The sequence below is a fragment of the Papio anubis genome, chromosome 10 (genome assembly GCF_008728515.1).
Source record: "Papio anubis isolate 15944 chromosome 10, Panubis1.0, whole genome shotgun sequence".
Taxonomy (NCBI): Eukaryota; Metazoa; Chordata; class Mammalia; order Primates; family Cercopithecidae; genus Papio; species Papio anubis.
Genome location: NC_044985.1, coordinates 122,084,095 through 122,340,719, shown reverse-complemented (window position 1 = coordinate 122,340,719; position 256,625 = coordinate 122,084,095). Strand labels below are relative to the sequence as shown.

Below are 256,625 nucleotides of genomic sequence, written 5' to 3'. Positions count from 1 at the left end.
GTGTAGTGCACAGTGTGTGTGGTGTGTTCTGTGTGTGGTACGTGGTGTGCAGTGTGTGTGTGGTGTGTAGTGTGTGTGGTGTATTCTGTGTGTGGTGTGTGATGTGCAATGTGTGTGTGGTGTGTTTGTGTAGTGTGCAGTGTGTGTGGTGTGCAGTGTGTGGTGTGTGCTATGTGTGGTATGGGGTGTGCAGTGTGTGTGGTGTGTGGTGTGCAGTGTGTGTCGGTTATGTTGTGTGTGGAGTGTGTGCAGGCATGAAAGCTGAAGTTCTGCTGTATTCTGCTTACTAGGGGAGAAGTTTGCAGTCAGTGGACTCGTTGGGTTTTAAAAGACGAACCAGAAAATAGCAGGTAGTTTCCCGAGCACAAGCAGGGGAAGGAAGAGCTCTATTTTTCGGGATTCAGGGGGTCCTGAAGGAGAGGTGGATTAGTTAGCTCGGCCTACCATGACCTAGTGCCCCAGCCTGGGAGGCTGACACACAGAAATGTATTTTCTCACAGTTCTGGGAGCGGGAAGTCTGAGCCCCAGGTGCCATCAGGCTGGTTCCAATGACAACCTCTTCCGGGCTTACAGGTGGCTGCCTTGCTGCTGGGTCCTCCCACGGCCTCTCCTTTGTGAGCACATGGAGAGGCACACACAGAGACAAAGACCTCCCTCGTCTCCTCCTCTTAGAAGGGCACCAATCCTGTCGGATCAGGGCCCCGCCTGTATGAACTTATTTAACTTTATGACCTCCTTACAGGCCCCATCTCCAATACAGTCACATGAAGGGTTTAGAAACTCAGCATATGAATTTGGGGGACACAATTCAGTCCATAACAATGTTACCCAGCAAAAGGGGCTCGCTGCCTATGTCAGTCCATTCTTGCGTTGCTATTTTAAAGCAGGGGTGTCCAATCTTTCGGCTTCCCTGGGCCACACTGGAAGAAGAATTGTCTTGGACGACACATAAAATACACAAAATCTAACAATAGCTGATAAGCTTTAAAAAAAAAAAAAGGTCCCTGCATAATTTTCGTGATATCTGCCACCACAGATGAGCAAAACAGTCCTCACACCTGGCAGTCCTAACAATGTGCTGCCCCTTTCAGAGGGTCTTTTAAAATCGTCAAGCAGATCCCAACTTTGCAATCACTGATATAGAAAATGCATGTACCTAAGTAATAAAAGGTCATTAATTTTTTGATAATTTTTATTATAAAAGTAAAAGAAAAGAGGACAACATGAAACTAGTGGGATATTTGACATTGTTTTAAGAAATGAACGCATCAATATCTGGTTCAATGGAAGTAGTTGCAATTCTCAGCGAGTTCTCAAGGTGCTCCTCAGATATTTTGGTTCTAATTTGATTCTTCATGTGCTTTATCCTTGAAAACAGCTGCTCACACACACACCACACACACACACCACACACACCACACACACACACCACACACACACATCACACACACACACACCACACACAGCATACACCATAAACACATTATGGTGCTGCCAAAAAGCGACCACATGAGTAAGGCGTGATTGTGAAGTGAGGGATATTTGTCTCTGGGAAGACAGGTCTATAAAAGTCCAGTAAAGAAGCAGGATGAGATTTTTGTTTAAGTTGAATGTCACATTGCAGCTCTATGCATTCCATTTGAAAATTGGCAGGTAACATATTTATGTCGGCTGAAAATGGAGTTGCAACTATACCAAAATATTATTTTTCCAGAAATCTTAAAACCTGTTTTCAAATTCCTTTATCAAATCAAAAAGCAAGGCAGAATATTTTTTGCTGTTGACAAGACCGTGTTTAGGAAACGTGTTGGAATCTGTAAAATTGTTTGCCTTAATTTGAGCTTGCCATAATTTCAGTTTTATCTGGAACACTGTTATGGTTTGAAACATTGTATTGATGAGTTGGTTTTCACCTTGAAGAGTCATGTTTAACTCATTTAAATGAGTGGTCAGATCCACTAAAAATGCTAAATCTGTAAGTCAGTTCTCGTCATCAAGTTCTGGCACAAACTTTGTTTTTGATGCCATAAATAACTTGATTTCATGTGGCAATCATAAAATCTTTTCAACATTTGTCTCGACTTTACTTCCGAAAAGGAAATGATGTTGCCGTAGTCAGCATCCATACTTTTAAGGAATTCCTGGAACTGGCGATGATTCAATCTCTTGGCCCCTATGAAATTCACAGCCTTGATGACAATTTGCATGACGTTATCCATTTTTAAAGCTTTTGTGCCTAAATTTTCTTGATGTACTACACAATGACACTTCATCTAATGTGAGTTTCGGGCGGCAACGGCATCATTTTCTACTAATTGTGCAAGTCCCTCTCTTTCACGTACCATCACTGGGGCACCATCAGTAACTATACCAGGTATGCTCACAACGGACAAAGAAAATTGCTTTAATGCGTCTTTTACTGCTTCGCATAAATCTCTTGATTTAGTTGTGTTTTTTAATGGCACTAAAAAAGTCATTTCTTCATTATATGGCTTTATTATTTCTTCATTATATGGCTTTATAATGATGACATTATATTCGTCATCAATGCCTCTAATAAAAATGGCAAGTTGTGCCACATGTGTAGCATCAGTGCTTTCATCCAGTGCCAAAGCACAAAATTTAAAATTAGCAGTTTTACGCTCTCTTTTGATACACTTTCCAATTTCTCCAATTCGCCTGGCTACATTCTGGCAAGACAAACTGATTTTATAAATATCTTCTTTTTTATCAGGGCAAATTATATATGCCATGCCTCCCATACATTGCTTAATAAACTCACCATAAGTAAATAGTTTTGATTTTTTGCTATTAAATTTGCTATCGTATAACTACCTTTTACAACAGACTCCTTTTGAGTTGCAACTTTAAAAATATTTTTTTTGAGCAGACAGACATTTTTTCAGTTCTGTTATTTTTGTCCTTACGACACATTCCTCGATACGCACCAAATTTGGCAGCATGTCTTTGCATATAATGCCTTTTCAAATTATAGACTTTGAAAACTGGCACAAATTCCCTACAAATTGAGCAGAGTGCTTTACTATTTGCCTTGACAAAAAAGTCGTCATCTGTCCACTTTTCGTTGAACAATCTTCCCTCATCTGTATTTTTTTATTTTGGGGGGGTGGGTTGTTTTATTTTGAGACATTGTAGAAGCCATGCTGGAATTTTAAAAAATAATAATAGATAAGCAATTCTATTTACTTTTATTATAAAAATTAATAGACAGGAAAATAGAAAGCAAGGTTTAATAACCAAATAAAATACTAATACTTACAGGTCTTCTAACTAATATGAAACACCTATCATTTACAAAGGCAGGTTGAAATATTATCAAAAATCATTGCTCAAGTCGCCAGAAGCACATACAACGCCTGATGGTGTCAATTCAACTGTCCGTGCTTGGAAGATAACACACTGGAAGCCACACATCGCCGTAAAACTGAAGCCACACTTGCGTACAGACAGTGAGAGCATATGGTGCACACGGCCCATGCCTAGTACAGAATACACACTTGAGTTCTTAGGCACAATTCATTTTACACGACATTGCAACAGAGTCCTCTTGTTCTTTATTAATTTTAACGTTGTTTTTTGTTTGTTTCTTCTGACCAAAGTGTCTGCAATTATAATATGCATTAGGGATAACACTCCAGGACTTGTGGACGTGATATACTCTGATGATTCCATTCTGTTCCGTTGTCATCTACAAAGTTCATGCTTGAGAACTGTGCAATAGGGTTAAAAAAAAATCGCAAAAAATCTCATCATGTTTTAAGAAAGTTTACAAATTTGTGTTGGGACACATTCAAAGCCATCCTGAGCCACGTGCGGCCCATGTGCAGCAGGTTGGCCATGCTTGCTATAAAGGAATACCTGAGGCTGGGTAACTTATAAAGAAAAGAGGTTTAACTGACTCACAGTTCTGCAGGCTGCACAGGCATGGCCCCAGCATCTGCTTGGCTTCTGGCGAGGCCTCAGGAAGCTTTCACTCACAGTGGAAGATGAAGTGGGAGCAGGCAGGTGGCATGGTGAGAGCAGGAGCAAGAGAAAGAGAGAGACATGCCACACCTTTTAAACAGCCAGATCTCACAAGAACTCGCTCACTATCTCAAGAACACACCAAGGGGATGGTGCGAAACCATTCATGGAAAATCCACCCCATGATGCAATCACCTCCCGCCACGTGCCACTTCCGACATTGAAGATTACAATTCAGCATGAGATTAGAGGGTACAACATCCACACTGTATCACTGCCCGATGCGCTAGAAGCCAATACTATGACATGGGATTTTGAGAAAAGAAAAGCTTTTGATTGCAAGTCAACTAACAAGGAGATAGGAGTCGAGCTCAAATCTGTCCCTCTGTGCTAGCTTTAAGACAGTACTTTTCTTAGAAAAAAATTTCTAATAAACCTTTTCTGGTTTATTGAATTCTAGGATTATCAGAGATTGGTAGAGGAAAGGGGAGTGCTGGACAGTCCCCGGGCATGCACAGTCATCTCTTCATGCCTCCTCATGGGTCTCATGTGCAAACTCTGCGGCGGATGCCAGCAAGCTGCTTCTGTTCAACCCTAGCTGCCATATTGCTTCCGGGTGATTTCAGCCAGTTTTGTTATCTTACAAGCAGAGAGAGTTTCGGCGTTTCAGCAAGTTGTCTCTTTTCTTATCTGCCATTCTGCAAACTCAAGAATTTCTGTTAGTCATTAGTTTAACTCTTTGGGGCACGGTCTCAACAAGAGGTAATTTAGGGAAATATATATTAAGGCAGACATTACTTTTTTTTCTTTTTTGAGACAGAGTCTTGCTCTATGGCCCAGGCTGGAGTGCAGTGGCATGATCTTGGCTCACTGCAACCTCTGCCTCCTGGGTTCAAATGATTCTTGTGCCTCAGCCTCCCACGCAGCTGGTATTACAGGTGCCCGCCACCATGCCCAGCTAATTTTTGTATTTTTAGTAGAGACGGGGTTTCATCATGTTGGCCAGGCTGGTCTCAAACTCCTGACCTCAGGTGATCCACCCGCTTTGGCCTACCAAAGTGCTGGAATTACAGGCATGAGCCACCGCGCCCGGCCAGACATTACTATTTAAAAGGACATAAAGCACTGAGGAGAAAGAGACCTGAGGAGCTTGGAAAGAATTCAGAACATGGCACACCCTAACTCCAGGATGCTGAGGTGGGAGGTGTGACCAGCTTCTCAGTAGCGCTGGGAACGGCCTGGAAGTGTGGCTTCTGGGTGTGCACCTGCAAGAAACACCAAGGAGCTTCCTGGCTCCCTGTCAGGGCCCCGAGTTCTCACATGAGGGCTGTGAAGAGAGAGTGTCTGAGAAACAACACTGGCCTGGTCCCTCTCACAGTTTCCCTCCCAGGGCATCCCTCATGGCCTCAGCACCACATGCTGAGGGGCTGAAGGAGGTCTCCCAGGAGTGCACAGGCAGACTCTAGGAAGCCCAGAGCCGAGGGGACCCCAGGCAAGGAATGGCAACCAGGGGACCCAGTGCCGCCTGTCCTGAGTGTCCCACACTCCACGAATGCACTAATGCAGCAAATGCGAAAGACGGGGGAGGGAGACTGGGCTCCATCAGGCGGTCACCCGGGTGCCAGCCATCCACCTACACTGGGAGCCAGCTGTCCACCCATTCAACTTCCTTCCCTGTCAGTTAGCATTTCTCCCAGGAAAAGTGGAGCAAATGGTATTCTGCTGGTGAAATTGGTTTGCAAATTGTCAACGCCAGCCAAGGAAAGTCCACAATTCACCCCTATGTTGCCCCTGGCATTTGAAGAGCGTTCCTGACGCAACGAACCAGGACAGGGCACCTCCATGGCCCCTGAACCTCTGGTCAATGCAGGTGGGCTGGCGTCTGCAGCTCGGCTTCTCAGCACCGCTGCTTGAAGGAGGTGGTGACGGTTCAGCTTGCTGAACATAGAGCAGGTTTATTTGCTGCTGGAATTTCCCAGGCACTTAGAGCTAAAATAATTGCATTTACATGGTATTTGTTTACAGAGAATTCCACTCATGTTTCATTGAGTGCCTTCCTTTTAACCCAGTGGCTGAACCACCACACGCCAGGCTCCTCTTCTTCAGTTAGTGCTGTTTCCTCTTCCCTAAGTACAGTTTGGGTCCCATAAGATGGCATCAGGTACAGTGCAAGGGAATTTCAGTGTAGGGTAAGGGTCAAGAAGGTAGTCTACCATGTATTAGCTATGCAAACTCCACCGACCACTTAACCCATCTGAACCTCAGTGTCCCCATCTGTAAAGTGGGGATAATAACTCTGCTAACTACCTCACAGGCTATTATGATAGTCATATTTTAAAATCATTGACAATACTCTAAGGCAAACCACTACTAAAACAAGTGGTCTGGAATTATTTCATCAATCTGCTTCTGGTATGACAGAGTCACTTTTATCAGACCAAACTCCCTGCCCAAAATAAGAAGAAACACTGGATAAAAGGCAAAGGTCCCCGGAAGAAGGACACTGCACTGAAGTGAACCTGACATTATGTGCTGCTTTCACCCTCCAGGTACTTAAAAATTCCTAAACAGCATGGAGTTGAGAGGATGAGAACCCAAGCAGAAACTGGCTACTATAAGTGAGAGAAGTTAAGCAGTTGCATTAGTCTCACAGGACTGAGGAATAAGAATGGAGTTCAAGGTTATCAAGTCAGCTAAGAGCTGAGAAACTTAAGCAACAAGGGAGGGAAATGCAGGAAAGTGAGCCCAACCCTCTGTATCACTTATCTCCTCAAAATCATTGCTGATTTGCAAACAGTAGCCCAAAGGCTGAGAGAAAGCAAAAGTCAAGTGCCTGAAAAGCCAAGCAGAGCTTTGAGCACTCTCACTATGCTGTGGCAAAATTGGAGTTGGAGCATCACATGTGAATAACAATGATCCAGAAATAGACTTGGCCTTACAAAGACTGAAAATCACCTCAAGGTAGCCCAGTAGTACCTGCCCCTAATCTAACTGCCTGTCATAAGCAAAAGTAAACCTTCTCTAGAGGAACACAACATCATTTAGGACTGCATAATTTATGATCACAGTGTCCAGCATTCAGTTGAAAGTTACCAGACACACTGGACACAGCACCAAGATAAAAAATCCACAAGAGAATACTATTGTAGAAACAATTCAAATGTCCATCAACAACAGAATGAATAAATAAAATGTGGTATATTCATATAATGGGTTGACAGATAGCAATAAAAAACTGCTACAGAGAACAGCATGGATAAATCTCAGGCATGATGCTGAGTTAACAAAGTCAGACACAAAAGAGTTAATAGTATAGGATATATTTATAGAAAATCCAAATACAGACAAAATCCATGGTGACAGAGGTAAAAAAATTCCTTATCTTTGAAGGAAATATCAGATACAAGGGATATGATGGAGACTTTGGGGTGCTAGAAACTTAAAACATCTTCATCTGTGTGATAATTATTTGGATATGGAGATACCATAGATATGGATACAGATATGCATGTGTGTGTGTGTGTGTGTGTGTGTGTGTGTGTGTGTGTAACAATTCATCAGGCTAAATACTTAGGATTACTGTATATGTTATACCTCATTAAAAAAAGTGAGAACTAATCATTCTAAATAAATAAATAGGTCCAATACATGACTTTCAAAGCAAATTAGACATAGTTGAAGAGAGAATGAGAGAACTAGAAGATAAGTCCATAGAAAATTAAATACAGAAAGAGAAATACAAATAAAAATACAGAAAGTCATGTTAAATTTGGAGCAAGAAATATTTAACATGTGAGGAAAGAAAAAGTAACTACAATAAATTTATTAAATATATCAATTAAAAGACAGATGGATAAAAATACAAATTCCAACTCTATTTATAAGAGACAGATCTTAAATATAAGGATACAGAGAATGTGAAAGTAAAAGGATTAAAAAAAGAAAAGATGTACCATGCAATCACTAACCAATGGAAACCCAGCAGAGCTACAATAATATCAAATTAGACTTAAGAGAAAGAAACATCATGACCAGCCTGGCCAACATAGTAAACCATGTCTCTACTAAAAGTACAAAAAAAATCAGCTGGGCATGGTGGTGGGTGCCTGTAATCCCCGCTACTCAGGAGGCTGAGGCACAAGAATCACTTGAACCCAGGAGGCAGAGGTTGCAGTAAGCCAGGATCACGCCACTGCACTCCAGTCTGGGAAACAGAGCAAGACTCTGTCAAAAAAAACAAAAGAAAAGAAAAGAAAGAAAGAAACATGAATAGAGATAAAGAGGGATATTTCATAATAATAGAAGAGTCAACCCATCAGAAAGCTATGGCAATTCCTAATTTATATGCACCTAATAATATAGGCCTAAAATATGTAAATCAAATATTCACACAAAAAGAAAAATAGATGAATACACAACTAAAATGCGACACTTTAACAAATATCTCCCAAAAATGGGCAGAATAAGTGGACAAAAATATCAGTAAACACATAGAAGATTTGAGCAACATGTTGAAATCTCAACAATTTCAAAGAATTTTCAATTTCAAAGAATAGAGATCATGTTCTCTATTTTCTGACTACAGTGGAATTAAGCTACAATTGTGGGGAAATTAAAATTCCCAAATACTCTTTTAAACAACCTGTGATTCAAAAACGAAACAATAATGGAAATTAGAAATATTTTGAAATGAATGGACATGAAAATATAACATATCAAAACATTTAAACATATGAAATTAAAGCTGAAGCCATGCTTAGAAGGAAATTTTTATCAATTTAAATACACATAAGAGAAAAGAAGAAAGGCTTAAAACCAATTATCAAAGTCTCCATTTTAAGAAAATAGACAAAAACAGCAAACTAAACACAAAGAAGAAAAAACAAAGCTGAAGGGCTTATCCAGAAGACATTTGTGAATGTAACTTCTATTTTTTTATATTACTTTTCCTATGGTGCTGAAGCTTCTGTCTAATGGAAATTCACTGTAACCCACAATGTTTTGGAGAGATTTATTTCAGTAAAAACACTGCCAGGTTAAACTGAAAAGGATAGAGATAGAACTAAATGAAAGGAGGCAGTTTGACCCCAAAACATATACTGACAAGAAGGCTGTGAAAACTACTCCACTCCAAACACACACTACCTTTCACCACAAAAAGAAAAGAAAAGTTGACTCGGGGTAGAACCAAGAGCTCAGAGAGCAGAATGAAGTGCTAGGAAGAGTCATTTCTGGGCCTCCAGACCTAATCAAGGAACTTCTAACATTTCCCCAGCTAGATTTCAGAATTGTTATGGACCAATGACTACTTTTTATCTCTCATGTTTCCCTTTTACAAAAGGAACATCTATAATGGCAATATTATGCCTGTCCCACTGTGGTATATTACGCAGTGGGCAGACAATTTGTCTCTTTAGTTTCACAGGCCTGAAGATGGAGAAGCACTGTACAGCAGGAACTGTACTCAAAGAGCTTCATCCCAAAGACAGCAAACTTGGAGGCGTTTAAACCATGCATGGGAGGAGACAGAAGGTGAATATAGCTACAGGGGTGTTTTAGGCTGTTTGGGCTTCTATAACAAAATGCCATAAACTGGATAGCTTAAAAACAACAGAAATTTACTTCTTGCAGTTCTGGAGACTAGGAAGTCTCAGATCAAGGTACCAGCAGATTTGGTGTCTGATGAGCGCCCATTTTCTGGTTCATAGACAGTACCTTCTTTCTGTGTCCTCACATGATGGAAGGGGTGGGCTAGCTATCTGGGGCCTCTTTTATAAGGGCGCTAGTCTTCATGACCTAATCTCCTCCCAAAAGCCTACCTTCTAATACCATCGCCTTGTGGGTTATGATTTCAACATATGAATTTTGGAGTGACACAAACATTCAGACCATAGCAAAAGGGAATTCGGGTCAGGAAGACTTGGGGTTCTTTTTATGGAAGATAGTTGAACCTACAGTCAAAGAAGAAAGTTCACTCTGCCTCTCAAGGGAGGAACTGAAAAGCTATTATGGCTGGGCACAGTGGCTCGAGCCTGTAATCCCAGCAGTTTGGGAGGCTAAAGCAGGCAGATTACTTGAGGCCAGGAGTTTGAGACCTGCCTGACCAACATGGTGAAACCCCATCTCTACTAAAAATACAAAAATTAGCCAGGCGTGGTGGTGCATGCCTGTAATCCCAGCTACTTGGGAGGCTGAGACAGGAGAATTGCTTGAACCCAGGAGGCAGAGGTTGCAGTGCGCCGAGATCACACCACTGCACTCAAGACTGGGCAACAGAGTGAGACTCTGCCTCAAAAAGAAAAAAGAAAAGTTATTCTGGCAGCTGGTATGGATACAGGAAAGATGAAAAAATGAGGCCAGACCTCATCTCTGAACTCCAAAATGGTACATCCTACTAACCTAGTCCATATTTTTCACTGAGTGTCTCAAAGGTACCTCAAATTCAGCATGTCCAAGACCAGGCCTCCAATGGTAACTTGCATCTCAGTGAACAACGAAACCTATCCAGTGCATGAGGCAGAAATCTAGACCTCATCCTGATAGCTTCCTTTTCCCCACTACACATTATCTATCCAGTCAGTCACCAAGTTAAGGGGTTCTTTTTTTTTTTTTTTTTTTTTTTTTTGAGACAGAGTCTTGCTCTGTCGCCCAAGCTGGAGTGCAGTGGCGCCATCTCTGCTTACTTCAAGCTCCGCCTCCCGGGTTCACACCATTCTCCTGCCTCAGCCTCCTGAGTAGCTGGGACTACAGGCACCCGCCACCATGCCCAGCTAATTTTTTTGTATTTTTAGTAGACATGGGGTTTCACTGTGTTAGCCAGGATGGTCTCGATCTCGTGACCTCGTGATCCGCCTGCCTAGGCCTCCCAAAGTGCTGGGATTACAGGCGTGAGCCACTGAGCCCAGCCCAGAGGCTCTTAATTCTAACATCAGCCTCCTTCTACTCCTTCCCCTCCACCATTCGCCACCACCACAGTCCAAGCTGCCAGTATCAAGGCTGAACTCCAGCAATGGCCAGATTTTCAGCCTCCCTCAGACATCAAGGCCAGTTCCTGCAGTCAGAAGGCTCTTTCCAAAATGCAAGTCCCATGTAACTTTCCCTGCTTCAACCTGACCCAGCAATGCTCCATGGTCTCTATCTTCTGGCCTCTCCAGCCTCATTTTGCTCCTCTCTCCAGCCCTCTGCCCTCTAGCCTCACTGGCCTGTCTCCTCTCAGCCCCTGGAGTGGGTTGGGTGACTTCCCACCACAGGCCTCTGTACAAGCTACTCCTCTTCCTCCACTCTCCAACTTGCCCCTCTCCTATAGCAAACTCTCCCTGACATCAGATTTTGGCTAAATGCAGCTTCCCACAAGGAGCCCTCCCACTATCACTTTGATGCTTGCCTCATTAAACAGCATCCTTTGCTTGGGATGCCCCTTGATAAGCCCCAGGAAAGCAGGAGCCAGCTCCTAGCACAGGGGAAGGTGCATGGAGACAACAAATGCTTGTTGAATAACAATGAATCTCACTTAACCCTTGAAATAAACTTAAGCAGTGGACATTCTTGATCTCCCTCTGTAGATAAAGACACAGGCCCAAAAAAGTAAAGAGAAATGGCCAAGATCACAGAGCTGGGGACAGGTCCCTCTCACTGAAAAGGAACAGAAAGTCTAATTCACTTGTGATTAACAAAGAGGAAAAAAAACTATTGGGAAAGTACATCTTACTTCAAAACTTATGATACAAAGAACAAATGGAGAAATAAAATGCTGTGACTGGGTTCCTTCTTGTTTAATACCTTTCCCCTTGTATTTTCTCTTTCTCTCTTCTGCCTAATTTTTCCCCTCTCCCTGCATTCAGTAGCTGACTTGTATCCCTTTAAATACTTCCCAAGGAAGCAGCCTGAACAGCCTTTCCCACAGATTTGGAAATGCTCTGCAATAAAAACGTCAAGGGTGAAATAAGACAATGCATTTTCTCAGCCCTACATCAGGCCAAATTACATAATAAAGGACAACATCTGAACAATAAAACTCAGGATGAGAGTCACCTCTAACTTGCTGGAACCCTGGTTAAGGTCTGGATTAAATGGAGTGGGGGCTGGAGCTAAAGTTGTGATTCTCCAAGGACTTTCACACACGGGGCAAAAATCTGCTGGGCCCCTTCCCAATCTCCTCGCTTACCTAGTCCCCACTCCGGCCAGAATGATACAAACCTTGCAGAGGCTCTGATGAACTTCCATCAGTTCTCAGTTGATTATTGAGAAATTGGCCTCTTGTGCTAGAATTAAAAGCCTGCATTGTTCCTGCTCGGAGTTCCTCCATCAGAAGACATGCCCTTAGGCCCCAATATCCCTAGGGGCTGTAGAAGCAATCCCCTTCCTGGCTTTCCTGTAGGTACCATGTACCTGCTAGACTAATCAGAGGTTTGTAACCACACACACCCCAAACAGGCCAGCTCAGGCCAGCAGCACAGCCAAATCCTGGGAGGCCAGGCAGCACTGGGCCAGTCCCCACTTGACAGTGTCAGGCCAGGCAGAGCCTGCACATCTAGATATCTCACACCCAGGCACAAGGTTGGTGTCCAGGGCTTTTCTCATCACTGTGTCTTTCATCAGAGCAGGACCGACTTACGCTTCTGCTTGGTAGCTTTTTAAAGAATTTTCTTACTTAGGTGGAAGGACTGAAAGACTCCTCTCCCAAAGTACCGGAAAATCTCCCTTCTCTTCAAACACCAATTTGCACTTTGTTGCTCCCTCAATGACCAGCACACTTTTTCCCCAGCACTTTTATGATGTTAGAAGACAGTGCAAGTATCAGACATCAGCAGGATGGCCAGCTAGTGTTTCCTGGCACTTCCCCACACACCCCTAGCAAGGGAACAAAAAAACAGATACCTGTATTTCCATTCCAGTGACTGAGAAGGTACACTGGAGAGCACCAGGGGAGTGGTGAAATCCCTGTGGGGCACAGAACCCCGGGATAGCACCATAGAGAGGTGAGTGAGGTATCCTGCCTCTGCCACACTGTCTCCCCCACCAGGATCTGCTCAGAGTGGGGGAACTTCTTAGAACCAAAGCCAATGTGCCATTCCCAACCAACACCCTAGAGCCCATTTACAAGGATGGGTTCCTACAAAAGCTGCCTTATAAAATTCAAAAAAGCAACTGTTCCATTAGATGTGCAGGTATGAATGTAGGGATATGAGAAACATGACACACGAAAAAGCAAGGAAACATGATATCCCCAAAGAAACACAGTAAGTATACAGTAACAGACCACAAAGAAAAGGATATTTATAAAGTACCTAAAAATAAATTCAAAATAATGACCTTAAGGAAACTCAGTAACATACAAGAGAGTACAGACAAACAATTCAATAAGATCAGGAAAACAATTCACAATCTGAAAAAAAATTCAACTAACAAATAGATATCATAAAAAATGACCAAAAAAAATTCTTGGAACTCAAAAATTCAATTAATGTAATAAAAAATACAGTTGAGAGCTTCAACAACAGACTAGATGAAGCAGAAAAGAATTTCTGAACTTAAAGACAGGTCTTTTGAAATAATCCAACCAGAGGGAAAAAACGAAACAATATTAAAAAATGAAGAAACTTACAAGACTTATGAGACACCATTAAATAAACAAATATTCACATGATAGGAATGCTACGGGGAGAAGAAATGGAGGAAAAAAGCACAGAAAACCTATTTAACAAAATTATAGCTGAAAACCTCCCAAGACTTGGGAGAGACATAGATATCCAGATCTGAGAAGCTCAAAGATGCCCAATAAAACTCAACCAAAAATTATCCTCTTTGAGGCATATTATAGTCAAAGTCAAAGAGGGAATTCTAAAAGCTGCAAGAGAGAAGCATCAATTCACAAATAAGGAAATTTCCATTAGACTGTCAGCAGATTTCTCAGCAGAAACCTTTCAAGCTAGGAGAGAATGGGATAATATATTCAAAGTGTTTAAAGAAAAAAAAAACTGTCAGCCAAGAATACTATATCTATAAAAGCTGTCTTTCAGTAATGAAGGAGAAATAAAAAACTTCCCAGACAAGCAAAAACTGAGGGAATTCTTCCCCACCCAACTGGCCTTACAAAGAATGCTTAAGGGAATGCTATACCTAAAAACAAAGAGACAATAATTACTATTGTTAAAACACATGAAATCATAAAACTCACCAGTATAGGTAAATCTATCATACTTAGAATACCCCAGTGCTGTAATGATGCTATGTAAATCTTTCAATCCTCTAGTTTGATATTTAAAAATAAAAAAGGTCAAAAACATCAACTACAAAAGATAAAGATGTAGATTAAGGCAACTAAAATACAAATTGTAGGAGGATGGGGGAAAGTCTAGAGTACTTTTATATCACCAAACTTAAGTTGCTAGCAGCTTAAAATAGTGTATTATATCACGAGGCACAGTGGCTCATGCCTGTAATTGCCGCACTTTGGGAGGCTGAGGCAGGAGGATCACTTGGGCCCAGGAGTTCAAGAACAGCCTGGGCAACAAAGTGAGACTATGTCTTTACAAAAAATGATCCAGGCATGGTGGCATGGGCCCATAGTCCCAGCTACTCAGGAGGCTGATGCAGGAGGATCTCTTGAGTCCTGGGAGATCAACCTGGGCAAGAGAGCAAGACCTTGTCTCAAAAAAAAAAAAAAGTGTACTGTAACTACAAGACTGTTTATGTTAGACCCATGATAACTACAAAGAAAAAAATTACAGCAGATACCCAGATGAGAAAGAGAAAGAAAACAAACCTTAACACCAAAAAACCCACCAAACTACAGCTGTAAACAAAAACAGAAGAACAAAGGTCTACAAAACAACCAGGAAACAATTAATAAAATGGTAGGAGTAAGTCTTTTTCTACCAGTAATAACTTTGAATATAAACAGATTAATTCTACAGCTAAAAGATATAAAGTGGTTGAACTGATTTTTTAAAAACAGACCCATCTATATGCTGCCTACAAGAGACTCCCCTCACCACTAAAGACGAACAGACTAAAAGTGAAGACATGGAAAAAGATATTCCATGCAAACATAAACCAAAAACAAACAGGAACGGCCATATTGATATCAGACAAAATAGACTTTAAGTCAAAAACTGTAAAAAGAGCAAAAGAAGGTCACTATAAAATAATAAAGGAAGCAATTCATTAAAAGGATATAACAACTATAAATATATATGCACCAAATATCACAGCATCCAAATATATAAGCAATGATTATTAGATCTAAAGGGAGAGAGAGTCTACCACAAAAAATAGTAGGGAACTTCAGGGTTCCACTTTCAGCAGTGAATGCAGATCATCCAGACAGAAAATCAACAACAACAAAAAGTTGAACTTATACCACAGACCAAATAAACCTAACAGACATTTACAGAACATTCCATCCAACATCTGACAAAATACACCTTCTTTTCAACTGTACGTGGAATGTTCTTCAGGATAGATCATATGTTAGGCTACAAAACAAATCTTAAAGTTAACAAAATAGAGATCATATCAAGTAGTTCTTCAGAACATAACAGAAGTCAATGATAAGGAAAACTAGAAGTCAACAAGAAGAAAAATTTCAGAAGTCTTACAAGTACATGGAAATTTAACAACATGCTCCTAAATAACCAATGGGTTAATAAATAAATGAAGAAGGAAATTTTTAAACTCCCTGAGATCCAAGGTGGGAGGATCACTTAAGGCCAGGAGTTTGAGACCAGCCTAGGCAAAATAGTGAGACATTGTCTCTATAAGCAATTTTTTAAAAATAGCTAGGCATGGTAGCACATGGGAGGCTGAGGCAGGATGATCACTTGAGCTCAGGAGTTCAAGGTTACAGAGGGCTATGATTGTGCCACTGTACTCCAGCCTGGGCAACAGAGCAAAACCCTGTCTGTAAAAAAACAAATTATAATAATTAAAAAACAAATTATAATAATTAAAATTCCTTAAGACAAATGAGAATAGAAACACATCATTCCAAAACCTATGGCACACAGCAAAAGCAGTTCTAAGAGGGAAGTTCATAGTGATAAACTTGTGTATCAAAAAAGAAGAAATATTTCTAATAAATGACCTGCCATGAACATCTAGGAACTAGAGAAGAACAAAGTAAACCCAAGATTGGTAGAAGGAAGGAAATAATAAAGCTTAGAACAGAAATAAAATAGAGTATAAAAAAAGGACCAATTCAAAAGATCAATGAAATAAAAAGTTAGTTTCTTTGAAAAGATAAACCATATCAACAAACCTTTAGCTAGGCTAAGAATAAAAAAGGATAGACACAAATATATAAAATCAGAAATAAAAAAAGAGACATTACAATTAATATCACAGAAATATAAAGGATCATAAGAGACTATTATGAACACATATACAATGAAAAATGTGTAAACAAAAAAGAAATGAATACATTCCTGGATATAACCTATCAAGATTAAATTATGAAGAATAGGAAATTTTAACAGACCAATTAACAGGTAAGAAAATTGAATCAGTAATAAAAAGTCTTCCATGAAAAAAATAAGCAAGTTTTTTAAAAAGCCCAGGACCTGATGGCTTCACTGCTGAATTCTACCAAATATTAAGGAAGAACTAATACCAATTCTGCTCAAAATATTCCACAAAATTGAATAGGGGGGGAAACTTGCAAACTAATTATATGAGGCCAGCATTACTCTGATTCCAAAACCAGATAAGAATACAACAAAAAAGAAAACCACAGGCCAATATCTCTGAGGAACATAGATGCAAAAATTCTCAAAAAGATACTAGCAAACTAAACTGAAAGGCACATTTAAAAGATCATTATGATCATGTGGGATTCATCCCAGGAACTTGAGGATGGTTCAACATATGCAAATCAATACATGTGATACACTACATTAACCAAAAAAGGCAACAAAATGATCATTTCAATAAACACAGAGCATTTGAAAATCCAACATTCCTTTATGATAAACACTCTTAGCAAATTAGGTATAGAAGATATATATACCTTGAAACAATAAATGCCATGTATGACAAATCTACAGTTAACATCATACCGAATGGGGAAAAGATAAAATCTTTGCCTCTAAGATCAGGAAAAATAAGGATGCCCATTTTCACCACTCCTATTCCACACAGAACTGTAAGTCCTAGGCAAAGCAATTAGGCAAGAGAAAGAAATATAAGACAATCTCTATGGAGTCTAAAAGATACTGCTTGAAATCTAAGGTCCTTTTTAGTATCAGTGACAAGGCAACATTGGACGTAGGGCTTCCCCTGAGATGACCATCTCCCAAACTAAGATCAAGAAAAGCAATGCCTCCAACTCCCCAGAGCGTCAGAGAAGACCACGTGAGTAGGTCAAATCTTCATCCCCACCTGGCAGTAAAAGGTGGCCCTTCCCCTCCCCACTGGGTTTGTGTCAAAGGAAGCACAGTAAGGCCTAAATGTCTACCACTCTCCATACCCAGGAGTAGTAAAACATCTTTCTTCATCCTTCTGGGTGTCAACAGAGGCCGAGAGGGGAATTTGGACTTCCACTCCTCCTGACACCTTCTTAAGTGACAAAGTGTCAGAGGAAGCTTGTAAAGACAGGAGATTTAAATAAGATCCTGAATACCCAAAATGTCCAGGATACAACTGAAATTCACTTGTCATACCAAGAACCAGGAAAATAATCACTTGAATGAAAAAAAAACCAGTAAATAGACACCAATATCAAGATGACACACACACATGGGAACCACATGATGAAGGTTTTTTAATTTGTTAATTAATTTTATTTATGTATTTATTTATTTTTTGAGACAGAGTCTCGCTCTGTCGCCAGGCTGAAGTGCAGTGGCACGACCTCGGCTCACTGCAACCTCTGCCTCCTGGGTTTAAGCGATTCTCCTGCTTCCAACTCCTGAGTAGCTAGGACTACAGGCATCTGCCACCATCACATCCAGCTACTTTTTTTTTTGTATTTTTAGAAGAGACAGGGTTTCACCGTGTTAGCCAGGATGCTATCGATCTCCTGACCTCATCAGCTGCCTGCCTCAGCCTCCCTAAGTGTTGAGATTACAGGCGTGAGCCACTGCACCCAGCCAATTAATTTCATTTTTAATTGACAAATAATAATTGCACATATTCATGGGGTACATGGTGATGTTTCAATACATATAATGTGATCAGAGTAAATAACATACCCATCAAATGTTTATCATTTTTTTGTGTTAATAATATTCAATATCTTGATGAATATTTTAAAGCAGCCATCATAAAAATGCTTCAACAAGGAACTGGAAACACACTGGACATAAATTTAAAAAAAAAATAGAAAGCCTTGGCAAAGAAATAGAAATATGAAAAAGAAACAAATGGAAATATTAGAACTAAAGAATACAATAACCAAAACAAAGACAAAAACTCACTGAATAGGTTCCACAACAGAACAGGGAAGACAGAGGAAGGAAACCGTGAACTGAAAGAGAGAACAATACAATCAATCTAAACAATAGAGAAAAAAAAAAACTGACTGAAAAACAAATGAACAGAGCCTCAGGGACCTGTGGGATTATAACAAAAGATGTAACATTTATGTCATGAGAGTCCTGGGAAAAGAAGAGAAAAAGGGAGAGACTGAAAAAGTACTCAAAGAAATAATGGCTGAAATTTCTCAAATGTGGCAAAAAACACAAACTCATAGACACAAGAAGCTGAGCAAATGCTAAATAGGGTAACTTCAAATACATTCACATCAAAGATAATCATAATGAAACTCCTGAGAACTATGAACAAAGAAAAATCTTGAAAGCATTAAGAGATAATTGGCTGGGCGCAGTGGCTCATGCCTGTCATCCCAGCACTTTGGGAGGCCAAGGCAGGTGGATCACCTGAGGTTGGGAGTTCGAGACCAGCCTGACCAACATGGAACAACCCTATCTCTACTAAAAATACAAAATTACCCGGGCATGGTGGCACATGCCTGTAATCCCAGTTACTTGGGAGGCTAAGGCAGGAGAATCGCTTAAGGTGGAGGTTGCGGTGAGCCGAGATCATGCCATTGTACTCCACCCCGGGCAAGAAGAGCAAAACTCCCTCTCAAGAAAAAAAAAAAAAAAAAAAAAAGGATAATCAACATCTTACCTGTGTGAAAGAAGCAATTCAAATGACAGTAGATTGTTCATGAGAAACCATGGAAGCCAGAAGGAAATGGCACAAAACTTTTCAAATTCTGAAAGAAAAGAACTGTCAGTGAAGATATCCCTCAGAAATGAAGGGGGTGATCAAGACCTTCTTGGACTCAAAAAAACTAAGAAAATTTGGCACCAGAAGACCTGGCCTAAAAGAACGCTTAAGGAAGCTCTTGAAATGGAAAGGAAATGATAAAAGAAGGAATCTTGAAACATCAGGAATGAAAACAGAACAATAAGAAGAGTAAAAACAAAATGGGTAAATACAAGAAATCAGACTTTAGGAAAACATTTTACAAAACATGTATGTTTTTTCAGGCCATTGCAATGGTTACTATCAACAGATGCATGGATAATGAGTACTTGGGAAATCACTAATTCTTTTTAGGTTGTTTGAAAAAGCTAATTTAGAAGGGGTTTATTTAGGTTTTGTAAAGAAAAAAATGTCTTCCTGATTACTTTGTTTGCTTTTCAAAATATCATCATCCTTATTTATGAGTCAAATTTCCCACAGAGAGCATTACATACTCAAAAACTCGAATTTTATTCCTGAGCTTATTCCAAATACAGTTTCCAGATTTAGTGAATAAAAAATACAGGAGGCCCAGTTAAATTTAAATATTGTATGGGGCATAATTATAATAAAACATATGGTTTATCTGAAAGTCAAATTTAAGTGGGCATCATTTAATCCTACAGGATTTCCTGTAGGATTTAAATCATCAGCATCTATAGAACAGAAGCTCTTCCTGATTAGACAGAACAACTCTTCTGGAACCTCCTCCTCTCTCAACAAGCCCTGCCAAGGGACCGTCCATCCTACTATCATCAGTGTTGGACAATAAATAAAAGTCCATCTTCAGAAATGCCTCATTGACATGATCCAGTGGTTTGAATGTATGTGCCTCCCCACCAAAAATTCATATATTGGAACCTAAGACCCAAAGTGATGATATTAAGAGGTGGGGTCTTTAGAAGGTGATTCAGTCATGAGGTCTCCCTCCTTCCCTTATAAAAGGGCTCCAGGGCTGAGCACAGTGGCTCATGCCTGTAATCTCAGCCAAGAGGCTGGGAGGCTGAGGCAGGCGGATTGCTTGAGCCCAGGAGTTTGAGACCAGCCTTGGCAACATAGTGAGACCCCATATCCACACACACAAAAAATTATTTTTAATTATCCTGGTGTGGAGGCACATGCCAGTAGTCCTAGCTCCTCAGCAGGGCGGAGGTGGCGGGGATCACTTCAGCCTGGGAAGTCAAGGCTGCAGTGAGCTGTGACTGCACCACTGCACTCCAGCCTGGGTGACAGAGTGAGATTCCGTCTCCAAAAGAAAAAATAGGGGGGTGGCTCCAGCAAACTAGTTAAGCCCTTTGCCCTTCCTCCCCCTCTGCCACGTGAGGACACAGAAACGAGGTGCCATCGTAGAAGCAGAGGACAGGCCCTCACCAGCCACGGAACCTGCCAGTGCCTTGATCTTGAACTCCCCAGCCTCCAGGACTATGAAAAATAGCTTTCTATGATTTTTAATTACCCAGTCTCAGGGACTGTGTTACAGCAGCAGGAATGGACTAAGACACATAGATGAGGATATCGTGGGGACTTTTTTAAAGTTTTAACTCAGAAAGGTAAAACTTACCTGCTCCTAGTGGCCTTAAGTAGGAGGCTTCAGAGCTACTCAGGCAGAGATCAGCTACGGGTCTCTGCACAAGAAGGACCCCCCCCCCCCCCCAGCACAACTCCCTACCCTGGCTGTTGACCTACACTTGTTCACTGATCACCTCTGCCGGCCCCTCCAGGCATGAAGATGACAAACCTGTACTCAGACCCTTCCCACAAATGTTTGTTGCTAGGCATGTCTAAGATTACAGGCCTCTGGCGAGAGACTGGGGTGGGGTCACCACTCAGCTGGGAGGGGAGGGAAAGGCTTCCTGACAGAAGCAGCATCTTAAGTGGAGCATCCAAGAGAGAGGACGGGCCCGGCACAGCTGTGCAACGAGCAGGCCGTATGGTCAGGGGAAGTGCACAGCTCCCTATGGCTGGGGCCAGAAGAGAGGGCACAGGGCTGGGTGGCCACATCAATGGGTTGGGAAGGTGAGGGCCGGTGGATTGGCAACCCTTCTCAGGAAGCTTCCCCAGTCTCTCCCCAAGTCCTCCATCCTGTTGTTATCTGGTTACTGGGACATCAAATGTGGTTTGCACACCTGGAATTCCGATTGGGTTTTACAAGCCGTGAAATGTGAGCTCTCAGTGCAGCACCACCTCTCCCGCCCAGGCCCCTTGGTCCTCTAGAGCCGCCCTGGAGCCCAGAGCTCACCACAGCTTGGCTCAGAGCCCAACTGCGCCTTCTGACACAGTGTGGATATCCCATTTGGGATTTCAAATCCATAAATGCACATTTTCTAAAAACCCCTTCCCAGGGATGCTGGATGGCCAGACTCCCAGATACAAGACCTAAAGAGAAAGCAGCCTGGGAGAGCCACAGGCAGCCCAGGGCACACAGATGGCAGGGTCTCTGCAATGGGCTCCTCTCAGCCCGGGACAGGTGGATGGCTGGGTCTGTGCAATGGGCTCCTCTCAGCCCAGGGCACGCGGATGGCTGGGTCTCTGCAATGGGCTCCCCAGAGGCTATGTTAGTCTACAAAATAAATTCATTTTTGTTGAAAAACATCATTTACTCATTCCTTCACTGACTGGCATTGATAAAACACCTACAATGGGAAGGTTCTGAGAGGGACAAGGACACACAGCAAACCAACAGGCTGCCTCATTCCAAACCCAGGCCGCCTGCTTCTGTAGAAAGCATCCGTTACTCTTCTAATCCACTCTATCTTAGTTCCTCAACGAACAGGCTCCTCTTCCGCTCAGAAGGCACAGGGCACAGCATGAGAAAGGCCCTGGGCTTGGTCCTGGCACTGCCAGGGCAGGGGGGCCACCACAGCCAGCTGTGTCTCCTCACCTCCCCGAGCCTCAGTGTCTACAGCGAAAGCCGAGGCTGAGCTAGACTCCACTGGCCGCTCAAGGTCTGAAGGTCAAAGCCGGAATACATTGGAACTCAGGTTTCCAACTGATAATCTAATTTTCAGGGGACCCACCTTGTGTATAAAGTTCTCTTTCCTGTAGGAAACAGTCAAAGAATAGCTTAAATACCCAAGGCCTTGATTCCGTTAGGCCTGAAACATCTCCCAACCTCCACCAACAGAAGTTGGAGTACCTCAAGCTCACAGAGTGCTTCTCTCCTAATTTTTTAAATGTACATAAAAGTGAGTCACATGAGAAAAGCCTGCTGGGACTGTCCAAGCCATGCACTGTGTGGAAAAGGCAACTGCGTGACAGAAATCCTGCATTTCTGCAATGCCAAGAGACACACGGGTCCGCGTTTTACCACCTCTGATGCCAGGGCGCGTCACACCAGCAATGGCGGTGTCAGCTGTGATTGGCATAGTCAGTGATGTCATTTATCAACACTGGTATCCTGGATGCAGTGAAGCGTGGGCCAGACATGATGCTCCGCATCTGAGCTGCATTGTGTCATTCATCCCTCACAACATCCCACAAAGGACATTGCATTGGCAGCCCCATTTTGCAGATGAGGAAACAAGCTCAGTCAGCTACACTCAGCCTCATGACGCTCCTAAAGCCCCTCCACTAGGGCATATTAGTGCCATAATCTTAGCCCCACTGGCTCCAAAGCCTCAAGCTCTAACTAGGATGCCATAGCACCACCCTCATTCAGGGTCCTCGGTGTGGCGGGGAGCGGGGAGAGAGGAGGAGGAAGAGCCACGACGACCAGTGCTCACTGAGCGTCTCTTAAGACACAGGCATCGTAAGGCGCCTGCCTGCTGGCCCATCCAGCTGTCCTAACAACCCTACCAGGCGGGCACTGTTATGCTCCCCATATTGAAATGAAATTAAGAAAACAACCCCATTTACAATAGCATTAAAAGGAATAAAATACTTAGAAATAAATTTAACAAAAAAGAGCAAGACATGCATCCCCAAAACTACAAAACATTACTGAAAGAAATTAAAGAAGACCAAAATAAACTGGAAGACATCTTGGGATAATGAATTATTAGACTTAATATTGTTAAGATGGAAATATTCCCCCTAACAATCAATGGATTCAACACAATTACTATAAAAACCCAAGAAACTGACAAGCTGATTCTATAATTCATATGGTAATGTAAGAAACCCAAAATAGCCAAAATGATCTTGAAAAACAATAAACTTGTAGTACTCATACTTCATGGTTTCAAAACTTATTACAAAACAACAGTAATCAAGACAGTGTTGTATTGCCATAAGGTTAGAAATATATCAATAGAATTGAGAGTCCAAAATAAACTCTTACATTAATGGTCAATTGATGTTTTTTGTTTTGTTTTGTTTTGCTTTTAAACGGAGTGTCCCTCTGTCGCCCAGGTTGGAGTGCAGTAGTGCACTCTTGGCTCACTACAACCTCCACCTCCCAGGTTCAAGCAATTCTCCTGCCTCAGTCTCCCAAGTAGCTGGGATTACAGGCACCCATCACCACCCTCGGCTAATTTTTGTATTTTCAGTAGAGACGGGGTTTCACCATGTTGGCCAGGCTGGTCTCAAACTCCTGACCTCAGGTGATCCACCTGGCTCGGCCTCCCAAAGTGCTGGGATTACAGGCTTGAGCCACCACACCCAGCCATGGTCAACTGATTTTTGAAAAGGGTGCCAAGACAACTCAGTGGGGGAAAGAATAGACTATTCAACAAAAATAGTTGCTGGGACAACTGGATATCTGCATACAAAAGAATGAAGTTAGGCCCTCTGCCTTATACCATATATACACATTAACGCAGAGTGGATCAAAGACATAAAATGTAACAACGAAGATACTAAAAGGCTTGGAAGAAAGCATGGGAGTAAACCTTCATGATCTTGGATCAAGCAATGGATTCTCAGATCTGACACCAAAAGCACAAGTAAAAGAGAAAAATAGACAAATTGGACTTCTTCAAAATTAAATGCTTTTGTGCTTCAAAGAACATCATGAAGAAAGTTAAAAAGAAAACCTACAGAATGGGAGAAAATATTTGCAAATCAAGTATCTGATAAGAGAATCGTATCCAAAATATATAAAGACCTCTTCTAAGTCAAGAATAAAAAGACAACTCGATTTTAAAATGGGCAAAGGATCTAAACATACATTTCTCAAAAAACATATGTAAACAGCCAAAGAGCACATGAAAAGATGTGTGGTAGTATCACTCACTAGGGAAATGCAAATGAAAACCACAGTGAGATACCAATTCATCCCCACTAGGGTGACTAAAATAGAAAAGACAGACAATAACAAGTGTTAGCAAGAATGTAGGGCAATCAAAACCCTTGTGCATTGACAGTGGGAATACAAAACAGTTCAGCCACTAAGAAAACCAGCTCAGCAGTTCCTCAAAAATTAAACATTGAAGCCGGACGCAGTGGCTCACGCCTGTAATCCCAGCACTCTGGGAGGCCGAGGCGGGCAGATCACAAGGTCAGGAGATCGAGACCATCCTGGCTAACACGGTGAAACCCCGTCTCTATAAAAAAAAAAGTACAGAAAATTAGCCGGGCGTGGTGGCGGGCGCCTGTAGTCCCAGCTACTCGGGAGGCTGAGGCAGGAGAATGGTGTGAACCCAGGAGGTGGAGCTTGCAGTGAGCCGAGATCACGCCACTGCACTCCAGCCTGGGTGACGAGCAAGACTCTGTCTCAAAAAAAAAAAAAAATTAAACATTGAGTTAAACTCAGCAATTCCATTCCCAGGTACATACTGAAGAAAACTGAAAACATGTATCTACAGAAAACTGTACTCATCATAGCAGCCTTATTCACAATAACCAAAAAATAGAAACAACCCAAATGTCCATGGATGGATAAATGGATAAACAAAATATAGTGCATGCACACAGTAGAATATTATTTGGCCATGAAAAAGAAGGAAATTCTGGCACATGCTACAACATAGGCGGACCTTAAAAACATCATGTTAAGTGAAAGAAGCCACTCACAAAAGGCCACATATTATATGATTCCATTTACATGAGTATAAATGGGATAGGTAAATCCATAAACACTGAAAGCAAATTAGTTGTTCCCCGGGCCTGGCAGGGACAGAACTGGGGAGTGAGCGCAAATAGGTATGAAGTTTTTTGTCAGAGGTGATGGAAATGTTCTGGAATTAAGACAGTGGTGATCAACGCACAGCTTTGTGAATATGCTAAAAATTGTTACACTTTTAAATAGCACACTTTAAAATGGTGAACTTTATGGTGTGTGATTAGATCTCCACAAAGGCACGTAATTCTCTGCCACTGATGGCATGGCCTTGCTCAAGAACTCTGGAGGAGATCCAGGCATGGTGGCTCACACCTGTAATCCCGGCGCTTTGGGAGGCCACGGCAGGAAGATCACTTGAGGCCAGGAGTTTGAGATGAACCTGAGCAACATAGTAAGATCCTGTCTCTGCTAAAAACAAAAAATTTAAAAATTAGCCAGATGTGGTGGTGAGCAACTATAGTCCTAGCTTTCTGGGAAGCTGAAGCAGGAGGATCACTTGAGCCCAGAAGTTCAAGGCTGCAGTGAGCTATGATCGTGCCACTGCATTCTAGCCTGGGTGGTAGAGTAAGACCCTGACTCAAAAAAAAAAAAAAAAAACCCTGGCGGTGGGAGGTGCTGTACTGTGTGTCTCATACTGTGGCTCCATCTTGTCCAAGACTCCTCAAAATATTTGTGTATGTCCTTTACCCCAGTGCAGTACTCACTTAGTGGACACTGATCCTTTTGAGGAATGGCTGGCAAAACCAAGACTGCCTTGATCCCCAACAGCTGTCACTTGTCCACTGACTCAAGTCCCATCACAGTCCTCCCTCCCCCACCAGCCCACCCCTGACAGTGTAACTGGAGCAGTATTTCTGAAATACAGATTGGGCCGCATTACTCCCTTTCTTGAAGCCCTCCAGTTGTTCCCCATAACCAGTCCTAGTTAAATGGCCTCATATTAGAATCCACTAGGAAGGTTTCTAAAACTATTGAGGCTCAAGTTCAACTCCCAGAAATTCTGATTTTACGGCTGTGGTCAGCAGATAAGAGGCTCCGGGGGATGTCCACATCCTAATTCACAGAAGCTGTGATTATGTTGTGCTAACTAGGGTTGCCAATGGAATTAGTGTGGCTATTCAGCTGCCCTTAAGAGAGGGAGATCATCCTGGATGATCTGGTTGGCCTAGTGTCATCACAGGGTCCTGAAAAGTATAGGAGGGCGGCAGAGTGGAGGTCAGAGTGATGTGCTGTGGGGAGGACCCCCAGCCAGGACTTTGTTGCTGGCTGTGAAGATGGAGGAGGGGGCTACAAGGCAAAAAATGTGGGCAAACTCCAGAAGCTGGAGAAGGCAAAGAAATGGAGTCTCCCCTGGCGTTTCCAGAAAACACACAGCTCTGCCCACATCTCGATTTTGGCCCAGTGAGGCTCATGTGGGGCTTCTGACCTACAGAACTATAAAATAACAAACCTGTGTTGTTTTAAGCCACAAAGCTTGTGTCATCTGTTAGTAACAATAGGAACCTAACACACAGTTGATCCAGACAATGCCCGGACATCAGGAGTTTTTTAACACACCTCAGTCACTGTGCAGCCAGAATTAAGAACCACTGACCAAGGGCAATATTCCTCAGCTTTCAGCATCCACAAACACAGACTTCTCATTTTAAATAGACATTTTTAATGATCACTCATTTTTATAAATAAAGCATTTTTTCATTATTGTCAACCACCTCACTTTCATGTCTGAGAGGGATGAAGGGATGACCTTTCTGCACCCTTCACCAAAGCATCTGTGTCTGGTTCAATGATGGCTAAGTCCAGCTAAAGCACAAGTCTCACTGCCAGGCAGTTTCTTTCCTTATCCTTTTTTATTCCTTTGTTTAAACTAAATCAGAAAATTTTAGCCTACCATTACAGGTTTTCAGAAATGACACCCATCTGTGAGACGTTCTGAACATTTGGATCAAACGTGAATGCTAAACCTTTGGAGCTATCCCTGAGGAAGACTTACAGCGCCATCAGACACCACACCGGCCCCCTCGCAGCCTGACCGGGACAGAGCGGATCAGGAGAATGGCAGCAGATGGATTCCTTGTTCACTCTCTGTAGCATTTCACTCTAGAAAATATTTTCTTCATGTTCTGCAGCCGCATTTGGACATGATTTTGAAAATATGCCAATAACATCAATTTCTCCAACAAAAGGCAGTGAGTTGGAAAGAACCCTTGTACGAAATCCTGGTACTAGCCAGGCATGGTGGCTCACACCTGTAATCCCAGGACTTTGGGAGGCTGAGGCAGGTGGATTACTTGAGGCCAGGAGTTTGACACCAGCCTGGTCAACATGGTGAAACCCCATCTCTACTAAAAACACAAAAATTGGCCGGGCCTAGTGGCTCACATCTGTAATCCCAGTTACTCAGGAGGCTGAGTATCACTTGAATCCGGGAGGCAGACGCTGCAGTGAACTGAGATTGCGCCACTGCACTCCAACCTGGGTGACAGAGTGAGACCTGTCTCAAAAAAAAAAAAAAATCCCGTTACCTGACATCACCACCAACTGTAGTCTCTCGCCTTGAAACAGAAGGTTCACGCCACTCCAGGTACTGGATCCATCAATGAGGCACACCCCAGGAACAATCCACATGGCTCTTACTGCTTATTTGATTGTGTGACTGAAACTTGAACTCAGAAATGATCTACACTTAACAAGGTTGAGACGCTGGAGTTTTCCTAGTGTGGAGGAGGGATTCCAGAGGCGTAGGGAGATGGGAATGTTGGACTGGGTTTAACACGTGTGACCCGCACACCTATCTCTCAACTACACGCTGCAAGAAGGCCCCAAAGCACTCCTGCTTTCACTTGGGCACTGAGAAATGCCTGGGAGCACCTGCATCCCTGAGAAGCTTTGCAACTGCTCTCCTTGGCAGGCAGGTGCGACGGTGGGGACGCTGCCACTGAGCTGGGCTCTCTGATTTCAATGGGAATGATAGGGTTCCAGAGGAGCAGAGACCAAATGCCAGTACTTGACCAGCAAAGACCAGGGGGCTACGTCTGCCAAGGGAGGGAGCAGACACACGCCGGGGATCAAAACACCTTGGTCCGCAGGGCTCTTTGCCAGTGGCTAACTGAACATGGTGTCCCTAGGAATACAAGAGGACTGATGGAAAAAAAGAACAAAACTTTAGGTCTGGGAGCCAAAAACCTGACTGGAGTCACAACTGTGGATAGCAACAGCCTCTGTCCCAGTTCCCAGACCTAGCTCTATTCACAGGCCAAGATTCTTGAAAGGAAGGCTGGGTCCCCTGAGGAAGAAGCCTGTAACACTGCTTCAAGCACATGACACGCCTCCCCCTCCAGCCTGCAGATCCGTTCCCCAGTGCTCTGCTGGGACCCGGGAGCACACCTTCCTTGCCAGCTGGCACAGGGCTGATGAGCCTGTCGGTGGGCGGCTCTGGAGGGACACTGGTAAGAGGAAGGGGTTTCTCTTCCTAGTTCCACTGTGCTTTCCTTCCTTCCAACTCCCTTCGCACTCGCAGGTATGCGGGACGCCAGTGGGGCTTACCTCCAGCAGGTTTCAGCAGCACCCAACAGGGAGCATCCTGGCTGAGTTCTGCGGCTGTCCCAGCTGGCTTCCCAAAAAGTTTGGCTGCCCCACAGGCAGCCGCCCAGCATGTCCCCAGGAGCCCAGCCTTCTCCAGCTTCCCAGCAAGTCCAAAAGCATCCCCTGCAAGCAGCTATCCTGCAAATGTCTTTGGCATCCCAGCAAGTAACTTCCTGCCCACAGCTTTACCCTACGAAACATGAAGCCCTGGCCCAGGGCAACCCAGTGAACTTCTCCACCCTGGACTAGGCTGCTTTCGATTATTCACTCTGCCCTTGAGAGTGGCTGAGGGACACAGGTCTAGAGGTCCTGAGCATTTCTGTGCACTGTCATCCTACAGAGCAGCTACTGAACATGCGTGAATGCCTGGTTAGAAGGGGCACCCCCCTAGGTTTGCTGCAGTCTCCCCAACTCCCCAACGATTCAGGCCTAGTATTTCTGCACTGTAACTCTTACATGGCCCCAGCAGGTCTTACCATTAATGGCACCGCCCACCAGCTTCCGTGCTTCAGGGCACGTGGCTCCTGGCAGTCCCAGGGAAAAGCTTCCCCACACGGAACTGGAACGTGTGAGACATCCCTGGATACAAGGGACCAAGCTCAGGATGCCCCAAGACGTGCTGGGACTGTCCTACCAACCACTCTCTCCTCAGGGTGGCGTGGGCCCAGAAACAATCCTGACATCCAACCAGGTCACAGCACTGAGCTGCACACAGAGCCCTTCAGTCATTCCAAGGTCTTGCACAGCAAAACTTCAGCCAAATGGACTGAGAGCTCTTCCCTGTATCCTATTGCCTCCACACCCCATCCCTACCTCCAATGATGGCCGACCCCATTTCTGTTCTCAGCCACTCCACATAATAAACAAAAACCCCCAAGTTAAAGGTGGCCTAATGAGGCAGGCATTTCCCTTGGAAGTTTGAGTTGGAAGCCAGACAAATCCACCCAGAGTCACATGAGGCCAGCAACATCCATGAAAAAAGGTAAACTGTCCCTGTGAGCCACAAAAAGACCCTGGCTAAGTTCCCCTAATCGAAGCTAGGTCATGTCCATGCCCTATCCATCCAATCAGGGAGAAGGGAATGACGGCTTAGGCTATGTGGGTTTCCCTCAAGGGACTGGAAAGAACATCGTGGGGTGGCTCAGGAGTCCCTGGCAGCTGGTAGAGGAGGTGGCTTCTGCCACAGGCACTGACAGTGACATGACTCTGGCAAGGGCTCTGGGCAGGCTGGAATATGCCACGTAGCTCCTGCAAGCTTCCCACGGACCCAGCACCATGCATGAGCAGCACCCAACGTGGACGTCTGAACAGAAGTTCAACTTCTGACTAAGGCCATCCCCACAAAGGCTGCTCTCAGATCTCCTCTCTGGCACGCGCTGTTAAGTCAAACAAGGACAGTGCACATTCCCTGCACAGCTAAGGTCCTCCTCCAGCCAGAACTTTCTAGTGCAGAGTGAGGTGGAGCCCTCAGCTGAAGGTTTCCTCACACTGGCTGCACTTGTAAGGACTGGATCTCTGGTGCACATTCCGGTGCTGAATGAGGAGGTCTCTGTGGCAGAAGGCCTTCCCCTATATCTGCATTCATGAGGTCTTCCTTGGGTGGGAGTTTGCCGAGGGTAAGAGGCCGGACCTGCAACTTAAAGCTCTTCCAAACAGGCTGTACTGAGTGGCTTTTATGCAGCGCAAGCCTGGGATTTGGCAGGAGGTTCCTTCTGTTCATTGAACTCTGAGCAACATGCTGGGTGATGCACATTCCAGGGCTAAATCACCAAGCATTTTGAAAATTCCATTCCATTCCCTCCTGCCAAAAGTTAAAGGTGGTTAGGGTTAGGGTATGGTTCTCCGTTGAGAATTCTGCTGTGAGATGAAACAGAACTCCATTAATTTATGTTATTTATGTTATTTGCTGCTTTTAGGATCCTCTTTTTGTCCTTGACCTTTGAGAGTTTGAGTAAGTGTATGCCTTGGGGTAGTCTTATTTGGGTGGAATCTGTTTGGTGTTCTAGACCTTCTCATGCCTGGATATTTAATTCCTTCTCAAGCTTTGGGAAGTTCTCTGTTATTATTTCTTTGAATCTACTTTCTACCCCTTGCCCTTGCTCAGCTCCCTCCTGAACACCCGTGATTCTCAGATTTGGTCTTTTGAGGTAATTTTCTATCTCTTGTAGGCGATGTCCATTCCTTCTCATTCTTTTTTCTCCTCTGTGTATTTTCAAAGAGACAGTCTTCAAGCTTACTGATTCTTTCCTCTGCTTGTTCCATTCTGCTGTTGAGAGCCTCTAATGAGTTCTTCAGTTCAGCAAATGTATTTCTCAGTTCCAAGATTTGTTTGATTATTTCCATCTTTTGTTAAATTTCTCTGATAAATTTCAGAAGTGATTTTCTGTGTTCTTGGTGATCCCTGAGTCTCCATAAAACTGCTATTTTGAATTCTTGGTCAGAGCACTCACAAACTGTCTTCTCGTTAGGATCACTAGATTTTTGCTTTGTCCTTTTTGAAGAGGTCACAGTTCCCTGTTTGCTGTTGTTTCTTGTGGGTATACATCTGTCTTTGCATTGAAGGATTATTTATTCCCGTTTTCTCTGTCTGGCCTGTTTTGGTTTTTATTGGATATTTTTGCTTAGCAAGTCTTTACTACTAGATCACTGCCTCCTTTTCAGCTCCACATGGCACATTAAGCCCAAGCTCACCTCAACTCCAGTACATGATGGAAGCTTTGCCTGTCCTGAACTGGGAAGGTCCCAAAGGGATTATCCCAGCAGTGTGAGAAGGCTGGTGAGGGGTTTGTGCCCAAGGGACCTGGAAAACATACCTCCTCCAGCGTGCTGCTGCTGAACAGCTGCTCTGATTTGGCATCTCCTATGGCTGTTACAGAGCAGTCTCTCCCGGGCTGGGGATGGTAGTTCCCCCTCCTCCATTTGTCACTACCTGTCCTCAGAGATTTCTCTCTTCAGGCAGTCATGCTGCTGCCTGTGGGTTAATGCAAGGACAGGTCTCCCGCCAGGGATTCTAGCATGGTGGGAAAGCTGACTGACCACCTCAGTCTCTCTTTTCCCAGTGTAAAAACCGGTGAGTCGGTGATATGGTTTGGCTCTGTGTCCCCAGCCAAATCTCGTCTTGAACTATAATTCCCATAATCCCCGGGAGTCAAGGGAGGGACTAGGTGGGAGGTGATTGGATCATGGGGGTGGTTTCCCCATGCTGTCCTCGCGCTAGTGAGTTCTCACGAGATCTGATGGTTTTGTAAGTGTGTGACAGTTCCTCCTTCACACACACACTCTCTCTCCTGCCACCTTGTGAAGAAGGCACCTGCTTCCCCTTCCATCATGATTGTAAGTTTCCTGAGGCCTCCCCAACCATGCAGAACTGTGAGTCAATTAAAGCTCTTTTCTTTATAAATTACCCAGTCTCAAGCAGTTCTTCATAGCAGTGTACTAATACAGTCAGGGAAAGATTCTCCACTCAACTGTTGCTAGGCAGAATCCGGGGAAGGGGCATCATGGATGCAGAAGTCTGGTTCTCCTACCATCTGCCTGGAGTTTTTTCACTTCTCTGTGGCCCCAGAATCTGTCTCATTCTCTTACTTGAGTCCTGGGTTGTTGCTGGTGAAAATCTCACACTGTATATTTATTTTGGTTTTCTGTTGGGGGTGTGAAGCCAGCTTGATTCTATACCGCCATTTTAAAGTTGAAAATCCTCCAGGGCTAAATCAGAGTAGACCTTTGGTGGAACACTTTCTGTGCATTTGTAAGGACTTTCTATAGTGTGAACTCTCTGATGCTGAATGAACTTAGCGATATGGCTACAGGTTTTCCAACCTTTACTGCATTAATGAGGCCTTTCTGTTGTGAACCTTCTGGCAACAAAGAAAGGTGAGTCCTTTGCTGAATGCTTTCCCACGTCAGCTGCACTCACAAGGCTCAGCACCACAGTGGACTCCCGTGTTCAATGCAGCTGGAGTTGCAGCTAAGAAACTTCCCATACTCACTGCACTCATGAGACCTTTCTCCAGCACTGGGTTCCCCGTCCTCGGGTTCTCTGGTGCTGAACTGTGCATTTGCAGCTCACGGCCCCCTCACATGCCATACTTTCCAGGTGAAAGGTTCCCCCAGCTTCGGTGCTCCCGCGTGGCTCCCCTCACCGTGATGGCCTCTGCTGCTGCTGAAGAGGCCAGTGCTGGGTCCCATCCTTGCCTCACACTAAGGGCTTCCAGGATGTGTCGACTCCACAGCTTTCCACGAGGCCCTGCCCTCGGCCCTACTGCAGTGTTTCTCTCCGCTGTGCTGCTTCTGGGCTGGTTTAAACTGAAGCCAAAGCCTCTCCCACAGGCCTCTCAGGGGTATGCTTTCTGCCCGGGCTGTGCTCTCCGGCACTCAATCAGGGGCAAAATGCTTTTCAAGACTGAGCATTTTCTCTTCACTTCTCCCCATGGAAATGACGATTATTCAGCTTTTGCTCGCACACACTTCCCATCAGCCCTTCTCCTGCCCTCCATTCTCCTAATAGGGTACTATCATAATACGGTTACTGTTTAGTGCTTATATTTTAGGACTATATAAATACTATTCATAACTAAATTATATAGTAGTATTACTGTGGTAACTTTTTCTTTCCTACCCAATTTGTTTTCCTTGGAGTTATGTCCCTTGGTTTCCTAGGTACTTGTCAATAATTCAATCTCAGCTCCTATGTAAACCCTCAATATGTTCAGAGGCAACAGGTATTCTAACAGTTAAGTCATCTTCTCTGGAGCCGACACCAAACCCAACCTGGCTGACTTCTATGCTGAGTGCACGGCTGCCATCCTGGAATCTCCTTTTGCTGTGCTCCTGGGGAGTCACCTTGCTCTTTGCGTTGGATCTCCCATTGCCTTTATGCCATGCTTTCTCCTTTTGGAGTACATTCTCTAGTCCTTTTATTTAAAAAGCTGTGTAAAGGCCGGGCGTGGTGGCTCACACCTGCAATCCCAGCAATTTTGGAGGCCAAGGCGGGCAGATGGCTTGAGTTCAGGAGTTCAACACCAGCCTGGCCAACATGGCAAAACCCTGTCTCGACAAAAAAATCAGCCAGGCATGGTGGCACATGCCTGTGGTCCCAGCTACTTGGGAGGCTCAGGCAGGAGAATCACTTGAGCCTGGGAGGTCAAGGCTGCAGTGAGCAGTGTTTGTGCCACTGCACTCTAGCCTAGGTGACAGAGAGACCCTGTCTCAAAAAAAAAATAAAAATAAATAAAAGGGTGTGTGGAATATACATTTTTCAAGAGCCTACAAGTCTTTTGGCATGACTTTTAATCTATTTGGAAATAATCTTCCTTCAGAATTCAAGAAGGCCCACATTCCCGGTTTCCTATGTGGCATCCGAGGACTGCAAAGCTATTGATTCCTAATACTCTACATGTGTACTGTTCATTCCCTCCAGCAGTTCCCCGGTGTTCTGAAATCTCACACTCACGTGCCTGGATGTGCACACTGATACGGAATGGAAGAAGGCAAGGTGCTTTCCCCTTCCATTGTGTTGGCACTAGGTTTGCTGAGCCCTTGTAATCTGCAAACTTACAGCCTTCATTCTCAGAATTCTTTTATTCGCTGGGATGCATTGAAAGACGTGTGAGGGCATGTTCTCGGCCACATTATGTATGGGTAACTTTAGGTCTTTCCTTTTAGGCTACTGAGATTCCTCAAAGAAGTATCTTTCTGCTTTATTTCTTGCTAGAGGATACGACTGAGCTATGGATTTGAGATACTGAAGGCTGAAAGCGGCATACCTCCTCCGGTCTTTCACTGGTTTGAAGTAGGCACAGTTGCCCAACTGTGTGGAATGGGGAGTCTAATGGCTTCTTAAACAGGCCTCAGCTTCTAGTTTCACCTTATCTCACAACTACTTCCAGAGGTACCTAGAAGTGCCAATTCCAGAGCCTCTGGGAGCTCTGCAAGACAACTCGGACATTCAGATGTTCTCATTTATTTCTTACAATGTAGATTTCTCAGGTGTTTCTAAGGCAACTACCATTCACCTATTTTCTGGAGAGCTTCCCAATTTCGTTGCTATTTTTAATCATCCTAGTGGATTTATGCTCTAAAAAAAATTCCCTGTCATATCAATGGGATTTCAGGAAGGAGCAATGGTAAACAGTTACATCTAGCTGTACAGGAGGCTGGGAAATGAAGCCTTTATTCTGGGAATCCGAGTGTCCAGCTAAAAACTGTGAGTTGTATTATCACAGATGGAGAGAGTGGATGGTGAATGGAAACTAGCAATCTCTGCCACATAAATCCAGCTAGTTTCAAGGCAAAGAGAGACTGAGACTGTTCGTGATAAAAAGCCTTCTTTGCAGGAGAGTAGGAGAGATGGCAGAGGTTCCGGGACAAGGAATGAAGAGGCAGAACACACAAGGAACCGCTGACAGATGGATGCATGTCTTTATTTAGTTCGTTCATTCCAGGTTCATCCCGAATCTTCACATCTCACCCTCCCACTGTCAAAACAGGTCCCATGTAACAACAGGGGGCCAAAAGCAACAGGCTTGCCCACAGTCTCCATCACCCCCCACCCCACGGAACACTGTGGGGACAATGGCACCTTACTTGAAAGCCACGGGTTTCAAACATTTTTAGGGGCACAACTCTCTTCAAACTGGAAACCACGAGCCACTAAATAAAACAGGCTGTCAGGGAGTTTCAAACTGGGCAACATTTGGGGTACGTCCCTGGAGCCCCAAGCTCCCTCAGAGCAGGTGAAAATTCCTGCTTCAGAGTCCTTCTTTCTATCCAATCACTTGAAACGTTCCATAGAAAGAAGAAAGAAAAAAGAACTCCCTTCTTCTTGAAATGTGCACACCAAGATTTCACACGACCAACACTTCCACCTGTTGAAATAAACAGTCCACAAAATTAAGGCATTTGAGGGCAATTAGAGGGAAATAAAGCATTTATTAAAGTTACAATGGCATATCAAAAATGTCCATTATGCTTTTGAAGGCTCTTAACTAGGCACAAGGGCAGAAACAGTCATGATCCCGGCCACTGCAGGCAAACACATGTTGATTACCAAAGCAGAAAGGGAGACAGAGGGCTGGTGGTGAGCATTCTCTTCAGCAGGTCCCCAGGCACCAGGCCCCTCCAAGTCATGCCTCACATGCCCAACAGCAAAGAGAAGCAGTGGGAGCTGTGCAGACACCGCAGGGCAGGGCAGGGCACTGCCGGCTAAATTACAGCAGCAACTGTATGCACGAAACAGCTTCTTCATAAACACCATTCTCAAACTGGATTTATGCACATTCATACACTACCTAGTATATCTAAGAGATCTTGAAATCAAAGCAACATAAAAAAGAGAGACCCGCCTGCATTCCAGGCACTGAGCAATGACATGTCAAGGCAACAGAAGTCCCCCTCCTGCCCCCATTCACTTCTCCATCCCACTGTCTGCTGAGAATTTATAGTATTTATTCCACACATCACTGTGTACTTCAAAATCTGCACATTCCTCTCCGTGGGATTCTCCTGGGATGTGAATCCCACCACCGTGCATCATGTACGCATCTAAACTATTTCATTCCACACTGAGAGACTCGGGTTTGGAGCGGGAGGAGGGAAGTGAGGCGTAAGTGAGAAAGGAGGTCATATGGCCCAAACAGATACTTCCAGGAGTCCAATCCCAGCTGGCAGGGATCCAGGCCCCTGGAGGCCAGGCCTGCTTGCTGAGTACAGACGGCCAGTGAGGAGGCAGAAGCTGTAGCCCCAGAGCCAGAAGACCCACACTAGTGTCATCGCCACAGGCTCCCAGAGTCCAGGTCAAGGGGCAGTCCTCACCGAGAAGGCACACCAGCTTCCTGTGAGCGTGTCCCATGGATCCAGGGGTGGCTAGAGGCCCATCACCATGGGTGTTTGCACTTCCTAAAACTGCACACGGCGACCTCCAAACTCGTTGTTGGTCGGCAGCAGTGGAAATGCTGCAGTGCTGTCCGCCAGTGTACAGGCTGTTCAAGGACCCAAGAGGAATTTCTCACCAATACGTAAACATGCACCACAGCTAGACTGCGGTTCCCTGACTTCGGGATTTCAGAGACAGGCGAACTGAAGAAGAAATTCTGGGGCTGACAAACAGCAACCAACATTTTGTTTTGCAACCAAGAGCATTTCAAAAAGCAAAAATATTGCCCTCTACTTTTACCTTCATTACATAAAAGGACATTTTATCATCCAAATAAGGAAGAAAATAACCTCAAAACAAAAAACAATCCTTTAAGTTGAACAAATGTGACTTCATCAATTATTTACCATGTTGTTCTTATACACCTTACCTGCACAGAGCGCTCTGTCCCCTGTGCTATGCTATGGGCCACAAGGACTCTGGCCCATTGGGGCCCACAGCCCAGCCTGGATCTCCCAGGTCACAGGCTCATCCAGCCCTGTCATCACCTCAAATGTGTTTCCACTAAGAAGAGGGATAAATCACCAGGACAGCAGTTTACACGCACATGGGGACTGCTTGCGTCACACACTGCTTCCCATGTGACCCCATAAAACCCTGCCGGAAAGGCACAGCAGGAAGCCTTGTCCCTGTCTAAAGCGGAGCCGCCTCTGTTAACAGGGACTTGGCCAAGGCCACATGGATGGCAGCGAAGCACAGGCCACGCATCTCTCAGACAGACTCTCCCTCAGCTCAGTTCTATGTCTGCTGTATCTTCCTCTCTTTCTCTCAAGAGCTTTTCATTTGAAAAATCAATTCATGGAAAAAGGAAAAAGAAAACTTACTTAAAACAATTGTTCCTTCTCTTTAAAATTACCTGTTTAACAAGTACATTTTAACTAAGTTTTCAAATGCCAAAAGAAAACACAAAAAAACAAGCATTGTTGCCTTAAACACTTTTCTGGAACAAGGCAGAATACAAATAAATAAATATATATATATATAAATAACGTGAGTGATACAAAGAGTCACAGAATGTGGGTGATATTGATGGGTTTCTCTAAAACTCTCACCCGGGACTCCAAAGCTGAATCCTCAGAGGTGTCAGCGTTGTCCCCACTCCACCATGGCCCAGCCCAGCCCATCTGTTGACAGCAGCCAAGGCCTAGGTCCCAGGACTCTGTTCCACGGCCAGCAGCTGCCCTGGCAGTGGTGACAGTCAGATGCTCCTGGGATGCAACCAGGGGCAACCTTCAGGCTCCTTTCCCCTGGCCACCGAGCCCCTCTCCTGGGGAGCACTCCGGGCCAGCCAGGCAGCAGCCTCACTGAGACGGGACTTGGGTGCCCCAGGGCCTAGGAAGGTGATTTCCTAACGTGCTGAGGTGGAAAGTGCTACTCTTTCCTATTCTGTATCTTGTCCTTGCCAACAGAAGAAAAAGGGAGCTTTAGTGAAGGGAGTGTCACTAAAACCAGGAGGAATGACCTTAGCTACCCACTCTGTTTTCAGATTCATATTTGGCAGCTTTGAAACAAGACACTGAACCTCCAAATTGTTTGGATTCTGAAAAACTTGGCAAAGGCCGGCTTGAACAAAGAGGAAGTTGAACATGTCCTCTGCAAATGAAAAGCTGAGACCCTAGACACCTGCAGGCCAGCCAGGCCAGGCCACAGGCCAGGGAAGGGCTGCGAGAGGCCCCCTCCTCCAGCTCATTCTCTCCCCAGACACATCATTCCCTGGCCAGGTCTGAGTGAGGTTCCTCTGCAAGGATTCAGTCCATTCCTCCTAGAGACCAGGGGCAGTGACCTCGTCCCTCCAAAACAGACACTGGCTGTGCAAAGGAGCGTGACGCCCACGCTACCACACCTGGGTCCTTGCCTCTGTGCAGCCTGAAGGTCAGACCAGCACACTCATGCATGGGACTCCCACAAGGCAGCATTCCCAGGTGCCGCTTCCCAAAAGTTCCAAGAACTGAGCCACCTCCTGCACCGGGCAGGGCTGGGGAGGCCTCATCCTTAACAGGCCCCTGCAGGAAGCACTCAGTAGAGCAGACAGAGCATGTCATGTGTCTATAACACGGCTCACCTCGAGAAAAGTCACCCTCCTCTCCTACACTGAGCCCAAAGGGTGGCAGGAAGAAGAGACTCGAGGTGAGAGGAGCTAAATACTAAGCCAGTAAAGAGCCAGAGTGTAGGGAGCTAACAAGCCTCCCTGAAAGCCCCTATCAGCCTACCAGGGTGATGAGCCACTGCCTACGCCCTCCAGTGACAAGGCCCAGCCCACTGTGGTGGCTCCAACTTCCATATCATCATCCTTAACTCCCTATAGCGCCTGCCCCAGCCACAGCCCAATTTCTGTCCCAGTCCCACTTTGGGTGCCACAGAGAACATGCCCACTCCCTCCCCCAGGCTGAAGCCCCCACAGCACCTGGCCGCGGCTGTCCTGGCCCTCCCCCGCCACTCACCTGCGGATCCTCTCCTATCTGGGGAAGACCCTCCTGGCTTCAGCAGGACCCAATCCCAAGCTCCCCTCGGGAACAGCACACAGCCCACATTTACACAACCATCGCAGCTTCTAACAGTGTCACCTCAGCTGAGGAAACACCTCCATTTACCCCTCTGAATCCCCTGAGGACTGTTCTTCCCTTCGGAACTGCATCTGCACACGCACGGGTCAGCGGGGGCGACCCACAGTGCCCATTTGTGACACAGGGGGCTGGGGTCTAGAATTCTATCCTCAGGCTGTAGAACGCAGTAATGGCCAGACACTGCCTGCCGGCGAAGAGACGCAGCGATGCTACTAAGTAAATAAAATGATATCGTCGTTCAATTTTTACAAATTGGAATTCTCTTATTACAGAAAATCTAAACACAGATTTGAAATCTGCTCCTTCCTAAATCTATCTGAAGTCGAGAATCACCATGGATCCACACAATGGTCCTCACGGGCTTCAAATGATGAAATGTGATTCACTGGAAACAGCAGCAACCTGGGAGGGCTCTGAGGCTGCAGCCACCAGCCCACCTGCCAGTGACCCTCAAGCTGGCTGTGCAGCCCTGGGTGAGGGGAAGCCCCACCCACGCAGCCAAAGGTATCAGCAGTGATCACCCAGGCCATGTCTCTCCGGGGAAAGACTTCTGGCCTCACTGCCATCCCCTTGCAGAGATTCTAGAAGCAGCTACCAAGACAAAAGAGCAATCAACCAACCGCCAGATGTTTTGTCCACTGGACAGCATGCACCTGGAGGCTCAGAACCACCCAGAGGACTTGCTGCATTTTTCACTTTCTGGTATGTGTGGGGGATAGAAGACAGCGCCTCGGGCACTTCCTCGCCTGTTAGAACTGGCAGTGAATGCTGTTGGAACGGTCCTTGGTCCCAAGGAAGGCAGTCATTTCCTGGGGAGTTTGGTGTGGGCCTCCTAAAATCAATCACTGGACGCTCCCTAAGGTGAAGTGGCAGAAAAATCATGACACCTGATGAGAGGCACAGAAGGTGTTGGAACAGGTGCTGTGCAGCCAGGAAACCACCCTTGAATGGAGACAATCGCTAGGAGACCTCCACCACAAAGACAGAATACTGAAGTGGCAAGGAAGGGGCATGTATGACAAGCATGTGTTACCCCAGGAGCGCGGAAAAACCAGCAAGCTCATGTCTACATTTCTGTCCTCTACTTTGCTTACAAAACTCCCTTTTCATTGAGATACTAGAAGGCTTTAATCGAACAATCAAATTGAGAAGTAGAAAAATAAAGAGAAGCACAGTTCCGGAAGTGCTAGGAGTCCTCCCTACAGGGAAATTCATAGGCCTCCAACCTCAGTCCCTACATGTACACATTCCATGGCCCGTTACATTAATATGCAACTGAAAATCCAGAAAAGAGAATTTGGGAAAAACAATAATAACTTTTGTATGAGCCTCTCAGCTGACAATGACCCAAGGACTGTTCGGCGGCCCAGGCACCTGAGGAGCAATGACAGTCCACGACGACATCTTCAGTAGCAACAGCCATCAGGATACCACCAGCAGCACAGCACTCAGGGTTTGCTGTCCACCTTCTCTGCAGATCACCTTCTCCCTTGCTGGAATCAACCGCAGCACTCGAAGTCTACTCATGAAGTAGAAACTTCTTTATGGGGTCTGGCAGAGGCAGCGAAGGAATCAGATGAAGCCGGTATTTGCCAAGAGCTCTTCTCACAGCCACACGGCACAGACACAGCAAGGTTCTGGGAACACCTGGAGGCCGTGGGAAGAAAGAGAGGGATAGAGGAAGGTTCATTCTATCCCAGCTCTAGAGAGCAAAGGCAGCCAGGACTGGCAGCCAGAAGTGCACAAATGCTCACAACCAACTTCAAAATGCTCAGCGAAACACAAAGCGATGGCTTTTCCTGATGGATGAGGAGAGCAGGCCCAAGGGCGGAAGGTCTCATTATCTGCTCCTTCTGTCGGTGGAAGGAGCCAAACCTTTCCAGCCTCGTTAACCCAGGGCATCTGCTCCCTGGGTCACAACTTGACCATGTTTAATGCACTAGAGAAAGAAATCAGAGTGGACCACTGAAGGCCCCAGCAGGTGCAGGCCGCTGATGCCCAGCCTCTATCAGCCTCTTCCCTTAGTCAATCCCTGAAGCACCACCAGAGCCTGGGGAACACAGGCCAAGCAGTGCTTGAGGGGCACAGGCTGACAACTTTGCCCCCAATGAAAAGAGCGCAGCCAAGTTCTGTCTCAATTAGCGAGGAAGCTGAGGAGTGGAATGGTCATAAATGCAAGCTGCTTTTTCTATCAGTATAGTTCCCAGCTGACCACTCATTAACTATTTGCGGGAAGGCTACACAGGAGCATGCTTTAATCAACTGGTTTAGGGAAATCCAGTAACAAAAACACAATGAATTTCAAGTCCTTTGAGAGGCACGGAGAAGGAAGAGGTTATCAACTTGGATGTCTCAAGACCCAGACTGGGAGCGGTGGGAAGGGCTGACACGCGGGCAGGAAGTCAAAGACGACACATGAGGTCAATGTCTGAATCCCACAGAGAGCCTCAGACAACAAGACCTAGCTACGGATCGATTCCAATCTCTCGTGTGATTAATGCATTAATCGCGAACAAAATCTTTGTTCATAAATAAGCAGACTAGGAACTTCATTGTAACAAAACTTAGGCTTATCACACAGTCCTAAATAGCGAAACTTCAGTGGAATTGAAAGGAGAGTGAGGAACCCTAGAAAGCCTCGCTTGCAATTTGTTTTAAGGGCTCACTTAAAAACCAGCATAAAAGAAGTCACTGTCTATAAGAATCTGGGGCCACAAATTAGAGCAAAAGGATAAAGAGAATATAACTTTAGACTAGGGCAGTGGCTCATGCCTGTAATCCCAGCACTTTGGGAGGCTGAGGCAGGCAGATTACTTGAGTCCAGGAGTTCAACACAAGCCTGGGCAACACAGCAAAACATCATCTCTACGAAAAATACAAAAATTAGCTGGGCATGGTGTGCACCTACAGTCCCAGCTACTTGGGAGGCTGAGGTGGGAGGATCGCGAGAGCCCAGGAGGTCATGGTTACATGGTTGTGATTGCGCCACTGTACTCCAGCCTGGGTGACAGAGCAAGACCCTGTCTCAAAAAAAAAAAAAAAAAAAAGAGAGAGAGAGAGAGAGCAGCATAATTCAAGGAGTTCTGACAATACACATGTACTTTTAGAGATTCCCTGATACCAGTTCTTGGTATTCAGGAATTTAAAAAGAGAAGATCAATCTGAACAACCATCTGGAAAACTGCGAGTGCTAACTGAAGATTCTGGCCAAGTGCTTAGCTGGAGGTTTTTGTTTTTTGTTTATTGCTACATCTTGATTCATTCAATCAACCCAGCCCACAAGTCAGAGCTGAACTCAAGCCACTTACTTCTGGCCTCTTTAAAGACCTGCAAGGCCTCAGGGTCCACCTTTCTTCTTCCTCTCGACTCTGGGCCCAACGATTCCCACTTCACTAGATTCAGGTTGGCTCCAAACTCCACCAGCAGGCTCACGAAGGCTGCCTCACAGCCATGACGCAGAACAGCATCCATGACGCACCCAGGGGAGCCCCTGTAGAATCCCTGTGTGTTGACAGGACCATTGCAGTTGAAGTCGGGGTTCGCTCCTGCCAGGAGGAGCAGCCGGAAGCACTGGAGGTTGTGGTAGGCTGCGCTGATGTACAAGGGGCAGACCACCAAGGAAGTGAGCCGCCGGGAGAATCGGGGCTGGATGTCAGGAGTCAGGTGGTGGTTGACGTCAACATCAGCCCCATACCTGGAGGGAAGAAAGGGAAAGTCAGACTGTGCAGGGGACTGACCACAGCCCATAGATCCCACAGATCCCACAGCCACCCTTAGCAGAAGGCCTTGATTCAGTGACACCAGCTGCTACAGGAGACTCCACAGATCAGATAGCTTCATTACGTCCTGCAAGATAAGGTAGCAGGAAAGAACTTGGAATCCCCGCACATACAAAAATTCCTAAGGGAAGTCCTTCAAACCTTTAAAGGTCCAATAATCCCAAGGCTATTTAAACTATTTCAGAGCAAAGACAAAGAAGAGAAACTTACAAATTCATGTGATAAAATTGGCACAATAACCCCAAAACCGGACAACGGCCAAAGCATAAGAAAAACTCCCAGCTAATTTCATTTATGAGTATCAACTTTTAAATCTTCAATAAAATTTTAGCCGAAGAGAATCCTTAAGTATATTAAGAAAGCAACATACCATGACCTCATGGGAGTTATCCCAAGAATGCACAGGTAGCTCCAATATTAGAAACTGTATTAATATAATCCATTGTAAAATGAGGCTGAGGGGAAAATCCTCTGATTATCTCTGCAGATGCAGGGAAAAAAAAAAAGGTGGGCATATGACAAAACTCAAGAGCTATGCATGTTTAAAAATGCTCAATAAAACAGAAAGTGATGGCTTTTCTTTAACATGGTAAAACATACTCCCTCAGGCCAGAAGTCAGCATCTCATTTAACAGGGAAAGGCTTGAAGCACTCTGGCTAAAGCTGGAGCAAGACAGCCTCCTGCTTTCTAGCCTCCTATCGACCACTGGTGTTAAAAGTACCCCGTGAAATCAGGCAAGAGAACGAAATTAAACGCATAAAACTGGAAAATAAGAGGTAAAAATTTCCTATTTTCAGAGGATACAATGTGTCTGAAAAGCCCTAAATAATATGGAAAAACAATTAACAAGCAATGAGAGAAATGATTGAAGTAGCAGGTTGTCAAACCAATAGCGTTCATATAAAAAGCGGAAGGGAAAATTCCATTTATGATAGCAAAATAAATTTTACAATGACATATCTAAGCATAAACTTAACAATAAATGTCCAAAATTTGCATAAGGAAAATGATAAACTACTACTTAAAGTCAACAAAAGTAGACCTAAGAGAATGGAAAGTCATAGCACAGTACTGATTGAGACTCGACATTAAGAATCCTCCCTAAATTTATTTTATAAATGAAAATGTCATTACTAGAACTAAGTAAGTTGATTACAAACATAAATAAATAAAAGTAGCATCCCTGAAGCTACATTAGTTGATTTATAAAGTTCATCTGTAAGATCAAAGAAGATGAAAAAGTCAAGCAGTAAGGGGGGCAGGGGTGAGAGGTAGCCACACCATAAGTGAAGTTTATTATAAAGGCTAAAAATAAAACTGTGGTATTGGTAAGTGTTGCGGGAAGTCAGGGACCCTGAACGGAGAGACTGGCTGAAGCCGCAGCAGAAGAACATAAATTGTGAGGATTTCATGGACATTTATTAGTTCCCCAATTTAATATGTTATAATTTCTTACGCCTGTCTTTACTGCAATCTCTGAACATAAACTGTGAAGATTTCATGGACACTTAGCACTTCCCCAATCAATACCCTTGTGATTTCCCATGCCTGTCTTTCCTTTAATCTCTTAATCCCGTCATCTTCCCAGGAGGATGTATGCTGCCTCAGGACCATGTGATGATTGCGTTAACGGTACAAATTGTTTATAGAACATGTGTGCTTGAACAATATGAAATCTGGGCACCTTGAAAAAAGGAACAGGATAACAGCAATGTTCAGGGAATGAGGGAGATGGCCTTGGACCCTGACTGCCTATGAGCCGGAGGGAACAGAGCCATATTTCTCTTCTTTCAGAAGCAAATAGGAGAAATATCACTGAATTCTTTTTCTCAGCAAGAAACATCCCTGAGAAAGAGAATGTGCCCTGAGGGTAGGTCTATGAACAGCCCCCTTAGAGGCATCCATGTTTTACAGTCGAAGCCGAAGGGATGAAATAAGCCCCGGTCTCCTGTAGTGCTCCCAGGCTTATTAGGAGGGGGAAATTCCCGCCTAATAAATTTTGGTCAGACAGGTTGTCTGCTCTCAAACCCTGTCTCATGATAAGATGTTATCAATGACAATGCTTGCCGAAACTTCATTAGCAATTTTAATTTCGCCCCATCCTGTGGTCTTGTGATCTCATCCTGCCTCCATTTGCTTTGTGATATTTTATTACCTTGTGAAGTATGTGATCTCTGTGACCCACACCCCATTCATGCACTCCCTCCCCTTTTGAAAATCGCTAATAAAAACTTGCTGGTTTTACAGCTCAGGGAGCATCACGGAACCTACTGACATGTGATGTCTCCCCCAGACACCCAGCTTTAAAATTTCTCTCTCTTTCTCTTTCCCTTTACTTCTCAAACCAGTCGAGATGCTTAGGGAATAGAAAAGAACCTACGTTAACCATCGGGGGCGGGCTCCCCTGATAGGTATGTGAACAAAATGGCAGAATGATGGAACTTTAAGAAAATCTCAAAATGGGCCAAATTGCATATAGAAATTTCTTTTTTTTTTTTTTTTGAGACGGAGTCTCGCTCTGTTGCCCAGGCTGGAGTGCAGTGGCCGGATCTCAGCTCACTGCAAGCTCCGCCTCCCGGGTTTACGCCATTCTCCTGCCTCAGCCTCCCAAGTAACTGGGACTACAGGCGCCCGCCACGTCGCCCGGCTAGTGTTGTGTATTTTTTAGTAGAGACGGGGTTTCACCGGGTTAGCCAGATGGTCTCGACTTCCTGGATTCCTCAAGGATCCGCCGGGTCTCGGCCTCCAAAGTGCTGGGATTACAGGCTTGAGCCACTGCGCTCGGCCTAGAAATTTCATATATGATAAAGAATCTCAAATAAGGGAGAGTGTAGACGTCTGACTGTTTTTTGGGGTAACTGGACATCCATATGGAAAAAGGTAAAAGTATATCCATTCACCATAGCATATACCGGAATAAATTCCAAACTGACCATAACTTAAAATGTAAAATATGAAACCATGCAAAAACTAGGAAAAAAACTCCAAGTAAAATTTGCCTAATTCTGACACAAAATCCACAAAGAAAATGCTTTTAACATGAAAATTTTTAAAACAAAAATTCTTGCATAGCATAAGAATGACAAAACAACATAAGCAAAAGTAAACCAAGCAATGAAAAACTGGGGAAAAATGTTACAAAGGGGTTAATACCCTTAACATATAAAGAGCTTCCAAAAGAAAAAGATCAATAGCCCTACAGAAAAATTAAGAGAGATGGGGTCGGGCGCGGTGGCTCACACCTGTAATCCCAGCACTTTGGGAGGCCAAGGTGGGCGGATCATCTGAGGTCAAGAGTTCAAGACCAGCCTGGCCAACATGATGAAACCCCATCTCTACTAAAAATACAAAAATTAGCCGGGCGTGGGTGTGCCTGTAATCCCAGCCACTCAGGAGGCTGAGGGAGGGGAATTGCTTCAACTCAGGAGGCAGAGATTGCAGTGAGTTGAGATGGTGCCATTGCACTCCAGCCTGGGCAACAGAGCAAGACTTCGTCTCAAAAATAAATAAATAAAAATAAAAATAAAAAAAATTAGAGAGATAGACAGCTACAAATGGCTCTTAGCCACATGAAAAGACACTCAGCCTCACTCGGAACAGAAATGCAAACTAAAACTATTCTGAGATATCACTTCTCACCTATCAGATTGGGAAAAATCCAAAAATTTATTGACCAGGCTTTTAGGAAACAGGAAATCTCATTCATTGTTTGAGCAATGGAAAGTGAACTTTCCTCCCGTGGAGGGGGAAATCTGTCAATCGCTAGTAAAATTACATATGCATTTACCCTTCGACCCATCAATCACACTTCTCGGAATCTATTTCCAAAATACATCTACAAAACTATGAAAAGATATATGCACAAGGCAATTCATTAAAGCACTATCCATAACAGCTGGAGACAGTACACCATCCATGTGTCCACTAACGGGACTGGCTGAATGAACCTGCAGCTCATCTGCACTATGCAGCCCTGTGCAGCTCTGAAAAGGAGGAGGGTCGCTGTACACTGCTCCGGAACGGCCTCCGAGTACAGGAAGAGGGAAAGGAAGCAGCACAGTGAAAGTGTACAGTCCACTACTGTTTCTATGGGGGAAGAAGTTGCAGTGTGCTTATAGTAAACCATGGAACTTTTTAAACGGCTATCTACTAGGGAGGGAGAGAACAGGATCAAGGAGACAAGGACACAAGCTAGATTTCCAAAAATTTATGCCATGGCCAAGCGTGGTAGCTCATGCCTGTAATCCCAATGCTTTGGGAGGCCAAGGCAGGCAGATCACTTGAGGCCAGGAGTTCGAGACCAGCTTGGTCAACATGGCAAAACCCAGTCTCTACTAAAAATACAAAAAAGAAAAAAGAAAAAGAGCTGAGCGTCATGCATACACCTGTAGTCCCAGCTACTTGGGAGGCTAAGGCATGAGAATCACCTGAACCCAGGAGGCAGAGGCTGCAGGGAGCCAAGATTGTGCCACTGCACTACAGCCTGGGAAACAGAGCGAGACTGTCTCAAAAAAAAAAAAAAAAAAATTATACCTTGTTTTACAATTTGACTTTGGAACCACATAAATTTTTTATGTTGTAAAACAAAATTAAGTAAAAAGTAATCCTTAAAAACTGAAAGCAGCAGGATGTGGTGGCTCATGTCTGTAATCCCAGCACTTTGGGAGGCTGAAGCAGGCACATCACTGGAGATCTGGAGTTCGAGACCAGCCTGACCAACATGGCAAAACCCCGTCTCTACTAAAAATACAAAAATTAGCTGAGCGTGGTGGCAGGCACCTGAAATCTCAGCTACTCAGGAGGCTGAGGCAGGAGAATCGCTGGAACCTGGGGGGCAGAGGTTGCAGTAAGCCGAGATCATGCCACTTCTCTAGCCTGGGTGACAGAGCAAGACCCCGTCCCAAAAAAAAAAAAAAAAAAAAAACTGAAAGCAAAAAGAAACACATGAACTCAATCAGGTATCCAGCTGGCGCCATGATGTGCTGCCCACTAGGACATCTTTCTTTTCAGGCACACTAAACATCCAGACTCCCATGATTAGCACAGACCACTCCCAGCATCAGGTTCACCTGGAAGGCCCCAGGCCAGGATGCACAGCTTGCCGGCAGGGCAGCGTCACACAGCTCTTCACATGGGCATGCACACAGCCATGAGTGAGGTAACCCCTAGGCTGCCCCTCCTGATCCCCACTGACAGCCCGATGGAGGAAACAAAACTCACATAGGGCAGGTGCAGGAGCCACCTGACGTAGAAGCCTCACTCTCCACCAAAGCCAATCTCTAAATGACTCCATTTACTTTACTTGCCCTTGTCACTGTACTCAGAGATGACCAAATATATGGCTCTCTATCAGACATTTAGGGTTCTTCCAGGCCAAGTGCAAACTCCCATTTTTACTCTAAAGAGGGATCAGTCAATGAGGGGGCCCTGGCTCAGAGTCAGAGTCCTGACAAGGTAAGAAGGTCACCTGGCATGAGAGGTGAGCGTCCAAACAGGTCAGGAGCCATGTATGGGAAGGGGCAGTAAAACGAGGCTGGCTGGTGCCACACAGCGGACAACACGGACAACACAGGCAATATGTGGAGGGCAGGGGAACCGGGTTTCTCACTGGTGAAAGGAGAATAACAAATGCAGAAAGGAAGAAAACTAGGATGAATCTTGTGGTGTGAGCCTGGATTTAAGGTAGCCAGGTGAACTCCTATCAATGTATAATAAAGATATATAAACAGAAATGTGGAATGTACATACAACCTTAGCTTGGTCCAATAGGAGGGTGTGAAAACAGTGATACCCCAAAAGCAATAGGCACTTCTAGTGTCCAAAGGCAGGTTTCCGCACACCATTCTTCACTAAAAGAAACCAGGACTCCTTGGAGAAATGACTTATTCCAGGACTGAGGCAGTCAAAGCACGAGATGAGCCAAGAACATCTTGCTACAGGAGAAAGCAAGGCGCTGCTCACAGAACGATTAAAGACATGTCAAAAGGACAGAGATGGCTTGAAGCAGCTATCAGTAGCCAAACTGAGACAATATGAATATCAAAATAAGTAACAATAATAACGAATTATAACTCATTGAATAAATCAGAAACCATGAGTCTACACTAACAAATAAATAAATGAACAAATTAAAAATCTGAGACGAACAGGACATATACACGGTTGTAAAGCGCCCCTCCACAAAATACTACTTACAGAGAGAACAGGAATAGCTTTACGGTAGCGAAACACGGCAGGCGCCACCTTCATCAAATAACGGAAGTGAGTATCAGCAGTAATGGGCACATGGAGATCATATGCAGCCTGATAGGATGGAAATGTGAATCTCACTTCGAGATTCCTGACCAAAACGCACAACGTGACTCTAATCTGAATCAACGTTAGAGTCAGCACCTGTGTTCTTGAGCTTTCATCAGCCCACACGGTCCCGCAATGTCTCACAAGATTTGTCACCACCGAAGTATTTCATTTGTAACAGGAAAGGGCAATATGTGGGGAGCAGCGATGACGGGGCCAGAACACACAGGGTGCAGGGAGGACAGAACAGCGTCACCTTCCGTGCTGCACTCACACCGCTCGCCAACAGGTAAGGCCAGCAACCACTTTCTAACCCTCTCGGCACCATCCTAAGTGTCCAGAGAAACGTTCCCGTGGAACCAAACCGCTGCTTTCAGGCAGCACAGGCCTGAGGACGAGCACGTGGACCAACACACTCACAGGACAATGAACTTCCTCTACAAACACAAACACCACCCACTCGCCAAGATTCTAGGAGTGACAGGGGAAGCATTCTGAAGCACACAGAGCCAATGAGAAATTGATACTTTACTTCAACACCCAACCAATTAAGCAAAGGAAAACTAGATCTCAAGCAGTGATGGTTTTTTTCTCCTTATTCTTAGGGAAAATCTTCCAAAACGTTTGTAATTTTGGGCAATATGACAATCTGGTATTAGCTGAGCTATGGGAAAGATAGCCCTTCATCCACTCATAAAAATATACTGGATGAGATCCAGTTAATTTTAATCCTGAATATTTTCCAAATTCCTCTATTGCTTTTAATATCACTGGCAAGGAACCACTGGAAGAACTCAATAAATCAATACAACTTTTGCACATACAGAAATACCACTCTGTACCTTTTTTCTAAAATATGAGCAATACATATCAAGGGAATTTACAAGTAACAAAATGGAGGTGACTTACAGAGGGACAGAAAATTACAAGAGTGAAAGACGAGAGCCCTAAGGGGGAACTGGCACAGGGAAGGCAGAAGCTAAGTTATTTCCAGATAACATCACTGTGCAGTAACTTAACCACATCACTCTACTTTCCAAAAGTCAACTGTCTTGGAATCTAGAACATAGAAAACTTTTTAATAGAATAATACGTGTTCTTGGTACCACCTTGTAAAAGTAACGTCCTGGGCTCCAGTGGGGGAGTAAGATGTCTCAGTAACGTTTTCGCAAGAAGGGCACCTGTGGCCGGGCGCGGTGGCTCACGCCTGTAATCCCAGCACTTTGAAGAGGCCGAGGTGGGAGGATCACAAGGTCAGGAGATCGAGACCATCCTGGCTAACATGGTGAAACCCAGTTTCTACTAAAAATACAAAAAAGTAACCGGGCGTGGTGGCAGGTGCCTGTAGTCCCAGCTACCGGGGAGACAGAGGCAGGAGAATGGCGTAAACCCAGGAGGTGGAGCTTGCAGTGAGTCAAGATCGTGCCACTGCACTCCAGCCTGGGCAACAGAGTGAAACTCCATCTCAAACAAAAAAAAAAAAAAAAAGAAGGGCATCTGTATATGTACTTCTCGGGTAGCCTGCAGGTAACTCAAAGCAGTTGTGCATCATGAATTGACTGAAATACCCAAAGGGACTTCTGGAACCAACATGGAATTTCACTGATTGATCCTACTCAAAAACATTTCCAAATTAACAGCTTGCATTCTCCAAGGTGCAAAGACATGGGACTGAGGTAACTTAGATAATCAGGTTAGAAATCCTTAAAAAGAGGGAAAAGCCTCACAGCTTCATCACCCTCTAACATAACAACCTTACCACTCTCATTCCTTTATCCTCCCAAAAGCCCATTGTGTAGCTATTTAATTTATAAAACCCTTCAACAGGAAAAACACATTCTCAGTACCTAATTTAAAGACCATGTTCTGTGCTGGGTAAAGGGAATCCCAGGTCCCTGCTCATCGGAGCCACCCTGGCTGCAGCGTGTAACAACAGAACCCTTACCTAATCCTTTTCAATATGGAAAAATTTCCCTGAGAACCAGCTACCTAAACTGCATCCTGTCCAAACACAAAGCAATTTGGTCTCCAGAGTAAGACAGGGAAAAAAGCATCTTTGCTGGAAAGAAGTCACTAGAAACATGAAAAATAAAAACAATCTGGTTCAAACAGAAAAAAAAAAAAGGTAACCATTAGTATGATTAAAATAAGACCGCAGGCCAGGTGCGGTGGCTCACGCCTGTAATCCCAGCATTTTGGGAGGCCGAGGCGGGTGGATCACGAGGTCAGAAGATCGAGACCATCCTGGCTAACACGGTGAAACCCCATCTCTACCAAAAATACAAAAATTAGCCGGCCATGGTGGCGGGCACCTGTAGTCCCAGCTACTCAGGAGGCTGAGGCAGGAGAACTGCTTGAACCCGGGAGGCAGAGGTATGCAGTGAGCCAAGATCGGGCCACTGCACTCCAGACTGGGCAAAAGAGCAAGACTGTCTCAAAAAAAAAAATAAAATAAAATAAGACTGTAAACCTAATACAATGGAAGGGGAAAGCAAAAAAAGATATATATATATGAAGAAAAGATATCAAATGAAAATAGTTACAAAACAGAAAGATAACAGAAACAAACCCTAACATCAGCTATAGCAATAATGTGAACTGTATTAAAAAACAAAACTTGGCCAGGCGCAGTGGCTCACGCCTGTAATCCCACCACTTTGGGAGGCCGAGGCGGGCTGATCACGAGCTCAGGAGATAGAGACCATGCTGGCTAACACAATGAAACCCCATCTCTACTAGAAATACAAAAAAAGAAATTAGCTGGGCGTGGTGGCGGGCGCCTGTAGTCCCAGCTACTGGGGAGGCTGAGGAAGGAGAATGGCGTGAACCCAGGATGCAGAGCTTGCCGTGAGCTGAGATCGCGCCACTGCACTCCAGCCTGGGCGACAGAGCGAGACTCTGTCCCAACAACAACAACAACAACAACAACAACAACAAAAAACACCTAGACAAATAGTTCCACACAAGCACAAATAGAACTTCCGAAACTCCCTAGGATTAAAACTAAATATTAGATAACGCCATGTAAATGGGCCTTAAATAAAATTAAAAGTACTCTTGTTTTGATAGAGCATAATACCTAAGCAGGAACTTTTATGAGCTCAATTAGCATCAAAATTTTCAAAGCAAAACCTATTCAAAGTACAAGGGGGAAAAAATGGCAAAATCACAAATGTGATCAGAGACTAACAGGCTTCTTTAAATTTCTGGCAGATCCAATGACAAAAATGTTAAAAAAAAAAAAAAAAAAGAGAGAGCGCGAGCTAACCTAACAAAGTGTAATGTGTAAATAAAAGACCCATGCTCATGTACCTGTTTCAAGCATTCACAACAATGTAGTCTGACATTAAAAAATAATAATAAGTCAGCACTGCGGTGCATAGCTGTAGTGTCAGCTACTAAGGAGGCTAAGGCAGGAGGATCACTTGAGCCCAGGAGTTTGAGGCTGCAGTGAGCTATGATCACCCCACAGCACTCAAGCCTGGGCAACAAAGTAAGACCCCATCTCAAAAACTAAACAATAATAATAATAATAATAATTTTTTTAATTCAAAGAATCCCCAAAATGAAAACTATCTGAGCATAATACAATAAAAAGTGTTATTAAAACCTTATCTTCCATAACTCTAAGAACAAAGAGGAAATCAACTTCAATTAGAGCTATTTAAACAATAAGGAAAAAGCTCAGACAGGATGGTCAAAACGACAGTAAAAGGTAAAACGTTGCAAGTTTGCATTCTTAATCAAGAAAAAATGAATAAGCAATCAACTCAAAAGGGAAAAAAACAAAAAATTAGAAAAAGATAAAAGTAGATATAAAGGAACAGGTAAGCAGAAAGACAAAGAGAACTGATAAAGTCAAGAGGCAGCTCTTCAGAAGACCAGCAAACCAGGCGAGTCATCTAAAGAGCCAAATTCTAAAGACAGAAAAACTGCAAATACAGAGAAGAAAAATGAAGTGGCTGCAGGAGCCAGGCGAGCTCCGCAGGACTGACCTGATAAGGGCCTTCAGGATGTCGGCCCGGCCCACGCGAGAGGCGTGGTAGACGGGGGTGCTGCGATGGTGCCGGCTTCCGTTGGGGTCCGCGCCAGCTTCAAGAAGGATCTGGGTACTCTCTAGGTGCCCATTCACCACAGCCACATACAGGGCCGTCTGTCCTTTTACGTCCACCAGATCCACCTCGGCCCCCTTCCGGATGAGGAAGTCCACACAGTTCCCATGGCCTGCAGTGGCCGCGATTCGCAGCGGTGTGCAGGGGAGCCAGCCACAGCACCAGACAGACTTCTCATTGATGCGGCTGCAGGAGGAACACGAGGGGCTCATGAGAGGCAGCCGCAGGACAGGGACGGGCTGCACTGCCCCCCTCACCCTGGCAGCATGGACACGGTCCCCCTATGGTTCATAACACCTCCACCTGGGCTCTGCCTTCTGAAACGCTCTCACACATTTCCCCTATGGGACCTGGGCATGGCAGGGCAGGCATTACGAGCCCCATTCCAGGGACAGGAAACTCAAGGCACCAGCGGAATGATCAGCACCAAAACTAAGATCTCTAGTTCTTTATTTCCCGACTGCCGTCCGAAGTGCCTTCTTCTACAAAGTTGGGAAGGGTCTGCCTGGGAGGCAGTGCCGAATGAACAGGAGTCTGGGTGAGAGCCCTAGTCTGCTCTTCCCCAGTTACCATCTGTGAAGGCTTGAGGCTGGGCCTCTCTCTGGGCCTCAGCATCCTCACCAGGACTAGCTGACTATGTAGGCCCCCAAACTCTAACACTGCACAAATCAAGGCCTGAAGGAATCACTAAGGTGGCACGGGAGCTACACCCCTGGCCAAGAGCAGCAGAGGAACCTCTCCAGACTCAGCTCTCGGCAGATGTCACAATCAGACTGCAAATGCCTGCCCCACCCACCGACCCAGCAAGGCAGCGACCGTGAGGGGTTCACAGCGAGCTCCCAGTGTCACTGAGAACAAAGCTCAGGGGCCCAGAGCACCAAACCAGGGCCCAGGAACATGCAGCGGAAGCAGCTCCCAAGCCAGCCCTCGGGGCTCCTCCGCCAGCTGTGTGTAGGCTCTGACTGCCCCGGAAAGTAGAGGAACACTCCAGTAACTCATCACCGAAGAAAATAGCAATGGGAAAATGTAAAGAACCAGAGATGCCCTGAGCCTGAGTAAAAGGAGGAGAAACAGTGCTGGGAAATGCAATGTGGAAAGACTTGGGCTGAGACCTCACCGAACTCTATTTCATTCTGTTACATCTGCAAGTTGAATTAAGGTTTTCTTTGGGCTTGAGTCGCCCACTTTACATATCTGTGCGTAATCCATTCGTCTTCCTATGACAGTCCTTTCTGGAATTTTTCTTTTACATACTGATATCTGTTCTGATTAAATACTGCTAAGACACTAGAAGGAAATGAAGAAATACATTCCTGTACTGTTAGAAATCCTTTTCTTGGGAACTATGCAAAGAAAAGTTGTGGCATTAGTCTCGGCACAAACATGCAGGCACTGCTTCTATCACTGCACTGGCATGTGGGTCCTGAAGGGAAAGCGGAAACACAACAGCAGCATGGACAGTTCCTGGCTGCCGCTGAGTTTAAGCTGTAGCTGGGACTCCCGACCTTAGACCCGCAGAACAATCAGAGAACACTCCGGAAAGCAGGCACCGGAAAGCAGGCGGACTCTGCTCTCCCAGCAGCCTGAGCGGGGAGTGGGGGCAGGCGTCACCTGCCGCGAAGGAAGGGCTGGAGACGTTTTGTGGGGACAGGCAGAGTTTGGCAAAGCCAGGGCAGGGGACCACGGATGAGGGGAACAGTAAGGAGAAGGCTGATGAGGTAAAGGGCCTAAGGCTGAGGCCCAGGTCCCGCGGGCAAATGACTGAGGGCCTGAGAAGCTAGAGGAAAGGGCACCAGGGAAGCTGGTGAAGCAGGGTGAACGCATAGAAGCGCCTGCAATCGAGAGCCTCGAGAGACCCAAGATGGGGCAGGGCCACCACTGAAGAGGGAAACAGTGGTACCTTCAGGAGTGACATCAGGAGGCTGAGGCCCACAGAAGGCCAGAAGTTGCCAGAAGACACTAAGGTCAATGACAGAGCAGGACCTGAACTCAGGGCTCCCTGCCCACACTGTCTGGCTGTCTCCTACAACTCTGCCCATGCTGCCTGATTCTCCTTTATCCCCGTCCCCTAAAACTGGAACCCATCCCTCCCAACATCAGGGTCTGCATCTGCACAGGGACTGTGGGGCTCAGCTTTGTGCAGACCTGAAGGGCCCGAGCACCCGGACCAGCCCCGGGGCAGGCCACTCACCTCCGGTAGCTCTCCTCTTGCAACAGGCTCCTGAGGGTCTGGAGGTCCCCGACGTAGGCTGCATCGTGGAGCCTTGTGTCCTCACAGTGCTCCAGCGGGTGATCACAAAATTGCTCCCTCAGCCACTCCTTCAGATTACGACCTGCACTGAAGAGAGGGGCTCCTGTTAGCTCGGGGAGGCCCTGCCAAGATTAACCAAAAGCAGGTGCCATCTGCAGCAAGCCTTCCCTCTCCCAGCTACAGGGCACCTTCAAATGCTCAAGAAATAAATCACAAGCTGGGCATGGTGGCACGTCTATAATCCCAGCTACTCAGGAGGCTAAGGCAGGAGGATCACTTGAGGTCAGGAGTTCAAGACCAGACTGGGCAACACGGCAAGACCCTGTCTGTAAAAACAAAATAAACCACAGAAAATAGTAGAAACTTCCCCTTATTAAACTAGCACACTCCTGACACCAACCCTGACAAAAATATTTTTAAAAGTTGATGGGGCCCAGGAACTATAACCCAAACCTACTGAAGAATAAAGAAGCAAGATCCTAAAGAAAATATCAGCAGATTGAATCAATATTGTGTCAAAGAATCTACTGATAAGCCAAACCTGAAGAATACAGATGCAAGATCCTAAAGAAAGTATCAGCAGATTGAGCCAGACAAGGTGGCTCATGACTGTAATCCCAGAACTTTGAGAGGCCAAGGCAGGCAGATTACGAGGTCAAAAGATCAAGACCATCCTGGCCAATGTGGTGAAACCCCGTCTCTACTAAAAATACAAAAAATTAGCTGGGCGTGGTGCCGCATGCCTGTAATCCCAGCTACTCGGAAGGCTGAGGCAGGAGAATTGCTTGAACCCGGAGGCAGACGTTGCAATGAGCCAAGATCGCGCCACTGCACTCCAGAGCCTGGTGACAGAGCAAGACTCCGTCTCAAAAAAAAAAAAAAAAAGAGAATATTAGCAGATTGAATCAATATTGTATCAAAGAATCTACTGAATAAGCCAAATCTACTGAAAAATACAGAAGCAAGATCCTAAATATCAGCAGACTGAATCAATATTGTATCAAAGAATCTAGCAAATATCTTAATACTGGGAAACTATGAAGGAGAACCACACTACACTACAAAAAAGACATACGGCAAAATCCAAGGGCTGAGCAAATGCTGCTATCTGCTACACGGGTGACTCCCTACCATGCTGCCCTGGGCAACGGCCACAGGGAGGCCTGCCTAAGAAACTCCTCAGACAGGTGCACTTGACCATAGAGAAATCCCACCTCAATAAAAACAAAGGTTAAAAAATACATGTACGTAAATACAAATCCAGCCCATTTAATGAAGACTATAAAACTCAAAGACAACACAAAAGAACAGAATAAGCCAAAAAAAACACCAAGTACTTGGATTAAAAGATTCAGTATTTAAGGATTTTTAAATAAAGTGCAACCCATTTCTTTGGTGTTTTGTTAACAGATGTCACAAAAAATATTCCAAAGTTTATATGAAAATATAAGGGAGAAGAACTTTTTCGGTTTAGTAAGTGTACAGAGAAAAGACCTACCCTACCAGGTAACAGAACGCTCACCAGAATAAAAAAGATAAATCAAACCATCAGCTGCCCAGAAAGACCTCAGTATAAACAGCTTAATACAGGCAGCCTTCATTTCACTGCATTTCACTTTATCAAGCTTCACAGGCAATTGTGTTTTTTTACAAACTGAAGGTTTGTGGCAACCCTGTGCTGAGCAAGTCTTTTGGTGCCATTTGTTCAACAGGATGTGGCCATTTTGTGTCTTCTGGGTCACAATCTGGTAATTCCTGCAATATGTCAAACTTTTTCATTATTATTGTATCTGTTTATGGTGATGAGTGATTTGTGATGTTACTATTGTGATTGTTTTGGGGTGCCACAAACTGTGCCATATGAGACAATTAATCCATCAACGTGGTCTGTGTTCTGACTGCTCCACCAACCAGCTGCTCCCTCTCTCCCCTCAGGCCTCCCTGTTCCCCAGACGCCATATTGAAATTAGGCTAATTAATAACCCTACAACGGCTTCTGAGTGTTCAAGTTAAAGAAACAGTCACACATCTCTCACTTTAAAATTAAAAGATGGAAATGACGAATCTTAATGAGAAAGGCATGTGGAAAGCTGAGAAAGGTTCAAAGACAGGCTTCTTGTGCCAAACGACCAAGTTGTGAATGCAAAGGAAAAAGAGCTTGAGGGAAATTAAAAGTGCTACCCCCGTGAAGACACAATTGATAAGAAAGCAAAACAGCCTTATTGCTGATACAGAGGAAGTCTCAGTGGTCTGGAGATACGATCAAACCAGCCACAACATTCCCTTAGACCAAAGCCTAATCCAGAGCAAGGCCCTAACTCTCTCCAATTCTATGAAGCCTGAGAGAACTGAGGAAGGTGCAGAAGCAAAGTCTGAAGGTAGCAGAGGTTGGTTCACAAGGTTTAAAGAAGCCATCTCCATCACACAAAAGTTCAAAGTCAAGCAGCAAGTGCTGATGTGGACACTGCAGCAAGTTATCCAGAAGACATGGCTAAGATAACTGATGAAGGTGGCTACTTGGTGTTTTTTCTGCCTATTCTGTTCTTTTGTGTTGTCTTTGAGTTTTACAGTCTTCATTAAACAACAGATTTTCAATGTAGAAGATGCCATCTAGGACTTTCATAGCTAGAGAGGAGAAGACAATGCCTAGCATCAAACCTTTAAAGGACAAGTTGACTCTCGTTAGGGGCTAACGCAGCTGGTGACTTTAAGTGGAAGTCAGTGCTCATTCACCATTCCAAAACTCCTTCTGCCTGTGCACTATAAATGGATCAACAAAGCCCAGGTGGCAGCACATCTGTCCACAGCATGGTTTAGTGAATATTTTCAGCCCACTGTTGAGACCTACTGCTCAGAAGATTCCTTTCAAAATAGTACTGCTTGCTGACAATACGCCTAGTCACCCAAGAGCTCTCATGGAGATGTACAAGACTCATGCTGTTTTCATGCCTGCGAACACAGCCATTCCGCAGCCAAAGGATCAAGGAGTCATTCTGACCTTCATGTGTTAGCATCATTTAATACATTTTGTCGGGCTATTGCTGCCATAGGTAGTGGTTCCTCAGATGGATCTGGGCAAAAATGAACTGAAAGCCTTCTGGAAAGGATTCACCAATCCAGATGTCATTTAGAACATTTGTGATTCATGGGAGGTCAAAATATCAACAGGAGTTTGAAAGAAGCTGATTCCAACCCGCATGGATGACTTTGAAAGGCTCAAGACTTCAGTGGAGGAAGTAACTGCAGATGCGGTGGAAATCACAAGAGAACTAGAATTACAGCCTGAAGATGTGACTAAACTGCTGCAATCTCATGATCAAACTTGAACGGATGAGCAAAGAATGCAGTTTCTTGAGATGAAATCCACCCCTGGTAAAGATGCTGTGAACACTCTCATAATGACAACAAAGGATTTAGAAGGCCACATACACTTCATTGATAAAGCAGCAGCGGGGTTAGAGAAGACTGACTCCAATTTTGAAAGAAGCACTACTGTGGGTAAAATGCCATCAAACAACATCTCATGCTACAAAGAAATTTCATGAAAGGAAGAGTCAGTTGATACGGCAAACTTCATTGTCATCTAAGAACTACCATAGCCCCCAGTAAGTCAGGAGCCATCAATACTGGAGCAAAACCCTCCACCAGCAAAAAGACTATGTCTCACTGAGAGCTCAGATGATGGTTAGCATTTTTCAGCAATATTTTTAAATTAAAGTGTGTACATTTTTAGACATAATGTTATTATTGCACTGTTCTTGTTTTGTTTTTTTGAGATAGAGTCTCATTCTGTGGCCCAGGCTGGAGTGCAGCAGCAGATCTCCGGTCACTGCAAGCTCCGCCTCCCGGGTTCACACCATTCTCCTGCCTCAGCCTCCTCAGTAGCTGGGACTACAGGCGCCCGCCACCACACCCGGGCAATTTTTTGTGTGTGTATTTTTAGTAGAGACGCAGTTTCACCGTGTTAGCCAGGATGGTCTCCATCTGCTGACCTTGTGATCCGCCCGCCTCAACCTCGCAAAGTGCTGGGATTACAGCGTGAGCCACCGTGCCCTGCCTATTACACTCTTAATAGACCATAGTATCATCATGTAAACGTAACTTATATATGCACTGGGAAACCAAAAATTTCATGTGACTTAGTTTATTGCAGTGTTCACTTTATTACAGTGTTCTGGAACTGAACACGCACTATCTCCAAGGTATGCCTGAATGTGATAAACTGGCATCACAATCAGCGAGAATGGAAGAGTATTCAACAAATGGCATCTGTACAATTAGATACTTATTAGGAAATAATTGAGTTATTCAACTCACGTCATAACCCAAAATAAACTCCTGAAGATTTAAGAGTTTTGTAAAAATAGTTACACAGATTCGTGTGTAAGTAAAGAGCAAAAACTCAGACTGCTTGGATTCAAGTCCCTGCTCTGCCATGCTGTCCTAGTGTGAGACCCGACAGGCAGGTATAAAGCACCCCCTCCATAAGGGGGCTCTTTCCAGATGCTGACATTGTTTTTTATATTAAAATTAAATCTCTTTTGAGTACTACTGTACATGAGACTCAACCACAGGTACAATGGGGGTGATGAGTAAGTGTCCATGGTCTCTGGGGTTTGACAGTCCATTGAGTTGCTCATGCTGATCCCGCAACCAGACCAGCCGCAGATCAACAAGCAGGCATGAACAGCTCTTTAGGCCACCATCCCAACCTTCCTTCAGTAATTATCCTCCCCTGTAATTACTCCACAGTTGCAGTTACTATAGGGTGAAAAAGTCCAAAGTCGGAGTGGGAAAGATTCAGGTGTAGGGCAACAACCAACAGGTAAATGGCGGCCACAGGACTTTTGTTGAGCCCTCTTCTGGGCCCCCTCTCCTGGCCTCTGTGCTATCCATTCCTGGCCCTGCTCAAAGCAGACTCAATCTTTCCCCAGCTCCAGATTCAAAAGCAACTTCAAGTTTGTGTTTTGCTGATCAGCTACTCCAAGGACAACTTAACTGCCCCAGAGAGCACTTAAGCTTCAACTGAAAATCTGTTGCCCCTCTACTCCAGCCCTGAAACACACTGAATAACAAAACAGCAGTACATGAGGACATAAAAAGGAGCCCTCAGCCGAGTGTGGTGGCTGCCGCCTATAATCCCAGCACTTTGGGAGGCAGAGGCGGGAGGATCACCTGAGGTCTAGAGTTCGAGATCAGCCTGGCCAACACGGTGAAACCCTGTCTCTACTAAAATACAAAAATTAGCCAGGCATGATGGCCAGCATCTGTAATCCCAGCTACTAGGGAGGCTGAGGCAGTTCAAGTTCAATCGCTTGAACCCGGGAGGCGGAGGCTGCAGTGAGCCGAGATCACGCCACTGCACTCCAGCCTGGGCAACAAGAGCGAAACTCCGACTCAAAAAAAAAGGAGCCCTGTGCAGCTGACAAAGCCCGTGTTTCTTCCCCAGGACCCCTCTTTATACTGGGAAGCAGCTGTTAGTCCTCTTTTTCCCACAAACACCTATCATTCCGTCTTTCACTCTCACAAGAGATGACATCCTAGACCCTAAGGTCCTGGCTGTCTCTGAAGTCAAAGTCAATGCCAACCAAAGCCCAGGATGGTAGATGCTTTGTCTGGCTTGTTCTGGTCACTGCAGTATTCTCTGCTGGGTCTAGCCAACAGCAGGTCTTCAATACAAGTCTGTTAAATGATTGGAAGGAGGTGGGGAGGGAAGGATGGATGGAAAAGCCTGTCTGCACCAGTCTCCAAGTCAATCTTTTGAGATTTTTAAGAAATTTATTGGTTTATTACTAAGAAGGAGAGGGACCCCTCCAAAGACAAATATAGGCATGTAAAGAAAGCCCAGAGCACATGAAACTATTGGCGCTAATGGCAAGCTCAGAAATCCGGCAAGAAGGAACTCCCACCACACCACTGGGAAAGGGGAACCTGTCCTGACCGCTTCCTTCACATCTGCACGGTAGGGACACTTCAAGGTGGAGACTCTAAGTAGGACAGTTATTTCGGAAGGTGGGTGTGAGCCTTTCCAGCTGCCTTCTTTGCTGGGGGGCCAAAGGCCCCTGGACATGCTGTGTCACTGACGAGCTCGCTGGAGACGGCGTCCCCGTCGTCCCTGGTCTGTGCCTGTAGGAGGTGGGAAGGCTGCCCCGCTGTGCCACCAGACACGCCATGGGCGGCAGAATGGTGAAAAGGTGCCTGCCCTCCCCACGGCTACCCTCTGGCTGGCTTTCCTGATCCGTGCGCTCAGAGCTGGAAGGTGGCCCACGTCCTACTTTTGCGGTTGGGTCATGTCAAATCCATATCGGCTAACCGGAGGGAAGTTACGAGCAAGTTCCACCGGAACGAAAATCTAGCGCGGGGACGGCACTCGAGGCCGAGGAGCGGGCAGCGCGTCCGTGGTGGGGTCGCCCAGCACTGCGAGCCGCGCGGACCCCCACCCCCGGCCTGCGGGGCGCGGCTCCCTGGCTCCCCCGTGGACCCGGCCAGGACGGGACCAGGACGCAGGGCCTCGGCAGGGACACCGGAGCCAGCCCTCCGCCATCCCCACAAGCCCCGCGGCCCAGCGGCCGCGCGCACGTTACCTGCGGAGCCCGGCCCTGCCCGCCCGTCTGGGCTGCCGCCCTCCGCCATGGGTGCTTCGGCCTCCGCGGCCGCCCCGGGCCCGCGCGCGCCCCTCGGGCAGGAAGGAGAGCCGCCCGCGACCACTTCCGGCGCCGAGAGCCAGGGGGCCACGTCGGGGTCGCGGCTTCCGGCGGGCGCGCGCCGGCCTCACTGGTTTCCGGGGCCGCGCAGGGGCCGCACCTCCGCTTCCGGCCTCGCTGCGGAGCCGGGTGCTGGCTGGTCTTGATGTCCGGCTAGGACTTCGCCAGTAATCGACTCTCAGGATGCCGGCCGCGCTGTGGTTTCCCCGCATAAGAAGCCAAGGAGTCAGAAAGCGCGTTGCCTGGGGCAGCAGCCTGGGAATTTCGGTCGGGCGGGCAGTCCCCACCCCACGGACGGGGCGTGGCTTCTCCAGATGTGGGCGGGGCCCCGAGGGCCGTGGCTGGCGGGACCCGGGCCTCGGCCGGGCTGGCTGGGTCCCCGCAGGTGGGCCCTAGCCGCGAGCAGCCCCCGGGAGGGTGGATTGGGAGGCGCGGGGACTGGTGAGGGACCACTGCAGGGCTGAGCGTCATGGCGTGCTGTGGTTTTAGATGAATGCTCCCCCAAATCCCTTCCATGAAGCCCCACAATCAGGTCCGTAGCTGATGACAGCCGGTGGCCGACACGAAGTGCATTGAATAAATGAATGCATTCGTGAACAAGTAATATTTCTTGCACACTCCCAACTTCAAATATCGCAGCGTCGTCCCACCATGAGTATTGGTGTTGGTCCTTCAGCGTGGATTCCCTTGGCTCCTCCCATTCTCCCCTGCTGTGTTAGCGGGGCCTCATGCAGGAGGAGGATTTGTACACAGCACAGCAGGAGGCTGATGAGGGAGTCCGGAGACCCCAGCAGTCGTGGGCGTGAGCTGCTGGCCCATCCATGTGTACAACATTCCAGACGGGAGTAAGGGAAGCCGCAGGGGCAGCCCTGCAAGTGCCCCCGCTGAAGCTGGCCCTGGGTGGCCCAGACCGGGTGGGCCCACTGGGGGCAGACCTGGCAGGCCCTGTGGGGGGTGGAGGCAAGAGTAGGGGTACTTACTACAGTGGTGTTTGGACTTGTTAACAGCAGAAAGCACCACTGGCATGAGGGACAGGTGACTCCGATGATGACGCTGCTAGGCCAGGAGCCAGGAGTGTGCCCAGCCCCTGGCTCCAGCACAGCCGCACATCTCGAACTCTTGGAGCTTCAGCAACGCTGAAGCCTGAAACCGACTCACGTGTTGTTGGATGGATGAATGGATAAACGAAATGCCGTCCATCTATACAGTGGACTGGTACTAAGCCTTAGAAAGGAAGGGAATCCTGACACACACCACAACACGGATAACCTTGAGGACGTTATGCTGAGTGAGATAAGCCAGTCACAAAAAGACAAACACAATACTGTGTGATTCCAGTTATTTGAGGTCCCTGTAGTAGTGAAATCGTAGAGCCGAAGGGGGGTTGCCAAGGACTGGGGGAGTGGGGAATGAGGAGTTAGTGTTTAATGGGGACAGTTTCAGTTGAGGAAGATGAAAAAGTTTTGGAGCCTGGTCGCACAACAATGTGAACTGTGAATTAACAGTACTGAACTGTGCATTTAAAGAAGGTTAAGTTTTATGTTCTGTATATTTTACCACAATCGTTTTAAATACGTTTTTAAAAGAGGTTCCGGTGCAGTCAGTCAGGGGTGCGGGTTGGGTGTTGGGTGGTTCAGAGCACCCAGGTGATTCTGATGTGCAGCCTGGGCAGAGCCAGGTCTCCGTGGGCCTCCGCTGCTCCACCTGCCTGGTCCCGGTGGGCCCACAGTGGGTGTCCCGCGTGTCATCAGCCTTTGCATCAAGGTATTGAGTGCCCTGAGCAGAGCGGCCCTCCTGCACCTGCACCTCCGTCTCCTCTGCCACATGTTGCCCTTGGGATCCTGCCTCTTAGAAGAACCTGAGGCAGCACGTGGTCCGTAGTGGGAAGGTGGCCTCACATCCCCGCTTCTGTGCCTCCTAAATGCCCACATGGTGCAGGGCAGTGTCCACAGAGCCAGTAGTGCTGGATGGGGAAGGACACTCAATCACTGTCCACACTTTGCCAATGCCATCACCCCCATTTCTCAGGACCCTGAGATCTGCGGGCCTGGTGCTATGCCCAAAACCACACAGCCCACAGGTGGCTGAGTTGGGGTCACATCCAGACTGTCCAGCCCCACAGCCTGTCTCCCCCTCAGACCTCACCTCTCCAGGGTCCCTCTTCTTCAGGTCCTCTGAGTCCAAAAGACCCACCAACACAGGGACACTCAGTGACTGCTGGAGATGAATCAACTTGGGTCCCATCACCTACAAGCAACAGGGATTTGCCAGTGCCATCCCAGCCTGGCACAGCAGGGACAGGACCAGTGCACTGGGCTGTCTTGCCCCTCCAGGTCCCAGTGGCTCCCTCCTGTTTTCCCACCCCTAAAATCACCTGGTGGTTCCTGTTGCCCCCTGGAGGCTCAGGCCTCCCCCAAAGAGAATGAATAATCCCTGATCAGAAATGCATCTTCCAGGCATTCATTCTAGGGAAATAATCAGATGTGTAAGAGATTCAGCTACAGTAGTGCTTGTTACCATCATTTTATAACAAAAATGTCCGACAATGGGCTTTCTGGTTCAGGAGGTCTGAGAAGGGGCCCTCATCCCTCATCCTTCCTGTTGCAGGGAACCGGAGTTCCCTCTGGAAGCACGGCAGGTATATGAGAGGCTGGAAACCTGAGCTCCGCAGCTGCAGGCTGGTAAGGACCCTGACGGGCCTGGGTGTGCTGATGCTGCTGCCACTCAACCCCTACAGCTGTCTCCGGGAATTGGGCAGCAGATGTCACCCAGGCAGGGACCAGAAATGGGAATCTCTCCTGATCCTAGGCCCTGTGGGCCTGTGTTTGGGGTGTCTCCTCCCAGGAGGCCCAGCCCTCTTTTCCCCTTTTAAGGATCTCCTGCTTTGAAGGAAACAGGGCAGGTGAAGGTTTACCAGGTGAGGCCACGAGATGAGGGCAGCTCACTGACCCTCCATGCTTTGCCCTGGAAACATCTTTACCAGCCCCTGCCCCGCAGACCCTGTCTCAGGCCTTGGAGCCCACTGCAGAGAGTCAGGGTGTTTGCTCCAAGCTAGGGAGCCAGATCCACATCCTTCCAGCTGAGTCATCGGGGCAGGGTGACTCCTCCGAGCACCAGCTGCCTCCCTGTCAAATGAGGCTGATAATACCCACCTGGCAGGCTTTGTAAAGACACAAAATCCCATAGAACGTGCCACAGGCTTCCTGGGGCAGAGAGAGCCTCAGTACACAGTGGGCATCAGTGTCATGGCTGCTAATGCTCACTATGGCATGGCTTTGCTGAGTGGGGCCAGGCCCGCTTCCAACCTCCCACCCCACCCTACCCTGTCCGAAATTGAGCCCACCTTCTCTGCCCAGCTAGGAACAGAGCAAGGCTCAGGGGCAGAGGCAGTGTCCCAGCAGGCCCTCAGCTTGGGGCTGGCGGGGCTGGGCAGGGCCCAGGCAGTGAAGTTCCTTGCAGCCCTCGAAGCCTCCCTCTTCCAGCCAGGCTGGCCTCTGGACGTGGTTTAGCCTGGCAGTGGAGGCCCCAGGGGAGGACCGGGGAGCCCAGCCATGGGGACTGCAGAGGACGGTGTGGGCCCTGGGAGCCCTGCCAAGGGGGTGCCCTCTCTCAGTCCCCCTCACAGGTGCCATGCTGCCTCCCTTGGTGTGACCGAGAACTCCACTAGTGTCAGGAGGCCACGGCGCTCAGTGAGACCATGCATTCTCTGCCAGGGCCTGCATCTCTCCAGGCAGCACCCATGGAAGGACCTACTATGTGCTGGTCACTGCCACAGTGGGAGGAGTCAGAGGTGAGGAAATCTCGGTCCCAGAGCAGGGACTGGCAGCAGAGACAGGAGATTCTTAGAGACTCTTCGGCCACGGGGACCAACAGCCCAGCTTGCCCAGCACTGAGTGGGCCCCAGAACACAGGGCTGCCAGTTTTCAAAGCAGGGTGAGTGGAGACCCTATCCCAGCCCGCTCCCTGCCTGTCCTGCTGCAGTGCTGGAGTCTTTGAGCTGGCCCCACCATGCCCTCCTTACCACCAGGTGAACTTTTCCTGCCATACCAGTTGGTCTCTGTCACTCGGGCTCACAGACTCCTTCATGGTCCCCTGAATGCCCATCTATAGGCTCTTCGAGAAGCCTGGCATCTGAGGCCCTTCCCGAGAGGAGCCCCAACCTCCCTCCCCTCCTCCAGCTCCCAGGCTCCCTGCCTAGAACCTGACCCTCTAGGACCAGCACGCTGTCCCCGGGGTCTGCACACAAGGCTCCCTCCCTCCCACACCCCTGTCCTGGGGACCTCTCCCTCCTCGCCAGATGCCCCCCACTCCCCCCACCCCGCTTCCCACCCCGCAGCTGGGGCCTTGGCTCCAGGCCCTCCCGGCAACATTTATCTCTCCTCACCTAACAGCAGCTGCCAGAGGTGCTGGCCTATCTCTCCTGGCAGACGCTTAGGTTCCACGAAAGTGGCTTCTGGTGGGACGGGTATTTTGATTCTCTCACAGGAGCTGGCCCAGGCCTTGCTCCTGAACCAATGGATAAAGTCATTCGTGCTCTGAAATTGACAAACTGCCACACCAGGGTACCGGGGTCCTAGGGTTCAGGTTAAGCAAAGCTGGACACCATCCCAAGGAACCTATAGACCAGCATGGGGGCGTTGAACGGCAGCCCCAAAACAGAGACATCCATGGCCTAAGCTCTGGAAACTGTGAATGGGACCTTAGTTGGAAAAAGGGTCTTTGCAAATGCAATTAAGGATCTTGAGATGAGATCATTCTGGACTTAGGGCAGGCCCTAATCCAATGGCGGCTGCCTTTACAAGAGAAAGGCAAAGGCGGATTGGAGAGAGAGAAGACAGTGTGGAGACAGGGGTGGAGAGTGCAGTGACGCGGCCACAAGCCAAGGAACACCTGGGGCCCCCAGAAGCTGGCAGAGGCAGAAAGGACCCTCCCCTAGAACATGGGGGTTGGGGGAGCACAGCCCCGCCCACACCTGCGCTAAAGACGGGTCTATGGTGAATTGTTTCCGCAACTTCAGGGCTCATACATCCAGTAAAGAAACGAATTACAGTTGCTCCTTGAGGTGAAGACCCAGCAGGAGAGCCCGGGGCCGGGAGCCCCGCCGAGGGTAGGAAGACCTAACTGCCCTTAGCCCTGTTACTCAGAAGCACGGCTTTGCTAACAGTTTCTTTTTCAGGAACTTTTCTCGTGTTTAGAATGTTTTTTTCCCTAGGTTATCAGCAGAAAACACAGGCCCAAATGGGCACGTCGGTGGAGCTGAGCCTGTCGCCTCATCCAGTGCCACTGAGGAGTCCTCGTGGTGTCTCCCTGCAGAGGTCACACTGGGGTCAGAACCGAGGCTGCCTTGGGCAAGGGCCAACCGCAAGGCTGTTTCTGAAACCATAAAGTACCAAGAGAATGCCCTGTGTTACAATTAATAAATAGCATTGTTAATTGACGTGAACAAAGCCGGCCTTCATTGCTTTACTTGGTGGCCCATTTGGTGAAGCACTTAAGAAGAGCCCTGGCCAACACACACACATCATGGTTTTAATTACATCCTGTGAATTTATTTTTCCAGAGAGAAATATTTCTCAGGGAAATGTCCATAAAAGCAACTTTAGCAGAGTGTGATGGTGTGTGTGTGTTTCCTCTAGGAAATCTGTTTAGTTTAAGTCCCAGCTTTGAGCAGCACTTTTTACAAAGACGGGACCTGAAGAAGGCTGCCGACAGCCGGAGCAGGCGGTGTCCCGGTGGAGAGGAAGTCTCCAGGCTGCTCTGCCCTTCGTCTCTCTGGGAACTTGCCCCTCTCCCCTTTTCCACACAGGGATTCTGAATTGCTCTTGAAAGCCCAAAGGGGGCTGGGCTTTTGTCTAAACCCTACACACTTCTGCCCCCTCGCCTAGCTGAGACCCCCTCTGTGGCTGGCATTTCTTAGTGGTGTGAAAAGGACATTTTTGAAAATGGAATCCCGTTTTCACCGCTCTGAGGAAAGTCACAACTTCAAACTCTTTTCCAGTGGTTCCTGTTGTCCCTCGAAAACATCTGTTTGAGGACTAGGCATTCTCCCCCAAACTGCTGGGATTTTTTCTTAGGTTGCCCTTCCAATGTTAAGGCATTTAGCCCCCGTACCACTACTGCATCACCTAACTTCGTTCGCAGGCCACTGCTCACTGTGTACATAACCAGCATCACAAGCACAAGGACTCAGGACTGGGCGCTTTCTAATCTCTTCAGTCTCTGGGTCTCCTGCTTCCAGGACAGGGCTGGAGCCAAGGACTCACTCGCGACTGACTGACTGACTGCACGGCTGACGAAGGGAGGAGTGCATTTTTAAAAGGAAAGTAAGTTGTCCCCATTACACCAATCTAAGAAATGACCACTTTTCCTTTCTCTACGTGAACTTCATGTCCTTATTCACAGGCACATAAAATTACAAAATCATGATCATGGTGTAGACACACATTTACTCTCCGCTTTCCTTTGTGTCGTGAACCTAACGATGCACTTACCTATATGGAATTCCTCAGGCTGTCTCAGACACAAGCAAATACTTCTGACGGCAGAGAGAAAAGTCAAGACGTGGTCAGAAAATCAATGTCCAGGAGCTACGGTTTCTATAGTGTGGGCGATTAGATGGCTGACGGCCCTCCTGATGGAAACAGCTAAAATGCTGAAGAAAATGTAAAACTCATCTTGCTAGAGGCATCCTCAGGCTGCCATAGAGGCCAGAAGCAAAGAGAAGGCAGAAACCTTGACAGCTTAGTGGAGCCTGAGCCAGCACTCATCTCAAACTCTGTGCTGAGAGCTTGAACTTCTACCTGGATGACTGCATAGGGTGCAGAAACCAACGTAGAGCAGGAGTCTAAGACGAAATGCTTGCATAGCACCGGCACCCCACAGAGCCCCACCCCCAGTGAAAAAAGTAATGAGAATAAGAACAACAACAAAAAACACGAATAACCTCCTTTAAAAAACAGGCAAAATGACTGGAAACAGTGGCTCATGCCTGTAATCCCAGTGTTTGGGGAGGCCAAGGTGAGAGAATTGCTTGAGCTCAGGAGTTTGCAACCAGCCTGGGCATCCCAGCAAGACCCTAACCCTATCAAAAGAGAAAACAACAGGCCAAAGACTTGAATAGACATTTGTCCAAAGATACATCAATACCAATAAGCATTTGAAAAGCTACTCAACGTCTTTAATCTTTACGGACATATAAATCAAAACCATAATGTAATAGCATTGTGCACCCATTAGGATGGCTACTATTTAAGAAAAAAAGAGAAAATACAAGTGTTGGCAAAGATATGGAGAAATTGGAACCCTTGTGCACTACTGGTGGGAACTGAAAATGGTACAGGCACTATGGAAAATGGTGTGGTGTGGCCGGGCGCGGTGGCTCAAGCCTGTAATCCCACCACTTTGGGAGGCCGAGACGGGCGGATCACGAGGTCAGGAGATCGAGACCATCCTGGCTAACACGGTGAAACCCTGTCTCTACTAAAAATACAAAAAATTAGCCGGGCGTGGTGGCGGCGCCTGTAGTCCCAGCTACTCGGGAGGCTGAGGCAGGAGAATGGCGTGAACCCGGGAGGCGGAGCTTGCAGTGAGCCGAGATCGCGCCACTGCACTCCAGCCTGGGCAACAGAGCAAGACTCCGTCTCAAAAAAAAAAAAAAAAAGAAAGAAAGAAAGAAAATGGTGCAGTGGTTCCTCAAAAAATTACACAGAATTACCACGTGATCCAGCAATTCCACTTCTGAGTCTATCCAAAAGAACTGAAAGCAGGGACTTCGACATTTGTACACCCGTATCTATCTACAGCAGCGTTATTCCCAACAGCCAAAATGTGGAAGCAACCCAGGCGTCCGTGAGTGGACGGACGGAACAACAAAATGGGGTGTGTCCATATAACGGAATATTCTTCCGCCTTCAAAAGGAAGGAAATCCTGTTACATGCTACAGTGTGGATGATTCCTGAAGATATTTATGCTATGCAAAATAATCCAGACACAAAAGGGCAGACACTGTATGATTTCACTCATGAGGTATCCAGAGTAGCCCAATTCATAAAGAGAAAGAATGGCAGTTCAGCCAGGGGCTGGGGGAGGGGAAATGGGGAGCTGGTGTTTAATGGGTACAGAGTTTCCATTTTTAAGGTGAAAACTTTCTAGAGATCAGTTGCCCAACAATGTGAACACACGTGACACTACTGAAATGTACACTTCAACGTGGTTAAGACGGTAAATTATATATTACGTGTATTTTATCACAATTAAAAAAAATTTTTAGGCCGGGCACGGTGGCTCAAGCCTGTAATCCCAGCACTTTGGGAGGCCGAGACGGGCGGATCATGAGGTCAGGAGATCGAGACCATCCTGGCTAACACGGTGAAACCCCGTCTCTACTGAAAAATACAAAAAACTAGCCAGGTGAGTTGGCGGGCGCCTGTAGTCCCAGCTACTCAGGAGGCTGAGGCAGGAGAATGGTGTAAACCTGGGAGGCGGAGCTTGCAGTGAGCTGAGATCCAGCCACTGCACTCCAGCCTGGGTGACAGAGCGAGACTCCATCTCAAAAAAAAAAAAAAAAATTTAAGATAACATTGAGGAGGAGCGGTGGAGGTAGAAGTAATAAGAACTAAAATATTGGCTCAGCAAAAAAGCCTGTTCATCTCAACCTTAGCCCAAGCTGGGCCTCACATGAAGTTGAGGTCAAAAATCCCACCCAAATTCACACTTTGGTGTTCTGAAAACTCTCAAGCATAGAACCTAAGTGGCAGCAGTTCTAGGTTGATGGGGCCCAAAGCAACTGGCAGAAGCAAATATAGTTCCTTTCTAGAGATGACTTCAACCTGGGCCTCAAAGAATTCCCACAGATAAAGTTCCAAGAAAAATGACCTCTCACTGGGGCCAAAACAGCAAAGCACACACGAAGGGAGAGTCAGCGAAAGGGTTCATCACAGGCTTCAGACACTGACGAGACACCGCATATGAAGCCATCGTCTGTCCAACCAGTGCTGGCTTACTGAGCCCTGTTCAAGGAAGTAGACACAAAAGTGAGATAAACAGACAAAAGTCCCGGCTGCCATGGAGTTGAGACACCTGTGCCCTGGAAACACACACAGGAGAAAGGCACAGGAAGTGCCAGGCTGGGGAGACACACGCAGAAGAAGGGCGCAGGAAGTGCCAGGCTGGGGACACACACAGGAGAAACGCACAGGAAGTGCCAGGCTGGGGAGACACACAGGAGAAAGGCGCAGGAAGTGCCAGGCTGGGGAGACACACAGGAGAAGGGCGCAGGAAGTGCCAGGCTGGAGACACACACAGGAGAAAGGCACAGGAAGTGCCAGGCTGGGGAGACACACGCAGGAGCAGGGCACAGGGAGTGCCAGGCTGGGGAGACACACGCAAGAGAAGGGCACAGGGAGTGCCAGGCTGGGGAAGGTGTCAATTTCAACTTTAATGTTTAAGTAGTAAAGAGAAGCCTGAAAATGTGAACAAAGTTGGTATGCAACGAGATCATAAAAAAAAAAAAAAAAGAAAATGTGACCAAGGGCCAAGAGACTTCACAGAAAGAACCAGTATATTTGAAAAAAAATTAAACAGAACTTCTAAAATGAAATTAAAAACACAGTGGTCGGAAAAAAAAAAATTAGTATAATGGTTGCAGTGAAAAGTATATTAGATATGTCTAAAGAAGCAATTGGTTGTGGACTTAAAGACAGTGCTCAAGAAATCATCCTAGCCGGGCAAGGTGGCTTACACCTGTGATCCCAGAGACTCAAGAGGCTGAGGTGGGAGGATTGCTTGAGGCCAGGAGTTTAAGACCAGCCTGGAAAGCAGAATGAGACCCCATCTCTACAGAAAAAAAAAAAAAAATCCAGACATGGTGGCATGTGCCTATAGTCCTAGCTACTCAGGAGATTGAAGTGGGAGGATCACTTGAGCCCAGGAGGTTGAGGCTGCAGTGAGCTATGGTCCCACTATTGTACTGTCTGGCCTGGGTGGCAGAATAAGACCCCATTTCTAAAAAATAAATGAAATTTAAAAAATTTTTTTAAATCATCCCAACTATAGGACCAAGAGACAGAGACAGAAGAATATAAACAAGAAGTGAAGGACGTGGTGGCTGGGCTAGGAGGGTCTAAGGAGCATCTACTCTGGAGTTCAAGAAGGGAGTCAAGAGAGAAGAAAGGAAGCAATATTAAAGGAGATACGAATGAAATTTTTCCAGAGTTAGAAATCCAGGTATCTCTGTAAATCCTTACCAAGATTTAAATAAAAGCACACTTCAATGCATGTTGAAGTCCTGAGGCTACAGGACACCAAGGAAAAATTTTAAAAAGCAGCCAGAGAAAGAAGAGAGATCACATAGGAAACAAATGTAACTGAAAGCCGACTTCTCAACAGCATCAGTGGATGCCAGAATGCACTAGAATGACATCTTCAATGTGCTCTAAGAGATCAATTGTCATCCTAGAATTCTACACCCAGTGAAACTACCTTTCTGGTATGATGACAAAATAGACAAAGTTTGTCACTAAAAGGCACTGTCAAAAAGATGGGTCTCTTGGTGGTCACCACTTGCCACGAAGCAGATCTTAGATGATTTCCCAACAAAACACAGGATAGATTAAGGAATAAGCCTTATCAGGGAAGTGATAGCAGAAGGAGGTAGACAAATTATTAGGCAGACTGGGGGCAGGTCCCTAGTGAAACCCCAACTTCAAACCAAAGACAGTTTAAAGCCCGAAAGCCAAGCTACCAGTCTTGGATAAGTCCACAGACCAGACTAACCTGTCTTCCCATTTGGCACACTTTCCTCTGATTGATCCCCACCCTTCACCTATTTTACATATACCTACCCTTCCCTAATTGGTTTTTTTACACTGTCATGCCCTTCTCTGAATGGTGCCTTTGTTTTAGCCTTTTTTGCATACTCACAAACCAATCAGCACACACACCCCAATTCTGAGCCCATAAAAGCCCCAAACCCAGCCACACTGAGAGAGAGACCACATGACTTGTGGTGGGAGACCATTCTCGAATCCCATCTATGCTGAGAGCTATTCCATCACTCAATAAAACTCTTCTCCAGGCCGGGCGCAGTGGTGCAAGCCTGTAATCCCAGCACTTTGGGAGGCCGAGACGGGCGGATCATGAGGTCAGGAGATCGAGACCATCCTGGCGAACACGGCGAAACCCCATCTCTACTAAAAAATACAAAAAACTAGCCGGGCGAGGTGGCGGGCGCCTGTAGTCCCAGCTACTCAGGAGGCTGAGGCAGGAGAATGGCGTAAACCCAGGAGGCGGAGCTTGCAGTGAGCTGAGATCCAGCCACTGCGCTCCAGCCTGGGCAACAGAGCAAGACTCCGTCTCAAAAAAAAAAAAAAACAAAACAAAAAAAAAAACTCTTCTCCACCCTTCTCACACTTCAATTGTCAGTGTAATCTCATTCTTCTTGGATGTGGGACAAGCACTCAGGACCTCGCTGAACTCAGGTACAAAAAACTCAGGTAACACTGTAGCCCTCTACCCTCCCCACCCATGATCGGTGCCTAGCGGCCACACCATACCAACAGGGAGCAGCAGCAGGGCCAGGCCAGCCCCAGAGCCATGGGCCGGAGTAGGGCAACAGGACTGACAGAGATTTTAATACACCCCTGTTTGTCGGGCTGTAGCAGGCCTAAAAGACCTGTTAGCACATGTAGCACGACCTCTGGGGCTCCAAGGTTGCAGCCCTCCCTGTTTCGATGCCACCATATTCTCCTCATCTGGATGCTAGAATTCACTACAGGAGCTTGCAACATGCCTGGTCCAGCCACAGGCCCCACACAGGGCCTACTCCTCTGCCAGTGCTTGGAGCAGCTGGCCGGACCCCAGACTCACTCGCCCACACACACCCTCCAGCCGGGGGCTGAGCCCTCAGTCATGGCGGCCATGGGGTCTGCACCAGTGTGCAAGCCACATGCGGGCCAGCAGACTGAATGGGTAGGGCGCCTCCTATGGCAAACCTGGGGCTGAGCAAGGCCTGGGCAGAGGTGTAGCTGACCAGAGGTCTCTAGCTGGCAAAGCAGCCAAGAAAAATCCTGCATCAGAAGCTTACATGAGCAAGTAGCAGCAAGAGACACAAAAGCAGGGAGCCTGCAACCCCAACCTCACCTCAATCTGCTCACACACAGACAGCTCACCTTTCAGGGAGAAGCACCGGCCCCTGTTGCTACCCTTCTAAGGCAAACAGGAAGTGATCTATTAGGAGGGGGATGACTTACTGAGGCAGCAGCAGTTGGGACTTGGGTACCAGCTGTTTTCATTGCTGTCTGAGAAGCCAGCTGCCCCACACCTGGGCCCCATGGGATGTCGAGCTTGCATCACTCCCCTCTACTGAAAGAAGGCAGGCTGAGTGGGGGCAGCAGTGGTTTTAACTGACTCTTTATCCAGGCCACCCTGAGTGAGCTTCTAGGGCTAGTTCCAGACAATTCTGCTTGTCATATCCTGTATCCCTTAAAGGAAATTCTAAAGGATCAACTTTAGAAAGATGGAAAGGGATCCCAGATGGAGGGTATTTGATGCAATATGTACCCATAAAAATTAAAAGAAATGATAAGCAAATATTGGTAAGTAGGTAAATTCTGACAAACCTTGGCTGCCTAAACAATAGAATGTTTAATTTGTGAGTTTAAAAACAGGATAAAATGGAAACACTGGACAATATAGCATATAAATTGGGATTGTCCTTGTATTATTTGAAGAAAGCTAAAGAAATTAAGCTTAGACTTTGTAAACGACCAGTGTTAAAGTAGCTGCTGTAACTATTAAAATAACAGTTATGTAATGTACAAACTCCAAACTAGACAGATCTAGGAAAAATAAGAGGATAAAACCTTTCTGTCTCCCAAAGAAGTTCAGAAAAAATGAGGTTGAGGAAAAACAAAAATTGGGAAAAATAGCACTTAATAAGATAGTGTAATAAATCCAAATGTGATAAACTCTCCAGGTAAAAACAAAGACTACTGACTCAATGTTTCTTTTTCTTTTCTTTCTTTTTTGAGACAAGGTCTCTGTCACCCATGCTGGAGTGCAGTGGCATGATCTCAGCTCATTGCAACTTCTGCACCCTGGCCCCCTCCCATACCCACTCCCGGCTTGGGCTCAAGCAATCCTCCCACCTCAGCCTCCAGAGTAGCTGGGACTGCACAGGCATGTACCACCACCCCCAGCTATTGTATTTATGTGTGTGTGTGTAGTGTGTATATATTTTTAGTAGCAATGGGGTGTTGCCATGTTGCCCAGGCTCGTCTCAAACTCCTGAGATCAAGCAATCTGCCTGCCTCAGCCTCCCAAAGTGCTGAGATTACAGGCGTGAGCCACCACACCTGGCCCTGACTCAATGTTTATAAAAGACACAGTTAAGGCCAGGCGTGGTGGCTCACGCCTGTAATCCCACCACTTTGGGAGGCTGAGATAGGCAGATCACGATGTCAGGAGATCAAGACCATCCTGGCTAATATGGTGAAACCCCGTCTCTACTAAAAATACAAAAAACTAGCCGGGCATGTTGGCGGGTGCCTGTAGTCCCAGCTACTCAGGAGGCTGAGGCGGGAGAATGGCATGAACCCAGGAGGCGCACCTTGCAGTGAGCTGAGATTGCACCACTGCACTCCAGCCTGGGCAACAGAGCGAGACTCCGTCTCAGAAAAAAAAAAAAGTTAGTTAAAATATAAGAATTCAGAAAGATTTAAAGCAAAGGACGGAAAAATATATGAGCCAGAAAAAACTACAAGAAGAAATAAATTGTTCATCGTAGTACTCGGGAGACTTTAAAACACCTCTCTCATTAAATGAGGAATCAATAGAAAAAACATCTGTTAGCATATCGATTTGAACGAAACAGTTACAAGCTCGACAGAATGGGCGTATATAGATGTAACACTGTGCCCAACAATGTGAAGGTACACATCCTTTCCAAAGTTATAGGGAACACGAAAACAGCACATGTTGGTGAGGATATGGAGAAACTGGAACTTTCGCACATTGCTAGTGGGAATGCAAAGTAGTGGAGCCACTATGGACAATAGTATGCCAGTTCCTGAAAAGATTAAATGTAAAATTACCATGCAATCCAGCAATTCTGCTTCTGCGCATACACCCAAAAGAATTGAAAACAGGATCTCAGAGGTATTTCTATATCCATATTCATAGCAGCATTATTCAAATAGCCAAAAGGTGGAAACAGAAGCTTTTACTGATGGATGAATGGATACATAAAATGTGGCATATACATACAATGGAATATTAGTCTCTGCCTTAAAACGGAAGGAAATGCTGACCCATGCTACAATGTGATGTATCTTGAGGACATGATGCCTGGTGAAACAAGTCAGTCACACAAAAGATAAATACTGTATGATTCTATTCATAAGAGGTTCCTAGAGGAGTTAGATTCATAAACACAGAAAGTAAATGGTGGGTGCCAGGGGCTGGGGGTAGGGGAAATGGGAAGTTACTGTTTAATGGATATAGAGCTTTAGTTTTGCAAGGGGAAAAAGTTCTAGGGATCAGCTGCACAACAGTGTGAATGTACTTAATGCCATTGACCTATACACTTAAAAATGGTTAAGATGATAGGCCGGGCAGGGTGGCTCACACCTGTAATCTCAGCACTTTGGAAGGCTGAGGCGGGCGGATCACCTGAGGTCAGGAGTTCGAGACCAGCCTGGCCAACATGACAAAACCCCATCACTACTAAAAATACAAAAAAATTAACTGGGTGTGGTGGTGCACACCTGTAGTCCCAGTTACTCAGGAGCTGAGGCATGAGAATCACTTGAACCTGGGGGGTGGAGGTTGCAGTGAGCCAAGATCATGCCACTGCACTCCAGCCTGGGCAACAGAGTGAGACTCTGTCTCAAAAAAAAAAAGGTTATTTTTGTTATGTGTATTTTATAGTAAAAAAATATAACGATATGTCAAAATATTATTATTTTTTAATTATATGGAATGCTTCAAAAACTTTGTGCTATCCTTGCCCAGGGGCCATGCTAATCTTCACTGCATCATTCCAATTTTAGTACAGCGAGCAGGAAATGCTATTTGTTAAGCCCAATAAAGTAATTAAGTTGTGAAAAAAATATATGGAGCTTTTATGAAAGTCACCATGTGCTGGGCCATCAGGGCAGCCTCCACACCGTTCACAGCATCAGCATTGGGCAGGCCACATTCTCTCACCAAGATGCAATCAAATCAGAAATCAATAATAAAAAGATAACCCAGGAGAAAAAAACAGAAGCATGTATTTCATAATGCACTAAAGAATAAATCATTATAGAAATGACAAAATATACAAAACTGAACTAAAATAAGGTGCCCATTCAATGAAACTTAAAACCATGGTTACGAGAACATCAGTTAGTGACAGGGAAGAAATGTAGTAAAATTGTTTACGGAAAATAGAAAGAAGTCAACATTACCTAACACTGTAAGCAGCATAGTCCCAATGGCGTAAACGGGTGCTTCTGTGTATGTTATACAGACAACAGATTGTAATAGACAAGACTGTAAACACACACACACACACACACACACACACACACACACACACACACACACACACACGATGAGAAAATGCATACATACCAGCAACTAGCATTATAAATTGTGGCCAATTTTGGAAGGTGGGATTTACAAGTGATGTTTGTTTACTTCTTCGTGCTGTTTTCTAGATGAATTAATATGAATTCGGTTATCAGAAAGGAAAACAATAAAGGGAACAGAGATAACAGCAGCAGAGGCTTGGGAAACACAAGCCCCCAGGGCCCACCTCTTGTTCTCTCAGTGCTGCTGCAGGACTGACGCCCCTCACATGAACACAATAAACCACAGGACACTGGGTGCCCAGGAAAAGACACCAGACACACCCCCAATCCTGCCTTCTCGGGTGAGGGATGCCACCCGACAGGACCCTGGATAGGGGCAGCCTGGGTTCTGTCCCTAGATTCACCGAGGCCAGTTCTGATCTGCCTGCAATGCCTCTCACCCTCCTTCCCCTATCCTCCCGCCCCCGTTCTCAGGCTCTTCGCTGGTTCTGCAGCCCCCAGCTGAAGCTGCTGGACCCCTGAGAACATCTCAGTACCCAGTTCCCTGGAGCCCGCTGAACCGAGGGGAAGAAGGCCATATCCAAAGCCCCTAAATGTGCCTGTTCACAAAAACAGAGCCTGAAGGAGCTGTAAACTCAGAAGCTGTGTGATGGCGAAGCAGGACAGGTGTAGTCATTTGGAAAGCAACCAACATACCTTCCATCCACACCCCCAGCCCAGCCCTCCCAGATCCAGGGAAACGGCTCTTTACACGGGCTTGGGGACTCGGGGAGAAATGTAACTTGAAGAACCTGTTATGTTAGGAGATGATCTTGGAAAAGAGGGCAAATCCCCAGCGACCCAGAGGATTTTCAGGGGCTGCTCTGGAGCGGAAGGAGGTTTCACTTCTCCAGGGGCCTGAATTCCATGACCCCCCGCAGGGGTGAGGGCTACAGCTTTCAATGGCGCCCTGTCCCAGCTCTCCAGTTGGAGAGGACCAAAACCAGAGACAGTGTCTCCCCTCCTGGGAGAAGGAGAAATGTATATACACACACACACACACACGCACACGCACATACATATATATATAATTTTTTTTTTAAGACAGAGTCTGGTTCTCTCGCCCAGGCTAGAGTGCAGAGACGTGACTTCGGCTCACTGCAACCTCTGCCTCCCAGCTTCCAGCGATTCTCCTGCCTCAGCATCCCAAGTAGCTGGGACTACAGGCGTGCACCACCACACTCTGCTCATTTTTGCATTTTTTAGTAGAGATGGGGCTTCATCATATTGGCTAGGCTGGTCTCAAACTCCTGACCTTGTGATCCGCCCACCTTGGCCTCCCAAAGTGCTAGGATTACAGGCATGAACCACTGTGCCCAGCCTAGAAATATTAATAATAAATATGAAATTTCACCAGTGCGTACTCACAAAAACCTAGATGGTACACATATTCCTATTTGTGTATATATTTTTTCATATGGAAAACCAAATGTCCCAGCACCCTTACTGAATGTCAACCCTACTTGATCTGCAATGCCAGTATCAACTGCAATATATCAGGTTTCTAGATTTGCTCCTTTATGGCCTTAAGGGGACCACCATCCTATATGCTATTCCTTGTTCACTGAATTGTGTGCCACATGATTGTGACAAAATATACAATATTCTTTATTACAAATTCCATATAGCTGATTCTCACAGAATGCTTTCGATTTTTGCTGAACTCTTGTATTCACAGCCAACCTGTTCCAACTGACAAGTTTAGTTCGGACACGAATGCTGGTTATTTGCTTTTAACAAGTAAAAGTGAAACAACAAAGACTTACATAGAACTGCACTTGTTTGGCAATGACCCGAGGGACTTCTTTGTTGAACTGGGTAAGTTTCTGAACATTGGAAGAATTTTCCTCCATTTGCTTTGTGCTCATCACAACGGAATGGCTGTGGACACGGTTGTGACTTTTTTTTTTTTGGAGACGGAGTCTCGCTCTGTCACCAGGGTGGACTGCAGTGGCATGATCTTGGCTCACTGCACCCTCTGCCTTCCAGGTTCAAGCAATTCTCCTGCCTCAGCCTCCTGAGTAGCTAGGATTGCAGGTGCCCGCCACTATGCTCGGCTAATTTTTTGGTATTTTTAGTAGAGACAGGCTTTCACCATGATGGCCAGGCTGGACTCAAACTCGTGACCTCAGGTGATCTGCCTGCCTCGGCCTCCCAAAGTGCTGGGATTACAGGTGTGAGCCACTGCGCCCGGCCGGATGTGACATTTACTTCATGTTTACCAAGCAGTCCTTCCATTCACTTTCACGCTATCACCTTCTTAAAATTAGATAAACAACAAAACAACAAGTCAAGCCCTGACTTGTAGCATCTGTCGATTTCCATGGTGTAAATACTCTCACCTTGGGCAATGTGATTTCACCCGACTTGGAGTTATAAGAGATGCACAATCGCACACACACCCCAGCATTTCCCCCTGAGGTCCAAGATATAAATCACCTCAGGGCACAGACACGAGGAAAATGTAAAATAATTAGTTTTCGGTATTCCTTACCTTTGTATTTTAATGTAATGGCTTGTAACATTTCTGAACGTCTAACTTTCACTGTACAGCCAGTCCCAGCCTACAAGTGCCCCTTGCGTCCTGTTCCTGGTGCCTAGGCCCTCGCCATGCCAGCCAGTAGCAGAAGGCTTTGGGGGTTGGAGAGGAGAGTAGGTAACCATGGCCTGGAGGCCACCATGCAGCCGTGGATGTGCCCCATTGGTTGCATCCTGCCAGGCTTATCTTGGAGGTTACAGGGACCTTAACTCAGCCCAACTCACCCCAGAGGCCACTCTGCTCTTTATATAAATCACAGCCTTTTTCATTTCACTGCTAGGGAGTCCAAGTATTTTACCACCACAAATGGATGTTTTGGCAGGTGTAAAAATAGGGAAAATATAGAAATAAATGGGTGTGCAGTTTTACAGGCAATGGGAGAGAGCCCTTGTGGAGGAATAAAGGCCTGGCTCACAAGTTCACAAGCCTCGCCCATGTGACTATGCTCTGAACTGGGGCTAAGAAGCAACCGCAGCTCAAGAGGCGTCTGAGAGGAGAGCTTCCCTGCACAGCATCGCGGGCTGCAAGATCCAGGTCGACGTGCTGACGGAAGGTTTTGATTTTGCAACTATTGAACGAGTTTAATGCTTAAAATCCATGGTTTAAGAGATTTTATTTGAAAGTTCTATTTTTAAAAGCATCCTGGTGTTTGTATTGAAACTGTCCCAAAGACGCTTTTCTTTAGAGCCATAATCCCTGGAAATGGAAACGCCACCAGAAGAATGAGAGCTTGCTCCTCTCCCTGGGCGCACGCTGGGCTGCAGAGTAGAATGAGGTCAGCTTTGCGGTGGGTCCAAGCCACACGGGGGATGGCTGCGAGTCCAAGCAACCGGCCAAGGCTCGGGGCTGCATTATGACTTTCAGGAGCCCTTCCTCCATAAAAAATATTAAAAATTCTATTTTACGATGGCATTGATATAAAGATGAATATATTAATATTGTATATTAAAATATTTATTTTGACCTAAAAGTTCATTTTTTTCTTCTGATTATGAAAGAAATGAAAACACTTCCGAGGGCTGTGAAAGCGCCGTGGGGGCTGGCGCCACGCCTGCTGGGCTTAATGGGTCTGGCCACGCGATGTGGCGGACACTCCCACACTGAGCGGCTGCAGCCTCGGGGCAGGATGGGCCAAGTAGCAAGGTCTTGGTTCAGGTGCATGGTTTGGGGCGAGCGGAGGCCATGCAGCCCAGTGGAATTGTTTAGGGCAGGAACGCCTGTCTGATTCTGCCCTCTCAAGTGTCCTCTCTCACCCACAGCCCTTGCTGTGACACCAGTCAAAAAAGTGGTCATGCTGATCTCAAGTCACCAACCTGCCCTTTCTCAGCTGTGTGCTCATGCAGACGACAGAACACTCAAGCAGAAAGACCTCAGGGACAGGCAGCTGTTGCCCAGGCTGGGGTGCAGTGGCCGGATCTCAGCTCACTGCAAGCTCCGCCTCCCGGGTTCACGCCATTCTCCTGCCTCAGCCTCCGGAGTAGCTGGGACTACAGGCGCCCGCCACCTCGCCCGGCTAGTTTTTGTATTTTTCAGTAGAGACGGGGTTTCACCGTGTTAGCCAGGATGGTCTTGATCTCCTGACCTTGTGATCCGCCCGTCTCGGCCTCCCAAAGTGCTGGGATTACAGGCTTGAGCCACCGCACCCGGCCCTCCAGGAGGCTTTTCTTTCTTCCCTGCGGCTCCAACAAAACAGCAGAGGGACTTCCCCGGCAGAGCGAATTTCAAGTCCTGACCAGGTGCCAAGCCCTGGAACACTGCAGGGCAGCTGCGGCCAACACAGGCCGCCAGTGTCAGGCACACGGTCACAGAGGGCAACTTTGCCCAGGGTTTGAAAACAATTTTTGGAAGACCCCCAATTCTGAAGGGGTCTTAAATAGGTTCCTTGAAAGTGAAGTAGGAAAACTGGCAAATGCAATCTGTTCTCAAAGGGGCGCAGGCCGCTGAAGGCTGCCTGCAAGGTGGCCCCGTGTCCTTGCACCATGGGGAACTTCCCCAAAAGGTGGTTTCTATTCAAAAGGGAATGATGATATTCATTCCCCAGCTTGAAGAAGGACAAGTTAGGGGCCGGACAGGACTCCCCGGGCTAACGCTGAGCAGTGAGGCGGGGGACTGGAGACTTCAGAGGCCTTCCAGGGGTTGGGGGATAGGGGCAGGCAGGAACTGCAGCCCAGGCTCCATCTGCCTGGGGGCTCCTAAAGGTCATGTCTGCCAAGGCCTGAAGCCTACCTGGGGGCTGACATGTTGATGCAGTTGGTAGAAAGTGCAATGGGGGCGTGGAGATCCGGCCAGCTTGCATGCCTCCCGTGACGAGGAGCTCACCATCTACCAGATGAGGGGCTGTCCTGTCATCTTTGAACCCTGTTGGAAAGGAGACTCCCTCCTTACACAGAGCCAAAGTCAGTCTCCCTTTGTCTCCCACCCATGGGTTCCAGCGCCACAGAGAACAGCCTCAACCCTCCCTCTACCCCAGATCTGTAATTTCAAGACAGGGGGCCATGTCCCTGCTCCAGCTTTTTCTTGTGCCAGCAAAATATTTCTAAATTTGAGAAGTACTTCCAAAACGCCCTCCAGAAGTCTCGCACAATTTACACCCCCACATCTTCAACCACTCCAAATACTATCAATTTTTAAATTTTTGGCAATCGAAAGATGTGTGCCACTGTGATAGTAACCCACACTACACAGATCACAAACCAGAGCCAGGCTCCGCCTGGAGTGCGCCGTGTGCTGCGTGCTGAGGGCTGCCCTTCACGCTTTCCACCTGGTGCTGCGCATGTGCTCTGATGACAAGGTGAGGCCAGCACTCTTGGATCCAACCAAGCAGGTGGGAGAGGGAGGCCAGAGTCAGGCTACCTGCCTAAGCCAACAGCCAAGGCCAAGGGCGTGGCAGTGCCTGTCCTGCTGGGAAGCCCAGGTAACTCCTCTTCCAGTCTGGATTCCCACATCTCTGCCACCTTCTCTCTTGACAGCAAAGTTACACATTGGTTTCTCATGCTTTGTGATTATTTGATTGCCTATTTATTCCTTTCCTCTATCGTTCAATTGGACTGTTTTTCTTATTAAAAAGTCCGTCTTTAAACAGAGTTTAAAATATATTGCAAGTTTATCCCAATGTGTTGTTTGTTTTTTACTTTTGCTTGGAATACAGAAAGTTTCAGTTTTTAATGGAGCAAAGTGTCCATTTTTGTTTTTTTTTGCATTTGTGGATTCTGGAAATTGTCTTTTTAAGGAAGTTCTTCAGCCCAAAAAGTATTTAGCACTAGCATCCTAGGCTGGGCTGCAGGAGGGCAGGGTCCCTCTCACCCCAGGTCCCCTGGACAGGGAGACAGAAGGGTCTGGGAGTTTCACAACTGTGCGTCCACACCACTGGGTCCCCACATCAGAATCGGACACAGACACCGCCCAGTCCTCTCGGGAGTCTAGTCCTGTTGAGGGTCCCTCACTGCCTCACCTGAAGCCTCTCCCTCCTCCTCCTCCTTGGGCTATCCCTCTGCCCAACGTGCAGGGGAAGCTGGCCCTACGCACCCTCTGCCCACAGCCATCGGCCCCGCCTGTCCTCACCGGTTGGTCTGGCAGACGGTGGGCGGCCTGGGGAAGCATCTGCAGCAGCACCGCCAATTTCTTGCTGCTCAAGTCAGAAGGATTTTATGCACTTTATGAAAATAAAACAAATGCTTCCCAGAACTGTCAGGGCCCATTAGCTCTAAAGAGTCACATGCCCAGCTTTGAAACCACAAATTTCTAGCAGGCGCCTCTCTCATCCCAATGCCACTACCTAGGAGGCCCAACCCCCTCCCAAGAGGCCAAGCCCCCGACCCACAGGCCTGAGCCCCCCACCCCACCAGAGGCTGAGGCCGAGACAAACTTGCCCATCCCTGAGGTTCGTCAGTCCTCAGGGGTGGGGCCTGGGCTCTGCTTTCCTCATGTGACCCCAGCTTAGACTGCTGTTTCCGTCCCTCACAGGAACATGCTAATAGCAAGCTACCCAAACGTGGCAGAGGCGTTTCTGAACATCACTGTGTCTTTATGGCCCATTTCAGCCATTGGCTTCTCTGCCTAGGAGATGAGATGTGAGACCATCCACCAAGACAGGGCCACAGGCAACTGGTCCTGAAGGGTCGGAGCCGAGCAGGAGACCCCAGGCCCTGCCAGCCAACCACTGAGACGAGGGACAGTACACGCCGCCAGCGCACCACACACCAACACTCACCAGGCACCCATGAGCCACATGTGCTCCCCGTGGCTAAGATGACCCATCAGTGGACGACCGAGGCTCAAAGGAGACATAAAAAGGAGCACCCCAAATCACACATCCACACCTGACAGGAAGGGAGTCCTGAGCCCACACTCCGTGTTCTTCCACACCACCTCAAGAAGGGGCAAAATTTACCCTGCAGAGGTGCGGTTTGGCAGGGGAGAGGAATGAAGTCCAAAAGGTGAAAGAAGGCCTGAAGCTACGCCCACCACCCACAAAACTGGGCAGGGGAGGAGGAGTCTAGCCATAACCAGTGGTGGGACAGGAGGCCTGGCGGTCAGGGCCTGTGCTGTGGGCTCTGCAGGGCACTCACTGTGGTTCTTGCCTCAGTTACTTCCTGTTCAAGCTTGAACCCCACGCAGATCTGCCACTTACCGTTGATAATAAACCTCTTTTGTGCTTCAGAAACAATGCACATGACCCATGAACGAGACACAGAGGCCGGGGTGAAGAGTGAGACGCCGCTTTGGGCCAGGCTTTCCAAGTCAATCTGTGTGAAGGGCCTCTCAACCCAGTTTGGGTTAAGACCTAGGAAACACCTTCAGAAGTAGTAAGCAGAGGCTTCAGAATTTCCACTCTGGATTTTCTTTTATCTTTTTTTTTTTTTTTTTTTTTTTTTTGAGACAGAGTCTCACTCTGTCACACAGGCTGGAGTGTAGTGTCATGATCTCGGCTCACTGCAACCTCTGCCTCCTGGGTTCAAGCGATTCTCCTTCCTCAGCCTCCCAAGTAGCTGGGATTACAGGCATGTGCCAACATACCTGGCTAATTTTTATATTTTTAGTAGAGACGGGGTTACACCATGTTGGTCGGGCTGGTCTTGAACTCCTGATCGCAGGTGATCCGCCCACCTCAGCCTCCCAAAGTGCTGGGATTACAGGCGTGAGCCACCGTGCCTGGCTAGAATTTCTTCAGATGAAAAACAGCTGGACAAACCTAAGGACAGATAGCCAGGGGCCAGAGGAGGGTGGGGAGTGCAGGCCAGCCTGGGGAGCAGAGCTCAGTGGGGTGGCGGCAGGACAAGTATGTTCCAGGAGAGAGAACGCAAAGCCCCCGGCGCCTCAACAGGGGTCAGCTGCCTCCCCAAGGCTGTTTCCACAAAATCTCTCAGGAAAGACTGGAGAAAGTCTGAAGTGTCCCTTGCCATGCGTGCGCACCTGAGAAAGACCCTTCTTCCCTATGGGCCCTGTCTCCTACTCCCTTCCCAGCTCCAGCAGATTTCCCCATGCCCTAAGGCTGACAGGCTTCTCACTTGCTCCTGAATGGTATCTTTTGTCCCATAGGGGAGAAGGTTCCAACAGTAGTCATTGCTGGAGGGCACAGAACTCCTGCTGGAATCTTCTCCCCTATGGGACAGTGCAGGGGCAGGTGAGAAGCCTGTCAGCCTTAGGGCACTGGGGGAATCCCTGTAGCTGGGAAGGAATAGGAGACCCTGACCCCTGGGGGAGGAGCAGGAATGCAAGCTGGTTCCAGAGCTACAGCGAAGACCCAGGGACATGGTGTCCACCTAAGACTGGGGTTAATCAAGCAACAGAGTATGCCCCCAACCCCCCTGCCGGCTGACAAGCACTGGGCAGCAAGAAACACTGGACTCATGCATGTGCGGCAGAACCACTCAGCACGACGGAGGAACAGCCTGCCTGAGCACACAGGACTTCATCTATGAACACAGGATATTTTCATGTTGGGTAATCAAGGATAGCACATTACTAAGCCAAAGGAGAGAAAATGCCATCACCTTAACAGACAAGAACAATTCAACATCTATTCCTGCTAGAGGTTCTCTGTAACCAGGATCAGAAGAGTCTGTTTCCAACATGAGAAAAGAGCCGTCGCCATCATTCCTGGCAGCATCGGGCCAATTGTAAAATCACAAGGACTGTCCGTATTTGTCCAGCATCGCACTGGGGGAAGGAAGCTATAGCACAGTCAAAAGGCAAACTGGGAATAATATGAACTCAAAACACGAAGTGCTTCTAGAAATCCAGGAGGGAAAACCAAGAGTCCAACAGAATAAAGGGCAAATGAGCTGCTGCACAGTCAGCTCACAGAACAGAAAAGCAAACAAGCAAATGGTCCTTAAACACATCAAGAGAGGCTACAACTCAGTCAAAATGCGAAAGCGCAAATGAAAACCACGCTGAGATCCTTTCTCGCCTGAGTAGCGGAAATCTCTACGTGTGGCCGTCTGCTGCTGGAAGGCTGCAGGGAAAAGGCACTTCCACATATTCTCTGGTGCAGGAACATGGAACCATCCCACAAACAGCATCTGGCAACACCCACCAGTATGGTGACACACTGTGCTTTCACCCTGCAGTCTCACTTCTGGGTCTCTCCACACATAAGAAATGATGGGAGGACAAAGCCATTCGCGGCGGCATTGCTTTTAATGGTGGAAGATTAGAAACCATGCAACTGAGCACCAGGGAGCCAGCAGGAGAAGCCAGGCAGTTGCAGGGGGAGATCCACGCAGCCTGGAGAGAAGTGAGGACGGTGTCTAGGGTGGACACTCTGAGGTCCCCACAGACTGCATAAACCCGAAAAGCCAAGGTTCAGAACAGGGTATAGACTATGACCTTTTGTGAAACTGTATGTTGGGGGGTTATAAAAGTAAATATTCATATCTGCTTGTACAAGAGTCTAATGCAAACGGCTGCCTACAGGGTCAAGGAGAAGCAAGGCAGACAGGGACCGCAGGAGGGGACTTCTAAGTGAGGACCCTTTCAGCTAACCGTGATTGTGGATCCATGCTAATATATTACCTTTTCCATTAAAAGCCCTTTAAATAAGAAGAAATGAATACTTTAGGAATATGAATTAGTTATGCCAACATGAATACCAGGCACAACTAAGGGTGATATTGATACATGATTGACAGTAAGGATAATTTTCTTTAAAAACTTACGCACAGCACTATCCACAGGGTGTCATGCCTGGCTGCTGGAGAACACAAATCAGACCCTACCATCTGTGTGCACAGTGGGGCAGGGCCAGCCCACCCTCGTGTCACAAGCATCTCCTAGAATCACATGGCTCTGGGTGCCCGGCTTCATCAGAAGACACCCAGAGGTTTCCACGGTGCTTTGGCCAACACCACATGCCCACCAATCTGGACACACACATTTGACTGCAGTCATTGACATGGATGTGATCCTGCCCTGGCTGACCAGAACACAACCTTCTTGTAATATGTGTACTTTAACTTTCTTTTGAACTCCATTTTCTTACCAGAAAGATCAATTTGCTTGGTTTAAGAAACTGATAACCAATTTGGAACTCAGCTCTATGTATGGATATAAAAACAAGTTTTATGTATTATTATTAATATTTTAGAGTGGATTTTGCTCTGTCACCCAGCCTGGCATGCAGTGGCATGACTGTGACTCACCGCAGCCTCAACCTGCTGGGCTCAAGTGATCCTACCACCTCAGCCTCCTGAGTAACCAGGACTACAGGCGCGGATCACCACACCCAGCTTTTTTGTTTTGATGGGGCCTCACTCACTATGTTGCCAGGGCTGGTCACGAACTCCTGGGCTCAAGTGAGTCTCACGTCTCGGCCTCTGAAAATACTGGGATTGCACGCATGAGCCACCACGGCTGGCCAAAAGAAGTTTTGTGTGTTTTTTTTTTTAGACAGGGTCTCACTCTTTCACACAGGCTGGAGTACAGTGGCACAATCTCGGCTCACTGCAACCTCCGCCTCCCTGGTTCAAGCAATTCTTCTGCCTCAGCCTCCCAAGTAGCTGGGATTACAGGCGCCCACCACCATGCCTGGCTAATTTTTTTTTTTTTAATTTTTAGTAGAGACAGGGTTTCACCATGTTGGCCAGGCTGATCTCGAACTCCTGACCTCAGGTGATCTGCCTGCCTTGGCCTCCCAAAGTGCTGGGATTACAGGTGTGAGCCACCATGCCTGGCCAAGTTCTATAGCTTTAAAAGTCATTTAAATTTCTCTTGCTGAATTTAAAAGAAACCAAAGTCCCTCCCAATCTCCCTTTATGAAAATACACGTAATAATCAAAAAGGGGTTCTGACTAGGGGGCTTTACTAATGCCCCAATGTAAAGCTTGCATAAACCATACTTATTGAAACACTTTTTAGAAAAATATAAAATGTTTTTATTAATAAAGTGTATCCTAGGATAGAGTTAAACTCAGAGCCCAAATGCAGCAAGTAGTTACATTTGAGAATGGCTGAGAACAGCTATTCCTTCCCCTCCGACTTAGGCTGGCTCATGCTTAAGTTAGAATTTTTCTTACTTCTACTTTGCTACGTTAGTCTTTGCTGGAGAGCCCCTCAGAGGAGCCCACAGTGGTAGAGGTGCCATGAACAAGGTTATTTACTCTCTGCGTTTTGGGTGTGGAAAGAAGAGTCCAGAAGGGGGAGCCAAGTCCAGGTCTGGATGTTTAGTGTCTTCCCTGATGGTGACATGCTGAGCCTTGATCCTGCTTGGGCGTGGCCTCCTTCTGAAGCAGGTTCCTGCAGAAGCTCAAACAGGCTGCTCATCCTGCTTGCTGCTGCCTCACACTGGCTACTGATCCAAAAGCTGCTCAAAGGCCCTGGCCATCTTTTCTCTTATTCCTGTGCCATGACACTGTACACATCGACCAATAGAAGATAAACCCCCTGAGTCCAGGGCAGCTCGGAAGAGCAGCACCGGCATAGTTCAGGCGCACTCGCCAGTACACTGACTAGAATTCCGCATCACCCAAATCCTAAGCAGCACTTCATCTCACCAAATGACATCATTTTTCTTGATTGATTTCCGTTTTTAAAAGTTGATTATTAAAAAGATAAGGATGAATATCAAAGTAGAAAGCTGATTTTAGTCTTGAACTATTTCTTCCAAAGGTTTCTTATGCATTTCCTTTGAATATAAATTATCATCAGCTCAACTTTTAAATTCAAATTCTGGAAGTTTGACTCCAGTACTCCCTGAAAACTTATACACCAAAGGATAGAAAAATACTTAATAATCCCATTTGTGTATTTTCTCAAATTAAGAGAAAACTTAAATTTCTCAAATAAGATCAGGATCTGGTGTCTAGGATAAGATACAGTAACAATCACGTGTAGAGACCTTCTAAAACTTCACAACTGATCTTACGATTTCCAGTAAATGCTTACCTATCTTATAAAACTTCATTTTATACTGAAAAGAGGTACGTGTCATAACATGAATGAAAAGATAAATTTCCCTGAACTTTCCTCATGAGAAAAACAAAATGCACACATTTGAAAATAAAAAATCTAAATGCTTATGATTTTTCCATGTGTGAATTGAACTGCACAATCCATACACTTATGGAAAAAAAAATATGTGATTATTTTTAATGATTTATGTATAAAAGAAAAATAAACTTTATGATACAATTTGACAGACTACTTCATAAAAAATTTTACTTACATACAATGTATGCAATTTTTTGCAATCCCCAAATTCTATTCATATATACAAATTCATAAAAGGCAGACATCTTAACTTGAAGTGAAACAAGGTCCATTCAGGGTCATGGCTAAGTCATTTGATTCAGTAGAAAAGAGATTATGAATACACGAAGGACTACTTAACTAATGTCCCTCCACTCCCCCAAAATGTATTCAGTATAATCTGATCAAACAGAATTTTATGGTGCACTATAGGAAGGAGAAAAAGACCAACGTTTCAGAATGGCAGATCTTAATAATCTGCTCCTGAACTTACTCAGCTCAGAAAGTCATATAACAACCTTAGTACAGAATTTATTTTGGAAATTGTATGAAGAAAAACCCAACGGTGCCATTTGTGCTAATCCTTAAAGAAACAAAACCTGGCAGGGCGCTGTGGCTCACGCCTGTAATCCCAGCACTTTGGGAGGCTGAGGCGGGTGGATCACGAGGTCAGGAGATCAAGACCATCCTGGCCAACATGGTGAAACCCCATCTCTACTAAAAATACAAAAATTAGCCGGGCGTGGTGGCGTGCGCCTGTAGTCCTGGTTACTCAGGAGGTTGAGGCAAGAGAATCACTCGAACTTGGGAGGCTGAGATTGCAGTGAGCCGAGATCACGCCACTGCACTCCAGCCTGGGTGACAGAGTAAGATTCCGTCTCAAAAAAAAAAAAAAAAGAAACAAAACCTTTTCAGGCAATCCTCACATTTTAAATGGCACTCCTTAGTTTACATAATAAACACACTATTTAAAAATAAAAGTATTAGGACCCAGACCTTAAGACCCATAAGTATGTCTTCAAACACAATGAAATGTTTTATACAATAACTTAAGACTCTGCTATGTATTTACAATAGTATACGTAAGTGAAAAACTATAAACCATGTTTTTTAAAAAACTTTTGCATTAAAAAACAATTTCCAAAAAAATGGCTAACATCAAAAAACATCATAAATCAGTGCAGCCTTGTAAGTCTTCCTTATGTCATTTTTCCTAAGCTACCTGTCTCTCAGGTGTACACACCCATGCAAAGGAAAAGGCATGATGCCAGTGCCTCGCAGAGCAAGACCCTCTTAAGGAGAACAAGGACTCAAGGGTAGCTGTGCTAGCCCCTGCCTGAGGAAAACCAGGGTAAAATGCTGAAGAAAGTGAGGATGTAGCCCAAGACGATTTCATATCCAGACAATGTCCATAAAGGCCATCCTGAAATCTCCTTTTTAAATTTATGAACTTCAAGGACTGGAAACACAAGCAAAAGATAGTAGAGATCAAGAAGAAAATTACATAGAGAAGTACATGCAATTACAAAGAGGTCAAAAAACAAAAACGAAAACAATCCAGTAGATAGGTACCTTATATGGAGACAGGCTGAGATTAGCCCTTTCAAATGGAAATTAACTAAAAATATAATTTATTCATTTTCAGGCCTCATTCTACTTATCAAGTGCCTATCAGAAAGTAAACAGTCATCCTTCATTCTGCATGGACCTCTGAGAGTCTTTCCACTAAACCAAAATAACGGACTACTGTTCCCTCGGTACGGCCACACCACTTACCTGCTGGAGAGTTCTGGTACAGAACTAAACAGGCTACAGCAGAAACACAAAGAACAGGCTTTCAAAAAACCTTTCACAGAGGTGTTTGGAAGCGCTATTTATAACTAGCCAGTATTCCATCTGGAAGGAGGTAAGAAAACATGGTTTTTTTAATACACTTAACATGCTTACAGTTTTAAAGCTCTGAAAATTAGCTGGATAATAACATTGTAAACTGTTCATTTTCTTAGCAAACTGGAACTTAAAAGAGTAACGATTTTCTATCTTCCTTTTTGCTTTTAAACTGAGGTGACTTTTCATCTCTGAAACTTTTCAGTGTTCACCTTCTCGAAGTCAAATTGATACTATATACCATTTTCTGGATTTTTTCTTCATTCTTGAGGATGTTGGCCTTCACAGCGCAGATCTTGTCTTGCTGGTCTTTGATCAGCTGCTCCAGCTCCGCGAGCTCAGCCTTTAAGGGCTCCACGGCACAGTCTGTGATACTGAGGGAGAAGAAAACCAGCAGCTCGTCACTCTCTCATCTCATTGTGTGTTGGCTTCTTAATTAAGACATTGAAAGACAACAGAAGTAAATTATTCATCTCATCCAAAGAAAAGGATAAAATTTATTTCTTATTTTCACAATCCCTGCCACAACCAAAAGTGAAGTCAAACATGAGATTTATAAAAGCAGCAGTTAATATTTCTTCAATGATAAGCTTGAAGCCCTTAAATTATATACAGAACAGCCTCTGGGACAAGGAGGTATGCTGCAAAGTCCCCATCGACTTTGGGGACCTCCCCTCTACTACCCCCTACCTGTGCTCCTGCTGCAAGGCCCCTTCCCCATTACCCTCCTCCTACCCTTCAACCTGTTCCTGCTGCAGGGCCCCCTCCCCATTACTCCCTGCCTCTGCTACCCCCCATCCCTGCTCCTGCTGCAGGGCCTCCTCCCCATTACCCTCCTGCTCCCCGCCAACTTGTTCCTGCTGCAGGGCCCTCTCCCCATTACTCCCTGCCTCCGCTACCCCCCACCCCTGCTCCTGCTGCAGGGCCCCCTCCCCATACCCTCCTGCTACCCCCCCAACCTCTGCTCCTACTGCAGGGCCCCTCCCCATTATTCACCCAACTCTGCTACCCCCTACCTGTGCTCCTGCTGCAGTGCCCCCTCCCCACTACTCCCTGCCTCTGCTAACCCCACCCCTGCTCCTGTTGCAAGGCCTCCTCCCCATTACCCTCTCGCTACCCCCAACCCATGCTCCTGCTGCAGGGCACTCCCTCATTACTATCCCCCACCTCTGCTCCTGCTGCAAGGCCTCCTCCCCATTACCCTCCTGCTACCCCCCACCCCTGCTCCTGCTGCAAGGCCCCCTCCCCATTACCCTCCTGCTACCCCCCACCTCTGCTCCTGTTGCAGGGCACCCTCCCCATTACTACCCCCCACCTCTCCTCCTGCTGCAGGGCACCCCCCATTACTACCCCCCACCTCTCCTCCTGCTGCAGGGCACCCCCTCATTACTATCCCCCACCTCTCCTCCTGCTGCAGGGCACTCCCCCCATTACTACCCCCCTGCTACCCCCAACCTCTGCTCCTGCTGCAGGGCCTCAGCGTGCTGCCTGTTCTCGCTGTGCCACAGCTGCAGCTCATTCTGCATGGCATCCACGTCTTCCTGGATGTAGTCCATGATCTTCCCCAGGGGAAGTGCACTCTTGCACAGGGTCTGGATGGACGTGCGGAGCTTCTCTATCTCCTTGGAAACGATGTCCTTCTCCTTCTTCCACGCCGACTCAAAGAGAGATCGCTCCTACAGACAGGGAGACATGGAAGAGGAACACGCCTCCTCAGTCCGAAGGCAGAACAGGGCTGGTTCACTCAGCACATGGCCATGGGGCTGGGAGGAAAGGTGCAGGCAGGGACAGTGCTGGCTGTGGGACACTCACTCCCGTGCAAAGGGAGAGCCATGCCACCTGACAGAGTAACCCTAAAGTGCTGCGTGCCATCAGAGGACACAGCACTGCCAGGGAGGGACCGCTCCTTCCCTGCTCAATGGGGACGGGGATCTGTCTTTACCTGGAAATCCATCTGAGGGCAAATCTCTATACAGGCAGATTTCAGTTCCCAACTAACGAGCAACTTTTGTAGCTATTGTTACAAGAGCTTAGTGACATGGAGGATTTTTCCCAAATGGACTGGCAGAGAGGGGGCCTGACCCTACAGCTACTCACATGGCCCACCTTCCATCCCAAATGACTCCAAAACCCAGCTTGCCAGGAGGAAGGGGGAAAGAAACCCAAAGGAGAGGCAGAAACTGGTGCCATGGAAAGGAAGGCATGGAGAATGTGCAGGGGGGCCAGCGCCAGCAGCACCCAGCAGGCACCCAGCAGCACCCAGTGGCACCCAGCAGGCACCCAGCAGGCACCCAGCGGCACCCAGCAGGCACCCAGCGGCACCCAGCAGGCAGACGGTCAGGTCGACTTAGACGTGACTGTGCTGGCCGCTTGGGGAGGCCACAGAGTCCGGGGCTCAGGGGCCAGATGGAAGGGGCCAGGTTGAGACAGCAGCAGGTAAAGGAGGTGAGGAGGACACAGAGACGAGGGGAGAGCTGCATTCAATTTGGGCCAGGAGTTCTTGGGTTCTTTGGCAAACAACATTTAGAATTCTCTTCATATAAGCTTTGATCACAGACATCCCTGAATGTCAAAAATTGAAGTGAGTTAAGAATCAATAAGCTTGGGAAAATTAACATGGGTTCTTTCTCCTTCTTTCCTTTCTTTCTTCTATCTGTCTTTCTTTCTTTACAGCCAGGGTCTCACTATGTTGCCCAGGCTGCTCTCAAACTCCTGGGATCAAGTGATCCTCCTGCTTTTGCCTCCCAAAGTGCTGGGATTACAGGTGTGAGCCATCACGCCCTGCAACATTGTTTCTTTAGGAAGCCCTCTCTGGGCACCCCCACCCCACTCCAGACCAGCTAAGGTGCCCTTCCTTGCCTCACCCACTTACAGAATGAGCTGGTAAATGCATTCAGTTGTAATAAATCTACTTATTTAGTTTGAACATATCATAGCTACGTAATCACTTGTATTACTTCTGCCAGTTTCAGACTGTGGGCTCAGGAGGGCAGGATCTTGGTCTAGATTCATTGTGGTTCAAATAAGCTCTGCTTAAGAATTTGTGAAATGAACTAATGAAGTAGATAAATGATTTATGTATCAAGATCCTAGTTCAACCACTTACTGGCTTGGACAAGTACAAGAAAGCTTTAGCATAATGCCTGGCACACAGAAAGTGCTAAATAATTGGAACTTTAAATAAAACGTAAAACTCATACAACTAATAAGTGAGTTCAGCAAGGTTGTAGTACACAAGATGACCATATGAAAATCAACTATATTTCTATATACGAGCAATGAACACATGGACACTGAAATTAAAAATACAATGCCATTGGCAATTGTTCAATAGAAGACAATGTTTAGTTGTAAATCTAACAAAACATGTATAGGGCTTGGAAACGGAAAACGAAATGCAGATGAAATAAATCAAAGGAAATTTAAATAAATGAGAAGACACACTGTGTCTGTCCACAGATTGGAAGACTCAACACAGTAAAGACATCAATTTTCCCCAAATCGATAGGCATATTTAATACAAATCCTACCAAACTTCCAGTCAATTTTTTGTATAGACAAGATTATCCTAAAATTTATGTGGAAAGGCAAAGGAACTACAACAGCTAAAACATTTTCAGAAAAAAGAATAAATACAGAATTAACCAGTCTACCCAATTTCAAGGCTTTTTTTTTTAAATTAAGTCTCATTCTTTCGCCCAGGCTGGAGTGCAGTTGCGTGATCTTGGCTCACTGCAACCTCTGCCTCCCAAATTAAAGCAATTCTCCTGCCTCAGCCTTCCAAGTAGCTGGGATCACAGGCGCACACCAGTATGCCCAGCTAATTTTTGTATTTTTAGTAGAGACGGGATTTCACCATGTTGGCCAAGCTAGTGTCGAAGTCCTGACCTCAGGCGATCCTCCCATCTCGGCCTCCCAAAGTGGTAGGATTACAGGCATGAGCCACCGCGCAGGTTTCAAGTCTTTTTAAACAATTACAGTAATCAAGACAGTGCAGTGTTGACAGAGGGACATAGATCAAATGAACAGAACAGAGAATCCAAAAGTAGATCTATACAAATATGTCCATATGCCCAAGCAATCTTTGACAAAGGTACAAAAACAAGTTAGTGGCAGAGAGAGTTTTGCACCGTTTGGCACTGGGGTAAGTGGACCTCCATAAGCCAAACAAACAAATAAGACCTTGACCTAAGCTCATATCTTAAACAAAAATTAACTCAAAATGAACTATGGATTTAAATATAATCTATGAAACTTTAAGATAAAAAAACACAGGAGGAAAAAGTCTTTGGGATCTAGGACTAGGCAAAGAGTTCGAAGACTTGACACCAAAAGCATGATTTCAAATGTTTGCTCCGCAAAAGACCCTGTGAAGAAGCTGCAAAGTTAAGTCACAGAATGAGCGAAACAACTGCAAATGACACATCCAATAAAGACAGATAGCTAGAATAGGCAAAAAACTCCTAAAACACAACAGCAAGAAAGCAAATAATTCAATTAGAAAACGGGCAAAAGACACAGATATTTCACTGAAGAGGATATAAGGATGGCCAACAAACAGATGAAAATACGTTTGAAATCATTAAGTATTAGGGAAATGCGAATTCAAACCACAATGAGCCATCACCACACAACAGTCAGAATGGCTAAAATAAAAAACAGTGACAACACCAAATGCTGCTTAGGGGAAACTGGATCACACATTGCTGATGGGAACGTAAAAAGATATGGCCACTCTGGAAAACAGTTTGGCAGTTTCCTATAAAACTAAACATGCGGCTGGGCACGGTGGCTCACACCTGTAATCCCAGCACTTTGGGAGGCTGAGGTGGATGGATCACGAGGTCAGAAGATCGAGACCATCCTGGCTAACACAGTGAAACCCCGTCTCTACTAAAAATACAAAAAATTAGCTGGGCGTGCTGGCGAGTGCCTGTAGTCCCAGCTACTAGGGAGGCTGAGGCAGGAGAATGGTGTGAACCCGGGAGGCGGAGCTTGCAGTGAGCTGAGATGGCACAATTGCACTCCAGCCTGGGCAACAGTGCAAGACTCCATCTCAAAAAAAAAAAAAAAAAAAAAAAGCTCATCATGACTGGCCATCAGAGAAATGCAAATCAAAACCACAATGAGGGGCCGGGCGCGGTGGCTCAAGCCTGTAATCCCAGCACTTTGGGAGGCCGAGGCGGGTGGATCACGAGGTCAGGAGATCGAGACCATCCGGGCTAACATGGTGAAACCCCGTCTCTACTAAAAATACAAAAAACTAGCCGGGCGTGGTGGCGGGCGCCTGTAGTCCCAGCTACTCGGAGGCTGAGGCAGGAGAATGGCGTGAACCTGGGAGGCGGAGCTGGCAGTGAGCCGAGATCGCGCCACTGCACTCCAGCCTGGGTGACACAGCGCGAGACTCCGTCTCAAAAAAAAAAAAAAAAAACAAAACCACAATGAGATACCATCTCACACCAGTTAGAATGGTGATCATTAAAAAGCCAGGAAACAACAGGTGCTGGAGAGGATGTAGAGAAATAAGAACGCTTTTACACTGTTGGTGAGACTGTGAACTAGTTCAACAATTGTGGAAGACAGTGTGGCGACTCCTCAAGGATCTAGAACTAGAAATACCATTTGACCCAGCCATCCCATTACTGGGTATATACCCAAAGGATTATAAATCATGCTGCTATAAAGACACACGCACACGTATGTTTATTGCGGTACTATTCAAAGACTTGGAACCAACCCAAATGTCAATGATAAACTGGATTAAGAAAATGTGGCACATATATACCATGGAATACTATGCAGCCATAAAAAACGATGAGCTCGTGTCCTTTGCAGGGACATGGATGAAGCTGGAAACCATCATTCTCAGCAAACTATTGCAAGGACAAAAAAACCAAACACTACATGTTCTCACTCATAGGTGGGAATTGAACAATGAGAACACCTGGACACAGGGCGGGGAACATCACACACCGGGGCCTGTTGTGGGGTGGGGGAAGTGGGGAGGGATAGCATTAGGAGATATACCTAATGTAAATGATGAGTTAATGGGTGCAGCACACCAACATGGCACATGTATACATATGTAACAAACCTGCATGTTGTGCACATGTACCCTAAAACTTAAAAGTATAACAATAATAAAAAAAATACTAAACATGCAACTACAGCATCACCCAGCAACTGTACTCCTGGGCACTTATCCAAACAAATGAAAATTCATGTTCATAGAAAAACCTGTATATAATATATATAGAAAAGTAACCACAAACTGGAAACAACTCCCGTGTCCTTCAACAGGTAATTGGTTAACTAAACTGTGGTGCATCCATACCAGGGAAAACTATCTACCCATAAAAAGGAACAGACTGGCCAGGCACGGTGGCTTATGCCTGTAACCCCAGCACTTTGGGAGGCTGAGGCAGGCAGATCACCTGAGGTCAGGAGTTCAAGACCAGCCTGACCAACGTGGAGAAACCCCATCTCTACTAAAAATACAAAATTAGCCGGGCATGGTAGCACATGACTATAATCCCAGCTATTTGGGAGGCTGAGGCAGGAGAATCCCTTGAACTCGGGGTTGGGGGCGGAGGGGTTGCAGTGAGCTGAGATCATGCCACTGTACTCCAGCCTGGGCAACAAGAGCAAAACTCCGTCTCAAAAAAAAAAAAAAAAAGGAACAGACTGCTAATCCATGGGACAACCTGGATGGCCCTCAGAGGATTATGAATGAGAAAAGTGAATCCCAAGACGTTACATGCTGTAGGATTCCTTTTACACAAGATTCTTGAAAGACAAAGTTATAGAAATGGAGTACTGATGGTGGTAGCCGGGGGTGAAGGAAGAGTTCGAGGTGGGGAAAGAGGGCGTGGCTATAAAAAGGCAATAAGAGGGATCTTTGAGGTGATAAAAATGTTCTGGATCCTGTTTCATTGTCAATATCCTGGTTGACAATGTACTATAGTTCTGCAAGATGTTATCACTGGGGGAAAATGGGCAAAAGGCATACAGTATATCTCTACTATTTCTTTTTCTACTATTTTTTCTTTACAGGGTTTCGTTGTGTTGCTCAGGCTGAACGCAAACTCCTGGGCTCAAGCGATTCTCCTGCCTCAGCCTCCCAAAGTAGCTGGGGCTACAGGTATGTGCCACCACACCTGGGCGTCTATTATTTCTAATAACTGCATATAAATCTATGGTTATATCAAAAGGTTTAATTTTTAAAAGGCTATATAAAAATGCCTTTGAATTAAGATGCTAAATGACTGAAATGAATTCAATAAAATAATAAACTACTTCCCAAGAGAAAAATATATTTATTTATTATACACAAATAAGCAAATGTCTCATTGACTTAGTTAACAATTTAAACTTCTATTAAAACTCACTCATAATGACTATTAAGTAATTCCTGTGCATTTGGCATCGTGTTAACTCTAATACAAAAATGTTTAGGGTATAGAACTTAGGGTAGGAGACTAATACAAACAAATATCTTACAAAATTGGAGAGTTACAATGTAGAAAAAGACACTAAGAAGTAATCTGGCCAAACTCCTCATATTTCTATTGCACAGGATCAAGCAGAATTTGGAACACTCATCTTAAAGCTTATAATTTTATTTTTAAGAGATTAAGACTTTAAAATAAATACACTTGGACTGGAATTGTGATAGTCAGGACAAACTTTTACTATTATCATAAAGGCACTGGAATACATTGCTGCAAAACACCAAACTTCTGGCAATTTTCAAGCTTTCATTTAACACAGCAGGGGCAAGGTGAATGCATCAAGCAGTGATTATTTGCTTTAAAAACTCACCTCTCTGATGACAGACCTCGAGTTATATGTTGCTCATGTAGATATATCAACAATTTTCCAGATAAAAACAACTTTGTTTTTAAAGACTTTTAATCCAGTAGTAGTTTGAGGATCTACTACCCCCACACAGGAATTAGTCATACACAATATGCTTAATTTTTGGAAACAGAAAGAAAAAAATATTGAAAATCTGTCATGGCTGGGTGTGTTGGCTCATGACAGTAATCCCAGCACTTTGGGAGGCTGAGGTGGGCAGATCACCTGAGGCCAGAAATTTGAGACCAGCCTGGCCAACATGGTGAAACCGTGCCTCTACAAAAAATGCAAAAATTACCCAGGTGTGGTGGCGCATACCTGTAGTCCCAGCTACTGAGGAGGCTAAGCAGGGAGGATTGCCTGAGCCCAGGAGGAGGAGGTTGCAGTAAGCCAAGACTGTGCCACTGTACTCCAGCCTGGGCAACAAAGCGAAACCCTTTTTTCTCAAAAAAGAAAAGAAAAAAAAAGAAAATCTGTCATTACACAAAATATGACCTAAAACCACCTAGACCATAGGAGGACTCAAGGGCAACAGGACCCGCAGTCAGTGCCTTGTGATTCCAGGGCCTGGTGCCAACCCAGCCTCACCACCTCCTAACTTTATGACCTTGGAATGACCTCTCTGTACCTCAGCTTCCTCACAATAAAATGGAAATAATAATATTTATCCTTCAGGTAAGATTAAATGGGATAATATAAAGTAAGCAGTTCAGTGCCTCACACATAGTAAACCCTCAAATAGATGTTAACCATTATCGTAAATTTATTCCGCAGAAAGAAGCAAGTTGCAAGTCCCCCCAGGACGAAGCATGGGTGCTTTTTCCTGTGCACTGATATAGTTATTTTACCTCCTGTCAACTTGTTGGTTATGAAAGATTCTTAGCCAGGCATGTTTGGAATACTTTAGTGCACAATGAAACAAGGATTTATAGATATTATCAGCACCACCTAACAAGCTGTCATGTCCAGGCAAGTTCTTTCATTAAAACGTAATTTACCTTCCTCATCGACACACTTCCTTCTCCATCTCCATTTTAAGGATATAAATAACCCACAGCTATGAAATTCATCTCTAAGTTCTTTTCTCTGCCGAAAGACTGGTGATCCTGAGCGCAGAGGAAGTCTGCCGTGAACACTGCAGAACCACCCACGGCACCTTTTTGTGGCACCCTTGCCGTGGATCCAGTGTCTAAAGGTAGTTTCTCCAGGTTAGGCAAACAGAGAGGTGGCAGCCCATGTGTGTTTCAAGGGGACACGAAGTCACCCCTCTTGTCCCCTCCTGCCTCCTACCTGGCTGGCCTCCCTTTTCCTGCAGGCTGGAGACTGTTTGCTCAGCTGCTTTCTGGCAGGAAGGCCTCTGGCAAAGGCATCTCAGCCTTGGGCCACTTCAGGTGCTCACATACGCACACACTTTTCAGAAAATGCTTCCAAGATTTCTCAGGGGAACAGTTACTTCTGGGACTTACTATTTTATTTACATTTTACCACACACACACTTGTCCCCAGAAACACGGGCATTTGCACTTCTGGTGATTTTTAAATTTATAGTTATTGATTATAAGTCATATAAATACAAATTATTGACCTTAGAGATTTATTTGAATTTCAACTGCAATCCTCCAATTATTATTATTATTATTATTATTATTATTATTTAAGACAGAGTCTCACTCTGTCGCACAGGCTGGAGTGGAGTGTAGTGGCACAATCTCAGTTCACTGTAACCTCCACCTCCCAGGTTCAAGAGATTCTTCTGCCTCAGCCTCCCAAGTAGCTGAGATTACAGGTGTGCGCCACCACATCCGGCTAATTTCTGTATTTTTAGTAGAGATGGGGTTTCACCATGTTGCTCAGGCTGGTCTCAAACTCCTGACCTCAAGTGACCCACCCACCTTGGCCTCCCAGAGTGCTGGGATTCCAGGCGTGAGTCATCGCGCCCAGCCAAAAGTATTATTTTTAAAATACCTTAAAAATTTTTAAAAATGAAGATGGAAATAATAGACACTGAGTACTCCAAAATGGGGGAGGGTTGGGAGGGGGAGGGCTGAAAAATTACCCGCTGGGTGCAGTATTCACCACTGGGTGATGGGTACACCACAAGCCAAATCCCTACCCATTAACAAGCATGCCCATGTACCCCCAAATCTAAAATAAAATAAAAAGTAAAAAAAAAGAATGTCTTAAAAGTCTGGTCTTTAGATGTTGCCAGAAGTCCCTCTCGGAAGCAGGATCCAGGGCACATGGGGGTGGAGGCCTCCGACCCCTGCCCTGCCCCGCTGCTGGATGTGACTGGTCAGCCACACTCCTGAGCAGAGCTCTACCTGACATTAAGCAAACCCAATAAACAAAAGCCTGATTAATTGTAGGGTGGGGGGTGGGCAATAAATCAAAAAAGTATGTATTTGCTTCAAATAACATAGTCTCTCATGGCCCCAGGAATTGATTTATATGCAACCTGTCAAAAGTTTGTTTTCTAGCCTGGGCGCAGTGGCTCACGCTGTAATGCCAGCACTTTGGGAGGCCAAGGCAGGCAGATGGCTTGAGCCCAGGAGTTTGAAACCAGCCTGGGCAACATGGTGAAACTCCGTCTCTACAAAAAATTAGCAAGGCATAGTGGTGCATGTTCGTGATCCCAGCTGCCTAGGAGGCTGAGGTGGGAAGATTGCTTGAGCCCGGGACGCCGAGGTTACAGTGAGCCAAGATCCCTTGAGCCCAGGAGGTCGAGGATGTAGTGAGCTGAGATCATGCCACTGCACTTAAGCCTGGGCAACAGAGCAGGACTCTGTCTCAAAAAAAAAAAAAAAAAAAAAAGGTTGTGTTCTTCATAAACGGAGGAATACCTGCATTCAATTTACAAAAGAAAAGCACAGAATGACAGAATAATTATTCTAAGCGTCCTGTTCTTCCAGAAATATTCCATCACCAAACTTCTTCATAAACCATACGTTCATCTCGAATGCAGGTCAAGTTGGATCCCTTGAACACACAAGCAAAACAATCTGCAAACACATACTTTTTTTTTTTTTACAGATGGAGTCTCCCTCTGTCCCTCAGGCTGGAGTGCCAAGGATGGAGTGCAGTGGTGCAATCTCAGCTCACTGCAACCTCCACCTCCCCAGTTCAAGTGATTCTCCTGCCTCAGCCTCTCGAGTAGCTGGGATTACAGGCACGTGTCATTACGCCAGCCTAATTTTTGTATTTTTTGTAGAGATGTGGTTTCACCATGTTGGCCAGGCTAGTCTTGAACTCCTGACCTCAAGTGATCCACCCACCTCAGCCCCCCCAAAGTGCTGGGATTACAAGCATGAGCCACCGGACCCGACCAATTTTTTGAGACAGAGTCTTGTTCTGTCACCCAGGCTGGAGTGCAGTGGTACAATCACAGCTCACTGCAGGCTTGAACTTCTAAGCTTAATAATCCTTCTATCTCAGCCTCCCAAGTAGCTGGGATACAGGTGGGTGTGCACCACCATGCCTGGCTAATTTTTTTTAATTTTTTACTTTCGCAGAGACAAGGTTTTGCTATGTTGCCCAGGCTGGTCTTGAACTCCCAGCCTCAAGTGATCCTCCTCCTTAGATCTCAAAGCATTGGGATTGCAGGCATGAGCCATCATGCCCAGCCTCAAAATTATGTTTAAGAATCAACCATGTTACATGTATTTTGTTCATTTGTGTTTCTGAATAGTGTTTTATTATATGAATGAAATAGCACTACTCATCCATTTTGCCGCTGATGGACAACATTTGGGTTATTATTTATTTATTTATTTTGTCTAGGGCTATTACAAAAAAATACAACTCTGAATAATCTTATATATGTCCCAATAGAGATGAGCACATGACTGTCTCTGGTATGCAACAAGAAGCGGCATTACTGGGTCAAAGGGAGTGTGTGTTCTCAACTTTATGATATAATGCCAAACCATTTTCATATAGTTTTAGAAATTTACATCAACTATTTTTCATTAATCAATATCTTATTTCTAGGCATATAAAGGAAGCTTTAGCTCTACTCCTATGCCATTTCTACAATCTGACAACTGAAGGTAATAACTACTGAACTGTTATCTGGCAGCAGCTAGAAGACTGCTACTCCACGTCAGGAACAGGCTGTTAAAAGGAGCCTTCCAAATGACAGACAGTTGCTCATTAGATGAACTGCTTACAACTACTTACACATGGGTGGTAAGCTTTTAGCATGGATGTATGAGAAGCTGGACAGCATGAGGGCTAACTGGCCAGACTAGGCCCAACGGATCTGGGGTACCTCCTACCTCTAGGACTTACTGTCTATATCATCTTGGACAAGGTAACTTTTATGCCTCATTTTCCTAACCTAGGAAATGAGTATAACACCTATCTCATCTGTAGATGACCGTATTAAATACAATATGCAATTCCTTAGTCATGGTAAGTGCTCTATAAATGTTAGCTGTTAGAATCATTACATTGTCTACAATGAATAATGATTAATGGTAAATGTCTATAGGAGAAAAAATGTATACAGAGCAAAATATCATTAAATATTAGCTACTTTTACAGATAAACATGAATGTCCTTGGAAGATGAATGAGAAACCCTCTTAGAATTATGTGATAAGCCAGGGTGAGTGAGCTTGGCAAGAGCCCCAGTGGGTCACTGTGGTCAAGCCAAAAGATCAGAGCACAAAACAGAGAAATCTTCAGACTGGCCTTTCTGATGGACCTTAAAATGGTCTGAAAGTTGATTTTATCAGTTGGGTTATTCTTGTAATACCCAACTAAACCAGAGATAGGGTTGAGGGGAAAAAGCACACAGGGCACCTGCTTCACGAGTTAAATTTTGGCTGGGCTCAGTGGCTCATGTCTGTAATCCCAGCACTTTAGGAGGCCAAGGTGGGCAGATCACCTGAGGTCAGGAGTTCGAGACCAGCCTGGCCAACATAGTGAAACCCCATCTCTACTAAAAATACAAAAATTAGCCAGGCGTGGTGGCACACACCTGTAGTCCCAGCTACTTGGGAGGCTGAGGCAGGAGAATCTCTTGAACCTGGGAGGTGGAGGTTGCAGTGAGCCAAGATCGCACCACTGCACACTAGCCGGGGCGACAGAGTGAGACTCTGTCTCACAAAAAAAAAAAAAAATTAAAAAGAGTTAAAATTTTCAGAAGCCGAGTTGCTGAAACAACCTGCTGTAACCCTAAAACAAGTTTTACCTAGGAGCCACTGAAACAACCCTCTTGACTCTAAGACCAGTTTTACCTACCACTGTCACTCACCAATCCCAGCTTGCCAGCTCCCCAAAACTTCTCTAGTGCCAATGAGCTTTCTTCCAAGACAATATGAAACCTTCCTCTTTCTGGTAAAACTCCCAACCTGCTCTGTTCTTCAGACATACTGAAGACCACCTGGTCTGTGTGTATACCCCAAATTGCAATTCTTGCTTCCTGAATAAAACGCTTTAAATTTCAAGATTTGTCAGTATATTTGACTTCGACAATGGAAATATTTATTAAAATCACCTGTTCACTGACGGGTGACAGACTATCCCACTCAAAAATATGCTACTTTGGCAGGAGGATTATTTTGAGCTAAAGGCACTTAAAAAACAATGGTGCAAGAAGGCCAGTCTGACTTCCCCCTTTCTTCTCAAAAGCAGGCGATGAAACTCCCATGTAGCAGATGCTCTCCTTACACCAAAAGGAAAAACATTCTCACCACCAGAGGTGGGTTTGCGGCCAAAAGAATTCTGTACAAACAGACCTAGCAGTCCATGGAAAAACTGGCTTTCACGAAACCAGTCTCCGATAGCAAAAAGGTTGGGGACCACTGTTGCAGAATATCTAAACAGGGTCATGGTACTCCCCCTTGTTCCTGACTGTAGTGGAAGTATCTCCAGCCACTCACTATTACATACAATGTTGACTGTTTGACACAGGTGTTTTCTCTCATGAAAAAGAAGCATTTTTCTATTCCTAGTTCACTACAGGTTTTCAGTCATAATGGACATTATATTTTATATGAGTCATTTATTTTTAAGAGAAAGTACACTGACTAGTGATTTTATCTGGTTCAGGAATGATTTCTTGGTTAAATGTAAGGTAAGTAGTCCACACTTAAAAGATGCTACAGGCCAGGCGCAGTGGCTCACGCCTGTAATCCCAGCACTTTGGGAGGCCGAGGCGGGCGGATCACGAGGTCAGGAGCTCAAGACCATCCTGGCTAACACAGTGAAACCCCATCTCTACTAAAAATACAAAAAATTAGCCAGGCATGGTGATAGGCACCTGTAGTCCCAGCTACTTGGGAGGCTGAGGCAGGAGAATGGCGTAAACCCGGGAGGCGGAGCTTGCAGCGAGCCAAGATCACGCCACTGCACTCCAGCCTGGGCGACAGAGCAAGACTCCATCTCAAAAAAAAAAAAAAAGGCTACAACAACTGACTTGAATTTCTCAAACTGAAATGACCGACTCTTCCCTGGACATGGCTGCATGAAGAAGGAAAAAATACTGAAGAAACTACTAAAGGGACTAGACACAAATATACTTACCTAATAGGAAACAGAGTTGCAATCCTAGAATATATTCTATCTCACTTTTGATTATATAATAAAATACATGCTTTAGGAAAAAATTACTAGTAATTCTTAACTTTAACTTTTGTTCAAATTTCTTCACTTTTGCTGACATGAAATCTCTAAAGTCCATTCTAGCCATGGAGTTTTAGGATTCTGTAATCCTTTTTAAAGGATATCAGGCCAAGCATCGTGGCTCACGCCTGTAATCCCAGCACTTTGGGAGGCTAAGGCGGGCAGATCACAAGGTCAGGAGTTCGAGATCAGCCTGGCCAACAAGGTAAAATGTATTTTTTTTAAATACAAAAAAAAAAAAAAATTAGCCAGGTAGGGTGGCATGCGTCTGTAATCCCAGCTACTCCAGAGGCTGAGGCAGGAGAATTGCTTAAAACCAGGAGGCGGAGGTTGCAGTAAGCCAAGATCACGCCATTGCACCCCAGCCTGGGAAACAGAGCAAGAATACATAAACACACACACACACACACACATATACATGTATCAGGTTGATTCTGGACAGATTAGAAAAGGGGAAACCAGACTAGCAAACAAGTGTAAAACAGAACGAAGGATCAGAGGCAACTGTTGTCAGCAGTGGGTGGAGGCAGCATACAAGTGAGAGCCCTGAAACAAGGGACACTCGGGAGGCCAGCCCACCAGTGCCCCAGCTCTTGTGTGGGGATGACAGCCTGATCAGGGCACAGAGCTAGTCTACATGGAGCATGAGGGTGCCACTGAGCCAAGGAGGATGCATCCAGATAGGGGGCCCTGCAAGACCACAGCTGAATCAGAGAACAAGCCAGTGGACAAAATGCAGTAGAAAACTAACAAATAGTCAACGCCAAAGATGGCAGGAAATGAGCAAAAGAGGAACAAAAACCATAAGGGGAGATAAACAAAGAGCAAGATGACAGACTTAAGCCTACCTATATCAACAACTGCACTAAATGTAAACGGACTAAATTAGAACACCATGCAAAGAATAACAACAGGAATTCACAAAAAGAGAGATGCAACTAGCACAAACAAAAAGTTATTCACCTTAATTTGCAACATGAAAAGTAATAAAACGGGTTTAGCTCCTAGCAAGGAATCCAAAAACAATTAAGCTGTCCAGTGTTTGCTAGAATATGAGGAAATGAACACATTCAGGTATGGGACAGAAAGATGTTGACAATCTAGACGACCCAAGATTCTACTTCTGAGATTTACCCTTAGGAGACGTTAGAGAGGTGCCCAAAAATACATGGGCAAGATTTTTCATCTCAGCATTTCTAATTACAGCAAAAGCCTGTACCCACACCAGCAGCAAAGTCAGCAGGGACCTAGGGAAACGCCACGGTGTATCCGTGCAGTGGGACAGTGAGCATTCACCTGTTGGATGGTGACTGACAGACTCAATGCAGATTGTTCATTCATAGGTAGTTTCCAAAGGCCTATGCTGGACAGCACCATTATGTGCAGCCACACACTCACAGGCACCTATTGAGCACCACTGCCCTTGGGACCCTCACAATCTAGTCAGGAGAGAGAACAGCAAGTTTGATTCAAGTTGCCAACGAGACACCAAGGAGATGGGGGAATGGAAGAAGAGCCCCACACAGCCTGGGTGGTAGGAGACTGCCTGGAGGGCAGGTGGGCCTATAGTGGGTGAGTATTCCAGACAAAGGGCAGAGCTGGCTGCAGACTTCCTCGAGGTGAAAACCACCAGGAGGTTCCAGAAGCCAAGAGGCTGGAGGCAGTGTGCAGAGACAGGCAGGGAGGAGGCTGGAGCCTGAGAGTGGTGAGGATTTCGGACTTGATCCCATGGGCAATAAAAAGTCAGCAAAGGGATTTCAGCAGCACAGAAACCTAATGAGATCAAAGTTTTAATAAAAACACTTGCTTCCACCTTGGGGGAGAGAGAGAGAAGGCAAGGAGGCTCTTGTAACCAACTGTCCAGGGAACCGATGGAGGCAGGAGAAGGAGGCAGCAGGACTGGAGAGAAGCATGCAGGCTTCTTGCTTTATGAGATGTAGATGGGCAGGGAAAGAGGGCTGGGACTCTCTTAAGCAACTTGGGGGACAGTGATGCCCTATGCTGAGCCAGCAAAGGAGGTCTGTCTGGGAGGAAGCTGGTGACACTCGACTGTAAGCTGCTGAGCCTCAGACATCTATGGGGTGCCAAGGGAAGACGTGCAGCTCCCAGGAGAAGGCCTGCCTGGAGGCAGACATGCACATGTCCTCCACCCCTGCTCATCCTCCCCGACCTGCTGATCTGAACGCACCGTTTCACCACCTCCAGATGCAAATGACAACTTGAGCAGGTATATAAAGTTCCTGTATTGCAATGTTTCCTTTACAATCATGAATTTTTTCTGGATTCTTTCAACATTTAATGTTGCAAAAGTTTGTGGTCAATCTGATTTTTGTCCTTTTATCAGCTTTTTTGGCTGGGTCCTTTGTAGCACTCTTTTCTTATCCTTGACAGCCAACGATTCCACCAGAATGTGTCTCAGTATCATACTGGTACTTTTTAGCTGACACTCAGGGAGTGCCTTCCTGTCTGCATACTTAGGTCTTCCGTGCAGGAGAACCGCCATGGCATCTGTTTCGCCTGTTCTCATATCCTCCTTATGAATGCCAACCGTCACACCTGGGCTCTCTGTCCCCTTTCTGTCATCTCCTCTCTCACATGTCCCCATGGCTTTGGTGCTTCCTCCTTCATATCCTGGGAAGGCTTCTCAAGTTTGCCCCAAACATCACTGGTTGCTTATTCTGTTGTGTTGATTCTGCTTCTTTATGGCTTCAGGTAAATACTTTGTTCCTATGATCACATCCATGTGCCTCCGTGACAATCCCTCCTTGACTCAGCGTGCTCCTCTTGCCCATCTGTGGCTTCCTACCTGTCAGCCCCTTTCCTTCTCAGCCTGTCTTCATGTCATTTTTTTGTTTTTTGCTAATCATTGGCATTTTTAAATTTGTAGAGCATGATGCACATGTTTACAGAAGTATAACACCCCATGCCCACAAGGAGTTTTCCTCAAAGGTCCCCGTCAGTTCTGCTTATAGACGGCAGGAGGGCCACCCACACATGGGGTGTGTCATGAACCCTCTCTCTGCTCACAACCTGGAACGGTGGTGCAAATGAATGCTTATACCCATATTTGAGGATCCCATCAGGGACAAGTGCCGGGCGGTGGCCCATCAGGGTGGTGTCTACGAGGGAACTTCCGTCCATCTCTCTTCAGTGACTGGAGGAGCCCCTGGCCAGCATTCTTCCACACAGTGCTGCTCGCAGGCACAGGAATGGCCCCCACCTTCCCGGCTTCCACTGTGGTACCTGCCTGAACCTGGGAGCTCCTCAGGGCCCACTTCCAAATGCCACTGAGCCACAGCAGGGAAAAAGAATTAAAGAGCACCCCACCCCCTACCCATGCCTGTGGCCTTCCAAGGGTGTCAGTGGGGTTCAGTGGGCCCTACAAGCCTTCTCCATCCAGCCCCATCTGCAAGTCCCAAAGAAACTTTTTAAAGTTTCCAGAATGTGGGTGCAACCCTTGCTGGTTTTGCCCCATTTTTATGTCCCATTCATTTCACTGGGATTCTGAGAGGGGGAAGATAAACTTGGGTTCAAGCTACCCTAGCTGACCCAGGAGTTCCATGGAAACAGAATTCTGAAAAAAAATACAAAAAAAAACAAAAAACAACAACAAAAAACCCCAAGCATCCTACCCAAGTCCCGTCATTGTGGCAAGAAAAATAGTTGCTATTCTGTAAACAGGACAGATGAAGCCTTTTGAGAGTATCCTCAGGAAACCAAAACAAATGAGTCAGACTCAACAGAGATCTGGAAAAATGGTTTCAAGCACTCAAAGGAACTTAAGTCTCTATGGAAGACATTCCCAGGAAGGATCCTTGCTCTCCATCCTTGTTTTGTGGCTACAGCACTCACATTTAAACATCGACGCACACACCTTCATGGAAATGAAGGTTATTGACATGCTTTTACCTCATTTTCTTGCATTCTTCTAATCTCTTTACAACAGTGTTTCTGTTATTTTGATTTTTCAGGAGTTCAAAGACTAAAAGGTGTGATGCAGGCATTTCCTTTAAAATATTATTGGGATCATCTCACCTTGGGGCTGGGGGTGAATCACGGGTAACTGAGGCTGCTCAGGGTGAGGCTGGGCTCAGGAAGAACAGGATCTGCCTCTTTCACAACAGCCTGGAAACAAGCCCCCATGAAACAAGACTCATCCACATGCTCGAGAAGAAGATGCTGTGAGTGGCCAGGCCAGGCCACTGGGCCAGGCAGCAGTGCGTGTTTCTTATCGGTTAGGGGGATACGGCAAGATTTGCTTCAATTGCAGAGCTTCCTGTTCAAATTAGCCAAATCCAAGAAGACACTCCCAGCATTCCCTTCTTGTGCATGAAGACACCATATTTTCTGGATCAGCCGTTGTGCATAGGAACCAAAGGGCCCACCCAGGTAAGCAGCTTCTCCACCTGGTTCCTGCAGGGCTCGGTGAGGCCCTCTGAGAAGCTGGAAGGCACCACAGGGATCCAGCTGCACACAAAGCAACCTGGGGAGCAATTTTACCCAGTGCCAGCACCTGCCCAGAGACAGACCCTAATTGAGAGGGGAGGGGCCTGGGCACCAGCATTTCAGAAACACTCTGGATGGTTCTAATACGTAGACGTCTCTGAGCAGATGAACCTCTAAGCAAATTTCAAAGGACATAAGGTTCTAAAGTTCACTTTCTCTACATTTTAGAATCTCCTTCCATGTCACAGGCAGCAGCAGCAAAAGAATCTAAGTTCAAAAATGGACTTTAAAATTGTCTTTCTCCATCAATGCTGGAAATGGCCAGTGAGGGGATTATTCAATTACTTTGTTTTTTATTTCCATCTCTGTACTAACTAATTGGATTTGCTATTTTAAATGTCTTACTAAAATATTAATCATTTTCTACTGAGCCTATTGCTACAGTATTTCCTTATCATTCTGGCTCCAGTGTTATTATATATTTTGCCTTCTAAATTATTAACATATTTAATCACTCCAAAAATACCAACTATAAAAGGCAGTTACTGGGCAACATGAGACCCACTGAACTGAATGGCTGGCATGTGAGTTGGGGAGGAAACCATCGTCTAAACCTGCAGCAGGAAGTGGCCACGAAGTCAGAGGTCCTCAGCAGAAAACAAGTATCACAGAATTAATTATGAATAGAGGAAGTGAGTCTAAGGACTGGATGAGCAAAGGAAAATTCACATACAGGAAGGTCAGGTTCCAAATACCCAAGCAATGGCACCACGCTGCCACCTTCACTCGAGCAGGTGTCTGTGGCTGCCAAGGCAGACACAATGAGGAGTTCTGCTGAAGCTGGCACTCCTCACTCTTCCCTCCACCAGCATCCTGAGAGCCAGCCGCACAGTCTCAGTCAGTCGCACGGTCTCAGTCAGTGATCGATGCCGTGAGGATAGCAGAGCGGGGGTCAGAGATGGTGAGTGTGCAGCTGAGGCCCCACGCAGCTGGGTGGACAGGAAAGGCCTCTCTGAAGAGGAGACTCATGGGCAGGGACTTGAATGTGGTGGGGGTTGCCGGGCCCAAGAGACCGGCAACCTCCAGGTAACTCTGGACTGCAAGAAAACGGGCCCCCAGGGATGCACGGACGACCAAAGAGTACGTGGACAGGAAACAAGGAGAACAAGTCTGGGGTTTCGCTGAGCACCTGCCACAGGGTAGCTGCGTCCGCATCGGTGCCAGGCTGCCTGAGGTGGGGACCGAAGGCTGAGTCACACGGAGAACACCAAAGGACCAGACCCTCCAGGGCCTTTCTACTCCTGACCCACCTCCCCCGAAGGCAAGAGCAGAAGCCACCTGGTACTAGTCAACAATGACCAACCACAAAATTGCTTGAGTGCCTCACGGTACTGGGTTTGCAAGTGTCTGGTGAGTAAGGAGCTTCCGACCCAGCAGCCTGGGGCCTGTGCGGGTCCCGGCTTCGGACCAAACTGGGGAGAAAGTGCCCATCCTCAAGGTTTCCTTAACCCAGATCGCCCATCAGACTTAAACTGTTCTAGGGCCCAGGAAAAAACACAGGGTCCCAAATTAATTTTATAAAATGGACATAACCTTGATTCTAAAACCTAAACACACACACACACATGCTCTCTCTCTCTCTCTCTCTCTCTGTCTCTCTCTCTCTCAAACTCTAGGCCAATTCCACTTTAATATAGAGATGAAGTTCTATTTTTAATGTCAGCAAATTAGATATAGTTTTATATTGGGTAAATAATAGATGATGGCCAGGCAAAGGTTACTTGAGGAGTGTAAGAACTGTTCAACATTAGGAATTCTATTAATATAGGAACATCTCAACAACTGCCAAAAAGACAGTGGTTAACCTTGTCATTCGTTTCTGACTGAATGCCGAGAACAGTGCCTAGCACATGGCAGGTGCCAGATGGCTGGTGAATGAATGAATGCTAACTTTTAAAACACAGTAATTTAGAGTCATAAAACAAGTTTCTATTAGATTCTTAAAAGGCTAAATAAAAACTAGCAACTTAGGTGTCCAACTTAAAAAATTTAAAAAGAAAAATAGTAGAGAAGGAAGAAAATTAAATAAAACTGGAGATATCAGTGAAAAGAAAAACAAAGATTAAAAAAAGAACAACAAAGCCAAAAGCCAGTGGTTTAGAGAGACAGACAAACTTCTGGAAAAATATATATTTTTAAAAAACGCGTAAGTAGGCTGGGCGCGGTGGCTCAAGCCTATAATCCCAGCACTTTGGGAGGCCGAGATGGGTGGATCACAAGGTCAGGAGATCAAGACCATCCTGGCTAACACGGTGAAACCCCGTCTCTACTAAAAAATACAAAAAAACTAGCCGGGCGTGGTGGCAGGCACCTGTAGTCCCAGCTACTCAGGAGGCTGAGGCAGGAGAATGGCGTGAACCTGGGAGGCGGAGCTTGCAGTGAGCTGAGATCCGGCCACTGCACTCCAGCCTGGGCGACAGAGCGAGACTCCGTCTCAAAAAAAAAAAAAAAAAAAAACACGTTAAGTAATATTGGTTAAAAAAAAAAAGCCACTAAACCATATCCAGAGCAAATATTAACAAGTTCTAGCAAGAGTTTTTTCCAATAAGCTTGAAAATTTTCAAAAAACTGATAGTCAAAATGGACTCAAAAACACATTTTAAAAATCCTGAATACTCTCATAATTAATACAAAAATGAAAACAATGGTTTACGTATTTCCCACAAAGAAACACCAAGCTCAGGTGGTTTTACATGTGAAACTGTCAAACTGTCAAGAAATATATTCCAATCATATACAATCTCTTCCAGAACAGATAAAAACAAAAAATATTCTCAATTCATTCTTGACCATGGTACTAAAAAAATATAAGGATCATACAAGAAAAACAAAATTATGGGTCCATTTCATTCATGAATATAAATGGAAAAATACTAATTAGCAACTAGACTCTTAAGAGTGGATTAAAAATAATAATCACATGCCATAACAATGCTGAATTTATCCCAGGAATGGAAGGACTGCTTCATATTAGAAAAGCTACAAATGTCGTATAGTGAATTAAGGAATATGATAGAATCATCTCAATCGACCCAGAAAAAGCATTTAGTAAAATTTAACACTCATTAATAACCAAGCCCCACAGTGGAGGGAAAATCTACAAAAACTTAGCCACGCACAGTGGCACTCGCCTGCAGTCCCAGCTACTTGGGAGGTAGAAGGATCACCTGAGCCTAGGAAGGCAAGGCAGCAGTGAGCCGTGATTGCACCACTGCACTCTAGCCTGGGTGACAGGGAGACCCTGTCTCAAAAAAAAAAATCAGGAAGGAAGGAAACAAAGTTACCCACAATGACCATTACTATTCCTATTCTAGCAGAGGGCCTAGCCACAGAAATGCAACAGTAAGAGGGAATAAATGCCTAAGACTGGAAAGAAGGAAATGAAGCCATCAGGACTTTCAGATGACACAGACAATGGTGTGGAGCTCGGGCTAAAGGCATGGACTCTGGGTGCGATTGCCTGGGCTAGAATCCCGCCTCTGCCACTCACCACTCAAATGGCCCCAGACACGTTCCTTAACCTCCGGATGTTCCAATTTCAAAATGGGTAACAACAGTGCCCTAATCTCACTATGACCTATCTTATTAGCTATCTTAGAACAGAGCCCGCACACCAGGCGCTATTAGGTGTTTGCTGCTATTACAGCAAAGAAAACACAAAAGACTCAACAGACATATGTTTAAAGCAAACAGTTTTAAATGAAGCTGGTTATAAGTCAACAGCACTACTATCTACCAGCAACCAACAACTAGAAAACAATTTTAAATAAATATTCAGTACTTACAATAGCAGATAAACTATAAATACCCACATATAAATCTAACAAAAGATATGAACAACCTTAACAAATAAAATTATAAACATTCACTAAAAGACTTTAAAGCAAGTCTAACTAAATGGAGAGAGTTTTGTTCATAAATACTCCAACTGAAATCCCAAGAGGGTTTTTCACAGCACTCAGTAAGCAGGTTATAATATGTAGATGGCAGTGGACAGGATCAATAATTGCCAAAACATAGCTGAAGAGGAATAAGAAGGCAGGGGCTTTGTTACCAGACACGAGGCCTTGTTATGGAGCTACAGTCGTTACAGCAGGGTGGTATCAGTGTAGGCCAGCGGAACAGTATAAACTAGAGCCTGTGGGCCGACCCACCACCTGGATTTCCGTACAGCCCATGAGCTAAGAATGATTTTTATATTTATAAATAGTTGAAAAACCCTGTTAAAGGATAATATTTTGTGGCACATGAAAGTTAAACAAAATTCACGTTTCAGTGTCCATAAATAAATAAAGCCCCACTGGAAACCAGCCACATTCATTCATTTCTATATTGTCTGTGGTTGCTTTTACACTACAATAACAACGTTGAGTAGTGGCAACAGAGATTACATGGTTCTCACGGCTGAAAATATTTACTACCTGACCTTTTACAGAAAAAGTTTGCTAACCTCTGAGGCAGAGAACACAGAAAGAGTCCCACACTCGTGGAACTTTCATATTCAGTAGAGACAGCATGGCAGATCAATGTGGAAAGGAGGACAAAATGGTTATGCATCTGAGGAGAGAAAAAAGAAACTACATTTCTGTTCCACAGAATACAGGAAAATCAACTCCAGGTGGATTAAGCATGTACATGTCAAAACAAAGCTTTACTCTTTCAAAAAGAATAAATATCTTTCTGACCTTGGAATAGAGAAGGATTTCTTAATCGACTCGTAAAAAGCATTAACCATAAGAGAAAAGATTGAGAAATTTGATTAAAATTAAAAATGCCTTAAAAATGTCATTGAAAGACACCATAAAGAAAGTGAAGATGCACTCAGCTCTGGACCAAGCAGACCTAATAGACATCTACAGAATTCTACACCCCATATCAACAGAATATACATTCTTCTCAGCACCACATCATATTTATTCTAAAATTGACCACATAGTTGGTAGTAAAACACTCCTCAGCAAATGTAAAAGAACAGAAATCACAACAAGCTGTCTCTCGAACCACAGTGCAATCAAATTAGAACTCAGGATTAAGAAACTCACTCAAAACCGCACAACTACATGGAAACCGAAAAACCTGCTCCTGAATGACTGGTGGGTAAATAACGAAATGAAAGCAGAAATAAAGATGTTCTTTGAAACCAATGAGAACAAAGACACAACGTACCAGAATCTCTGGGACACATTTAAAGCAGTGTGTAGAGGGAAATTTATAGCACTAAGTGCCCACAAAAGAAAGCAGGAAAGGCCGGGCGCGGTGGCTCAAGCCTGTAATCCCAGCACTTTGGGAGGCCGAGACGGGCGGATCACGAGGTCAGGAGATCGAGACCATCCTGGCTAACACGGTGAAACCCCGTCTCTACTAAAAAATAAAAAAAAAAATTAGCCGGGTGAGGTGGCGGGCGCCTGTAGTCCCAGCTACTCGGGAGGCTGAGGCAGGAGAATGGCGGGAACCCGGGAGGCGGAGCTTGCAGTGAGCTGAGATCCGGCCACTGCACTCCAGCCCGGGCGACAGAGCGAGACTCCGTCTCAAAAAAAAAAAAAAGAAAGCAGGAAAGATCTAAAATCAACACCCTAACATCAGAATTAAAAGAACGAGAGAAGCAAGAGCAAACAAATTCAAAAGCTAGAAGGCGGCAAGAAATAATTAAGACCAGAGCAGAACTGAAGGAGATAGAGACACAAAAAAACTTTCAAAAAAATCAATGAATCCAGGAGCTGGTTTTTTGAAAAGATCAACAAAATTGATAGATGGCTAGCAAGACTAATAAAGAAAAAAAGAGAGAAGAATCAAATAGATGCAATAAAAAATGATAAAGGAGGTATCACCACCAATCCCACCGAAATACAAACTACTATCAGAGAATACCATAAACACCTCTGTGCAAATAAACTAGAAAATCTAGAAGAAATAGATAAATTCCTGGACACATACACCCTCCCAAGACTAAACCAGGAAGAAGCTGAATCCCTGAATAGACCAATAACAGGCTCTGAAATTGAGGCAATAATTAATAGCCTACCAATCAAAAGAAGTCCAGGACCAGACAGATTCACAGCCAAATTCTACCAGAGGTACAAAGAGGAGCTGGTACCATTCCTTCTGAAACTATTCCAATCAACAGAAAAAGACAGAATCCTCCCTAACTCATTTTATGCGGCCAACATCACCTGATACCAAAGCCTGGTAGAGACACAACAAAAAAAGAGAACCACATGATTATCTCAATAGATGCAGAAAAGACCTTCGACGAAATTCAACAGCCATTCATGCTAAAAACTCTCAATAAACTAGGTATTGATGAAACGTATTTCAAAATAGTAAGAGCTATTTATGACAAACCCACAGCCAATATCATACTGAATGGGCAAAAACTGGAAGCATTCCCTTTGAAAACCGGCACAAGACAAGGATGCCCTCTCTCACCACTCCTATTCAACATAGTGTTGGAAGTTCTGGCCAGGACAATCAGGCAAGAGAAAGAAATAAAGGGTATTCAATTAGGAAATAAGGAAGTCAAATTGTCCCTGTTTGCAGATGACATGATGGTATATTTAGAAAACCCCATCGTCTCAGCCCCAAATCTCCTTAAGCTGATAAGCAAGTTCAGCAAAGTGTCAGGATACAAAATCAACGTGAAAAAATCAGAAGAATTCCTATACACCATTAACAGACAAACAGCCAAATCATGAGTGAACTTCCACTCACAATTGCTACAAAGAGAATAAAATACCTAGGAATCCAACTTACAAGGGACATGAAGGACCTCTTCAAGGAGAACTACAAACCACTGCTCAACTAAATAAAAGACACAAACAAATGGAAGAATATTCCATGCTCATGGATAGGAATAATCAACTTCATGAAATGGCCATACTGCCAAAAGTAATTTATAGATTCAATGCCATCCCCATCAAGCTACCAATGACTTTCTTCACAGAATTGGAAAAAACTACTCTAAAGTTCATATGCAATCAATATAAAAATTTCTAAAGAGATAGTTTGTATTCTTCTTTTCCAACATCATATTTGAAATCTGGTGTGTGTTTTATACTTAGAATACATTTCAGTTGGGATTTATCAGTTTTCCAGTACCCCCACCACATGGGCGAGTGGTCACTGTGCTGGTCACCCCAGGCCCACACTCGGCCTTTCCTTAGGCTTGGGTTTGGGGCTTCATTTTGATGTTTGCTTGTCGATTTCTTAGTTATCTAGATATCTCTATTTTCTAAGCAATTTTTCCCCAAGAAGAATACAAGAACAATCTTTTTTTGAGCTCTTGCATTATCTGGATGTGTCTTCCACTGTTTTTCCGTATGAAATGACAGTCTAGCTAAATAGTAAGAATCTTGGGTCAGTTTCTTTCTCTCCAAATGTTGAAGCAACTGTTCCTTTTTCTTCTGGCATTTAGGGCCACAGAGAAGTCTACAGCAAATCTGACTATGGTTCTTTTCAAAAGAACCTATGTTTTCTTGATGTACAATATCCTTGTAGGATTGTTTTTTGTTGTTGCCAAAGAAAAAAAAAAACACCTGATCTCAACAATACGGCTAATATTGTGAGTTCCCTTTTTACTTGGCACATGAAAGCCCTTTTCCAGTGCAGACTCATAGAAGGTCAAGCTTCATGCTCTTTACGAAAAGTACCAAAGCATCTCTAAAAAACATACTTTCAAAGTCGCATTAACTGAGATCAGAAAGCTGGTAAACTTCATTCTTATCACACTTTACTTAGAAATCTATATTACTGTCCAAATGACAAATGTCCCAATTGCGGCAGAAAACCACATTACAAGGGAATCATGCCCGCTCCCCAGCTCAGAGCCTCATGACAGGCTTAAAGCACCCCCTGGTGTTAGCATGGGGCTTACCGGAGGCTACAGCATGAAAAATGTCCATAATTCCCCTACATGCACATAGCTTCGTTTTTCACCTCTGGCAAGTGCTTCCCCACATTTTATCATGCATTCCCTTCCACTTCCCCCTTTCTCTTCTAACTTCTGTTCAACAGGCGATGAAATTCATCTCCTCAACAGTTGATGACATGCACTTACGTCCACTACTATGCTAGCCACGAGAGGGAGGTGACAGGCACTGATCTTCACCTTATGAGATGCCCATTCCAGGGGGAAGTCAGTAACTGATCTTCCCTCCTGAGCCATTTGGTCCTGAAGCCACGAAATGGGCAATGCCAGGGAAGCACGTGCACTAGGCTGGGGGTGGGAGGGCCTGGGGTAGGGAGAATGGAGGCAGCAGCCCAGTGCAGGAGGAAGAGGGCACCCACAGGGCCAAGGAGACCATGTCGGGAGAGCATAGACATGTGCACATACACATGTGTACACACATACATAGACATGCACAGACACACATATCACACATAGGCATGCACATGCACACACGCATGCACACATACATGTATACACTCAGACACGCGCACATACGCACACACACATTCACAATACAGACATATACATACACACATGCACACACATAGACATTCACATAGACATGCATGCATACACATGTATACACATGCACACTTACATAGACACACATACGCATTCACATATATACACACATACATACAGACATGCACACACACGTATATACACAAACACAGACATGTACATTCTTCCCCTCTAGCTCTGCTGAGACGACCTGAGAGCTGAACCTCCAAAAGCGCAAACACTCCATTCTCCTGGGGAAATGGCTGATTCTGGGGCTGGAGCAGGGAAACAATAGGATGAGCCCGAAAGCAAGAAACAGCTCAAGGAATGCTGGGCACAGGCTGAAAGGACACAAAGCCAGCTTGAAGGAGCTCTCCAGAGCCAAATCTGAGGCCATCTGCGCATGAAAATCATGACAGTAAGAGATTACCGCCCACAGAGTCCAAATGGAAGGCACGAGCCCATAATGATACAAACGAATGATTAAATTTAGTGAAGCACAGGGTACTTAGATTGTACAAAGTACTTCCTCCAAGATGCCAGTAATTACAAAGAGATAAGGAGCGGCTTGACAGCAGAGAAGCTGGCAGACAGCATCCTTATCGAGAAGCCAGAGAGTGTCTGCAGTCAGGAACAATCTGAAACCCCGAACCACTCAGCAGGACAGAGGAAGGGCAGCACAGCCTCGTTTCTGGAAGGTTTCGGCCCAGAATGCAAAGTCTGACTCTGATCACAAGGAAACACCACACAAATCCAAACTGAGGGCCAGTCAGGAAAATAGCTGTATGTTCAAAACTATCAAGGCCAAATCAAGGGAAGAGCACAGACTGTTTGAGACTGAGAGAAACTTACAAAACACCTAACTCATTCTGGACTGGATGCTTGTGCAACAAAAAGCAGCAGAGCCAAAAAGCTCCCGCATGGAAGACAGTGGAACACACTCTACTTTTAATATCACTCTAATTAATCTCTGAAGGATCTGAAGTTCCCAAAAGTGTCTTTCACAACTGAATGTTTTGCCTGCTTCTAAACCTGGTTTTCTCAGAAAGTTGATTTTAAAATTGTTAAAAAAATATATTTAATTGCTTGGTTTGGTTATTACTATTAAATAACACCATTATTTTCTTTCATTTTTTACTGTAAATGAACTTTACTTGTAGTACAATAAAAGCTTTGTTAAGCTACCTAGAAACCTAGTCAGAACCAAAATTACTAATAAACAGAAATTACTCCCAAGTTTTAAAAACTAACATGGTGTGTCATATAAGAGTATAGATAGAGTGTATTTTATTTACATAGTATTTATTAATGGCCAGGCACAGTGGCTCACACTTATAATTCCAGCACTCTGAGAGGCCGAGGCAGGTGGATCACCTGAGGTCAGGAGCTTGAGATCAGCCTGGCCAACATAGTGAAACTCTGTCTCTACTAAAAATACAAAAAAAAAAATTAGTTGGACATGGTGGCAGGCGCCTGTAATCTCAGCTACTGGGGAGGTTGAGGCAGGAGAATCACTTGAACCTGGGAGGCAGAGGTTGCAGTGAGCCGAGATCACGCCATTGCACTCCAGCCTGGGTAACAAGAGTGAAACTCTGTCTCCAAAAAATAAATAAATAAATTAATTAATATATATATATAAATGTCTAAAATAAATGTATTTCTACTTTATTTTCATTTTTTTAAGGGATTTAAGAATATTCCTGAAAATATAAAACTTACATAGAGCAAAGCCTGATATAATACAAGTCCTTCACTAAGTGAATGTCAGTCCTGCTCTGTGACAAGTATTATAAGTATTATCAAGAGGCTTTATTAGTCTATAAAGGGGTCACATCTGGGGATGGAGGAAGTCTACTGGCCAGAAGAAACCGTATGGAGATTTCAATCAGAAAAACCTTAATAATACTCCAATATGAAAAATTATATATGCATCACTGCTATAAATAGGAAATCGAAGCATTTTAATGCCAAGAATTTTAGTTTTTCTTTATTCTAAAATATCCCCTATAATCCACGCCCTGGAGAAAAGTAATAAAGTTGTGCCATTGTTTCGTCCATTTCAACCCTGCTGAGCCTGCTTTACCCACATTAAATTAAAAACTCAATAAAACCTAATTCATTCAGCCAAGTCCTGTTCCTCTAGTGATAGCTCTTCACTAGAAGCTGCTTTTCAGGTCAGAAACAGAGAGCAAGGAATAATAGATGCGAACTAGAAAAATACACGTGTTTCTCACAACAGCTAGCACAAGTGAATACGTTTTGGAAAGGACAAAAATAGTAACTGAGACTTTTTAAAAACATAAATTTCTTTTTTTTTTCAAAGGGAAGCTGAAGAAATACGGAATTTAAGGATTAAAATAATCCTAGAAATAAGTCGCTCCAAATAAAGCCAAAAGAAGCTCAACGCACCCACCCGCACTGAGACAGGGAGGCACACGCTCCAGTCCTGGGGCGTGCTGGAGCCACGCGTGCTGCTCCCTCCTGTGGTCAGAACCTGTGCTTTGGGGCTGGATAAGAGTTTGGATCCAGGCTCTGGAGTGCAAGGCCTTGGGCAAGGGACTCAGAGTCTCCTAAGCCTCAATTTCCTCAGCAGTGAGTTGTGGTGTGGGTGCAGGAGGCCATGCGTGGGAAGCCCTGCACAGAGAGGGCTCGGTAGTACAGGCTCTCCGTCCCACTGCGGTCTCTCCCGTGTCCCACGGTCTGAGAAAGCTCAGTCCCACGAGGAGCAAGAGCTGTCACAGCCACCGCCACATGCTAAGGGGACCCCAGCCCATGCCAAGCGCACACCAAAGGCCCAGGCCCACTCGCTCAGCTAGGTCTTTTCTAAACCATTCCTTTCAAGGCCTAATGGCTAACAGATTTTAATAATTTCATGATGTCTCACTGGGTACCTTCTAAAGTCTTCACACCTCTTCAAACTAGTAAGATCCGCATCCTTAGTTTTCTGTTGCAGGGCGCTGAGGCTTCTCGAACTTGTGCCGCACCCCTTTGATTTCTCTACTTACTGCTCTTCAGATACCGCCTACACTTCTCTCCGCTGAGCTGGGGCATTGTTGAGTAGTCAATTTGACTAAATTCTATTTAATTCTAATCCTCATTCACTAATTTTCTTTTCTTTTTTTTTTTTTTTTTTTTTTTTTTTTTGAGACAGAGTCTTGCTTTGTCGCCCAGGCTGGAGTGCAGTGGTGAGATCTTGGCTCACTGCAACCTCTGCCTCCCAGGTTCAAGCGATTCTCCTGCCTCAGCCTCCTGAGTAGCTGGAACTACAGACACGTGCCACCACGCCCGGCTAATTTTTTTGTATATTTAGTAGAGACGGGGTTTCACCTTGTTAGCCAGGATGATGGTCTCGATCTCCTAACGTCATGATCTGCCCACCTCGGCCTCCCAAAGTGCTGGGATTACAGGTGTGAGCCACCGCTCCCGGCCTCCACTAATTTTCATCCTGGGGCTAACATAACATCATTCCCTCATATATCCATCAACGTGTCACAGTGAATGTATTTAAACACCAGGGTCTACACTACTTAGAAACTGAATTGACATCCAAAGCAGACTGTCAAAACCAATCAAACTAAAGATTTTTTTAATGCAAAGCACAGAAAAGGGTACTGGTGAAATTAAGACCAGAAAAAACCTATCAAGCCACAACTGACGAAAATCTAAAAAACCGAGGACATAATATGAATTTCGGTGACATTTTGAGTAAAAATAAAATCTTTATTGATTATATTATTTGCTGAATAATCATGAACCAGAAGATAATGGGCATATCAATTTGGAAATGTTTGTGACAATACAGCTAAACACTTTTTTTTTATAATATAGTTTTCTTAGGTCATTTATATGTATATCTTTTTTTGTTGTTTTTTCAGGAAAAGAACTCATATTGTATCCTTCTCACGAACTTTATTTGTCTATAAAGGCCTATCTCCTCCTAATCATCTTTACAAAGTTCACATACATGTAATATTTTAACGGCTCCCAAACCATTTTTGTGGTCTATAATACATCCATGGCATATGTTTATAAATATTTTAAGTGAGATAGTTGGTGTCTATGACTTTTTTTTTTTTTTTTTGAGATGGAGTCTTGCTCTGTTGCCCAGGCTGGAGTGCAGTGGCTCAATCTCTGCTCACTGCAAGTTTCGCCTCCCAGCTTCACGCCATTCTCCTGCCTCAGCCTCCCGACTAGCTGGGACTACAGGCGCCCACCACCACTTTGTATTTTCAGTAGAGACGGGATTTCACCATATTAGCCAGGATGGTCTCGATCTCCTGACCTCGTGATCCACCCACCTCGGCCTCCCAAAGTGCTAGAATTACAGGCATGAGCCACCGCGCCCAGCCAGTGCCTGATTTTTTTATAAGATAATGGGGTGGTAACAAATTTTATATCCAAAACTTAAAATCCCCAGCCTGCATACTGGAAGATATTGCATTCAGAAATTTCATTTGGGATCATAAAACTATCACCTTATTTCTTTAAAAACAAAAACAAAACCCCTAAGACACGAACAAAAACACCCACCATAACCCTTCATGATTAGAATCAATTTCAGTAGTTCCCAATTTAACTATTAAAGTCTTACCAACAGAGTATGTCCCTTTTTATTTTTATTTATTTATTTATTTTTTATTTTATTTTATTTTTTTGAGACAGGTCTCACACTATCACCCAGGCGGGAGGGCTGTGGCGTGAGCTTGGCTTACTGCAGCCTCAAACTTGTGGGCTCAAGCCATCCTTCTGCCTCAGCCTCCCAAGAGGCTGGAAACACAGGTATGCACCACCATGTCTGATTGTTTTTAATTTTTGTAGAGATGGTGTCTCACTATGTTGCCCAGGCTGGTCTCTAACTCTTAAACTCAAGTGATCTGCTTGACTTGGCCTCCCAAGTGCTAAGATTACAGACGTGAACCACTGCGCCTGGCCCATTTTTATTTCTTTAACAACAATTTCAATGGAAACAATATTCCTAGCAAAGGAAAAATCCAATAATACTAGGACTACAGATATCCAAACTAAAAATACTGTTGTCAGGTGTAGAATTTCAGGTAAGAAGAGATTCTGAATAGCATTTTTCTGAAAGAGTTATAGTACTTGTGATGAAATTGCACCATCTACCTACCAAAAAAAGAAATATGAAGATCTATTCCCATCACGAAAGTAAAATAATTTAAGACTCAAATCCCTGACTTTCATCAACAATTTAGCTAAATACGATTTGTTATATCCTACTGATTTTAATTAAAACATAACTTGTTCATGATAAGGTCACTGGAAGTATCAAGAGGCATTTCAAGATACAAGAAGTTCTTATATGCCCAAATAAATGCCTCTTTAAGACATTCATCCATAATTTCCAGCAATATTTGCTTGCTTATTACAACTTTCTTTCAGAATGGCAACAAAAAACATATATGCGGGTCAAATTCAATACATGCCCACATGCTCACCAGGACAAGATAATGGGCATGACCTCTAGCAGTCCCAGAACAAGACTCAGTTTACACGATCAAGAAAGTAGAGGAGAGAGCAGTCACAAAACCTTAAAATGAAGAGAGAAGGAAATCTACAAAAAGAAGTACTCCAATAGCTATTTCAAAATTAAAATTTAAATGAAAAGAAAAAGCATCTAAAAATCATATTTATTAATAATTAGATATAAAATGAAAAAGAGAAACAAAGGGAAGATCATGTAAAAGAAGACTGAAAAATTAGGAGTGAGAAATATTTAAATACTTTAAAGTGAGTGAACAGTCTTTGAAACTGTTGGCCATTAGCCTAAAGCATCTTCATATATAAACCTTTAGAAAGCATAAGAAACACTGTAATAAAATGGTTCTTTTGATGCTTTTTCAAAAACTTCTTCATAAACCTGAAGAAAGAAAAAAAAATGCTGGCAGGAGCTAATATCTTACTATTAACAAAGTTTATATTTCCTCTTGAAAAGACAGCAAAAAAGTCAGGATAATAAAGAAAACGCTTAAAGCAATCTGATTCACATATTTATTCTATAATGTATTATTCAAGTCCATTAGTACAATAAGAAATGGCTTTTCTTCCAACGCAACTTCAAAGACAGGCTGGAGAGACGCCCAGATTACAAATATGCATTTCTTTACCATTGAAAAAATCCTCCAAAAAAATAAAAAATATCAAAACTAAGGAAGGGCACACCACAACCTATGTGAAAAGCAGAGAAAACACCTGCTTTGTATGTTTTAATGAGACAGAGAGAAAATAAGCAATTACTATGATAATATGTATAAATCAATGAAGATAGATTCAGCATACATGCTTTGAGGATATATTTTTATTTTTTATTTTTTTATTTTTTTGAGACAGAGTCTCGCTCTGTTGCCCAGACTGGAATGCAGTGGTGTGGTCTCGGCTCACTGCAACTTCCGCCTCCTGGGTTCAAGCAACTCCCTTGCCTCAGCCTCCTGAGTAGCTGAAACTACAGGCACATGCCACCAAGTTTGGCTAATTTCTGTATTTTTAGTACAGACGGGGTTTTACTATGTTGGCCAGGCTGGTCTTGAACTCCTGACCTCATGATCTGCCCACCTCGGCCTCCAAAAGTGCTGGGATTACAGGTGTGAGCCACCACACCTGGCCTGAGGATATATTCTTACATTTGCCACTCTGTGAAATCAACAAGGGTATGCGGAAGCCTGGACCTGAAGTATGTCTAGAAGTAAGCAGCTTTGCAAGCACTTTGAAACACTTACAAAACTGACCACCAAATAGGCCACAATAAAAGTCTCATCAATTCCAAATAATCAATTTCATTACATTACATATTATCATTGAAAAGACTTTTAAAAATCTTTATGTGTAAAAAACTAAAAAAAGAATCCCAACTGCCCATGTTAAAATCATAACAAAGTACTTCACATTAAAATTCAAGGAATTTTTAAGATTCAATATCAAATTTAATATTCAAGGAATTTAGAAGTCAAGGATAAACCATGCTTAAAAGGAGATGTACAATCTTAAATACATGTAGGTTTAAAATGACAAAGATAAAGGATAAAGAAGCTGTGTGTTTTATTCAAGAGACTAGGAAAAGTCAATGTCCAAAGAAATTAAAAGGAAAAACAAAGAGTAGAAATTAATCAAATAAAACAAAAGTGAGTATCTATAAAACTGAAAGTTGATTCTTTGCTAGAGAGTGTCTATTTTAATAGTTTTTTCAAAGTCTTACCAAGAAGTAAAAAGACACAAAATTTTGGGAAGAAAAGAAAAACTAAGTACAGATAAGATATTTTAAAATCATAAAGGCTACTTCAAACATCTTTATGCCATGATTGTAAGACATGAATGAAATAAACAATTTCCTAGAGAAACATTGTGGAAGAGACAGCTGGTCGACCCTGTTTCTGATCTCCGCTTTGGCAAAGCTTCCCGCCACTGTGTGCGGCCCACATGTGAGACGTGTGCTGGGTCCAGGAACCCTCGGCCTCTAGCCAGGGAGGCAGCCTCTTCCACTTACCCATGTGCCTTGCAAGCATTACCACTTTCTGAGCATGGCAGGCACTGAGAAAATTTGACACGTTCTAGTTTGTGATAATGGAATTCCTGATTTCTGGCTATGCAAATGGATGCCTAAAATAGAGATTTCACTTCATAGTTTCCTTTGTGACTAAGTTCCAGCCAACATAATCTAAGTGGAAGTGGTGCACAGCTTTCAGTAAATATCCTGGAGGAGGAGGGCAGGCCTTCTCCTTCCTCCTTTTCTCCCTCTTGCTGGCTGGAAGCTGAAGCTATGCTGGCCCATGAGGCACCCTGAGGAAGGAAGGTCACATCATGCTATGGAGGAATGAAGGCGTCGGGGTCACTGCCACCTGGACGGCCACCTCCAGACTGACCCATGAGCTAAAACACTTTATACCTCATTAAAGACACTAATGTTTTAGCTTTCTTTTGCTTGCAGGTAAATCTAAACCTAACGGATTCAAACAGTAATTACCAAAATAAGCTAGAAAAAGCAGAAAAGTGGAATACAACCACTAAGGAAGCTGACTTAGTAAAAAAAAAAAAAAGTTTCAAAGGACAGCTAATAACATTAAGACGGTGATACTAAGAAAAGAGTGAAAAGAGGAGGAACTAGTGAAGGACAGAGAGAAGGGGGACTGGCCTGGCAGGAGGGGTGCCAGAGGAGAGTGCTGTCCTGGAGGCCACGCCAAGGAGGGAGGGAGTGGCCAACAGCATCAAATGCTGCTGCAGGACACAGACATAACCAGCAGCTATAACAACTGAGAGGTGAGGTGACCCTGCCGAGGGCAACTCGGACAACTCAGACGAAGGTGTAGAGCCAGCGGCCTCCCTGGAATGGGGTTAGGAGACAGTGGGAAGAGGTAGATTGTAGACAGCAAAAGATAAGCGATTATTTTAAAGTGTTTTGCTACAAAGACAGGCAAGGCAATGGAGTGGAAGTTACTGGTAAAAGTCAAGTCAAGAGAAGATCAATAAAATTCCAGTCAAAATCACAACAGGGTTTTTCATGGAACCACACAAACTGATCCCACAATGACATAAAGCCGTAAAGACTCACAATCAAGACAACCTAGAGAGTCGGGGAGGAGTGGAGGAACATTTAGAAAGGCCTTCCCAGAGATAAAACCATCGTGCTGAAACAAGGAGAGCCCAGAAACACGGGACACCCGGGCTCCCTAGAGAGGCGGGGGTACAAAGGCAGGGGTGAGGAAGCCTAGGCTGGCAACCACACAGCAGAAAATCACACTTCCAGACCACGCAGAGATCTAGACATGAAAAAGAAAACTAAACGAAAGACTACCTTTACAGCCAGGAGAGGACAGCTTTTTCAGACAAAATCCAAAATAAAGCATAACCTCACCTTAAACTCTTGGCCAAAACAAAAAGAACAAATAAATAAATAACGTATAAAGAAAAGGCTGTTTAAATTTTACATCAAAATAGAAACGTTTGGCCAGGTGCAGTGGCTCACTTTGGGAGGCCAAGGCAGAAGGATCGCTTGAGCCTGGGAGATCAAGACCAGCCTGGGTAACATGGCAAAACCCCCCTACAAAAAATACAAAAATTAGCCAGGTGTGGTAGCGTATGCCTGTAGTCCCGGCTACTCGGGAGAGTGAGGTGGGAGGATCACTTGAGTCTGGGAGGCAGAGGTTGCAGTGAGCTGAGATTCGGACCACTGCACTCCAGCCTGGGCAACAGAGCCAGACTCTGTCTCAAAAAAAAAAAAGTTTTTTAAATAAAAAGGCAAAGTCAGACAAGTGATAGACTGGAAAAATATTTACAACATATGAGACACAAGGGCTTATATATTATATACATACAACCATAGGATAGATATTCAACATCATTAGCCATTAAGGAAATGCAAATTACAACTATGAAAAAAAATTTTTGTTTGAGACAGAATCTCACTCTGTCGCCCAGGCTGGAGTACAGTGATGTGATCTTAGCTCACTGTAACCTCTGCCTCCCAGGTTCAAGCAATTCTCCTGCCTCAGTCTCCTGAGTATCTGGGACGACAGCCATGTGCCACCATGCCCAGCTAATTTTTTGTATTTTTAGTAGAGACAAAGTTTCACCATGCTAGCCAGGATGGGGTCAATCTCCTGACCTCGTGATCTGCCCAACTCAGCCTCCCAAAGTGCTGGGATTACAGGTGTGAGCCACCGTGCCCGGCTGAAAAATTTTACAGTTTGACCATACCTAGTGCTGACGAGGATGTGAAGGAACTGAAACTCTTACACACTGCTGGTAGGAATGCGAAATGATACAACCACTTTGCAACACAGTTTGGCAATCTTTGTTTTTGTTTTTTTGTAGAGATAGGGTCTCCCTACGTTGCACAAGCTGGTCTTAAAATCCTGGCTTCAAGTGATCCTCACACTCCGGCCTCCCAGAGGGCTGGGATTACAGGTGTGAGCCACAGCACCCAGCCCTATAGTCTGGCAGTTTCTTAAAAAGTTAAGCACACATTTACCATATGCCTCAGCAGTACCACTCCTAGGTATAACAATCCTATCCCCATCCATAGTTTCACTTTCTGCAGTTTCAGTTACCTGCAGTCTGAAAATATTAAATGGAAAATTCCAGAAATAAACAATTCATTCATAAGTTTTCAATTGCATGCCATTCTGAGTAGTGTGATCAAATCTTGCACAGTTCCGCCGAGGACAGAAGTCATCCCTCTGTCCAATATATATACACACCGTATACACCATCCACCTGTTAGTCACTTGGTAGCCCTCTCAGTTATCAGACAGTCTAGACACTGGCAGTATCCCAGTGCTTGTGTGAAAGTAACCCTTATTTTATTTAAGAATGGCCCCGAAGTACAATGGAGTGATGCTGACATACTGTTAAAATTGTTCTGTTTAATATCAGTTATTGTCCATCTCTTACTGAACCTAATTCATAAAGTAAACTTTATCATCAGAACGTATCATGAAAAAACATGGTATATACAGGGTTCGGTACTATCCACAGTCTCAGGCATCTGCTAGGGGTCATGGAACATATCCCCTGCAAATAAGAGGGGTTTTACTGTATTGACACAACATAATGAAAGCATCTGTCAACACAAAGACGTGAACATGAATGTTCACAGCAGCTTTATTTATAATAGTCCAAACTAGAAGCCACTCAAATGTTCATCAACTGACACATGGATGAAACACACTGTGGCATATCCACACAATGGAATACTACTCAGCAATAAAAACAGATAAACTATGGATACATGCTGCAGCAACATGGATAAATCTCAGAATAATTATGCTGAGTAAAAATGGCCAGACCAAAAAAAAACCTCAAAAGAGTGCACATCACATGATTCCATTTAAACACAATTCTAGGAAATGCAAACTAAAGCACAGTGAACCAGAGCAGAGTGGCTGCTGGGGGTGGGGTGTGGGGAAAGGCGAACATGGAGAGGGGCTGGAGGATGGGCTCACCAAGGGCACATGACACTGTGGAGGGTGATGAGTGTGTTCACTATCTTGACTGCTGTTGGCACGGATGTTTGGAAACAGACGTCCATTCTACTGGGAGGATAAATTGGTACAGCCGCTTTGAGGAGGAAAGTGGCCTATCTGGTGAAACTAAAGATCTGTGTACTTCCTGGCACAGCACTTCTAAGCCTGGGCATAGCCCCCAAAGCTGAAATCAGTAAACTATAGCCCACAGCCTGGACCTTGTTTTTGTAAAGTACGTTTTATTGAATACAGCCACACATGTTCATTTACATGGTCTAATGCTGTGGCTGCATTCCTGTGACAGTGGCAGAATTCAATAGTTGCAAGAGACCATCTGGCTCAAAAAGCCTGAAGTATTTTTATCCAGCCCTTCACAGAAAGTGACCTGATTCTTGCTGGAAGAGACACTGGCTCTTGAAAGCTAGGAGGCATGGAAAAGAGCCATGGAAGCATTGTTTATGAAAGGAAATGGCTGAAAAACCTAAATGTCCATCAATAGAGTAATTAATAAGCAAATAATGGACTATAAGGCTTCAATTAAAATGAATAAACTACATCTACAAGTATCAAAACATGAGAGAGAGAAAAATGCTGCATGAAGAAAGCGACCTGCATAATGGATCAACACTAAGGTGACATTAGAAACTCACTAAACAACACGAGGCACATGCAAAATAGAGATACACACCAAGTTCATCCTGGGGACTGCCCTCAGGGAAGGGACTGGAGCAGGGGGAAAAAGGACTTTGGCTCTTCCTACATGATTTTTTTTTGAGACAGTCTTGCTCTGTTATCCAGGCTGGAGTGCAGCAGTGCAATCACAGCTCACTGCAACCTCTGCTTCCTGGGCTCAGGTGATTCTCGTGCTTCAGCCTCCTGAGTAGCTGGGACTGCAAGTGTGCACCACCATACCCAGCTACTTTTTGTATTCTTAGTAGCAAGGGGATTGGCCATGTTGGTCAGGCTGATCTCAAACCCATGGCCTCAAGCAATCCACCCACCTTGGCTTCCTAAAGTGCTGAGATTACAGGTGTAAGCCACCGCGCCTGACCACATTTTTGTTTATTAAAAAAAAAAAAAAATGTAGCAGGAGAATGGTGTGAACCTGGAAGGCAGAGCTTGCAGTGAGCCGAGATTGAGCCACTGCACTCCAGTCTGGGCGACAGAGCGAAATTCCATCTCAAAAAAAAAAAAGTAACAAAAATGTTTTAAGAAGACCAACAAGTTAAATTTAAGTCTGATGTTTATCAATATCCTAAAGAAAATCATACAGACACTTGCTGATTTTCCCCTAACTGTAACATACATCACCCCTGACTTTGAAGTTCTCACTACCTACTTTTTTTCAAAACAGTAGATGTTCACCAAAAAAGGACATTTTTCCTTTTATCCTCTGAATCCAAAAGATTTACCAATCTGAAATAATTTACTCTCCCGGGGATCCTTTGAAACACAATCCTAATATGCCTGCGTAAAAATCATAGCTACAAAATTTAAACAAATGGATGCTTCAAAGGTGACCTCCACTAGGAGCCTGGAGGGACACATTCAGGGTTTTCGACTGGGTCTCAGAAATACCACCAGTGACACCAGGACACCCCCTCATGCATACAGAAAGAACTATAATGTACTAACATTCCATCGATGAGAAGCAAACTGCAGAAGGCATTTCTCCTTTCAGCAAGGCAAACAGTGGTGCTGTCAGCAAAGCCTCTAGCGACATTCTCCAGTTATTATTGCTAAAAGGGCTCCCTCTACTGTTAGTCTCAATTGTACAGTTCTCATTGGCTATTTCAGGCCCTAGCTTCATGACAAACTAGGACATGTTAAGCAGAATTATCTAAAACAACCATTAATTCAGCTGGGGAAAGATATGTATATGTGTGCATGTGTGTGTACATGTGTGTGCACACACACCTATATATAAAACTTTTTTAAATTGTTGCGTTATTAGGCTAACTATCCAAGAAACTTCTGTTTAAAAGAAAAAAAAATTCTTCTTCCTCTTTAAAGTGACTATAAGAGAAACCTGGCTGTGGCATTTGAGACACACCCTGCTGGCCCACAGGTGCCCGCCCCAGTGGTCATGTGCCCAAGGAAAGGGTAGTGGCTGGCAAGAAGCCACAGGTCCCAACAAAAGCACATCACACATGTGTGAGGGGGACTGCAGGGAGCCAGGTACAATAGAACACATATTTCAAAAAAAGACTTAAAAACATTCCCAGTCTCTTTGTAATCAGCCAGGGCCAGGCAGCCAGCCTCCCAGTCTGCAAACGGGACCTGGGAGAAGGGATGGACAAGGCCAGAAGGGGAGGGTCAGGGAGTTAGAGCCCAACAGGCCTTTGGCTCTTGGCTCCTGAGCTCCCCAAGCAAGCCACTACCCCCTCCCAAGACGGGGCTGGATACCAGGCCAGGGAAGCAGCCCCACACAGAGAGTCCCACACTTTATATCCTCCCAACTGGGAGGAGGGAGGAATGGCATTTTTTGTTTCTTTCTGAGGCAGGGTCTCACTCTGTCACCCAGGTTGCAGTGCCGTGGCACAATCGATCCACTACAACCTCCACCTCCTGGGTTCAAGCGATTCTCCTGCCTCAGCCCCCCAAGTAGCTGGGACTACAGACATGTGCCACCACACCCGGCTAATTTTTGTATTTTTTGTAAAGACAGGGTTTCGCCATGTTGCCCAGGCTGGTCTCGAACTCCTGGGCTCAGGTAATCTGTCTGTGCTGGCTTCCCAAAGTGCTGGGATTGCAGGTGTGAGCCACCATGCCTGGCCAGGAATGGCATTTAAATATGCAAACAGACATCATTGATAATGGTAATATTTGAAAGATGTTCTAATTTGTAAGTTTGTAAATGTATGAAACAGACTGCTAAAATGCCAGTGTTTACGGAAATCATTCCATTACCTTCTCCCCAGGTTTGGGTGACTGCTGCAATTTCTCATAATCTTTCTTCGTCTCCAAAATTTTTTTCACAAGTCCACCTGTTGAAAAATCAGTGATTTTATGTTAAAAGTTTATTCTCTACCCCAAAAACCTATTCCAAATGGGCGGGATGGTGAGAAAAACACTAAGTTTTTATCCTATCTCTTTTTATGCTGAAACAGTTTCAAATAATCTTTATTTGTTAAGGAGATAGTATACAAGAGTGACACGACAGCTGGTAGTGGAAATTATCAAATTTCAAAGTGTTTCAGGGAAATCAGCTCCTTGAAAAGTAAAAAGCTTTAGAAATAAAACAGATTTTCTATTTTCAAAGATTAAGAAGGAATGTAGCTTGACATCCAAAAATACAGCCATCTATTACAAACAGAAATAACAATTAAGAAATGCTTCTAAGTACTGATACTTCTTTTATATTGGGGCAAGAATTTTTCCATTTCTTTCAGAATTTACTCATGGGATAAATATCATATGAAGTTTTTTGGAGTAGTGTTTTACCCAAGCATGCATCAGCTCGAGGCTGACTGAATCAATGAGGGTGCGTCCACACAGTGGAGGACCATGTGGCTGTGAAGACAAATAAGGATGATTTCTCTGCATTGCTGCAGAATGAATGCCTGCATCTACTGTCAAATTAAAAAGAAGAGCAAGATGGAAATAAGTGTAGATATCAATAAATACACATGCACGTGCATATGTATCTATTTGTTTTTCAACCGTAAGCATAAACCCTATTTTTTACTGTTACCTACAGGGAGAGGGAGAGTAGAAGGTAAAGGAGACAGGGAGAGTAGAGGGTAGAGGAGACAGGGGTCAAAGCCCCACATTTCTGATTATACCTGGTTTTGCACATCTGACCTTAAAATCATGTGAATTATATTACATTAAAAAGGTAAACACTAATGCCTAAAGGTTGAATGCAAAATGAAATAAACTTAGTGATATCCAATTGGCAAGCATGTGCCACTAGAGAAGAATTGTTTCACAACTTTAAAACGGAAACTGACTATATATCCCTAATAGGATATACCCAACAAAGAGGAAGACCCACCTACCAAAAAAAAAAAAAAAAAATCCTTGGGCTGGCGAGGTCAGGAGTTTGAGACCAACCTGGCCAACATGGTGAAACCCCGTCTCCACCAAAAATACAAAAAAAAAAAAGAAAACTGGGTGTGGTGGTAGCCACCTGTAATCCCAGTTACTTGGAAGGCTGAAGCAGGAGAATTGTTTGAACCCTGGAGGTGGAGGTTGCAGTGAGCCAAGATCACACCACTGCACTCCAGCCTGGATGACAGGGTGAGATTCCATCTCAAAAATAAATAAATAAATAAAAATAAAAAATAAAAATTAAATAAAATCCTTCAGCATTTCCAGTAATCCTACTGTTGTTAAAAACCGGTGGTGGTGTTCCAAAATTGCTGTGTGTGCATATGAAGGATCATAAAGCATGGGGACAGCCGCTGTTGCTGGGAGCCAGGCTTTTTGGCATGAGATGGAAGAGATGCACATATAAAACCAAAGAATGCAGGCAAAACCCTACAATTCTAAATCGGAACTGAAAATATCATCATGAAGTCAGAATAAACTTTCTTATTTTAAAAAAGTATATCCCTGGCCGGGCGTGGTGGATCAAGCCTATAATCCCAGCACTTTGGGAGGCCGAGACGGCGGATCACAAGGTCAGGAGATCGAGACCATCTGGCTAACACGATGAAATACTGTCTCTACTAAAAAAAATACAAAAAACTAGCCGGGCAAGGTGGCCGGCGCCTGTAGTCCCAGCTACTCGGGAGGCTGAGACAGGAGAATAGCGTGAACCCGGGAGGCGGAGCTTGCAGTGAGCCCAGATCGCGCCACTGCACTCCAGCCTGGGCAAGAGAGCAAGACTTCATCTCAAAAAAAAAAAAAAAAAAATAGTATATCCCTGCTTTTGCAGTGAAAATGCCTGGAAACAAGAAGCAACCCAGAGCAGTAAGCGGCCGGGTGCCTTGGAGAAATGAGGCAGTTACAGGGCACGAAGTACACAAAACAAGCCGGAAACGCCTTGTTGTATCAGAAAACAAGGAAGCTAAAGAGTGTACTGGGCTGTGTCTAAAGGCCCCCAGAAAATAACTCCAATAGGCTCCCCTGGTCAAATACTGGGCAATCTGAACATTAATAAGAAAAATTGAGATGGGCTGAAATGAAACACATCCACTATGTTAAAAATCCGTGACTAGGCCGGGCACGGTGGCCCATGCCTGTAATACCAGCACTTTGGGAGGCCAAGGCGGGTGGATAACTTGAGGTTAGGAGTTGGACACCAGCCTGGCCAACGAAGCGAAATCCTGTCTTTACTCAAAATACAAAAATTGGTCAGGCATAGTGGTGCACGCTTATAGTCCCAGCTACTTGTGAGGCTGAGGCACGAGAATCGCTTGAACCCAGGAGGCAGAGGTTGCAGTGAGCTGGGATCGCACCACTGAACTCCAGCCTGGGTGACGAGCGAGACTCCGCCCCCAAAAAAAAAAAAAAAAATTGTGGCTTCATATAGATACCAAAAAAAAAACCCCAAAACCAACAAGCCCTCATATGTCACCTGTGATGGGTGCCAGGAAACAAAGTCATATTATGAGAACACATCTATAAAGGAAAGTACTCAGCCTGCCTCTTCTGCAGAAACTGTGCTCCAGGACACTCAAACCCTGGTGTGGGGAGCAGGGTTTGCACTTCTGAGTTGTCCAGCTAGAAAACCAACAATAATATTCCAGAACTAGACTTGCGAAGGGCCTCAGAGATCATCTACTTCCACAATCTAATCGAACGGATGAGACAAGACATCATCTGTAGCACAGTTGCCAGTGAGTTTCCAGCTTCCAACAGTGCCCGCCCTCTCCTCTAAGGATTGGGAGCAGCAGCCATCGCCTTAGAGGAATCCATGCCCGCAGCGTCCTATGTACCGCCAGTGTGACCCCGCCAGTGTGACCCAGACCAGAACCTGGCACACAACAGTCCCTTGCACTGGATCCTTTCCAGGAACACGTGGAGAAGGTGCGTAAGCGCACACACATGGACACGCATGCACACTCGTGCCCAGGACTCACCATGCTTCTCCTCTTCTTCTAGTTCCACTGCTGTTACCTGAGCAGGAAAGGAAGGGGAAAAAAGAAGATTCAGGCTTGCTGAATTCTAAAAATCATGCTTCTGTGGATCTCAAAAAAGGAAGAACAAAATTAACAAAGGTAAAAAACTAACTGAAAAATTATAGGACATTTTTGTCTACATAAATCTAAAAGCTAGAATATTAATCTCAATGTAGGTAAAACATTGTTATTAAAAAAACACCACATTTCGGTTAACTAACCATTTCAATTTCTGACATTTCAGAGAGCTGAGGGGCAGCTTCCACCACAAATTGTTCATCCTCTTCATTGTCAGAATTGTGCGACTCTACAATCACATTTGAGACGGTTTTACCACTCCCTGATCTAAATAAAAAGAAATTAGATTAAATTAGAAATGCTCTATCAGTCACACGTTTTCATCAATCCCAGGCATCTGAAACTGTGTCACAGGTCAGCAGAGAGGAATCTAATCACCAACCATCTCTAGAACAGCATCTCAAGCTACCCACTGAAGCTAAGACGGACTGTCTGCAGTGTCCTCTGCAAGCCCTCCAGGCCTGAGTCCCTGTGAGCCTTGCCCTCCCTCCCCACCAAGTTTCCCCACATCCCTGTGCTGCCCCTCCAGGCCTGAGTCCCTGTGAGCCTCGTCCTCCACCCCCACCCAGCTTCCCTACATCCCTGTACTGCCCAGGCCTCCTGGTCCACACCTGGCCTCCCACCCCCCACAGCCTCACCATGCCCTCTACTGGACAAAGACCCTCAGGGCCTCCGCCTCCCCACTGAACACGCTCTCAGTGACACCAGCCCTTCACCTGCTGCTTTCTACCTGGAGGCACTTACTGCCCTGGGTCACAAACCTCAGGGCAGGGGCCACACTGGGGTCCCACTGACCAGGGGTGACCCCAGACCTCTCTTCACACACCCAGCTGGAGGCCCCTCATTCAACTCCTAGTCACGGTGGCTGCCCTATGTCCCACCCAGCACCACGTACACACTGCTCTCTCCACCCAGGTCCCATCATCATTCTGGGCAAGTCCAACAGCCTGGCCCTCCAGCCCCACACCTTGTCCTCCTTGGTGACATCCTTCACCCAAGGGCTCTCTCGTGCTCTCCAGGGCCACCCACTAGAACTGCCCCACCTAGAGCTGCCTCACTCCTCACTCAGGCCAGTGTCAGCTCACTCTGTACAAATGTGAGCCGCAGACCCAAACACTCTACAGGCTCCTCGATGGCCCCTCCTGCCTTTGTTTCTTCCCTATACACTCGCGCTTTAAGCAATCACCTAACTCCCCTGCTGCGTTATCATAGTGCTGCATGTGTGCACATGCATACACACACACACGCATACACACACACGCATACACACACACGCGCACACACACGCATACACACACATGCGCATACACACACGCATACACACACGCATACACACGCGCACACACACACATGCACACACGCACGCACACACGCACACACATACACACACGCATACACACACACACACACGCACACGCATACACATACACACACGCATACACACACACACGCATACACACATGCATACACACACACGCATACACACACACACACCCCAAAACCCTCCCTTGCTTCAGCGCCACGCACAAGGTCCAGAGGGAATCTAGACACTTGGGAACGAGTTCTTAAAATAACACCCATTGCCTCAAGTATGCTCGACTTCCTCAGCTGGGTCCTCGAGACACTCAACAACCATCTGTGTGGCTCCGCCAGGACCAACCTCACTTCGCACCCGCTGCTCTGTCAGTACCGCAAGAAGCCTGGGCTCCCGTCCCTCATCTACTGCGCTCCCAGCACACCCTCACTGTGGCCCACGTGGCACCCCCCCCCCGACACCTGCGCCCGTGTGCCTGCCCTGATTGGCAGCTGCTGTCTGTCCCGCCTTGCTCTCCAGGACACGGCTTCCCCACAGCCCTCAGCTGCAGCTGCCGCTCCTCCCACAGGCCTCCTGTCACAGGCCCAGAGGGAAGGTCAGTAATTTCCTTTTGCTTGCTGTGGCTTCCAGATTATTCTCCCTAGAAACTGCCAACTTTAAATCCTGTCGCCCTCGACCCCATCATTGCTGCCATCAGCTGCCAACCCCTGGTCCCACCCGGTCCTCCTGGACCTGCCACTCTCGCCAACGCTGCTCCTGTCTTAACTTGTGATTTCAAGTACTGAGAAATGATCCTTCCCAGATCCTGGCCTTGGGTCCCTGAACCCTCCTGGGATGATCCCACCTCCCACACTCGACATCCACTCCCAAGGTCACCCTGTCACGACCACTAACAGCAAGCCCCAATCTCCAATCCAGTGCCCCACGCCTTTACCACCACCCATCTTCCTAGCTCATGGCCCTAGGACCTGACTCCAACAATCCTTCCACCTGTCCAGCACCTTCAGCCTCTCAATCCTACTGCCTCCTCCTGACCTTCACCCCGAGGGCTCTTCCCTCATTCACTGGCATAAATCCCACATTGGTCATGACCATGGCGCTTCCACATACTCCAACTCCTTCCCTCCTCTCTCTGGTGCACTTGCTTGGCACAGTTGAGCCCTGTTTAATCCAGCCTGTGCACCCATGCCTGCAGGTGTAGCCAACTGCGGCTGCAGAACAGGCTCCACCACACCATCTCCTGTCTCTTTATGTCCAAGTCTGCCAGATGCTGCCCTGAAGTCAGTTGTCAGCCACGGCCTCTGCCCAGGCACCATGGACAGGCAGCCCATCCTCCTTTGTGGTGGAGACCGTCCTGTGCATTGCAGGAGGTTCAGCAACAGCCCTGCCCTAATCCCTCCCCCTCGTCAGAACACCAGAAAATGTCTCCAAATCATGGCCCAATGTCCCCAAAGGGGACAACCTAGAGGAAAACCTCTGCTCTAGTCTCTTCACTAGCCCACTCTCGTGCACAGCGACTTCACCCAGCCCCTCTTTCCTCTGACATTGTTCTTCCCCCAGACCCTCTTACGGCTCATGAGAAAAATAAGTACCAGAAAATCACCTTAAGAATCTGCACCACACCATGTGCCGACTCCACCTCCACACCAGTTCCTACACCCACACCGGGACTCTGCTCCACCAAATCCCTGTCTCACGTCGCCTACGTCATCAATTTCCCCTCTCCACTGGATCATTCCCATCATCAGAAAAATCGTAATTCCCCTTGACACCACCTTTCCCACTTTCTAGTCTTATTCCTTCACTTCCCTTTGTGGCAAAACTCCTAGAAAAATACATCTACTCCTCCTGCCTCCAATTCCTGCCTCTTATTTGATCTGAAACCCACTCTGGTCCATCCTGTCTGTTCTTTGTCTTTATATTGCTTATGACTTCTTTTTTTGAGATAGTCTCACTCTGTCGCCCAGGCTGGAGTACAGCAGTGCAATCTCAGCTCATTGTAACCTCCACCTCCCGGGTTCAAGCGATTCTCCTGCCTCAGCCTCCTGAGTAGCTGGGACTACAGGCACACCCCACAACGCCCGGCTAACTTTTGTATTTTTAGTAGAGACGGGGGTTTCACCACATTGGCCAGGCTGGTCTCAAACTCCTGACCTCAAGCGATCCGCCTGCCTTGGATTCCCAAAATGTTGGGATTATAGGTGTGAGTCACCAGGCCCAGCCTGCTTATAACATTTTGATCACCTTCTATTTTTAATTTTTGTGCAATTAAGCCCCTAACTTTTCCCCTATTTTTTCCTAATTCCTCTACTGTTTTCATGCTTAGAAAGTCTTCAATCTAGGGGTCAGAGAAACGCAGCCCAACATTTCCCCGCAGATGTGAAAATTTAATTGTGCATGTATGCATGGTTTTTCTCTTTCATCCATCTCACATGTCTGTTGGCCTATGGTGTGAGGCGAGGGCCTACCCTCATCTTTTGCTCCTCAATAGCATGTTTCCAGCACCATGTGCTGCATCCCTCCCCTATCTCTCATCGGAGGCACTGTGCCCGCTGGAGAACCGCCCTGCAGAGCCAGTCTTACCTATCTGTTGGTAACGCCTCTGCACTGTCTTGCCGTTTGACCCGGGGAGGGGCTGGTCTTGCACTCCCAGGCCGAGGAATTCTTCTAAACCCAAATATTGGAAAACCAAAAAAGGAGTATGAAAGGCTTATACATTTCCAAGTGGAAAAAGAAAGCCCAGGTGAATGTTAACACTCATCTCCAGGCCATAATCAATGTGCTAGTTAGGACGCACTACTCTGCAGAAGAGCAGGAACGTCCCGGGAACCCAACCAACCAGAAAGTGTCCGTCTTTCAACTTGTATTTTCAGTAATTTCAAAATATCAACAACTATCATTAATCAAAACATCACATAATTCAGCTATAATTTTGAATTCCCCTAAATCTCCAAAATATTCTGCATATAGTGATATGACTCCGGTACAGAAAACTGATATTCTTGTATTTTTTGTACAAGTAATTCCTCATAAGTTAGCTCAAGCACTAAATGAACAGCAACAGGCAGAAAGAGAAGCACAGCAGCGTCCTAGGTGTGATCACTCTGCTGAGGGAAAGGGATTCAAAGCACACAGACCTGATGTGGGATGAAAGCTCATTAGGAATTTCTGGAGTCTCTGGCACATCAGACTTATCTTGGCCAGCAGGTCCAACGTCTCCTTCTAAACAAATGACAATCAATTAGCAATTCACAAAGGAAAAAACACACCAATAACTATTTGAAAATACTATTTGCATTTGTATTTGCAGTTATTTGCAATCAAATACATTTGTAATTGCAAATACAAATGAGCAATTTTTCCATCAATCATGTTGATGAAGAGAAAACCAATGTCTGATACCTAAACTTGGTGAAGATTTGGGAAAACGGGCACACTCCAACCCAGGGAATACAAACTGGTTCAACTACTTCAGAAATAAAATTCAAAAGGCAGGCCGATCAACTCAGCGCTTACAGGAAATACAGCCCAAGAGGAGAAATGGACACATGTCAAGATGCTCACCCATCACCACTGATGATACTGACAGTCAGTCACAAAGTAAATTATGGTACAGTCACATGCTAGCCCCCTTTTGTGTAACAATCCAGGACAGTAATATATCTAACAATTATATGCATATGCATATATATACAGGGTTCTAGAAGAATATTCGTTTATGTTATAAGCAGTAGAATTACCAGTGCTTTTAATTTTTGTTCTTTTTTTGGCATTTTTAAATTTTTCTACATTGGTATGTACCATATTATGTTTATAATCTGAACAAAGTTTTCTTCATTTTGATGAAAAGAATTAATCAGTAAATAACAAGGCCCAAACTATTAAGACAAGTTTACTCCAGTATTTAAAGTAAAAAGAATTAACACTTCAGAAAATAGTCATAATTTGAATATTAGAAATATACTTTATATTCTGGGAAAAAAAAATCTGAAATGTATTCTTTTCAAATTTAAAAGATATAAATTAAATCTCAAATTAAATTAGGGTAGTTCGCCGGGCATGGTGGCTCACGCCTATAATCCCAGCACTTTGGGAGGCCGAGGTGGGCGGATCACCTGAGGTCTGGAGTTCCAGACCAATCTGACCAAGATGGAGAAACCCCGTCTCTACTAAAAATACACAATTAGCCAGGCATGGTGGTGCATGCCTGTAATCCCAGCTACTTGGGAGGCTGAGGCAGGAGAATCGCTTGAACCCGGGAGGTGGAGGTTGCAGTGAGCCAAGATTGCACCATTGCACCCCAGCCTGAGCAACAAGAGTGAAACTCCATCTCAATAAATAAATAAATAAATAAGGGTAGTTAAGATCTTTTTCCATAAAATAAGTTACTTTCACTAATGCACTTTATAAAGCAAGAATCTGAGAGTCCACATTTACATTCACACACATGCATACAATTGATATGACACATAGGTATCTAAGGCCATTCCTCACCTGCATCACTGGCGGAGTCACCTAAAAAAAAAGCACATCAGAAAATTAGTTTTTGTGTAAGTCAACCTCAATATAGTAAATGATGAGAACAGAATTAGAGAAAAAATACATTGCACATAATTTTGGATGTCTGTTAAGAAAAAAAGATCATTTCCTCATAGCTGCTTTTCTAATGTCCCTATTGCCATTTTGTTTTATTTTCAAAAATAGAAAAACAAAGAGCAAACAAACTGTGCATCATAAAATGGTACTATATAGAAACAGGACACAGAGATGTGGAGAAAGCACACCGGAGAGAGGAAGTAAACAAGTTCATGAGACAAGAATCAACAAAGCCAGAGCCACAGAAAAAGCACATCCAAATGTGAGGGAACCACGCAACAGCCTGAACCTGGCCAACCAAATCCCAGGCCGTTCCACAGACTGGGAGACAGCCAACAACAGCCCATCTTATAGACATGATTGGAAAGTATTTTTCCATCGGCTCCTGAAAGCAGAAGAAACTCTTCCAGCTCAACACAGGGCCACCTCTGCACCTTCACCCAGGATCCTTTTTCTTCAAGTGCTGTGTCTTGGGGACAAATGTGACCTAAACAGTCAAAGTAAATGAGCAGTGACACCACAGGGGTGGGGTGGATTCAAAACCACAGGTGGGAAATCTCTGTTTCACACTCTTAAGATGCACAAACGCATTTGCAGAGGAGCGGAAAGCACATGGCTTCACATGACAACTCAGGACACTCTACGGGCAGAAGGGAGGCAGCAGGGCCTGATGCAGCCACTTGTTTAGCATGGCCCCACCCCAGACAGGAACAGTTCATGCAGCCTCGAGACATCAGCCTGGGTTATTCTGAGGGTCCACACGGCGCAGAGTGAGGAGCGCTGCATAGACACCTCCAGCTCGTTTATTCACAGGAGGACTTTCTGTGAGCGTAACAGTCACGAGCTCATAAATGCTGCCCTAAGAGGGTGGCTCGGGCAGGGAGAGAGGGGGCCAAGCTTGTGGATCAAGGGGAACCAGGAGGCACTAGAGGACCCTATTAATATGGGCCTGGGAGCCTCCAGAAGTCACACCCCACAAAGTGCCACAGCACAGGGGGCAGCCTGGCACCCGCCAGGGCCTAGGGGACTGCAGGGCACAGTGGTTAGCAGGGTCCTGGAGAATGTGGTTCAGATAGTGCCACTAGAAGCAGTTTCAGAGACCCCAGCACTTTGGGTGCTGCACCCAATGCGGGTGGAGGACTCAGCTCAACCCTGGGATGGGACTGCTAGGGACCAAGAGCAGGTGACAGAAGATCTTCTCCTCATGGCTGTGCGGCCTGGAGCGTGTGCTTAGCAGAAACCAGCACTGAGAGTCCTCGTACAACTTGGGGGCAGGCAGCAGACACAGTTTCAAACCCCCGGCTCTTTCTTCAAAACACCAGGGTGTTCAGGACAGGCCCTGGGTTCACACAGCACTCAGACAGGTTCCTGAGAGGTGTGGTTATTCAGCCACAAGGCCGATACCCCGAAGGAAAGTCAGCACAGTCAACTCTCTACCTTTCAATGGATACTTCCAGTCCCCGTCACCCAGAACCCAAGGCACCTGCCACATGGCCCACACCATCCTCCCCGAGGCCTGTGCTTCTACAGCGCCAGCACTCTGCCAGCTCCTGCCCTCACAATCTCGTCCCAGGTGACCGAGTCCCCACCCAGGCTCCCGCCATCACCCGGCGCCAGCAACTCTCACAGCTCCTCTCTAACCTGGGCCCTCCCCCTATACTCCAGGCCGGCTCCCCCATCACATGCCAGCAGCCCTGGAATCCCACCACTTCTCCCTTCCCAGGGCTCCTCCACAGTCCAGGTCTCTCTCTCTTCTCTGGACAATCTTTAACCCTCCCTAATTAACATGGCCAGTCTTTAAAATCTAAATATCATTATACTGTTCCTCCTAAAGATATAATTAGCCTCCCGCTGCTCTTCCAATAAAGGTTAAACTCCATAAGCTGGCACAGGGACGTGGCTCTGGCACTTCCTCTGGGCTGAGCCAGCCCTGCTGCAGTCGCATCCCAGCTGGGATCTTGGTTTATGCAGTCCCTTCTGCCCTGCAGGCTCTCTGGGCCACCCTCACGAACCAAGGCCCCCCCGTCCCAGAATGCTACTTCATCAAATGGTTTTGGTGGATCTTCGAGCCTCATCTGCACCAGGAAGGCAGAAGGCCAGCCTGACTTCACTGGCTCATGCACTCCCAGGCTCAGGGCTGACATGTAGTAGGCCTTCAACAGATAATTTTCTGTTTGACGAATCAACAAATATCAGCCCTCGTCTGGCCACACCCCACCCTGCTGCTGCCACCTGCACAAGCCTTGGTTACCTGGGCACTGACACTCTTGCAGGCCTGTTAGGAACTCCAACGCCTCAAAACACAAATATTGAATGGCTAGTTTACCAAAGTTTTTTTTAAGGCTGAGAAAATTTATGCTGAAAGTAAAGTCTCACTGAGGTATAATTCAACACTCAAAGAAAGTGATGGAAAAATCACGGTGGCCACAGCACTGTGACCATGAAGTCTGGGGGGTACACCTCTTGGCCGGTGGGGCTCTCCAAGTAGTGACCCCGAAACTTTCCAGGGACCACTCATGACACCCCCCAAGTGATGAACCATGCCACCTCCTCTCGCCAGGAAAGGGCGAAACGGAACCGTTCTTACCTTTCTGCTTCTCTGCGGGGTCGGGCTCAGTATTCTCACACCGCAGACAAGCTGAATTATCATCTGAAATACTAGTTGACTTAATATTAGCTTCTTTTGTTCCTGACATAAAACAGTTTAAAATTAGTCATTAAGACTGTACACCAAAGGGCCGGTGATCAGCAGCTTCGTTAACATAGAGCACACTCACTTATCTATGTTTTCCCACACTGCAAGTTTACAAAGGACTGACTAAAGGCAGCTTTCAGAAAACATGCATCCAGAATGTTCCTCCCCCATGGGCGGCTCTGGGGTGAAAGGGAAAGGACACCCCAGACTGTGAGTGGATCCTGGGTCTATTCAGGCCAGGAGGAGCAGACTGCCCTCGCCCCCCATTTCTGGAACTACCTGACACTGCCAGTTTCCACTCACCTCCCTACTACAGCCAGACCCAGTAGGTGAGAGGCTGCAAGTAGGCGGCTGTTTCAGAAACACAGGAAGAAAAGAAAAATATTTTGGACACAGTGCACAGTCCTGGCCATACTGAAAACTTTCACATACTTGTCGACTAATTACTGACTGATGTTCCAAAGTTTATGAAGATAGAAAAAATACCAAATACCTGAGAAAATATTTTTGCTGTGAAAAACAAAAACAGGCTGGGCACAGTGGCTTACACCTATAATCCCCGCAATCTGGGAGGCCTAGGTGGGAGGATCACTTGAGCCCAGGAGTAAAGACAACCTAGGTAACATAGGGAGACCTCGTCTCCACAAAAAATATAAAATTTAAAAAACTACCCAGGCGTGGTTACACACACCTGTAGTTAGCTACGCAGGAGGCTGAGATGGGAGGATCACTTGAGTCCAGGAATTCGAGGCTGCAGTAAGCTATGATCACACCACTGTACTCCAGTCCAGGGAAAAGAGTAAGACCCTATCTTGAAAAAAAAAAAAAAAAAAAAGAGGCCAAGTGCAGTGGCTCATGCCTGTAGTCCCAACACTTTGGGAGGCCAAGGCAGGCACGAGCCTGGGCAACCTGACGAAACCTCATCTCTACAAAAATTAGCTAGGCGTGGTGGCAGGTGCCTATAGTCCCAGCTACCCAGGAGACTGAGGCAGGAGAATCGCGTGAGCCCAGGAGGTCGAGGCTGCAGTGAGCCATGATTGTGCCACTGCTCTCCAGCCTGCGTTTAAGAGTGAGATCCCATCTGGGAAAAAAAAAAAAAAAAAGAAAAAGAAAAAGAAAAAGGGTAGGAGGCCGGTATGGTGGCTCATACCTGTAATCCCAGCACTTTGGGAGGCTGAGGCGGGCGGATCACGAGGTCAAGAGAGCAAAACCATCCTGGCCAGCATGGTGAAACCCCATCTCTACTAAAAATACAAAAATTAGCCGGGTGTGGTGGCACGCCCCTGTAGTTCCAGCTACTTGGGAGGCTGAGGCAGGAGAATCTCTTGGACCCGGGAAGCAGGGGTTGCAGTGAGCCGAGATGGCACCACTGCCCTCCAACCCGATGACAGAGCTGGACTCTGTCTCAAAAAAAAAAAAAAAAAAGAAAGAAAGATAGGGGGCCCAGATGAGGGGCCAGAAGAATAGGTTCTACATTACAGCAGGGCCCAGAGCTGGAAAAGCAGCCCACAGTCAGAGGACCTACCACTCCAAAAAGAAACTGGGAGACAAAAATAAAATTGGAAAAATGTTCCCTTTCCTGAAACCCAATCTAATAATTCTTAAAACTATTCAAAACAGCTTACATCAGAATCAACCTGACATTAACTACCATATAACTGTTTTATTTATAATGTAATAGAACTACATAAAATAGATGACATATAATTTTGCAAAGACATTTTTATGAATCTGTGAAAATGATGCTGACTTAGGCCGGTTCAAATAGTTATTTATATTTTATACAGGCTAACCAGAGAATAAACATGAAATATTAAGTTCTTAACAAAAAAAAAATCTAAAAATAAACATAAGCTTGGCAGTTGTAGATGATCAACTTCAGAAGAAAACACTCTAATAATTTTAAGTTGTGTACTTGATTTCAAAGTGTCAAATATTTTCCATATTCTACCATACCCACCATCACAATAAGCAAATTATAAATGCATTATCTTCATTCTGTAATTCAGAGACCAATGACACTTTCACAATTTTACCTTTTCAAAGTCCTAGTGGTATTCTTATGTAAGCTTTACTAAACCTCAAGTTCACACCGAGAGAAAGAACATGAAAACAGACTATACGCTCACTAATGATACCACACTGTAGAATCAATTCTTAATCACGGAGAAGAGACTAGCCAATTTGTCAAATAATAGTTTTAAACAAATAAATAATGCACTTATAAAATGAAAATGATGGCCAGGAGCGGTGGCTCACACCTGTAATCCCAGCACTTTGGGAGGCCCAGACAGGTGGATCACCTGAGGTCAGGAGTTCGAGACCAGCCTGGTCAACATGGTGAAATCCCATCTCTACTGAAAACACAAAAATTAGCTGGACCTAGTGGCACACACCTGCAATCCCAGCTACTCAGGAGACTGAGACATGAGAATCCCTTGAACCCGGGAGGCGGAGGTTGCAGTGAGCCAAGATTGCGCCACTGCATTTCAACCTTGCAACAGAGTGAGCCTCCATCTCAAAAAAGAAATAAAATAAAAATGACTATGAATTGGCAAAATAAAAATTTAAAAAAGAGTCACCGCATAAACACAATCTGTTGTCTGGAGCTACCTGGTAACCAATGAATCTTGTAGGTGAGAATGTGAGCCCTGGCTCAAGATGCCCTAGGGTGGAACACTGGCGCTTCCTCTCTCCACGGGCTATGCTTTGGTCAGGTCCCTCAGCCTTCCTGAGTCACAGTTTGCCCCACCTCACGCAGCCATCCTGAGTCAAATGAGATCTTGTGCATAAAGCCAGGAGCACTGTGCCCGGCTGGGAGGGGCCGGTCCCTATCAGTCACTATTAACTGAAACTAAGCAGATATACGGCCCACAAATACAACTGAAGGAGGTCCATCATTCTGCCAGTGTTCTGTGCAAAATTTAGCTACACTAAGTTAAATGTGATCAAATGGTCAGTGTTTAAAAAAAAAAAAAAAAGAAAAAGAATAGAAAAACATTTCTGGGACAATCAGAATATGGCTTGGGTTTTAGGTGCTATTAGGAAGCAATAACTGAGTTCAGTTAGACAATACTTTTCTGGCTATATAGGAAAATGTACTTTTTATAAAGCTGCATGTCGAAGTATGTAGCGATAAAGTGCTAGGATGTTTTTTAACATACTTTGAAACAGTTCATTAAAATATGTAACTAGATGCTGGGTATGGTGGCTTATGCCTGTAATCCCAGCACTTTGGGAGTTTGAGGTGAAAGTGATCCTTTGAGGATCACTTGAGCCCAGGAGTTCAAACCAGCCTAGGCAACAAAGTGAGATGCCCTCTCTACAAAAAAAAAAAAAAAAAAAAAAAAAATTAGCTTGGCATGGTCACACATGCCTGTAGTCCCAGCCAGTCAAGAGGCTGAGACGGGAGGATCACTTGAGCCCAGGAGTTCAAGACTGCAGTGAGCTATAATCATACCACTGCACTCCAGGCTGAGTGACAGAGCAAAGCCCTGTCTCAAAAATACACATAAGAAGCCAGGTATGGTGGCACACACCTGTAGTCCCAGCTACTCAGGAGGCTGAAGCAGAAGAATCACTTGAACTTGGGAAATGGAGCTTGCAGTGAGCTGAGATCACTCCACTGTACCCCAGCCTGGGCAACAGAGTGAGACTCTGTCCCTAAAAAATACATATATATACACACACATGCATAACTGTACACTAAGCAAAATGGCAAAAATGTTAGAACTAGTGAATCTGGGTGAAAGGTATATGGGCATTAGTTGTACTATTCTTTCTACTTTTCCATATTTTTCACAATAAAAACAGACAAGTAAGCAAAAATGAAATGAGGGAAACTAAGCAAAATAAAGACATGGCTTAATGTTCCAGAAAAACTTGGAACCGTCACACAATTGTAAAGTGAACAAAGCATGCCTTACAGCTTGCCTAACGACTGGAGTACAGGAAGAAATTTGTTCATGTTTTGAAAAAGAAATGGATAAATTCCTTGTTGAACTCTTTAATCCACCCAAAAAACCAAAATAACAATAAAACACACAAATTCTCTGATGATGACCCAGGCTACGGGCACAGGGCTCACAAGGGCCAGGTCAGTCAGTGCAGCAAAGGCCAGCTTTGACAACATGAACTTTTCCTTGAAACACTAAGAAGGAAAGGTAGTGTGAGGACCGGCTTGTTAATCAGACCCAATGGCAGTGCACCAGGGTTCACCTCCAATGAAGAAATTAAGGAACTGTAACAACTGCCAACAAACTCTGAATTCCAAATGTTAAACCATGGCCAGTGCAAGATAACACCTGCAACTGTGAGGACAGAGACCCCCAGGCCCCTGTTGTGGCAGGACCCCAGGGGAGCAGGGCAAGGGTTGGGGGAGGAGAAAGAGGAGGGAGCGGGAGTCTCTCCAGAGCCCAGGCTCTGCTCCTGGCCGCTGTTCCCAATCCCCTGCACCACCACCCACCCCCACACCACCACCCCAGGACAGCGGGAGACTCTGCTCCCCGGCAGGTGGCATCAGGTTCCATCCCAATCTCTGCAAAAAGCTCAACCCAGAAATCACGTTTGCAGTTTGTGCTTCTTACTGCCTAGGCTTGTGTTATCTTCACACTTGTCGATATTACCTATAAAGTCATCACTACCTGTCTGGAGAATGCTTTCAATTTGTTCTAAATTCATTGCCCGTCTCAGGATGAGCGCTGTCTCGCCCTGATTTGGGGCTGGCAGTTCAGCTGAGGTGATCCGTGATAAAGTGGGTTAGACCGTGGCATGCCTGGGACGAGCCACCACTTTATGCACACCTCATTCACCTTCAAGGCAGGTATCTTTATGCCCATTTATGACGAGGAAACTGTGGCTCAGAGAACCCACTCATGTGGCTGGCTCAAGGCCATGAGGTGGGTAAGCAGGAGGTGGGGAGTCGCCCCTGTGGCCTCAGAGATGGGGTCCTAGCTAGCCGAGTGGGGGCTACCAGGAGTCCACCCCTCAGCCTTTTGCCACTGCCTGCTGCCCTCTCCTGCAGTGCAGGATTGCAGTGTGCCTGGGTGTTTCCCCACAGACTCCTAGGGATAAGGAAAGCTGCCACAAAAAGGAAACATACATCACAAAGATGTGGCTGAACGGTAACACGCACGCCCGCGTGGCAGGGGCTCTCTTCAGTGGAAACACCCTGCTCCAGCTCGGTCACCATTTACTCCACCATCCCATGCTACTGAAGACCCAGGCAACTCCCATATAGTCACCCCACTTGGAATAAAATAACCACAGGTCATCTTTCACACTGCAGCTGTACCAAGCACGCCCACTCCTGGAAACGCCAGCTCGGAGGGGAACGCACACGGAGAAAGAAGGATGTGCTCATCGGTATTCCAGCTACACTTCAGAATTTGTAAAAGTCAGACAGATATAAGGCAAGTTCGGCCAGCAAAAATTTCCTCTTCCCCTAAAGTCTAATTTTACACTATTTTTTCCTAAAGTGCCACTGGAGAATTCTAATATTTCTGAAGAATTCCGTCTGAAGTCACAGATGACGGTAATTACTGATACTGAACCAAGGACCATCCCCTCTGAGGCAGCAGGGTGAGGGCTGGGCACGCCCATCACACGCTGGCCTGAATGTGATTGGCTGTGACAGGCCAGCTTCCCAATGTGCCTAACAAGCACTTTAAACACCTCTACTACCAGCATTTTCTGAGTAGAATAAAGCAGAGCAGCATGAAGACATAAAAACCGTTTCTCTGTGTCATCACCCACACCACTGTGAGATCCCAACAGCAAGATTAAGAAAGCATTTTGACTGAAGTGTAAAAATAATCTATGTATAGAAAGCCATATAATTAACTTAAAGCTGAGTTAATAAAGTTATCATATAACTTAGCATATTAAAGCAAATAAAACCTCAAGTTATGTCCAATCTTCAGTATATCAGAAAAAGTCTCATGAACATGAAAGTAGTTAGAATAATTTTTTAACAATGTATAACTACATTGAGATAAAACCATTCACAATAAAGTGATGAGGAATTTAAACTAAAGAATATATTTTTCTTACCTATTTCTGAAGTTGTCGTTTCCTGATTTGGCTCATTATTTATTCCAGACACTATGGAGTCTAAAATTTTAGCTGAAATATTATCCTCCTTCCTTCCTGACATAAAATAGTTAGCAACAGATTAAAATATTATAAAAGATTTTGTGTTTGGTTGTTTTAGTTGGGATTTATAAGGGTTACACCAAGGTCACCAGCAAACTGTCTTGTCAACTAAATGGTCAATTCTCAGCCTCCACATGACTCCCCTCATTAGAGCTTGACAAGAAACCCCCTCTCCTTCCCTAACACTTTCTTCCTCTCCAAGTTTTCCTCCAACTTGTTGGCCTTCTGTTTCCTTTGCAAGGATGATCCTCCCTCCTCCTCCTCCTCCTCCTCCTCCTCTTCCTCCTCCTCCTCCTCTTCCTGCTTCTCGTCCTCCTCCTCCTCCTCCTCTTCTGACCTGGGGGACCACAGCAGGCTCCAGAGCTTACCACGCCCTTTCCTACCTACACACGCCCCTGGACCCATTACTGCACAAAGGTCCATGTCTGTAAACACCACTTGTATGCTAGAACTCTCCATTTTTTGTTTTTCCCTTCAGTTTCTCCAGCTCTCTCCTGATCTCCAAGTCAATACATCCAGCTGTCTACTAGATGTTTCTACTTGGTTGGTCCACAGCCATCTCAAATTTGTTGTCCAACACAGAATTCCTAACACTGCCACCCATTCCACCAACCAGCGTCTCCCAGAACCTTCCATGTCAATAAAGGCCAGGCCACCCCCTAGGAGCCCAGACCCCCCCAGAATGAATCTCATCTTTGATTCCTTTCCATTGAAACAAGTGGCACCCCACCCATCAGCACAGTAAACCCAACCCGCTCTCAGTGCTGGCACTCTGGTCCCAACCCTCACCTCCTCTCATCCAGATGCCACGGCCCCTCCTCACTGCTCTGCAGCCTCTACTCCTGCCATGCCACAGTTTTAAAAGAAGGAGTTCTAAAACCTAAGTCAAATCTTGCCTCTGTGCTGCTTAAAACTCTTCAAGAACTTCTGTGTGCACTCACTGTAAACCACACAGCTGCTATGGACCAGGACCAGCAGCTCTGGGACCGGCAGCTCCAGGCCCTGCTTCCTGGCCCAGTCCTTTACCCTATCGCTGTTCCTCTCTCCACCCGCCTCACCACTTACACACCTGCATGTCCTCCTTCACCCAAGTCAGCTCTCTGTCCAGATGTCCTCCCTCGGAGAGGCCTTCCCTGCTCCCGCCCCTCATCCCTGCTCCTCTTGGCTTCATTTTCCCTGAAGATTCATCACAAACTAACATGCACATATGTACCCCTGTGTTCTCTTTATTATCATAAATGTCTGCAGAATCATTGAAAGAAAACTCAAATGGACAATTGAAGCCTGTGATTGACTCAGGGTAGGAAATCCTCACCTGGCCAGGGGTAGCGCTGCATGGGGCCAACATGTCCCTCTGCCCCCTCTCCACTCTGGCCAGAAGGCAGTGTTCTAGAGCTCAGGCCCCAGGTCAAGGAGGGCCACACCTATGTCAACCACCCCCGCAGACTTCCACATGTTCAATGACCAAGTAGAAGCAAAGGACCAGGCAGTAAAGGTTTCAACTGTCATCATTCACTCACAGCCTCCACTGCGGTTCACTGAGCTTACCGAGCTGTTTCATGCTATGTTCCTTCTTAGCTTTACAGTAGGAAGAGTTATGTTCTTTTTCAGGGGAAAGACTATTTTCACTGGTTTTAGGGTCCCTTCTTCCTGACATAAAATAGCACAATGAAAATATATATTAAACTTAATCTGTAATGTAATGTAAAACAGTTCACAAACAAATGAAATTAAAATGTACTCATTAAGGCAAAGTGATCAGCTCTGTATGCACTACTTAGAAATAAGCAAAAATTATAATATTCTTGGGCAGAATGCTTTCTGGATTCTGCAGGGATTCCAGAATGACTTTAAGAGTCTAAGTATGTTTACCAATGTGATACCCTCACACCCTGGAGTAAAGGCTCATTCATCCCCTTGAGCAGAACACAGGGCTCCAGTGTCTCACACGCCTCTGGGTACTCCAGTGTCTCCTACACCTCTGGGTACTCCAGTGTCTCACACGCCTCTGGGTACTCCAGTGTCTCACACGCCTCTGGGTACTCCAGTGTCTCACACACCTCTGGGTACTGGGCGTTTGCCCAAACGTGAACCTACTTAAGCAAGGCAGAATGTTCAGGCAGAGTGCCAGCTTTGCTGGGGGACCCACAGGGAGGTCAGTGCCCAGCTAGCAGGAGAGGAAGACAAGAGTCCACTGAGCTGTTGACAGCTCAGGGAATCTCAGTGTCAAAAAGCCCATCAATGTCTGGTAATAAAATCTCTTAAGATCATACAAAAGACCCCTAGAGCACAAGCTCACCTGTAAACACAGATGCACATATCGCAAGCGATTAGAAAAGAAGGGCAGATGATACAACTGTCTGCTTAGGAAAGCCAAAAGAATCAACAAAAGAACTACTGGATTAAGAGGCAACAACAGGCCAGGCACGGTGGCTTAGGGCTGTAATCCCAGCACTTTGGGAGGCTGAGGTGGGCGGATCACTTCAGGTCAGGAGTTCAAGACCAGCCTGGCCAACATGGTGAAACCCTGTCTCTATGAAAAATACAAAAAATTAGCTGGGCGTGGTGGCATACACCTGTAATCCCAGCTACTCGGGAGGCTGAGGCAGGAGAATCGATTGAACCCGGGAAGCAGAGGCTGCAGTGAGCCAAGATTGTGCCATTGCACTCCAGCCTGGTGACAGAGTGAGACTCCGTCTCAAAATAAATAAATAAAATAAAATAAATAAAATATAATAAACCAGTGAGCAACCACTGTGACCAACAGACATATCTAAGCACATGCAACGTGTTCTCGGAAGAGGGGAACACCTTCGCGAAGCTGAAGTTAGAGGTGTCTAATCTTCCTAAACTAATGAACGCATATATTTAACACAAATCCAATTAAATTCTGAGACGTTTGTTTATTTTGCAAGAGTGGAATTCTTGAGTCATGAAGTGCTTTTAAAATTCATCTGGAAGAATAAGCAAATAAGATGGCTTAAAACTTTTCTGAAAAGAACAGTGATAGGAAACTAATAGTAAAAATAAAACAGTGGAAGTAAAAAACACCACACACAAAAAAGCCCATAACCCAGACTACAAAAGGCATCACAGAGCAGGAGAGAAGCGTTCAATTAAGAAGTGATCCTGGAATTACTGATGAATTATTCTGACAAAATAGATTCAGAGCCTCACCTATACCATGAAGTAAAGTAAGACAGAATATAAGAAATTAAGTAAAAACAAGTGTGATAAAACACAAATCTTCACCTCTCAAATCTCTGGACAGATTACCAAAAAAAAAGATTAGAGGCCTCAAGCACATAACAATTTAACACCCAGGCAAATCAGAAACCAAACCAAACATAATTAGTAGAAACAAACTGAAAAAGAAACACTTATGCAAAAATTGGCAAACTGGCAGATGTCCTTAACATACAGTATGCGCATGCAAATCAGTAAGAACGCAGACTTCAGAAGTAAGAAGAACCCAGGGAAACCAAAGAACAGGCAGGTCAGAGAAGCCCAAAACATTCACACACGACAACAATTACCATTTCATTAATAATCAACTTTTTTGTTTTTCGTTCATCAAAATCAGCATGCCTTTACGACACTGGAGAAGGTGTGGGGTGAAGGGCCATTAAGGGCGCGCAGTAGCCATAATGCCATACCCTTTGTGCCAGCCACTGCGCTTCTGGAAACCCACCCCACAGCGTTCAACCAAAAGACAACAAAGGCTTCTAGCACAAAGCTGGTCACAAACGCATTACTAATTAGTGTGCACAAGTGGAACCTACCATTTAAGCCTCCTTTCTAAGGGAAAAATTCCCACTACTACGTCTTGCCACCCTTCTTTAACTTATACAATTTAGGAAAAGGATGATTTTTCAGAAACAAGCACTGCTCATTCAAAGTAACTTCATACTTCAATGAAAAATAAGCCTCCAACGCCAGTGGCCTCCAACAGGGCTTCCCTGCATTTGCCTGACGCTCTTGTGTTAGACAGGATTGTGAGGTACTATCCTTCAGCAAACCATAGGCCACGCCTGCATGTTCGACTTTTAGCATGACTTCCAATCATAATTTCTGTGGTTTTTAAACACATAAACATTATCTGCCTACATGCTCTACGTCCAACCTGCACGAGGATTAAATGTAGGCTGCCAATACAAAGGACACAACTACTGAAATGAAGATGGCTAAGTATTTCTGGAAAATGAAAATTTGATCACAACTTTTACATTTCAACACAGATCTCCAGCAAAGAAGGGCTACTCTGCCCTGATGTCATCAGCTCACACACTTGTGCACACAGGCATGTGTATGTAACAACCACAAATCTTCATTATTTCCACACGCTATTCATTCCCAGATACAGCAAGTCTGTTTTCCAGCCACAGGAGTTCTTTCCTACTAGACACTGGGATTAAGACAAAAAAAAAAAAAAAAAACTAATATCCATATTTTCAGCTACATATATAAGTTTTGCAGTACCTTCCACTGAATTTTTGGATCGCCGTTTTGATGTTTTTGTTGTCAATGACTTGGATGCTCTAGTGGAAATCTCAGTCTTAAAGAAAAAAGAATGAAAAGAAATTAATTGATGCATTACACAGCAATATCATAAGCAGGTTTACTTTTCAAGCTCTGCTTGAGGAAGAACAAGTATGAAATCCAGCAATAGTGCCCATATGCTTTTTAAAACTCAGTATCACTAAGGACTTAAGACCTGAGAGTGCGAATTACACGTAGGCCAAAAGCCTTTTCACACTGTATTTAGAATTCCATCATTTTGTGCAGCCCTAAAAAGGTCAACAATCTGCTCACCACACTTTGAGAAGCACCGTCTTATCAGTTGTGCTTATGAGGACTCCACTTCTGTTGCTATATACTTAATTACTTAAATGCACTTGTAAGCAACTCCGAAGGTAAAAATTTATACGTATTTAAACAGAACACTAACCAAAGGAAACAGCACATCCTATTCCTCCCTCCACTGGCACAGTTCCAGTCTTACCACCTCTCTCCTCTAACTAGCCCCCCAGCCTCTACTCGATGCCTAACCCAGCTCCCCTGCAGCCTCATGAACACTTCCTGAAATGTGAATTGGACTACAAAAGTTGGCTTCAACCTCTCAGTGGCCCCTGCTGCTTGGGATGAGTGTAACCTCCACAAGATGGCCCATGTGGAGACTGTGGCGAGCCCCAGGAAACGCATCGTGGAGTCCTGAACAGGCCAACCAGAGGCTGGCGGGGTCTCTCCCACTGGCCCCATCTGCCTGGTGACTTATGCCTCTTCCAGACTCATCCTGAGTGCCACCTCCCCCTTCTCCCCAAAATGACAACCCTATCACACCACACATCACACTAGTCATATAAAGGCATGAGTAAACCAGGAGTGCCCCACAGAAAATCTGAGAATACATACCCCCATCTATTTTACCAGGAGGTAAAGCATTTAACTCATTACTTTTACAACGAAATAAAATGGACCTATTACAGATAGGCCATGACCATGTGCTCCTTCCATGCCTCAGTGGACCAGGGGAGCACACAGCATTTACTGTTTCAACACAGCTACAAGTTGACATCTCTTAAAGTTATTTTTTAAAGTTTACCTCTGTTTCAGCCTTGGAGTCTTTAAAAGTTCCATCTGACAACTTTTTAGACATCTCCCCTGAGCTTGCTGACTATTAAAAAAAAAAAAAAGTTCAAACTTTAGAATTATTCCAATCCGTAATATCTAAAAATATGCCAAGATATTTTCTATAACACTGACCAACAGTGAAATCATTCTTCCCACGAGAACACCACATCGCCAATCCAGCTCTGATTGCCACGATTGTTACTGCTGCCTGCACTCCCCAAGAGTCTTCCAAGCCAATGGCAGGGAGATCTCTTCCCATAAGGGCAAAGTAGGTGGGCAAGGACTTCAAATATTCCTGCCTCTCAGGAAGCTATACGAACACGAATCCCTGTGCCACACCGAATTTCCTGGAAACATATTGCAGGGAAACCTAGGGATCTGGAAGCGAGGGAGGGAATGAACAATATAAACCTCCAACACCCACAGAGAAACTGCTCCTAGCCGCCTCTGCTGATCACAGGCTAACTTCATTAACAGAATGGGGCAATTCTTTTTAAGCAAAGGCTTCAGACTGTAAGTGAGGAAAGCACTCTCATAACATAAACTACATGAAAACCGTAAACACCATCTCATCTCACGCCTTAAATCACTTCTCTAGAAGACATATCTCAGAGTAGAAGGAGTAGAACACATTATCTTCATTGAGATTTTCCTCCAGGAAGACTGAAAAGCAAAGAAAGCCTGTTCAATATTTCAACAATTCAATGTCCTCATAAGTTAATTATGAAGGTATCAGATTTTATCAGCAGTAATTACCCATGACTGTAGGTTGGGCACTGCGCACGTGCTACCCATAAAAGAGGCAGTTAAGAGAGGGGCCTGGGACCCCTACGTGGCCAGTCTAACCTAGCACCTGTCCTCTCCACTGCACTCTTAATTTTCCGAGTGTTTTCATATCTACTATTTCACTTCTTCTTCGCAAAAGCCCATGAGGTAGCCTAGGATCTCGTCAGCCTCTCAACTAGACAGAAATAAAATGGGGAAGAGGATAAAGAATGACTGCGGCAGAACCGGGGTTAGAACTTGAGTCTCCTGCCTCCCCAGCATAGATGTGACTAAGGTCCCTGGGAACTGGGGTTCCTTGGGAGGCGCCTCACAGCAGCTCACACCTGCCTGGCGCTTTTTACCAGAGGAAAGGACGCAGCTGCCTCCCAGACCCATGCGGCTCAATGAAGCCCCCAGATTGTCCACAGAAGAGCCTGGCAAACAAAACCACCATGTGAGATCCACGCAAATCTCACGGCAACCAAGTAAGCACCAGCTTTGCGTAGGAAAAAATCACTTCGCCACGGTCTCAGACGCTTTTAAACAAAACCATCATTACACTTGGCTCTGATATGTTCCCAAATATCAGCCTCTAAGAATTTCTTTTTGTTGTTGTTGTTGTTTGAGACAGAGTCTCGCTCTGTCACCCAGGCTGGAGTGCAGTGGCGTGATGTCGGCTCACTGCAACCTCCGCCTCCTAAGTTCAAACAATTCTCCTGCCTCAGCCTCCTGAGTAGCTGGGACTACAGGCGCACACCACTACACCCAGCTAATTTTTGTAATTTTTTTTTTTTTTTTAGTAGAGACAGGATTTCATCACCATGTTTGCCAGGAAGGTCTCGATCTCTTGACCTCGTGATCCACCCGCCTCGGCCTCCCAAAGTGCTGGGATTACAGGCGTGAGTCATCATGCCCGGCTGAGCCTCTAAGAATTTCTTTGGAATGGTTTCTCTCTACTTAAAAAGCCAGTCATCTCATTAGCAGTTTTAGGGAACATAACGTGAGGACCCCCAATCCGAAGGCCTTGAGAGCTGAGGAAGGTTGGCCTCTTCCTAGGCTGCCTCATACACAGCAAAATACACCAGAATATACTGGTGCCTCAGAAAAATCAGGTTCATGAAAAATACTTTTTCTTACACCTCTAAAAAGGAGCAAAAGATGGGGAATGTCTCTGTAATTTCTAAGACTCATAAGGAAAGCCAGGTTATGACACATATCATACAGTACATTACTCCAGGATGTGCAATGGAGGGGGAATGAGTGACATTTTAAATAGTAAAACTCCAAAATGCCCCGTAGAACACTACGTTCAATTACGAACAAAACCACAATCTTGCCCGATAGGCACCCCCTATCCCATTGTGACCCACAGATCTCAAAACGGGCTTGTACTGACCCCCACAGGAAAGCCTGGTTTACAGGATTCCCCTCAGGGTCAGTCCTGTGGCACCCACCCCCATCCCCTGGGCAGGCACACCCTGAGACGCAGTGCCACAAGACAAGATGGCTGTCCCAGGAGGAAGAGGCCATGGCACCAACTCAGGCCCTGCCCCTCACTGCCCGGCCAGATCAACTGGGCAGATCTGGATCCCTTCCCGACCTCAGTGTCCTCCTTCCTAGCAGCTGGAGACAAGATGATTTCCAACATCTTCGCAGGATGCTTTACAATTTTACATTCCCCAAAGAATGGGTGTCTGGGAAAACATCCCCAACACATATGGTGGGTCCAGAAGGAATTCACACATTTAGAAAACAGTTTGAAACCAATAGGATTTTCTAGCAAACCCTAAATTTACCTGAAAATTTAATTAAACAAGAATTACAATAAACTCCAGTCTTATTGTGCTTATCTGCTAATGCCTAAAAGCCCCTGAAAGCAGCCCTAATCTTTAATAACTGAGCAATGTCCATGCTCCTAAAGACATCACATGCACAACTCAGACTGCACATAAACACTGCTTGCAGTGCTAAGGTGGAAGCTGCTCCAAAGCCTTCAGAGCAATACTGAGAGTGACACAAACGACACAAACGACACACACGGGAGAAGCCACACATCTTAAAACACCTGCGAGACAAGGACAAGAGCAACGCGGCAAATCAGCTCAAACTCTGAAAAACGTTGATTTCTCTACAGGCCTGGTGGGGAATCATTAAACTCTAAAAAGAGCAAGCATTTAATAATATTTTCCTGACTTCCCCCTTCAAATTATCTTCTACCACTCCCAGATCAAAATTCCATAAAGGGAGACCTCAGAAACCACTATCAATTGATCGATTTCATCCAATGTTTCCTGATCTGAAAAGCCCATCACCCCTTGCCTGGATGCTCAATCCATTCCACCACCAGGTATTTACTGCAAAGCTGCTGTGTGTCAGACACTCTACCAGACTGGGTATCCAACAGTGAACATGAGTGAAATCTCTGGCTTATGCTCTTAGGGAGCTTATAATCCAGCAGACGTCTCCCTAGACATGAAGTAGGAAATGGTTAAAAACTCACTGAATAATGCCTTAATAAACGATTGGCTGAACAATAAACTTCTATTAAGGGATGAACCAAAAAAACCCAAAACACAACTGACAAGAAATAAGTATCTCTTTGGGTTTCTATTGAGAATCCAAGATTGTCATAATTTTAAATAGGCATAAAAGAAAACCAGTTTCCTAGTCACATTGTAAGAAAGATAAAAATCATGTTTGAGACCACCACAAACTCTTACTAAGCAAAAGGCGAGGTTTTCAGGAAGACTTTACCTTTTTCTCGGGTTTGTCATGCTCTCTGTTCTTCTCCCTGTCCAGGTCCCGGGAGTGCTCCCCGTTTTTCACTCTCCGTCTGTCCCTGTCCTTCCCTTTGTCTCGGTCGCGCTCTCGGTCCCTGTCTCTCAGTCTCTCCTTCTCTTTTCCCCCCTCACTCTTTCTGTCTGTCTCCTTCTCACGCTCGGAGTCTCTGTCCCGCTCCCTGTTGCCTCTGTCTTTCTGTCGCTCGCTGTCTGGCCTGGCCCGGGCTTTGGGTCTCTCTCTCTCCCCTTCTCTGTGTCTGTTTCCGCCATTCTCCTTGGCCTTCCCCTTGTCCTTGTCCTTTTCTCTTGGCTTGCTGTCTTCTTTCAATTCTTCTTTCTGTTTTTGATCTCTGCTTGTACTTCTCTCTTTTATTTCAGAGTCTCCTCTATCCTACGAAATAAAAATAAAATCATTTATGAACGTTTTTACCTAAACTACAAAAAGACTCACTATTTCATTTTCAAAGATGTGCGACTTGCAATTCACCTCTGTATTTTTGTGAACTCTGGACTCCTCTTCTCGCACATTCTTATTATCCAATTCCTGAGATCTTGAGGTCAGTGAGGCCTGGCCTTTCACTTCTCCCTTCTCTCCAGCTAAAACCCTCCGTACCGCATCGTCACTGGAGAGCTCGTCGTCCAAATGGAAGGAAATGAGGTGTTAGGTGAAATGAGATCCGCACACGTAACAAATAGAACATCGCCATTGAAAGATAGCTCATGAGACAGATTCTCTGTCCACAATGAAATTCAAAGGATAAAATATTTTTTGAACATGTTATTATCACATACAAAGTACAGCATATCTTGATAACTATTACTTTCAGCACTTTGGTCATTAACAGTAGCATCCACCCAAGCTAAATGAATCCTGGTTCAAGTCTACCCAAGCTGTCAAATGTGAATGTGTGTGTTCAAGGTCAATAAAGCTGACCCATGCCTTAAACTTCTAATGGGATCGTAGAATCCCAGCCATAAGTGCCTTAAGATTTTATCTAACCACCTCACACCCATTAGGATGCTGCTCCTAAAAAAAACACAAAACAACAAGCATTGGCAAGGATAAGGAGAAATTAAAACTCTCATGCACTGTTGATGGAAATGTAAAATGATACAGCCTTTATGGAAAACAGTATAACAGTTCCTCAAAAAATTAAGCACAGATTTACCATATGACCCAATAATTCCCCTTGTGGGTATTTATCCAAAAAAATGGAAAACAGGGTCTTGAAGAGATATTTGTATATCCATGTTCATAGCAGCATTATTCATAATAGCTAAAACGTGGGAGCAAACTGTACCATTGACAGTTGGGTGGATAAACAAAATATGGTATATCCATCACAATGGAATATTATTCAGCCCTAAAAAGGGATGAAATTCTGATACATGCCACAACATGGATAAATCTTGAGAATGTTATATTAAGTGAAATAAGTCAGTCAAAAAAAGGACACTCTATGACTCCACTTATCCAAGGTCCCTAGAGTAGTCAGATTCATAGAGACAGAAAGTACATGAAGGATGCCAGGGGCGGGGGACAGGAGAAGAGGACGTTAGTGTTTCATGGGGACAGAGTCTGTTTTGCAAGAAGAGTCCTGGAGATGGAAGGTGGTGATGGCTGCACATGACTGAATTTACCAGCACTGAAATGTACACTTCAACATGGTTAAGATGGCAAATTTTATGTTATAGGGATTTTAACACAATAATAAAATTATGGGGGGAAAAAACTGATCTAATTCAAGCCCCGTCAAATGCAAAAATTCCTTCTCCAGCATCCCTGACAGCCACCCAGAGTGTAGGACACCTCCAGTCAGGAGTCCCACTCACTCAACGCACTCATTCCACAAGCACACGATGAGTGACTGCCACATGCCAGGCTCCATTTAGGCCGAAGACACACCATGTACTGGGGACACAGACAAACACAACAATTAAACAACAGGCTATAGGAAGCCTACAGGGGCACCTAAGTCGGCCTGGGAGGGAGGAGAGGCCCAGGCTCAAGGAAGAGCTCACAGACGCCACATTGCTGCTGGGTGAGGCTGGAGGAGGAAGGCAGTTCAGGCACCAAGAAGCCAACAGGCCCCAGGGCAAGAGGCTGACAGGAGACAGCGGGTCAGGGCTGAATGCAAGGGTGCATGGTGACTGGAGTGGAGGGCTCAGGTGTGGGAAATGAGAGAAGGATCTGAAGGGAAAGAAGTAGCAGCAGGTCTCTAGGGGGCTCACAAGCTGTGCCATGGAGCTGGCTCGGCCCCAAGGCTACTGGAAGCCGGGGAAGATTCAGCAGAGGAGATAGGAGCCAGATGTGCTTTTTAAAAAGACGAGCAACATAAAGGACCCGGGAAGGGGAGCTGGGGAGTCTAGGCACAGAGGCCAGTGTACTGGCAAAATCTGCTTCCAAGTCTCTAAGTTTATATGCTGGACCTGCACCGGGGGGGCCTCCTAGGAGTCAGTCTGACACCACTATGCACCTCCACGACCCACTGCTGTTGAGGGGGCTGAAACCTACCTGTTCCCATTTGGGTCACATTTAAGGTTAGCCCCCAGCCAACCACCCACTAGGTATGTGAAAAACTGTATTAATCATACTCTCAATACAAGGCCAACCTGCTCCTCCATGGGGGACCACTCGGCCTTCAAAAGAAGGAAGACCCTGGGGAAAGACCTTCTCCAACGTTTGGGCAAACATGGCCCAGGCTGGACCTAACCAGAGAAGCCTGAGGCCTGACACCCAAGTTTCTAGCCCACAGTGAAAAGCTCAGGAAGAAAAAAATCTACTCCCTGTACAACTGAAACAGCAACCGAGAGAGAGAGAAAGGGTTGAAGAGAGAGAGAGGAAGGGCAACAGACAAGCAGATATCAGAGGCTGGAGATGCAGGAAGAGAACAGAGACTCCTGTAAGACCCAGGGAAGAAGAAAAGTGCTCCTGCAGCCACTGCAGCCCCGGCTGGAAGCAGCCACCTGTCCTCAAAGGAGCCCCAGAAAGGAGAAAGCCAGAGGGCATGGAAGCCTGGGCCTCCAGCCTCCAGCCACCAGCCGGGCACAGAGTACCTGCGGGGTTCCCGATTTTATATTGAAAGCTTGCAGAACTTGCATATAAGATACCCTTATTTGTCTCATCATTCAGTTTTAAATTACTCCTCCTGTATCTCTGGGGCTCCAGAAGGGGTGGGATCAGATTCAAAGCACAGTGTTTGACAGACGCCACTGAAACGCCTTCCCTAAACCGCCCGCACATGTGAGTCCCTCACCCCCGACTACCTTTTACTCAAGTACTAAGTAAGTTCAAAATGCCAGGACAGCAGTAGTACCTTGTTGAGACAGCATTTTCCAATTATCTGGAGCAGCTCATTTGTTCTTTCAGGCTCATGCCCGGCCACGATTCGGGCTGGTTTGGCTGACAGTGGCTCTCCCGACACCATTACAACCACGTCTATGGCCTTTTGTAGGAAGCTAATTTTTGCATCTTTATCCTGAAACATTTCCATTGAAAATATAAATATTACAATACTTTGAAGAGTATGCATTATCTTCAGTATGTTCTACAGGCATAGGATAGTTTCTGTTTACATACGAAGCTATTTTTAGATCTATAACAAATCTAGAAATACTGATCTTTTACTGACAAAACAAAAACAATTCATTAAAGCCTTTAATTTAGTTGATAGGCTAGCATTAATCTTTGAAATACTAATCCCATTTTTCAGTGAATAAAACGAGCATGAGATCCAGTTACCACAATGAGAAAATGAAATGAGGAAGGGTATATATCAATTCATGAATTCACTGACCTTGTATTCCAACCACATGCAGCACAGAAATGACACACGCCACACGACCCGGCCTACAAAAAATCCCATCCGTTAAGGCGAGGGGTCAACAGGAGAAGCCCGACTCAAACCCACCTTCACATTATCAGACTTCATCTCGGCATCTGTGTAGAGGCCCTTCATGAAACCAGTCATTCTAATCACCTTCAAGAGAGAAAGAAAGGCCACCACGTCACTGCACAGACAGCCACCTCATCAGCCTCATCCACTCAACTCCACACTTGGGAGATGTCAGAATTGACTAGCAGCCCAGACTTGAATCATCCACTTACTCAAGAAATGTTTGATGTCTACTACACGTGTTGTGCAGGGCAGAAGCCAACCAGATCCTCTCAGAACTTAGTCTGGCTGTGTGGACAGATGGGTGAAGATGACACCATGCAGGTACTAAGGAAGCACTCAGGCTTGGTACCTAATCCACAATCTGGGAGGGGCAAGGGTGGCAGGGAACCCTTCCTGGAGGAATCATACCTAGATGGGGACCAGGCTTACAGAAGAGTTGGGCAAGGGGGCATTTCAGATGCACATGCCAGACATAAGGAAGTCCACACACTGGGCGTGGTGGCTCATGCCTGTAATCCCAGCACTTTGGGAGGCCGAGGTGGACAGATTACTAGGTCAGGATATTGAGACCATCCTGGCCAACATGGTGAAACACCGTCTCCACTAAAAATACAAAAATTAGTTGGGTATGGTGGCACATGCCTATAGTCCCAACTACATGGGAGGCTGAGGCAGGAGAATCACTTGAAGCCGGCAAGCGGAGATTGCATTGAGCCGCTGCACTCCAGCCTGGCAACAGAGCCAGACTCTGTCTCAAAAAAAAGAAGAAAAAAAAAGAAAGAAAGTCCACACAAGGTCCAGGACCCACAGAGTTCTGTGCAAGGGAAATGTACGACGGCAGGAGCCTGAGGCCAGAGAGACACTCGAGGCCTGGTACAGAGGCCCTGTGAAGCCACTCAGGGACGTGAACTGAGCCGAAGGACCACGGGGAGGACCTGGAACAGCCTTTTACAAGAGTCCTTCAGGTGCAATGGAGGGAACAGATTCCAAAAAGAAAAGGAACTTTGGTTGGGCACAGTGGCTTATACCTGTAATCCCAGCACTTTGGAAGGCCGAGGCGGGCGGATCACTTGAGGTCAGGAGTTCGAGACCAGCCTGGCCAACATGCTGAAACCCCTGTCTCTACTAAAAATACAAAAATTAGGCAGACATGGTGGCGGATGCCTGTAATCCCAGCTACTCAGAAGACTGAGGCAACAGAATTGCTGGAACCCGGGAGGCGGAGGTTGGAGTGAGCCGGAATCGCGCCACAGGACTCCAGCCTGGGCGAGAGTGAGACTCTTTCTCAAAAAAAAAAAAAAAAAAAGGAATTTCTCAGCCTAGTTTTCTAAGACTAGAAGTTCTGCAAGGGTCTTTCTCCTCACCACGTGTCACTACTCACTTCTTAGGATGGTGGCAGGCTCCACACCCCATAGCTTTGGTTCTCTCCCCAGTCACCACTTCCCTCAGGTAACCTGTACCTCTTAATTAGCCCTAAAACCAGCTTTTAGGACAATGATTTTTTCTGTTCCTCTCAACCCCCACACCCAGCCAGGGTCCTGGGTTCTCTCAAACTGAAATTTTTTGAAATGTAGTAGGTTACTGTAAAATCAGTAAAATTTGTAGCAACAAGCATTTTGAACAGCCGGGACCCTTACCAGCAGGCTGCATGGTATGTGGTAAGGACAGGTATGCCCACAGCCGTGTGTCCTAGGTCAGCTAATAAAGCATATTTATTACGGGGAGTTGTGTTTTACAAACAAGACAGTCCCATCCTAACGTCAGCCTCCTCTGGATTCAAGCCACAAATCCTTAATTTGCATCAAGTTAGGTATTAATCAATGTAGGTGTATTTTCATTCCACACCACGCTATGTAAGAGCTGTACTACTATTTTTCTTGAGATGACAGGTAGAATATTAAGAGTATCCTGCATTTAACATTCCTGGAACATTTTCATTTTGTCCCTGTTGAGGTTTTCCCAGGATGCTGGCAGTTAAAATTGTGAGCAATAGGCTGGGTGTGGTAGCTCATACCTGTAATCCCAGCACTTTGGGAGGCTGAGACAGGCAGATCACCTGAGGTCAGGAGTTTGAGAGCAGCCTGGCCAATGTGGCGAAACCCCATCTCTACTAAAAATATAAAAATTAACTGGGCACGGTGGCATGTGCCTGTAGTCCCATCTACTCAGGAGGCTGAAACAAGAGAATTGCTTGAACCCGGGAGGCGTAAGTTGCAGTGAGTGGAGATTGTGCCACTGCACTCCAGTCTGGGTGACAGAGCAAGACTCCCTCTAAAACAAAAAAAAAAAAAATTGTGAGCAATAACTGTAAGTGACAAGAGACATTAACGTCACAGGATCCACACTTAGCTTAATGAAACGGGGTGGTTAGTTTAGCTATAGCTAAAATACTAATATAGTAATTTGTGTATAATATTCAGGACAGCAAGGCATTTTCATGAGAGGCTCCCCATCTATTATCTGAAAATCCTTTCCAACGTGTCAGTCATTCTAACATCTTTATCAAGTAGGTGACAATTTATTTATCTTTACACAGGGAGAGAAATCAACTTTGGCATTAGATGAGGAAGTCTATGGGAGAAGAGCAGACTAGTCATTCCTAATTGGGAACACGCAGCTCGTTCCAAGCACCCTATCTACCTGGCCAGGAAAGCAATCCCTTTTTTTTTTTTTTTTTTTTTTTTTGAGACAGGGTCTTACTCTGTCACCCAGGCTGGAGTGCAGTGGTACAATCACGGCTCACTGCAGCCTCAACCTTCCAGGCTCAAGCAATCTTCCCTACTCAGCCTCCTGAGTAGCTGGGATTACAGGTGCACCACCACATTCAGCTAATTTTTGTATTCTCAGTAGAGATGGAGTTTTGCCATGTTGGCCAGGCTGGTCTTGAACACCTGGGCTCAAGTGATCAGCCCGCCTTGGCCTCCCAGAGTGCTGGGATTACAGGCATGAGCCACAGCACCCAGCTCATATTCTTCCTCCTCTCCCATTAGGATGCCTCTGACCAACCATGTGGCAGTGACTGGACAGCCACCGTGAGCTGAGCGCCACCACTGCCCCACAAGCATAAGGCACACTCCCTGCGCCTCCCTCTGCATTTCAGGGCTCTGCATTTCAGTGGGGCAGACAGGGCTGGGAGAATAAAGGTTTTGGCAGCCACAGCTATAGCTGGCTGGGCTCACATTGGCTCTTGTTCCCTCTCGGTCAGAGGACAGGTACCTGCCTATTTCATGGGACGGTGGTGATGCGGCACACTGTCCCGCTCCCACCAGGCTATCCACACAGCAGGTCCCCTCCCCACACACTGTCCAGGACAGGCTGTAGGTGCTGCACCAGCTGGGAGGACGTGACCAGGGCTGGCAGTGCCTCGGGATGTGGGTGGATTCGAGAGCATTTTTAGGCACTGTTTTAACACAGAGGCACACGCTCCAGCCCACAAGTTATAAGCTAAGGTAGGAGGGCAGACCCAGTAAAGCAAAGTCTGTGCAAGAATAAGGCACCCAATCTGTTGAAAAGAGTGAGAAACAGAGCTTGAGGACCATCACCAGGTGAGGTCATGAGGCCCTGGAAGTCTGCAAGTCCAACCTGAATCCTAAATCCCAAAACACACCTCTGAGTTTCCACGTGCCCTTGGGTCCACCATGGAAATGGGTGCTGCAACCCCCGCAGTGACGTTCCTAAGAGTTACCAGGGAGTTACCACAAGCCTTGACAGGTCCCACTCAACAGGGGATGTTTGTTGTGCAATTTCTATGTACCTTACCCACTGCAGATCACCAGAGCCATACTAATAAGCAAGCCAGGGTCTCCGTCACTGAGGAGCACACCATCTGCAAATGGGGAAAAGCTACAGAGACCACCAATCGCAATTTAGGGCAGGGTGTGCCGCTCTGTTAAGTTTTTCCTGCCAAGTCTCCCTACCACCACCTCCACTAAATTCACCCACAGGCATTTATTAAGCACCCAAAATGTGGTATGGAGGGAAACTTCGGGGCAGAAGGCTGTATAAAAAATATTATTTCCATTCTCCCAGGATTTAGCCTTTCACGTGCTAAATGCTTCAGGGCAAGTGAGAAGGGTTCTGCAGGGTTAGATGAGGTGGGAGTCACAGAAGCAGCTCTGCCAGGCAGAATGGAAGATGCACTAAGGAGACACACGGTAGGCAGGGAAGAAGTAATGGTCCCCGAGGGCCCGGAGCCTCCCTGTAAGCGGCGGCCCGGAGCCGGGGGAGGGGCAGGACCTCCGCGCGGAGGGCGCCGCGGAATTGGGCCTACAGGTCGGGCTCCCGGGCAGGGGCCGCACAGAGAGAGCTCTCGCCCCGACCCCGGAACTCACCCCGGTCCCCGACCCGCACCCTGCGCCCGGCCCACACCCGGTCCACATCTGGCCCTGAACCAGTCCCCGACCTGCACCCCGAGCCCGGCCCACACCCGGTCCACACTCGGCCCTAACCCGGCCCCTGACCTGCACCCTGAGCCGGGCCCACACTCGGTTCACACTCGGCGCTGACCGGGTCCCCGACCTGCACCTCGAGCTCGGCCCACACTCGGTTCACACCCGGCCCGGGCCCCGACTCCGGCCCAGCCCCGGCCCCCGACCCGCACCTGAGCCCGAGCCCGGCTCGCACCCGGCGCCACCCGGCCCGGGCCCTGACCTCGGCGCCCACCGGAACCCCGACCCGCACCTGGCCAGGCCCGGAACCCGGCGCCCACCTCCGTGATGATGTCGTGCAGGTAGCGGAACGGGGGCTTGCTCAGCAGCTTCTCTGTCAGCGGCGGCCTCCGTATCACCTTCCCCAGCGCCTCCTGCGTCCGCCTCACCACCGCCGCGTTCATGACGGCGCCCGCCGCCCGCTGGCCGCCTGCGTCCTCAGCCGGCCCGGCCCAGCCTAAGCCCGGGTCCCTGGCCGCCGCCGGCCCCGCCGCCGCCGCCCGGTCCCGCCAGGACGCGCCGCTCCGGTTTCCATCCCACAGTGCACCGGAGCCCACCACAGCGCCTGCGCGGCCGCCGCAGGGCGTTCGGTCGCTAGGGCTGCGCGGCCTTAGCAACGGACGCGCCGCGGTGCTCCTCCCCCTGCCCGCAGTCCCGCGCCCGCGCAGGCAGGATTGCGGGTTCCGCGGGAGGGGTTTGGGGGCTGGCGGCCGTGCCCGCGCAGGCGTGGCGCGGCGGGGCGGGGAAAGGGGATCTGGGATCCGGCGCTTGGCCCCTCCTCTGCCCATTGACGGCCTCGGGAAGCGGGTATTAGCTCGCGTTAGAGGCGACTGCCTGAGGACTGATTAAGAACAAGGTAAACTCCAAGATCTGTGCCTCCTGTTTCCCAGATCTCAAGGGCTTTTGCAGGCACTGGTTCATCGGAGGGGACGGTACTAAGTTATCCCAAAACACACGGAATAGAAAATACACTGTCCTGGCTGGTACTTAATAAGGCTTCTTGGGCAAGCCACTTGTTTTCTCTGAGACTCTACTTCTGTTCCTACAAAGCAGGGCTAGTGTGCCCCCTGCCTAACCTACCTCCCAGGAAAGTAAATGGTGACTAAATGCTGTGTCGGTGCTCTGAAACCGGGACAAAGCCATGCCCCGTTGTCCTACTAGGTGTCTGTGATTCTTTCCCACCTGTCCTCTGTCCATCATGCACAGGCCCACCGCAGAAGTCCTTCCAGCGATTTGAGAGCTCTGGGGTCTGTAGTTCTTCTAATGAACACCGTTATAACTCTTTTTTTTTTTTTTTTTTTTTTTTTTTGAGACGGAGTCTCGCTCTGTCGCCCAGGCTTGAGTGCAGTGGCACGATCTCGGCTCACTGCAAGCTCCGCCTCCTGGGTTCACGCCATTCTCCTGCCTCAGCCTCTGGAGTAGCTGGGACTACAGGCGCCTGCCACCTCGCCCGGCTAATTCTTTTTTTTTTTTTTGTATTTTTAGTAGAGACGGGTTTCGCCGTTGTTAGTCAGGATGGTCTCGATCTCCTGACCTCGTGATCCGCCCGCCTCGGCCTCCCAAAGTGCTAGGATTACAGGCTTGAGCCATCGCGCCCAGCCTTTTTTGTTTGTACGTTTGTTTGTTTTGAGATGGAGTCTGACTGTCGTCCAGGCTGGAGTGCAGTGGCGCGATCTTGGCTCACTGCAACCTCCACCTCCCAGGTTCAAGTGATTCTCCTGCCTCAGCCTCCTGAGTAGCTGGGTCTTCAGGCCCCAGACACCACACCAGCCTCGCTTTTGTATTATTAGTAGAGACAGGGTTTCACCATGTTGGCCAGGCTGGTCTGGAACTCCTGACCTCAGGCAATCTGCCCGCATCGGCGTCCCAAAGTGCTGGTATTACAGGCGTGCGCGACCGCCCCCACTATAACTTTTTAATTGACCTTCATTTTTACCATTTTCAGGGCTCCTCATTTTTTGTGGAGATCTAAATCTCCATCTGGTGTCATACCCCTCCTGTCTGAAGAACTTCCTTTAATATTTCTTCTAGCACAGTTCAGCTGGTAATGGAAAAGTTATACAGACAACCAATTTCAATGCCAGCCAGGCAGTGTGGTTTATCAACAAATACTAAATTGCATTTTTATAGTTTTCCTTCCATGTCCCCCTATAACCACCTCCAATAAATTCAGCCACAAATATTTATTAAGCATAGAAGTACAGAATTCTAGGGTTGGGAGGCCGAGGCAGGTGGATCACCTGAGGTCAGGAGTTCGAGACCAGCCTAACCAACATGGTGAAACCCCATCTCTCCTAAAAATACAAAATATTACCTGGGTGTGGAGGCAGGCAACTGTAATCCCAGCTACTAGGGAGGCTGAGGCAGGAGAATCGCTTGAACCCAGGAGACAGAGGTTGCAGTGAGCCGAGATCACGCCACTGCACTCCAGTCTGGGTGACAGAGTGAGACTCCATCTCCAAAAAAAGAATTCTAGGGGTGCAGTGGCTCATGCCTGTAACCCCAGCACTTTGGGAGGCTGAGGCAGGCAGATCACTTAAGGTCAGGAGTTTGAGACCAGCCTGGCCAACATGGTGAAACCCTGTCTCTACTAAAAGTATAAAAATTAGCTAGGCATGGTGGTGTGTGCCTGTAACCCCAGCTACTTGGAAGGCAGAAGCACAAGAATTGCTTGAACCCAGGGGGTGGAGGTTGCAGTGAGCCAAGATCGCATCACTGCACTCCAGCCTGGGCAACAGAGCAAGACTCTGTCTTTAAAAAACAAAACAAACAAAAACAAAAAGTATAGAATTTTAGATTGACTGTTTTTGTTTTTGTTTTTCAGTACTTTAAGGATGTTACTCCATTGACTTCTGGCTTGCATAGTTTCTGAATAAAAGTCCTCTGTAATTCTTTGTTCTTTTGTCTATTGTTTCTGGCTGCCTTCAAGATTTTATTTTTATTATTGGTTTGCCAGAAGTTTGCACATGGTATATCTAGATGTGGGGGTCTCTTTTACCTAAAATTTATATTTTATTATTTACATACAATAAAATTCATAGCTGTTAAGTGTGCAGGTTGATACATTTTGGTAATTATATACAATTATGTTACCACCACCACAATCAAAATATAGAACAGTCCCTGCACCCTACATTTCTTCCTGCTTATTTGCAGCCCATCTCCTTCCCCACCCCGGCCCCAGGCAGCCACTAATCTGGTTTCTGTCATTATAATTTTGCCTCTTCTAGAATTTCTTTTTTTTTTTTTTTTTTTTGAGACGGAGTCTCGCTCTGTCACCCAGGCTAGAGTGCAGTGGCGCGATCTCAGCTCACTGCAAGCTCCGCCTCCTGGGTTCATGCCATTCTCCTGCCTCAGCCTCCCGAGTAGCTGGGACTACAGGCACCCACCACCATGCCCAGCTAATTTTTTGTATTTTTAGTAGAGACAGGGTTTCACCGTGTTAGCCAGGATGGTCTCAATCTCCTGACATCGTGATCCACCCGCCTCGGCCTCCCAAAGTGCTGGAATTGCAGGCATGAGCCACCGCGCCTGGCTAGAATTTCATATAAAGGGAATCATACAGTACATAGTCTTTTGTATTTCATTATTTCTCTTATAATATTTTTGAGATTCATTCATATTGTTACATGTATATTAATATCCCGTTCTTTTTGTGGGCTGAATGGTATTCCACAGTATAATTTGTTTATTCATCAGTTAATGGACATTTGGGTTGCTTTCAGTTTTTTATTTTTTATGAATAATGCTGCTGGCCAGGCACGGTGGTTCACACCTGTAATCCCAGCACTTCCGGAGGCCGAAGTGGGCAGATCACTTGAGGTCAGGGATTCAGGACCAGCCTGGCCAACGTGGTGAAACCCCGTCTCTACTAAAAATACAAAAATTAGCCAGTCGTGGTGGTGTGCACCTGTAATTCTAGCTACTCAGGAGACTGAGGCACGAGAAATGTTTGAATCCAGGAGGCAGAGTTTGCAGTGAGCTGAGATCATGTCACCGAACTCCAGCTTGGGTGACAAAGTGAGACTCTGTCTCAAAAAAAAAAAAAAAAAAAAAAAAAATGCTGCTATGACCATTCACTTACAGGTCTTTGTGAAAGTTTTCATTTCTCTTGTATTGGAATTGTTGGGTTGTATGGTAAGAATATGTTTAACTTTACAAATACTACCATACTGCTTTTAAAGGGGCTGCATCATCATTCATTCCCACCAGCAATATATTGAATCCCAAATGGCTCCATATCCCTGCCAACATTTGGTATTGTCAGTCTTTTTGTTTTTCTTCTTCTTCTTCTTCTTCTTTTTTTTTTTTTTTTTTTTTTTTTTCTGAGATGGAGTGTTGCTCTGTTGCCTAGGCTGGAGTGCAGTGGCATGATCTCGGCTTACTGCAACCTCCATCTCCCAGGTTCAAGTGATTCTCCTGCTTCAGCCTCCTGAGTAACTGGGATTACAGACACCTGCCATTATGCCCATTTTTTGTATTTTCAGTAGAAACGGGGTTTCACCATGTTGGCCAGGCTGGTCTCGAACTCCTGACCTCAGGTGATCTGCCTGCCTTGGCCTCCTAAAGTGCTGGGATTACAGGCATGAGCCACTGCGCCCAGGCTGTCAGTCTTTCCCCGTACCCTCGCACCCCGAGATGGAGTCTTGCTCTGTCGCCCAGGCTGGAGTGCAGTGGCGCCATCTCAGCTCACTGCAAGCTCCGCCTCCCAGGTTCATGCCATTCTCCTGCCTCAGCCTCCCAAGTAGCTGGGACTACAGGGTCCCGCCACCACGCCCAAATAATTTTTTGTATTTTTTAGTAGAGACAGTGTTTCACCATGTTGGCGAGGATGGTCTCAATCTCCTGACCTCGTGATCCGCCCCCCTCGGCTTCCCAAAGTGCTGGGATTATAGGCGTGAGCCACAGCGCCTGGCCCCTGTCAGTCTTTTTTAACGTTCGTCTTTCTATGGGTGTGGAATGGTGTCTTGTTATGGTTCCTATTTAGATTTCTGTAGTGATTCGTGATTTTGAGCATATTTCCCTGCCCTTGCTAAATATTCATATATCTCTAGTGAAGATACCCCATCAAGTATCATTCAAGCATTTACCGAATCACTGCTATGTATGGATTACTGTCTGGGTGCTGGGGATTTAATGGGGAATTAAGACCTTCTAGGAGGCAACGTCCATGCTGTCCACTGGTCCTAGGAACATCACTCCTCATGCTGCTAACTATATCCAGGACCAAGTGAGCTTTGGTCACCTAGACAGAGGCCAGATGAAAGGCGCCAGGGCTCATCCCCTTCTAACTGTCGGCCTCCCTTCCTCCCGTACTGCACCTTGCAGGTGGGCTGGCTGTGTGAGACTCCGCCGAGAGGCTGGGAGACACCTAAGAGAGAGACAGCCCATGATGGAGGGAATTTAACGACACTCATCATGTAGACCCATCCCATGTTCCGTGGGGAAAACAAGCCCCCAAGGAGTTTCACCCTCAGAGGGATTCCATCTTGGCTCCTCTCTGTTTATAACCCTGCTCCTTGGCCAGAGCACCACCAGCCTCTGACCCCTGCCTCATGAAACCTTCCTGACTCTGGAAACTCCACTCCCAACCCACAGAAGCTTTTGTGGTTTTCCATGCACCCCCTTTTTCTCAGCACTACACTTCCCAGAGTATGTGGTCTCCAGTCCAGACTCACACCATCCCAAGGACCTCAGCAGGACAGTCCACTGTGACATTTGGCACTACAGTCCCTTGGAATAGTCCAGGATGACAGTGGACACTGAATCACTGAATCACGCTCCTTCTAGGGCTCCCAAATTCCCGTCCTTCTCCTGATTGTCCACATGCGTCCTTATCACACACATACCTCCTTCCCAAGAACAAGCATTAATTAAACAGCTCATCAAACCCCATAAAGAAAAACAAAACGGTTTCCATACTGCCCTGTCATTTGCAAACATCCCCCACCCAGTGAAACTAACACTTCCCATGAACATGGAGAATGGTGTTAGCTCCCTTCATTCCTTCATTCCACCTTTCCTGCCCACCATCCAACCCCTCCTTAGGCCTCCCTGAAAGTTTTTATAGGGAAGGAGCATGATGAGACTGTACTTCTTCATGACTGGGCCCTCATTTCACAGAGGCTGGCCTAAAGCTCTGAAACGATGAAGCCCCTAGACAAGGCTGCAGCAGCCTCCTGCTCCCAGGTGTTACAGAGAGGGTGATCATCTTCACAGGATAACAGGGAGGCCCTCAGGGGTGCTGCACCAAATGCAGGTGATGCTGTGGTGGCTGAAAGCAGGAGTGTCCTCCCAAACTGGAGGAAGCCTGGCTGGGCCGCCTTCCCTGATCTGCCCACCATGGCCAAGCTGGGAGCCAAGAGGCTCCTGCAAGGGCCCATCCCTCTCTGAGCTTTGAGCTGGCTGGGGTCAGCCTGAGGAGTGGTGGAAGGAGCACCCAGACCCCAAGCGCCCTGCCTTCCGAACACTGTTCCCAAGAGCAGAGCTCCCCAGCCCCCACCCCAGAAAGTCCCATGGGGGCAGTATCCTGTGGGCCTGATGGCCAGAAACCTGCTTGTCTGACAGTGGCCTGCCTGTGTGGTGGGAGAGGTAGGTGTGGCCTGGAGAACCCTTGGGCCCCTGAGGTTCTGCCAAGGACCCTGAGCCAATGCTGCCCAAAGGGGAAGCTGGTTCCTATCTCTCCCCCAGCCTATGGAGAGCAGGAACCGTGTGGGCCAAGGCTTTGTGGGGGCCTTGAGGGCACAAGGCCTGGCTGTTTGGAACTGTGAGCCATCGGAGACCCTCCTGCCCACCTGGGCATCAGGAGCTCTGAGAAGACCTGGGACAAGGGAGCAGAGTCACCCGGTCCCACCGAGATCCTTATGGAGGGGGGAGGTGGCCAGGGAGTGGACAGGCATGGAGAGGGGCGGTGGCCAGGGAGTGGACACACACGGGGTGGGGGCGGTGGCCAGGGAGTGGACACACACGGGGTGGGGAGGTGGCCAGGGAGTGGACACACGTGGGGGGGGGAGGTGGCCAGGGAGAGGACGCGCGCGGGGGGGGGGGGGAAGGTGGCCAGGGAGAGGACACGCGCAGGGTGGAGGTGGCCAGCTAGTGGACATGCACGGGGGCTGGCCAGGGAGTGGACACGCACGGAAAGGGGAGGTGGCCAGGGAGTGGACACGGGTCCCTGGACAGTGCAGTGTTTGGGGACCATGGGCTCTCTTCCATGCCACACACTGTATCTCCCGAGGCCCCAACACTGCCTCGAGGTGAGTCCTCAATCTCCGCACAGAGGGAGGATGGATGGGTATCCGGGGTGCTTGGAAAGCAGGCCTAAGAAGAGGTAGCTAAGGATTCCTGACTCCAAAAAAAAGACCTGCAACCAGGGCCTCCCAGGGCAGGAGGGTGCAGAGGGCAGTCTGAAGCCTCCAGTTCTGAAGGCTCCAGACCAGGTACCAGCTGGAGGGACAATGTACCTTAAATTACCCCTAAGCTTCTCAGAGTCCTAAAAGCATCAGAGGGAAAGGCAGAGAACATAAAAGAGTCATTCATTAAAAAAAAAAATAGATAATTGATTAAACAACTATAGAAAATCACAACAAAGAAAGTGTTGGAAACATAAAAGGCTGGCAGGAGATGCTTTTGAAATAAACAGTTTCTGAATGAATGATAACCATGGCCCTGACTCTCCCCGGGAGAGAGAAGCCACAAAGCTTCCAATGTGTCTTCCAGGCCCTGCCTCACCTCGCCGGGAGGCAGACATTCCCAGAGACAAAGGCCTGGGGAGGCTGACTTAGCCCCACCCTGAACTCCATTTCTACCAAGAGCCCAAGATGTGGGTCAGGCTTTGGGAAGGGCTGGGGAGCAGATACCAGGTCAGAGGAGAAGTGCAGAGCTGCGTATGGGCTCACCAGCCCTGGATCCACAAGGAGTGGGGTGGGGGGGTTGCTATGGAGCAAATGCATGTCCACTGGGCGGAGAGAGGGGAACTAGGCCCAAGAGGCCCAGGAGAAACAGAGTTCCATCGCAAGCAGGAAGCCTTTCCTGTAACTGCCGCATCTGCTTCCCCAGCTTGGGGTACAAAAGAAAGTCCCCCACCTTTCTGAAATCCAGCTCAGATATTCTCACCCCCACCCCGGTACTGAATCTTTTTTTTTTTTTTTTTTTTTTGAGACGGAGTCTCACTCTGTTGCCAGGCTGGAGTGCAGTGGCTGGATCTCAGCTCACTGCAAGCTCCCGCCTCGAGTTCGCCATTCTCCTGCCTCAGCCTCCCGGAGTAGCTGGGACCACAGGCGCCCGCCACCTCGCCAAAGCTAGTTTTTTTTGTATTTTTTAGTAGAGACGGGGTTTCACCGTGTTAGCCAGGATGGTCTCGATCTCCTGACCTCGTGATCTGTCCGTCTCGGCCTCCCAAAGTGCTGGGATTACAGGCTGGAGCCACCGCGCCCGGCCTGGTACTGAATCTTTATGTCTGCCTTGTGCAAGCTGGACGGCCCTCTGGGTCCCACAAAGAGTATGGGGGTGCAATACATAGCAAGCAGACCATAATAGTTGGAACTCTCCACCATGGACAGTGCAAGGGAAAGCTTCACTACCCTCCCTCTCGCAGGCCCTCAGGCCCTTCCAGGAGGGTCCCATGACTTTGAAGGGGCAGGGGCCTGGATCCCATCATCCACCAAAGGCCCGTGAGCTACCCATGCTGATTTCCCAACAATCTTCAGCTCTGCTGGTAAGTAGCCACTCGGGTGAGGGGTGGAAGATTCTGCCTCCCCAGGCAGCCCAGGACACCCTTCCTTTGCCCCAGGCAATGCAAAGATGACACCAGGAGGGTGGAGCTGCGGGATCCTGCACACCACAGGCCCCAAGCACATCTGAGAAGAGAGGCCACCATGGGTAGGAGGTTTTCGGGTGTCTCAAGGGAGCCCCTAGCTATATTCCTGGTAGATATTCTCCACACTGATTAAGTTACACAGAGCACATTTTTACTTTTGTACTTTAGTTTTATATTTTTGCCATGTTATTTATTTTTTCTTCCCCTTCCCTGCAGCTTTACAAAGGTATAACTGGCAAATAAAAAAATAAAAATTGTATATATTTACAGTGTACAAAATGATGTTTTCATTTACATATAGATTGTGAAATAATTAAAAGAAGCAAATTAATATATCCATTTCCTCTCCTACTTATTTTTTTTGCAGTGAGACCATGTAAGATCTCTCTCAGCAATTTTCAAGTATATAATTAATACATTATTGCTAACTACAGTTACCATGCTATACATTAATCTCCAGGATTTACTCAGCCTGCCCAACTAAAACGTTGTACCCTTTAACCAACATATCCATATCTCATACACACAAGCACTCCCCAGTCCCTGGCAACCACCATTCTACTCTCTGCTTCTGTGAGTTCAACTTTGGATTCCACATATGAATTGAGATCATGCAATATTTGTCTTTTGTGCCTGGCTTATTTCCTTCTTTCTTATCTTTTTTTTGTTTTTTGACACAGAGTCTTGCTCTGTCACCCAGGCTGGAGTGCAGTGGTGTGATCTCAGCTCACTGCAACTTCTGCCTCCTGGGTTTAAGCGATTCTCCTGCCTCAGCCTCCCAAGTAGCTTGGATTACAGGTGCCGCCACCACGGCTGGCTAATTTTTGTATTTTTAGTAGAGATGGGGTTTCACCATGTTGGCCAGGCTGGTCTTGAACTCCTGACCTCAAGTCATCCACCCGCCTCAGCCTCCCAAAGTGTTGGGATTACAGGCGTGAGCCACTGCGCCTGGCCGGCTTATTTCATTTAACATAATGTCCTCTATGTTCATCCATCCAAGAAAATGACAGAATTTTCCTCTTTAAGGCTGACTCATATTCCATGGTGCGTAAATCCCACATTTTCTGTATTCCATTTATGTGCTAATGGACACTTAGGTTCATACCATATCTTGGCCATTGTGAATAATGCTGGGATGACCATGGGAGTTCAATTACCTCTTTGACATACTGATTTCATATCCTTCAGGCATCTACCCAGAAGTGGGACTGCTGGATCATAAGGTAGTTCTATTTTTTGGCCAGGCGCAGTGGCTCATGCCTATAATCCCAGCACTTTGGGAGGCCGAGGCGGGTAGATCGCTTGAGGTCCGGAGTTTGAGACCAGCCTGGCCAATGTAGTGAAACCCCGTCTCTACTAAAAATACAAAAATTAGCCAGCCATGGTGGCATGCGCCTGTAGTCCCAGCTACTCGGGAGGCTGAGGCAGGAGAATCACTCAAAATCAGGAGGTGGAGGTTGCAGTGAGCTGAGATCATGCCACTGCATTCCAGCCTGGGCAAAAAAGACTTGGTCTCAAAAATAAATAAATACATAAATAAAATAAGGTAGTTCTGTTTGTAGTTCTTTGAGGAATCTTTATATTGTTTTCAGTAATGGCTGCACTAATTCCCATCCCCATCAACGGTGTTTGGGGTTCCCTTTCCCCATATCCTCACCAACATTGTAATCCTTTGTCTCTCTGATCATAACTTTCTGTGAGATGACAATGCCTTGTGGTTTTTATTTGCCTTTTCCTGATGATTGGTAATACTGAACATTCTTTCATATGCCTATTGGCCATTGATTTGTGTACCTTCTTTTGAGAAATGCCTATTCGGGTCCTTTGCCTATTTTTGAATTGGGTTATTTGCTCTCCTTGCCATGGACTTGTTTGAGTTCTTTATATACTTTGGATTTAACCATTTATCAGATGTATGGTTTGCAAATATTTTCTCCCATTCTGCTCATTGTCTTTTCACTCTGCTGATTGTTTCCTTTGCTGTGCAGATATTATCTTTTTAGTTTGATATTATCCCATTTGTTTCTGCTTTCACTGCCTGTACTTTTGGGGTCATAGTCAAAAATCATTGCCCAGACTACTGTCACGAAGGTTTTTCCCTATGTTTTCTTCTAGGGTTTTATAGTTTGGGGTCTGACATTTAAGTATTTAATCATTTTGTATTGGTTTTTGTATGTGGTGCAAGATGAGGGTCTGGTTTCATTCTTTTGCATATGGATCTAGTTCTCCCAACACCATTTATTGAAGAAATCATCATTTCCCCATTGTGTGCTCTTGGCATTTTTCTTTTTTCTTTTTTTTTCCTGAGGCAGAGTGTCACTTGCCCTGTGTCCAAGGCTGGAGTGCAATGACATGATCATAGCTCACTGTAACCCCAAGTTCCTGGGCTCAAGCAATCCTCATACCACAGCCTCTGGAGTAGCTGGAATTACAGGCGTGTGCCACCATGCTCAGATAATTTTTTGTCTGTTTGTTTTTGGGACGAAGTCTCGCTCTGTTGCTCAGGCTGGAGTGCAGTAGTGCGATCTCGGCTCAGTGCAACCTCCATTTCCCAGGTTTAAGCGATTGTCCTGCCTCAGTCTCTCGAGTAGCTGGGACTACGGGCATGCTCCACCACGCCCGGCTAATTTTTTTGTATTTTTCGTAGAGACGGGGTTTTGCCAAGTTGGCCAGGCTGGTCTCAAACTCCTGATCTCAAATGATTCATCTGCCTCAGCCTCCCAAAATGCTGGGATCACAAGCGTGAGCCGCTGCGCCTGGCCATCAGCTAATTTTTAAATTTTTTTGTAGAGATAGGATATTGCTATATTGTCCAAGCTACTCTCAAACTCCTGGGGTCAAGCTATCCTCTCACCTCAGCCTCCTAAAGTACCAAAATTACAGGTGTGAGCCACCACGTCTGGCGTCTTTGCACTTTTGTTGAAGGTTAATTGACTGAACCCTGCAACCTGAAATATCACAGCTGCCACTCCCTGAAAGCCTGCAGTTGACTCCTACTGACCCCAGGGGTCCTCCTCCAACCTCCAGCAGTGCTGTTCAGCTCCCCCTGGCCCATGCTTAAACAAGGGCATGACTCTCCCCAGCTACTGCTCAAGGTCCTGGAAGGCTGGGACACGGTCCATATGTCTCCTCGGGGCATCCCATGAATACTGGCTGCATGAACGTTTGGGTGCCTGAAGGAGGAAGTCTTTAAAAAGGAGTGGCGCGGCCGGGCGCCAGAAACAAAACCTGGCTGGGCGCGGTGGCTTATGCCTGTAATCCCAGCACTCGGGGCGGGGGGGGGCGAGGCGGACGGATCACGAGGTCAGGAGATCAAGACCATCCTGGCTAACATGGTGAAACCACGTCTCTACTAGAAATACAAAAAATTAGCCAAGCGTGGTGGCGGGCACCTGTAGTCCCAGGTACTCAGAGGCTGAGGCAGAAGAATGGCGTGAACCTGGGAAGCAGAGCTTGCAGTGAGCCCAGATCATGCCACTGCACTCCAGCCTAGAAGACACAGCAAGACTCCATCTCAAAAAAAAAAAAAAAAAAAAGGAGTGATCCTCTCAGCTATGGCGGCCTTGGCCCCTGTGGTGGGTGCTGTGCCACTCAGGGCTGAGGCCCACGCTGCCCCAGCTGCCAGGAGCAGTGCTCCCTGTGGGCTCACAGCCAGGTTCCCTTCTGGGGAGACTTAGCCAAAGGGGCCTGCTGTGCCCTCCGCTCCCTACAGGCACCCCCATTCAAGGACTGATGGAGTTGGGGGTGCAAACCCAGTTTCCCAGAGATCTCTACCCAAGAGAGTTGCTCTCAGAAGTGGTCTGAGGAAATGGACCCTAAATTGAGATTTCAGAGCTGAATCACCACCGACCAGCTGAACTGAAGCCCCCAGGGTGGGCGTGAGAAACCACTGTCTCAAAAACAAAAACAAACAAAAGAACTAGAATCCCCAGATTCTCCCGAACCATCTGCGCCTACAGAGGTGGCCCACTGCTCCTGCTAAAGGCTAGCACCCCCTTTCTTGAAGTGTTTTATATAGAGAGAATGTGTGTGTTATAATTGGGGGGCAGTGGGGAGAGAGAGAAAGAGATGTCTGCCTTGCAAGACAACACATGCATTTTTCAGGATCTACGCCAATATCCTCCTTCTGACACCAGACCAATCATGGGGGTCACATAACAACATAACCTAGCTAGGACATGCTGGCCTGCTAAGGGAGGAAGGGACTCTGTTCTGAAGGAGCTACAGGATCTGCCTAGCATGGACCAGCAAAATCCAGGAGAGCACATCCAGGACTGCATCCCAAGAGTGCTGGACCCAGCAGGGGATAGAATATAAAGACGGATAAGAGAAGAGTTGACGAATGTGGGAGGACTTTCCGTGATAGAAGCTTGTGACCCCGGGTGGGCCCCAGGGAGACAGTGCTAATGTGTTGTTAGAATGGCTCTTGGACGCCTGCAAAGAGCTATGGCCTTAAGTGAAGGAAAACTGCCAGCCCCACCGTGGAAGATGGTGGGGAAATGAGCCTACTAGAGTGCATACATGATGTTGGGCCAGCAAACCTACCAGCCCACTGTGTCCCGTGAGAGGGCTCACAGGTCACTTCATTTACCAAAGCAACAATATTTGGCAGGCAATATTGGTTTTTATGGCCAAGAGTGGCAAGGTCAGAGTGGTAACCAGGAAGACCTGACATGCAGAGAGCTATGAAGCTGGATAATAGAACAAAATGTTCCTAGGGACCAGGTGGATGGGCAGTCAGCAAGGGCGTGACTGAGCTTACGAAACTAAAAGAAATCAAACACGGATGAGCAGGAGGCTGAGAGTGGCTACCCCAATCCGCCGCTACAATCCCTTGCCTGGTTTCAGACCTAGAACTCATTGAAAGGCCAGGTTCCCAACATCACTGCCGGTGCAGGGAGCCAAAATCTCCCCCCACAGTCCTTCCCCAAAGAAACTTAAGGCCACTCATTCAATAACTGTACACAGGGAGGGGGAATACAGAAACATTTCAAGGACTATTGCATGCAGAATCCTGGGGACATGGAGCATCATCTTGACTCCTGTTAAAGGAGGGCATATGGGTCAGGTGATAGAGTCCTGGCCCAGCTTTGGGTTCTGGTAGATCCGCAGGGTCCACGGAGCCACCTGGGGTCATTTCCCAAGCCCTCAAATGCGTGATTGAAGTGGACACACTTGGCATACGGGGTAACCCCCATGTTGGCCAGATACTTGGAATTGTGGAATAAGAGCTATAGACGTGGGAAGCTGAGTGGGAATCCCTGACACTGCCCCTCCCCCAGCCAAGACAGTAAATAAAAACCAGTATTGCGTGCCGAAGAGAGTTACAGCAACTATAAGGGACAAATCTATTCCACTGTTAAAACCGGAAGGATGCAGGTATACTTTCTCCCCGTTATAGAGTCATTTCGTTAGTCAAACCCCTGCAAAAACCAGATGGATCCTGGAGACTGACAGTGGAATACTGCAAACCCAAAGAAATAGGAGCCCCAATCATGGTGTCTTTGCTAGAGCAGGTCAACACAGTCTCAAGTCCATGGTAGGAAGCCAATACATTCATTTCCATCCCTACTTAAGAGGAGAAGCAGAAGCCTCTTACATTCATTTGGGATGGATAAGGGTACACGCTGGCCGGGCGCAGTGGCTCACACCTATAATCCTAGCACTTTGGGTCTGAGGTGGGCAGATCACCAGATCACCTGAGGTCATGAGTTTCAGACCAACCTGGCCAACATGGTAAAACCCCGTCTCTACTAAAAATACAAAAAATTAGCCAGGCATGGTGGTGGGCACTTGTAATCCCAGCTACTCAGGAGGCTGAGGCAGGAGAATCGCTTGAACCTGGGAGGCAGAGGTTGCAGTGAGCCGAGATCGCACCACTGCACTCCAACCTGGGCAACAGATTGAGACTCTGTCTGAAAAAAAAAAAAAAAAGAGAAGAATACACACTGATTGTCTCACCCCAGGGCCATATTAACTCTTTTCCCTCTTTCCTAATATAGTCTGGATGGACCAGACACTGCACACTGCTGCATTGGTTCAGTATACTGATATCATATTAATTAAACTGGATGACCAGATTGACGAGGAGAAACCTCAGAGGCCTTAGTAAGGTGCGTGTGCTGCCGAGAGCGGGAGAGAAACCCTGTGGAGATCCAGGGGTCTGTGCATCGGTGAAGTTTGTAGGGGCCCAGCGATTGGAGCGTAACAGGCATCTCCACAGTGAAGGGAGGACTACATGGTGTACTTCCCACCACTAAGAAGGACCACGATGACTGGTTGCCTCTGTGTGTTCTGGAGGCAGCACGTGCCACACTTGGGAATACTGTGTGGTCACATTTACCAGGTGGTGTGAAAGGCTGCCAGATCTGAGTGAGGCCCAGCGCAGGGAAGAACTCTGCAGCAGGCTGTGGTGTTAGCAGCCCAGCAAATTAGGCCAAATGATCTGGAAGATTCTATGGTTCTAGAGGTACCTATGGTGGAAAAGATGCCATGTTGCTTTAAACCTCTGAGTTTGTGATAACTTCATAGCAAAGCCCCAGTGGGAGAATCACAACCTGGATCCCGGGGGTTCTGGAGCAAGGCCACGCTATCTGCAGCAAAGGAAGAGAAATGCTGGTATGCTTCTGCACTCTAGCAGAGCGGGAGACACCAAGCGGTGATCACACCACTAGACCTGCCCGCCTTGAGCCAGGCTCTGCCAGAGCCTCCAGGGCGTAGGTCAGGCATACTCAACAGAAATCTGTGATAAGATGAAAAGGCACATTCAGCACTGGGCCTGTGCAGGGCCAGAGCCACAGATAAACTGCACAACACCCTCCTATCATCTGCCTCTGTTGCACCACTGGAGGTCCCTCACCTTCATCACTGCTGTGTTGGGTGGTGGTGTCACTTATGACCACCTAATGGAGGAAGAAATAGGCCGAGCTTGGTTCATGCATGGGGTGGCTCAGTGTGGGATGCAAAAAAATGCCTAAAAATAGATAGCTGCTGCACTGCAGCCTCACTCAGGGGCCTCCCTGAAAGCCAGTGCTGAGAGACTGCCTCTCCCAATCTCCCCATGGACAGAAACTTGGTGTATTAGTTCACCGTTGCTGCTGTAACCAATTTCCAAAACCGCAGGAGTTTAAAACAACACAAATGGAATCTCTTACAATTCTGGAGGTCAGAGCTGAAACTTGGTCTTACTGGGCTGAAGTCAAGGTGTTGTCAGGGGTATATTCCTTCTGGAGGCTCTAGGGAAGAATCCATTTCATTTCCTTTTTCGGCTTCTAGAAGCTACCTGCATTCCCGGGCTCATGCACCCTTTCCAGAAACGACATCATTCTAACGTCTGTTTCTATGGCCACACCTCCTTCTCGGACTTTGGCCCTCCTGGCTCCCTCTTTCACTTTTTTTTTTTTTTTTTTTTGAGATGGACTCTCACTCTGTTGCCCAGGCTGGAGCCCAGTGGCGCAATCTCGGCTCACTGCAACCTCTGCCTCCTGGGTTCAAGTGATTCTCCTGCCTCAGCCTCCCAAGCAGCTGGGATTACAGGTGCCTGCCACCACGCCCGGCTAATTTTCTTTTTGTATTTTTCGTAGAGACGGGGTTTCACCGTGTTGGTCAGGCTGGTCTCGAACTCCTGACCTCAGGTGATCCACCCACCTCGGCCTCCAAAAGTGCTGGGATTACAGGTGTGAGCCACCACACCTGGCCTCCATCTTTCACTTATAAGGACATTTATGATTACACTGGGCCACCCAGATAATCCAGGATAATCTTCCCATCTCAAGATCCTCGATGTAATGACATCTGCAAAGTCCCTTTTGCCCTGTACCAAAACAGATGTACAGGTTCCAGACATGGGCACGTTTGGGGACCCACTGTTCTGCCCGCCATGCTTAGGCTGTACACGCAGCTCTCCATTTTGTGTAGAAAGATAAGTGGCTTGGCTTAAGAATATGTTCAGACCCATGGACAGTGGCAAAAGACTCAGCTGTTGCTGCTCTGGGCCTGGAAAATTCAAAGGTTGGGGACCAGGAGTTTAGTGGAAGGGTCATGCATACAGCTAGGACCATGGGAGTGGACATGTGTGTGAAGGTCTCTGTGTCCCATGCTAACACCCACCCGAGAGCACCACCACAGAAAAGGCACGCAGCAGCCATGTAGGAAGATGCTTTGATCATTTGGAGTCAGCCTGCCTGTGTCATTGGCCATTCAGTGAGTAGCAGTGGTGGCCGGGAGGCGGGATGTTGTGGGCCCAAAAGTGTGGCCTCCAACTCACCAAGGCTGATTTAGTTCCAGCAACTGCTGAACATCCAGCTTAACAGCAAGACACCAAAGCTGAGCTCCCAGCAGAGTGCCACCAGGAGGAGCTCAACCGGCCACTAGGTGGAAGGTTGATTATACTGGACTTAAACTCAATTATATTGCCCTAAAGGTGAGGCAGTGATTCATTTTGAGTGACCCAAGACATATCCCAAGTGTGGATTTGTCTTTCCTGCCCTTATGAACACTATCTGGAGGTTTATAGAACGTTAGATCAATGGATGTAGAATACCACATAACATTGCTTTGGACCAAAAAGACTCACTTTACAGCAAAGGAGCTATGGTGTTGGATACATGACCATGGGCTCCACTGGGCCCATTCCTTACCATGCCATTCAGATGCCGCCAACCTGTGTGAGTGATGGAGTGGTCCTCTTCTTGGCTCTGCTGAGGAGAGAATACCCTTTGAGGATGGGATTCCATCTTTTAAGACACAAAATATACCCTAAATCAGTGACCATCATAAATTGCTGTCTCCACCTGATAAAATGCATGGGTCTGGGAACCCAGGAGCAGAAGCAGGAACAGCCCCCTAACCATGACCTCCAGGGATCCAGTTGGCGAATTTGAACTTCTCATCCCCTCCATGTTGTGCTTTGCAGTTCTAGAGACCTGTTCCCCAGAGGGGGAACACTGCCACCAGGGGACCCAGTGGACAATAAGCTATGACTGTCACTGGTCACGTCAGGCTCTGTGCCAAAAGAGCAGCAAGCAAGGAAAGGAGTTGGTGTCCCAGCAGGGGTGACTGGCTCTGATCCTCAAGAGCAGGAGGGGCTGCTGCAACTGGGGTGGAGGAGGATAACCTTAGCACACAGTTGGCTTCTGGGGCATCACTTGGTACGCTCCTGCCTGGTTTTGATGGGAAATAGACAAGCACGGCAGTTGCAGCCTGAAGAGGGTGTAGCAGCTGGGATGAGGGTCTGTGTCCTCCTGCCAGGTGGGTGACCAAGCCCAGCAGAGGTGCTAGCAGAGGGAGTGGGGAATCCAGACTGAGCAGTAGATGACAAAAATCAGTAATGGGCATCCCGCTAGCCTTCCTCCTACCTAACCCAGCAAAGAGACAGACCAGAGTCAGTCCTGGGAGGGGACGCTTGAGATGGGGTCCTGGAAATTTTCCAGGAAGAAAGGAGGAGGGAGTTCACTGGAGAGCCATGGCCGAGCTTCCTTCCCACCTGCTAAGACTTCACCACTTCTCTAAAACACAAACCCGGCTCAACTGGTCGCCTATACAAACCCAACAAAGCCTTCGTCGGCTGCAAAAAGATTGTTGCTGAAAATGGGTCAGTCCTTTGATGCCAGTGAAAGATGCTGGTCCCTGCTGATAGCACACACACACACACACACACACACCCCTACACTGGGTCATGCAGCTGTTGGCACAGAGCTGCCAGGGCTAGACACGGCTTTTCTGGGTGTCACAGGCCTTGGCCTCCTCTCCAATGCCCTGGAGGGGCAATTCCCAGTAGGAGAAGCTCTGCCCACAGATCGACAGGGAGCCCTTCCGAGAAGAGGCAGCAGATGCCACAGCACTCTGTTGGCCAACATAGGATGTCCTAAAGGAAAGTCATCTCTGGAGTTAGATAAATAAGGCCTGAAATCTTTATATCCTGAATATTGAGGAGAGGGAGGAGAAGTGGGGAGAAAAGAGTAAAAACAACCATAACAAACCTCGGACAGGATCAGGTGAAGTGCATCCTTGGGAGAAGGGGGAAATTGTTCTTACTTTAAGTAAGTTCCGAACTGCCTTGGGGAGAAGCCCTAAACCTGTAGCCCAAGATGACAAGAACTTAATTCCTAGAAATAAAAAAGCCTCCACTATCCCTGTCATGGGATGCCATCAAAAGTTGCCTGGGAGGGACACTCGTGTGATGAGTTTTGAGTTTTCAAGAACTCAGGAGTCCTGAGCAGGCACATGGAGAGGACGAGGAAGAACGGGAGTTGGAAAACCGGAGTGGGAGGCACCATGAGACCCAAGTCACTGGTCTCAGGCGCTAGCAGGAAGTGAAAGCAGGGGACACAGGAAGTGAACGCTGGGGACAGGGAAAGTCGTTTCTCATCCCATGAGGGCCAGGACTCTAGTGAGTCCAGCACAGACGGACGTCCTGGTGGCAGGACTCAGTGTCTGCACCAGATGACACACAGGGCCCGACCTCATCTTCATGGATGGGGAACCATGAGCTCTGGTAGGGCAGCCCCACGTTCAAACCTGGGCGCCTCTAGGCATCAGAGCAGGAAGGGCCCAAATCACCTGAACAAGCGCTTGCCCCAGAGGGCACAATGACCTGGCTGGGGGCGACATCCAGAGTCCTGAGCAGGAGGAGGGCCCCCTCCACACTGCCCCGACGGTTCCGGGAAGAGCCTCACCGGCACGTCTCCACCTCAGAGATACATGGTCTTTAAGCAGACACTCCTAGAAAGTTGTTGTGGCTGGGTGCAGTGGCTCACGCCTGTAATCCCAGCACACTGGGAGGCTGAGGTGGGCGGATCACGAGGTCAAGAGATCGAGACCATCCTGGCCAACACAGTGAAACCCAGTCTCTACTAAAACTGCAAAAATCAGCTGGATGTGGTGGCGCGTGCCTGTAGTCCCAGCTATTCTAGAGACTGAGGCAGGAGAATCGCTTGAACCCGGGAGGCGGAGGTTGCAGTGAGCCGAGATCATGCCACTGCACTCCAACCAGGCAGCAGAGTGAGAGTCCGTCTCAAAAAAAAAAAAAGAAAGTTGTTGTTATTGTTTTTAATCCAAGTGAGAAGGAGCACTGGTGTCCACCCGAGCAAAGCAGGAAGACCATGTGGAGAGCTGAGAAAACAAGCAAGGGAGACACACTCCTCCTTCCACCCCAACGGAAATGGACACTTTTACATTTCCCCTTCTGGGGCTTTCCATTGGCACATTCTCTTCTATGGCTGTCAGAATAGGATATTGGCCGAGAAAAGCACACATTTTGCTTTGTCTTTTAGCAACATTGCCACCTCTGCCTTCTTTTGCTTCACAGATATACCAATGTCCATTATTTTATGTTTTACCTTTTCTATAGCATTTTTGTGCTGATTTGACTGAAAAGCCCTCAAGTATCGAAAGTCTTCAATCCTATCTGAGTGTTCACGCTCCTATGTTAGCTAATTGTTGCCCTTACAGTCATGCCTGGTCTGTATCTGTTGAGTTGCTTTCTGTAGTTTATTTGTTTTCATCATCTGAATTTTCCTCTATAGACTACTTTATTTGTTTACAATCTCTACAAAGGTTTGGATGATAAACATAAGCTTGGTAAACCTCCAGCAACAGTTGTTCAAAATAGCATGAAACTCATATCTAATTGCTGAAGACAAAGACTGGAAATGAACAGAAGTCAAATAAAAATAACTTCACAGTACAAAAAATTTAATGCTTTTGCTTTTTACTGCGCAGGTTCTCCATCTCTATTAACAAAGCAAGCCATTTTAAGCAGATACGAAATATCCTGCTCAAAATAAGTTTCTTATTTTATATGTAATAGTCTACAGCATTTCCGTATTTATGTTTTCTAATTATAAAATGCATTTAATATATAAAAGTATATTACATATAATTTATACTTTATGTAAATTATTATAAATGCTTATTATAGAACATATGAAAGATACTGAAAAATATAAAGAGGATAACTGATGTCACCCATATTCTACCACCCAGAGGAAAGCACTGTAGAAGTTTGAGCATTCCTTCAGGTTTTTCTTGCAAGTATACGCTGACATGAAGGCACACCCCTAAAAACCTATCTGTTAACTCATACACCTCCTCTATAAGGTAAGTTCATTTTTTTTTTTGAGACAGAGTTTTGTTGTTATTGCCCAAGCTGCAGTGCAATAGCACAACCTTGGCTCACTGCAACCTCCGCCTCCCAAGTTCAAGTGATTCTACTGCCTCAGCCTCCCAAGTAGCTGCGATTACAGGTGCATGCCACCACGCCTGGCTAATTTTTTGTATTTTTAGTAGACATGGAGTATCACCATGTTAGCCAGGCTGGTCTTGAACTCCTGACCCCAGGTGATCCGCCCACCTCAGCCTCTCAAAGTGTTGGATTACAGGCGCGAGCCACTGTGCCCGGCCGGTACGTTCATATTTTTCAAACCAAATAGCAAATCTTGGTTTCTCAGGCCAATATGAGGCACAAAGATCAGCAGGGTCTCATGCCTAGCAAGTCCACGGCTGACAACGCTCACCCTTCCTGCATCTGGGAAACAATCGGGAGCAGTGCAAACCCTTCCCAGATTTCCTGGGACCTCCTCTTGGCCTTTGACCCCAAGAGTTGGGGACTGAAATGCTGAGGTCAGCCTGGACTTCTGGCTCTCCTCACTCAGACAGAACCTGCATCTTTCACTGGAACCCTAATGATTTACATCAATATGTGGGAGAGCTACGCTGGCCTAGCCAGGCCCTCACTCAGCAGACAACCGCCTCCTTTGTATTGATGGTAGATTTTAAGGCCACAAAGAGGAGGAGTGGCTTAACACAGAAAGGCCCGTCCCTACCACACACAATGTCTCAATAGCAATGATTACAAATCCAAAATTATCATTTTTGTGGCTGGTTTCCAACATGAACTGACTTACAGCAAAAGGAGTTTATAAGAAGCCACAGGTCTTAATAACCTTGAGAAATATCTTACAATGGACACTTTATTGAGATTTGGTAAGAACAGCCCCTTTTAAAATCTTTTAACAAAGAGTTTAGAAAAATAGTCTTCTAGATGTTGAACGTTGGGAGGTCCATTTCTCCTTGTAACTGGGCAGATCCAAACTCTGTTTTCTAAGGAATCACTTAGGTTGGCCATGTTGGCCTGAACCCAGGGCAAGCAGGGTGGGCTTCTCTCCATGCATGTGGCCTTAGATGGCATCACCACTTTCACAGGAGGTCACGATGGTAGCTTGAAATTGGTCATGCAGGAGTATCTGCATCATAGAAATGGATAAATGCTACATATTTCCTCTTTCTTTTTTTTATTTTTTATTTTTCCAGAGAGCCAATTATTAAACATTAACTAGCACACCACTGGAGTCAGCCCAACAAATTATTGGAATCAGTTCCTGGTGTCCTTGCCAAAGCATCGAGTTCCAAATCACAGATGACTGCCCCTGTGCCAACGAATTATTCTCCAGCCACCGATCTAGTGTTATGCTCCCCCCCCACCACACCGGGAAGAACCAGCGTCACCTGTGTTCCTTAAGATCCTGCTGGCACAAGTTAGCTCTGCAATTCCTTTGAATAATAGGACAGTTCTGACCAAAGCTGAGCATATGCCTCTCTGCTCTAGCTATGGTGAAGCCTGACCCTGGACGTCGGCCTGGCATCAAGGAGCAGTGGTGAGGGCAGGTCTTGAGAACAAACACCTTGCAGGACCCCTGCCACAGGTAAGATATTCCATAAGAACAACCTGTTCTCGGCTGGGTGCGGTGGCTCACGCCTGTAATCCCAGCACTTTGGGAAGCTGAGGTGGGCGGATCACGAGGTCAGGAGATCGAGACCATCCTAGCTAACAAGGTGAAACTCCATCTCTACTAAAAATACAAAAAATTAGCCTAGCGTGGTGGCGGGCACCTGTAATCCCAGCTACTCGGGAGGCTGAGGCAGGAGAATGGCATGAACCCGGGAGGTGGACCTTGCAGTGAGCCAAGACTGTGCCACTGCACTCCAGCCTGGGCAACAGAGCAACACTCTGTCTCAAAAAAAAAAAAAAGAACAACCTGTTCTCTGGCAAGGAGGAAGTAATTGCTTCTGTTGGCTTGGAGGCTTCTGAGAATTTGGGGGTTTGAGATTCTCAGCTTATCTACTCAATTGTCCATAGCCATGGTCTCAGGACCATTCGCTATCTGGCTCCTGACTGATGTAGCAGGCCTGTCAAGGCTATGACTTTAGTCTCCTTTGTAGCTTTCAATCCTTATCAAATTTGAGATCTTTCTTTTTTTTTTTTTTTTTTGAGACAGAGTCTTGCTTTGTTGCCCAGGCTGGAGTGCAGTGGTGTGATCTCAACTCACTGCAACCTCCGCCTCATGGATTCAAGTAATTCTCCTGCCTCAGCGTCCCAAGTAGCTGGGATTGCAAGCAAGCACCGCCATGCCTGGCTCGCTTTTGTATTTTTGGTAGAGATGGGGATTTTGCCGTGTTGGCCAGGCTGGTCTTGAACTCCTGACCTCAAGTGATCTGCCCCCATCGGCCTCCCAAAGTGCTGGGATTACAGATATGAGCCACTGCACCCAGCCTCAGGATCTGATTTTCATTTTTCTTTTTGGCTCACTGCAAACTCTGCCTCCCACGTTCAAGCAATTCTCCTGCCTCAGTCTCCTGAGTAGCTGGGATTACAGGCGCATGCCGCCATGCCTGCTAATTTTTGTATTTTTAGTAGAGATGGTTAATTTTTATTTTTCACTATGTTGGCCAGGCTGGTCTCGAACTTCTGATCTTAGGTAATCCCCCTGCCATGGCCTCCCAAAGTGCTGGGATTACAGGCGTGAGTCATGTGCCTGGCCGATTTTCAACAGTGATTTCTCCTACCCAGTGGCTGTAGGAGATGTAAATCTCCTGAGCTGCCAGTGAGGCCCTTGGGCTTTCAAAATTTGTCTTAGATTGGCAATGAACTCTCCCAAGCCCACCGTTTCCTTTCTTCCGGGTGTTCAGCTCCAACATAAGAAGGTACCACCCTTCTGCATAATTATTATCATTGTCATTGTCTCCCACTCAGGAAGCACCACCCAGTGCCTTGCTCTCTGGCTGCTCCCATCATAACTGACCACAGGTGAAAACTCCAGTAATCATAATGCCACTGTGTGATGACCGGTCACCAGCGGTCAGCAAACTTTTTCTGTAAAAGGACAGATAGTAAGTAATACAGGCTTTGTGGACCTTGTGTGATACCTGCAGCATATTCTCTGACTTTTCTGCCTCCCTTTCCCTTTAGTCCACAAGCCATGGAAGAACAGGCCATAGTTTGCTGACCCCTGGTCATTACAATCCCACTTACCAGAGGTATGGAGACCCTGTGACTCTGAGACAGGTGGGAAGATCGATTCCAACATGAAGCCTTGAGTGAGGGTCTGCTTTGTCAAACCATTTTCAGTATCCAGTGTCTTAGTTTAGGTTCCCTAGAAAACAGAGCCAGGGAACAGGCTTAAGAACAAAAGCTTTGGCTGGGCATGGTGGCTCATGCCTGTAATCCTAGCACTTTGGGAGGACAAGACAGGCGGATCACGAGGTCAGGAGATCAAGGCTATCCTGGCTAACATGGTGAAACCCCGTCTCTACTAAAAATACAAAAAATTAGCTGGGCGTGGTGGCGGGCGCCTGTAGTCCCAGCTACTCAGGAGGCTGAGGCAGGAGAATGGCGTGAACCCGGGAGGCAGAGCTTACAGTGAGCTGAGATCGCGCCACTGCACTCCAGAGCCTGGGCGACAGAGCGAGGAGACACTGTATCAAAAGAAAAAAAAAAAAAAAAGAAAGCTTTATCGGGAGGTGCGATCCCAGGACAGGACAGGGAGAGTAGAGAAAAAAGGAAGAAAAGGCAAGGTGAGGCATCCCCATGCTGGCCACTGCTTCCTGATGAGCCGCACGAGGCAAGCCAGACACTCAGCATGTCCACATGCTGCTTATGAATGCCAATGCCCTGGCCCAGTGGAAAATCATGCCTTGGATTTTGGCCCAACAGACAGCAAAGGGTAAGGGTATTATCCACTGGCTCTCTCCTGTCTACCACTGAAAAATTTTGGGAAGATCCCTGGCAGCACTTATAGCAGTGGCCTTTCTTGGGCCAGCAGTGACAGTCACCCAGGCTACCCTGTCTAGCAAGCCCGAGACTATCTGGGCCCCCTTCTGTTTCCAGCATGTGTGGTCCAGAGCACACAGTCTGCCACCGCCTTGCAGGGAACTCGGGGAACAGGGTCCCATTCCTCATCTTCCTGTGGTTTGAAAGACTCAAACAGTGTGTAGGGAAGCCCAGATCAAGGCGAACCTAGCGTTACAAGAGTGCTCTTTAGGAATCCCATTTGAATCGTGTCTTCATCTCACCCCCCGAGTCCCTTCTCAGAGGATTCAGAGGCCCTGCAAGGTGGACCAGGAGGTGACAATGCAAGGCTGTGGTCTCAAAGCTCCCTGCCTGGGGGACTCCTGGCTCCGTGATCCTGCCTGTGCTCCTCCTCTTGATAGCTTCTCCAGTTTTCACACTATTCTTCTAGCACCTTCTCCACGCAATGCCTTTTCTCCCGAGAGCCCCTTTCCTTTGTCATTTCTCCTGGTCCTCTCGCCTTCCTTGGTTTAGGGTTTGGCCAGCTTCAGAGCGAGTGGGGTGGATGTGCAGGGTGGATGTGCTGGGAGGTCTGCATGGGCCATGCAGCCTCAGGTCCTCCCTGTTCTTTGCTCCGCGTTCCTGTCTCAAGTAGAGATCTGAACCACTTTTGGGAGTTCTTTATTTCTGACTCTTCCTTAGAGACCAGGCACGCACCAGCCTGGAAAAACTGCTGCAGCCCGGCAGTGCCTGGGGAACCAAGCTGCAGATGCCGCCCATGAGGAGGGCCCTGCCTGCCATGAACCGTTCAGCACTTTCTGAGTCCAGAGTGTGGCAGGGATTCTCTGCATTCTCATCAACCACATGAGCCCAGAAAGCTCTTCCAGAGTGGCTGCAGCCTCGGTGGGGATGCCTGGGTTTATGCTCAAGGTCTCAGGGAACGCCCCCTGGGGCTGCCACACCGTGGTCATCAAGCACCCACTGCGAGAAGTGCCCGGGAATGTCTGCCCATGGCCATGGTCACAGGGCACACGACTGACTCTGCAGCAGGAGGGCACACGACTGACTCTGAAGCAGGGGTGCTGTGTGGATCCCCCGACTCATCATTTGCTTCATTCAGCAGCACATGTCACCCCTCATCGTGCAAATCAACCATCCACGCTTTCAAAGAGTTCCCCGGGTGTGGGTGGCAGCAGGGCCAGAAGGAGCCCAGTTTTCCTTTGTGCATCCCAACAGTCCACCTACACATGGCTTCCTCCCTGTAACAAAGCTCCCCAGCTTCAGTGGTGGCCTGGGCAGTGGGTAGGGTGTCTCCCAATTTCCCTTCCTCCTCCTCGCAGGACTCCATCTGTTGAGGAGGATTGAGAAGATGGGTACACAGGCAGCCTTCGCTCCCAGCTGCTCTTCACAATGGAACCACCACAGGTCAGGCCTCACGATCACTGCCGTCACAGCTCTAAGTCACCTGGGCTCCTGCCTCTGCCCTCAGCCAGGAAATCCATCACCCAGCCTTTGAGAGGATGCCTCTACCCTCAGGGTAACCCAGTCAGACCCCTTTGCCTGCCTCACGCCTGTAATCCCAGGGCTTTGGGAGACTGAGGCAGGGGGACCATTTGAGGCCAGGGATTTGAGGCTTCACTGAGCCATGATCACACCAATGCACTCCAGCAAGACCTTATCTCTAAAAGAAAAAGAAAGAGGAGGAGAAGGAGAAGAAGGAGAAGGAGAGAAAGGAGGAGGAGGAGGAGGAGAGAAGAAAGAAGAAGGAAAAAGAGGAGAAGAAAGAAGAAGAAGAAAAAGAAGAAGGACAAGAAGAGAGAAACAACAACAGCAACAGCAACAACAACTTTGTTGCTTCCTACCAACAAGATTCGGTTTAGGGACAAGAGATGTTTTTTCCATGTTGGGCACCAGGGAGAAGACAGCAGGAGAGAACAAACACCCAGACACCAAAGGAAACACTCTGTGAGCCACAGAAGCAGGCAGAGGGTGAGGCAGGTGCACAGGCCTGAGCCTTCACCCTCCCAAGGAGGGCACTGTGAACTGGCATCACTGGTGGGCTGGTGATCCCCAAGACGGACCTGCACCCCAGCCATCCCCACCTATGAGCCCTTATGGACTGAGGGGAATTACATTAATAGAATGCAGGGAGCACCTGCATTCGCCAAGTCACAGAGGAGCTTTTGAGTGGGGAGAATGTTTGATATTTGGAGAATGGGAGGCACGTTGGAGCTTGGACTTTGGTCGCTCCTGACTTTGTGGCCTTCCCTGCTGAGTCAGCTGGTTCTCAGGCTCCATAAGGACAAGGTGGTGAGGGTGGTCATGAGATCTTTCTGCAGACAAAGGTAGTTTCTCCTTGATGACATAAAACACAGACGCACAGGATTCCTTTGGTGTCGTGGTGTCGAGAATGTCTTTTGCAGAGGATCAATGGAACGCAGGCGCATGTCCTATAGAGTGGTGAGGATTAAAGAAGAGAATGTGTGCCAAGTGCCAAGCGTGATGCCTCAACACAGCAAGCACGTGCTCCCTCACAGCTTGTTCACAGGCCACGGCGGGGCCCGAAGGCCATACTCATGTATGAATGCAAAGCCCCAAACTCAGGCTTCTGCATTCTTCTTCGTGTCACCCAGGATCAGGAGCCCTAATGACACCAGGCCTTGTTGGTCCCCAGAGCATGCAAGGCCCCCATTCCTGACTCCAAGATGTCCATGGTTGGAGGCGCCAAGTGGGCTACCCCTCAGTGACACCCCAGGAATGCTGGCAGAACCACACTGAGGCAACAGCCCTGCAGGACACACACTAGACAGAGAGCGAGAGACCCAGGGAGCCTGATGCGGGGGCCTGCCTGGGCAAGGTCCATGGCCCAGAAGGCCAGCAGGATGACACCCTGACCGATAAGAGACCCTCCACCTGGGAAGGAAGAGGCGCCTCGGACGTGGGGGATCACCTTGAACACGGGTATCGCCTCAGACAGGGGGCATCACCTTGGGTGTGGGGGATCAGCTCAGACAGGGCAGGCGTTTGGCAAGTTGCCTCTCCTTGGGCTCCTTCAGGACAGTGAGGGGTATTGGCTGCCCTGAAGCCCTGGAAAGAAACTCAAGCTGCCTGAGACCAGAAAACCTGATCCACAAATTAGTCCACAAGTTCCTGAGGCAGAGACTTGACCTGCAACTCAAACCAGGAGTGCCATACAGCATCACCTACCCACTGCTACCCTCTCCCCACCAAACGGCACAGCTTTCGTCTCAGTTAAATCCTTGGTTTCACTTTTTTTTTTTCTTTGTCTTTTCTTTTTTCTTTTTCTTTTTCTTTCTTTCTTTCTTTTTTTTTTTTTTGAGACAGAGTCTTGCCGTGTCACCCAGGCAGAAGTGCAGTGGCGCGATCTCGGCTCATGCAGCCTCTGCCTCCTGGGTTCCAGCAATTCTCCTGCCTCAGCCTCCCGAGTAGCTGGGATTACAGATGTGCGCCACCACACCTGGCTAATTTTTGTATTTTTAGTAGAGATGGAGTTTCACCATGTTGGCCAGACTGGTCTCGAACTCCTGACCTCAGGTGATCTGCCTGCCTCAGCCTCCCAAATCCTTGGTTTTTCTTAATGGCCTTAATGAGCAGAAAGTTTGAAGTTTTAATCCTTTTTCAAGTGACATGATAGCAAATTGTTTCTTGGCTTTGGTTAAAAGCATGCCTTTTATTTGCAAAACTGATAATAAGAGAAGTCAGTTGGGTACACATTTAATCACTGAATTCTGTAGCAATAAAGAGGACATGTATAGCATTAAAAAGACAGAATCTTCAGGTACAAATTATTTTATTCATTTATATTTTTTGTCTTAGGATACAATAATAAAGTAAACACATCTATACAGAGTATTGTATAGCAGAGACAAAGCTATGGCAATTTAAATTATTTGCAGATCTGCAAAAAAAAAAAAAAGAGATTAGATGTATTTGGGAGAGGTATTTTTGAAGTAATAACTATTGTCATGGATTAAAAGCCCACTGCACCTATGTATGATTGGGGGAAAGAAAAAAAAAAGCAAAACAAGGCTGGAAGTGGTGTCTCATGCCTGTAATCCCAGCACTTTGGGAGGCTGAGGCGGGTGGATCATGAGGTCAGGAGTTCGAGACCAGCCTGACCAACATGGTGAAAGCCTGTCTCTGCTAAAAACACACACAAAAAAGCTAGGCGTGGTGACGCGCGCCTGTAATCCAAGCTACTCAGGAGGCTGAGGCAGGAGAATAGCTTGAACCCGGGAAGCAGAGGTTGCAGTCAGCTGAGATCATGCCACTGCACTCCAGTCTGGGTGAAAGAGTGAGACTCCATCTTAAAAAAGGAAAAAAAAAAAAAAGGAAAAAGAAAAACAAATAAAAATCTTAGCAAATTAGAATATATGACAATGGACATCTATAAAAAAGAAAAAGAAAGAAAAACAAATAAAAGTCTTAGCAAATTAGAACATATGGCAATGGACATCCATAAAAAAACAAACATCTAAGGCTCATCATACCTGGTGGTGAAATACTGAACACTTCCTCCCCCAGGGTGGAACGGGGCAAGGATGCCCACTCTCACCATTCTATCCCACATCAAATGCAGGTCTTAGCTTGTGCCACCAGCCCTGTGATCTCTAGGGCATCCTTTGCAAAGGAGTCATTGGGACAAGGATGCTAACGTTCCAGGCTCCAAGCAAGCTCCTTTCCCCAGGCTCTTCTCCAGGGCAAGGTGAAGAAAGATGGGGACTACACATCCATCGTGGATGGCTCAATCTTGTGACTTCCTTGGGGAAGACATATGAGCACACCACACCCACATGTCTCCACCAAACAAAGAACAGCCTCCCTGGATCTATATTTAGTTTAAAAATCAAAAAGCCTTCTCAGTAGGTAGCTAGCATAATAAGGACGCCTCTTCTTTTTTTTAAAAGACAGGGTCTCACTCTTGCTCTGTTGCCCAGGCTGGAGTGCAGTGACACAATCACAGTTCACTGCAACCTCAAACTCCTGGGCTCAAGGGATCCTCCTGCCTCAGCCTCCCAAGTGGCTGGGACCACAGGAGCATGCCATCATGCCTGGCTTTCTTATTTTTTGTAGAGACAGGGTCTCACTATGTTGCCCAGGCTGTTCTCAAACTCCTGGGTTCAAGAAATCCTCCCACCTTGGCCTCCCAAAGAGCTGGAAGATACTTCTTTATATTGGTCCACAAACCACCTCATGTCCAGGGACAGGCACCTGCTCTCGGGTCACTAGAGGCAAGTAGTCCTTGTCTCACCCTGAGACCCTAGACACAGGTGCCCACGCCCTTGAGGTCACCTCTGTGAGCCGGGTCTCCCTGCCAGGAGCTGCCACCATGCTAAGCTGGGGTCAGCTGTAGGTCAGCGCTGGGTTCAAGGGAGGCTGGAGAGTAAGGGTTGGGCATTACCATCTCCAATGTCCCTAAACCCAAGAAAGGGGATCCAGCACTAGAGGGCCAGAAAGCTTGACAGTGTCCCCTCCATCTCTTTAGAGAGGACTTTGGGGGCCACCACCTCCTCCATTTACAGAGGGAATTCTCTTCCTAGCCGCCTGTTCTTTGCCCCTCCAGCTAGCCAACCCACAAACCATGCCACCCACAGTGAGAGGAAGCAGTGACCAGCACAGTGCCTGGTACACAGTAGTTGCTCAGTAAACAATTGGCTGGGTGCTTGAGCGAATGAGAGGGCCAGTGAGTGGACTGGCAAGGGCATGGAGGACTGGGTGCAGAGAAGCCCTACAGGCAGGCCCAGACATAGATGGGCAGGGCTAACTTGGGCCAGGCTTACTGGTGGAAACAGGCTGGTGGGAGTGGGTGGGGCAGGGGCCAGGCAGCCTTTAGCTGGGAGGCCAGCTCCTCCCACTGGCAGCATTCCCAAGGTAGCTGGGGACCCTGGCTTACCACCTCACCTCCACCCCCAAATAAAGGACTAGTTTTCTCCTAGCCAGCCTGCCTCCCACAGTGCCAACAGCAATTCTCCTATACAAGAGTTCTGAGCTCTGTGCTGGAGGTGACAGCTGGCCAGTGTGGGCTGGCTAGGAAAGGGTTCATCCCCCTTCCTTCTCCAATCTGACTGCCCAAATTTGCGCTCGCACTCTGTCGCTCTCTCCCTCTCTCTCTCTCTCTCTCTCCCCCTCTCTGTCACCATCTTGGTTCAGCAAGAATGGTATCCATGCACTTGGCCTGATTGTAGGAGCTCATCCCCTGAGCGCTGTCCTCTGTTGGAGCTGGGATGGAGGCATCTGTCCATCGCTGTCCTATTCCCTCAGGACCTACACCACATCTCAGACAAAATTGCCTCTGAATCTGCCTCCTCCCCCCTTCTGCATCACAAACTCCTTACAAGCAGGGATACAGTGAGACGTATTTTTGCATGCCCCTCAATTCTCAGGTGTCAACGAGTATTTGTGGAGTGTACAAAAATTTCCAATAATAGGAAAGAAGAAACTGGCTGTGAATAACTGAAAATAGATGAGATTCTGAAGAGTCCTAGAGCCCAAAGCACTTGATAATTTCTAAAAGAATAGATTTCAGTGTCTTTCTACCAGATTTATTCGTGGAAATAAAAAAAGGCTACATTTAGGGAGGAAATGTGACATCAGGTAGCAGGCTGAATATGGAGCAAGACCCAGCAAAAGCCTGAAGAAGAATCTCAGTAAGGTGTGGATGAGCTGTTTACTCTTGTTTCCAGAACAATGGAGCTCCCCATTGACGTCAATGGGAGGGAAGAAACAAAAGAGCCTTTGGGTGTGTGCAGGGCGCAACCGGGCCTGGATTTGCTTGACATTTCTGTGTGTCTGTGTTAGGGAGAGGGGGCGGGGAGTGTGTTGAGATGTCAATGTCAGAGGAACAGGAGGAGGGGCCACCTGACAGTGTGTGAACAGCCTGCAGGCCTCCCTGGGCTTCTGTGGGAAGGGCTGCCCTGATGAACTTGGTATTTGCCCTGGTTTGCATCTGAGAAGTTGCACACACACCTTGTCAAGTAGAAGGGAAAGAGTTATCACACTCAGGAATTCCTGATGTGGGTTAATAACTTCTCCTTCTGTCCCATCCCTGGTCCCCAGGCGAGTCCAGGTAAAGAAGAACAAGAAGAGTAAAGAGAGATGCTGCGGGTTCCAGCTTCCTGGACAATCTCGCCTTCCCCATGAGAGCCTGCACTTTCAGAGTCTGCTGCATGGGAGCCTGCAAGCTCCTGCCTGTCCTGTAAGTCTCAGGCTTCTACCCAGACCAGGGGAAATTGTACTCTCTCTCCGGACACTTTAAATGGAAGTTTAGAGGCTCATCATGCCCCAAACAATGCTTACTGAAACAGCAAACCCTCAGACAAGGTGATGCACGCTGCCGCACTGGCTCCCAGGACAACCTCCCACCACGGGCTTCTCCGTCTCTACCGCTTGCACCTTCCTAAGGTGTCCCTTTCTCAGGGCCCATCCTACCCGCCCTGGAAGTGCTGCCTTTCTCACGGAGCCTGTGGGGATAGCTCTGGTTAATTTATAGCCCACATCGCCCAATTTAGCATTTGATTAAGTTTCCTTTTTATGAGACAGTCCTTTCTCCCTAGTGATGCGCTTGGGGGCAGAGACAACATCATTTCTTTCTTTTGTACCTCCCCAGAGTAACAGTGACTCTATTTCCTGAACCAAAAATTGTAACACGTGGTAACTGCCGGGACAAGTGTGGACCACGGGCACCTCTGAGGCCCGGGTGGGCGTGCCCCAGCAGCTGCTGCAGGGCGGTGCAGCCACCTTCTCCTAGGCTGCTCTGGGGCCCGGCGATGAATGAGTGAATGAGTAAATGAATGAATGTGTGAATGAAGCATGCCGCGCAGACTTTCCCGCGGCCCTGGCCGCTGGGGGCGCGCCTCTGGCCGGTAGCCGGAGGTGGAGGTTTCCCTGGTCCGGCTTCGGGGCGCCGGGTCGGCCAGGCCGGCCGGAGGTGCACAGGAGCCCCGCGCCCAGCTCCCCCGCCCGCAATGGTACGCGCCACTCCGCGCTCCCGGAGCTGGCGGACTCGAGGGCGTCGTGAATGGAAGGCGCCGACGCCGGAAGTGGATGAGACCACTAGGGAGGACGACGGGGGGCACGAACGCGCCGCGTCTCCATTGAAGAACCGACGAGGTGAACATGGAGTTCCATGTGCGTCTTATGTAAAAAGAGCGACGGGCACCGCCACCAATGGGCGCGCGGCGCTAGTGGGCCCCGCCCCTCGTGTATGCAGATGAGACGGTGTCGCGGCCAATGGCGGACGCCGGGGGCGGGCGCGGCGCGCGCGGTCACGTTTTCCACTATGTGACAGCGGCGACTCGGCCGCGGCGGAGGCGGCGGCGCTGAGGGGCTACGTGCAGCTGTGGGCGGTGGTGGCGGCGGCGGCAGCGGGCGCGGGGCCGGGCGGACAGAGCCACGAGTCGGCGGAGGGACCGGCGGACGGGCCGACGCGAACGCGGCCGGGCGGTAAGTGGCGCGGCGCGGCCCCGCTGCGGCTTACGTAACCGCCGCCCGCGCGTTGGCCTCGGGCAGGTCGGGGTCCCGGCGCCGCCGGGAGTTCCCTGGGCCGCTGGACTCCTCTGCTTGAAACGGCGCCGGCGTGGGGGCGTGTGCCGTTGGCCCTGTCTCAGGTGGAGGGTGGCCGAGCTGCGCGCAGGGTGCGCTCGTTTGAATTGCGCTGACACCGCGGGTTGGGGACTCGAACCCCCGTTTCGCAGCTCAGGAGCCTGAGGTCCGAAAGGTGAGGCGGCAGCGTGTGTAGGGCACCGAGTTGCTGAGTGACTGCGCGTGGGCTGCGGTTCCGTGGGCGATTCTCTTTTGGGAACCCTCCCTCCCCTCCCGTGGGGAAGGCCAAGGAAATCAGGGGTCAGCGCAGCCGGCCCTGGGATCTGGAGGCCCCTCGGGGAGCTGACTGCCTCCTCTGAGGCCACAGGGCCAAGTCCTGGGCTGGGGAAGGGCCGTGGAAGGGCGCTGATCTAGGAGCTTTTCCTGGACACCCACGGGTCTCCTGGAATGGGTGATCAGAGGGACAAGGAAGTCCCTGTGCCAAGCCAGGCCTGGGAACCTGAGGGCAGGGAAACCGCCTGATGTTCGTTCGCCCCTTTGCCTCCCCTGGACCACCCTGTATTAATTCCCTCTCCCCGGACTGGATAGAAAGGAATGGGGGTGTCCACTCTTTGGTGCAGCAGTCGCACCTACCTCCTGGGATGTACTTTGGCTGCTAAGTCCCAGACATAGACCAGGAGGTGGGAGGTGGCCTGCTTCCCCCTTCAGGAAGGCCAGGGTAAGGGATGACGAGTTGGTTGCCAGGGTTTCTGTAACCTACACAGAAGGAACCCGTTTGGAAAGCTGATTCATACAGAACAACAGAGCCAGAAGGCACCCTGAAAATCACCCAGAGTAACCCCTCAGCCTGACAGATGAGCAAACTGAGGCCCAGGCCCAGGCTGTCTGCAGGATCTTCCCATCGCCCTGGGGCAGGATGAGCTTCAGAGGTTCAGTGAAGGCCGCAACTTGGGTGCTGAATCCTGGGTGGGCTGTAATTTGGGAGGAGGGGCCTTAAGTCCGGGAAGTGTGTTAAGAACCCCACACCACGGCCAGAGCCCCCCTGGACCCCTCTCACTTTTATATGGCATAGCAGGATCACTAGACTTCTTGGCTTCCAAGGGGAGATGCCAACTTCTACCCCAACCTGGGGCTTCTGGTCCCAGACTGGGTGTGCCTGAGAAGAAAATAGGACTCTACCTGAAGGCTTTATTTGGAAATTGAGTTTTAAAATACAAGGTGAATTGAGTTTTGTGTGCTATATGACTATAATGAAGAAAGGGACTCCGTTGTTTTTTTTTAAGTGGAAGCTGTGTGGTGTGCCAGCGCGGGGATGGTACCGTGGGTGTTTGCAGTTATCTGTCACTGTCGCCTTGGTGTGATTCATTGGTATAGAACTAACGCAGCCCTGGCTTTCTGTGGAGACTGGAGTGCCAGGTGGGAAGGGGGAGCCCTGCGTCAGCCAGCTGGCTGCTGCTGGGAGCCTTGGCTCCCAGTCTGGGCCTCAGTTTCATTTGTTCGGAGGGACTCAGATTGGGCAGTCTCAGAGGTCTAATTTAATTCCCAGGTTTTTGGTTTTCTGTTACCCTACAGTTGATTTTTCCCAGGTTTCTCGCAGGAGACAGAGGCTTCTGATATGCTCTTGCCTTTGGGCCAGGTAATGTTCCCCTGTGAGCCACATCTGCAGTGCTTACAAGGAAAAAGGAAAGATTCCTCTCCTGTGCACTATTTCTCATACACACTGAACTTTCTCAAAAATACTGGTCGTCACACTGCTGTTTTTAAGCCATGATGTAACTTCACCAGGACTCAGCAAACCACGGCTCTGTCAGGTCATTGAACAGCTGGCAGGGCCACTTGGCGTTTAGTCTGAAGAAAGGCTCTGGGTGTGCTTTTACCTTTTGAAAACTACTCTGGCAGAGTGAGCCAGAAACACACAATTCCATAAGCTTGGCAGAGACTGTCCCCACACTTCTGGAAAGCTGACCAACCTTCAGAACCAAGGGAGAATCAGACAGTCTAGAGGGGGCCTCTGATGGGCCCCTCCCCAAGCCCGCGCACTCTCCCCTAGGGACCAGGCCCTCCTTTCAACTCATTATGCTTATCGTGTACACATTTGTAACAAGTTTGTTACCATATTTCCAAGTCTAGAGCAAATTAGAAGCAGTAAATGAACAGCAGTGACGGGTGACAGGAGTCAAGGCCACTTGGTTTTCAGAGGCTGGTAGTTCCCAAGACAGAGTGGGCTGCTGTGCTGATCCCTCACCGGCCTCGAAGGGTTCCTTGTGCTCTTCCTGGGGTGACATAGAGGAATCAGAATCTGCTCTTTAAGAAACCAGGTGCAGGAGGAGCAGATGTCTCAGCTTCCCGCAATTCAGAGTAGCTCAGCCCCTGACCACGGGAGCTAGGAGGCTGACACTTTTGCCTTTCTTATTGCTGTAAAGTCTTGTAGTTCTAAAAATGTAAGGATTTAAAAGTCTGAATTGAGAGCATTAAAGGTGTCCTGGTGAGGCCAAGACAATGCCTCCCTGGTGCACCTCCTTCCCTCCATATTTGGACGGCTGCGGTCACATTTTCCTCAGTTACCCAACCGTTGCCATGGAGAGCGCGGCTGTTTATTTAGCAGGACAAACATTTTCTCAGGATTACAGCAGGCTGGCCTCAGGGAGTTGGCTCCTACCAGGAAGTAGAAAACATGTTATAATATTTGGGGTTGTAAAATCCTGCAGCACTTGCAGAGACAGTACATGCTGTATGATCCTTATTATGTAAAGTTCAAAAGCAGGCAGAATTCACTAGGCTGCGAGAAGCCAAGCTAGTGGGTCCCCGTGGGGTAGACGGTGGCTGGGAGGGCCACAAGGAGCCTCTGGGGGGCTAGCAGTGTCCTGCGTCTGGTGACATGTGACATGGGTATGTTGTTTGTGGATATACATCAAGCTGTGACCTCATGAGGTGGGACTCCTCTGGTAACTGAACACTGATTTCTGATTTCCACAAAAAAATGCTTTTCCGCCTTAGGGTGTGAGGGTATGGAGTACAGTAAGACTTCACCAGTCCTGGCAGTGGCAGTGGAAGCTGGAACTGGGTCCCAGGCTGTGCTTTCATTCCTAATTTTTAAACACTATTATGGAAAGTATGAATATCTATGAAAGTAGGGAGGATAGGGTAACGAACCCCTGTGACCCCACCAGCCAGTAGTTTCTGCTCCTGGCCCCTCTCCTTCCCCACCCCCACCGGCTGCTTTTCTTCCTGATCCCAGGCTCTCCATTCTTGTTGTGGACTGTACTTTCTGAATGGTGCTCTGTCAGGTTGAGGCAACCCAGCTACCACAAATATGGCCAAGTGACCTGGTCAGGGGTCCGAGCTTAACCTGTTTCCTTGAGTCTGACTGTTCTCGTGGGCAGAGCCAGTGCGCAGACACGTGAAGGGGGCCTCAAGGGCAGGTTCACGCCCAGAGGCTCATGTTGGCTTCTGGCAGCCCCTTTTCCACCAGGCTGTCATTTTCCGTCCTGGGCTTTGGCACCCAGAGCAAATAAGTGCTTGCCCGCCCTTCCTCCCCCTATCTGCCACAAGGTAGAAACAGGTTTCCTAGGAGCTCACCAGGGACAGCTGGTCCAGCCAGCTCTGGGTACACATCTGTGGAAGGCAGGAGGCAAAGTCCACTTTGACAGGGGTGTTGGTTTTGCCACCTTCTCAAAATGAGGCTGGTCTATTAGAGCCGCCAGGGCTGAGAGACGCATTTTCTGGAATGACGAAGTTTCTGATGATTTGGCTTTCACATTTCTGCCAAGCTTACTCTGTCCTCTTTGCAAAAATACTTATTTTCCACTTAAGGTAATGTCGGGGCACTAGTGGGTCGTATTCAGACAGGCTCACAGGGGCTGGACTTGGGTGAAAACCAGGAGCTAAGTGCAAAATAGTGAAAACCAGGAGAGCTACGTGCAAAGCGCCCAGGGCCCAGACAGCACGGTGGCTTCAGATACCTGATGCTCTTCCAAGGACTGCCTGGGCTGGGGGTGGCACTGAGTTCTTAGTCCTTTAAATACAAGAATACAAGCCAGAGACAGCTACTGTGACAATTCACTCTCTGTCTTTTAAAATTACTTTCGTTACCCTTCTGTTTTTCTTTTCTTTTCTTTCTTTTTTCTTTTTTTTTTTTTGAGATGGAGTCTTGCTATGTCGTCCAGGCTGGAGTGCAGTGGTGCAATCTTGGCTTACTGCAGCCTCCATCTCCCAGGTTCAAGCAGTTCTCCTGTCGCAGCCTCCCAAGTAGCTGGGACTACAGGCGCACACCATGATGCCCGGCTAATTTTTGTATTTTTAGTAGAGATGGGGTTTCACCATTTTGGTCTGGCTGGTCATAAACTCCTTACCTCAGGTAATCCACTGCCTCAGCCTCCCAAAGTGCTGCGATTACAGGCATGAGCCACCGCGCCCAGCCCCCTGTCTGTTTTTCTGTAGTGATTAGCAGTGATAATACAAGCTAATATTACAGTCCAGATACCTTGCATGGATTGTGTCATTTAACCCTTCTAACAACCAGTAGGAGGCAGAAACTACTGTTGTCCCCATCTCACGAATGAGGACACAAGGCACAGAGAGGTTAAGGAACTTGTCCGAGATCACACACTTAGGAAGTGGTGAAACCCAGCTGAAACCCAGGCCATCCAAGACCTGTCCCCTTAGCCACTCTGCTGCTACCTCTGATCACCTTAATGACTCACTCAGAGCATAAAGGACCAGCTGCTTTTCTGGGGGAGGGCTGTGGGGATGAGATGGGTGGTGTCCAGGATGTTGGGGGGGGTCAGGAGTGACAGAATGCCCTTAGTACCCTGGACAGCCTCTTGGCAGCTCCACTGAACCATGGCAAGAGCGCCCTGAGAGGTCCCGTTGTTTCCACCTTGCCTCAACCCTGCAACTCCATTGAAGTGTAAGTCACATCTTGTTGCACAGAACTCTGCACGGTTTCCTATGGGAGTCCTGACTCTGCCCCCGCAGGGCACTCCGTGATCTGGCCTTGCTGCCGCCCTCCTACCCCTGCCCGCTCTGCTCCAGCCTCGTGCACCATCCTCAGACAGGTCAGGTGCTCGCCTGCTGTAGGGCCTTTGTGTGTGCTGTCCCCCTGCCTAGAATGTTCTTCCTTGTTCTTCCTCTGGTAGCCCACTCTCCACGCTCTCCAGCTCTGCCTTCAGGCTCTCTTGAGAACGGAGTCTGAGGTGAGCCCTTTACTGGGAATTGCAGTCCCAGGGTAGCAGTAGAAAAGGAAAAGGGAGGTGAGGAAGAAAAGTCTAGAAAGCACACAGAAGATGACACCCTGCTGAGATGAGGCTCTGCCTTACAGACACACACAGCTGGCTGCTCACCCTGTTGGGACCTCTTCAGAAAGCCTGTCCCAAAAAAGGAAGGAAGGAAAGAAAGACAACTTCAGAACAGTCCGTTTGAGGGAGAGACGGAGGCGGCATTTTCTGCCAGCGCCACCTTGCCTCCTGCCCAGCACGTGAGCTCTCCCTCCTGTCCAGCTGCCTCATCAGACCCTTTGGCGGCAGCCGGGACAGTGAGGGGCAGCAAGGACCCCCACAGTGGAGTGGCACGTTGTCTGAGTCCACACAGGGCAGGCAGAGACAGAGACACCCAGTCCCAGCCTCAGGTGTGAAGCCAGAAGGAGCTGCTGGAGCACGCGACTGCCAGCCTGAGAGAGCGAAGCCCAGGGACTCTGAGTCAGTTCACACATGAGGGCTCAAGTGCAAGGTCCTTGCCAAATGCCACCTACACCTGAGGCCACCCTCACTGAAATGTCACTCCCAGCCCCTCTATTCCCCCTTGCTAGTTGCCTGCTGTACTGTATATTCTACTTTCTTATTTATTGTCTGTTTCCCCCTAATGTAAGCTCCCTGAGGGCAGGAAAGATGTCTGCTCTGTTGTCTGCCCCAGTGCCAGGCCTCAGTGCTAAGCGAGTAAGGGCAAGTCAGTGGGAAACTGCTGGCACCAGGCGGGCCCTGCCTGAGTGCCATCTGTCCTTTTTATTGTTGTCATTATTTATTGTTCTTGGACTTGTTCATCTATGTCTGAGACTCTCCCCACATCAGTGTTTCTGGCCTCCGTCCTTTTAGTGGGTGTATAGTATTCGGAGCATGGATGTCCCAGGTTTGTGTCTTCAACAGTACGTGCCAGGGCCTGGGGATCCAGTAGTGACCAACTCAAACCCCTACCCGCATGGAGCTTAGGTCCCAGAGGGGAGGCAGGCAGTAAACAGCCCGCCCCTCAGTGCTGGCAAGGAAAGCCCACAGAGCAGGAGTGCAGGGCACAGAGAAGGAGCTGGTGGGGAGGCAGTGCTGTTCATGCAGGCTGCCCAGGGCATCTACAGGAAGAGGGCTGTGGGCACGAGGGAGCAGCAAGTGCAGAGTCCCTGTGGTCAGAGCACACAGGGCTGGGGCCAAGGGGTGGGCAGTTAACAGGACATGCCCAGGAGATTGCAGGAGCTGGACTTGCAGAGCCTCTGGCCCTCATGCCCACTAGAGCTGTGCTCTGAGCAAGGGTCTGAGTACAGGCCAGGTGTAAGCTAAGCCCCTTCACCAGGATTGCTCTAGATGCTGTGTTGACCATAGCAGGGCCAGGTGGAGGCACGGGACCAGTTTGGAATTTGAGGCTGGCTCCTGGCCAGGATGATCGTGGACAGGATGCGTAGCCTCCTTGTTGATGGTTCTTTCCAGATTCTTATATTCCGTGCTCACACATCTCTGGGCACATAAATAAGCACTTATCTGCAATGGATTCCTGGAGGTGGGAAGACTATGCAGATTATAAACGTTGCTGTGAACTCAAATTTTTCTCCAGAAATACCCTATTACTATACCACCATACTCAAGAGCCACTCCTCCACCTGACCAACGCTAGGGTGAGCAGTCCTGTCAATTTTTGGCAACCTGATAGGCGTGATAACCTCATCCTTTGCATTTTCCTGATGCTAATGAGGTTGAGCCTGTCTCTACAAATTCACAAATCTTTGGTGTTTCTCTTTGTGGGAATGGCCTAGGCAGTCTTCGTGCTTAGTCTCTCTCTTCCCAAAAGGTATTACTATTCATCTTTCATTGAATTTGCTAGAACTGCCATAAAATGTAAACAAACAAAGACAGGAGTAATAGACTTGCTTATTTTGTTCCTGACTTTAAGTGGAATGACGCTGGCATTTTGGGTTTTATATGACTCAGGATATTGATAAAACCAGCTATATAACCCACAATCAAGTATCCTGTAATTGAGATTTCCTCCCTTTGACCATAAGCTTTTCCTCTCAGAGCTATTAATATATATAGACAGCTGGGCACGGTGGCTCACGCCTATAATCCCAGCACTTTGGGAGGCTGAGGTGGGCAGATCATGAAATCAAGAGAGCGAGACCATCCTGGCCAGCATGGTGAAACCCCATCTCTACTAAAAATACAAAAATTAGCTGGGTGTGGTGGTGTGCGCCTGTAGTCCCAGCTACTCAGGAGGCTGAGGCAGGAGAATCGCTTGAACCCAGAGGCGGAGGTTGCCGTGAGCCAAGATTGCACCACTGCACTCCAGCCTGTTGACAGAGCGAGACTCTCTCTCAAAAAAAAAAAAGTAGACATTGTCTTCTGGAAATTTAATATTGCTGAAGAGATATCCAAGACTAGTATGATTTTTTTCATCTTTTATGGGTAACTTGTTTGTTCTCTTTGAATGTTGATAGGATTTTCTTTATCCTTGGAGATACTGTTTGTCATCTAGATGCAGTTAGGCGTTGGACTCCTGTCCTTTGATTGGCAGATTCAGCTCTGTCTTTGGCTCAGGATGGTTCTCTATGTGTCTCGCTCATTATGGTTTCTGGTTTATTGTTCTCGTCTCTTTCAGAAAGAGCTGTAATCCGCAGGTAAAACCCAGCCCTCCTCCGTCTCTCTTCCCTTCTCCTTTCCCTTTGCATTTTAAAAGTTTCTCATGCGTCTCCTCCCTGTCACTGAAGCCATTTTCTTTTTATTGACTCTGAACTTTGTCCTTCCTAGTTTTCCATTCTAATGTGGCATTTTCATGTCAGACTGTGTGGCCTTATCGCATCCCTCATTACTTGTTTCATTGAGTCCATCACTTCTTGTATTTTTAGGATGAAAAGTAGATGCTGTCCTAATTTGCTGCTTCCTCTGTGGCATGAGGGTTGTGTTCAGTTGTCTTTGCTGTGTGTCTTTTCCACAGCCCCGTATTGGCTTTCTTCTGTTTATTAGTTTTTGAACAAGGCAAGGTCTAGTCAGCCCTGCTGTTCTCCAGACACTGATGTGGGTGGACTCTTCGTGAGCCCTGCCTCTCACCAGGCTGTCCCGGAGTGGCTCACCTGTGAACGGACTTGACCTGGGGAAGGGGGTGCTGAAGGCTCTCGTTGGAGCTTAGCCATTCAGTTCCTAGGGCCAGCTGTTGGAATCCGGCTCCCTGTGTGTGCGGCCCTCAGTATTGCTGGATGGTTTCGAGCCCTTTCTCAGAGTCGCCCTGTAGGGGAGGGCACCTGGGGGTGTTCAGTGGGTGAAGCGTGTCCAGGAGAACCTCTCCTTCCCACAGGATTTCTGTTCCGGTGTCCGTTCTTCTCCCACAGCTTCCCCACGAAGCATCTTCCTGGTAGTAGAGCTCTTGACAGTCCAGCCTTGACCGTGGTTCAGGCCATCTTCTTCCATGGCGGGGGATAGCAGGGATCTCAGCACTAGCCACTTCCTCAGGGGGATTTGGACTCCAGTGCACTCTTCATGCTCCTTCCATCTGAGCGACAAGCAGCAGGACGGATCTTCACTTTGTGGCGAATGATTGGGACTTCTAGGGCTGCTGAAAATAATCCCTCCCCCCAACCAATTGTATGATCCTTGGTCATTTCACGTGGGTTCTGGTGGGAAGGAGGTGGAAAGGGAGGCTCTCCCAGAGCTAGATGGGAATTGGAGCATAAGATGTTTCACAAGATTTGGGGTCTGGAATCTAGAAACCCTTCTCTCCCCTTGTTCCGCCTGCCCTGGGAAGGGCCAGACGGATGCCATGCAGAAGTGGCAGTGCCACACTGGACCAGAGTTGGGGCCGAGCACAGTGCAGTGGCAGGAAGCAGGAGGTCCCCGCGTAGCCAAGCCTGGTTGTAGGGTGGGGTTCCATCTTCAGATGCCGGCAGGCCTGGAATCCAGGGCTGTCATCTGCTACTGTGTGGTCTGGGGTGAGCTACCCACCTCTGTTGGCACCTCTGTAGAACAGTCCCCTGCACACCATGTAGACAGTGATCCAGAGTTGCTGGGAAGGCTGTGTGTTGGGTGCTTAGCATCATGTCTGTAGTCAGCAGCATCACCCCAGAGCCTCACAGCTGTGTTCGTTAAGCATGACCACTTGTGTCAAGCAGGGCCTTCATCTGGCTCTCTCCAGTGCCCTGCTTGAGTGGGTGCCTGTTTTCTGCTGGGACCCTGCTGAAAACGCTGTGCTGGGGATGGGGGGACATCACTAGGTGAAGAAGGAGGACCCAGGATGGTATTTTGGCCTCCCACCTGCTAATCAGTCCCACCCCTCCCTACTGCCTGTCTCTGTTTACCCCCTCAGTTCGTGTCCAGGATGATCACTGGTCTGTCTTTTTTCAGCCATTCCACCCACCTACCCCAAAGTGCTGAGGTAAAGCTTCTGTCCAGCACAGCAGTGTGAGCCTGTCCAAATGCGAGCTGAGTTCCGTGGGCCTGGCACTCAGAGTGCCTCAGCAGCTCCCAACCATTCCTAGTAAATGTGAACTCACATTGTCCTGGTCCCTCCCCATGCCACTTGTACATGCCTGCGGGGCCTGGGACTCCCGAGCTGCTGGGAGGGTTCCACACCTGCCAGGCCCCTCTGCCCTCTTTAGCCAACAAGCCCTGTCTGTCTCCATGTCTCCTGCTAGCCTTGGCTCCTCCTCCTGTAACTGTGCCGTGTGTAATGGCCAAGATTTCTGAACCCGGCTCCCCTACCCCACCATCATCTGGGGAAGTTTATAAAAGGCAGATCACCCATTCAGAGGGACTGTGTGCTTCTCCCAGCACTCCACAGGCTGGGCGGTGACTGTCAGTGCTCTTGTTTTTTCCCAGCACTCCACAGGCCGGGCGGTGGCTGTCAGTGCTCTTGTCTGCCTTCTGATGAGGCCTCCAGCAGCTCTGTGTCGGGGGCTGAGGCTGCCTCATTCAACCCTCTTCCTAATCCATGGCAGATAGGAGCTCTGTCAATAAGAACAAATAAGTGATGTGATGAACTAATATGTGTGTGATTGATTGCAATGAAAGGGCAGTTTTGGCTGGGTGCGGCTAGCCACAGCTGGCCTGTAATCTCAACATTTTGGGAGGCTGAGGCGGGCAGATCGCTTGACTTCAGGAGTTCGAGACCAGTCTGGGCAACATGGCAAAACCCTGTCTCTACCAAAAATACAAAAAATTAGCCAGGCATGGTGGTGAGTGCCTGTGGTTCCAACTACCCTGGAGGCTGAGGTGGGAGGATCGCTTGAGCCCAGGCACTGCATTCCCTGTGCAAAGGAGTCAGACCTGTCTCCAAAAAAGAAAGAAAGAAAGAGAGAGAGAGAGAGAGACAGAAGAAAGAAAGAGACTGCAGTTTCATTAGTAACAGAAAGAGTCAAACGGGTGCTCTGCCTGACAGCATCCCTCTGTTTGCCAGCTTCATTCCAGAGCCCAACATGACTGCAGTTTCATTAGTAACAGAAAGAGTCAAACGGGTGCTCTGCCTGACAGCATCCCTCTGTTTGCCAGCTTCATTCCAGAGCCCAACATGAATGGATACGCGGAATTTCCCCCCAGCCCCAGTAACCCCACCAAGGAGCCCATGGAGCCCCAGCCCAGCCAGGTCCCACTTCAGGAAGATGTGGACATGAGCAGTGGCTCAAGTGGACATGAGACCAACGAAAACTGCTCCACGGGGCGGGACTCGCAGGGCAGTGACTGTGACGACAGCGGGAAGGAGCTGGGGATGCTGGTGGAGCCACCGGATGCCCACCAGAGGTGAGTTCAGCCTCTGGCCAGATGGAGGCTGGGCAGGTTGTTTCCTCAGTGGCTTATTTCTGCTGTGATTTGATTGCTTTTGCAATCTTTAAATCATGATTATCAAGTTTTTCAAGATTTTTGAAAATGATTAAAATGTGCCAGTGTCTGTCCTTCCTTATAATGAGGCCCTGTTGATTTTGTAGATCCAGTTGCCAACAGACAGGTACTGGGTAGCATAAGGAGATCTTGGGAGGTAGCAGTGGTGGGTAACCCAGCCAGCGGCTGCTTATACAACACTGGGCGGTTTATAGAAAAGGAACTGGTCCCTGTTGTCATGTGTTTCTGTGTCCTGGTACTTAGTTTTTCTCATGTCTGAAAGTTTTATGTTCCAGCTTTATCTTAACCTTGTATTTTTTAAAAGTTGTCTTACCATGGTGTTATCTAACCTGTTATCACTGGTAGGGTGGCAGGGGAAGATGTGTCTGGAGCATACAGTTGTCTAAATTTTGCTTTTATTTCTTGTTTTCATAGTCCAGATGCCTTTAGCCTGATGATTACAAAATCTGAACACAACCCATCTACAAGTGGCTGCAGGTAAGGCCAATTAGAACTTCGTACACAGAGTTTTTAGAGAAATTGAAAGACTTCTTATTGGAGGTTAGTTTTTTGGGAATGACGTGGCTTTTTTTAAGCTCTGCTAAAACCCGTCTGTGTGGCTGTGTGAGTATGAACCCAGCCTTACCCTGGCCTTTCAGACAGTGACTGTGTCCCCTCGCCATCCAGAGCCCCCAGGATGTCACTCCAGTACCTTTAGCTTCTCCCAGCTCTACTCGAAACCGACTTTGCCTGAGTCTTGGGCATTTTCATCTAGAACATTCTTCACCCTTCTTAGGTGTTTGTAACAAACTTACCCTATGTCAATTTTCCTGTCACCTCTAGAGCAGAACCCGGCTCCTAGTCCAGGACCTGTGGGCACTTTGCATTGCCTGAGAAACCTTGATTTCCATCATTCCTTCTGCACCCTCTGTTCCGAACAGGCCCATCTTCATCAGCCCTGCTGTCCTGTCTCTCTAACATCTCTGTATCCTCAATTAATGTTTGAAGACCCTTCTCCACAATCCTCTTTTCTCTGTTCATGGCTCACTTTTATGTCCCAGGAAGTCACTGTGCTGTCCTCTGTAATCCCATCACTCAGTCCTTCTTTACCTGGGGCAGGGAAGGAGGGCACAACTCAGGGCACAGTCCACTGCACCAGACTGTGGGTCGGCCAGTATCCTTTCCTGAGCAAAGCCTAGCTCTAACCCATGGCGGAAAAGAACACAGCTGGAGGGACTTCTCCAGCATTCAGTTGGGTTAGAGCGGTGATTCTTGACCAGGTACAATTTGTCTCCCAGCAAGAACCATCTGGCATTGTCTGTCGATAGCGCTGATTGTCATACTTGGCTGTGGTCTTCCTGGTCTATTGTGGGTGAGGCCAGGGATACTGCTAAATGTCCTGCAGAGCCCCACAAAGGACCATCCAGATCAAAACGTCTTTAGAGCCGAGGCTGAGAAAATGGACAAGAGGCACGTTTCTTCAGGAAAGGACACCTAGGAAGCTAACATTTGGCTGCCTCTTTCTTGAATCCTGCAGTAGCGACCAGTCTTCGAAAGTGGACACACACAAAGAACTGATAAAAACACTAAAGGAGCTGAAGGTTCACCTCCCTGCAGACAAGAAGGCCAAGGGCAAGGCTAGCACGCTGGCCACCCTGAAGTACGCCCTCAGGAGTGTGAAGCAGGTGAAAGGTACGTCGACCTCGCACATCTGCTCCAAACCTATAGAAATATGTTTTAAATCCCCCCAAATTATAGCTCAGATTGTGTTGACTTTCTAAAACTCGAGGCTTATCACAGCTCACTGTAGCCTCGACTTCCGGGCTTAAGCGATTGTCCTGCCACAGCCTCCTGAGTAGCTGGGACCATAGGCATGTACCACCACGCCCAGCTAATTTTTGCATTTTTTGTGGAGATGGGGTCTCACTATGTTGCCCAGGCTGGTCTCGAACTCCTGGACCCAAGCAGTCCTCCCACTCCAGCCTGCCAAAGTTCTGGGATTACAGGTGTGAGCCACTGTGCCTGGCCTGGCCTTTTTCTTTACAGTGGAAACAACCAGCTCTGGAACTTTGAAGAATTCCTCAGCTGTGTTGGTCTGTTGTGACGAGCAGGCAGAGACCATCAGTGTGAGCCAGGGTGGGGAAGGAAGGTGCCCCGCAGAGCATCTTCACACCTCCTGCCAGCTGATGTGTGAGCACCTCCCGATTCCGTGGAGCTGTGCCTTTTCATGTGTTGCACACATGCACTGAGGGGCTGGTGGATCTTTTACATTAAAAACGTGCATAAAAGAAAAATCTGAAAGGCTTAAGGTGAAGCAGTAGCTGTATTCTATTATCATCAGTCGTTTCAAAGCACAGCATACAGTTAGGACAAAGTTCTTCACTAGTAATCATGGGTATAAACTCATATTTCAAGCAGTCTTCATATTTTTAAATATTTCAGTAATTTTTCATCAGCAGTGAGCAGGTCATCAGCACTCATCTCTGGGGTCCCTTGAGCCAGGTGTAGAAGGGTTGCTCTGCCATGTGCTAGCTTGGACTTGCATTTTTGGGTGTTGTCTTTGGGTGTCCTATAAGTTTCTCTGCAGGCTCCTCCCTAATCCCATTGTCCATTTGGTGAGGGTTGATACAGACAGAACAAGGTGCCTCGGCTGCTCGTCATTGCTGGTCAGGTCTAAATATAAAATCTGGTGCCCCTGGGATGAGCACCCTGCCATGGAGGGCACCGCTCTGGGCCTGTGTGGCCATGGAGGCCCCGTTTTCCAGAAGGAGGAGCTGGAAGGGAAAGTTCATTCTGATCAGTTGGGGTGCTCTGTTCTCAAGTGATTATGTCCATTTAAGGTGTTTCCCTGTTGGCATCTGCAGTAACTTCAGAGCTCAGAAGCTCTGCCACATGGACATTTTCCAGACTTTCCAGCAGTTTATATCTTGATTTCAGAGCATACTCAGATATGTGCCTGTTTCTGAAATTACTGAAGGTGGCAAAACTGAAAGCAGATGAGACCCAGCTGTGGATCCAAAGGTCTCCTCACCACATCGCAAGAAGCACATGCATGGCAGAATCCTGGGTCAGTCTCCTAACACAGCCCCAGGTTTCATGTATCCAGGGCCTGTTGAGCCCTGAGGGCAAGTGGCAGCCTCGAGCTGGCCCCTTTGCTCCCGCCTGGAATGAGGGCCACTGTGGCCGTGAGCACCGACACCCAGAGACAGGCTTGTCACCCCAGAGCCCACTGGATAAGCCAGGATGGCGTGGGAACTCAGATGGAGTGGCCCCCTCCTCTTCAGATTCTATTTTGAAAACTTTCTTTCAAATGTTCTTGTGCCTGCTATTTTTTTAAGCAGTCAGTTCTGCCTGGATGGGGGTGTCTGATGGCATCACCCAGGGAGTCAGATGTGCAGGGGTTGCCATGTGGTCCTGTGTGGAAACGTGGATGTACCATAATGATTAAAGACCTTCTGGAGGCCAGGCACAGTGGCTCACGCCTGTAATCCCAGCACTTTGGGAGACCAAGGCGGGCAGATCACAAGGTCAAGAGATCGAGACCATCCTGGCCAACATGGTGAAACCTCATCTCTACTAAAAATACAAAAATTAGCTCGGCGTGGTGGCATGCACCTGTAGTCCCAGCTACTTGGGAGGCTGAGGCAGGAGAATTGCTTGAACCCCTGGGAGGTGGGGGTTGCAGTGAGGTGAGATCACGCCACTGCACTCCAGCCTGGCGACAGAGTGAGGCTCCATCTCAAAACAAAACAAATGGGGCCGGGCGCGGTGGCTCAAGCCTGTAATCCCAGCACTTTGGGAGGCCGAGGTGGGTGGATCACGAGGTCAGGAGATCGAGACCATCCTGGCTAACACGGTGAAACCCCGTCTCTACTAAAAAATACAAAAAACTAGCCGGGCAAGGTGGCGGGCGCCTGTAGTCCCAGCTACTCGGGAGGCTGAGGCAGGAGAATGGCGTGAACCCGGGAGGTGGAGCTTGCAGTGAGCTGAAATCCGGCCACTGCACTCCAGCCTGGGCGACAGAGCGGAAAAACAAAAACAAGAATAATTAGCTGGTTGTAGTGGCGGGTTCCTGTAATCCCAGCTACTTGGGAGGCTGAGGCGAGAGAATTGCTTGAGCCTGGGAGGCGGAAGTTGTAATGAGCCTATATTGCGCCATTGCACTCCAGCCTGGGTTACAAAAGCAAAAATCCATCTCAAAAAAAAAAAAAAAAAAAAAAAAGAAGCCCCTTCTGGAGAACGTGAGAGGTAGCTGGAACTCTGACCATGTAACCTTAAATAATGTAGTTGCCACATTTAAAAAATTTTATAATCAAAGGCCTTCTGATGTTTCAGGGAAAAATATCCTGATTTCTGTTTGTGAGTTTGTTTTGCCTTCGCGTATCCGTGTGTTCTGTGTCCCAGGAAGACGGGATTTATATCCTACCTTTTCATTTGAGAAAATAGAGCCCCCAGTTCGTAAGAGCTAGTGACTATCTCCGGCCAAGTGCTGGGTTCTGCCCGCTGAGTGTGAGCACTGTCTATCCTGCAGCCAACGAAGAGTATTACCAGCTGCTGATGTCCAGCGAGGGTCACCCCTGTGGATCAGACGTGCCCTCCTACACTGTGGAGGAGATGGAGAGCGTTACCTCTGAGCACATTGTGAAGAATGCTGTAAGCCTCTTCCCGAAGTTTCTTTCTAAATGGCGGGAGTTCCTCCTCCAGGCGAGCTAGCTCAGAGCAGTGGCCAGTGGCTATAAGGCCAGGAACGTTTGGGGTTTCAGCAGATAAGTTCCTACCTTTAAAAGGAAGAATGTGAAGTCAGTGATTCTGGAAGTGGCATTCGTGTTCTGGACTTCTGCCTTCTGTGAGACTGTCTTCTTCGTCCCTGCCCAACTTTGTCCTGTAGCTCATGGGTACAAGGACAAATCCACTGTGACTGAACTGGGGGGCTCTGGGTTTTCATGTCCTCAAGGTGAGGAGACAGACTTGGTGACAGTCAGTTCACTTGTCCAGGGCTTTGCGGTCATGAAGGGGAGCTGGGATTGGAGACTCCAAAAACCATGCATTTTTAAGCACACCCAAAGGTGGGCCCCTTGGAGGGCGCATGGGCCACATACACACACACCTGCTCTACCACCCTGAGTTCTCAGCCAGTGAGAACAGATGTAAGGGCCAGCGGGGACCCCACGTGTGCTGGGACCATTGTGAAGCTGGCCTCATAACAGGGCTCCCTAATCCTTCCCATCTTCCTCCAGCGTAACCCCCAGGCAGCCCCCAACCCTGAGCCCAGAGGGCCAGCCAGCAGCAGAGCGCCCATGGTGGGCTGGAGGGGCCCACCCAGAGACCTCTGCTCCCCAGGAAGCCCCTAGAACCCTGGGAGAGAGCAAGGCTGGTAGAGATTGTTGGGGCAGGCCAAGTGAGCAGAGGGTCCCCCACCTCCCTGTCACCCAGCCTGGACACCAGGCGCCATGTCCAAGACAGTGGGGTGAGTGGCGCCTTCCAGTGGGTGGAGACAGCTGGAGTTTATTCCAGCAATAGAACCCTGATGTGTTGTTGCGAATAATATCATGTTGGACCTCCCAATATCTGTAACAGGTGTAAGAGTTAAAGAGGAAAGAAACATGAAATGCAGCTTGGCAGTCAAAGACAGGTTTCCTTTAGTGAAAACCTGAGAAGCGCTCCTGGCCGATTTTGATCAGGAGCGCTTTCTCTGCAGACTGAGAGTATATGTTGGTTTCAGGGTGAGGGGCTTATCGCAAGCCTGGAATGTTTGTGTGTTGGAGGAGTTTATGGCGGGGCTGGACCGTCTCTGGGAGGGGAGGTTATCTTGGGACAGGCATCCTTCCGGGCCCTGGAGTGGGGTTATCTCGGGGCTGGCGTGTCTCTGGTCGGGGAGGAGTTTGGAATGTTTCTGGTTGGAGATGTACTTGTGGTTTATGGTCATGTTGACCTTAGCCATTAGGCTGTTGCCCTTTGGATGTAGGTGAACTTTAGAATGAGGGGCTTGTCCAAGATGGCAATGCTCCTGCTCTGTCAACAGGCAAGATAGGATTTTTTGGTCAGGGCTAGGCAAGGGGCTCAGAGAGCCCCCCACCTCTGATGCTCCTGGTGGGCGGCTCCCTCCAGCCTGCCTGCCTGAGTCGGATGTGGCGGCCAACCCCGTCTGACCTTGTCACCAGAGCCCTACTCTTCCTTTTCAGGATATGTTTGCTGTGGCCGTGTCCCTGGTGTCTGGGAAGATCTTGTACATCTCTGACCAGGTTGCATCCATATTTCACTATAAAAGAGATGCCTTCAGCGACGCCAAGTTTGTGGAGTTCCTGGCGCCTCACGATGTGGGCGTGTTCCACAGCTTCACCTCCCCGTACAAGCTTCCCTTGTGGAGCGTGTGCAGCGGAGCAGGTGAGGTCATCGAGGTAGTGCCTTGTTTCCTCTGGGGTCTGGAAAGGGGCCAGGAGCTGGGCCCACCCCAGATGTGGTGCAGGTGCCCTACCTCACCTTTCAGAGCCCACCTGTGGGGGCCACCAGCTGCCTGCTCTGGCAAAGGTAAAGGATAAGCAGTTGTTCATCTCTTCAGAATAAATTTAGTTAAAATAGTCTTTTCATACATTTCAGAGAGAGAAACCGTTGAGAATTTTAGAAATGAAGTTGTTTTGAAAAGCTAGAATCTTGCTGCAGTTGCAGTCGTGGGAGGCCGGGTCGGGGGGCAGTGGGGAGCATGAGCAAGGCGCCCTGCTCCCTGCACTCAGGCATCCCCCTACCACCTTGGCAGCTACAACCAGTGAGTGGGTCATGTCCCAGAATGACTTCCTGAGGGTTCTTTGCCTTGACCAGGGCTGGCTTTGGGTATATAGACTGTGAGGTCCCTAGGCAGATGCCACTGGCCCCCGAGGCACTGCAGGCCAAGTGTGCTGCACTGTGGGTGGCAGCCTTCCTAGCTGCCAGGCCTGCCACTGTAGCTATCATCTACCCTGCCTCATTTCCAGGCTCCACTCCCCAGCCAGGCCCTCCCAGCCAGGTCTGGTCAAGTCCCTAGAGCCAGCTGGGGGCGTGCCTGCCTCTGGGCCTCTGCCAGTGCCTCCGACCCCCACTCTCCTCAAGGCTTCCTGTGCCCCAGCTCCTCCCTGCCCAGCTAAGTCAAGGACCAGGTGAATTCTCAGGGGCCTTTCCAAGCTGCTGATTTTGTATCATTTTCTGTAACTAGTCATTGCTTCTGCTTTCCTAATTTTTTTTTTTTTGAGACGGAGTCTTGCTCTGTCACCCAGGCTGGAGTGCAGTGGCCAGATCTCGGCTCACTGCAAGCTCCGCCTCCCGGGTTCATGCCATTCTCCTGCCTCAGCCTCCCGAGTAGCTGGGACTACAGGCACCCGCCACCTCGCCCAGCTAGTTTTTTGTATTTTTTAGTAGAGATGGGGTTTCACCGTGTTAGCCAGGATGGTCTCGATCTCCTGACCTCGTGATCCGCCCGTCTCGGCCTCCCAAAGTGCTGGGATTACAGGCTTGAGCCACCGCGCCCGGCCTGCTTTCCTAATTTCTTTTGAGTAGACGAAATGTTATATGAAAGACCTAGATCTAAGATTTTTTTTTTTTTTAGTTTAGATTCCCACAAAAGCAGAGATTTCTTTTTTTAAAATCCCTTTCAACTCTTAGGGAAACACCTCTTCCTTCATTTCTGATGAGGTTGCCTGATTGATTTCATATTTTCACTAGACATTTCATATTTTAAAGGAAGTTACTGTTTCACCAAAATACCAATGTAAGCCTTAAATGCCAAGTTATTTCTGTTAGAACTGACTATCCCAAAATTATGTAGCACTAAATGTTTGGGTTTCTGTTTCACTGTGGCCAGACCTCTGCACACCTACCCCAAAGTCTGAGGCAGCTGAGTGGCCAAAGAAAGAAGCTGACAAATTTAGTTTCTTAGAAAGAAGTATTTAACAGGGACTTAAGAACAGAAGCTGTGCGTGTTGTGGGTGGCGATGAGACAAGACTGGATCCCAGTGCCATTCCCCCAGACCTAGGGCTTCTATGGGACGGGCACACAAGCTTCAGAGGGAACTGGCAGGAATTTGCCCTCAGGGCAGGATTTACCTTAAGCACCTGCTCTTACTCAGGGACAGTAGGTAAATGAAATCTCCAAGGCCTTCCCAGAACTGCGGTTAATCAAAAGTCAGCATGGAGGCTTGGCTTCCAAGATGTAGCTGCTGTGGCCTTCACAGCTTTCTTTGTCGATGTTCTGGACTCCGGGGAAGTTTAGCTGAGGTTTGCGGTAGTAAAACACCGCGAGTGCCTGGCCAGTTGCGCAAGCCTGGCAGCGAAAAAACCGCAGGTTCAGTTGTAGGCTGGTGTGGCGGTAGAAAGAAAATCGAGTGTAAAGTTCAGTTGTAGGTTGCGGTTTGCAGCAGTGCAATCCCAGAGTGTGTCTGTCAGGAAGCCAGGCATGGTGCAGAAAGTGTGGAGTGTGTTCAGTTGGCTGGCGTGGCCTGCAACCGATGGGTACCAGTCGGTTGGCAGCGCTCGGCAGTGTAACCGCGGAGTGTGTTCACAGGCTGCCGCGTTTGCAGCAAACGTGAGTAAAATACAGTGCAGCAGTGACCGCCAGCGTCTAAATAGCACCGGCGGCGTTTGCAGAAAGTGCAATCCATGAGCAGTCTGGCCGTTAACACTGATGTCGCAGGCAGCATCACAACGCCTTTGAAAACGCCCTGCGCGAAATCTCTGGCGTCATTAGTCAATGCACCACACTCATGAAGTGTATGTAATTTTAGTCAAAAATGTAATAGAAGGTTTCTTACATAAAGGATTTAGTTTGTGCTTCCATAAATTTTCAGTTTTCACCTTGGCTCTTGCTTGATTCTGCTGCTCCTCTTTTGTTTGTGAGAAATGAGGAACAGTGTATTTAGTTGTTGATCTGGATGAATGACTTTGGGTTCTCTCTTCTAGATTCTTTTACTCAAGAATGCATGGAGGAGAAATCTTTCTTTTGCCGTGTCAGGTAAACCTTGTTCCCAGTTTTCTTATAGAAAACCATACAAACATTTCACCCCAGTGCCGCTCCGCTTGAGGCTGGGGGGCATGAGCCCTGCCTGCAGGGACCCAGCACGCCTGTTTCTGAAGTCTACCAGAAAACACAGTCAGTTGCATTTTAAATGTGTACAGGTTGCTAAGAATGCGGCCAGCAGGGGAGTGATTTAACCTGCCCCTCATGGAAAATGGTGGCCAGGGGACCCTGTACTTTCTCTTTGTCTCCTGCGAAGGCCTGTACCCAGGGTCAACAGAGTTTCTGAAAGCACTGCATCTTTTGGTTGTCTGTGCCTTTTTCTGGGGAGAGACCCACAGCTTTCCCCACAAGGGTCTTGGTCCAAACCAGGGTGACTGATTGAGCATCCAGCCGCACTGTCGGGGGTGGCCCTGAACCAGACCCTGGCACCCTCATGAGTCAGGGCCGAGGTCCTGGAGGGAGCAGCACACCTTTCCGGTCTGCTTTACCCACCCAGAGTGCAGGCTGCTCCAGAGAAGGGCTGTGGAGCGTTCCCACTGGTGGGGGTATTGACTCTGATTTGCCCTTCAGTGTGATGAGACTGAGGGAGGGACTGAAGCGGGCAGGGGAGCAGGCCCAGCTCCTCAGGCAGAGCAGAGGTACATATCCCCTGCAGCGTGGCATGGGGCCCAGGTGAGGAGGGAACAGAACAGGGGACTGTTCCTGTGTCACAGTTCCAAACTTTGAGCGTGGCCCTTCTCCACAGTGTCGAGAAAAGCCACGAGAATGAAATCCGCTACCACCCCTTCCGCATGACGCCCTACCTGGTCAAGGTGCGGGAGCAACAAGGTGCTGAGAGTCAGCTTTGCTGCCTTCTGCTGGCAGAGAGAGTGCACTCTGGTTATGAAGGTAACAGCCAAGCCCAGGGCGAGGGCAGATGTTGTCTCTGGCTCCCCCTCAGTTACTCTTGTGGTTCAAACATGATATCTATACAATGGACTCCCAACTGCAGTTCCCCACCCTTGGCTTCTGCACCTCACCTCGGGCAGGGTCTCCATCTTTCTGGAGACTCAGCACACCCTGCTTGTCATCCAGCCCTCCCCATGGAAGATCACGGCATCGGGTGCCAGCATCTCTCACCCCTGTGCACACCAGTGCTGTGACCCTTCTCCCCTTTCCCTGGCTGCTCTGCCTTTTGTCCACAAAGTGGGAATAGCCCCGACAGGTCTGGGGCCCCACATCCCTCCCATCCTCATCCCCTGCCCCATACCTCAGCCTCTTGGGCCCCTCTGAAGGGCACTGATGTCGCTGCCTGCTCCAGAACCCCAAACAGTTCCTCAGGCCCCAAGAAATGAAGTGCTGGGCATCCCTCCCTCCCCACCTTGACCTATCCTAAATTTTCCTGGAATTTCCTTTCCTCCCAGACAGTCATGCACGGACATGACTCTTCAGGTGAGTCAGCCTCCATACAAGGCTTGCTGTGCCTCTGTATGCCCAGCATTCTGGACCCCGGTCTCTGCTCCTGCTGCCACCTCACTTGCAGAGGGCAGTCGTCAGGCCAACTCGCCTCACTATGACCCTCTTGGTCCCATTAGCTCTTCTGGCTACCCCACCCCCAAAATAATATCTGGGTTCTTCTCTTGAAGCGCAGAGGGTACAAGGCATTGTGCCACCTTTATGAGTCCTTCCTGTGATCCCTCTTAAGATCCTGCTTTGTGGCATCTTGGTCCTTGTATTGGCCGAAATCCCTGGCCAGGAACTGTAGGTGCTCACCATGGCTGCTGAGCAAGTCACATGATCTTCAGATTCTCTGAAGGCAGGTGCATTCTGCAGCTGCTGAACCCGGGGAATCCAGCTGAGTCCGTTCTGCGCTGTGCTCACCACCTTCTCTGTGGTGAATGGCAGCTTTTTTTTTTTTTTGAGATGGAGTCTCGCTCTGTCACCCAGGCTGTAGTGCAGTGATGCTATCTCCGCTCACCGCAACCTCCGCCTCTCAGGTTCTAGCAATTCTCCTGCCTCAGCCTCCCGAGTACCTGGGACTACAGGTGGATGCTGCCATACCCAACTAATTTTTTTAAAAATATTTTAGTAGAGACGGGATATCACCATGTTGCCCAGGCTGATCTCGAACTCCTGAGCTCAGGCAATCCACCTGTCTTGGCCTCCCAAAGTGCTGGGATTACATTTGTGAGCCACTGCGCCAGGCCAAGTTGACAGCCTTTTAAAAAAGCACTTCTTAAAAGTGATAGAAATATTTTAAGTATGTGACTTTCTCCACAATGTTTGATGTGTTCCTGCATGTCTTACAGAATGTTCTTTTCCAAATAGTAAGGTTTAGAAAGGGTACTTAGGGTTCAACAAGTTATTCCCCCAAATTACCAGAGTCTCCTTCAAGAAGGAAAAATGTTGAAATTTTGAATGTTTTGTCCATGAATTGAGGAAAATTTTGGATATATGACTCACTTTATGCAAATTACTCTATCACCTTTGTCCACCTTTGTCTAGTTTCTAAACTGTGAAGCTCTCCAGTACAATGGCATTTGCTAAGAAATCTGAATCCAGACCAGGTGCAGTGGCTCATACCTGTAGTCTGTAGTCTGGCACTTTGGGAGGCTAAGGTGGGAGGATCTTTTGAGCCTAGGCATTTGAGACCATCCTGGGCAACATAATGAGACCCTGTCTCATTAAAAAAAAAAAAAGAAGAAATTTGAATCCAAGTATGTAACTCACTTTTCTAAAAGTAATTCGTCAGATCACTCTAGTTTCATCTTAAACATCATAAAGATGGGGCCGGGCGTGGTGGCTCACACCTGTAATCCCAGCACTTTGGGAGGCCGAGGCGGGCGGATCATGAGGTCAGGAGATTGAGACCATCCTGGCTAACACAGTGAAACCCCACCTCAACTAAAAATACAAAAAATTAGCCGGGCATGGTGGCACGCGCCTGTAGTCCCAACTACTGGGGAAGCTGAGGCAGGAGAATCGCTTGAACCCAGGAGGCAGAGGTTGCAATGAGCCGAGATCGTGCCACTGCACTCCAGCCTGGGCAACGAAGCAAGACTCTGTCTCAAAAAAAAAAAAAAAAAAAATCATAAAGATGGACTTCCAGCTTTATTTTGCTGAGAGTAGCGTTTACGTGGTCCGTGTGGTTTTGTTAACATGGCAGTTTCAATTTACTAGACTAAAACTAGCATTCCGTAGAAGCTGAGAAGGCTGGCCGGTGATCCCACAGCCAGCGTAGGGTTCTCAGTGTGGCAGGCTCTGTTGTTCAGAGTCCATGGTTTAATTTTTTTCTTTAGCTGCTCATTACTCTGAATCTACAGGGTGTTTTCTGGTAGTTTTAGTATAACATTAAATATGTATTTCTTAGGATCACTAATGTGTGCAATATTCTATTCTTTCAGCCCCTAGAATACCTCCTGAAAAGAGAATTTTTACAACCACCCATACACCAAATTGTTTGTTCCAGGATGTGGATGAAAGGTATGTGGTCTTGACCCACCCCCTTTTTCATGTTTTTGATATAAAAGCTCTTTAGCTAAAACCAAGACTGCATATTGGTTTTATAATTACGTGATAATGGACAAAAACTTATATACAGGCAATTAAATAGCTATGGAATTACACTGAAAACTTTGTAAGATATGCACATGGTATAATTGAGGCTTTCTGGAGAGCTGGTGATTGTTCTAATTGAGCCTGTCTTAATTCTCCCATGTAAACCCATTCAGAGTAGACGATGGTCCAGACAGAGGCGGTGTTGCCTGGGACCAGTATCAGGGTGGAAGCTGGAGATGCCATTGGCTGGATCCCAGCAGAAGTCCATCTTCCAGCCTGTGTGCTCGAGGCTTCTCCAGGGGACAGGATATTCTCCATGCCTCAGAGCCCCATTCAGGTCCCTCTTTCTGGGTCTCCCCCGATCCTAGTGAGATTTGAGGGCACCCATGTTCTGAGTGGCTTCTGCCACCACCGTGTATCTTCTCCCAGCTCCTCCACAAATTCATGAAGACTCCGAAAACACTTGCGCCAGCTGGGTGCGGTGGCTCACGCTTATAATCCTAGCACTCTGAGAAGCTGAGATAGGAGGATCGCTTGAGGCCAGGAGTTTGAAACCAGCCTGTTTGAAACCAGGAGTTCAAAACATAGCAAGACCCTGTCTCTGCATAAAAATAAAAATAAAAATTAGCTGGGTGTGGTGTTGTGCACCTGTAGTCCCAGCTACTCAGAGGCTGAGGCAGGGGGATCACTTGAGCCTAGGAGTTCAAGGCTACTGTGTTGCACCACTGCACTCCAGCCTGGGTCACAGCAAAAGACACTGTCTCCAAAAACAAAAAAGAAAGAAAGAAATGTGTGGGCCACTGGCAGTAGTCACAGAAAAGTGACCTCGGAAGATAGCACAGGAAGTGGACCAAGAAGCACCGGCGTGCTGGGTTCCTAAAATGAACCAGGTCATCTCCTGGAAGCTGGAGGATCAAGGCTTCTCCCTCCTCTACTCTTGGCCCAGGGACACAGGCCCCCACCTTTGGAGTTGGGGCCACACAGCCTTCTGGGGAGGCTCTGTGGGTAAAAAGGGATCCGTCACTTCCAGCTCCAGGTGGCTCAGGTGTGTACACAGGGCTGCCTGGGGCAGAGCCAGTTTGCAGATGCAGGCTTCTGGATACCACCCTGCCCTGCAGAACCAGGATCTTGGAGGACAGGGCCTGGGGCCGTATATGTAAAGCAGCCTCGGGAGACTTTTCCTTCAGAGATCTGAGACTGTCTGTAACCCACTCCCGTGCCAACTTGGTGTCCAGCTCAGCCCTGTGCAGGGAGGTTGGCAGACACGTGCACCTGGCGTGATGGGCCACAGCCTGCAAGCTCCCCTTGATGAAGCCTTGTGTGCGGCCTGGCTCATAGAGCCCAAGGCCAGCCAGAGCAGGTGGCCAGGGCTCCCCCTCCCCTCCCCTCCTTCTTTTCACCCTCTACCCCCTTTCTTCTCCCTCCTCTTCCTCCTTCCCCTCTGTTTCCTTCCTGTTCCCCCGCTCCTCTCCTCTTCCTTCCTCTTCGTCCTTCAGCAAGGCCTTGATGGGGCCGATGCCAGGAACATTGTATATATCCTGTCCAAAGGAAAACATGAGGCCTGAAGAGAGAGCCTCAGACAAGGAGGAAATCAAAGAATAACGCCAGGCCCTTGAGAAAGTTCTGTACCATGGTCTAAAGATTGACAGGGAAAACCTTCCCTCAAGCAGCAGAGTTTGAGGAAACATGGGTTTGGATGCAACAAGTGTGAAGAGGCAGCTCGGGAGAAGAAATGGTCGGCGGAGTCGGCAGAGGGCGCCGGACACAAACAGAAGCGGAAGGTGCTGCTGAAGTTCAGCTCCGTCCTGCAAGGGAGCAAAGCCACAGCTCTGGGAGGAGGCATGAGCACACAGGGCAGAGGCCCAGCCAGCCACCGAGACTCCAGAGAAGCCACAGTAAACCAACTGGATGCTGAGGCCAAAGTCACATGAGACCAGGCTGGAAAAGAAGCACATACAAAGGGTTTGCCGAGGTCCAGGCAAAACTTGTTAATCAAAAAACCATGCCAGGCCCCGTGTGGCCAAACTAATGAATGACACAGAAGAAGAAAAAGATGCCAGAAGGAAGAAAACAAGAGCATGATCATGACTTACCTTTTGGGAGGTGAAACGCAGAGCCGAAGCACTCAGGCTCCAGCAGAGGGAGCCTCCTTCGGCGTCCTGGACACTGGACCTTCGTTTGCTATTGATTGGAAGTCTAACTGGTTCTGTTAGTCCAACTTCCACATTTTGACCTCCGGGGGTGGGGGGTGGGATTTAGAGTGTATCTTCTCTTTCCAGGGAATAAGATGGTTCTTAGTGACACTCTCCTCTGCTGTTTGGACGCCGATCCTAGCATGTCTGCTTGCCTTCCAGGGCGGTCCCTCTCCTGGGCTACCTACCTCAGGACCTGATTGACACCCCAGTGCTCGTGCAGCTCCACCCTAGTGACAGGCCCTTGATGCTGGCCATCCACAAAAAGAGTAGGTCCCCTTTTCACGGTACCTCCTAAAGTGTTTGGCGGAAGTTCGTGTGCCCTTGGGCTTCTTCTTGGGACCAGTCTAGCTCTGACAGGTCAGATCAGCTAAGGACAAGCAGGTGGTAGACGCTCGCCTCGCCACCTCACTCCTGGCACTGCAGTGCCCAGTGGAGTCAAGAGAGAGGGGTAAACTCATGTGAGTTCCTTTGTGGCCAATTGTTTCTCAGTCCGTGGCCTGAGTCTGTGGCATCTCATGTTTACTGTTGGCTTCAGTGGTGCATGGGAAGAGGGGAGACCAATTCATCTGTGGCTAGGAAGGTTCTGACCAGGCCAGGGGAGTGCAGTGCATGTCCTCATCAAGCCCAGCCCTCATAGACGCAAGTGACACTCTAGCAGAGGTGAAACATGGGATGAAACCGCTTCTGCTGGAAACAGCCTCCTGGTTGTAATCTACAGCAAAAATGGGAGGCTGAAAGCAGTGGCTTTGAAGAAGTGTTCATACCCCTAACGTTTGGAAATGATCCCGGGCCTGAGTGAATCTTGACTTGTCTCTGTCTACTGTTTGCTCCCCTGTTCCCCTGAATGCTGGCTTTTGCTCTCCTAGTCCTGCAGTCGGGCGGGCAGCCTTTCGACTACTCTCCCATTCGGTTTCGCACCCGGAACGGGGAGTACATCACGCTGGATACCAGCTGGTCCAGCTTCATCAACCCATGGAGCAGGAAAATCTCCTTCATCATTGGGAGGCACAAAGTCAGGGTGTGAGTGCTCCAAGGGCCTGAGGTGGCTCAGGGGTCTCGGGCGGGGGTCTTGGGCTGTCCTTACCTCCCAGCAACAGATGGTATAGGGAGGGGCTGAGAAGCCAAGACCGAAACCTCGCCTCCTGCCACCAATCTGGAGCCCCAGGCTGGTAGGCAGGGGTGACCTGTCCTCTGCCCCAGGTGGGAGGGACCTCATTCAGGCCGAGTAGGGAGTGGGCAGGCAGCAGCCTGGGGGGCTACAGGGGAGAGGCAGAGGGCCCACCCAGGCAGGCAGCATGTAGTGGCTATACAGTCACGCCAGAGAGGTCCTCCTGTGGGGCCCCATCTAACAAGATGAATTAAAACCACGCAGGGGCCCTTTGAATGAGGACGTGTTTGCAGCCCACCCTTGCACAGAGGAGAAGGCCCTGCACCCCAGCGTTCAGGAGCTCACGGAGCAGATCCACCGGCTCCTGCTGCAGGTGCGTGTGGTGCCTGCATGCCCTCCTCCCAGGTAGCAGCCTGAGAGCCCCCTGCAGAGGACATAGGCTCTGCACCCTGGTCCTGGCATACCCACTCAGACAACTTCATCTGTCATTCTCTGAACATCCCTCAGGGGACAGTTTGGGCATAGACTGTGCTAGTCTGAGACAGTCCACAGTACCCTTGGCTCTCTCTAGCCTTGCATTCAACATTGTCTGAACCGCAGCCCTGAGTGAGCGGCTGAAGGACATGTGCAGACCCCGTGCTCTGACACAGGCTGCATAGTCCCAGAGTGACCTCTCAGTGGTGTGGGGGCTCATTCTAATCCAGAGCAGTGGGACTTAGGGACGGGACATTGTACTCAAGGTCCCTTAAAAAATCAGGCCCATCGCAGTCAACCCCACGCCTGAGTAGGTGTCTGCCTCTCAGTTCCCGGAGGCTGTGGAGTGAAGCTGTCATCGCATCTTGTTTGTTTTAAACCCCTCCAGAGAGGTGCGGCTGGCTGCAGCCATGCGTTGATGAGTGGGTTGGACACATGCCTTTGGTGCCGTCTTCTCAGTGACTGCATGTCTGGGTCGGGGCACCGCGGCTGGAGGCCAGGAGTCAACCTCTGGAGCTGACCCTGGGGTTCAAACCCCAGCTCCCCTGGTCTTTGTCATGTAGCCTTAGGCAGGTCACCATCCTCTCTGTGAAACAGGGTGTGTTGGCAGGGGGCCACATGTGCAACTCAGCAGCCCTGGCTGTGTCTGTAGCACTGTCTGCTGTCTCCCCAGCCCGTCCCCCACAGCGGCTCCAGCGGCTACGGGAGTCTGGGCAGCAACGGGTCCCACGAGCACCTCATGAGCCAGACCTCCTCCAGCGACAGCAACGGCCACGAGGACTCACGCCGGAGGAGAGCCGTACGTCCCCTTCCGTTCTCCCTGTGAAAATGCGTTTGTGGATGTCCCTCCAGAGTTAGAAAGCACACTCAGGACAACCTTTGGCAGTTAGGAGAGGCGTCATCATCGCAGCTGTTTCTGCTTCCTTTCTAAACTTTGTTCACTTGGGACGTTTTAATCTCTTAAGAGTTGAAAAAGCTAGAAACCATAGCTAAGTGTTTGGTTGAAAATTATTTAAAACAGACAAAACAAACAAAAGTGAAGATTTAACTAGGATAGAAAGAAGAAAATGTGGGCTGGGTGCAGTGACTCACGCCTGTAATCCCAGCACTTTGGGAGGCTGAGGCAGGTAGATCACCTGAGGTCAGGAGTTCAAGAATAGCCTGGGCAACATGGTGAAACCCCATCTCTACTAAAAATACAAATGTTAGCCGGGCATGGTGACAGGCCCCTGTAATCCCAGCTACTCGAGAGGCTGAGGCACGAGAATGGCTTGAACCCGTGAGGCAGAGGTTGCAGTGAGACAAGATTGCACCATTGCACTTTAGCCTGGGTAACAGAGTGAGACTCTGTCTAAGAAAAAAAAAAGAAGAAGAAAATGTAATGTGCCGTTTTGCTTTATTTTTATTACTCTTTAGGATCATCAAATAGGTTTTATTTAGCTCTGCACCTGTGAGATTTCTTATTCACAATTTCCTTCTGTGTTGCTGAAATGATTTCAGCCATCCTCTGTTCTCACTTTGGGGGACAAACTGAAGGAGGTCTCCTAGAATGAATAACGTGTTCATTTTGTTTTTCTTCAAGGAAATTTATAAAAATGGTAACAAGACGAAAAATAGAAGTCTTTATTCTCTTGAATCTGGAGAACAAAAGAAAAATTCCGTTACAGGTAAAAAAAAAAAAATTCAACATTTCCTTACTGAAACTAGAGTATGGCCGTGTGAGAAGAGGGAAGCTGGGTTGAATGCTGACTCTGGCTGGCAGGGAGTCTACCTTGTAGCCGTGCCACACCCTCTTCTGTGTTCAGCACAGTCTTCAGCTTCCAAGAGGCGAGAGCAGCCCAGTTCTCTGCACTCAGCCAGTGCAAGTACTGATGTCCACACTGGGCGCCTGACGCCCTGCAGGCCTGGCGGGGTGTGGCTAGGTGTGCAGGCCTGGGGAGCTGTGGCCAGGTGTGCCTTCCTGCACCCTGGCCTGCCCGCTGGGTGTGCCTGGGCTGCTCGTTCTTGCTGTACAGAGTGGCTGTATGGCTGTGTGTTTACACTTGCACACCCTTCACTCACACACACACAGACAACTGCCGACAGCCTGCCCAGCATCCACATACACTCCAACCAAACCTGTCTGAAGTGGAGAGTACCACCCAGGGGCTGCCAGCCCACCCCCACTGCCGCAGCCCTTTCCTCATCACAGCACCATACTTCCCAGGCAGCTTCATGCTGTCATGCGTGGGTTCAGGTTCATGCTGCTCCTCTGTCCCGCATGCATTTCTCACACAGCATGCACATAGACACGTGTGTGCTCACATGCATGCATCCCAGTCCCCTCCCCTGGTGGGCCCTTGCTCAGTCTCTGTGCTCAGGCCGAAGTCTCCTGTGGAGAACACTCTGGCCAGACACCGCTAGGACTTTTGGCCTTGGGGATGTGTTGGTGGACATGCGGCCTCCTGGGCTCTGTGCTGGGTGTTGGGGGCACATTAATGAGCTGGACACAGCTCTTTGCTTGAGGGCCCCTAGGGGACAGGCACGTGATGAATGTTGTGGGGGCAAGAGTCGAATCCACAGCACAGTGAGGAGGCAGTTGCCATCATAATTGTTACTAGCAGGGATCACCTTGAAAACTGGCCTGGCCCAGGAGGAGCGTAAAGTACGTGGGCTCTCGCCCTGAAAGTTTAAGAGTTCAAGTGAGAACTGGTGTCTCCCACTGCTGAGTCCCTGACCCCTGGGGACAGCCTAGACCCCAGAGAGAAGCAGACACCAGGCTGGGCAGCACCTCCCTCCTAGGTCTCTCTGTGGACGGCACTGTGGTGCTCGTGCCCACAGGGCTGCCAGATGCCAGGCTGTCCCCAGGCTTCCATACCCATGAAGCAGATTCTGAGCCCCCAGCCCTGTCTTCAGGTAGAACGAAAATGCTTTCTAAGTACACAGCGTTTTCTTTGGGAGAAAAATTAATGAAAGAACAATTTTGCCATTCCTTCAGAAATGCAAACTAATCCCCCAGCAGAGATGAAAGCTGTCCCTGCCGTGGAAAAGGACAGCCTGGGGGCCAGCTTCCCCGAGGAGTTGGCCTGCAAGGACCAGCCCACCTGCTCCTACCAGCAGATCAGCTGCTTGGACAGCGTCATCAGGTACACCGGCACTTCCAGCCGAGTCTCCACCATCTCACGCACCTTCCCACCTCTCGTGTTGTGTGGCCTCACCCGGGGTTCATGCCCTTCACACAGGTACTTGGAGAGCTGCAATGAGGCTGCCACCCTGAAGAGGAAATGCGAGTTCCCAGCAAACGTCCCAACGCTAAGGTCCAGTGATAAGCGGAAGGCCACAGTCAGCCCAGGGCCACATGCCGGAGGTATCTAACCTGTTCAGAGCCATGCACACGTGGAATAATGTAATAGTCTCTGGAGAGACTAGATGTCCCTGTGGCTTCTGTGGACACAGTGTAAGGGTGGTAGGCTCTTCTTCACATGATGAAAGTAGTTCAAAAGTCAGCACCCTTCTTAGGAGCTAGAAGCAAAGATGGTTCTGTCAGAGCCGTGGCTTTGAGAACAGGAACCCAGTGGGGCTGCTGGAGGCCTGGGGCCGTCCCCTGACCCCCCTCATGGAGCCACACTGGTCTCGAGTTGTCAGTCTAGAGCAGGCCTTCTTTCCAGTGTGTCTCAGAGGGTCCCTTGTCCCTGAATGTTAACATGCCCCAGAAATCACATTAAATCCCAGGCTGCTTAAACGCTGTCGGTGTTGCTGATGTTCGCCACCAGGTTTAGAAACGGTACCCCAGCTGGGCGTGGTGGCTCACGCCTGTAATCCCAGCACTTTGGGAGGCCGAGGTGGGTGGATCACTTGAGGTCAGGAGTTTGAGACCAGCCTGGCCAACATGGTGAAACCACATCTCTACTAAAAATATAAAAATTAGCCGGGCATCATGGCACATGCCTGTAATCCCAGCTATTTGGGAGGCTGAGGCAGGAGAATCTCTTGAACCTGGCAGGCAGAGGTTGCAGCCAAGATTGCGCCACTGCACTCCAGCCTGGGTGACAGAGCGAAACTCCATCTCAAAAAAGAAGAAAGAAAGAAAGAGAGAGAGAGAGAGAGAGACAGAGAAAGAGAGAAAGAAAAAGAAAGAAAGAAAAGAGTATCCCAGATTATGGTTGGCTCCTGACTGTCAGAAAAGCCCCCGCCCACAGGCGTGCAAGAAAGGCTGCCTGGCTGCAGGCAAGAGCCCCTCACCAAGCGTTCCCTGCAGCTGCCAAGCTGCTGCGCCTGCCCTCAGAGGACTCAGGATTTAAGTGTGTAACTGCTCCCGTTTCGGAACTTGCTCTTCTCCACTATTCTCCTGTGAATAAACACTGGGGACAAATCATCCCATGCCCGGGCCAGAGCATCTGTGGGATGAGATGGGATGGGATGGGTTGTGTGCACCCTGGTGTGGAAGCTGTATGGGCACTCGGGTGTCAGTTCCTCATCTGCACAGTGCATTGTAATGGCATGCTTGTGTTTGTTCCCCCCTTCCTCTCATGAAGAGGCAGAGCCGCCCTCCAGGGTGAACAGCCACACGGGAGTCAGCACACACCTGACCTCGCTGGCACTGCCGGGCAAGGCAGAGAGTGTGGCATCACTCACCAGCCAGTGCAGCTACAGCAGCACCATCGTCCATGTGGGAGACAAGAAGCCGCAGCCGGAATTAGGTACATCCATGGGCTCTTGGATCAGAGAGAAGTCTGATTTTTAAACATGAAAACAAGAAGTTTGCCATCTTAAATTTTTCTTTCTCTAAGTGCAGAAGAACCCCACCATAGCCCCTTGGGGGCATTTCAGGAAATCCAGTTGTGTAAAATGCAGGGTGGAGTGTGGCCAGCCAGGGCCCAGGCAGCAACCTGTCCTGGTCCCTGTTGCCCTGTGGTGCTCTCCGGTGACAGTTGTCTGTTCTGGCATCAGTGCGGGAGGGTCAATTGTGGTGCAAGATCTTATCCCCTTTAATTGGTGCGGAGAGAGCACTGGGAGCGAGGCCCCACCTCCCTCTTCCCTGGGCGGGCCTTGGGGGTCTTTCCTCTGCCCAGCAGAAGGTGCAACCATTAGCCCTCCCTGTTTGTGGGAGGAACTAGTACAGGTGGCAAATAGATTTACAATGAGTGCATTGGTGGCTGAGTGTTCTTGTTTTTTAGAATATTAGGATTAAAATGAATCCTGAATTTGTTCTTTATTAGGTAGAGGGAGATGATGAGGAAAAAGTGTATGTCCAAGATCTGGTCCCCAAGCCCTCCCTTTCAGAATGGTCAGTGGCCCTGCCTGTCCCCTATCCTGTCTGCCTCATGGGCCCACAGGGTCCCAACTGTCACCAAGCCCGGTCCCAAACCCAGAAAGACTCAGCACATTGACCCAAGTTTCTGGTGTTCTGAAAGCTAAGGACAGCCCAGGGATATCTTCAACAGCAGAGTTGAGCCCAAGGGTCCCCACGTTTCAGTTTGTTCAGCCCCCAGGTTCCTGAGCACTTGGCTGTCAGGGCTGTCCTGCCCTGCTTCTTGCCTTTTGCCATGAATTTTCTCGGAAAGCTAAATGAAAACATTGTGAGTTTCATCCTCATGCCACAGGCATGGTGAAGTCACTTTATAGGTGAATGATTTGTCTTGTTCATGAATATAGTGTGGCCTTAAAACAAACAGGGCATGTGTGGACTGGAGCCCTGGGTTCTTGTGTTACAGAGATGGTGGAAGATGCTGTGAGTGGGCCAGAATCCCTGGACTGCCTGGTGGGCCCTGCCCTGGCCTGTGGTCTCAGCCAAGAGAAGGAGCCCTTCAAGAAGCTGGGCCTCACCAAGGAGGTGCTCGCTGCACACACACAGAAGGAGGAGCAGAGCTTCCTGCAGAAGTTCAAAGAAATAAGAAAACTCAGTATTTTCCAGTCCCACTGCCATTACTACTTACAAGAAAGATCCAAGGGGCAGCCAAGTGAACGAAGTAAGTGATACCCAAATTAAAAGTGGGTTTTAAAAAATTTTATTCCTGTTGGTACTGAGTCCAGTGCTGGTTTCAAAATGTGAAATGTGTCCAGTTTCAGAAGCATTAACATGTAAGACAGCTGTTGGAACTTCCCTGGCAACGCCATCTATTTCTGTAGAACTTCCCACCAGGGGAGTGCTCTCAGGATGTCAGCTCGCATTCCCCGGGGAATAGTCCCAGGCTAGTGCCCGGGGAGGGCAGAGCCATGGCAGGGCAGTGCTGCCATGTCCACGTTTCTTGCGTGAGTAACCATGTGGGCAGGGGCCTCACCTGGATGGGACCTCCAGAGAATCAGCTAATTCAACCTCAAGATAATGGGCATGTGGTGCTGGGCACATGAGGAAGGAGGGGCGTACCATTCATGGCGCCCTTCTCCCCAGGAGATGCACCGTCCTGACGGGGCCAGCCTCAGGCCTGGGCTTCGGACTCCATAGTCGGGCAGAGTCCATGGTCATGCTGTGGGAAGCCGCTCTGTAGGCCAGGTGCCACTTCGGGGGTCGAAGGTCAAGGGATGAAGTAAAATAGATGAGCTTCTTTACCCCTTTCCTGGCTCAGGAATCTGGCTCCTGATCCCCCAGTTCCTTCCCATACCCCCAGACAGGGCCTGCGCTTGTTAGAGATGCTGCCTCTTCCATTCCCCCTGGGACATTGGCACAGGGATCAGAGCCGGTGAGCCCAGGAAGCCACTCACCACAAGGAACCGGCTCCCCCGGGTCTCTGGGCAGACACACAAAAGGAAATGTGTAAGAAACTAAGCCTATAGCTGCCTTAAGGATTTTGTCTTCTCCACTCTTTCCTTTCTCTCCCTCTTCCCCAGATTCAAGAATTACGGCCAGCCCATAGAGAACCTCTGTAGAAATTAGAAAAAGGTGCCTTCCATGGCCCTGAGAAGACCCACCCCATGGGACCAGCCTAGTACCGAGTTCCCGCTCTTGCTTGCCCCCAGACAACTCCGTAGCCTTATGCAGTGCACGGTCTACAGAGCTGTCTAGGGCAGCCCTACCAGACCCATACATGATATCCCAGGTACCCGGTGCTTTAGCCAGTGTTCCCACCAGGGGACGGATTTCTTGGGGAAGGACACCAGATAGACTGAATTGCAAAACCTCCATTTACATAACAGTTTGCGTTGGACTAGCCCATTTGCTTTCAGCACATCCCAAAGGCATGGGACCGCCTTGGCACAGCTGACAGATGTCCCGCACACCTGCTGCAAGAGTTCAGTCACTCTGCATGATGTGAGAGGAAACCGAGAGTTCCCTGGATCCCCCTCCCACTCCTCAGGGAGGCCATGGGGACATACCCACAGTCCCTCCTTTACCAGTTGAGTCCCTCCATCTTCCTGAAGAAAGCCTTACTCCACAGCACTTGTCATTGCAGAAGAAGAATGTGGTTGCCAGGCAGTGTCTCCTCTGATCTTGCTCAGGCTGTTTGTCAGGTGAAAGAGGAAGCTCTTTAAGGAACAGTAGTGATAGTGCTTATAAATTGAAAACTAGAGGAGGTCGGTGGCTCCTACCTTTCAGATTTCACAAACCATTTCTTTCCCGCAAATACTGGGGAACAGCAGAGACGTGACAGCTTTTTAATGTATTTATTTAACAAAAAGAACTTTTTGTTACCACTTACTATATTAGCATTTCATAAAAGAAAGGACATTAATACCAGAAGAAAATAAGGAATGTGATCCTGCAATTAAGAGTTTGTCTTTTAAGTTGATTCAATTTAGTTTTATGAAAAAACCTGATGTTTTGCCCTGATTTTTCTCACTTCACTGAGGGTCAGGGAAAACTGCTTGGTGGGCCAGGCGGGCCCTGGGCCAGCATTTGGAAACCCAGGACTGTTGGACAAAGAGGTGTCTTCAAATTTGGAGTTAAAGTTTTAACTCCAAATGTTTATTTTTCTGCATTAGCTGCCCCTGGACTAAGAAATACTTCCGGAATAGATTCACCTTGGAGAAAACCAGGAAAGAACAGAAAACTGAAGTCCAAGCGGGTCAAACCTCGAGACTCATCTGAGAGCACCGGATCTGGGGGGCCCTTGCCCGCCCGGCCCCCACTCGTGGGCTTGAACACCACAGCCTGGTCACCCTCGGACACGTCCCAGTCCAGCTGCCCGGCCGTGCCCTTTCCTGCCCCAGTGCCAGCTTATTCCCTGCCGGTGTTTCCAGCGCCAGGGACTGTGGCGGCAACCCCCGCACCTCCCCATGCCAGTTTCGCAGTGCCTGCGGTGCCCGTGGACCTCCAGCACCAGTTTGCAGTCCAGCCCCCACCTTTCCCTGCCCCTTTGGCCCCTGTCATGGCATTCATGCTACCTGGTTATTCCTTCCCCTCGGGGACCCCAAACCTGCCCCAGGCCTTCTTCCCCAGTCAGCCTCAATTTCCGAGCCACCCCACAATCACATCCGAGATGGCCTCTGCCTCACAGCCCGAGTTCCCCAGCCGGACCTCGATCCCCAGACAGCCATGCGCTTGTCCAGGCACCCGGGCCACCCCACCATCGGCCATGGGTAGAGCCTCCCCGCCACTATTCCAGTCCCGCAGCAGCTCTCCCCTGCAGCTCAACCTGCTGCAGCTGGAGGAAGCCCCTGAGGGTGGCACTGGGGCCATGGGGACCACAGGGGCCACAGAGACAGCAGTTGTGGGGGCGGACTGCAAACCTGGCACTTCTCGGGACCAGCAACCGAAGGCACCTCTGACCGTAAGGATTTTCTGATGCTCTTTCCCCAAAGCAGGCAGCAAACAGCACACCTGGCAGGCCGGCCGCACATCCTCAGTTCAGACATGGGGGTTACACGATTGAGGGTTCCACCAAACCCTGTAGGTTTTGCCATGAATGTGTGTGCCAGAAATTCATGCTTCCCAGTTAATCCTATCAGGGTAGATTATTCGAAGCCTTTTATTGTCTTGGAATCTGAATGAAGGAGGAGAGATTGTGGCAAATACAGAGTCCAGAAGCAGCATGTGACTTGACAGTATTTATGGGCTTCGAATTTTTAAATGACACTTCAAAGATAAAGCACGGTCAGTTTAAATACCAGAGCTAGGGCTCCTCGGGGCGTGGCGCCAGAGCCTGACTCAGGTGGCCCCGGTGGAGGCAGAGACGAAGGAGGACACAGCCCTAAAATCAGCGGGACCTCAGTTTCCATCCTCCGCAGGCATAGTGACACTGTGTGGGATTCTTAACCAGTTAATGAAATGGCAGTTGTATTTGCAGTTAAACACTTGTGTTTCTGAATGAGCTCAAGTGTGTGGGAACGCCAGCAGCAGTGCGGTCCGTAGGCCTCAGGCGATTCCCTGCCTTGGCTGGAGGACCTAGGGCTCCTGAGTGAGGAAGTGCAAGTGTGTAGATCTGTGGAGCTTCTCCCAGTCCTCCTGCCACCTCCGGGCTCCTGCTTTTGGAGTCCTGGGCCTATAGTCTGGGTTTCCAAGGACAGGAGAGTCAGGGATGCTCCCCAGGCCAGGCCCCTCCCTCACCCCCAAGGCAGCACCCACATGGGGTGCTGTGAGAGGCGTTCTCCCCGTCCATGTCTGCTGCATGTGAGGAGGGGGCTGTGGCCAAGCAGCAGCCTGAGGCTTTCCCCGCTGGAGCCCAGCTATTACCGTTTTCCGTGTGACTCTCCCAAAATTAAATGTAGTTAGATGGCATCCATAGAGCACCAGTGGAATTTGCACTGTAGGCCTGGTGGTGATGCGTGGTCTGCTCATTAAGCCCTCCCTGGTCGTGAACCTCCCAGCCGCTCCACAGCTCCCCTCCACCCTCGCCCCACTCATGCCCCCCACCCCCACCCTGCTGAATGTGCTGTGTCCTGACTGAGCCCCTATTCCTGTCCCTAAAGCGTGACGAACCCTCAGACACGCAGAATAGTGACGTCCTTTCCACGTCAAGCGGCCTCCTAAACCTCCTGCTGAATGAGGACCTCTGCTCAGCCTCGGGCTCTGCTGCTTCGGAGTCACTGGGCTCTGGCTCACTGGGCTGCGACACCTCCCCGAGTCGGGCAGGTATGTTGGCCCTGGCGGGGTGTTAGGCACTTGGGAGGTTCCCACAGGATGCACTGCTCCAGAATCGCAGGCCAGCCTCTGTGCTCAGGACAGGCATCACCGGCAGTCCCCAAGCAGCTGTCAGAGCCCATGCAGACACCCACACAGACACACACTCCCTGTTCAGCATGGCCAGCCCTAGCTAGTCAGAATTCCACATCCTCCCTATTTGCTTCTGATTTCAGTGCCTGCAGGCCTCACCCTGGCTCCTTGTTGGACCATCCCTCTGACTCCCCAGATAGTGGTTTGCCTTCCTGCGTTAGTTCCACTTGTGTGAACTGAGGGTGTGAAGCACCTGCAAGCCTCTACCCGTTGGGATCTTTCACATGTGATCTGGAATCTCAGTCACCAGAAATGCACACACACTCCACAAAATTGAAGCTCCCCTACTTCTCTGGAGGGAGCTTTCACCTCGTCCCCCTTCGCAGGCCTGCTGCACAGGTGAGGCTGGCTAGGGAGCGCTCCAGGCCAGCTGCCTCCCCTTGTGGGAAACTGCAGTGCAGTGCCCTGTGGTCCGCATGATCGGAGATGGTGAGAGTGGAGATGGAGAGAAGGTCAAGGCTTGTAACACACAGCTCCATCTGAGCTGCTCAGGGCTTCACAGGAAAGAATCGCCTGCATGGCACTAGCAGAGATCCTGTTTCCTAATTACCCAGAGCATTCAGGAAGTGGGAAGAGAAGGGGAACGTGCACTGGCACAGATACCCAATACCTAAGAAGGGGCTGGGCTCTCTCAAATCATTCTGACTTTGAGGAAGCACATTATGCAAGGTTTAATTTCATATGTCAAGGTTTTGATGCACCATGTTTTTTGTTTTTAAAGGCAGTAGTGACACAAGTCATACCAGCAAATATTTTGGAAGCATTGACTCCTCAGAGAATAATCACAAAGCAAAAATGAACACTGGTATGGAAGAAAGTGAGCATTTCATTAAGTGCGTCCTGCAGGATCCCATCTGGCTGCTGATGGCAGATGCGGACAGCAGCGTCATGATGACGTACCAGCTGCCTTCCCGGTAACCACCCAGCGCTTTCCTAGGCACCTGGGGAGGGATGGGATTCAGGAGTTCCCAGAAACAGCAAGGTCAAGGTCATTCAGATGGGGCAGGACACCCTTCTGAAAGACTGAGATTTAGTTGAGTGCAGCAGAGAAGCAGGCTTCCCTCTGGACAATTCTACCAGGCTAGTACAGGATGGCCATGGCCCTGCAGTGTGGCCAGGGTAAGCCAGGGCCCTGTGGATTCACACCCTGTGGCCTTCGAGGAAGACAGGCTCCCGGTGCTTCCTTCACAGTGCCACGCTCAACTTTTACAAAGCATTGGTGCCAGCATCTCTTGCTTTGTTGCCCAGTAACCCTGTGAGGTAAATGGGATGTGTGTGTCTGTCTGTCTGACTTAGAGTTGAAGGAACCAAGTGTCAAGGTAGGTGACCAGCCCAGGGAGCTGGCTGCTCTGCAGTGACCCAGGGGCTCTGCGTCCACATCAGGCTGCCGTAGGGAACTGCATGTGGTCCTTTCCCTTGCGGAGCACCCACTTGGCAGGAGAAGCTGGGAGGAAAGAAAGGAAGGAAAAACGAACCCTGTATAAGTCCGTTTCCACGCTGCTGTAAAGAAATACCTGAGATTGGGTAATTTATAAAGGAAAGAGGTTTAGTTAACTCACAGCCCTGCAGGGCCAGGGAAGCCTCAGGAAACTTACAGTCATGGAAGGGAGGAGAAGCAAGCACCTTCTTCACAAAGCTGCAGGAAAAGAGCACAAGCGAAGGAGGAGCTGCCAAATACTTATAAAGCCATCAGATCGCATTACAACTCACTGTCACCAGGACAGCGTGGGAGAACCACCCTCATGATCCCGCCACCCCTCACCAGGTCCCTCCTTCAACACATGGGTATTACAGTTCCACATGAGATTTGGGAGGGGACTCAGAGCCAAACCCTATCAAAGCCCTAAGTCCTCTGGTCAGCTAGTGGATATGGAGGCTCCATCTCCAGGGTAGCTGTAGTCCAGACCAGCACTGGCCAGTGACAGGGGAAGGCCATCCTGCTGGCAAGAATCTCCCAGATGAACCATGCCTGTTGTGGAACCAAGCCCCAGGGGACAAGGTTACACCTGCAGATACCCAACTCCCAGGCCTGTTGTAAAATATAGTAAAATTAAATCTTGACCAGAATCATCATTTTCATAGAAAAACTACTTTACTAGATACTTTACTAGGGAGATTAAGTTACCTTAAACGGTAATTTTTTTAAAGAAAAGGAAATTTGCATTAAACAAAATCATCTAAAACTACATTATTTATACTGAAAGAATAAAAACAGAAACCCTTAAGACATTTGAAAGCTTACCAGTTTCTAAATATCTTGCGAAGAAATTTAGAAGCAGTTTTGAAGGAGGACAGAGAGAAGCTGAAGCTCCTGCAGAAACTCCAGCCCAGGTTCACGGAGAGTCAGAAGCAGGAGCTGCGCGAGGTCCACCAGTGGATGCAGACGGGTGGCCTGCCCGCAGCCATCGACGTGGCAGTAAGCTCATGGGACTTGATTTCTGATACAGCCCTAAAAGGCTCTGTGATGGGGATTCTCCGTACTATCTTTGCAACTTTTCTATCAATTTAAAACTTGTAAAATTAGGCCGGGCGCGGTGGCTCAAGCCTGTAATCCCAGCACTTTGGGAGGCCGAGGTGGGCGGATCACGAGGTCAGGAGATCAAGACCATCCTGGCTAACACGGTGAAACCCCATCTCTACTAAAAATACAAAAAATTAGCCGTGCGTGGTGGCGGCGCCTGTGGTCCCAGCTACTCGGGAGGCTGAGGTAGGAGAATGGTGTGAACCCGGGAGGCGGAGCTTGCAGTGAGCTGAGGTTGCGCCACTGCACTCCAGCCTGGGCGACAGAGCAAGACTCCGTCTCAAAAAAAAAAAAAAAAACTTCTAAGATTAAAGGTTTATTTTTTTTAAAGGCACGACAACACTAGGTCTGCTTCAAATAACTTTGTTCCAGTGGCTTTTCAACATTGTTTCCAAAAAGGTTGAAAAATCTAATCTCAGTCACTTGCTGAAATCTGTGTTTTCTTTCTTTCAATTCTGTTTTTGATTTTACAAAAAAACCTCTCCTATCACAAACCGTCAGTGTCCATGGAGAGTGTTAAATAATGGTGGAAAAAACAAGTTCCTGCTGGCATGCTCTCCAGGCATATGTCCTTCCAGTGGCCCCATGGGCACACCAGCCCCACTCTCCTGCTCTCTGCCAACCCCTCGCCCACACACACCATGGAAGCTGCTCTTGTCAAGGTCTCAAGTTCTCCAGCAGCCAAACACAGTGTCACTTCTCAGTCCTCATCCCAGGGACCACTGGGAGCAGTGAGCGGCTCTCTCCAGGGGGCTCTTGCTGCCCTTGGCCTCCAGGCCCTGTGCTCTTCAGGCTGTCCCTCTGACCTCTTGGCCTCCCCACAGACTCTTCCTCTTCTCTGCACCCTCCGGCTCAGTGTCTGTACCTCTTTCCCCCCCACCCCCCCACGCCTTGCAAGCCCTGGAGGCATCCCAGGCTCTACTCTTAGGCCCCAGCTAGTTGGTTGGCAAATTGTCTGGGTTCAACCTTGAAGGTAGATAGAAGCCCATCGCTTAGTGCCTCCAGCATCACCACACAGGTCCAAGCCATGAGGATGCTTCCATGGCATGAGCCCTGCATGTCAGAGTGGCCTCGAAGCTACACTCACTGCTCCCCATGTCACCTCAGTCAGAATCTGTCCCCCACAGTTCAGATCCCTGCCAGCACTGTGCCACCTCAATCAAAATAAATGGTTGCAAAGTCATACACGTCTGACCGCCCATCCACATCTACCTCATCTCCCGTTTCTCCTCTCCTTCCCTCCTCTCCAGTTACACTGGCCCCTTGGCTATTTCCCGGACTGCCCTGGCAGGCCCCTGCCACAGGATCTTCGCATGTACCCAGCCCTTTGCTTGGAATCCTTTTTCCTCAAAGAGACCTGTGGCTCACCCTGGCTGCCTTAGAGTCTGTTTTCCACCCGCTGCTGCATTAGTAATCTCTTGCTGCATGGCAGATGGCCCAACACTTAGTGACTTCAACAACAAACATGTATTCTCTTGCATGGTCTCTTTGGGTCAGGAATTTGAGAGCGGCTTAGCTGGGTACTGCTAGCTCAGGGTCGTTGCTGATGTTGATGGTAAGATACTGGTGGGGGCTTCTGTCACCTGCCAACTGGAGGACCAGCTTCCAGGAGCCTCACTTGCAGGCCTGTCATGCGCTGCTGGCTCTTGGCAGAGGCCTCAGCTTCTTGCCGTGGGGACCTGTCCGTAGGGCTGCCTGGATGTCCTCACAGCGTGGCAGGTGACTTCCCCAGAGAGAAAAAGAGGAAGCCAAGGTGCCTTTAGGACCTAGAATCAGAAGTCAGATACTCTGTTAGAGGCAAATGCCTGACTCCAGCCAAGGGTTAAGGAGAAAGGAATTAGGCCCCACCTTTTGAGCGAGAAGTGGCAAAGAGTGTGGATGCGTTTCAAAACCATTGTGTCACCTTTTCTGTGGTCTGCTGTGAATGTCCAGTTGAAAATCACAGATGTCCTCCATATACTCTATGCCTCTGGAGCCCTTCTTAGTCATTGTCCCTCTCTGCTACAAAGTGCCAGCTCCTGGGGCAGGGATTTTTGCCTTTGCTGCCGGCTGCCTCCTGGCTGACACCTGGTCACCTGCTCCTTACTCGGTTTGACTTTTTTCTTTCTTTCTTTCTTTCTTTTTTTTTTTTTTGAGACGGAGTCTTACTCCAGGCTGGAGTGCAGTGGCGCGATCTCCACTCACTGCACGGTCTGTGTCCCGGGTTCACGCCATTCTCCTGCCTCAGCCTCCCGAGTAGCTGGGACTACAGGCGCCCGCCACCTCGCCCTGCTAATTTTTTGTATTATTAATAGAGGCGGGGTTTTACCGTTTTAGCCAGGATGGTCTCTATCTCCTGACTTCGTGATCCGCCCGCCTCGGACTCCCAAAGTGCTGGGATTACAGGCATCAGCCACCGCACCCAGCCAGTTTGAATGACTTTTGGAACAACTCAGATCTCAAGTTTGTTACTGATTTCACTTTTTTTTTTTTCTTTTAAGGAATGTGTTTACTGTGAAAACAAGGAAAAAGGTAATATTTGCATACCATATGAGGAAGATATTCCTTCTCTGGGACTCAGCGAAGTGTCGGACACCAAAGAAGACGAAAATGGATCCCCCTTGAATCACAGGATCGAAGAGCAGACGTAACCCCTACCCCACCTCAGCCCGGCAGCCAGCAAGCTACACAGGTGGTGCTTGGAAGAGACGAAAGATCTTCATGGCTGTTTCCACTGAAATGGACACATACGCTCATGTTGCTTTTTTTGTTTTAGAAAAAAAAAAAAAACAACATAGTTTTCTGAAGGGGTGACTTAAAACTGGAGAGTGGGGAGGGTTTGGAAAGAAATATGTTTTTATATATAAAATATATATGTAGAGTTTTGTGGGATGGGAAGAGACTTTAGCTGTTATTTAACTTGAGAAAGACTAAACGCCTCTTCATGTCAGGGAAGTTGCCTCAGTGCTCCCAGAAGTCCTGTGACTGTGATGAGACCTCTGTCTGCTGCACCAGTTGGGGACTCTGGCTTCCAGAGCTTTCCCAGGATGTTTGGATCAGATCAAATTTTGTCCTCTCTTGGGGACTGCTTTTTATCTGAATTATCATTTAGTCAAGGTAGATTTTCTTTTTTTTACATACCAAGTGGAGATAGCAGCCTCTCCTAGTTTTCTTTCAAAACGTTTCACATTACATGGTGTGAAGCATTGTTTGGCAAACCAACAGCTTTGGCTTCTGGTGTGGTCAATATTTCAATCTGACATAGCTTTTGTTTGTAGTGAACAAAGTTGAAACATTTGCTCTGGACTAAAGAAGCCTAGTGGTTTGTGTGGCCACCTCCATCGGATGAATGCACACGCAGACCCTCTGCATATTTCTGCATCGTTCTTGTCTCCTTTTCAGACCATGATGGCCGATACGGAGATTGAAATATGTCATCAGTCATCTCTTTATGGTGACTTCCCTCTGCAAACCAGGCTGTGACCAACACATGTGGGACCCAGTCCTGTTTGGTCTTCTTTCGTTGGAGCCACCCAGACATCAGCTTCCACCCAGCCAAGCCCACATCACATCTTCTGGCTGAGAGCAGCCACTGCCACTCAGTCCCACAGCTTGCAACTGCGTCTGTATTTTCAGGGGTGCAGTGAGCTTACCTCTCCCGCTGCACCCTGGGTTGGGTGCCCAGCCCACATTCTTTTCATGAGCCCGACCTCTCGGAGCAGCTTTAGGCCTCTGCCGGTGTCCCCAGCACTTTTAAGTCATTTGGACACTTGGGGAAAAGTGAGGCCAGTCTGCCCAACTTTTTACAAAACCTCATGTTGCATTGTATATTCCAAAGATGGTTTGGAAAATTTAATATTCATCCCTGGTGGCAATTCACAGTTATCACTGAAGAACAGTTGACTTAAAATTGGACCAAGACTATGAGGCTTAAAAGGGACCAGGGTTTTCTTTTTTTCTTTTTTTTTCTTTTTTTTTTTTTTTGAGATGGAGTTTCTCTCTTGTTGCCCAGGCCGGAGTGCAGTGACATCATCTCGGCTCACTGCAACCTCTGCCTCCCAGGTTCAAGTGATTCTTCTGCCTCAGCCTCCTGAGTAGCTGGGACTACAGGCGCCCGCCACCACGCCCAGCTAATTTTTTGTATTTTTAGTAGAGACAGGGTTTCGCCATGTTGGCCTGGCTGGTCTCGAACTCCTGACCTCAAGTGATCCACCCACCTCGGCCTCCCAAAGTGCTGGGATTACAGGCGTGAGCCACCGCGCCCGACCTGGACCAGGGTTTTCTGTTTTTTGATGGAAGTGAAATCTCTTTGTAATCCACTAGGTTTTCATAGTAAAACCATCTTATGCCTGAATATTAAACCTATTTTTCGTAAACACAAGAACACTTTAATTTTTCGTTAATTTACAAAGTAACATCACCTGCCTATGCCTACGATAAGGTAGCAGTCTGCATTCTTACGGCAATTAGCTGTTACAAACTGCTTCTTGCCTCTAAAGTCAGATCATGAAGGGATAGGTGTTAATCTAAGGTTACATGTATGTTACTGAAACACAAAACTGCCAAAATCTTACTCTGCTGTTATGAATGTTTACCATCAGCATTATTTTGTTATTTAATATATGCTCATTGATTGTAGCTTCAGCGCGTGCCAAGCAGTTGACTTAATAGGATCATCTTGTGAATTTGTTTACATGATGCCAAGCATCGAGTCATGTTTTCTTTAGTGTGTGTGCTTATACAGGTGTTAAACACTTTTTCTCTATTTTAAACTGAGCCTTCTTTTTAATATATTCCTTAAAAAGATATGTAAATAAGCTCTCAGAGTTTGTGTGATGATTTGTTGAGCCTTGCTGGACAAGTGGTTTGTTCGTGTGCAAACCAAACTTTCTTTACCCAGTGCAATAGATTTGTTTGACTGCTTGTGTCTTTTTATGACCTGTTTGCCTTTTAGAAAATTGGTAAATAAAGCGAGTATATTTTTATTTTTACTTGTATGTATTTTTCACATAGCACAGAAGAAAACCTGAATAGAGATCAAAGATTATTAAAAAAAAATTTTTTTAAAGGAACTCCAGAAATTCTGCATTAAAGAATCTTACATCCCAAAGGCTGCCTCGCAGTCAGCTCCCTTATAGCGTTTGATTCTTGCTGGCTCCCTTTCTTCCTGTGTGTGTCACACACACACCCTTCTTCAGGCTGCAGAAATGAACTTTGTGTAATGCAAACCTAATCGTGTTATGACCCACAGTCTTCACTTTCAGTTGGAGGGGTGCAGCTGTCTGGCTCAGCTCCAGAGTACCCCCAGCTCTGCCTCCACGCACCTCTCTCTTCCCTGCATCGCTGCCCTGGGTTACCTGGCCTTTCCAGGCTGGCTGCCTGTCTTTGGGTCATCAAGGCTAGGTAGGGTTAAAGGTGGGGCGGTCAGGAGGCTCCACCAGAAAGGTCACATGTATCCATTGCGAATGATATGGGCAGGGCAGCATAGTCCCCTGACCCCAGCCCTTCTCTCACAGTGATGAATGAAGCCTTGTGAGGCCAAAACTGTGGAAGCCCTAAGAGTTGCTCGCCACCCCTCCCACTCTTCAAACCATGACCCTGGGGGTGGAAACAGAACTGAATGGATCCTGAACCCAATGCCCCGCCTCCCAGAAGCTCCCCGAGCAGAGGGAGGGGCTCTCCTCTGTCTGCTAGCCTGGCTTCCTAACTCCAAGTGCTGATGGGATAAAAGGCAAAGTCCTCCTAGCAAGCACAGAGGCCTCTGCAAACTGCCCTAAATGGCCAAATATGGTGGTTTCACTGAACCTCTGAGTGCTTTTGGGAGACTCTTAATTATATTTTTATTTACCATATAACCCCAAGGGTTTTATTTCCAAATTAAATGGAGATTCTGAGTCTCCTGGGCAGATTGCCCACAAGGGGCCTGGACAGTCTACAGGCCGCAGCTGCCTTTGTTCCCCCCAGGGATTTATGGCCTGCCACCCCCACTGCTAACTGGTCCCCCGCAGCAACCACCACCCTGCCCAGCCTCTGCTGGCCTCTGTTCCTGGCTCTAGGGAGATTAAAGGGCTCAAATGCTCAGGAAGTCCATACTCAGACAAACTTTGAAGGCAGGACTGGCCCAAGGGACAAATGGCAGGAAGTGTTGGCTAGGGGAGGCTGCTGTGAAGGAGGGAGGGAGGGCTTGGTGACCCCAAGATAGGCCAGGCTTCTGGGACAAAAAGGCTATGCCAGCAGGCCAGTGCACTGCTAAAGGGAACTGAAGCTGACCTTGCAGAGGGGACCTTGGGCAACTTCCAGTCCAACCAAGAAGGATTTTGCTGATGTACAGACTCTCCTTCCCTCAACCCCCACCCACTCCACTGTCAGACAAGGCTTTTGAGGTCCCTAGTCCTCCCTTTAGCCTCCCCTCTCATAACTCCTATCACCTGTCTTTTGTTTTTACAAGGTCAACTTTATATCATGTCCCATAACCATAAACAATCCTTCCTTGCCTTCTGTATAGATTAATTCTAAACGTTAAAACCCTCTGAACAGTGTTACATTGTTGTGGCTGTGAAAACTGTTGTCTCCTGAGCCAAGTAATGTGCTAAGACTACATTTCTTTTCTTTTTTTTTTTTTTTTTTTTTTTTTTTTGAGATGGAGTCTCGCTGTGTCTCCCAGGCTGGAGTGCAGTGGCGTGATCTGGGCTCACTGCAAGCTCCGCCTCCCGGGTTCACGCCATTCTCCCGCCTCAGCCTCCCAAGTAGCTGGGACTACAGGCGCCCGCCACCACACCCAGCTAGTTTTTTGTATGTTTTAGTAGAGACGGGGTTTCACCATGTTAGCCAGGATAGTCTCGTTCTCCTGACCTCGTGATCCACCCGCCTCGGCCTCCCAAAGTGCTGGGATTACAGGCTTGAGCCACCGCACCCGGCTACATTTCTTTTCTTGGGAAGCTTTTGTTTTCCCTAGAGTTCCTAGTTGCTTTTTTTTTTTTTTTGCTTGCACCATTTGCCTTTATCATGTCCTCCTTGCCCCTGAAATCCAGTTCCCTATCCAATCAAGTGTTCAATCAGGCTTTACCCAAAGTCCTCTTTTGGGGCCCTGATCATCCTGTTGCAATATAAATTGCCTAACATAAAGCAGATGTTTTAGGATGAGAGCATCCTAAAACATCTACTTGGCCTTGTTCGTTTGGATAATGAGAGGAGTGTAAATCAGTTTGCAAACTTGGGAGTACAAGAAATATCAGTGAGTTTATTTTTCCCTATCACAGTTTCTCAAAGTAGTGGAAATGTCATTGTAGTCACTTGGGGGAGTGGGCGTTCTCCTTCTCTGGGGTGATGTCTAAGTGGTGAAGGAGAGTGAAGTCACAGAACAATAATCCACTTCCTTGGGATCCACCACTCCAGCCCCACCCTGCCAGCCCCACCCTGCCAGCCCCACTACTGGGCAGGTGGGGAGTGTGTGAAGTAAAGGGGTAGTTTCACACCCAGGTGAGTGATGCTGGGCTGGGGGAAATCTCAGGACCCTGCTCACAGGGCAACCAAGAGCCAGAGCAGGGACAGTTGGGAGCGGGCAGGAGGGGGTCCCAGGTAATTACAGAGGTCAGTGAGGTGACTTAGGTGACTTTGGGAGCCTTCAAACCTCTCACCAAACTCACCCAGCGGGAAGCCTGCAGGGGTCCCTCTGGTGGAGAGGCAGAAGTAAAGGGGCCGTGGGAGGCCGCTCAGATCTCTCTAGGGGCAGTGGGGCGGTAGGTCTGCAGCCTAGTCCTGTCGCTGCGCTCAGCTGCTGGGGTCCCGTGATGTTCTCCTCCCACGCGGCCTTCCAGCCCATCCTGCCAGGGACACCCCTCACCTTCCCTACCTAGCAGCGCTTCTGTGAGGCCAGGCTCTGCTGGGGGTGCGGGGAGGTGGACAGGGGGTCCTAGGTCAGACTGTGCCCTTATCCAGGGACGCTTATAGCCTGGAGGGGCTCCGAACAGACCCTGACGATCCCAGCACGGGTGAGTAGAGGGGACTGAGGAAGGCAGGTGCTGTGCAGGGCAGGCTGGTGGTCGGCTGGCTGGGGTCCGAGAAGGCGTCTCCGCGTTCCGGCTCCTCCACGCAGCGTCTGGACTGACGTCGCAGGAGCCCGGCCGGGGTCCCCAGGGCGTTGCCCTAGGGCGCGGCCCCACTGCCCACGCACCCCGCCCGCGGCTAGGAGGGACCCGGCAGATGGGCGGCCCGCCGCGATGTGGGGGTCGCGGGCGTCTAGTCGGGACAAGCGCCCGCCGCCTGCCCGCGGGACAAAGCGCGCGAGACAAAGGCGCGGCCAACACCTGTCGCTCTTGGCGCGGCCGCCGCTTTTCTCCGCCGAAGCGGCCGCAGCTGCCAACTGTCACAGGCATCAAGTTACGGGGACCAGACGGCAGCTTCGGCGGGCCTGTGGGGGGGGGGGGGCGGAGGACGAGGAGGGGGGGAGGGAGGCGGGCGGGGTGCGGGGGGGGGGGGGGGGGGCCCGGGGGGCCAACGGGGACTAGGGGGAGATGGGGGAGCTCAGAGCGGGACGCGGGTAGTGACCCGGAGAGCAGAGCCCAGGGGGAGAGCGGCGCGGGCGGGAGCACAGGGGACCCCCCCCACTAGGACTCCAGTGCTGGCGGAGGGCGGCGTCGGGGGTCCGGCCCGGCGTCTGGACGAGTCCGGAGGAAACTCACGAGCCGCCCCGCCACCGCTGCCCAATGGACCCTGCCTCCCCGGGACTTGGCAGCCACCCCAGCCGGGACCTGAGACCCCTCTAGGTCCGGGGACCAGGGATTTGGCTGTGGCTCTGCACCCCAGGGAAGCAGCTCCTGGGGCCCGTGGCCCGAGCGCTCAGCTCTGGAGGCGCCATCGGTGAAGGAGGGAAATGAATGAATTAATGAGTGAATGAATGAGTGGACGGACCGACGGACGGGTGGACGCCTGCTCGCACGCGCGGCAGATCAGTGGTCCTAGAGCAGCAGACGGAGAGAAACAAGCGCAGGCAGGGCCGCAGCTCCCCGGGGTCGCCGCCCCGGTGCCGCCCCCGCGGGGGTCTCGGGAAGGCCGGGCTGGGGGCCCAGCCTAGCTCAGCCAGCTGCCGCCCGTCAGAGCCGCGGGGCCGCACAAAGCGCGCTGCCCCGATTGGCTGCAGCGCGCCTCGCGGTCGGCGGCCCCGGGCCCGCGCGACCAATCGGCGCATTGAGATGCAAATAAGCGACTATAAAAGGGGCGGGGCCGCTGCGGGCCGGAAGCCGCGAGGAGCGCGGACCGCTGGGCTGCTGCTGGGCGGCTGCGGGGTAGCGGAGGCGCCGGCGCTCCGGTCCCCGCCGCTCTCCGTCCCCGCTGCTCCCAGTCCCCGCCGCGCCCCCAGCGGAGCGGGCATGGCGCCACCCGCGGCGCCTGGCCGGGACCGTGTGGGCCGTGAGGATGAGGACGGCTGGGAGACGCGGGGAGACCGCAAGGTGCGGGCCGGGGCCGTGGGCAAGCAAGCGGGCGGGAGGCCGTGCGGGGCTGGGACTCAGTGCCCCTCTCCCCGCAGGCCCGGAAGCCCCTGGTGGAGAAGAAGCGGCGCGCGCGGATCAACGAGAGCCTGCAGGAGCTGCGGCTGCTGCTGGCGGGCGCCGAGGTGCAGCGGCCGGGCAGGCGCCGTGGGGCTGCGGGGCGGGCGGGCTGGCGGGCGGGTCCGGGAGCGTGCTGCCGGCTCACCGCCCTTCCCGCCCGCGCAGGTGCAGGCCAAGCTGGAGAACGCCGAGGTGCTGGAGCTGACTGTGCGGCGGGTCCAGGGTGTGCTGCGGGGCCGGGCGCGCGGTGAGTGGCGGCGGGGCGGGCGGGGGCGCCGGCCGCGGGCGCCTGCAACCCCCGCCAGACGGAGGACTTCCCTCCCGGCGCCCCTGTCCTGTTGGCGGCGAGGGCTCCCCCCGGAGCAGGGTGCGCCCCCGCGTCTCCTGGGTGAGCAGTGTCCCCGCGGGCCGGGTGGGCTGGGCCACGCAGTCGCCGCTCACCGCGCGGGACGCGGCTCTCTCCCTCCCACCCTCGGGCCCAGAGCGCGAGCAGCTGCAGGCGGAAGCGAGCGAGCGCTTCGCTGCCGGCTACATCCAGTGCATGCACGAGGTGCACACGTTCGTGTCCACGTGCCAGGCCATCGACGCCACCGTCGCTGCCGAGCTCCTGAACCATCTGCTCGAGTCCATGCCGCTGCGTGAGGGCAGCAGCTTCCAGGATCTGCTGGGGGACGCCCTGGCGGGGCCACCTGGAGTCCCTGGGCGGAGTGGCTGGCCGGCGGGAGGGGCTCCGGGATCCCCGATACCCAGCCTCCCTGGTCCCGGGGACGACCTGTGCTCCGACCTGGAGGAGGCCCCTGAGGCTGAACTGAGTCGGGCTCCTGCTGAGGGGTCTGACTTGGTGCCCACAGCCCTGGGCAGCCTGACCGCAGCCCAAATTGCCCAGAGTGTCTGGAGGCCTTGGTAACCAATGCCAGCCAGAGCCCTGCAGGGGTGGGCCCGGCCCTCCCTGGATCTCCTCCCTCCTCCCAGGGGTTCAGATGTGGTGGGGTAGGGCGCCTTGGAAGTCTCCCAGGTCTTCCCTCCCTCCTCCGATGGACAGCTTGCAGGGCAGCCCCTGGTGACCAGCCCAGTCAGGCCTCAGCCCCGTTTCTTAAGAAACTTTTAGGGGCCCTGCAGCTCTGGGGTGGGTAGCGGGAAGGAGCTACAGGCAGGAGGAAGAATCTTGTAGAGCTACCAGCGTTGTCCCAGGTTCACCCGCCCGGCCTTCACCAGCCCTGTGCCGGCTCTGGGGGCAGAGGTGGCAGGAATGGTGCTGGGCACTAGTGTTCCAGGCAGCCCTGGGCTAAACAAAAGCTTGAACTTGCCACTTCAGCGGGGAGACGAGAGGCAGGTGCACTCTGCAGCACTGCCCAGAGCTGTGAGGCTCTGTACATCTTGTTTGTAGCACACTTGAGTTTGTGTATTCCATTGACATCAAATGTGACAATTTTACTAAATAAAGAATTTTTGAGTTAGTTACCCTTGAAGTATTGTTGAGTGATATGTCATTAATGTGTCAGATGTGTAAATGCTAAACTAAGCACATTCCCCTGCATCTGAGGCTGGTGAATATCCTTTAAAACCTCACCCTTTCTCAGCAGAGTGAGCAGTATGATGGTGGTGGGGATGCACTCGTGGCTGTCTCTGCAGCAGGCAGTGCTTCTGCCCCCCGATGCTAGGCAGGTCCTCAGGCCCAGCCTGTTCTTGGGCATTGTGTGTGTCCTGGAGAAGGATTTTGTTTGCACGAGGCTTGTCTCCAGGGTAACTCAGCGATAGGGAGATGACCTGTCTCTGTGCCATTTTCTTGTTCATGAGCTTCAGGAATAATTAAATAATGCCTAATTGCTACCCATTTGGCTTGCAAGTATCTTTCAAAGACCTGTTTTAGGACCCACAAGCACGACGTAGACATCAGTCTACTTGTGTGAGGTTGTCGCTTATCTTGACTAAAGAAGGAGCTTCCCCACTGGTGCCATTGACTTCAGGGTCAAGGAGACCCACCCAGTTTGTAGCCTGAAATGAAAGTACCAAGGCCCCAGGGGGCTTGAGCCTTAGGTCAAACTGGGTCCAGGAGGTCAGAACCCTCAGGGATGGAGGGTGGCAGGATGGGCAGCTGGGGTGCAGGAGCCTGCCCTGTTGGGCTGGGTGAGACCTGCAGGTAGCACGTGGTCAGCCGGCTGAAGTCACCACCACAGTTAGCCTAGCCCCATCCTCCTGCTCCAGGACCCCAAAGCAGCAGCTTCTCACTGGGGGTTGGCAGTCCCCAGGCTAGGGCCGAGGTGTGACAACTTAGGATTGACATCGGGGTCTCCTCTCTGGACACGTGCTTTTGCCTTAAGAACACCTTTCCCAGCAGCCCCTTTACGCCCCCAAGCAGGTCCTGGCCACCAGGGGCGTTTCAAAGTTTGGGGTTCGCTCTGGCTCACCTCAATTCAATCATAGGGCTATAACCAAATGCAGCTTTAACTTTATCATCTGGAGCTGAGCTGCTGGGGCAGTGAGGAGCCAGCGCCCGACTCGAGCAGTGGAAATATCATTCCTGGGATGATTTTTATTTCCTCAGACAGACTGATGTAGGATGTGCCCACAGGGACACGGATGGATGACGGGCCATCCTGAAAGCCCTGGCTCCCAATACCACCCAGAGGCCATGCCAATGAGCTCTCATGTCATTCAGGGAGCATCAGCCACGGACTGCTTCAAAGGAACAAATTTCACCTCTGAAATCCACTCATCACACCTTCCCAGAGGCCCTAGGAGGGGGTCAAGGGGAAGCCCAGGAGGCAGGGTGCAGGAGGCTGACCTGGAGTAACAGTTGCTAGGACCAGGGTCAGAAGCCACTAACCCAGAACTCTGACCCCGTGCCCCTCCAGCCCTGAAGTCAGCTTCACAGTAATCCTCAAGTGCAGCTTCTTTTGGAAATGTAAACTGGCTCCCACACCAGTGACCACTGTTGGTCTCCTGGGGCTGAGAGCTGCTCTTGCCTGTGGGGCGGCCTGGGGCCACCAGCTTCCCAGTCAGCTGGTTGTTTCACACCAGCTCCTCTCTCCCAGAGCCCCCAGGCTCCCCACAAGCCATTCTCTGAGGGCTGTCTCCTTCCCATCCGAATCCCTGACCCACTGTATTAGTTTTCTATGTCTGCCAAAACCAATGACTACCCTCCTGGTGGCTTCAAACACACGGTTATGATGTTGCAGTTCCACGGTTAGAAGTCTGTCAGGATTCACTGGGCTAAGATCAAGGTGTTGGCAGGCAGTGCTGTGTTCCTTCTCCTGCCCTGTCTTCATTCAGGGGCCACCCACATTCCTAGGAGGACGGTCCCTTCCCCCATCCTCAAAGTTCCTTGGAAGCGTTGCATCTCTCTGACCCTTCTTCCGTGGTCACGTCTTCTCCTTCCTTCTACTTTTAAAGATCCTTGTGATAACACCAGCCGCCTCCCCTCCGCCCCCGGAGAATCCAGGATAATCTCCCTGTATGAAGGTCTTTAGCTTAATTCTTAATCACATTTGCAAAGTCCCTTTTGCCATGTAAACTGGCATATTTGCAGGTTCTGGGAATTAGGATGTGGTCATGAAGGACATTCTCTGTCTGTGACACCTGCCTGCGCCCTGGCCCAGGCGTTCTGCCTTCCATCGTGAAGCAGTGTGGTGCCCGCTTCCCACATGGGCATGGGCCCCCATCCCTGCTCACCTGCTCAGGGACTCTGCTCTCCACTGCACCACTAGCTTTTCCTCCCTTCTGGATCATTCTCATTAACATACAAACAGGCTGTAATATGAATACTTTCACTCAGAAAAACCTCCCTGGACCTGACATACTGTTAGCCTCTGCCTCGTTTCTTTGCTCTAAAGCAAAATTCCTTGAAAGCGTCATCTACACTTACTGCCTCCACTTCCACACATCTCATTCCTCTTCATTCCTTTCCAGTCAAGCTATTGGCCACCCTTCCACTGAAACTGCACAGTCAAAATCTCCAGTGATAAGCATGCTTCCCAACCCAGTGGGCATGTCTGCATGTCAACTTCACCTCTCCTGGGTTATGACTCATGCATCTGGAGGCTCCTCCTCCAACCTCAAGGGCACCACACCAGCCTTCCTTCTACCTCATTGGTCATCCTCAGTCCCCTGTACTCAATGCTCCTCCCTGCCGACCTCCAACTGGATGTGTCCTTCCCAAGGCTTTGTCCTCAGTCTTCCCTGCCACCCCCACACCCAGTGACTCCATTCGGCCCTTTTTGCCAATCCTGTACTCTTGATTCAAAGCCCCTCTCCAGGCGGCTGTCTCCTCTTTATCCTCCTGTCCACTCAATGACTGCTCTTAGATGTCAGATGGGCTCACAACACCACCAAAACAACAGATCCTCAGCCATCACCACTTCTTGGCACCCCATGGATTGAGCAAAAAAATCTAGACATCACCCTCAAGTTCACCCTCTTCCTGCCATCCCACTTCCAATCAGTCAAGCCCATGAGCGCTACTTCTTTTTCTATTTTTATTTATTATTATTATTATTATTTGAGACAGAGCCTCACTCTGTCGCCCCGGCTGGAGTGCAGTGGCGAAATCTCGGCTCACTGCAACCTCCGCCCTGGGTTCAAGCCTCCTGCCTCAGCTCTCCCCGAAAGTAGCTGGCACTACAGGTGCCCGCCACCAAGCCTCCGTCTAGTTTTGTAATTTTAGTAGATAATGGGTTTCACTGCAGTTAGCCAGGATGGTCGCTGAGCCTCTGACTCTGCGGATCTGCCCTCACTTCGGCCTCCCAAAGTGCTGGGATTACAGCATGGAGCCACCGCTACTGGCCGAGCTCTGCTTTGGGTCTGCCTCCACGTGTCGTCTTGCCACCGACCGAGTCCAAGGCCAAGTGTTTCTCAACCTGGGCCTCCG

At 47.8% G+C, this 256,625-nt stretch overlaps 4 protein-coding genes, 2 long non-coding RNA genes and 1 other non-coding gene across 27 annotated transcripts in view; 3 read left to right on the top strand and 4 right to left on the bottom strand.

Annotated features, from left to right (window-relative positions):
- Window positions 1-63,437, bottom strand: part of ASB1 (ankyrin repeat and SOCS box containing 1) — a 104,549-nt gene extending 41,112 nt beyond the window's left edge. For 3 of the 6 annotated variants that reach the window (XM_021924219.2, XM_021924215.2, XM_021924218.2), the window contains exons 1-5: window positions 62,561-63,437; window positions 55,697-55,838; window positions 53,389-53,691; window positions 42,625-43,010; window positions 40,691-40,963 (exon numbers count right to left, since the gene is read on the bottom strand). In XM_021924219.2, coding sequence (XP_021779911.1) covers window positions 40,836-40,963; window positions 42,625-43,010; window positions 53,389-53,691; window positions 55,697-55,838; window positions 62,561-62,672 — 1,071 coding nt within the window. In that variant the 5' untranslated portion in view covers window positions 62,673-63,437 and the 3' untranslated portion in view covers window positions 40,691-40,835. Of the gene's footprint in view, window positions 1-35,214; window positions 35,686-39,193; window positions 40,964-42,624; window positions 43,011-53,388; window positions 53,692-55,696; window positions 55,839-62,340 lie in introns of those variants that run through there. The other 3 variants (XM_021924214.2, XM_021924216.2, XM_003908157.3) reach the window with 3 other exon arrangements.
- Window positions 63,438-77,426: 13,989 nt separating this feature from the next.
- LOC116269256 lies at window positions 77,427-77,529 on the bottom strand. The gene has a single exon (XR_004176739.1). It is a non-coding gene; the product is annotated as a U6 spliceosomal RNA (small nuclear RNA).
- A 12,641-nt stretch (window positions 77,530-90,170) lies between these two features.
- TRAF3IP1 (TRAF3 interacting protein 1) lies at window positions 90,171-186,447 on the bottom strand. Of its 11 annotated transcripts, none has more exons than XM_031651645.1 (18): window positions 186,236-186,447; window positions 164,367-164,435; window positions 163,773-163,934; window positions 160,943-161,086; window positions 160,430-160,846; window positions 156,882-156,953; window positions 155,759-155,834; window positions 152,828-152,929; window positions 151,178-151,273; window positions 145,019-145,120; window positions 142,330-142,350; window positions 140,973-141,057; window positions 140,419-140,502; window positions 136,664-136,787; window positions 136,404-136,440; window positions 133,285-133,361; window positions 93,422-93,642; window positions 90,171-92,340 (listed from the first exon to the last, which is right to left on the bottom strand). In XM_031651645.1, the coding sequence occupies exons 1-18, from the start codon at window positions 186,329-186,331 to the stop codon at window positions 92,175-92,177; spliced, it is 2,151 nt and encodes a 716-aa protein (XP_031507505.1). In that variant the 5' UTR covers window positions 186,332-186,447; the 3' UTR covers window positions 90,171-92,174. The 11 variants fall into 11 exon arrangements, with proteins under 11 accessions (XP_031507505.1, XP_009181734.2, XP_009181731.2 ...); XM_009183470.4 differs by lacking the exon at window positions 186,236-186,447 and adding an exon at window positions 169,035-169,303; XM_009183467.4 differs by lacking the exon at window positions 186,236-186,447 and adding an exon at window positions 169,063-169,292.
- On the top strand, window positions 169,544-171,679 carry LOC108581467. The gene is made up of 2 exons (XR_001893713.2): window positions 169,544-169,637; window positions 171,606-171,679. It is a non-coding gene; the product is annotated as an uncharacterized LOC108581467 (long non-coding RNA).
- Window positions 186,448-190,549: 4,102 nt separating the features above from the next.
- On the bottom strand, window positions 190,550-202,943 carry LOC103876630. Its single transcript, XR_635931.3, has 2 exons — window positions 202,858-202,943; window positions 190,550-190,840 (listed from the first exon to the last, which is right to left on the bottom strand). It is a non-coding gene; the product is annotated as an uncharacterized LOC103876630 (long non-coding RNA).
- PER2 (period circadian regulator 2) lies at window positions 190,931-247,195 on the top strand. Of its 5 annotated transcripts, XM_009183464.4 has the most exons (24): window positions 190,931-191,299; window positions 200,740-200,878; window positions 212,958-213,206; window positions 213,720-213,782; window positions 214,822-214,976; window positions 217,816-217,937; window positions 219,467-219,668; window positions 222,210-222,261; window positions 223,013-223,155; window positions 225,651-225,729; window positions 228,159-228,265; window positions 228,866-229,019; window positions 229,372-229,480; window positions 230,255-230,380; window positions 231,164-231,248; window positions 232,559-232,706; window positions 232,803-232,927; window positions 234,096-234,260; window positions 235,275-235,529; window positions 237,481-238,268; window positions 239,407-239,569; window positions 240,432-240,624; window positions 241,976-242,126; window positions 244,712-245,101. In XM_009183464.4, the coding sequence occupies exons 2-24, from the start codon at window positions 200,820-200,822 to the stop codon at window positions 244,859-244,861; spliced, it is 3,843 nt and encodes a 1,280-aa protein (XP_009181728.3). In that variant the 5' UTR covers window positions 190,931-191,299; window positions 200,740-200,819; the 3' UTR covers window positions 244,862-245,101. The 5 variants fall into 5 exon arrangements, with proteins under 5 accessions (XP_009181728.3, XP_021779900.2, XP_009181729.2 ...); XM_021924208.2 differs by lacking the exon at window positions 190,931-191,299 and having other exon boundaries at window positions 200,567-200,878; XM_009183465.4 differs by lacking the exons at window positions 190,931-191,299; window positions 200,740-200,878 and adding an exon at window positions 201,942-202,125.
- A 4,099-nt stretch (window positions 247,196-251,294) lies between these two features.
- HES6 (hes family bHLH transcription factor 6) lies at window positions 251,295-253,227 on the top strand. 2 transcript variants are annotated; one of them, XM_031651642.1, is made up of 4 exons: window positions 251,295-251,659; window positions 251,737-251,823; window positions 251,924-251,965; window positions 252,241-252,369. In XM_031651642.1, the coding sequence occupies exons 1-4, from the start codon at window positions 251,402-251,404 to the stop codon at window positions 252,367-252,369; spliced, it is 516 nt and encodes a 171-aa protein (XP_031507502.1). In that variant the 5' UTR covers window positions 251,295-251,401. The 2 variants fall into 2 exon arrangements, with proteins under 2 accessions (XP_031507502.1, XP_031507501.1); XM_031651641.1 differs by having other exon boundaries at window positions 251,366-251,659; window positions 251,924-252,005; window positions 252,241-253,227.
- Window positions 253,228-256,625: the final 3,398 nt, after the last annotated feature.

Bases quoted from the DNA above. Each gene is read 5' to 3' on its own strand.
- TRAF3IP1 (XM_009183467.4), bottom strand. From the start codon at position 169,185: ATGAACGCGGCGGTGGTGAGGCGGACGCAGGAGGCGCTGGGGAAGGTG. The intron at 141,058-142,329 runs GTGAGGAATGGC...TCATTTGTTTAG, and splicing joins TGACTCCGCCAGTGATGCAG to AAGGAGACGTTGGACCTGCT. The intron at 136,788-140,418 runs GTAAGACTGGCT...CTTTTTATTTAG, and splicing joins GAGGCGTTACCAACAGATAG to ATCAGGGAGTGGTAAAACCG.
- PER2 (XM_009183464.4), top strand. From the start codon at position 200,820: ATGAGAGCCTGCACTTTCAGAGTCTGCTGCATGGGAGCCTGCAAGCTC. The intron at 200,879-212,957 runs GTAAGTCTCAGG...TCTGTTTGCCAG, and splicing joins TGCAAGCTCCTGCCTGTCCT to CTTCATTCCAGAGCCCAACA. The intron at 228,266-228,865 runs GTAGGTCCCCTT...TTGCTCTCCTAG, and splicing joins GCTGGCCATCCACAAAAAGA to TCCTGCAGTCGGGCGGGCAG.
- HES6 (XM_031651641.1), top strand. From the start codon at position 251,402: ATGCAAATAAGCGACTATAAAAGGGGCGGGGCCGCTGCGGGCCGGAAG. The intron at 251,824-251,923 runs GTGCAGCGGCCG...CCGCCCGCGCAG, and splicing joins TGCTGCTGGCGGGCGCCGAG to GTGCAGGCCAAGCTGGAGAA. The intron at 252,006-252,240 runs GTGAGTGGCGGC...CCTCGGGCCCAG, and splicing joins GCTGCGGGGCCGGGCGCGCG to AGCGCGAGCAGCTGCAGGCG.